Source organism: Stegostoma tigrinum, chromosome 7 (genome assembly GCF_030684315.1).
Source record: "Stegostoma tigrinum isolate sSteTig4 chromosome 7, sSteTig4.hap1, whole genome shotgun sequence".
NCBI classification, from domain to species: domain Eukaryota; kingdom Metazoa; phylum Chordata; class Chondrichthyes; order Orectolobiformes; family Stegostomatidae; genus Stegostoma; species Stegostoma tigrinum.
The window spans coordinates 20,685,272-20,973,629 of NC_081360.1; the positions used below are offsets into that span (position 1 = coordinate 20,685,272).

The following is a 288,358-nucleotide window of genomic DNA, read 5'->3' on the forward strand; positions in this document are numbered from 1 at the left end:
CATGTTATGAACTTTCAGTTAATAGTTTTAAAAATTGTACAAAAACATTCACGACAATTGATGCAAATCATTTGCTTTTGGCATTTGAACTACAATCCAAGTCTCCCGGAGATATCTAATTAAACATGGCCATTCATAGACATACACGGAATTCACATATCTCTTAGAGGGTCCAACACTAAAAGAGACTATCACCCCTCCATGGTTCATACTTGACAAATGGCGATATGGAAACTCAATATCATCAGTGACTTCCCAATGTATCACAAAGGCCTTTCTGTCCAAATCAGACTGAGTGGGCTGAAACTGTTGATCCACAACACAGTATATGGCTTCAACTTGAACACCATACCTTATTTGGAAAAGCCACGTTTTCTTTGGCTATTTTAAAAATCAGTTCAGTGTTGGTTGCAGTTAGTCATCAGTCGTTATTTGGTCACAAATCCAGACCATGAACTAGCTGCAAGACAACAAGGAGTCAAGGTAATAATCAGCAATACTTTGAATCTGGAGAATACCAACAGAGAAGGCCTCCATGACATGTTTCAACTTGAAGTTCATCTGAGGACCAATCTCCCAGCTATTTGACTACAAGGGGAGGCAATGACCTAGTGGCATAATTGCTGGGCTGTTAACCCAGAGACCCAGGCAATGTTCTGGGGAGAGGAGGGTTTTTTTTCTTGGGGCCTGGGATAGGGGTGAGGGAGGAGGTGTGGGGGCAAGTGTAGCATTTCCTGCGGTTGCAGGGGAAGGTGCCGGGTGTGGTGGGGTTGGAGGGCAGTGTGGAGTGAACAAGGGAGTCACGGAGAGAGTGGTCTCTCCGGAAAGCAGACAGGGGTGGGGATGGAAAAATGTCTTGGGTGGTGGGGTCAGATTGTAGATGGCGGAAGTGTCAGAGGATGATGTGTTGTATCCGGAGGTTTTCCATATTTTCCATATTAATATTTCCATATTAAGCAGAGGTTCACCTGCACATCTGCCAATGTGGTATACTGTATCCATTGTACCCGGTGTGGGTTCCTCTGCATTGGGGAAACCAAGCGGAGGCTTGGGGACCGCTTTGCAGAACACCTCCGCTCGGTTCGCAATAAACAACTGCACCTCCCAGTCGCGAACCATTTCCACTCCCCCTCCCATTCTTTAGATGACATGTCCATCATGGGCCTCTTGCAATGCCACAATGATGCCACCCGAAGGTTGCAGGAACAGCAACTCAAATTCCGCTTGGGAACCCTGCAGCCCAATGGTATCAATGTGGACTTCACCAGCTTCAAAATCTCCCGTTCCCCCACTGCATCCCAAAACCAGCCCAGTTCGTCCCCTCCCCCCACTGCACCACACAACCAGCCCAGCTCTTCCCCTCCCCCCACTGCATCCCAAAACCAGCCCAGCCTGTCTCTGCCTCCCTAACCTGTTCTTCCTCTCACCCATCCCTTCCTCCCACCCCAAGCCGCACCTCCATTTCCTACCTACTAACCTCATCCCACCTCCTTGACCTGTCCATCTTCCCTGGACTGACCTATCCCCTCCCTACCTCCCCACCTGTACTCTCCTCTCCACCTATCTTCTTTTCTCTCCATCTTCGGTCCGCCTCCCCCTCTCTCCCTACTTATTCCAGAATCCTCACCCCATCCCCCTCTCTGATGAAGGGTTTAGGCCCGAAACGTCAGCTTTTGTGCTCCTGAGATGCTGCTGGGCCTGCTGTGTTCATCTAGCCTCACATTTTATTATCAATGTTCTGGGGACCTGGGTTCAAATCCTGCTTTGGTCGATGGTGGAATTTGAATGCAATGAAAATCTGGAATTCAGAGTCCAATGATAACTACACATTCATTGCCAACTGTTGGAAAAGCCCATCTGATTCACTAGTCCCCCTTGGGGACAGAAATTGCCATCCTTACCTAGTCTGGCCTATATGTGATTCCAGACTCACAGCAATGATCAAATCCAATTAGGGATGGGCAATAAATCCTGGCAGGCTAGCTATTCCTCATCTTGTGAATATTTAAAAACAAAACTTACAACTTTCCGTGAATGCTTTACTTTACAAGATCTTGCCTCACTTCAATTTTAAACAAACAAATATATTCAAAAAACTTTGGATCTACTGACTGGAGATCTGAATTAATTGTAATCTATTCCACTTCCTTTATCTGTACCCAGCGTCTGTGTGTATGAGCCTGATGGGGTGACATGGCATTCATTCTGGCTAAATATGTGAGAATAAAGATCTTTTCTTTGTAAACTTACAACTGCTTGTTGCTAAATTATTTAAATGAAATGCATGCTCTAATACTAAGACTCACCTCTCTCTATATAAAACATACTGGCTTTAGGAGGTAAGGGAGCATGTACATTCTGTCTGTGACAGAACAAAATAATAGCAATTGGCGTAAAATTCAGTGCATGATCTTTCAGGTTCAATAGGATCTAATTGATACTGTTGAGTGTGCCCTCCCACTGATTAATGGGTTTTGAAATGCAGGTCCAAGCATGAGTGACATTAGGTCTGCCTTCACACTCCCACTTGAGTAGTTATTGAGAATCTCTCTCTTATTTTGAAGCAGAAATGCCAATGCCTGGATCATTCTAGAGCCATTTACAATTCAAAATGGGAGCCTACTGAGATCCAGCACATCCTACCACATTGTAACTTGCAAAGGTATGCACCCTGAACAGATATACGTGGAGATAGAGGAGGAAACCCAGACATTTGTAGATGATGAAAATGGCTTCAGAAAGGCTAAGAGGCTAAGCTCTTACTGGGCTATGCATCTGTATCAGAGACGATGATACAAAGATATGTAGGAAAGCAAGTTATGAGGAGAACAGAGTCTGCAAAGGGATATTACTGACTGGGCAAACATTTGGCAGTTGGAGTCTTTTGAGATTGTCCACTTTGGCAGGAAGAACAAAAAAAGAGCCGAATCTTATTTAAATGAATCGATTGTAAAATACAGTGGTGTAAAGAAGTCTGGGTGTCATTGTACATGATTCCCCCAAAAAAAGGGAAGTAACTGAGATGAAAATTGGGATTTGGGATCCAGGATCTAAAATTGGCATAGTGGCAGGAGGTAGAGAGTGTTGTTTCAAGGTTGTTTTTATAATTGGAATCCTTTGTCCAATGCAGATGGCAGGATTCATTGTGGAGTTCCTTGCTATTTGTAATGTAATGATCTAGAAATGAATATAGGTGTTTTTATCACTAAGTTTGCAGATGACAAACATTACTGGTGTGGTAAATAGAAAGGGGGAAATTTTAGACTACATAAAGATAGACAGCTAGACAGTGACATAGAGCATAGAACATTACAGCACAGTACAGGCCCTTCGGCCTTTGATGTTGTGCCGACCTGTCATACCAATCTGAAGCCCATCTAACCTACACTATTCCATGTACATCCATATGCTTGTCCAATGACGACTTAAATGTGCTTAAAGTTGGCGAATCTACTACCGTTGCAGGCAAAGCGTTCCACTCCCTTACTACTCTCTGAGTAAAGAAACTACCTCTGACATCTGTCCAATATCTTTCACCCCTCAATTTAAAGCTATGCCCCCTCATTCTCACCGTCACCATCCTAGGAAAAAGGCTCTCCCTATCCACTCTATCTAACACTCTGATTAATTTATATGTCTCAATTAAGTCACCTCTCAACCTTCTTCTCTCTCACAAAAACAGCCGCAAGTCCCTCAGCCTTTCCTTGTAAGACCTTCCCTCCATACCAGGCAACATCCTAGTAAATCTCCGCTGCATCCTTTCCAAAGCTTCCACATCCTTCTTATAATGCGGTGACCAGAACGGTACGCAATACTCCAAGTGCGGCCGCACCAGAGTTTTGTACAGCTGCAGCATAACCTCTTGGTTCTGGAACTCGATCCCTCTATTAATGCCTTCTTAACAAACCTGTCAACCTGCGTGGCAACTTTCAAGGATCTGTGTACATGGACACCGAGATCTCTCTGCTCATCTACACTACCAAGAATCTTACCATTAGCCCAGTACTTTGCCTTCCGGTTACTCCTACCAAAGTGCATCACCTCACACTTGTCCGCATTAACCTCCATTTGCTACCTCTCAGCCCAACTCTGCTGCTTATCTATGTCTCTCTGTAACCTACAGCATCCTTCTTCACTATCCACAATTCCACCGACCTTGGTGTCGTCTGCAAATTTACTAACCCATCCTTCTACACCCTCAGCCAGGTCATTTATAAAAATGACGAACAGCAGTGGACCCAACACTGACCCTTGCACCACTAGTAACTGATCTCCAGGATGAACATTTCCCATCAACCACCACCCTCTGTCTTCCTTCAGCAAGCCAATTTCTGATCCAAACTGCTATATCTCCCATAATCCCATTCCTCTGCATTTTGTACAATAGCCTACTGTGGGGAACCTTATCGAATGCCTTGCTGAAATCCATATACACCACATCAACCAGTTTACTCTCATCTACCTGTTTGGTCACCTTCTCAAAGAACTGACAGATGGAGTTGAATCCTGAAAAGTATGAAAAAATACATTTCTGGATAATGAACAATGCAAGGAAGTCGATGACAAATGGTAGGACCCTGGGTAGTACTGAGGATCAATGGTACCTTATGTGCATTTACATGGATCCTTGAAGGTAACAGAACAGGTAGATAAGAACCCTTATGGGATACTTGTATTTTGTAGTCAACACAGTATGGAGCTGGAGGAACAGCAGGTCAGGCAGCATCAGAGAAACAGGAAAGTCAACATTTTGGGTCAGGACCCTTCATCAGAACTACACCCAGACCCAAAATGTCGACTTTTCTGTTCCTCTGATGCTGTCTGACCTGCTGTGTTCCTCCAAATTCACATTGTGTTGACTCTGACACCGACTCCAGTATCTGAAGTTTCTGCTGTCTCTACTTGCTTTTATTAGGCAATAATTTAATACTAGAGTTTAAAGATTATGACGGGGCTATGTAGAAAGTTGGTTCGGCCACAACTGGAGTAGTATGTGTAAGTCTGGCCATCACACTACAGGAATGACATAATTACACTGGAGATGGTGCAGGGGAGATTCCTCAGGATGTTGCCTGGGCCAGTGATTCGCCTACAAAGAGAGACAGTACAGGTTACAGCATTTCCCTTGAGGCAGGGAAGGCAGAGGGACTCATGACTGGGGTCTACAAAATTAAGGGGCATAGACAGAGTGGATAGGAATAATTATTTTCCCTTATGGGAGGGATCAATTACCACGTGCTTAAATTTAAGACAAGGGACAGGAGGTTTAAGAGGGTATTTGAGGAGAATTCTGGATTTCTTGAACTAACTGCCTGAAAGGTTAATAGCAGCAGGGGGCATTGCAACATTTAACAGGTATTTAGACAAACATTTGAAACCGCATATTTGATGAGGCCAAAGGAAACTGCTAGGAAATGGGATTAGATAGGTGTTTGATGACTGATGTGGACACAATGGAACGAAGGCCTTCTTTCTGTGTTGTATGGGAATGTTCAGTTTTATTCCTCAGGGAATGATACATAAAAGTAGTGAACTCTTGTTATAACCATACAAGGTATTGGAATACAGCATATTTTTTGCTCTTCTTTCTTAAGGAAAGATACACTTGCTTTGAGAACAGCTCAGCTGAGGTTCACTAGGCTGATTCCAATGAACGAAGGGTTATCATATGAGGAAAGGTTGAGCAGTTTGGGTTTCATTGACAAGAGCACAGTTTTAAAATGTGCCGATGATTCACAAGTAGAACTTCTGAGAAACAGTGAGGGGATTGCAAATTACTGCATGATCATGAAAGCAGGTTAGCAGAACAGGCAGGCTGATGGCATCTGCAGTTTTATGTGCAAAGTATTTTGTGAGACAAAATGCAAAAGTAGAACATACTTAATGGAAAAAGATATCAAAGGTATGAATAAACATAGACATCCAGGATTTTGAATATGTATTTTAAACGAGTCATAAACATTCAACAGAATTTGGAGTTTTTATAAATAGGCACATGGAGTACATGAGCAAAAAAAGTAATGGTAATTTATGCAAAATGTTGGTCAGTGAATGCAGTTTGGGGCACGTATTATACAAAGGGCATGATAATCATAGGAAGTATGTAGTATATATTAACTAGGAAAGTGACTGGTTGGAAAACTTATTATGAGGACACTTGAGGTCCTTTATTTTTAAATTATTTTTAATTCATTCATAGGACATGGATGTCCACATCAAAGATAAATTACTTGCAATGCAATGTTGCTTTAAAGGGGGTTGTGGTAAACTGCTTCCCTGAGCTGCTGCAATCCATGTGATAAAAATAATCCCACAATACCATAAGACAGACATTCCAAGAATGTGACCCAGCAACAGTGAAGAAACATTATGCATCAAAGTTGCAATGGTGTGTAATTTGAAGGTAATAGCATTCCCATGGTCCTGCTGAAATCATCCTTCTGGGTGATATACATCACAGGTTTGGCAGGTGCTGCTGAATCGGTCTTGGCAAGTTCATCTAGTACATCCTGTAAATAGAACACAATAAAGGCAGTGCTGGAGGGAGTAGACATTTAATTTGGTAAATGGGAGTTGATTAATTTACTGTTTTGTCTTGATGGTGTTGAGCTTCTTGATTAAGGAGCCGCACATTTCCAGGCAGTTTTTCCATCTGTGGAGAAAGAAATGGAGTCTAGAGTATGCAGAGAATTAAATTTTGATGTTTTAAAAATAGTTCATTTTACAGAAGAGGATGTTCAGGAGGTCTTAGAGAATATAAAGGTGCATAAATCTCCAGAACGGGATCTAATGTATCCCAGAGTGTTGTAGTAAGTAAAGGAGGAAATTGAGAGACTCCTTGCAGAAATATTTGTATCAACTACGGGTGAGTTATGTGATGACTGGAAGGTAACTAATGTTGTTCCTCTGTTTAAGAAAGATTGTAAGAGGAAACCTGGAAACTATCCACCATGAGACAAAGGAACAAAAATTAAGCCATTGAGACAAAGGAGCAGAAATTAAACCATTCAGCCCAGTGAATCTGCTCCGCCATTCAATCATAGCTGATAAGTTTCTCAGCCCCATTCTCCCTGTAATCCTTGACCCCACTGACAATCAAGAACCTATCTATCTCTGTCTTAAATGTACTCAATGACTTGGCCTCCTCAGCCTTCTGTGGCAGTGAATTTCATAGATTCACGACTCTCTGGCTGAAGAAGTTTCTCCTTATCTCCAATCTAAAAGGCCTTCTTTCAACCTTTACACTGAGGTTGTGCCCTCGGGTCTTTGTCTTTCCTAACAATGGTAACAATCTTCCCAACATTCACTCTGTCCAGTTCATTCAGTATTCTGCAAGTTTCAAATTAGATCCGCCCCTCATCCTTCTCAACTCCATTAATATAGCTCCAGAGTCTCCAAACATTTCTCATATGTTAAGCTTTCCATTCCTGGGACCTTTCTTGTGAACCTCCTCTGAACCCACTCTGCCGTAAGTACATCTTTCCTAAGATATGGGCCCAATACTCCAAATGTGGCCTGACTAAGCTTTAAACAGCCTCAGAGGTCCATCCCTGAATTTATTTTCAAGTCCACTCAATATAAATGCCGAAGTTGCATTTGACTTCCTAACGTAAGATAACAAAGTGTGGAGCTGGATGAACACAGCGGGCCAAGCAGCATCCCAGGACCCTTCTAATGAAGGGTCTAGGCCCGAAACGTCAGCTTTTGCGCTCCTGGGATGCTGCTTGGCTTGCTGTGTTCATCCAGCTCCACACTTTGTTATCTTGGATTCTACAGCAACTGCAGTTCCCATTATCACTTTGCCTTCCTAACTACTGGCTCAACTTCCAAGTTTACCTTGAGAGAATCCTGGACTAAAACTTCCAAATCTCTTTGTATTTCAGACTTCTGTGTTTTCTCCCCATTTCGAAAATTGTCCATCCTTCTATTTGTCTTAGCAAAGTGCACGACCTCACACACACACTGAGTCTGACTTTGGTTGTGGGTAAGTTGTTGGAGGTGATTATAAAATGTAGGATTTATGGTCATTTAGAGGCAAAAATTGATTAGAGATAGTTACTGGGTTTTGTGCGAGGAAAATCATATCTCACAAACTTGATTGAGTTTTTTGAGGAAGGTACCAAAATGATTGATGAGGGCAGAGCAGTCAATGTTGTTTAGTTGGATTATGGCAAAGCCTTTGACAAGGTTCTGCATGGCAGAGTAATTAGCAAAGTTAAGTCAAATGGGTTTAAGGATGAGTTTGTCAATTGCATACATAATTGGCTTAATGGTAAGAGACAGACAAGTAGTGGTGGAGTGAGAGGGAGAGATAACAAAGTGTGAAGCTGGATGAACACAACAGGCCAAACAGCATCTCAGGAGCACAAAAGCTGACATTTCGGGCCTGGACTCTTCATCAGAGTTGCCTTTTGGACCAGAGGCCTATCACGAGCAGTGTACCACAGGGATTGGTTCTGGATCTTCTTTTGTCATTTATGTAAATGACTCAGATGAAAATACATTAGGGATGGTTAGTAAGTTTACAGGCGACACCAAAATTGGCGGCATAGTAGACAGTGAAGAAGGTGAAAAATTGGTGGCATAGTAGACAGTGAAGAAGGTTTTCGAAGATTACAAAGGAATCTTGATCAAATGGGTCAATGTGCTGAGAAATGGCAGATTTGAGTTCAATCTGGAGAAATGCAAAGTATCATATTTTGGTACAACAAACAAGGGTAGGGCTTATAAAATTAATGGTAGGGCCTTGGGTAGCGTTGGAGAACAGAAGGACCTAGGGGTGCAGGTGAATAATTCTTTGAAGTTTGCATCACATACAAACAGGGTGATTAAAAATGCATTTGGCACGCTTGCCTTCATTGTTCAGTCCTTTGAGTATAGGAATTGAGAAATCATATTGAGGTTATACAGGACATTGGTGAGGCCTCTTCTGGAATATTGTGTCCAGTTCTGGTCATCCAATTATAAGAAGATCATCATTCAGCTGGAGAAGGTCCAGAACAGATTCACCAGGATGTTGCCAAGTATGGAAGGTTTGAGTTTTAAAGAAAGGCTGGATAGGCTGGGACTGTTTTTACTGGAGCACAGGAGGTTGAGAGGTGACTTTTTAGAAGTTTATAAAATAATGAGGGGTATACATAGAGATACTGGTAGTTGTCCTTTTGCTAGGATGGTTGATTTCAAGATTAGGGGCCACATTTTTAAGGAGAGAGGAGAGAGATTTAGGAAAAAATAGACATGAAGGGCAAACTATTTACACAGGGGGTGGTTCACGTGTGGAATGAACTTCCTGAGGAAGTGATGAATATGGGTAAAATTACAATGTTTAAAAGACACTTTGATAAGTACACAAATTGGAAAGGTTTGGAGGGATATTGGCTAGGAGCAGGCAGGTGGGACTATCTTATTTTAGGATTATGTTTGGCATGAAGTGGTTGGACAGAATGGTCTGTTTCTGCACTATATGACTATGATTTGTGACATTCCTGACTTGTGCCGTGAGAATGAACAGGTTTTGGGCAGGCAATGGCATAAAACACACTGCCCCAAAATTCACAGCCTCTCATCTGCTCTAGTAGCGTCAGTATTTATGTGGGTGGTCTAGTTGAACTTTTGATCAAGGGGGACATGCAGAATATTAAGGAGAATTCAAGGTTTTATTACTGCTGGCTGTAGAGGAGACATGGACCGATTCAGTCTTGTTGCAGATAGTCATTATTTGGCCCTTTTGTGATACAAATGTAACTTTCCACTTAGCAGTCTAAGCCTGAATGTTATTCAGGTCTCACTGCATGGGGGCACAGGCTATTTTATAACACAAACCTTGACAAGTAGAAAACATTCCTATTAGAACAGAGGTGATACAATTTTTTAAAATATCAAATTTTTAAAACATTGAATAGGGAAATACTACTTCCTCTGGTTAGGGAATTCAGAGAAGAGGATCCACCAATTTACTACAGGGCAGGATTAAGAAACATTATTTTATGCAGCATATTGGTTATAATGTCAGCTTTGGCTCAGTGGGTAGCTCTGCTCTGAGTAAGGTGGTTGTGGATTCAAGTTCCAATCCACGAACATTAAATTAAAGTTAACCATCAAGTGGAGATCATCAGGAGTGCTATGATATTAGGATTTGCAAGTTCTCAGGCGTAATGATAAACCAGGCTTCACTGTCTCTCAGGCAGCTGAAAAAGTTCTGAAAGCACTATTTCAAATGAAGTAGAGCTGAGGGGGAGCAAAGTGAGCGCGGACCGAGTTGTGGCAGCGTCCCAGAGTGGCAGGTGCGGGTTGTGTCCCACAGCGACAGGAAGGGCAGGCATATGTTGCATCTCACAGCGACAAGAAGAGTGGGTGCAGGCCGAGCTGGGAGCTGAGTCTTAGGCTGAAGCAGGAGCAGAGTGACCCTAGGCCAGCTGGGATATCAAATCGTAGAGGCCAAGTCCTGTACAGAGGTGGAGTGGCCTTGTATTCTGAAGCCTGGTGGGCACGGACTGATGTTGGAAAAAGGACTGTAACTTAAGTACTTCAAAGACACCTTGTATTCTCATTCTGGACTTCTAAACTCTGTATCCCCATGCTAGTCTATTTTTTCACTATTTCAATTCTGTGACAACACTTAACGTATCTGTAGCTAAGATGGCATTGCAAATTTTTCACTGCACTCGTTTGAGCGAACATGACAATAATGGCGATTAACACAGAATCAGATTAGCTGGTCATTATCATGATACTGCTTTGTGAAATTTGCTGTTTGCAAATTGGCTACCATGCTTTTAATAGTACAATAATAACCACACTTCAGAAATATGGATAACAAAGTGTGAAGCTGGATGAACACAGCAGGCCAAGCAGCATCTCGGGAGCACAGAAGTTGACGTTTCGGGCCTAGATCCTTCATGTCTTTGTTATCGTGGATTCTCCAGCATCTGCAGTTCCCATTATCTCTGATCACACTTCAGAAATATTTTGGCTGTAAGTACTTTAGGCTATTTGGTGATTTTTAAAAAGAAACCACATAAATGTAAGATAATAAAGTGTGAAGCTGGATGAACACAGCAGGCCCAGCAGCATCTCAGGAGCACAAAAGCTGACATTTCGGGCCTAGACCCTTCATCCGAGAGGGGGATGGGGTGAGGGTTCTGGAATAAATAGGCAGAGAGGGGGAGGTGGACCGAAGATGGAGAGAAAAGAAGATAGGTGGAGAGGAGAGTACAGGTGGGGAGGTAGGGAGGGGATAGGTCAGTCCAGGGAAGACGGACAGGTCAAGGAGGTGGGATGAGGTTAGTAGGTAGGAAATGGAGGTGCGGCTTGGAGTGGGAGGAAGGGATGGGTGAGAGGAAGAACAGGTTAGGAAGGCAGAGACAGGCTGGGCTGGTTTTGGGATGCAGTGGGTGGAGGGGAAGTGCTGGGCTGGTTGTGTGGTGCAGTGCGGGGGGGAAGAGGACGAACTGGGCTGGTTTTGGGATGCGGTGGGGGAACGGGAGATTTTGAAGCTGGTGAAGTCCACATTGATACCATTGGGCTGCAGGGTTCCCAAGCGGAATATGAGTTGCTGTTCCTGCAACCTTCCGGTGGCATCATTGCGGCACTGCAGGAGGCCCATGATGGACATGTCATCTAAAGACTGGGAGGGGGAGTTGAAATGGTTCGCGACTGGGAGGTGCAGTTGTTTGTTGCGAACCGAGCGGAGGTGTTCTGCAAAGCGGTCCTCAAGCCTCCGCTTGGTTTCCCCAATGTAGAGGAGGCCACACCGGGTGCAATGGATACAGTATACCACATTGGCAGATGTGCAGGTGAACCTCTGCTTAATATGGAAAGTCATCTTGGGGCCTGGGATAGGGGTGAGGTGTGGGGGCAAGTGTAGCACTTCCTGTGGTTGCAGGGGAAGGTGCCGGGTGTGGTGGACGACCCTCCCATTCTTTAGATGACATGTCCATCATGGGCCTCCTGCAGTGCCACAATGATGCCACCCGAAGGTTGCAGGAACAGCAACTCATATTCCGCTTGGGAACCCTGCAGCCCAATGGTATCAATGTGGACTTCACCAGCTTCAAAATCTCCCCTTCCCCCAACACATCCCAAAACCAGCCCAGTTCGTCCCCTCCCCCCACTGCACCACACAACCAGCCCAGCTCTTCCCCTCCCCCCACTGCATCCCAAAACCAGCCCAGCCTGTCTCTGCCTCCCTAACCTGCTCTTCCTCTCAACCATCCCTTCCTCCCACCACAAGCCGCACCTCCATTTCCTACCTACTAACCTCATCCCACCTCCTTGACCTGTCCGTCTTCCCTGGACTGACCTATCCCGTCCCTACCTCCCCACCTATACTCTACTCTCCACCTATCTTCTTTTCTCTCCATCTTCGGTCTGCCTCCCCCTCTCTCCCTATTTATTCCAGAGCCTTCACCCCATACCCCCTCTCTGATGAAGGGTCTAGGCCCGAAACATCAGCTTTTGTGCTCCTGAGATGCTGCTTGGCCTGCTGCGTTCATCCAGCTTCACACTTTATTATCTTGGATTCTCCAGCATCTGCAGTTCCCACTATCACACATAATTGTAAGACTTGCTTTTTAAAGCATGGTAGACTGTGTCCCAGAAGTAGTGGGAGGTAGAGACTATTTTGCATATTTTTGAAGGGAAGTTGCATAATTACTTGAAGCAGGGAAAGAGCACTGGCACAAGTTTTGGTTCAATAATTGAACACACATGGCACACATTGGACTGGAGCTGGAAGTTATAGCTCATATGGTGGTTGAAACATTAGATAGAAGCTTGGAGTTTCCTTTTATATCTGGAAATTGATGATGTATTGACTTTTCATTTTAAAACAGATTAATATTTTTCTTCACCAAAGGGAGATGGGGCAAGAGTTATTTCAAACACCATCGCACTTGAAATGCTAAGTGGCCTCCTTTCGATGGCGGAAATGAAGCAAGAAGGGCTACAGTAGGGGTTTCCTGAACAGAAATGAGATTTTAGATCATAAGACATAGGTGCAGAAGTGGGTCACTCAGCCCACTGAGTCTGCTCCACCATTCAATGAGATCAATGCTGATCTGATAATCCTCAACTCCACTTTTCTGCCTATTAGACATAAGCCTTGATCACCCTACTGATTAAAAATCTGTATCTTCTTCTTTGGCAGCCCCTCAAAGTTCAGGATGAATTGCTTCCACCCCAAAGGGTGGTGGGTTCTGCAGTGGCTGAATAGTGCAATTTTGGACCAGCAGACCCTACCACAGGTAGGCAGGTGATGTTTGGTGAGGCGGGTGGGTTGGATGCTCTGGATTCTGAGCAGTCTTTTCAGTTAGCCTCTATGTGCTCCACTCACTGATACGTGAAATAGGCGGTGCCTTTGCAGATGTTTCTTCTTCAATTTATACATTCCATGGCATGCAATTTCCACATGTCAGTGGAGATTATGCATTTGTTCAGGGAGGTCTTCAAGGTGTCCTTGTAACATTTTCTCTGTCCTCTTAGCAATTGCTCACCACTGTGGAGTGAAGGAGTAGAACACTTAGATTGGGAGTCTGGTGAGTCTGGGGATAGCATCTTGGGAAAGGATGCTGACATTGGTACGCCTGTCCAGACAGATATTTGCAGAATTTTGCAAAGACTGCACTGGAGATAACCCTCCAGGTCTGGCAGCATCTGTGGAGAGAAATCAAAGTTAATGTTTTGGGTTTGGTGACCCCTCCTCAGAACTGTTGGTAGCTAGAAAAATGCTGGTTTTGTGTAGAAGATAGGTTGGGAGGGAGGAGCTAAAGAGAAAACAATAGGTAGAGACGTAGCCCAAAGAGACAGAAGAACAGTTGGACACGTAACAGAGTAGATAATGATCACCCTAGGAGTACGAATAGCTAGATTAGCTATGTTCATTAGTGGCCATTTCTGCCATCTCCAGACACATATTCCCCTCCCCTTGCTCAACCTTCCACAGGGACCATTTCCTCTGGGACACCCTGGCGCACTCCTCCTTCACTCCCAACACCCTCCCACAGCCCCATGGTGATCACAGAAGGTGTAACACTTGTCTGTTAACTTCCTCCCTCCTCAGTATCATAGAGTGCAAACATAGCTTCCAGGTGAAGCAGTACTTTACCCGCACGTAACTTGATTTAGTCCACTATATTCACGGCTGGTAACATGCTCTCCTCTACATTGGAGAAATGAAGCATAGACTAGGTGACTGCTTTGCAGAATACTTACATTCAGCCTGCCAAAAAGACCCCGAGTTTCCAACCACTAGCCACTTCAACCAGCCAACATGTGTTTCAGGCTTACTGCAGAGCTCCAGCGAACCTCAGAGCAAGCTGGAAGAACAGCACCTCACTTTCAGCTTGGGAACTCGACAGCCTTCTGGACTCAATATTGAGTTGAACAACTTTAAAGGCTTGAACTTCTACCATGTCCTTCCCCAACCCCTACACTCCAGGCCTCATTAATATAGTCTGCTATTACACACAACTTAATGTTAGCCACTAACAGTTCCATCATTAGCTATTCGTACTTTCAGCCTGATCATTATCCATTCTTAGTCAGTCCAACTGCCCATCTCTCTCTTTAAGGCTCAATCACCACCTATCTTTACTCCTTACCCCCTCTCCCCCACCCTATCTTCTGTATAAAAACCTATATTTTCCTAGCTATGATAAGTTGTGAGGAAGGGTCACTTAATATTAACTCTGACTTCTTCCCACTGATGCTGCCAGACCTGCTGAGCGTTTCCGGCAATTGTTGTTTTCGTATTTGATTTCCAGCATCTGCAGTTCTTTTGGTTTTTATAATTCTTCAGGTATTCGAGGTAACAACTATACATCATCCAAAAATCTCTCAAGCCTCATATATACTAATGATCCAGCCTCAACAGACCTCAGTGGTAAAAAATTTTACAACTTCGCATTATCCCAACAGTGTGGAAGCAGGCCATTCAGTCCATTGAGTCCACACCCATCCTCTGAAGAGCATCCCTCCAGGCCCACCCTCCTACCCTATCCCTGCATTTCCCATGGCTGTTCCACCAAGCCTGCAAATTGCTGGAGACTATGGTCAATTTTGCATGGCCAATCCACCTAACATGCACAGATAGTAGGAACTGCAGATACTGAAGAATCTGAGATAACAAGCTGTAGAGCTGGATGAACACAGCAGGCCAAGCAGTATCAGAGGAGCAGGAAAGCTGACGTTTCGGGCCTATGAAAATGAAAACCCTTTTCTGAAGAAGGGCCTAGGTCCGAAACGTCAGCTTTCCTGCATTGTTCATCCAGCTCCACACTTTGTTATCACTGGTCCTCCTATCCATTTTTGTCACGTGCAAATTTGGCTAGAGTACATTCACTTTCCTGATCCAAGTCATTACTATATTGTAAGTAACTGCAGCCTCAGCACTGATCCATGTTGAACACCACCAGTTACAGGTCGGCAGCCTGAAAATACCGCCCCCCGCCCCCTTTTTGCGAAGGGGCAGGGAGTCAGTTTGGGCTAAGACAAGGTGATTGAGGTGGGGTACTGTACACTCAACTCCTCATCCAGTCTTGTGGATGGATGCACCCCTACCTCTAAATCAAACGAAACATCTGGATTTGAGAAGCACTAGCCTATACCATTAACATGGTATGCAGCAGAAAGGTGAGAGTGGGTTCTGCTCGAATCATTCATTCTCAAAGAGTTGACTACCTTGTGGTGTTTACGAGGCAACACTAGCAATACACTCACACTCACCGTGCTGCAACGCATTGTTCAATCACACTCCACGCCCCTCTCACTGACGCATGAGACTTGCCGGGGTTTCACGTCAACAGTCAACTTACGCAGAGCAAGGTAACCAACCCGTGGACGGAGCTAAAGGTTTGAACCAAAGAGGGTTGGTAGATAAGGGTGATTCAGGATAAAGAAAAGAGAATTTTCACAATATCGAGTGGAGAGATCAATACGGATAATTAATTTTACATGTCAATAAAATATAATCGGCAGTGTCATTTGAAGTCCATTCAAGCCGCAGTTACGAACGATATATTTTCTTAGACTCCCCTCTATGTGTGAGCATGATCTGCGACCCGGGTGGATTGTACCATGAACGGCATCCCTCCCACCCTTGTACGGTAAACCAAGTGGAATAGTCCTGGCCGGTGGTGGGCGTCAGGGGAGAGGGTACAAACACTGTGCATGCGCAGTCAATTCAGCTTCTTCCTGCCGGACATCATTTGAACGTTAGATCACATCTCTTAGCGTGTCACTGACTTTCACAGCAGTATTTATCTCGGTAAGTCTTGAGGTAAAAAGAGAAAACGGATTTTGTACAGTTATTCTGTGTGGAAATTGAAAGAAGAGAACAGAAGAAAGCCCATACTGGTTACCGGTTTCGGTCTGATGCGCGCCCTCTTCTGTTGCCCGTGTTTTGAGTGAAGTGGGGAAATAGGACTAGAATGGATGCCCCACTCGGTCCTCGCGCCAGGCGACGGTTGGAGGATCCTCGCAGTTGGAACGAATGGTCCATTTGTCCCTGATGGAACTGAGGCGCGTGAGGGACTGCTGAGGAGGAGAGAAGCGCGCGACGTGGCTTGGGGGAGGGGGAAGAATCCTCCGGGCGGGCCTGTGGTAAGGCCGTGACCGCTGAGACTCACCACCCCGCTCCCACGTTTGTGTGTGACACTGCCGCCTTCAGCTGTCTTCACACCGCCTCCGACAAAATGGCTGACGGGCCCTTTTCTTTCCCTTGTGTTCCCTTTCCTTCAGTTTCATCCCCCCCCCCCCACTTCGCTTTAAGATGCATATCTATATATAGGCCGAAAACAAATTTATGGCCATGTGCTCCTCGACGGACCTAGTTCACGTCCTGAACACCATCAGAGAATTTTGGGTCCGGGTCTTGTTTATTTCACGCTCTCGCCCTTCCCTTTTCACCCATTTTTGTTGATTCAAGTCGCATGAGCCTCTTCGCTTAGCTGGCGATGGGGTATCGCACTAAATCAATGCAGGTTGCATTTTTTTTGATTTGGATGGGTAGTGGTGGTGGGGTGAGATCAATAATGCGCCTGTGCGGTGTTATTTAAATAATTCATTGGCTGTTCCTGTTTCACTTCCAGTCGACAAATAGAGGGTGGAGAGTAACTGCGTTACTACTAAGTGTTGAGTACGACTCGCACGTTTGCAACCATCTTTTCTGTCCAGATGTTTTAAAAAAAACATAAAACCTCCCAATTTCTGGAGGTGGCTCGTCACTGGGCATTGGAGGGGAAGGATTCCCAGAAACTTGCTACAGCAGAAGTTAGCGGGAATTGCAAAATGCACTCTCTTCCGGGAGCAGGAGCATCTGTGTTAGATCACACGGGTTTAGAATGGCAAGATGTTTGGTGACTAGCGCGAACACAATGGGCCGATTGACATGAATCATACCCGTGCTCCAGAAACTCTGACTTTAATCTGTTGGACTGTCGTAAAATAGAAATGTACAGTAGGTGCAGGAGTCGGCTACTCGACCCTTCGAGTCTGCTCTGCCGTTCAACACGATTATTCATGAACAGATCTTTTAGATCGTTACCTAGACCGAGAGCAATTGTTGATATTAACCTGCACATTATCATCATTGCAGTAAATCACCAGTCCCGCATTCATGGGAATATTAGCATTACGTAAAATGTCATTTAGTAGCTGTATCAGTATCTGAGATTTAATTTTAATCTTTCTGAGCCTCTTTATTGTAAGCACTACCTGCTTCAACCTCTAAACAAAGCACCTGATTTCTGCTATTATAGTGCATCTTATCGAAAGCAACAATCTTGTTATAAGATAACAAGGTGTGGCGCTGTATGAACACAGCAGGCCAGGCAGCATCAGAGGAACAGGAAAGCTGATGTTTTGGGACTGGACCATTTCTGAAGAAGGGTCCAGACCCGATGCTGCCTGGCCTGCTGTGTTCATCCTGCTCCACACCTTGTTATATTAGACTCCTGTATCGGCAGTTCCTGCTATCTCTGAACAATTCGGTTATGATCTGCCAACTTTGGAGAGAGTGAGAGAGACAACAGAAATTGCTGGCAAAATTCAGCAGGGCTGGCATGATCTATGTAGAGAAAACAATTGAAGATTCCAGCTCAGTAGCCTGTTAGGATTTCAACAGCGATTTTGTTTTATACGTTTCTGATCTCCAGTGTCCACAGTTCCTTGTTTTTATTATAGTTGAGTGAGTAAATGTTTTAGAGAATGGGGATTGATGTAAGATGATTTAACTTGAGTATTGAGCTGCTTGATTGTTTGTTGGAGATGCAGTCATTCAGGCAAGTGGAGAATGTTTCTATTGTATTACTGACTTCTGCCTTGTAGTTGGTCAGACTTTGGAAGTTGGAAGTAAAGTTATTCACTGCAGAATTCCCAGCTTATGACTATCTTTTGTATTCACTGTATTTATGTAGCTGCTTTGATAAAGACATTAGTTGCTCCAAGGATGTTGCTGGTGGGAGAATGGGGTTGAGAAACTTATCAGCCATGATTGAATGGCAGAGCAGGCTCAATGTGCTGAATGACCTAACTTCTGCTCCTGTGTCTTGTGGTCTTAAGATATGACAAACAGATGCCAGTAGAATTTTGGGGGTGAAGAGCATAATTTCAGTGCAATCTGTGGACAGGGACTATTTGAACTGCCTTCCTTGTCTTTCCTCTGCCCATAACCCTGTGGGTTAGTCTTTTTTTTTGTAGGGGAGTATTATCAGGGCAGTTAGTTATGTTGGTTCATAATTACTTGTTGCTAGAATCTATTTTTAATAAATACTTCTCTTCTTAAATATAAAACCTGCTCTTCCTTTCTGTCAACCAAGGTCTTAAATGGCGGTGGGGCATGGAGAGTTGCACGCTTTCATTCAACATTTAATTTTTGTGATGACCCTGGGTAGTGGGTCTTTATTTCCGATATGCTACCCAGTGACAGCCCGTGTATGTAGATCACTAAAGTATGGTAGTCAGATACGTTAAAAATGAAAGGAGAATGGAATGCTAGCCTTCTCTTAATTCAACCTATTTCCAAATGGACCTGTTCAGCTCACCTGGAGCAGGTAGAACTTTAAACCAGGCCTCCTGGTCCTAGTGTAGGGACACTACCACTGCACTACAAGAGACCCCCTCATGTTAACTTTTAGAAAGTTAAATCATCATTGTCCCAGAAGACCAGAGGGTAGTCTTCTCACTGGAGAAGCGACTGGTGGTAAGATTAATCTGAGTGTAATGGTTTTGGTTGAGAAGGTGAGACCATTGTGGTAACCTCAGTTGGTTATTGAATCCATGCTATTGGCAGTCACTCTCTGCATCCAAAAAACAACTGTCCAGCTAACAGATAATCATAGTCATGGTGATATAGCACGGAAACAAACCCTCCAATCCAACATGCCCATGCTGACCAGATATCTTGTATAAATCTAGTCCCATTTGCCAGTATTTGGCCCATCTCCCTTCCTATTCATAAACCCGTCCGAGTTGCCTTTTAAATGTTGTAATTGTACCAGCCTCCACCACTCCCTCTAGCAGCTCGTTCCATTCAGGCCTCACCCTCTGTGTGAAAAAGTTGTCCCTTTTTGATTCTTTTCCCCTGTTACCATAAACAGTCTGTGGGTGGGGGGAAAACACCTTGTGTATTTACCCTATTCGTCCCTCTCATGATTTTATAAACCTTCATAAGGTCACCCCTCAGCCTCTGATGCTCCGAGGAAAATAGCCCCAACCTATTCAGCCTCACCCTATACTTCAAACCCTCCAGCCCTGGCAACATCCTTGTAAATCTTTTCTGAGCCCTTTCAAGTTTTACAGCATATAGGAGAGAGTCCAGAATTGAACACAGTATTCCAAAAGTGGCCTAATCAATGTCCCGTACGGCTGCAAATTGACCTCCCAACTCCTATGCTCAATGCACTTACCAAATGTCGCCTTCACTATCGTATCTACCTGTGACTCCACTTGCAGGAGCTGTGAACCTGTATCCTGAGATTTCTTCTTTCTTTTTATTGGCAACACACCCCAAGACCTTACTATTATATGTATAAGTCCTGCCCTGATTTGCCTTTCCAAAATGTGACACCGTGTTTATTTAAATTGAAATTCATCTGCCACTCCTTGGCCTATTGGCCCATCTGATCAAAATGCTATTATACCCTGAGCTAACCTTCTTCCCTATCCACTACACCTCCAATTTTAATGTCATCTGCAAACTTACTAACCATGTGTCCTATGTTTGCATCCAAATTGTTTATATAAATGACAAAAAGCAGTGGACCCAGTACTGATCCTTGTGGCACACAGCTGGTCACAGGCCTCCGGTCTGGAAAGCAACTCTCCACCACCACTTTCTGTCCTCTACCTTTGATCCAGTTCTGTAGCTGGTAACCAAGCTTTATTCCAGCATCCCACTTATAATACAAGATTTTGCTGCATCTGTGTAGCTCAGGCTTAGAATACTGTGTACAGTTCTTGCCAAATCTTGGGAGATCTTCCTGCAAGAAGTACAATGTAGGTCTACCAGAATGTTATCAAGGCTCCAAGTGTTGGATTAGGAACATATTTTGCATAAACTAAACTTTGAAATATGAGGTTAAGGAATGATTTGGACTTTACAGGGCTTTGAATAAAATTTGGATGTTTTTTCCCACCTCACTAGAGGGTCTAGAACAGAGGCCTTTGCTTTGGAATTGGAGCCAAGGCATTCACGAGAGCAGTGAAGAGTAATTGCTTTCAAAAAGCAAAGTTATAGTCTCTGCACATCTGGAGTTTGAGGTTTGCACTTTTGTATTCAGTTGTTGAAGAGATCACGTGAAACTACACCTGAAAATATAATCTTAAGGCTTATCTTGTGTCCCTGCTTACAACTATCCATTCATTATAAATCTGATATTGGTATGCTTTTGGTTAGCCATAGATGAGGCTTATGGAGTCAACTGTTGTAGATTGAATTTAGCTTCAGATCAAGCATGATCTCGTTGAATGGCAGAACAGGATCGAGCTGAATGGCCGACTCGTTTCATTGTGACTCGCTCCGCAGGCATGGCACACAGTTGAAAGTTCATTTTTTTAAAATAAAATTTTGAGCTGCATCTGCCACTAATGTGCAAGCAACTTGAAACAAGTGTATAGTCTAAATTTTTGTTTTTACAAACCTACAACTTTGGAGATTTTTGTGTGTGCAATATGTCAATTAATTAAGAGCAGACTTTCTGGTACAGTGGCCTAGGGATTAGTTTAGACTCCATTTGTTATTGTAGTGATGTTACAAGTGTTTATTGCCTTTTGTGTCACTTTTGAAAAGGTGATAATGAGTTGTTGCATTGAATCTCTGCAGTCCTTTTAGTGAAGGTACTCAGTCAACTGTAAGTATAGATTTGCTGGATTTTGATTCAGTGATGAAGAAGTGTGACTTTGCAACATCAGTGGGAATAATCAGCCAGTTGTTTAACAAAGGATTAACAAACAATTTGGAGTTAAATTGCTGTATTGATGTTTGCACTCAAAATTGATTTTTTGCATAAATTGGAAGTGCCAGAATTTCAGTTTACTCTTGATAGAATCAGGAAAACGTTTTAAAATGCTTGCTGACCTCCACTGCTTCCAATTAAGTAATTCATTTAAGTCATATATCTTGTTTTCAAATCTCTCACTTAAACTGTGCTGCCTCTTCTGACCACTCTTCTGGGTATCTGAGCTTCACAAATTCTGGCTTATAGGAAATTCCTTATTTTGATTGCCAGTCATGCCTTCAAATTCCCCCTCTGAAGCCCCCCCCCCCCCCCCACCTTTTGCTTTCCTCTTGCCTCCTTCGACCAAATTTTAACTTATCGGGCTAAATAGCTCCTTATGTGGTTTTTCATTGTGTTCCAAAGTACTCCAGTGAAATGGCTTGAGATCATCATTATTCTTTTTTAATTTATGCAGCCTCATTGTTTTTGGTATATTGTCTTGAAGGATTTAAGAATTTGATTATGCAAGAAAAGACTGAAAGGTCAGCTTTGCATTAGAAACGTGGATCAGTTTTATATTGCAGAAGTGAATCTGAATACAGAGGTAGTGGAGAAAGATCTGAAGGACAAAATGACAGGCACTGATCATCTTGAATACTAGCAATGTAGTGAATTCAAGTTTTCTGTATGAATATTAACAGTGAAAGGGCTGCCCAGAGAGCAATGGGATTGATTTAGAGAACTGTTGGTGCAGGCTTGAGGCATGGCTGAGGTACAGATGAACACTTTGCATTGGTGTTGTCAAAGTCCGCTATCTTGGTCAAAATTTGTGGAAAATGAGAAGGCTATTGGATACAAATGGCTGACAGTCAAATTGAACAGCGTTAGAAAACAGTTAACAAACATGGCATCCTGGGAACTAATAAATGGTGGCATAAAGTACAAAAGGAAGTTTGTATTAAATTGATTTTTAAATCTTTTTTAAAAAAAAAATACCCGACTAGAGCTTTCTGTTTGGAGCTGGACACTTCAGAAAAAAAATTTGAAGAAGATATAGAGAAGATTTACTAGAATGCTTCAAGGGTAAGGGATTGCAGCCACATAAGCTGGATCAGATGGTGCTGTCCTTAAAGCCAGACAAGGAAGATTCTGAATTGCATGAAGGAAACTGTTTGTTTCCAATGGCTGAAGGGTTTGGTATTGAGGGCCAGGATTTAGTTTGGTTGGCAAAAGAGCCAGAGTTGATGTGAGATATATTTTAATGCATTTCATAGTTTACTTTCCTGTAACAAATTCTCTTTAAACCAAAGACTTTTGGGAAGTTGGGTTGTTTATAAATTTTAAAAAGGTAGTGGCCTAGTGGTGGTATTGCTGGGCTGACAATTCAGAGACCCAGGTCATTCTGGGGAGCTAGGTTCAAATCCTGGCATGGTAGATGGTGGAATTAAGACTCTAATGGTGGCCATCAATCCATTGCTTGTCAGGAAACTCCATCTGGTTCACTGTTCTTTATGGAAGGAAACTGCCACCCTTGTCTTGTCTGAGCAACGTGGTTGACTCTTGAGTGCCCTCTGTGCAATTAGGGATGAGCAATAAATCCTGGCTTAGCCAGCATTTTATTCATAATGTGAATTATTCTGAATTGTTGAATGAAACAGTGCCTTCCACAGCCACTGCATATATCAAAGTACTTTGTAGCCAATGAAGTATCTGTCAAGTGTAATCACTGCTTTTGAAATGGGGAAGCCAATTGCTCATAACAGGCACCCACAAACATTGACAATATCGACTAAATAATCAGCTGTAATGAAACAATTAATTCTATAGTGTTCAAAAGATTATTGGCATGAATACGGGAAGAATTAGAATGAGCTTTATTGTCAGAGTACAGTGAAAAGGATATGCTGGAAGATTGACAGCATCTTGATCAATCCAGTGACTGTTTTGGATTTAAGTACAGTAAAGGTATTGCAAATTAATCCCATCACAATGGTAATTACAGAACTGACCTTGCCAAATGCTCCCTTCTCCTACAGCCCCTGCGAGAGAGCAATACTTTTCTTTTCCCCCCAGGAAGGTACTTAAAGTAATAGAGTCAAGGAGCTGTACAGCATAGAAACAGACCCTTTGGTCTAACTCATGCATTCAACCAGAAATCCTAAATTCATCAAGTCCCACTTGCCAATATTTGGCCAATATCCTCTAAACCCATCCAGGCTCCACTATTTCCTCTAGCAGCCCATTCCACACATGTATCACCCTTCTCCCTCCCTCCTCCTTCTCCTCTCCTCCCCCCCCCCCCCCCCCCCGGGTCCCTTTAAATCTTTCTCTTCTCACCTTAAACCTATGCCGTCTAGTTTTGGACTCCCCTGCCTTGGAGAAAAATACATTGTCCATTCACCCTATCCATATCCGTTGCGATTTTTAAAAAAAATGAGGTCACCCCTAACCATCCGATGTTCCAGAGGAAATTGCCTATTCAGCCTCTCCCTGTAGCTCAAACCCTCCTGTCCTGGCAACATTCTTGTAAATCTTTTCTGAACCCTTTCAAGTTTCACAGCATCCTTTCCATAGCAGGGAGATTAGAATTGAATGTGATATGCCAGTAAGTGGCATAATTTGTACAGCCGCAACACGACCTCCCAACTCTTATACTTGATGGACTGACCAATAAAGGCAAACATACCACATACTGCCTTCAATATCTTGTCTACCTGGGACTCCACTTTCAAGGAACTATGATTCCAAGGTTGTCTTGTTTTGGATCTAATCTCTGAATTACTTTTGGTTTTTGATTAACAATTTTCCACTTTTTATTGATCAGAGTGTTGTCTTTAATCACTTTCCTCCTCTCTGATTAACATTTTTCCCCCTTCAGACTCTGCATGTATTGTTTAACATTTTAGTTTGTCATTTCACACTTTTTAAACATTTTTTGAAGATATTTCTGTCTTAGGCCTATTGCTTGACATTAGAAACAAGTTTCAAATTAAGAAAACCAAAGTTTAAATGTGTAACTTATTTTACGCCCTTTTAATCAAATGTTTATTGTCAGAAGTTGTGGATTCAGGCCTGGCCTCAGCAGAATGGTTGAGATCCCTGTTACTGACATTGTGGTCCACATCTGACACTTCGCTGTTTTAATGGTCTTAAGGCTATAGTGAAACTGTCTTCTCACTCCATTGGTTGTGACATTTTCCTGTAGGTTTTAAATGTTTATTTTTGTAATATTTATGAATATTTTTGTCAGTCTTATCAACTGCATTTGTCTTTGGAACACTGTTCAAAATCTAAAGCATTTGGGATTCTAGACATTAGAAAAATATAACACAAAATGACATTTTGGGATGCAGTGTGAGAGCAATTTAAGACATGATAAATGTAACATGAAAAGGTGACTGGTTTGTAAAACTGCACCACTTTGTATTTTGTTCACGCTTGGATTTCGTGCAGACAAAATGATAAAGATTGCATTAGTCAAATGATCTATTATCATACTGTGCGATTAAAGGATGGGAGAAGTCACAACTGTTACTTTTATCATAGTCTTTCTCCTTATTAATTCTATTTCTTTCTGTCTATATGTCATACTGATCTAAAGCTTTAAGTGAAGTGGTTTTGATATAATTTTAGTATTTTAGTTGCGTTTCTATTTTCTGGGCTATAACACATATAGATTTGCTGAACAGAATTACATTTGTGTACGAAGACTTAATCCTTCTATTCTCACTTTCTCTTGTTAGAGTGTCTTTTATGAATAATCCAAAGCAGCAGAAGCCAACGCTAACTGGCCAGCGTTTTAAAACTAGGAAAAGAGGTATGTTACTCAAGTAAAACATATCAAATCAAATACTAATTTGAAAATTGTGGATCCACTGCTTAACTGATGTTTTAGAAACAGTTCTCGATACAGAAAAGTAAATTTGGGAGGTCTTGGAGAATATAAAGTCGGATAAACCTCCGGAACCTGATCTGATATATCTCAGAACATTTTGGGAAGTTAGGGAGGAAATGGTGAGACTCCTTGCAGAAATATTTGTATCATCTACAACTTTTGGGTGAGGTAGTAGATGATTGCAGGATGACTAATGTTGACCCTTTTTGTTTAAGAAAAGTTGTAAGGATAATTTTGGAAACTATAGACCTGTGAGTCTGACTTCATTTGTGGATAAATTGTTGGAGGTGTTATAAATGATATAATTTATGGGCATTGAGAGAGGGAAAAATTGATTACGGATAGTCTGTACGGTTTGTGCAAGGAAAATCGTGTCTGTCAAACTTGACTGAGTTTTTTTTTGAGGAAGTTAACCAAAAAGATTGGCAGTGCAGTAGACATCATTTGTTTGGATTTTAGTAAAGCCTTTGATGAGAGTACAGTGGGGGTGGTTAGTAAGTTTGCGGACGACACAAATTGGTGGCATTGTAGATGGTGAAGAAGGTTTTCTAAGATTACCAAAGGATCTTGATCAAGTGGGTCAACGGACTGAGAAATGGCATATGGGATAAATGAGTTATTGCATTTTGGTACAACAAACGATGGTAGGGCTTATACCATTAATGAAAGTTCCTGGGTAATGTTGTAGAATGGAAGGACCTCCGGGTGCAGGTACATAATTCTTTCAAGTTTGCATTGCACATAGACTGGGTGCTTTAAAAGCCATTTGGCATACTTGCCTTCGTTCCTTAATGGACTGAATCTAGGAGTTGGGAAGTTGTGTAGAGGTGGAACAGGACATTGGTGAGGCCTCTTCTGGAATACTGTGTGCTCTTGTTGCCGTATTATTGGAAGGATATTATCAAGCTGGAGAGAGTTCAGAAGAAGATTCACTGCTTTGTCGGTGCATATGAAGGTTCGAGTTACAAAGCAAGACTGGATAGGCTGGGACTGTTTTCACTGGAGCTTAGGAGGTTGAGAGGTGACTTTATAGAAGTTTATAAAATATTGAGGGGTATACCTAGAGATAGTTGTAGATATATTTTCCCTTTGGTGGATTTCAAGACTAGGGGGCATACTTTTTAGGTGAGGAGAGAGATTTAAGAAAAACACATGTAAGGCAAACTTTTTACATGGTGATTTGTGTGTGGAATGGATCTCTTGAGCAAGTGGTGTATGTTGGTACAATCACAACTTTTTTAAAAGACATTTGGATAGATAGCTGAATAGGAAATGTTTAGAGGGAAATGGGCCAGGAGCAGGCAGGTGGGATTAGCTTAGTTTGGGATTATGTTTGGTGTAGACTAGTTAGACTGAAGGGCCTGTTTCTGTCCTGTATGAGTATTATAAATTTAGCATTAAAAGAATGTCTGTTTTCTATTAATTGCTTATTCTTGTATCATTAAGTGAAAGATGCTGACTGCCAACCTTCTTTAAGACAAGAGGGAAAAATGGTTTAGATGAGCCTGTTCTACTTGCCTTTGTGTTTGTATTTTTTTAGTTTCTTTCATGAAGGATAGTGGTGATGTGCAGTCAAGTGGTATTCAGAATAAAGTAACCGTTGGAATGTTAAATAACTTTTTTGTGAGTAATGTGTGATTATGCTTCTGCCATTGTATCTTGTGCTGTAGTACAAGTTACAATTAATATACTTGAATTTAGTATGTTCACCAGTTGATGCACTGTAAAAGCTTTGGTTCACAACTTGCCCTTCACTGCCACTTTTTCTTATGCCTGTAGATAGTGCCAAATTGCAGCAATTGACTTCTGGGAAATAACTACGAAAAGTACTTGTCTGGCTCCTTTACTTGCAATGCTGACAATTTAAATTCTGTTTTGGTAGATGAAAAAGAGAAGTTTGAGCCTACTCAGTTCCAAGATTCTATTATCCAAGGTTTGAATGAAAATGGCAGTGATCTGGAGGCTGTAGCAAAATTTCTTGATGCTTCTGGAGCAAAGCTCGACTACCGTCGCTATGCCGAAACCCTGTTTGATATCCTGGTGGCCGGTGGGATGCTGGGTAAGAGCTCCATTTAAGTATTGCCAACCATTTGAATCATCTTTGCCCATTTTGTCTGTTGAAGAATGGCTTTCTGCACTTCCAGGAAAGTGATGCTTCAGCTGCGAAAAGGAACTGTACTGTCTGTCGTAAACTGAGTTAGAACCTTGCCTTCAGGAGGAGCAATGGTCCAGGTTTTTAACTGAACTGCCATTTAGCTGGTATTCTGAACTTAATAGTTTCATTGACTGGAGTTTGAATGCAAGGTTGTGTAAGGCAGATATTTCAACTCTTTACAATCCATTATAATTATGTAGAGTGTAGTGATTCCTTTTGTTTGCAGTTATTTTTCCCATTTACTCAATTTTTGGCACCTCACTCTTTTCAATGTCCTTGAATTCAGAACTGATAATGGTTAATTCTGTGAAATCTCTAGCTGATGAGCTTGAGCAAAATAACTTGGGGAAGAACTACTTGAAAGAGTAAAGGGATCAGAAGAGACAGATTTGACGCACGAGCCACTTGCTTTTCTAGTATATTTTTCTCTTGGTTTTTCCTCAAACAAAAATTGAGGGAATTTTTGTTTTGTTCCTGTTTCTCTTTTTCGTTTGCTTCTTTCTTGCTTTATTCACATGGTCCTTCCTCTCCACTGTCTGCACTGTCCTTGCTCCCAATCTTTTTTTAATATTTAACTTCCTATTTATTATAAGGGCTCTGATATATCTTTCACTTCCCTTACTTGAAGTCTGCCGTATACTTGGCTTGCTGCAGATTGGTGTAAACCAAGGAAATATATTTTTACGGTCTGATTTGTACACCCTGATTTTGTTTGTGGCATCTTGCGTAATATTGAATTAATTTAATAGAATAATAGTATTAGAGTATAGAAGAGAGGCTATATAGCCTGGAATGTCCCATGCCAAGTCTTCCTGTGACCAACGTAGCTTGTCCTGTCTTATGCATGTAACACCTGCAAACTTATCATAATTATTCTATTCCCTTTCAAAACTTAGATTGAGCCTCCTCCATCAGTCAGGCATTCGGGTCTTAACCACTTGTGGCTTACGTTTCCTCATGCTTGTTAGTACTTTTGCCATTCACCTTTAAATCTTGATTTCCTTGTACTTTATAGCTCCAGGTGGTACCCTTGCTGATAACGTGACCCGTACCGATGTCTGTGTGTTTGCTGCTCAAGAAAACCTAGAGACCATACGTGCATATGCTCAGGCAAGTTTTATTGCCTTTACATTTCTCCTACTGTTGGAGAAATGCAAAGTTCACTTTATTTATGGATCTTACTAACTGGGAGTGCTTACTTCTGGAAGCCATTGTCTTTATTCTAGCCACTAGTTCCAGTCCCCTCTGACAACTATCAAACTGAATCAGATTTTTAACTACTGTGATGACTTGTTTGATGCTCGGATGAATGTCCAACTGGATATTCGTGACATCGTTAAGACTGCCTTTGTAATGTCACAGCACTCTGTGCTTCAGCTTAGTTGCTGCTGAAACTTTGATCCGTATGTTTGTTCAAGAGAGTAATGTCCTCCTGGTTGGCTGCATGGCTTCCCACATTATACCTTCTGTAAAATTTGAAGTCCAATAATCTAACCAGGCTGCAAAGCAAACCAGTAATCTGTGATAACAAGCTGTAGCGTTGGATGAACACAGGCCAAGCAGCACCAGAGGAGCAGGAAGGCTGACATTTTGGGCCTTGACCCTTCTTCAGAAATGAGGAAGAAGGGTCTAGGCCCAAAACACAGGCCTTCCTGCTCCTCTGGTGCTGCTTGGCCTGCTGTGTTCATCCAGCTCTACACCTCGTTATCTCAGACTCTCCAGTATCTGCAGTTCCTAATATCTCATTAATCTGTGTTCACAGACCCATGTTAGTACCCAGTTTAGCAGCACCTTGACTTATAAATTCTCATCCTTACTTTTAAAAACTGTTCCATTTATTTAAAATAAAAACTGCTTCATGGCCACATCCCTCCCTGTCTTTAACTATATCCAGCAGTGCAACTCTTATTCACACTATTCCAATTTTTGCCTTTTTGAGCATTCTAATTTAATCAATTCACCATTGCCAGATGCACCTTCAGTTGCCAACATTGTAAAGCGTGGAATTTTTGCCCAAGCCTCTATTCTTCACTTTCTTCCTTTTAAAGATATTCCTTAACACTGACCTCTATCTGCCTTCCTGTCTTGTGGCTCGGTGTCAAATTTGTGAAGTGCTGTTGTGAAGTGTCTTACAACATTTTACGTGTGAATGGAATTATCTCATTAAAGGTTGTATATGTTTATTCTTTTAGTGAAGGTATTAAGTTATAAATCTGCAAGTTTTTTTTCTTCCTAGTTTCCAATTTTTTAACTTGTCAGAGCATAGTTGTAAATTGTCAGTGAAGCTTCAGGCTATTTTGTTGGCTTGAGGCTCAAGTAATGACCTGGAAAAGGAGTTAAATGCTTTGCAGTGATATGTCCTTTTACTATCTGACAATGTAAAATACCTTCATTTTGACTTATACCATTTCTTTCTTCATTCAGTTACCTGGTCATTTGTGTGTTCCTCTTTGAACAGGAAAACAAACATATTTCCTTAACCCTTTGGTGCCACCAGATACTATGCTACATTTATTAAGATAATCATTTCCTTCTGGCTTGCATTCAGTCACACAAAAACTTGTATCAATTTGTTCATAGTTATTGCAGATTTGTTAGATAAACTTCAACTATCAGTTTCTAATGGTGCAAAATGTAGTGCTCCAGCCAAGTTCATTGCCATCTTAGAAAGGATAGAGATTTTCAGCCGATGTATGTTATAAATGACTCATGTTTTGTATATTTGAGCTCTGCAAAGTTAATCTTGTAACCGTCTGAATTGTGTAGCTGAATATAAAATTATTGGAATATAAGATTTATAATTTTGGTAATGCCAAATTGACAGCCATTGGGAGTTCAGCAGTAGGGATATTCATGTTGTACAGGCAAATTTGTTTTATAATCTTGAACCTCTTGTCTGGACGACAATTGTGTTTTTTAATCAAATAGAAAAGTCTTATGCTGCACTTCTGCAAATTATTTCAAACACATGAAACTTTACAAGCATTCCAAAGTAAAGCATCACTGAAAAGAGTGCTTTTATTCCTTTCTGTGGAATGTAAGACCAGTAATAAGATTGAAGGGTTAATGTACTCAACTCTTATCTCCACAAATGTCAGAGTCTTATTCATTGTCTGTAATGCTTACAACAAGAAAACACTTAGTTATCTATTTTGAACGGTGGGCAGCTGATTTTAGTGGTTAAGTGGTTGTAGCTGTGAAAAACTGGGTGATTTGGGTCTGTTGCATGATATCCATTCTGAAATTGCTAACCTGTGTTTTACATAGGTAATATGAACATGAATAGTTTGAGTTCTGAAACCTACAACAATTCTTTGAGTTGCAGAAATATGTTGCTTCGATTAGCTGCACTCCTCAATAGGTAAACTTGTTTATCCTGTGTGAAACTATTTGTTTATATTCCGAAATGGCTGAATCTTCATTGTGGTTCAAGAATCATGTATAATGATACCAACTGAAGGATGAATTGTTAATCATTTCTTCTCCTACTTTTATCCTGGTAATCAGTTTGCTGTAGCTTTCAGTCACTTGCTTAAATATCTTTAATGACTTGGAAATTTTGCATTGCAGGTGTTTAATAAGCTGATCAGGCGTTACAAATACCTGGAGAGAGGATTTGAAGAGGAAATAAAAAAGGTTTGAATCTATGAAAGGGTATAAGAGACTTTATAATTATCATTATTCTATTGGTGTTTTGCACTTAATTACTCAACCTTGCAAATAAAACCTAAAAAAAACTGACTCTGCATGATCAGATGTCCTTTTTAGGAAAGTTTAAACTACAGGCTGATATCTTTTCTCCAAACGTACTTGTACTTAGAAGAGATTAACGTTTAACCACTGACTTGTTTCAGCTGCTGCTGTTCTTGAAGGGTTTTACAGAGTCTGAACGAACCAAGCTAGCCATGTTGACTGGGATTTTGTTAGGAAATGGAACTTTATCATCCTCTATTTTGAGCAGCCTCTTCAATGAGAATTTGGTCAAAGAAGGTAAAGTCAAGATTGGTTGATTTCATGTGCTTTATGTAGTAAATCTTTGAAATAAGGCGGTCTTTGGATCTATGACCCAATAATTCCCATGACAATTGTGATTTATCTTTATTTTCCTCTTTTGGCATGCAACAGTTCATTTCTGATAATATCCTTTTGTGATGGAACCTGCCATCCTTACTTGGTTTGGTTTACATCTGACTCTTGATCAACAATAATGTGTTGACTCTAACGGTGGTGTGGATGGCTTGTATTGAGAATGGTTCCATTGCACATGTACTTGCATCATCACCTAAATAGACTTGATCATTCTGAGCTTTTCTGTGGTTTTTTTTTCAGGTGTTTCAGCAGCATTTGCTGTAAAACTTTTTAAATCTTGGATATCTGAAAAGGACATAAATGCAGTGGCTGGGAGTCTCCGAAAGGTCAACATGGACAATAGATTACTGGTGGGTACAAAAAAAATGCGTCATTTAAAACGGAGAAATACTTAACCCTTCAGAATAGTGGATATTTTCACATTTAACTTGGGTTGCATGACTTTGCCACTCCCGACTGATCAGATAATCCAACTGGGAATGATGAATAAACCAATGGTTTTCTTCTTGTGGCCAGACCTCTTGAGATTTTTGAAAAATGTTCCAACTTGCTATTTCATTGATCTTATTCTGACTCATTAGTTTTCATGTTCCCAGATGAGAAGATTTCTCTGAATTTTGTTTTCTAAGTTAATAGATGTCTACATTGCTTCAGTCAATGCCTATTGCCCTAAACTTCTGCTTTTTGTTAAAACAGATGAGTCTAGGGATTCCCAATTTAATAGTCATTGTTTGACTTTGGTACAAACTTGAGGGATAGAATTCTTGGTTTCTCCTTTTGTTATCTTCAGAGGTCTGATTAGTAATTTGCACCATCTTTAAGGTGTTTCTACACTCTGACTTCAAAATTTAGGTTATGGGTGGTGTTACCCACAATAGATACAACCAGTTGCTTTAAGATGCATCTTTCCTTTTTCAGGGTTCTCTTTGCAATTCCTGGCCTTTTTGAGATATTTTGCTTTCTCCCTCACCCTTATCCTTTTTAAGATTTGTTGTTCTCACGGTTTATATTTTAAATTAAGCACAATTTATCTGTATTCACAGGAATGGTTTCAGGGATGAGGGACTTCGGTTATGTGGATATATTGGAGAAGTTGAGACTTTTCTCCTGAGGGGAGATTTGATGGAAGTAGTCAAACTATGGGTCTAGACAGAGCAGATGGAACGGAAGGACTCTCATTGGCAGAAGGATTGACAACCAGAAGGGATATATTAAAAGGAATTGGCAAAAGAGCAATGGGGAAATTAGGAAAGCTTCTCTCCAAGGCGAGTCATTAAGATCTGAAATGGATGCAGTGGAGGGAGGTAGGTTCAGTCAAAGTATTAAAGTTGGATTATCTGAAATGGAAGAATAGAGGGGTACAAGAAGCCAGTAGAAGGATCACTTCCCTTTGTAAACAAGCACAATCATGATTGATTTAAATAGCTTCCTTCTCTGTTGTAACTGTCCTATGGCTTAAATCTAGCCAAATTCCCAAAATGCACAGCATGTAACTTTTATTATAAACGTTCTTACACAACATATTTAGAATAAATCATGTGGTAAGCCTTCTAAATCTTTTGCAGGAACTGTTCCCAGCTAATAAACAGAGTTATGATCACTTCGTTAAGTACTTTACTGATGCAGGGTTGAAGGAACTTGCGGACTTTGTCCGTAACCAGCAATCTCTTGGTGCACGGAAGGAGCTGCAAAAGGAACTCCAAGACCAAATGGCCCGTGGTGATCCTCTCAAAGAGGTAGTTGAATGATGTTAACCTTTGCTTGCTTCAGGGTTAGTTGAAGAATCGGCCATTGAAATTTGAAAGCATGTTAACTTAAATGATATTGCTGCTATTGGTTGACTGTGTGTTTGTGGCTTAAGCTTACAGATTTTGCCCAAACCTCCATGACACTTAAGTTCGTACAAATACTGGTGTAATATGCAATACAAAAAAATCCATTATTGAAAATTGCATCACTCTATATTTCCTCTTTTGAGGAAAGCTCCAGTGAATTTAGCCTGTGAGTAACAGACCTAGACATCTGAGGAAATTCTACTTTTCTCAGTGGGCAACAGTATTCTATGCAGTATACACCCTGCAAATAGGGCAGCTGCACAGAAAGAACTGCAAATGCTAGAGTTGGTGACAATTCAATATGGACCCCACAACTGAAGAGGTATTTCACTCCTTCACTCTCCACCCTTACCTGCCTTTTGTAGGAACCACTCTCCGTGACTCTCTTTTTTTTTTGTCTGGTCACCACTCTGCAGTAACCCTGCCACACCTGGCACCTTTCCCTGCAACTGCAGGAAATGCTCCACCTGCCCCTACACCACCCCACCCCCTCACAAATCCGTAAAGAAGGGTCCTGACCTGAAACGTCAACTTTCCTGCTTCTCTGATGCTGCCTGGTCTGCTGTGTTCTTCCAGCTCCATACTGGGCAGCTACGTAATTGTAATTCCCTTGTAGAGCTAAATTGCAATCTTTATAGAATTGCTTCTTAATATTCTAAGATCCTGAAAATTGCATGAACCTAACTGGGTGATAATAACGCTCACTCATTTGTGAGTGACATTGTTTTGTTGTCAACTTTGTACCTAAAATGTTCATTTTGTCATTATCTATTAGCGTTTAAACTTTGGAAATGTTCCCCTCAGTTGAGAGTGGGTCAATAACAAAAGGTCACAGTGAAGCCCAGATAGTTTACTATCAAATTAAGGAAAAGAATTTTCACCCAGAAAGTGGTAGGAATGTCAAGTGCACTGCCTGAAGTGGTAGTTGTGGCAGGATGCCTCAACAGCGGGCTAAGTGCTAGATAGTGGGACCAGTGTAGATTGAGTAATTTTGATGCAGACTCGATGGTCGAAGGGACTCTTCTGCAACGTATGAATCTACAAAATATGTACACCTGCCAGTATGTTTAGGATTGAAAATGTACAAATTGTAAGATATGGTTTATTTCCAACATATTTCACTGCATGTTTGTTTCTGTCTGCAAAATAGATACATAACACTTTCTTTAACAGCAAAAACCACAATTGATTTTTTTTTATTATTTTGACTAGTTTGTTGATCTGCAACATGTGTCTAGTTATCAATAGGCTCAAAAATGCTGAATTCTAAAGCTGTGCTCATTCTGCATGATATTTCGGCTGTATCAGCATAATTTTTTTAAATTGAGTTCCATATAAACTCATTTTCTATTTTTTAAACCTACTTGTAAATTCTTTATTTAGTTTTGGCTTCAGAACACCACTTAGTAACCACACATTCTGAATTTTGAAGCTGATCTCTAGCAGTGACTTCGGTTATTTTAGTTGCCTCCTTTTTTGTGTGGGTGGGGTGGGAGGGCAGAAAACACACTCAATGTTGAAAATGATTTCTGTGACACTGATTCCTGGGCTCCTATCTTTTGCTTAGACATGTTAGTTTCCTAAATGAAAGTACTCATACAGATTTTTTTTAGCTTTGCCTTGTCTCTCTCAGTACTGTTTCTGCATTGGTGTTTAAATTGTTGATATTAACCAGTTGGAGCCACTGTGGAATTTGTATGTGGCTTGTTCAGTTTATTGAATTACATTTTATTATCACAGACTCTGGGTGCTCGGCTGAGAGGGAGTTTTGCCGTTGCAGTCCAGCAGTCCAGCATTCGTAGCCTATGGGAAGGAAATCTGCAAGACTGAGTTTGTGTTTAATTTGTATATTGTGGGCCTTTTTTAAAATGATAACTTACAAACTTGTGGAAACAACTAAGTTTTTTTTTGAAGTACTGAACAAGTGGCATTGTTTCCTAACTTTTGTGTCTTGGTTTCAATCTATGCTGTCTTGAAGGAGCTACAACAGTGACTGTGGTTGAGTTGTATAAAATCTCAGCTAGGTAAATGAGTTCAGATTGAATTAAGCTTGTATTTGAGACAGAGATGGTGAGAATATAATTAAGTAAATTGCTGTAAATTTGACAGATCATCAGTTATGCCAAAGAAGAGATGAAGAAAAATAGCATCTCTGAACAGACTATGATAAGTATTGTCTGGAACTGTGTAATGGGCGCAGTGGAGTGGAACAAGAAAGAAGAATTGCTAACAGAACAAGCCATTAAGCACTTAAAGGTAATTCTCTTACTTTAGATTTAAGATAGTGTTTGTGTTGCTGTTAAGGTGTCTTCTGAAAAGTCTAATCTTATGACTTGTGCAATAACTTCACAGTTAAGGATTTTTTTTGTCTTAAATAAACTTTTAAAATCAAGTTAGACACCCCCTGGTGGGGTGCTGTAGCAGAAAAACCAAAAAAGGGCAACAGAAACATCAAAAATTAAGTTACGAGATGACTGGTCCCTGAAGGCCTGCACTGTGTCAGTGGATTGAGTTTTTTTTTCAATGGTTGACTCACTCCTGCTTGGAGGCAGGAGGCTGTCCTAAGTAATTATCCAAAGTATTGAAGTAGTTGCTGTTTCTATGTATGGGCAGTTTTCTAAAGCTTCATTTTATTATGCAAAATCCTGCTTGTATCAGTATGCAAATAACAATGTTGAAGGTTTCCCTAGTATGAACTTAATAAATTATTTTTGTCTTACCATGCGAGCAACGAAGATATGAGCAAAATATGACGTCAGTAAAATTTACGCTGCTCATTTTTCATACAATTCCATTTTAGTCACTATTATTCTGCAAACTGATATTGTGAAAAAGTCTGCAATTGACATGAAAAGGAATATGGAGCTCCTTGAGGAATCTTGTCCTCTCTTATTTGGGTGACCTTTTGTGGGACAGCCTTGGAGTCAGATGTTTGATATCTATTTATTCATGCAACACTTTGATTTGTATCTAAATGTTGTAAATCCCTCAGTTCAGAATGCCCAAAGGATGGGCATAACTACCTCAGTGCTCCCTGAAATAATGCTATCCCTAAATTGAATGTTTCACAGAAGCTGTTAGGACGTTTCCACTTTTTTGCAATGATTTTTATACAAGTTATGGTTAAATTGTATCTGATAATTACTTTGTCTGCATTGCGTCTCTTTTAAACTTTTTAGTGTTTTCGTAACTTTTGATCAATCAAAAAAAACATGTTTATTTAGCTTTTATAAAGCATGCTTCTGTTATTTTTCTTTTTTGACACTTAACATGAATTCATTTTGTTGATACTCAGTGAATGTTTTATTAACTGGCACCTACGGGACTGGGCGTGTGCTGGTTGATAAGTGCATTGATTACGAACTTCTTGATCAGGTGTAAAATTACACAGTAATAGAAATGTAATGCTGCGGGTTTACAAATCACTGTTATATACTTATTTACAGCATAAATCAGTTAATGCAACTTTGCCTTAAATAAAACTTACCAGCAGAGAGCCTTCACAGTTGACAATTCAGACATTGCTGAGTTGGCAATAATACGGTAAATTTGAGGTATACAATTTTTGGTTTGTCAAGAGACTTAAGGTGCCAATTAAAACATAATTTGCTATAATATAACTTCCTTCTCGAATCGGAGCAAATATTATGTGTGATTACAATGTGAAACTCAATGTCTTATCGAGCATGAATCTAATGTCTTTTCTTGTGGGGATGATTTTTCAGCAATACAGTCCTCTCCTTTCTGCCTTCACTGCCCAAGGTCAGTCTGAGCTGACTTTGCTGCTGAAGATTCAGGAATACTGTTATGACAACATTCAATTCATGAGGGCCTTTCAGAAAATTGTGGTGCTTTTCTATAAAGGTAAGTGTTCGGCTTGAATGACCTGTATTAAGGGCACTGGCAATATCTTACAGACATGGGCATGAAAGTCTGTTTTAACTGTTTATGAATATGTACCAAATGAAAATTAAATTTACTGTTTGCTATATGAAGGATTATGTTTACATCCAGTGTTCGGGTAGGGGAGGAGAAGTATCAAGAAACTAAGTTTTATGCCATTTCTAGTAATGACATTTACATAACCTGGTGTCTTATCAGTAGACTATTAATCCAGAAATTTAGCATATATTTTGTGGAATTCCACGCAGGATGGTGGAATTTGCATTCATTAGAAATGGCTGGATCAAGAATCGAGCTGAAAACTGTGAAACCATTGTCAATTGTCAGGAAAAACACATCTGGTTCAGTAATGTTCTTCATGGAAGGAAATCTGCCATTTTTACCTGATCTGGGTTACCTGTCTCTAGACCACATCAGCTGCCCTCTGAAGTGGCCTGGCAAGTCATTCAGTTCTAACAATTGCTACAAAATATCAACAAAGAAATAAAACTAGACAGGGCACTAGACATGAAAATAGCTGTGACCTGACAAAGTCGTCCTTGCTAATATCTAGGGCTAGTGCCAAAACATGGGGAGCAGTCTCGCAGACTAGTCAAGCAATGGCCTAACATTGTCATACTCATGGAATCATACCTTACAGACCATGTTCAGGCACCATCGTCATCATTCCTTATCCAGCAGAGCTTGTGGCACAGTGGTATACAGTCAAGAAGGAATTGCCCTAGAGTTTGCACCTTTTCGATCATGAAGTCTCATGGCATCAGGTTAAACATTAATAAGGAAAGTTCCTGCTGGTTACCACATGCTGTCCTCCCTCTGCTGATGAATCCGTACTCCTTCATGTTGAATAATATTTGAAGGAATCACTGAACATGGCAAGGGTGCAAAATGTACTTGTGGGAAATTTTCAATTTTAATCACCAGTGGCGTGGCAGTAGCACTATTGATAGAGCTGCTTGGGTTCTCGAGGATTTAGTTGCTGGACACAGTTTTCAGCAGGTGGTAAAGAAACCCAACAAGAGGGAAAGACATTCAACCTCCGCCTTACCAATTTTCTGGTGACACATGCACCTGTCTGTGACTGTATTAGTGAGATGACCACTGTATAATCCATAGAGACAAAATCCCACCTTCACATTGAAAATACCCTCTATGTTGTGTGGTGATGTTACAGTGCTAAAAGGACAGTAAAGGATTTAGCAACTCAGTATTGAACATTCATGAGGCACTGTCAGCCATCAGGAGAATTATCCTCCAACACGATACCCTCAGTTATTACCATCAAGCCAGAGGAGCAATGCTGGTTTGCTGGAGAGTGCACAAAGGTGTACCTACAAAGGAAGTGTCGATGCTGGTGAAGCTACCAAACAGGATTACTTGGGTGCCAAGCAACATAAGCCAGCAGATTAGATCTAAGTTCTGTGGTCCTCCCTCATCCAGTTCTGAATAGTGGTGGACAATTCAACAACTCACTTGAGAAGGAGGTCCCACAAATATCCCCATCCACAATGATGGAACAGTCCAGCATAATGTGCAAAAGATAAGGCTGAAGTATTCGCAGCAATCTTCTGCCAGAATTAGAGTGAGTGATCAATCTTAGTCTCCTCCAATAGTTTCCCTGCATCACAGATACCAAACTTCAGCTAATTCAATTCTTGATTGTGTCGAATGAAACGGTTGAAGGAAAATGAAGTTAGATGCCTTGGCTACATTTATAGTAATAGTACTGATAATTTGTGCTTCGGAACTTGTTATTCCCCTAACCAAGCTAGTCCAGTACAGTCACAACGCTGACATCTACCTGACAATGTGGAAATTTGTTCAAGTACGTCCTGTACACGAACAAGACAAATCCAACCTGACCAGTTGCCCGGTCCACCCCACTCCCCTCCCCCACAAGCTGTCTATTCTCAGCCATCACTAAAGTGATGGCACCTGCTCAGCAGTCACCTGCTCATTGATGCCTCGTATGGGTTTTACCAGGACCAGTCACTCCTGACCTCATTATAGCCTTGGTTCAACTATATTCAAAAAAGCTGAATTCCACAAGTGAGGTGAAAGTGATTGTTGATGTCAAGGACAGTGCATTCAACTGAGTGTGGCATCAAGGAGCCCTAGAAATATTGAAATTACTGGGGATCTGGAGAAAATGTTTTGCGGGTTCAGGTTGTTTGTGGAACAGAGGAAGATGATTGACTTCCAGCCACCACAATCATCTCAGCTGTAGGGCATCTGTGCAGAAGCTTCTTGGGGTACTGGACTAACCATCTTCAGTTGCTTTGTAGTAACTGTCTCTCCTTCATAAGGTCAGACATGGGATATTCGCTGATGATTAAACAATGTTTTGTCATTTGGCACTCCTCGGATACTGAAGCAGTGAATATTCAAATGCAGCAAAATCCAGGCTTGGGGTGACAAGTGTAAAGTAATATTTGTGCCACACAGATGCCAGGCATTGACAATCTCCAATAAGCAATACTGTCTGTCAGCATTCAATTATATTAACCATCACTGAATCTCCCACTTCCAATATTATTGAGGTTACCATTGACCAGAAACCCATCTGGACGTGCTGTATAAATAACGGCTATAAGAGCAGGTCAGAGGCTAGGAATACTGTGCTGAGTAACTCACTGCCTGACTCCAAAGCCTGTTCACCATCTACAAGGCACAAGTCGGGATGCAATGGAATTCTCTCCATTTGCCTGGATGAATGCAGCTTCAACAAAACTCAGTTTTAAAAACCATCCAGGACAGAGCAGTCCACTTGACTGGCCCCTCCCCACCAACACTCGGCAGCATTTGTTTTATCTAGAAGATGCACCACAGAATTTCACTGAAAACCATCGGGCAGCGCCTTCCAAACCCATGACTACTCCCATCTAGAAGGCAAAAGGCAGCAGATACATGGGAGCACCACCACCTGCAAGTTCCCTTCCAAGCTGTTCAGCATTCTAACTTGGAAATATATTGCTGTTCCTTCATTGTTGCTTGGTTGAAATCCTGAAACTCTCTTCCAAAAGGTAGGGACTGCAGTGGTTCAAAAAGACAGCTCACCACCACTGCAAGGACAACTAAGGATGGGCAATAAATGGTGGGCATTCGGTAACACCCAATTCCTATGAGTGAAATAACTTTACAAAAACTGTTGTTCCTACTTAAGAGTTCCTGATCTTGCTCTTTCTCACTAGAGTCAATATTGCTCTTTAATTATTCTTCTAGTCATTGCAAAATTACATTTCATATGGTTACCAGATGCCATAAGCAATAGGAGGCATCAGCAAAATCTCTAAAGGAATTGTAGCACACAGACATAGTGGTTTGGGTGCATAATCCTTTGAGGTTTATATCACATGTAGACAGGGCAGTTAAGGTGTTTTGCACGCTTGCCTTCATTGCTCACTCCTTTTGAGTATTGAAGTTGGGAAGTCATATTGATGCTATACAGGATGTTGGTGAGGTCTAAAATAAAAACAAATTATCTGGAAAAGCTCAGCAGGCCTGGCAGGATCTGTGAAGTCAAAAACAGAATTAACGTTTTGGGTCCAGTGCCCCTTCCTCCAGTTCTGAGGAAGGGTCACCAGACCCGAAACGTTAATTCTGTTTTATTCCTTCACACATCCTGCCTGACCTGCTGAGCTTTTCCAGCAACTTTTTGTTCCTGAATTGCAGCACCTGCAGTTCTTTTTGGTTTTTATTGGTGTGGCCTATTCTGGAATACAGTGTTCTGCTGTGGTTGCACTATTATATGAAAACTACTGTCATGCTGGAGATGGTTCAAGGAAAGAACTCCATTCCTGGCAAATATTGGATAGGCTGGGACTTTTTTAATGGAGCTTTGGAGATTGATCTTTGATCTTTCTTTATAGAGGTTTTTAAAATCATGAGGGGTGTACAGATAAAGGAAATGTTAGGTGTCCTTCTCTTCTCTCCCTCTCTCTCTCTTCCCCCCCCCCCCCCCCCCCCCCCCCCCCCCCGTGGTGGGGGATTTTAGTACTATGGGACATATTTTTAAGGTGAGAGAAGAAAGATTTACGTGACATGAGAAACTTTTTGTACACAGTGGTGTGTAATGAACTTCCAGAGGAAAATGGTGGCTGAGGATACAGCAGTTACAACATTTAATAGACATTTACATAAGTACCTGAAAAAGAAATGTTTGAAGGGAAATGGGGCAAGCGCAGGCAGGTGGGACTAGTATAGTTTCGGATTAAAATTGTATCTGAGATAATAGGAACTGCAGATGCTGGAGAATCTGAGACAACAAGGTGTAGAGCTGGATGAACACAGCAGGCCGAGCAAGGTCTAGGCCTGAAATGTCAGCTTTGCTGCTTGGCCTGTTGTGTTCATCCAGCTCTACACCTTTTTGTCTTTGTCTTAGTTTGGGATTATGTTGGGTCGAAGGGTCTGTTTCTGTGCTGTATGACTCTGACTGTAGAACTGTACATGGGCAGAATGCTGTACCCAATCTTGAAGCAGGTGTGCTGCTGAGCGACTGGGAAAGAAGTAGTTGCCTTCAGTGTTACATCATTCTTTGATCTCATAATTGGGACCTCATTGGTCGGCAAGGAGAATGGAATAAAACATTAACCAAATATTTATGTTGGGAATTGAGATTTATAGCAATAATTGGGAATCTTTTATAACAAGATGTAATTGCTTACTTCCAAGTGACTATAGGCAGTGAGATTTCTGCCTTGTATCGTGGGTGCAATTTAGCACTGATAGATGCAGTGCAGGTCTTAAGTATCAAGAGGTGGACTTCCAAAACTGGGAAATAAGTTGAATAGTTTTCGTAGGTGCTTGCACAAAGATTTGTTTGTTTGGCTTTTTTAAAATTACCAGAATGAATGTGCAAATTATTCTACAAGGAGCAAAATATCTGCTATTATAGATCATTTTCTGATTTCTATTTCTAATATAAATTTTGCTCAATAGAAGGGTTTTTGGTTACTGGGGAACCAGTTTTTGTGGAACATCTAGCAGCAAATGAAACATAACCTGTCAAGTTACAGTTATACTGTTATACTTGCAGAAGCAAATTTTGAGGTAACATTCTGAGAGGAGACTGCACTTAATCCTGAGTTTTCAGTTGCCACTTTACAATTCCAACAGCAGATAGAATAGATAACTGAAATGTGAAATTATTGCTGGATTATAAATTTAGTCTGTCTCATCTCCTATCCCATCCAAAACTTGTATTCAATATATGAGCATGCAGCTTGGCAAGATCACTTTTATGGTGATTATCATAATGTGGTAACCATTCTGGTAAGTCCCTCGGAATTTATGGGACTCTGGGGATTGCCCATGTTGTATCACTGGACATGGAACTGAAGCAGAATTTTCTTGTCATCTAGAAATTGATCCTTGAAGACAGGAAGATTCTTTTTATTTTTATTCTTTTAATGTGGTGATTTTTTTTTGGGTGGGGGGTCGTTCCCTCCATCCACTTTTTTTATATAGCTGACGTTCTGAGTGAAGAAGCCATCCTGAAATGGTACCGAGAGCCAAACATGGCAAAAGGAAGGAGCATCTTCCTGGAGCAGATGAAGAAATTTGTCGAGTGGCTCAAGAATGCTGAAGAAGGTAATATATAATTGGTTAATGGATTCACAGTGGTGCGGGAATGCATAGCTAAGAACAGGCAATATTTAATCGTGACCCTGCAACTTAATTATCTTTTGGTATAAATAGGGCAGTACTAGTTAAAACTGAACTTTCTCTAGATTTAAAAGCCCTGAATAGTATAAAATACCTTTTGTCACACTGTGGCATTGATACAGAAACATTGCTTAGTTATAAAGTGTGATCTATTGTACAGTATTTTTATGAAGGCTTGTATTGTAGTTATGCATCTGTGGAGCAAGTGGGATTTGAAACAGATCCCATTTGCTCCACAGCAAGTGCCTCCTGGCCCAAATGTAGCAACACTTATAACACTAACTTTGTGTAATAATGGAGGCTGAATGTGTATGGCACAATTTTAACTGCTAGCCATGACCTTTTCAATTAGCAGAACAAGTTCAGAGGTTTGACTGGTCCATGCTTGTTCCTTTTTTAAAATTGTAAATGGCAGGTCAAACCAAACTTTGAGTAATGCTGATAGAGTTGTCTTGCAATTTGAATCCTTACAACTGAGTGTTTAAAGAGCAGACTGGAATATTTGGTAATTTACTTTCCAGTAAGATTTTTGCTTTTTGTATCTTGCTCAAATGATATTAATCTGAGCAACAAACTTCTACTGTAGGGTTTGCTTCAGTACTTGATGTTTAAATGGAGTGCTTATTTGTTGGGGGTGCTGTTTCAAACAATCTGCTAATTTTGAGGGCCTTTTCTGCCACCTAAATTGGAATAACAAAATTCATGGTACAATTACAAAAAGAGGGGGGAGGAGGAAATTTTACTGCTACAGCCTTTCTTTAAACAAATACTGCCCAAGCCAGAGACTTATTTTGTCATCTTTTGCTAATGCAGTGACAACATAGCAACCCACCGTTCGGAATACATTTGCTGATTTCATCTGGATATGTTTTGAAGAACAGCTGGAAAAATTACTTGAACTTATCAAATTTGAAGGATTAGCAAAACATATTGGTGACAAGTATAGATATTGTGCCACAGCTATATTATGAAAGGAACACATCTATGCAATAGATTGAACAGGATTAACACAGGAAGATTTCAAAGTCACAGCCAATGTCTGCAAATAAGCTATGTAGTTTGAATACTAGTGTGTATGATTCAAGCCTATGCCAGTCTGTATTATTTGAACAATCAGATTTGGTTATGCTTCACAGCAAGCAGAACAAGCAAGTCCAAAACTAATAGATGAACTATGCTGATAATGACAGTATTTGTTTGGAAGTGGAATAAGACATGCAGTTGTAGGTTGTTCAGCGGTGGTCAGTCTGGCATCAGTATATTTACTTGGAATATTCCAAGAAGAAACCTGAAATCATTCACAAAAGTATACTTTTTAAAAAAATTTCTGCATTGATTTTATTGTGTCCACCTGGTAACACCATCTTCTCTCCACAGAATCTGAGTCTGAAAGTGAAGAGGACTGAATTTGGACGAATGTCAATTAAAATCATGTTCTGTATTTTTAATAAACCACAGGGGTTGTAGAAGTGAATTTTGGAGTTCAGAAATTGTCTTGATTTGGCATTCTACCTCCTGTATTTTCTACTGTAATATCTAAATGTAAATTAAGGGCTTTACAGTGATCACACTGGTTTGTTTTAATTCTGTTTTCTATAATAAAGTTATTGCAGACATCTTCTGACTTTTTAAATTATCGGTTATAAAAGTCAGTTGCAGTTACTTTGGGTTTTTTTTTTGAAGTTCATAGTGATGAAGCTTTATTTTTCTGGGGAGGTTCTCATTTTCAGATTTAACGGTAAATCAGTGCTTTCCTGATGAATCTTGGGTGTTATATCAAAGGGCACAAATTTTACACTATCTTAAGTTAAGCCTCAAAGGGTTCAGCACTTGCCGCTAAATGACAGTATCTTGTGGGCCTTGTAATGGGTAAGTTTCTTAAATTAAGGACGTATTATACCACCCTGGGTTATATTACACCTTAATACAACTTGTTCAGAAAGTTACCAAGAATTTACAGGAGGATGAAGTCCAGAAAATAAGACTATTTTATTACAGTCCCCTTTCCTTTGACTACACAGTTGTTCTGTCCAAATCAAAATTGAGTACTTGTTCAGTCCCAACTAAAACAGTGGTGTTGTCTTAATGGTTTCTTGCATTGTGAATGGAGAATTTCAAGTGCATCTTAGTTTGTGTGGTCCTACAATCCCTTTTGCCAGTATGCTGAGTGGTTTAAATCACATTGGTTCTTTTGTTGTTATGTATTCTTTGCAAACCTGTTACTCCAAGGAGCACAATCAGTCCTCAAATGTACACTGACTGCAGGTTGTTAGATCAATGAATTTTTGACCTGTGGTTTGAGAAACTTGTGAATACAATTAGTTTTTGAGGCTCATTTTTGTAATAGACAAAACAGGAAGGATGGTTCAGAACAATTCAGCTCTGTCACTTTAAGTGCATTTCTTTTGGTGGTCATTGCAACTTAAATGAACCCAGTGGGGGAGATGCAAGATGTTTTCTGAAATCATGGTTGGAAAACCCTTTCTTTACACGGTTATTGTGTTAAATGATGGAGAATCCTTCCCATTAAAAGAATTGTTAACTTTGGTTATATATGTACCAAAAATTAAACTACTTTTTAATCAATCAACCTGCCTAGAACACTGGCTTCTTGAATTTAATGCATATTGCTTTGTAATGTATGTATGGAAGGTTCCTGGGTGTAGAGCAGTCTTTTTTTCCTGTTCAATGAAACAGCCACAAATGCCTTATTTTAAGGCTATTTTTCTGATGAAGGGTCTAGGCCCGAAACGTCAGCTTTTGTGCTCCTGAGATGCTGCTTGGCCTGCTGTGTTCATCCAGCCTCACATTTTATTATCTTATAAACTTAAAGCTGTTTGTATCAATTGAAACTGTAGAGTTTCACAATGGTACAAATGAAATATTTTCCACTGAATGCAGCACTAGTTAAGAATTAACATTGGAACTAAATTGGCTTTAAATGTGTAAAGGCTTTAATACAGGATGTTTTCAATATCATGTTAGTACTGAAATCTCAAGATTTATGCATATCAAAGAACAGCATATGTACTGCTGGCGATCACTTTTCCAAATTTTGGTTCTTTTTGAAAGTTTAGCAAAAACTGTTTCCCTTCCCCAGACCCAAATTTTCAATCTGAGAACAATGTATTCTGAAGCTTTTAGGATTCTTGTTGATCTGTGTAATACTGTATTTTGCCCCTAACAACATTGTCCGAAACACCTTGACGTGACAACCTGCAAAACAAAAAGGACTGCAGTACATGAGAGGCTGGAATTTTTGTTCAAAACAACCTGAGGAGAAATGGAATCAGTGACTTGAATTTACTGCATGTATTTTTCACCAGTTGGCCATGTACTACTCTACCTTTTTAACTTTAGATATGCTTAGTACTTTCCCCAAGCTTTTGTGAAAGAACTCCCCTTGTTCAAGAAGGGCCGAAAGATAAGGGATTAATTGTGTATAGACTTGAAACAACAGTTATGAGAAGGCAGAGAAATTTAAGCAATTAAGAGAAACAGTTGCTAATGGTAGGAAGACTGTTTAGTTGATTTAACACTAGGACAAAATCAAGTTCCTTGGCCTGTTTTTATAGCAAGTGCTTTTTAACCAGAGCACGAGATCCCTAATAGAGATGTCACAGTAACTACGAAAGATTTAAAAGTGGAGGGAAGCACTAGAGCCATCTGGTTCAAAGGAGGAAACATTATTTTAGCAGTAGTGCATGTAAAGCTTCTTTTATGCTTGCTACCCCTAGAAACTTACTGGTACTGTGGAATTCAGCTGGAAGTGTTAAACTTTTGTCTTAATGGGATTGATATTCTACTGTTTAAAAAATGCACTAGATTTGTATTGCCCAAAATGTTGTCATGCCAGTCCATGTGAGGGTTATACACAAGAATTCCCCAGAAGTATAGCTGCCAGAAGGGGGATTCTTCTGGAATCGTACATCTGAAATGCTTGTTCTGCTCTTCAAATAAAGAGAAATGTTTCCTCCTGAAAAGTTAGCCATTTAACTCAACTCACCCCAACTATATCTGCCCTAGACCTTGGATCTGATACATGTAACACTTTACAGTGATTGTAGAGGGTTGTTTTCCCAGCCATAAATCAGTGCTGTGTCCACTTGTCATTTATATACATGACAAATCTTCACCAATTGGGGGTCAATAGTTGCATTTGTGTGACCTCATGCTGGAGAAATCACCAGTAGAAAATCAAAGTTGCAAAAAAGAAATCACTATGCAGCTGACAGTTCATGCTAGTCAAGCATGTTACAGTCAATTCACTTTAACAGAAATAGCTGTACTGCATCTTGGTAAAATAAAACAAGGGCAGGATTTACAATTTAATGGTAAGGTCATAGGCAATATGACCATTGTTATTTGAGTACATTAGTCACTTTTGCATTATTTGCCAGTTACAGTTTAAACATTTTATTAAACTAGCAAACTTAAAAATAGTCAGTAATCTAGCAAAGTACAACAGACTCATACATTAGATACATATCCAGTTGTGTGGAGCTTTGTAGTGAACTGAAGGAAAGTTTGAAGAAATAGCCACATCATGCCTCTTTAACAACACTACCTGAAGAAGTCAAAGGTCTGGCCTTCAGCTTTGCAATCATAGAAGTAAAACCACTAGGTTTTAACCAACCAAAAGAACTGGGAGAGACCTTAGAATGTGATTTGTTTTGTAATCCTGCCCACTTTCTCCCTTTTTCATTTTGAGGATGCAACTGATTTTCAGGACATAGTGAAGTAGAAGTTGAAAATGCAGCTTTTCCATCTGGTACAAAATTCAATGGCCTGAAATCAAATGTAAACTTATCTACATTTGTAGAGGTGCTGCTCTCGAACTGCACTGATTTGTAGTCAGAGCTGTAAAATCCACTTTCATGTGTAATAGAGTCATCAGAAAAATCACAGCTGCCTTTTTTGGTCCTGTCTCCTCTGCTCAGGACAGCTGAGATAAGTTTTCTTTTGACAGTACTAATCTCTACTTCTGAAAGTTCATTATCTGAGATTACAATGGAAGATGGCGATTCAGGAAGCTTGAAAATGAAGAGCTCTTTCTTCTTTGATCTTTTCTTAGTCCTTTGAGGTGGTTTTTTTCTATGCTCAGCCAGAAATGCATCTACTTTTCTCTTACAAGATCGTAGATTCCTGCAGTTATAATATAGTGTAATTTAATGTTATGCAGAAATGAAAAGCAAGTCGAGGAAAACCAAATTTATCTTACTGACAGGTAGATACTTGGTAATACTTAAACTGCATTAAACTCATGATTTACAGCATTGCTTCTTTAATGGTAGCTCTAGATTCAGTTTTCTCATTACATACCAGTCAAAATGACAGCTAATCACTGAGGAAGAGGAATTACAGTATGAAAACCAAGATGTGGTCAGCATCATAGTTGCAGATGGGGAAAATAATCCAGTGATAGGCAGTCAAACAGCTAGGTTCATTGGAGTAAATTGGAATTGATTCTTGTTTAGAGAAAGGAGCTACCTGCCCGAGTCTCTGCTAAGGTTGTTAGTACTGTTTTAAAATTTTGAGTACACACCTCATCAAGGTTAATAAGGAAGGTAGTACAATTGACTAATTTAAAACATAAGGTGTACAATTGATGACAATACTACAGCTTGTGGTGTTTCAATGCCATCTTGATCCAAGATGAACATAACAATTAGTAAAGTTTGAGCTGGTGGCTGAACTACATTATAAAACATTAGGAACGGGAAGTTACATGAATTCTTAGCACTAGGAGGTAGTCACACCACTTGGTGGTTTGATTTAGTCAGGGACAGGAGGGTGAGAGTGAGTGAGATAGGCAAAGAGACCTACAAAGCAGGAGTGGGTGGGGGGGGGGGGGGGGGTTGCTGTAAAATGAATAAAAAACAAACATTGGGTCTGGCAGCACCTGTGGAGAAAAATCAGTTAATGTTTTGGGTTCACTGAGCCTCAGAACAGCATCTTTCAAACTCCTTTCCTGAGAGCTGTGGGGGTAGATCCTAGATCATTCAGGGAATTGAGAGTGATGGCAGCAAGTGAAAATGAGAGCCTGAATGGCCTACTGCTCTTGGTGTTTACAGTCTTATGATCTAATTACATTGGAATGTTGTTATTGAATGACAAGTGAACTGCGGTACTAAAAACTATTGCAATTGTTTGCCACAAAAGTAATTCACAAATCCATTCTGCCCCCAACCAATTTTATCATTCCTAAAAATGACAGTTATCACAACTCTTTCAGCATTGCAGGATTTCAAGATGATTGAAATTGTGGGTTCATTGAATTAGAGACTTGAACCTGGTAAGGGAAAGAAAACTGACCAAGCTTGTTACTGATAGCTCAGCTCATCTTGCACAAGATGAAGAAATCTTCTTGGGAAGGAATTTTACTTTACCTCTGCAGAAACACATGAGGTCGGGAACACCGTGGAACCCATTTTCCACTAACTTCACTCTGCGTAGATGTGCCAATAGATTTCTTCAGGTACCAAATTTCTCTGCAATTACAGCCAGAAATCATGGAATGATTTACCATGTACAACAAACTCCATTTGAATAAGAAACAGCTCCAACACACTTTTTGAAGCTGATCTATTTGTCTGCATTGCAGCCAGATGCAGAATAGCACTATGTAGCTTAATATTTGTAAAATTGTCAGGGTAGTTTAAAGGTTTCCACTGCAGCTAGAGAAAATAGGAAGAACATTAAAGCAAGTCAAACTATTAAAAAATGATGAGGTATTTTTGCTTCCCCACCCATAATTATACAAACATTTATATCCAACTGAAATTTAAAATAGGCTAAAGTTTTTCAAATTCATACATGCACCCATGTGGTCCATAAGAGGACTTGCATACAAAGCCACATAGAGGTGTGTGTAGGCAGACAGACAATGCTCAGAAGTAGTAACATGCTCCCTTCAATAATTAGTAGTGATAATTAAACTACTTTTTAAAAATTTTAAAGGCAGAATTATTGGCATCTAAAAGTTCAGTCTCATTTTAAAGTCTGAAGTTATTTGAAAAGCTTGGGATTTTATTACGGTAAAACAGCAATGCTTAGTAGAACTTAAAAACCAGAAAGTAGAAATTTCCCTGCAATACAGGCTGACAGCTGGATGCAAAAGCCCGTGTTTACACAGGTAGATTATGTTGTGAATGTAGAGTTCTGCAGATAGTGGTAATTTGAAATAAAGTTTAAAATGCTGGAAACATGAGACAACAGTAGGTGCTCTGAGCTAATGTTTCACTTTGGGATAACTGCAGTACCATTTAAGTTTCCTGGCCTTCAAACGGCAAAGAAAAGGCATTTCTTCTTTTAAACAGAATTCTATGTTGCAGCAGAAGGTTCAGTGAGCAGTGGACACAAAGTTGAGGTCATTGGCAAAGGACTCAAAGCATAAGATTTTATTTTACCAAGTGTGCTTTTATAATGTGGCAATTGCTACCAAAGAAACTGGACACTGATTCAATAGGATCAGTCAAAAGATAGATTTGCAGGGCTTTAGGAATAACTTGTTAATCCTACCAAAAGATCCAGCGTTGAGTATGATAGGACAATCTCCTTCTGCACTGTAACATTCTACAGATTTAAGAGCATATAATCAACAATGAAAAGTGTTCAGCTTGAAGTTCTGCTTTTCTTCTGAAGGTTTTTTCATTTCATTTTTCAGTAAGTATTGTTCAAATTCCCCACTTACAAATCACTAAATGTTAAACTACTTCCATTAACAGGAGCCAGGTCAATTAAAACATTCAGCTGTGTTTGATTAGAATTATAGAAAGCAAAACTTTGTATTTTCTATTACATTTTTTGAATGTAGCACATTTGGTTTTGTCACTTGTTTTCCATTCTAACATTGAAGATATTTGGCCCATAGAATTTGCTCCATCCTTCTTCATGATCATGGCTGATTGTCCAACTCAATAGCCTAATCCTGCTTTCTCCCCCTAACCTTTGATCACTCGCCCCATGTGCTATATCTTGATGCCTTTTGAATATGTTCAATATTTTGGCATAGACTACGTCTTGTGGTAATGAATTCCACAGGCTCCCTACTCTTTGGGTGAAGAAATCTCATCTCTATCCTAAATAATCTAGCCCGAATCCCCATACTGTGACCCTTGCTTCTAGACAGACCTACCATTGGGAATATCCTCACTACAACTACCCTATCCAGTTCAATTGGAACTTTAAGTCGGAGATCTGTCTCCACCGCCCCCTCTTTCTTCCTTCTCTTCCCCTCCCCACCCCACTCATCTGAACTTAGTGAAAAACAATCCCAACCTAGTCAGTCAATGTCTCCTCATACATCAAACTTGCCATCACCAGAATCAGCCTAATAAACTTTTGCTTACTACTTTGAGAGAAAGAGCATTCTTCCTCAAAAGGAGGCTAAAACTGCACACAATATTCCAGCTATGGTCTCACCAAGGCCCTGTACAACTACAACACTTCACCTCTGTTCCTGTACTCGACCTCTCACAATGAAGGCCAATATACCACACAAATGTGAAACTTCAAAACTGCGACAGGAAAAGGCAGAAGAGCTAATCGTGCCACTTTGTAATCTATTAATTCATCTATTATGGTCCTAAAATCAGCACTTTAAGATACCAAACTTTAATTAATCACTGGCATTCAACTAAAATTATGTTAATCAAATCCAAAACATGCTGTCAGATCGGACATCAGAGAAAAAGTACGCTTCTTCCAACCTTTTCAGGTGAATGTGAATGATTTCATGGGACTATTTGAAGACGAGATTTCTCTATGCTGTCAAATACCTCAACGAAAATCACTAAAATAGACTATGTGGTCACATTTTGTGGTTCCTGGTTTCCTGTTGTGAACAGTTTGGTTTTTAGTGATCCCTCACTAGAATACAAAAGCTTTGCAACTTACTCAGATTAGTTCGTTGGTAATGTAGCACATTATTATAATCCAGTGTGTTCAAAATAAAGCTTTTGACCTAAGTGGTTGTGTATCTTAAAAACATTTAAGATTTTCCACAGAATCATTTGGAAGTAGGTCATTTGGCCCATTAAGTCCATGCCAGCATTCTATCCAAACCTTATCCCTGCAACCCTGCATTTCCCACTGCTAAATCACCCCCTAGCCCACACATCTCCAGATACTACGGACAATTTAGCATGGTCAATCCACCTAACACCTTTGGAGTGTGGGAGGAAACCCCACAGACACAGAATATGCAGACTCCACGCAGATAGACAGTCACCCAAGGAATCAAATCCAAGTCCCTTGCACTGTGAGGCTGCTCTACTAACCACTAAGCCACCGTACCATCATTTCATTAGATTCACCCTAAAAGTATACAATTTGAGAAGAGAAAATATTTCAACTCAGATTTTCTTTCTCACTGGTTGCAGACTGGGAATGCATCATATGGGGAACCCCAGAAATGCAGTTCACCATTTTCGTAATAGGTGGCTATCAAAAGTCTGTCTCAAACAAAAACTTGTTAACATAAATACAATTGAAAAATAAATTTAAAAGTTTAGTGATCCTAAACATTTTTGAAACTTAGTGTTCTTATAAATGCTCTTTTACAAAAATTGTTAGTTTGTAAACAACTTAGTCATTTTACTTTTTAAGACAAAGTTTCTTCTCATTGTCTAATGTGCTGTACTGGGCCTGCATTTTAATGTTAAGCACAAATATTAAGTACTACACATTACTTGTAGAATAATTTCATCATTAGAATAGAATAATAATTTGCCTATAGCTGTATTTTGCCATGGAGTTATTTTGTTGTTTAGGTATTAGATTAAAACTTTACATTGGTTAGAAGATGCACTATAAAAATACAGGAGATCCAAATGTCAAGGAATTTGTGCAAACATTATAAAAAGGGATAACTTAAAACCATAAAAGGGAGACACTGGGCTGCTGCCAGTTATCAACTAAAAAAAGTGAATTGATTGTTCTGATCACTAACTTGACCTACCCAAAATCACCTCTTCAGGAAAGTCTCGATTCAAAAGCAGATTTGTTACATAAGGATAAGAGCAGTTATATTATGAATGATTTGTACCGCAGTTCCATCACTCCATTAACCTGGTCAACAGAGTGTGGAACTGGAGGAACACAGCAGGTCAGACAACACCAGAAGGAGAACAGATGTCTCGGTCCAGACCCCTCACCAGGCCTGAAGGAAGGTCTAGGCCCAAAATGTAGACTCTGCTGCACCTCAGCATTGACTGACTCTAGCATCTGCAATTCTTGCTAACCATTTACCTACCTTTGTTTTATATTGCTTGGCACATTAACCGAACAGAAAAGAACTATTATCTGTCTGAAAATCCAAAACTGATGCAGCATTCAAGCCGTCAGGAGACGAGTTATGGATTTTGTGCCCTTTGTCTATAAATGGCCTACTCCTCTGATATAAAATTGTAGTCTCATTCTACATTCCCTTGTTAGCAGAAACAGTAGTTTCTGTATTTACCCAATGGAATAATTTAGTAATAACTAAATTCTTGATTAGATCACTCAACCACTTAAAAATTCAACCCAAGAATATGCAATCTTAAAGGAACCCTTTAAGCCCTGGAATGATTCCAACAAATTTATTTTGTGGCCCTTCTAAGACAAGTGTGCCCGAGAGAAGGTATAATCTGGAAGCAACACAACAGATGAGGTACAACAGGAACAAAAACAGAACAGTTGGAATGAAGTTTATGGACAGGAAGTGTGTGCAGACTTAAAAAAAAATTGATATAAACAAACAGATATTTTGACTCTAAAAGGAGCCTGTTGCATACTGCAAATGATACAAGATACAGCAAATTCTCACTTAAGTTGTGGCTGCATTCCTGAAAATGACTTTAAAGTGAAGCACTGTTTCCCATTGGAATGTATGTCAAAGCCAGTCTTAGTTTCCTGCAGACTTTTTTCTCTCAAAGAAAAAAATGTACAACTTTACTTCACAAGTACGGTATAGTAAACACTATGTTGTTCCAGCTGAGGTATTTGGAAAATAAGATAAAAATAAAAACACAAGCACTGCACAGTTAGTTATTTTAGGACTTTTCCCAACAGAAAATTTAGTTGTAGTATACATTTCTAAATGCCTCTCTTTGTAAACAAAAGTAGTTAAAAAAAATACCATAAATGCAATTGCACTAAGTTACCAGTTAAACACATTTTAGTTAACCTGGCTCCTGTTAAATGGAAGGAACTGGCAGAACTACCTGCACTATTCAACTTCTGCCACTAGGTGGTGCCCAGAACTTCAGTACAAGTTCTGAATGGCAGCAAGAGCAGAAGTGAATACTGGACTCTTGAAAGGCAAGGACAAAAAAGGTGGGAATAGGCGTCAGAGGAAGTGGGGAGACCAAGAGGGAGGACTGAGGATAGTGGCAGGAACTGAGGATAGTGGCAGGAACTGTGGATGAAGGCTAGCGGGAATTGAGTTACGAGAGTATAAGCACAGGGAAAGAACTAAAGTACAGGAAGACCATGATGTGGCAAACAACAATCTGAAACTCTCAACTTTAAACAAATATATATAGTGTCACTAGCTTGTTAATAACATTAAAAACTGGAAAACACCGACTGATTCAACTTTAAAATGAGAACTTACTGTGCACTTAATTGTAAATTAAGCAAAGACATTAGATATAATTTTTTCAATAATACAAAAACTACCTTGAATATGACTTACCATAGATATTGATCTCTGAAACCCCAAAATAATTTTGAAAAAAAGGGAGTGACCTTACATGCAAAGTATAAGATGAACTAGCACATGTAATCACAGCATTTGACAAAGAACAGAGATGCCTAAAATTCTTTGTAGCATACCCCATACTGCCCACTTTATGTCTTCTGTCCAATACCAGAAGTAAAACATGCATTTCTGAAATTAAAATTTGCAACTATGAATGCATATCTAACAATCTTGTGGTTGAAACTTTAACTTACATGTTGAGTACATCAAAAAGTGTTAGTGGCAAGAAAACAAGGTTATATTGCTGTGATTTACTTACCTTTTGCTTTTCTGTACATGACTTCTAGGCAGCAAAGGCTTTTTCAAAATCCATTGGTCACATGATAAAGAGGTGGGATCTGAAAAACGTCAAGTGTTTATGTTCAATTCAAACAGAAACACTTGCTACCCAGTAATGCTTTGTCTATTTGTTTAAAAACAATGAAAACATCAATGTTGGAACTATGGATATTAAGCATATATACACTACACCCTTAGTCCAGACACAGCATTTCACATGCAATGTGACAATTTCATGATGTTTGCTGAACAATGCAGGTCTGACAACACCTGCAGACACAGTAGAATTAATGTGATAATGCCATTAATGTGGTAGTGTTGCAAGACGTAAGGCCAAGACAAAATTACATGATTGGAAAGGAACCCTTGAGTCTCCTTGATTTTACTCAACCTGCTCAGATCTTATGACACACCTGTTGAGAAGATGAGACCTGACTCTGGGCCTGCTGGCTCAGAGGTAGGGACATTACCACTGCACCACAGGAGCCCCTTGGGTCTGCTTTTCTTAAAACAACTTGTTCAGAAGTGTTATTACACACCTCTGGAACACATGGGTCTTAAATCCAAGTCACTCAGTCCAGGCATAGACACATTACCACTGCACCACAGGAGCCCCATAGATCTACTTTTTAAAAGATTCAGGTGAAAAGTTCTAGTTGGGAAGGCCATTGTCTGTTACCATGGGAATTCTTACTCAAATGAACTCTACAAGGAGATCAGTGAGTGGTTCACCATGGACCTCGTAGGGGTTCTTATATCCGCCCCATCCAAGCCTGGGAATTCCCCCTTGTCCGAGGCCTCTCGTGTTGCTTTGCCAATGGCTCCATTCCTGTGCTTTCACAGTCTAGTCAGGGGGTGTATAATTAGTAGGGAAGATCCACCATTTCAGGAGTCTCGTTTTCAGTGGTGATCTCCAACTGAGCTTCTGCCCCCTGTTTCTATCACAGGTTCAGATTCCTTGTAGTCCTCAGGACTGGCTCTTGTGCTTTTAATGGGCGGCGTTTGCTCTCCATAGGATGCAGATGGTGGCAGGTCTGTCTAAACAACTGCCTCTCAAGAGTTCCTGCTTACAAGTGGTCAATGTGCTTTGCCATGCAAGATATTCATTTCATTTAAAAACAAATGTGCAAGGCCCTGAATGCATGGACAGCAGTCACCGACGTTTCTACATGGACAATATTTCCTGATAGCTGGCCAATGCCCATCATGGCCCCTTTTCTGGGCCTCTTGTTTTCCTTCAATCTTGCCACTTTAGTTTGGTTAAGTCTGAAAACCTAAGCTTAATCTGAAGGCATCAGTCCATCAATAGTTCTGCCAGGGCTATGTCCATTATCACATATGGTATTGTTCTAGAGCTGAAGAGGAAACATGCAAACTTAGCTTCCATAGGCCCCAGTTTACTTTTTCATGCTATTTGGGAAAGTCTGGACCACCTAATTTAGATTGTTTGGGAAAGGGTGGTAGGAGGTCACGCAGATCTGCCTTGCCCTGTTGACACAAGTGCCGCTGTTGATTGTTGGGAAGAAAACTTATGGAAATTCTGATCGGGTATCTTGCCTTTAAGCATGCAAGACAACAAAGGTTAGATTGGCCACTTGTAGTCCCAGTATATCCCAGTGTAACTCCAGTTAAGCATGCGCAATAAGTCCCCTTTCTGGTGGTACAACTTTTTTTGGTTGGAGGGGGGGAAAAAAAAAGTAGTTGCAGAAAATCTGCATGGATTGGCAACAGACCTTAAAAGTAGAAAGTCATGCTACATACAAAGTCATTAGGACGTATCCTGAAGTGTTCCAATAGGACCTTGGATGGACAAAAGGCATCTGGGCTAAGATTTATGTAGATCCAGAGGCTCGGTCTAAATGCTTAAAAGGCATAACTGGTCCTCTATGCTCTCTGTACATAAGTAGAGGCTGCATTGCAAGGTCCTAAAAAATTTGGAATCATATGGCCAGCACAATCACTGAATGGGACTACTGGTGTGACACAATTCTAAAATCGGTCTGCCCCTGTGGTCAGAGCTTCTTGCTTAGACAGATACCCTATGCCACTTCAAGACTTGTATTCAAAGCTGGCTGGGGGTCACGTTTTCTAAATAATTGGATATGAGACATGCCCATCTCCAACTGGAGCTTTAGCTATCATCCAGGAAGTACTGTATTAATACACTTAATCATACAGTATGGATCTAGATCTTTTGGTCCATACTTAGAAAGTTTCCCCAAACTAAACTAGCCCCGTTTGGCCCATATCCCTCTACATACCTATCCAAATATCTTTTGAATATGTTAACTGTACTTTCCATCCTCTGACAGTTCATTCCACATAGGAACCATTGTTTAAAAAAGAAATTTTGCCTTTAGGTCACTTTTAAAGCTTTCTCCTTACCTTAAAATGAGCCCCCTAGCTCTGAACTCCCCTAGCCTGGGAAGAGGCTTTTGTTATTCCCCTTATTTATCCCCCACATGGTTTTATAACCTCTAAGGTCACCCCTCAAACCTCCCTGCTGTTATGAAAGAAGTCCCAGCTTATTCAGCCTCTCCTGCCTGTCCTAACTCAAACCCACCATTCCCAATGTCCTTGTAAGTGTTTACTGCACCTTCTCCAATTTAACAACAGCAAGGCAACCAGAACTGTACTCAGTACTCTTGTGACCTCACTTACAACCTCAACTCTTGTACTCAGTGGTTTCAGCAATGAAAGCAAGCATGCCAAACACAACCTTTACCAGTCTGTCTACCTTTGACAGAACTTTCAAAGAACTACATATCCAAACTCCTAGATCTCTGTTCAACAACACTCCCCAGGGTGCTGTCATTAACTGCACAGGTCCTGTGCTTGATGTCTTATCAAAATGCAACAACTTGCATTTATCTAATTTAAACTCCATCTGCCGTTCCTTAGGCCATTGGTCGAATTAGAATTGGAACCCCTACACAGTGAGAAAGCAGTCTATTCGGCACTGTGTCTGCACCAACTGAGCATTCCCACCCTGGCGTTCCTCACCGTCAACCATACCACCAATTTAGGGGTTGCGCACAAACTTAATAACCACGCTTCCAAGATTCTCATCCAAATAATTTAAGTAAATAATGAACAGTGGACACAACACTGATCCCTGCAGAACACCATTTTTCAGACTGGATGCCTGTGACCAGCAATCATCCATTACTGCCCTTTGTCTAATTGGTAAGCTCTCCCCAAGTCCTATATGATCTAACTTCACTAACTAGTCTACTGTGCAAAACTTCAAAAGGCTTTACTAAAATCCATATAGACAGTGTCCACCACCATGCTGTCATCTACCTTCTCAGTCACGTTTTCAAAAAACAAAATTCAACCAAGTTTGAGAGACTGTTTCCCACACAAAGTCATGCTGACTGTCTCTAATCAGTCCTTGCCTCTGCAAATGCTTTCCAATCTCCTCTCAGTTATCTGCCACTAATAAACACCAAAGAAAACTGCAGATGCTGTAATTCAGGAACAAAAACAAAAGTTGCTGGAAAAGCTCAGAAGGGTCACCCGATCTGAAACTGTTTTCTTCCCTTCACAGATGTTGCCAGACCTGCTGAGTTTTTCCAGCAATTTGTTTTGTCCACCACTGATGTCAGATTCACAGGTCGAAAGTTTCCAGGTTTCTACTTACAGCTTCTCTTAAAGGCACAACATTAGCCACCCCTCCAGTCCTGCTGTAGGTGATACAATTATCTCTGCTCGGGGTCCTGCAGTTTCTTCCTTATTTCCACAACATCCTGGGATACACTTGATCAGGTCCCAGAGATTTATCCACCCATGTTTTCTCGGACCTCTAACACCACCTCTTCTGTAATGTGAATATCAAAGTAATATATTTATTTCCAAGTTTCCTAAGCCTCCATGTCTTTATCCACAGTAAGTAAAAATGCAAGATACACATCTCCTGTGGTTCCACACCTACAACCTCATTGATCTTTAAGGGGCCTATTCTTTTCCTAGTTGCTCTTCTGCTCTAAGAAAACGTACTGTAGAATTTCTTTGGATTATCCCTAACCTGCTGTCAAGGCACTCATAACCCCTTTTTGCCCTCCCGATTTCCCTCTTAAGAATGCCCCAACTCCTCATACTCATCACTTGATCCCAGTTATAATGAATTATATTAATAATGAATCAAATGAGTTATTGCTCAAAGCAAATAATAGGATAAATGTCTCACTAATGTCAACACGAGGAATGTGGTCACAATCACAGCTGTACAGCACTTCCCCTCAAGTTTCCTTACATGGGATCACAATAGGCAGCATGGTGGCTCAGCAAGTAGTATTTCTGCCTCAGCACCAGGGACCCAGCTCAATTCCACCCTCAGGCAACTGTTTGCATATTGTCCAGGTGTCTCCATGATTTCCTCAGAGTGCTCCCGATTGTCTTTTTGGACTGTGGAAGCATTCAGGCTAGGTGGATTCGCCATGGGAAATGTAGGTTTAATGGAGATGGTGGGAAGCAGCAGGATGCCCGAGTGGGATGTTGTTCAGATGGTTCATGGACTCTATCCAAACAATTAGCATGCTATGATTCTACATTACCAGATTGAGGAATTTAAATTCACAATGGACTATCATTCAGTTCTAGCTCAGGCTCCAGGGGATTAAAGAAAATCCTTACAAATTACACAAATTGAACCTTTTAAACTTTCACCATCCCACTTATCACTTGTTTTCATCTGGTAGTAATTAATCTCCCATTCCAACAGGCCAGATAATTGTCTGCTCATTCAGGAACACATTCCACTCCCCTCACCACATACTTCCCGAACATTCTATCGCCATCCTTGTCCCCACATCAATCCATGTTTCTGGCTTTCTTCTTCACCATATGTACCTACTCACTACCATAGAACACTCCTTTCCACACCATTCCCCTTTAAACTCAGCATCAAGGTATGGACCTCCAAGATTGATTGTTGTCTAGCCCCATAACCAACTCTGACAGACAGCCAAAGATAATGACTAACCAGAACCCTGACGATTCTCCTTAAAGCTACCTGTCAGCTTCTCATGGCTCTACAGGATGGATCATGGCCCATTTAGAGTGTCGCCTGATGTATCCCATGACCATGGGCACTACAGGCAAGACCCTGGACTGTGACTGGTCACAGTCATTGAAGGTCTGCAGCCATCTCCCTGAACCACCCCCACATACTATCAGTAATGGCTGTGTGGTTGAAAAAAAAATCACTATCCCCTGGAGTGATCATTACTGATAAGCATTATAAAATGAGCCTGGCTCAAAAGTCTGCACTAAAACAAGACAATATGGCAGAATTGGGAGCCATTATACAGAAGTGCCAACACAGTTAAATGTCAAGGCACAAATCCTGTGGTCATCTAGTTACCCATTAAACTGAGTGATTGCTAAGGGAGCAGGTCAGCTGTCTTGAGATGTACCTGGTCCCATCTGCAAGTTGATTGCCTGGCGCTAATAAGTGTCCTCACAATAGGGATTGCAATGCTGGTTAGTGTATCCAAACTGTAGCTTTAAATTACAGATGCATACTGAAAGTGGATCAAACTGATGCCTTGAAAGTCCTCAGAGGCTGGTGGCATCATTTGAAGAGGGGTGCATGCAGCGGGGGCCCATATAGTATACTCTGTAACTGTTGCCTGGTGGTCAAAATGGCAGTCCAGCAGAGCAAGGTGCAACCTGGAGTTTTCATGTACTTCCTTTGACTTTCATGGAGGGCTTTTGGCATCGGGGTTTTCATGGCATTTTCACCGAGAATCATCTCACTGCCCACAAATTAATTGGAAAGTGCAATTAGTTGCTCTCGATGTCAAGAATGGCCTTACTGGACTTCTCACATGAAGATCAAGATTTCTTGCCAAAGCCCATATTCTTCTGGGCCCTAGAAGATTCTATACAATGTGACATCTTGTACATAGGCATTTTAAAATAGATTTCTTGGCATCTGAAAGTCTATTTCCTATAATTTTCCTTTAGTATCAGCAAACTTAATTTTGGAAAGATTTGTGGTAGAATGATTTACTCCAATCACAAGTCTGCAGAACAACCACATTTAGAGGAGGCAGCTAGCAAATAATGAAAATTCCAGCATATGATTTAAACTAAATTTGAATTCGACACCTTCAATTTGTTAATTCACTCCCATTCCTTCCCTTTTAGGTTTACTTGTTGCCTTCCTTGTCACCACATCTTCTCTCCCCTCCCCAACTCCAATGGGGGTTTGTTCTTTCCAGTCTGGCAGTAGACACCTCATTGAAATGCAAGAATGGCAGAGGAATCATTTAATTTGAACTATCAACATCCTTTCTCCTCCAGCATTCCGACCCCACAACTCTCCCACCCAACTACTGCATAAAATAGTGCCACCACACTTCACGTCAGTGCTGAAGAGTCATCCAGACTCAAACTTTAGCCTGCTCTCTCTCCACATGCTCCCTGACTGTGATCTCCAGCATTTTGTTTTCATTTCAATCCAAAGCACCAGTTACATGACTGAGACTGCTGGTTCATTTGAAATCACCTTTAATTTTTGACTTATTTTGCAAGTCTTCTTGTGACAAAGGAAAACTCATCATAACCAGCTGCAGGTTCAGTTAAGTGCCTGCCTCTGACTTCAATTTGTCAGAAAAGTCTGATTTTAGGGAAAAAAAACCCTGTTTTGCTGAGAATGAACCAATTCCCAGTTTAAAATTGGCCACATTTTCTCCACCAATTTGCTCGCAACGGAGTTCCACGGCACTTCTGTGCACAGTCAAGTGATAAACCTCAAGTGAACAGACTTCTGGAATGGGATTTTCTGAACTCTAATTCAGGCAAGCTACTTCCAATATAAAATGAAAACCAGAAGTTGCTGGAGAGAGTCAGAAGGTCTGCAATTGTCACTGGACTTGAAATATCAAGTGCTTTCAGATGCTGTCAGACCTGGAGTTTCTCCCGCAATTTCTGGTTTTGTTTCAGATCGCCAGCATTTGCTAGAGATGTTTTGTTTTACTTAGCATCTTTGATTTTGATAATTTGCAAATTCTTTCCTTTTTTTGTTACAAGTGCAAATATGTTGCCAAAAATTTTCTAGGATCTGAATGTAGTAATAAATCCTACTTTGTTTTTAATCCTAACGATTTTCCCCGAGCCTCCGCTTGGTTTCCCTGATGTAGAGGAGGCCACAACGGGTACAGCAGATGCAGTATACCACATTGGCAGATGTGCAGGTGAACATCTGCTTGATGTGGAAAGTCTTCTTGGGGCCTGGGATAGGGGTGAGGGAGGTGGTGTGGGGGGCAGGTGTAGCACTTCCTACAGTTGCAGGGGGAGAAGTGCCAGGTGTGGTGGGGCAGGACGGGAGTGTGGAGCGGACAAGGAAGTCAGAGAGAGAGTGGTTCCTCTGAAAGCAGACAAGGGTGGGGAGGGAAAAATGTCTTTGGTGGTAGGTCGGATTGAAGATGGTGGAAGTGTCAGAGGATGATGCGTTGGATCCGGAGGTTGGTGGGGTGGTATGTGAGGATAAGGGGGAGTTTTTTTTGGTTGTTATTGCAGGGACAAGGTGTGAGGGATGAGTTGTGGTAAATGCGGGAGATACAGTCAACAGAGTTCTTGACCACAGGGCGGGGGGGGTGCGTTGGTGCATCGGGGGTGGCTGAAGTACTTGAAAAACAAGGACATCTTAGATGTGTGGGAGTGGAATGCCTCATCCTGGGAGCAGATGCAGTGGAGGCAAAAGGAATTGGGCATAGGGGATGGCATTTCTGCAGGAAGGTGGGTGGAGGTGGTGTACTCTAGGTAGCTGTGGGAATCTATGGGCTTGAAATGGATATCGGTTTCTTGGTGGTTGCCCGAGAGGTCCAGGAACGAGAGAGAGGTGTCTGAGATGGTCCAAGTGAACTTAAGGTTGGGGTGGAAGGTAATGGTGAAGTGGATGAACTATTCGAGCTCCTCATGGGAGCACGAGGCACTGCTGATACAGTCAATGTAACGGAGGAAGAGGTAGGGTTTAGGGCCAGTGTCGGTACGGAAGAGGGATTGTTCCACGTAACCTACAAAGAGGCAGGCATAGCTTGGGCCCATGCGGGCACCCATGGCCACCCTTTGTCTGAAGGAAGTGGGAGGAATTGAAAGAGAAGAAGTTGTTGATGGTGAGGACAAGTTCGGCTAAGCGGATGAGGGTGTCTGTGGACAGGGACTGGTCAGGCTTGTGAGACAGGAAGAAGCGGAGGATCTTTAGGCCATCTGCATGGAGAATGCAGGTGTATAGGGAGTGGACATCCATCGTAAAAATGAGGTGTTGGGGACCGGGGAATTAAAAGTTCTGGAGGTGGTGGAGGGTGTGGGTGGTGTCACGGATGTAGGTAGGGATTTCCTGGACCAAGGGGTAGAAAATGAAGTCAAGATAGGTGGAGATAAGTTCAGTGGGGCAGGAGCAGGAGGAGACAACAGGTCGACCAGGGTGGTCAGGTTTGTGGATTTTGGGAAGGAGATAGAAGTGGGCGGTGCAGGGTTGGGAAACGATGAGGTTGGAGGCTGTGGGTGGGAGGTCACCTGAGGTGATGGAGGTTGTGGATGATTTGAGAGATGATAGTTTGGTGCTCGAGGGTGGGGTCATGATCCGGGGGCGGTAGGATGTGGTGTTGGAGACTTGGCGCCTGGCCTCAGCGATGTAGAGGTCAGTGTGCCATACTAGAATTGCACCTCTCTTGTCCGTGGGTTTTATGGTGAGGTTGGGATTGGAGCGGAGGGCTGCACGTTCTGCATGGGAGAGGTTGGAGTGGGCGAGAGGGCTGGATAGGCTGGAGTGGGCGAGAGGGGTGGATAGGCTGGGTTTGCTTTTCCTGGCGCAGGGGTTTACAAAATTGAGAGGCATTGACAAGGTAGGTAATGGGAATCTTTTCACCACCAGGTGTTTAAGTGGTTTAGTGGGGATCTGAAGAAAAGTTTCACCTAGAAGATGGTACAAACATGGAACACAGTGCCTGAAAAGGGTGATGGAGGCAAGTACTCTCGCAACATTTAATCATCTAGACAAGCACTTAAAGCGAAGGAAAAACACCTATACAGCATCTTTAGAAAAGAACAGCTACCTGAAAAGCATAGTCCACCAATATCTACACAACAAACCACAACAGGAAGACAACACATCCAGAGACACTAGTCATGCCACCATGTAATCAAGGACATCTGAAATGACCATCAGATTACTCTGCCCCCTGGGAATCATGGTAGCCCAAAAACCTACTGCTGACTAGAATAAAAGGATCCAACATCAACAGAATAAATGTTATTTGCAAGATACCTTGCAAAGACTGCCAAAAAACATTACAAAGGACAAACCAGAAGGAAACTAGTCATCAGGATTCATAAGCACCAACTAGCTGCCAAGAGACACAACCAACTATCACTGATTTCAATACATATAGACAAAGAGGGACACCAATTCGACCAGCCCAATGCAGCCATCCTAGGCCAAGCCAAGCAAAGACACAAGATAATTCCTAGAGATGTGGCACTCAAACTGGAACGCCATTAACAAACATGTGGAGCTGGACCCAATATACCAACCACTGAGAAACAAATCCCGAAGTGATGCCACCCACTCCAGCAAATTAAGACACACAAATAGCAAGCATGACAGAACACTGAAGCTTCGCTGGAGGCACACTGGTGTTACCTGGTTTGGTAACAAAATGTTTGCAAACAAGTTACCAGCTCAGCGAGCAAGTCAATAACCACAAGCACTTAAATAGCAGGACAGAGTAGGTTACAAGCAAAGGAGGAGGGGAATGTAACTAGTTAGTTTGGTGTTTGTCGGTTGGCGCCGACATGGTGGGCTGAAGGGCCTGTTTCTATGCTGCATGGCTGTGCTAGAATTTGATTCACTGTTTTCCTGTTTTAGATTGCCTCTTCATGTCCAAGGAAAATATACCTTTTCCTCATTTTAGAAAAATAGTTACTCCAGTGAATGCCACCAGAACATTTCAACTTCAATTGAATAAAGTGGTCATGAATGCATAAATGCAATGTAACTCAAATTCCAAATTTTAAACTTTAGTGACTTAGAACTTATTATATTGCAAATCATAATAGCAGCACTGAAATTATTCTTCAATGCACTCATGTAAATATGATAGTAGAATAACGTAGATGACATAAATTTTACTTTATTCAATGTGGTAGTACTCAGCAGACACGTCAGCAATTTGTGGACAGAGACACAAGTTAAATGTTTCAGGCTTTTTGACAAAGGGCCATCAAACTGACATTAATTTTCTATGGATAAAGCCAGATCTTCTCAGTATTTCTAACATTTGTTCTTATGTCATAAAAGAATGCTGCCACTTTCAAAGACAGCTATCGCAAATCATGTTGAAAATGCATCAAATGGCATATTTTCAGAAGTAATAAATAGTCAACTATATCAATAGATCAAATTGTTTTTGATATTTTCATGCCAATATGCAAAGCCAGAAGTAAATGAGCATTTACAATTTACTATTCATGACTGAATTTTTCATATGTAATTAATTGCAATACAAGTTTGTCAATTAAAAAACATGAAAATCACAACTAGTTCTGGAGGGACTGGAAATTCTTGCACTTCACAGCATTGGAGAGGATGCTACAAGTCTCTGGATCAGTAGAGAAAGAATAGTTGGGATGCACAACAAGACAGGGGACTGAAGAAATTGATCGCATCAGAACGTCACTCATACCAATGTGTTACTTCGATATTTCACTTTAAACAGCAAGACTTGAAATCATACCAAATTATTACCAAAATGTCTGCTTGGCTTTGTCAGTACCACTTCTAATTCTGAAGCAGAAATTTATAGGTTTAAGATCTATTTTGGCATGTCTGCACACAAGAACTACACTGGCACTTCAGTGCTATGCTGGAGTGTGCTATGGATGCTATGTTAAATTGATGCTGGCACTTCAGGGAAAGCGTTGTACAGCACAGGAACAGACCCTTCTGTCCAACCAGTCCATGATGAATATAATCCCAAACTAAACTAGTTCCACCTGCCTGCTCCTGGCCCACATCCTTCTAAAAATTTCCTGTTCATATACTTATCCAAATGTTTTTTTAACCAGAGATTGTACCTGCACTCACCATTTCCTCAGGAAGCTCATTTCACGTGATAACAATTTACCTCTCAGCTTTAAGATTCCTCTCCCTGAAAAAAAATGTACCCCCTCGTCTTGAAATCCCCCATCTTATAGGGAAGACAAAGCTATACCTCATTATTTTACAAACTTCTATTAGGGCATCTCTCAACCTCCAACACTCCCCAGTGAAAAACATCCTAGCCTTTTGTAACTCAAACGTTCCATACCTGACATCATCCTGGCAAATCTCTTCAGCCCCCTCCAGCTTGATAGTATTCTTCCTATAAACTGGGCAACTAGAACTGGACAGTATTCTAAAAGAGGCCTCATCAATGTCCTGTATGGCCTCAACAGGACTTCCCAATTCCTACACTCAAAAAGCAGTGAGCAATGAAGGCAAGCATGCCAAACAGCTTTTTAACCACTGTGTCTGTATGTGATGCAAACAATGAGTTATGTACCTGCACCCCAGGTCTCTAATGACAATACTACCCAAAGTCCTACCATTAATTGTAAGCTTACCCTTGTTTGTTGTACCAAAATGCAAGACCTTACATTAATTCAGATTGAACTCCATCTGCCATTGCTCAGCCTATTGACCCATTTGATCAAGATCCCTCTAATCTTAGAAAACTTTCCTCACTCTATACAATACCACCAATTCTGGTGTTGTCCACAAAAAAAAACTTACTAACCTTCCATCCTATATTCTCATCCAAATCATTAACCTCTTATTTATAAGAAAGTTCCCTTGCCCTACTCAAATAACAATTTTCCTCAATTCTGTGGTCAACACCCTTACTTCAGACACCAGTAGGTTATTCATCTATGCTTCTTTTTACAATGGCAGACTCTGGTCTACATTATAGTCACTGCATGGAGAGGTATTCATAGTGAGGCATTTTAAGAAACTTGATAAAAGGTAAGTCTTTTCACAAACTCTTTGGCTACAATTCTTAATTTTCATTGAAATGCTGGTTAAATATCAGGTTGGCTACAGATGTTCAGGTAACAAGCAAAATCCCAAAAGCATTTCAGAAATCCTACCAGCTGTTAAACCTGTGCAAGAATAATTCTTGAATCTAATGAATATGCAAATAGTAGAATCACAGAATGATTACAGCACAGGAGGCCAATTGTTCAGTTATGTTTGTGTTGCCCCCTGAAGAAACAATTCACCTGGTGCCATTTTCTCTAACAGTTTTCCCCACTCTACGGATACGATTCTCAAAATGTTTCCAGAATGTGAAATGTTGAACTATAAATATAAAGCAAATTGGATGACATTTCCAGAATGTGAAACAAATTATGCCTCGGAATTCTTTCCTGAGAAAGCAGTGGTTCCAAGTGAAATTTATTTACAGCTGAGTTACAAGTTTTGATAAATGTCAATTGTTATAGGCCACAGATGAGCAGGCAGAGCAGAGATACAATCTGATCAGCCATGATCACATTGAATGGCACAACAGACTCAAATGTCTGAATATACTAAGTTATGTTCAGAAATGTTAATTCATTGCAACTATATTATGGCACAGACTGGGTTAATAATAGCTTAAGGACAAGGCAGGTCTGAAACATGTCATCAAAACTTCCTTAAAAAAAATCAGTCTCTTTCCATTCCAAGGAGACAACTGGTTTACAATGGTGACATGATGGTTGAAACATCTATCATAGGCAAAATTCAATGGCACATGTGTTGTCATCTACTAGGACATGATGCATACATTATACATTGCATATAATTAGCATTAAGGAACAATTGTGTAAATGCATCATCCTACCATACGGTGGTTTCTTGTGTGATACACGTCTCTTCTTAGTTTCCTTTCTATTTATTACTTTCCAAAACACATTTGAGCAAGCTTCGCAGGTGACAGTTTCTCTGTAATCCTCTCCAGAGTTTGTTGAGATACCATCATGTTCATCACAGGATAATTCAAAAATTTCTTCCTCATTCCCATCATGGTTTTGGGGACTTGGACCTCCTATCTGGGAAATTGGTTGCTTTACAGTAAAGAACAGAGTGTCAGCATTTGACATCAGGTTCTCTTTTGCCTTCCTCAGAAGAGGGTTCCATTTTAGATTGGATTCTTCAGCAAGAAGTCTCGCAGTTTCAGATTCACTGCTGCAAGTGCTAGCGGTGGCTCTGCCACTGTCACTATTTTTCAGCACCACTTGTTCAGGTAGGGTGGAACACTCTATTAAATTCTCCAATCCTAGGAAGTTGCCCAAATCTCTGCTTGTTGTGGTAGGAGCAAAATGGTCATCGTCGAGAGCTGTTTTCTCAACTTTCTCTTTGGTCCCAAACAAAGAACTATACCTGTAGCAAATGTAATAGAAAACAGTAAAAATGAAACTTTCAGGTTGGCAAACGAAAAACTGACCAAAGTTTGTAACTCAATTAGTGACCTGTTTCCATTTGTAATTAAATCTTTCTTGCTGGTTTGGTTTCAAATTACTAACTAGAACCACTTGCACAAGATTCTTAAATTCAAGCTGGAGAGCAAGACAAAGCCAAGATTTACTGTAGAGCTACACAGTACACATCCTCAAAAAGGAAAGCCCAAAAACCCCTCTTTCTTTAAGAGAATGTGACTTGTGTATACACAACATTAGTAATTGCATGGTCCAGGGATTGAACAGAATATTGTTGCTGTAATTTGTTCACTGGAATTGACACAAGTAGTTCTCTTCTACATTTTACACTGGGGAAGCAACGTTTTAAAACTTGGGCTATAAGTACAACTGGGTTAAAGATGAGAAAAGACAATTAATATATCTCTGTTCACTCCCAAATTAAACCTCTTTCCTACAGGAAAAGGACAACATTCTGATTACTTTCCGATTTCCAACAAATCTATGTGCTAATAGAAAAAAAAAGAGTAATTGGCACATGAATTTGGACATTTTGGCACTGAGAATTGTGGAATTCAGACTGGAAAGAATTTAAGGGCTTCTTTAAACAAAGTTGGGATATACTTGGGAAGCAATGAAGTAGTAGAGATCCATGGATAGGAGAGAAGGTAAGAAACTGGACTGTAGAGGAAACAGATGGAGGGAAGAAAGAGAATGGATTTGAGGGAATTGTTCAGAAGTCTTTCCTTACATCCATCTTTGGACGAGTATTCCAGGCATTTCTTGAAGATGATCCTTCAGTCCCTACCAAGATCCCACCTTCTGGGTTGAACTTTAAAACAGACAGAGAAATTCACCCAATAATATGAAACCACTGAGAACGCCACAAAAGAACAGAACTGAAGGAAGTTGACCTATGGATGAAATGTTAGTTGGCAGTGAGAGAAGCCAAAATATAATTGAAGACTAGAAGAGAATGATGGAAGGAGGTTTACAGAGGTGGAAAGAGATTTTTAAAAGCTGCAGAATGGATTCCATCATGGACATTTACTTAAATACGAACTACTCAATTTGCTGTTTGCAATAAGGTTGACAAGATAAAACAAAAAGTGTTAAGTTAGAGTGTGATTATGAGAAAACCAGCTAATGTTAATTTATTCTTCAAGAAAATTCTGAAGGTGTACATTATTTTTATTGCCAAGAGCAAACACCATTATGCTCAATCTGGTGAAATATGAACTGCCAAAAAAAAATTAGATTAATTGTTCAACAAGCATGTTTGGGTTTGCTCTCATTTTGTTTGATGAGCAGAACTTAGGCTGTGTTGGGGTGAAAAATACTATACTTTGCTGGGTAGAAGGGCAAAAATAACGAGTAAGGACCAGATAATCAAGTCAATAGTAACAGAGGTGAAAATTCATAACAAATGAATGCAATTAGGAGGAAGGGGTGGAAGATTGTTTCTAAATGGGAAAACATCAATAGTAGGACTGTTGTAATGTACAGTGATGGAGATGGAACAGTGGTCATGGATAACAATCTCATTGGCACAAACACCATTAATATCAATGGAATGGGAAATTTGTGAAAACTAACATCAAAAGTGACTCAAAAACTGAAAATTGGAAACAGCAAAGATTTTGAGTTACTTCACAGAAGCTGTTAAAGGAAAGAAAATATCCAACTAAGACAGCATGTGTGTGGAACATAAGGCTCCAAAATGACAAAAATGTCAGTTTCACTTGGAAGATGATTGTGAAGTAGTCAAACCATGTTATCGTAAAATATTTCACTGAAGAACCTTAGAGACAAAAGAACATCCCAGTCTGACTAATACTATTTTTACACATAGAAAATGTTTAGACACAAATTTCTGAAGAAGGGTCTAGGCCGGAAATGTCAGTCTTCCTGCTCCTCTGATGTTGCTTCGTCTGCTGTGTTCATCCAGCTCGACACCTTGCTATTTTAGATACAAAACCTACTTTGTATACATCTAGACAGTACACTATGGCACATAAAGTGTTAGAATTGCAATGGACTGCATGCAGTGACAAGAAAAACCACTTTATTTCTCCGAATAGAAGCAAGGATTCCTGCAAGCACTTCTATTTTAAGTTAGAAGAAAAAGGAACTTTTGAGCCAAACTTAAATTTACTTTGAAGTGCATGGCAAAACAATGCTTTCACATCTATGTTTGCAAGTTGTTACATGAAAGGCAGAAAAACAGTGGCTTTCTTTATAAAATCTTACTTCAGGTCCCAATATAGCAACCGTCAAACAGAAGTATAAATTTCACCCTGACCACCACCTCCAGTTTTTGTTTGAAAAAAAAATTTTAAAATCAGTAATGGCGTTTCCAGGCTCCAGGCCCATCATACTACTCAGGGAATCTTCTCTGAGGAATGATGCCTTCCAATGTGGAATATAACCTCAATGTGAGGTAATGTATTTTGTCAGGAAGAATAGAGGAGCTAGACGTTATTTCAATTGAGAAAACCTGCAGAAAACTATAACATCTTTTGCAGGGTTTGCAGGGCCACATGCATAAATCTCAAAAAAAAACTAGCATACAAGCTCAACAGGTATGGGGGAAATGGGGCATGAACAATGAAATGTTCACTTTTATTTCTAAGGTGACGGAGAATATAAATAGGGAAGTTTTGCTATGACCATACAAGGCCACAGATTATATACTGTGAACAGTTTTAACACCCTTACCTAAGCAAAGATATACTGGCATTGGAGGCCACCCAGGGAAAGTTCACTTGTCTGATACCAGGCAAGGAAGGATTGTCTTATTGAGCGTTTAGGCCTATACTTTTTGGAGTTTAGAAGAATGAGAGATGACTTTATTGAAGCATTCAAAATTCTTACAGTACTTGACAGGGTCAGTCTAGAAAGGTGGTTTCTCCTTGTGAGAAGAGTCTAGAATCAGAACGCATAGTCTCAAAACAAGGAGTCACATACATAAAACATAAATGGGGGGGGGGATTTCTTCTCCGAAGGTCGTGAATTTTTAACCGCAGGCTATTGGGGCTGGATCATTAATTATATTCAAGACTGAAATTGACAATAATAAATCAGTAAGGGAATCAAGGGTTGGGGGAAAGGCAGGAAAGTAGAGTTGCGGATTATCACATCAGTTGTGATCTCTCTGAATTACAGAGAAGGCTCAAGGACTGAGTGGCCAACTTCTGCTTCTCCATCTAGTGGTCTTAACATGGTGAGGCCGATCATCCTGACTGAGTTTCAACACTTCTCCAGTACCGAAGCCTACAATAAATCGATCTGAGATTGCTCTCTGTGCAGTTCACCTGCTGAACAAAGCGAAATACATGGAAAAACCAGAGAAAGCAGTGCGCGAAGAAATCCTTACAATTCTCCGAAGGCGCTCTCCACCTCTTCTTGACTAAGAGAGTTGTTCTGCCGTAAAGTATAAACAGCTCGCTCGGTACCACCAACACACCGCCGGCGTTGCCTCCGCATCATACCCACTCGGCGCGAGGCAGCGCCCAGCCTAACCGAAACGCGCGCGCCCTAATCGCGGGCCATCCCCTGACGCGTACGATTGGTTCAGCCCACTGTCGATCACTTGCACTCGTTCAACAGCAATAAGGCCAAGCGACACAGTTCCCACCCATAAGACAAGCCACGCCATCAATCGCATGGCAGTCCAATAAAAGCAGGGCCGGGTTTTGTTCCCACCCTCCTAATGACGGTCAAACTTGTTCCACGTTCATTACACGGACGCTCGCGTCAGCACGTCGTCTCTTTGGATTGGGTTACTTTCCTGTCAATCACACGCAAAAGCCAAATAGAAAGCGTCAGGGGAGGAAGGTCACTGGACCTGAAACGTTAACTTTGTTTTTTCCGTCACAGATGCTGCTGGGCCGTCTGAACTTTCCCAGCAACTTTGTTTTTATTCCTGATCTATCGCATCTGCGGTTCTTTCGGTTTTTAGTAAGCGTTAGTAGTTTATTTTGATACTCCGTCCACAATCTGTTTGGGCTATACCACCGTCAATCATACATATCCGTCCAATCGTGGCAAAGGAAAGCGAGGTTATTGGTTTGAATTGGCGGGCGGGTGTAATCTTCCTACCGCTATAATAACATGGAAAAGGGATAAACACTTTTTTTGTGTTTATCGTTCACACCAGTAACAGCTAGGATTATTTTTAAAATTCGGAAGTCAGTGACAATATAATCTCTCAACAAAGAGGGAACCAAAGCATGAAATAATCAGGTGTGGACTTGGATGAACACAGCAGGCCAAGCAGCATCTTAGGAGCACAAAAGCTGACGTTTCGGGCCTAGACCCTTCATTCCGCCCCCTTGACCGGTCCGCCCTCCCCGGACTGACCTATCCCCGTCCTTACCTCCCCATCTACACTCACCTCTACTGGCTCCACCCCCGCCCCTTTAACTTGTCTGTTTCCACTCCACCTATCTTCTCCTGTACCATCTTCGATCCGCCTCCCCCTCTCCCTACCCGTTTTGTGATTGAAGGGTCTAGGCCCGAAACGTCAGCTTTTGTGCTCCTGAGATGCTGCTTGGCCTGATGTGTTCATCCAGCTCCACACTTTGTTATCTCGGATTCTTCAGCATTTGCAGTTCCCATTATCAATGAAATAATCAGATTATTTTCAGCTATTGAACGTTTTGTGCTTGCTGCTCTTTGGAGTGCGGAGTCTTTTTGATTTTATTTTTGGAACCCAAAGGTTTTATTGCTGCAGTTATGTGTACTGGCACCTGTGCAAGTTTCCACGAAATCAAAGGATGTAAGAACAGAAGTAGGCCATTCAACCAATCTTATCTGCTCTGCTACTGAAAGAAGTCATGGTGATCAGCTATTTCTCAATAATTACCTGCTTTCTCCCCATAACCCTTGATTCTCATTCTTTCCTTCCTATTCAGTACTGCTTCTTAGTTAAAAAGAGATCAGCTGCAGATATGTTCTGTATTTTCTGTTTACACCTTTTCTACACCCATCTTTTGTTTCTTGTCTTGTTGCTATTTCCTTTTGCCTTGCACAAACGTCCTGTTTTGTTACTTAATTTCTTTTGCATTGTTTTTTATTAGTGCAGTTGGCATACACTTTTTCAACACAGCCTTTAAAGTGAAGAAAATCAGAACAACCTTTTTGTGATTATGTATTTACACACAATTAAAATTTTCATTGACACATGAAAGGATTGCACCACCTCAATCATTGAAAATGCTTTGTTGAGGGAAAAAATGCTAAATTCAAAGTTCTAAAATATTTATTTGTGACTCAGTTCCTGCTTAGAAAAAGTTAATGTTGATAATGCAGCATTTGAATTTTTCCAGTGCCCATTTACAGTACAAAAACCAAAAGAACTGCGAATGCTGTAAATCAGGAACAAGAACAAAGTTGCTAGAAAAGCTCAGCAGGACTGGCAACATCTGTGGATGAGAAACCAGTTAACGTTTTGAGTCCAGTGACCCTTCCTCAGTCTGAGGGTCACTGGACCCGAAACGTTAACACTCTCTTCTCCTCCACAGATGCTGCCAGACCTGCTGAGCTTTTCCAGCAACTTTGTTCTTGTTCCCATTTACAGTATGTTTTATTTAGTGTATTATTTAGTGTAACAAAGTTCAGCCAACATTTATTTTTGATGGATTTAATGAAGTTTCTTTATCTGAAATTTATCTGGTCAAACAATTGCCTACTACTGTTTTGATTGCTCATTCCATCACTCTTTCAATTGATCCGAAGCTAAATGGTCAAATAATATAATTTCTTATTCAAATCTATTGACCATATGTTTGTTTTCAGATTTTATTACCAGAATAACATTTATAATTTTCAACTCTTAATTTCAGATGCTTACCGTTCTCTCAACTTCTTCCCAGTCCAAGCTCTTCAGCTTCTGTTTCCTACTTTCCACTTTCTCGGAACAACTTTCGTTCAGGGTAGAATTTTCAGAACTTAAGGTCATCACACTGTTTTGGTGTGTGTATCCTGGGGTTAGGTACTGCATAGCCAGTTGGAGAAAGTTGCTTTGAACAACTGGTACAGGGCAAAGAGCAAGAGCCAAGTATTTGGTTTTCAATATGGCAGTACCATTAAGAATTGGGGAGGGATCTGGCTAAAGTTATACCAAAACCAAGGTAAAAGGAAAATGCTGTAAACTCTGGAAATCTGAAATAAACAAAGCACTGAAGAAACTCAGCATATCTAGTAGCATCTTTTGGAGTGGGAGAGAGAGAGAGAGTTAATTTTGAGTCATTTTGGACTTGAACAGCTATTGCATTCTTTGATTGTATACTCATCTTTACAGAAACCTCAATTCCTGAATTCAAAAGTTCCTGCAGATAATATTTGAAAAACACAGCCAGTTTATCAACATGCATTAGGAAGAATCACATATTAGTGTTTTAGGTTTGAGCTCATTATCAAAATTATTTTGGATTCAAAAATACAATTTGAGCTTTCTGTTGCCCTATAGCGGAGTATTGGAGCAGAACTTTGACAGTATACATTTGTACATCCTCTGGACATTATTTTTACTTGTACCATTACCACTCCCTCTAGCTGTTACCCACAAAATCTTTCGTCATTTAATATATCTTGTAACCCCTAACCCATCTCAGACATTTTTGTTCTTTTTCCATTCTTCCTCTTTTCACCTTTCAACAGATACTGCATTATATTTCTAACCTTTTCCAGTTCTGTTGAAAGGTCACAACCTAAACTGTTAACTGTTAAATGCCTCTCTCTCTGCAGATACTATGAGACCTGCTGAGTATTTACAGCATTTTTTGTTGTTAGACTGGGTTTACATGTGATGATCATCCTCAATCATACTTGAGACAACAAATTTCACTTGAAGCTTTTAACTGTAAACAAATTATAAATTTTGTGCTTTTCCTTGGGGAACAATTCCAATTAAAATACTGATTGGTACTAATTATGTTTTTCTTGACCACTAGAGATTGTAGAAACAAAGAAGAGTGGAGTAGGTCATTCAACCCCCTCGTGGGCTGATCATTGGACTCAGTAGGCTAATCTCACCCTCTTCCCCCAAATCCCTTGCTCTCTTTAGCCACATGACTATATTTACCTCCTCCTTGAAAAGAATAATGCTCTTCAATTAGCTAATGAGAGGTATTTTTCATGTCTCAATTTTAAAATGATATGTCTTCTTCAGATTCTTTATATAATCACATACATGGTACTTAATTATACACTTTATAGGTTAATACAATGTGACTATCTAGTTCATTATTCATATGTTTTAGAATATAACTTTTGTTTTGGAAATTTGAGTTTAGTTGCAGATGAATGGTCCATCTGATTGAGAAACTGATATTCATTTCAACTAATTCAATTCAAACAAATTTGGAGTTAATGAGATAACAAGGTGCAGAGCTGGATGAACACAACAGGACAAGCAACATCAGTGGAGCAGGAAGGCTAACGTTTTGGGTCCTGAAACATCAGCTTTCCTGCTCCTCTGATGCTGTTTGGCCTGCTGTGTTCATCCAGCTCTATACCTTGTTACCTCAGATTCTCCAGCATCGCAGGTCCTATTATCTCTGTAAGCTTGGAGTTAATCACAATTAAAAGCTAACTTATGTTTATGTTGGAAGTGTAAAATTTAAGCAATGAATGAAATCATCTCATACTTTGTAATGGAGTCAGAAAGTTTGCTTTCTCTTCCCCTATTCTCTCTGCTGAAGGCACACCCATCTTTATTATAGACAGGTTCTGAATCCATCCCAGCTGGATGTGAATTAATTTCCATGCTTGTGGCACCAATTTGATCCATATGGAAACAGAGAGTCGGTCCAACCCTTCCACACCAACTAGATATCCTAAATTAATCTAGTCCCATTTGCCATCCCATATCCCAAACCCTCCCTATTCATATAACCATGTAGATTGCCTTTTAAATGTTGTCATTGTATCAGCCTCCACCACTTCCTCTGGCAGTTCACTCCATCCATGCGTGAAAAATTTGCCCCTTCAGTCCCTTGCAAATCTTTTCCTTCTCACCTTAAACCTATGCCTAAATGAATATTGATAAAACGGTAAGGAAACGGTCTGAGTGGGGAATGAATGGTTGGGGGAAGGACGCAGTGTGTCAGCTGACAGCGCTGTTGCGGTTGTTGCTAGGCAGCCGCGTCACGCCGAAGTTGGCACGCGTTAGTGACGTAGTCGCGCACGGCGGCGGTTGGTGGAGCGGGCCTGAGAACGGCCTGGTTGGATCAGTTTATCCCGACCCAGAGGAGAGACCCAGCGCAATGAGCAACCCGTTCGTCAGACGGACCCAGGACACCCTGGGAAAAGTGATCAAGAAGCCGCCACTGACGGAGAAGCTGCTTAGCAAGCCGCCTTTCCGCTATCTGCACGACATCTTCACCGAGGTGAGCGCCGACGAGTTCCCCGAGCACTGAGACAAGGCCCGGTGGGGCGACCCTGGTTGCTAGGGACTCAATCGCCTGCTCCGATCCTTAGTTGTCGCGCACATCCGCCCGGGGACCCGCCTTTATCACAACGCAGCCAACAAGGAATATTAAGTATCCTTGAGAAGCTTGTGTGCGGGTCAGTTTCCAATGTACCGTTTCTATGTGGATGGCTCAAATCCCCTACCTTTGGTAGGACAAGGACCCTCTTGTGGAATCTTTCAGTAGTTCTGAACGATGGCAGTATGTTTCTGCTCAAACGGATGCTTGTTCATGACAACAGGCAAACTCAACACATCTGGTAATACTCGTAATCAATCCTCTTCACAGTTAAGGCATCCGAAACACCGCTTTTCCTGTCTTGAGCTCAATTAAAGCGCCCTTCCTCTATTTCCCATATGCTTGCTGATCTACATTGTCTCCTGCACAAACAACGCCACGATTTTAAAATTCTCATCCTTTCAAATCTATTCGTGGAATTGCCTCTCTCCGTGGCCTCCTTTTGCCACATGATGTACAGGCTCCGCGCTCCTCTAAGATAATAAGATGCAGATGCTGGAGTGAGAAATAACATCGTGTGGAGCTGGAGGAACACAGTGGGCCGGGCAGCATCAGAGGAGCAGGAGAGTTGACGTTTCGGGTAGGGACCTTTCTTCCGAAAGGCTTCAGCGTCCAGCTCTGCGCTCCTTTAATTCTGATCTCTACTCTTTCAACAGCTCCAGTGTTGATTGCGCAGCCATTAGTGGTTGCGTCACGGCTGCTAAGACTTGACGTTCTGGAAGACCATCCTTAATCTTCTGCACCTTTTATGAATATTTTAGCTGGCTGTTTGGCTCTGCAAGTCTATTCCAATATTCAATAACATCAAAACTAATTTGGTGTGCCAGCAACTCCACATTCACCTGTACCAACCTGGTAACTTTTGATCCTGTATTAATCTAAAATCTCATCATCTGTCTAAAATGAGAGAGCTCCATATTTTAAATTGTCCCCCATAGTTCTAGACTCTCCCATAAGGACAAGCATCCTTTCAACATTCCTATCACTTTCTTTCTCAAAACCTAACGCTTTGACCATTGCCCTAATATTTTATGTGGCTTAGCATAGAGTTTTGCTTTGTTCCTGTAATGCATCTTTATTGCTTTAAATGTGACATATGTGACTGGTGCTGGTTCTCGACTTCCATTAACTATAAAAATGATGACTGAAGATTGATTTTTGCCCATGTAGTGCCCTGCACACAATGTACTCATTGTTCCATGTATACTTAGAACATAGAACATAGAATATGGAACATTACAGCACATTACAGGCCCTTCGGCCCTTGATGTTGTGTCGACCCGTCATACCAATCTAACCTACACTATTCCATGTACATCCATATGCTTGTCCGATGACAACTTAAATGTATTTAAAGTTGGTGAATCTACTACTATTGCAGGCAAAGCGTTCCATACCCTTACTACTCTCTGAGTAAAGAAACTACCTCTGACATCTGTCCTATATCCTTCACCCCCCAATTTAAAGCCAGGCCCCCTTGTGCTCGCCGTCACCATCCTAGGAAAAAGGCTCTCCCTATCCACCCTATCTAACCCTCTGATTATCTTATATGTCTCAATTAAGTCACCTCTCAACCTTCTCTCTAATGAAAACAGCCTCAAGTCACTCAGCCTTTCCTCGTAAGACCTTCCCTCCATACCAGGCAACATCCTAGTAAATCTCCTCTGCACCCTTTCCAAAGCTCCCACATCCTTCTTATAATACGGTGACCAGAACTGTACGCAATACTCCAAGTGCGGCTGCACCAGAGTTTTGTACAGCTGCAGCATAACCTCGTGGTTCTGGAACTCGATCCCTCTATTAATAAAAGCTAAAACACTATGCCGCCTTAACAACCCTGTCAACCTGGGTGGCATCTTCACTAAAACTTAACTTCGAGTCATAGAGATGTACAGCATGGAAACAGACCCTTCAGTCCAACTTGTCCGTCCTGGCCAGGTATCCTAAATAAATCTAGTCCCATGTCCCTCTAAACCTTTCCTATTCAAATACCCATCCAGATACCTTTTAAATATTGTAATTGTGCCAACCTCCACAGTTTCCTCTGGCAGCTCATTCCATACGTGCACCACCCTCTGTGTGAAAATGCTGCTGCTTAGATCCCTTTTACTTCTTTCTCCCCTCACTTCAAACATATGCTGTCTAGTTTTGGACTCTGCCACCGCAGGGAAAAGACCTTTAGCTATTTACCCTATCCATGCCCCTCATGATTTTATACACCTCTGTAAGGTTACCCCTTAGTGTCTGATGCTCCAGGGAAAATAGCCCCAGTTTATTCAGCCTCTCCCTGTTGCTCAAACCCTCCGACTCTGACAACATCCCTGTAAATCTTTTCTGAACTCTTTCAAGTTTCACAACATCTTTCTCATAGCAGGGAGACCAGAATTGCACACAATATTCCAATAGTAGCCTAACCAATATCCTGTACAGCTGCAACATGACCTCCCAACTCAATGCACTGACTGATAAAGTCAAGCATACCGAATGCCTTCTTCACTATCCTATCTACCTGCATCTTCATTTTCAAGGAACTAGGAGCCTGTACTTCATGGTTTCTTCATCCAGCAACATTCCCCAGGACCTTACAATTAAGTGTATAAGTTCTGCCCTGATTTGCCTCTCCAAAATGCAGCACCTCGCATTTATCCAAATTAAACTCTGTGCTATTCCTCTGCCCATTGGCTCATCTGGTCAAGATCCTGTTGTACTCTGAGACAACCTTGTTCGCTGTCCACCGCACCTCCAATTTTGGTATGAAATGCAAATTTACTAACCGCACATCCCATGCTTACCTCTAAATCATTTATATACATGACAAAAAGCAGTGGACCCAGCTCCAATCCTTGTGGCACACTGCAGGTCACAGGCATCCAGTTTGAAAAGCAACCCTCCACCCTTTGCCTTCTACTTTTGAGCCAATTTTATATCCAAATGAATAGTTCTCCTGTATTCTATGTGGTTTAATCTTGCTAACCAGTCTACCATGAAGAACTGTCGTACGCCTTACTGAAGCCCATGTAGATCATGTCACCACTCTTTCCTCATCAATCCTTTTTTTTACTTCTTCAGAAACTTCAATTAAGTTCATGTAAAAATTATTTATTTTACTTTATCCCTAGCACTTTGCATTTCTGTAATCAGGGTATACATTTACTGTGATCAGAGATGATGGGAACTGCAGATGCTGGAGAATCCAAGATAACAAAGTGTGAAGTTGGATGAACGCAGCAGACCAAGCAGCATCTTAGGAACACAAAAGCTGTCGTTTTGGTCCCAGACCCTTCATCAGACCATTTCGTGGTACCCTGGTTTACTATATGGATTTTTTTGTCACTTCGAGCTTTATAACATGCTGTGTGACAATTTTAGCTTTTCTAGGTATGTTATATTAACAACATGAACTCTTGAGCAAGTCTGTGGCTCCTACAAACTGAAATAAGATCTTGTTTTATAGATAGACTGTCATAGTAAACTCAGTGAACAGTTGATGCCTGGAATGATGCATAGGAATTATTTATTTATTGAAATCAAAGAAGAAAAAATATACTGCATCCATCGTAATCTCAGGACATGGGAAAGTCCTTTCTAGACCATAAAATACTATTTGAAGTGCATGCATTATTGTCACTTCTCAAGGCAGCTTTGATAGAATGACCAGTTCTAGTTCTCTACTTTTGGCCATCCAATTGTCATTGGAACATCATTAACGGTAGCTTTTCTACCCACCCCTTTATTTCCATGAAACAATTCTTGGTTGCTGCTTCCTCGACTATATGCTGTCCTTTCGTGATATCAAGTGAAAATGTATTCTTGTGGGTACACTGAGCGCACCAATTTGATCTCTCCAGGTGCCTAGCGTTGTGCCATCCATTAATTGGGATTACCTGTCTGATGTAAACTGCAGTTTCCTTCACTTCAGCAATGAATAAAACAAAACCATTGACCTTGTATCCTACTATATGCTCTGTAAATGTATCACCGATTCGGCTTGCCTCTTTTGGTTTGAACCAGCTGTTCACTGGCCTTTTTGATCCTGCTGAATTTGCAATCCTTTATTCTGTAAAATATTCAACATGATCACCTATTATCTACTCTGTAACATTGCCCCTCCTCTGCTGTTACTACAACACATCTGTTTTGAAAGCCTTGTATATTTTTAGTTTCATTCTCAACTATGTTAATGGCCTCCTGGTTTTCCATCCCTCGTGTTTTGTTAATTTCAGCTGATTCAGTGCTTGCATTCTGCCCTGCATCAAGCTGTTTACACATCGTCCTTGCCCTTGTGACCTTTGTGCAATGTGATCTTCCTATTATTCAAATGTAGGTTTTTTGGTTCTTCATTTACGCTCAGGCCAGACTTCTAGATTACTTTTAAACAGCATTTAGTAACAGTCTATACACAATGGTGAAACGACCATGGTGCATTTATATAATTCAGTAAATCTTGTCTCTACATTCACTCCATGTATTTCCTCAGCTTCCAACATTATTAACTAAAAGTATATTCTTTAAACTGTTCGCTGAAACATTCAATGAAAAGCATTCCCCTTTAATTAACTGTATTTTCAATTCCATCATCACCCCCAGCCTCCAGCTACGAAGTCCATTATTCACCAACTCAAGCACTGTGGAGATCTCAGTTCTCCCAGATCTGGTTATTTGAAATGAATTAGGAGAGTGATGGCATGAAGCCTGTCTTGGACCAGAGTTTCAGCAGCTGAAACAAAATGAGTATAATTGGTGTTGGTAGCCTAAAGCTTATTGTACTGAAAGGACAAGTTGCCAGTGGCTGTAGCATCAGAATATACACTGGTCGGTGCTTATTGATATGGTACTAGTTCTGTTTCACTGGACTATCTCTTTCTCAATATCTGTTGAAGGGATGATCTGACCATGAAAGACCGCTGGTGAAATTGCACCATCTAAGAACGGCTGAAGACTACCAAACTGCAATAGCAAGATTATATCATCTTGAGGTTCTTGCACAGTATTTTCAGATTTAAGATGAAGGCGGAGTCAGTACTGCAGAGTATGGATTCACTTCAAAGGAACACAAACAATGAAATTGTTTGGGCGATTGCTGCTTACGTTGGAAGCTTTGCAATCGAGCATCTGAAGTTAGCAAGCAATACTCTGGATGAAAAAATGAAATGAAAGAAATACCAGCATTCACAATTGTCGTACAAATAGTGCCTATGGAGCACGGAATCAAAAAGAAGAGTTGTTTGGGCTCTTATACAAACGATGAACATCATTCACATGCTTCAATAGTGTTGAAGACTTTTCCTGCGTAGGTAGTGCTTTCAGTCCTGGAGTTGACATTACATCTTGATGAAGGAATGCTACATGTGTCATACAAACACCATTGGACACAAATTAACATTATGTAGAAGTGGTTGAAAACCTGGAGCCCACTCTCTGTAGATAATCAGAGGGATCTTGATGTGCTCCATAATGACTGAAGAATCTAGTAAAACAGAATGTTTTTCTTGAAATGACAAAATTGGGTTTGATAACAGCATTTGGGTTCAGTTGTTGGGTGTGTCTCCTAGTTAGGAATCTCTGAAGAAAGAGGCTCATCCTCTTCTAACACAACTGGACGTGGGTCATGAAGCTAATCAAATTCTAGGAACAGCTGAGAAAGTTTGTCACAAAAATTCAATTAATCTTAGCGTTAAATTTCATGCTGAGAAACCTGTGGGAAATCTTAATTGTCCAGTCTTCTGTAGATGCAGGGTCGTTTTCATGAACCTACTGAGATAACTGCTCACAAAACAGAATATAATCATCGTCTTCACATGGCGACTCCCCGCAGAAACAAATATAGGCATCATCTTGGTATGAAGTGTCTTTTACTGTGCTGGAGTATCTAGTAGATACATAAAAGACCTAGTTGTGTATATACTTGCCAATTCAACAAATTTTGTTCTGATTCTGAAATATATAAATAAATTTCCTTGATTATTTTAATATTGCAGGTGAATATAACTTCAAAATGATTTTTCAAAGAATTCTCAGACCTTGAATTTTGACTTCTGATGGTCAGAGACGCACAGTGTCAAACTGTCTCAAATTATCTGATTGGACAGTAATTGTTGATCCTGAAATGTTTGACTTTTGATGTTACTGACCAGTAGCCCTGATGTAAATTGTCATCTTTTGTATAGCCAACAATATCCACTTGACCAAGAAATTGCTTAACATCTAAGCCTTCTTTGTGTTCAGTTTACTGAATTCCCTTTATTTTGAAGATAATTTGTATTACTTACGCTTGAAATGTGATCTGGAACTACGGAACTTGGGAAAGTGGCCAAATCTGCCATACTGAAGGTTTTGGATGACTCCAACTAGGTAATTTTGTTGCTTGCAATGCCTTCTTACATCACATTTTAAAATGGTGGTTCCCATCTTTTCCTTATTTTTGATGGGCTTCTTGCTGAGCAGGCTAGACAGCATTGGGTCTAATCCACACACCTTGGACTTCCTTTAAATCTCCCACCCACTATTACACTTTGCATACAACCTGCCTTGTTCTCTGTTTAGATTGCAGTATGCAAGGGAGAATTTGCACAAGCTCATTCCTCAATGCTACATCGTCACATTATTGGCAGTGCTATATAAATCCTAATTAAAATGTCCCCAAACTGCTTGCTCCCGGATTCCCTGGTTAGAATGTTCACATATAATATCAAAATTCTCAGAACAATAAAAACTATAATGCTGCCAAGATTGACTGAAAATTTATCATCACCACACTCAGTAAGGATCTCTTTGGAAATGGGACCCATTGTATATAAGAAAGCACACACTTTAAGCTGTTCAGTACCTACGGACGTATATCTTTCAGAAATCTAATTATAGTGTCTCTAATGGTCCTTGAACAGCACTGAGGGGCTTTGGAAAGAGCAGGGACTAGCGTCTGGCATAATGTACTACCGCTGCTGAATACAGTGTTAGTTGATGTTGCATTCCTGAAAATTGCAATTGTAAGGTTAGATGTAAATGCCGCAGAAAAAGACCCTTTCGTCCATCAGACCTGCATGGGGCTAAATCAAACATTTAACTATTTAAATCTTACTTTCAGTGAAACAACTTTAACTGAACAAAAACAAAGTTGCTGGAGAAGCTCAGCAGGTCTGGCAGCATCTGTGAAGGAAGAAAAAACAGTTAACATTTGGCTTTCATTGGCAGGGGAATTGAGTTTAAGAGCCACGAGGTTATGCTGCAGCTCTACAAAACCATGGTTAAACCACACTTGGAATATTGTCTTTGGCTCTGGTCACCTCATTATGGGAAAGATGTGTAAGCTTTAAAGAGGGTGCAGAGGAGATTTACCAGGATGCTGCCTGGATTGGAGGGCAGATCTTATGAGGAAAGGTTGAGGTAGCTAGGGCTTTTTTTTTCATTGGAGCGAAGAAGACCATAAGACCATAAGATATAGGAGTGGAAGTAAGGCCATTCGGCCCATCAAGTCCACTCTGCCATTTAAATCATGGCTGTTGGGCATTTCAACTCCACTTCGCTGCACGCTCCCTGTAGCCCTTGATTCCTTCTGAGATCAAGAATTTGTTGATCTCTGCCTTGAAGGCATCCAACGTCCCGGCCTCCACTGCACTCCGTGGCAATGAATTCCACAAGCCCACCACTCTCTGGCTGAAGAAATGTCGTCTCATTTCAGTTTAAATTTACCCCCTCTAATTTTAAGGCTGTGCCCATGGATCCTAGTCTCCCCGGCTAACGGAAACAACTTCCTAGCGTCCACCCCTTCTAAACCATACATTATCTTGTAAGTTTCTGTTAGATCTCCCCTCAACCTTCTAAACTCTAATGAGTACAATCCCAGGATCTTTAGTCGTTCATCATACGTTAAGCCTAGGAAGGATGAGAGGTGGCTTGATAGAGGTGTACAAGATGATGAGAGGCATAGATTGAGTGGATAGTCAGAGACTTTTTCCCAGGGTAAAAATGACTATTCTGAGGGGGCATAATTTTAAGGTGATTTGAGGATGGTATCGGGGAGATATCAGGGGTAGGTTCTTCACACACCCACCATTCTCTGTGTAGAATGCGCTGCTGGTAGTGGTACTGGAGTCAGATACTTCAGAGACTTTTAAGTGACTCTTGGATAGGCACATGGAGGATAGTAAAATGTAGAGTATGCAGGGTAGTTTGTTCTTAGTAGGATAATAGGTCGGCACAACATTGTGGGCTGTTCTATGTTCAATGTTTCGGGTTGGATTACCCTTCCTCAGAACGCAGAACCCTCTGAGGAAGCGTCACTGGACTTGAAATGTTAACTCTCTGTTTTTCTTTCACAAATGCTGCCAATCCTGCTGAGCTTTTCCAGCAACTTTGTTTTTGTTCCTCATTTACAGCATCCGCAGTTCTTTTGGTTTTTAACCTTAAGTAAACAGTGGTTTTCCCAGCGATGACAATATTAAAGCCAACATTAGGTTCTTGAGGAAACCTTAGCCCAGAAAAGCAATTTAAAAGTTGAAATATTGTGCCATATATATATATACATGCCTAACTGAAATAACTTACAAGACAAAACAAAAATCTTCAGTGCAGAAAGCAGTCTTCAGGCTTGCAGAGAAATCTTTAAAGAAATTTATAGTATAGACACAGTTCAAATTCCTCAACTATTGTCCTAGTATACACTAAGTGAAATACAGTACAGCTGAGAATTATTTTTAAAAAATGTTCACAGTAGTTCCTCTCCTAGTACTGGTAGAAAAAAACAGGAATTTAAAAAACAAAGGCATATCAAAGTTTAATTTGCGTATCTGAGCAGAGAACTGTTTAAAACAAAATGATGATTGACTGGAAGATATAGACACATTGCCAATTCTACTAGCACAATTGGGGGGGCCTCACTGCTGATGTGACAAGTGTAATAATGTGAGATGTCACCAAGAAAAAAATGGGGATGGCACTTTCAGTGACGAGTGATGACATAAAATTACAACTTTTGAAGTGAAATAAAACCTTTAGAAGGGTAGACTTAAAGCAAGGACTCCCCTTATGGTGGTTGAGAATGCCCTCGACCGTGTCTCCCACATTTCCCGCAACTCATCCCTCACACCTCGTCCCCGCAATAACCACCAAAAGAGAATCCCCCTCATCTTCACGTACCACCCCAACAACCTGCGGATCCAACGCATCATCCTCCGATACTTGTCCGCTCCGCACTGTCCAACATTTATTTCCCAGCACTGGTTGTCTTTGAGAAATTTGTGATGAGCTGCCTTCTCGAACTGCTGTAGACCATGTTCTGTAGTCGATTCAGAATGCTCTTAGGGAGGGAGTTCCAGGAAATGGTGTTATTTTTCCAAGTGATGATGGTGAGTGGCTTGGAGGGAAAATTGCAGCAGGTGATATTCCCGTGTATGTGCTGTCCTTGTCCTTCTAGATAGAATGGTCTTGAGTTTGGAAAGTGCTGTCTCAGGATTTTTCATGAATTTCTGGAGTACATCTTCTAGTTAGAACACACTGCTGCTACTGAGCATTGGTGGTGATGGGAGTGGATGTGGTGACAATCAAGTGGGCATGGTGTCAATTCTCTTGAGTGTTGTTAGAGTTGCACCCATCCGGGCAAGTGGGAGGTATTCCATTACACTCCTGACTTGTGCCTTTATAGATGATGGATAGGCTTTGGGAAGTCAGGAGGTGAGTTACTAGCCGCAATATTCCTCTGACCTGCTTTTGTAGTTACCGTATTTATATGGTGAGTCCAGTTGAGATTCCGGTCAGTGGTCACCCTCTGGATGTTGATAGTGGAGGAATCAGTGATGGTAACTCCATTGAACGTTAAGGGGCAGTGGGTAGATTGTTTCTTATTGGAGATCTTCATCGCATGGCATTTACGTGGCATGAATGTTACTTGCCAGTTTTCAGCAAAAGTGTGGATAACGCATAGATCCTGTTATAGTTGAATGTGGACTACTTCAATATTTGAGGAGTTCTGAATGATGCTGAACATTATACAATGATCAGCAATCATTCTTACTCTGACTGTATGATGCTGATGAAGCAGCTGATGATCATAGGACTGAGGAAATTAATTTCCAACTGTTTGGCTCCAACTAGTGGAGAGTCCTATCATCTGCAGGTATTGTATTCCTATTTTGTTCCCCCTTTTAAATCATGGACATGTACTGCGAATAGCTGGAGTCCTAGTATTGATCTCTGTGGTACCTCACTAATCAAGTGTTGAGAAATTCAATTATTCCTAGTCTTTGTTTCTTGTCTGCCACCCAATTTACTATCCATCTGAATATACTACCCACAGTCCCATGCACTTTAATCTTACACATTAGTCTCTGAGGTGGGGCTCTTGTCAAAAGCCTTCTGAAAGTCCAGATAAATCACATTCACTAGCTCCCCCAATCAACTCTACTAGTCACATCCTCAAAGAATTTCAATGGATTAGCCAAATGGGATTTCCGTTTTTTAAATCCATGCTGACTGTGCCTGGTTCTGTGTTCTAAGTGCTCTGCTATAAAACCCTTGATAATGGATTCTAGTGTTTCCTGTTACTGATGTCAAACTCGCTGGTCTGTAATTCCCTGTTATTCTCTCTACCTCTTTTTTTAAATGTTGATGATTAAGAGTAGACTGATGGGTCAATAATTGCCTGAGTTGGATTTGTCCTGGCTTATTGTGTACAGGACATACCTGGGCAGTTTTCCACATTGTCGGTTAGATGCCAGTGTTCAGCTGTGCAGGAATACCTCAGCTAGGATTGCAGCAAGTCTTCAGTACTATTGCTGCTGTGTTGTCATGTCCCATAGCCTTTGCAGTGTCCAGTTCATCCAGCTATTTCTTGTTATCATGTGGAGTGAATTGAATTGGCTGAAGGCTGTCACCTGTGATGCTGGAGGCCACTGGAGAAGGCCGAGATGGGTCACCCACTCGGCACTTTTGACTGAAGGTTGTTGCGAAAGCTTCAATCTCCTCTTTTTCACCAAATTGCTGGAGTTACATCATTGGGAGTGGGGATGTCTGTAGCCTTCTTCCTCAATGAGTTGTTTAATTGTCCATTACCATTCACTTATGGATGTGATGGGACTACAGAGCTTAGATCTGAACCATTGGTTGTGGGATTGCTTAGCTCTGTCCTTCACTTGCTGCTTATGTTGTTTGGCATACAAGTAGTCCTGTTTATTAGCTTCATGTGGATTTGGAGATTGCTTTTCAATGTGGTAAAAATAAAGAGCAATGGGTCATAGTTTCAAGGATAACAAAGTAAATGCTGACGTTCCGCTGAACTTATTTGCAGTATAAAAACCTGGAGAACAGACTTGCATCAAAGAATGGTGAAAGAGAGGAATCCCTTCAGTACCATTACATTTAAGGCTATGCTAAAATGATCTTTTGGGATATTTATTTACAAGGGAGACCAATGTTATGTTTCTTCCTGAAAATCATAATATTCCAAACTTTTCATGGTGCGTTCAATTGATAGCAGTTGGGACAATACAAGTTAAGCCCACATTTGGGTTAGTAATGGAAATTTTGTAACAACTGTTTAATATCTAGCAAGTGAATATCTACTGAGCATTGAAATTGATTAAAATGCAACCAAGCTGAAATAATCTATTGATGCTCGCCTTCCACTATCGTGATTGAGTATTAAGAGCATAAGAAGTTGGAATAGACCATTCAGTTCTTCAAGCTTACGTTACATTCAGCATGATTGTGGTTAATCTTCTGTCTTAACTTACCTTCCTACATTTATACCTCCAATTTCCTTATTATTGAAAGGTTTGTCCGTCTTTGTCTTGTATGTACTTAACAACAGAGCATTCACAGCTTTTAGACTCCAGACACATTGTAATATGGTTGATATACCTGTCCTCTGGGTAATTAGGGATGGACAATAAATACTGGCCTAGCCAGTGATGCCCAAAACCCGTGAATGAATAATGAAAAGGCAAATATCTTAGAACGTGGATCCAAATCATTTGACTGAAAAATCTTTTCTGATCTCAATCCTAAATATTCAGTTCCCTCGTTTTTGACTATGCCTCCTGGTTCTGGATGCCAGTCCAAGGGAAAGCATCCTTTCAGCATTTACCCTGCCAAGCTCCTTGATGAATTTTACTTGTTTCATTGGGATTAGTACTCATTCTTCTTAAGTCAAGACTATATAGGCTTCTTGCACTCGGTCTGTCCTCCTGAAGTAGGGTTCTCATCTAAATAATCAGTATAATGAGCTTCTGTTGCAATTTTCTGTAAGACAAATACAACTTTGCTAGGTCTGGTCTCCATAAGGCCCTATACAACTGTAGTAAGACTTCTTCAAAATAGCCTTAACTCCTAAAAGATTAGCATATAATACCTAATGGCCCTCTTGGACAACATAACAATGTCAAGCAACAATAAAACCAAATAGTGATTGGCAAAGAAATAGTTCTTGCTTTTTTAAAGTCAGAATTTGTGCTGGACTAAAGTTATTACAGATGTTAAAGTGGAGACTTGCTAAAGAATTAAGTGTAGCTGCCTCAAGTTAATATAATTTTTGTGGTGAGATGTCCAAAAATGATTTAGGAAAAGGCTTAAAGCTGATGGAGTGTTTTGGAAAGATGAGATACCCTTTTGTATATTTTGCTGGGACATCTTTGGGAGAGGTATGTATGGTTTGGGATTATTAGAAATGAGCACAAGTGCTCATATACAGTGCATAAACACAGTGAAACTGTCTAAATAGAGCTATGTAAAAGATCAGTCAAGGTGTTTAAAACTTCTGCCCTTAAAATACTTGGAAAATCAGTCTGCTATTTCATGCTATTGACATACCCATTAAAGGATTAGTGCTGTGTGATTGATTTCATATCCTTTCATTATCATAGCAGGGCGCCTGTCATTTTACAGTTTGACAGTTTCATGGTATATACATTTGAAATGGGACAATGAATTTCAGTGCTGGTTTGTAACAGATTAAAGGAAGTTATATCTAGTGAAATAGGTTTTTATTAAGAAGAGTTTTTATTTTAAAGTAATGAATTCTTTAATAGACACTTTAGAACATCATTTTGTCTTATCTAAGTATGGGTCTTGAGGTTAGTCCATGATGGATAATGGGTGGGTTGACATTGTGGGATGGTGTTTCAAATAACAATCAAAATTGGTCAATGGAGAAAATAGCCTCTTTATTGAGCATTCACAGTAGCACAGTTCAAGGCAGTGATGGAATCCTGAAGTATTGTTCTTACAGCCTCTTTATATGCATTTCTTATATATATTAAAATTTGATCACTATTGTGTAACACAGTTTTATCCATTATATGTAGAAGATTGTATGACATCGGTTTTGGGGAAGCAGAAGTTTAAATATTTGCTAAGTGCTGGCTGCTCCTTGGATTAGAGTGTCCGTCCAGTCTGCTTGCATAATTAAGACATGTTGGTCCTTTTATCCTTTAAGTTAGTAAATGTTAGTAAAAATATTAGACCTATATGATCAAAATAAATTAGAAATTATTCATGCGCTAGAAAGAAGTATAAAGGATAATCAACCAGGCTGTGAGATTTTGTTTACTATTTACCAGTGTGAGTTTCATTCATCATGCAATTTCAGCGCAGAGCTGTTTTGATCGAAACTTTTTTAAAGGGTATAGAGGCCCTATTCAATATGTATTTAACAGGTACAAACTAGTGGAAGAGAGATAGTAGGAACTGCTGATGCTGGAGAATCTCAGATAACAAGGTGTAGACAATTTTTTTTCTGAAGAAGCGTCCAGACCCAAAATGCCATCTTTCCTTCTCCTCTGCTGCTGCTTAGCCTGCGGTGTTCATCCAACTCTACACCTTGTTATTCTCATACTAGTGGAGGAAACTTGTTTGATGTTCTGCAACCGAAAGATGGTTGCTAAGGGGCTGATTGATATATAATCTTTCCACAGTTTTGGGTGGGTTATGGAGACATTGTGGTGGTGAGGGTATTGTTTCTGAATAGGTTAGTAGTCTTTGATATTTGTTTAGAGGTAGCTTTTGATTTAATTAGGTTTGATAAGGGTTGAAGATGTGAAGAAACAGTAATGGGTTTGGAAGGAATGTTTTAATTTAGTCTATCTCAATAATAAAATGCACTAATGCAATAATAAATTGTGGTTTTATGAAAGAATGAATTAAAACACGTTATAGTAAACAGCAAGTTAGTAAAGGGTTATGGATGAATGACTGGGAATGCGGTATTAGTAATTATAGAATGCTTGTGACTGGGTTGGAAAAGAAACATATACAATCATAAAGAGACCTATAATACAATATGTCACAACATGTTGGATGTAAGGAAGAAAGGTCATGGTTGTGGTGTACTGGGGTTGGCTCAAGTTCTCATAGGGTTTATAAAGGACATGGAAGAATTGATACAGTGGCGTAAATTGGCACAGTGGGCCAGGGAGTATGGGTGAAGGATATAGGTTGGCAATGAAGGTCATGGGAAAGGGATAAGTAGAGGTTATATATTAACATGGAGGGTACAGGAAACCACGAGAGTGGGTGGAGGGCATGAGCAGACATGCATGGGGAATGGAGTGTGTGTGAGGGTGGGTGGCTGGGTTGAGCCTATATAAGGGCAGTTTTTTTGTTTTATTGTTTTCTTTTGATATATTTGACAAAGTGCTGGTACACTGAGGCAGATCTTATGCACCCAGAAGCCTCTTCAATCTCTTTGGAGACTAACCAAGTGCTCTATTTCACCTGGCCCCTGGGAACATTTAGTCCTGAATTGCATAATCCCTCACTTTTGAGAGTTTCTTCGATGGGAACAAGTGGGCTTGTTTCTCAAGTTCTAGTTAAGTGTATTTCAATGCCAAACCTATTTTTGAGATGCTGTTGTAACACATCCTTTAGAGGAATGGGATGTCTCTGATAGCATCCAGATTTCCATGTTAAAATGTGCGTGTGCAGATGCCAGAGGTTGCTGGCTGATAAACTCCAAAGTCATGTTGAGTGGTGTTAGTCTCAGCATTATTATCCACACAAAATCAGAACCACTGTTTTGGAATGATGTTGTTTTGGGGTTGTGTGGAATTAGTGAAAGTGTGATTTAATTAAGAAGACGATAGTTTTGGGGCCTTCATTTGTTTTAGTCCAAACTGAATCAGTGTAGTGTGTTTTTATTACCATTTTAAAATCCACTTATTTTAAAGATGCATTACAGAATTTTAAATAGGCCACCTGCCTGATCCAGCTCTGTCATGGATGCCATGAGTTATATTTGGACTCTGTTTCAAGCGATGTAACCAGGCAATTGATACCAGCTTCCTGTGATACTCAAAGGATTTGATATGGGTCAAATGTACTTATTGTTTCATCTGTAGGTTCTGTTTTACTATCTGGTAACCAATACTTTCAAGTTTGTGCATATTTTAGTATAAACAAATATTAGAAAGAAAAGACCAGGTTTTTTTCCCAGGTGACTGACGACTCAGATGAGCTTGAAGATTAAGATGAGGCAAAGTGCATAGGAGCAATGAAGCTCCAAATTATTGCCACAGCAGTTTAGGTAAGCGACAAAAAAATTGTCATGAAATGCTGAACAGTTTGAAATCCAAAGATGAAGTGTTGTTTATCAGGGTTTGTTTTCACATGATGATTGTCCAGAAAATGAGGGAAGAATTCGAACAATCTTACAGATATTTGGAAAAATATTCAAGACCTTGTTTTAGGATTAAAATCTGCTCAAACTCATGGCTAAGTATAAACCTGACTCACAACCTCTTGGACTGACCTCTTTCCCCACCCCAAACACCTGACTTGTCCACCAGCCTCCCTCAAACACCCAACCACCACAACCCACATCCCAAAGATCTGACCGCCTCCCAAGCACATAATCACCATCAGCCCCTTCTTGACCCCAACACCCCCTATCCTGTCAATCAATTGTCTGCCATCTCATTCCTTCACTAGCCTGATGCTCTGACTCTGCACCCACTTAGCATCATCCACTTACCTGACACTATTACCTTCTCTCCTTGTCAAAAAAGCTTTGTACCTTTAAGTTACTGCTATTTAAAGGCACAGTCTTTGGATTTTGAAAGGCTTCCTGAACAAATACAGTTGCATTTTTCAAGAGGTCTAAATTGAAAGTTTGGGACAGGATAAGTGAGAAGACTAATAGCCAATTCTCAAAAAATTCTTTTTAGTCATTAGAAAGCCTGTCAACTTCAGCTTACATTATTTTTTAATCTGTCTTAAATTTCTTTGGAGAGGATGACAAATTACCAAATTATTTTTGGCATTTTTAAAGCATTGTAAGTGGACATTATACTTTTATACTTGTGGTCTGAAGTAATTTCCCATTTGCAGAAGAATAGTAACTTGTATTTTATGTAGTTCTTTTAATAGAAATCAGTCTCAAGATATTACAGAGAAAGATGCATGCAAAATAAGAGTGGAACCAGAGGGACAACAAAAAGCATAGTCTGAGAGAATAGATTTTGAGGAGGGTTTTAAAAAGATAAAAGTGAAAGAGAAGGATAGAATGGAACTTATAATGGGTAAAAGGTGATGGTCTATGGTTTTGTTTTTGAGCTAGAGCAAGTTGAATCTTTTGCGAGACCTGATGGCAGATTAGCAGTCTCATTGAGATGAGAAACTGAGATAAACAGCTGGTTTACAATAATTGTTGGCATACAGGGAGAGGCTGTGATCCTATGTCTGTTGATAATGTTATGAAGAGAATTGAATAGATTTAAGAGAAGGAACAAGCATAAATCTTCAGGTAACATCTGAATTAAAAGCATTAGAATGGAGTAATTTGTTTATTTAAGGGATGTGGGCAATGCCAGCTAGAGCAGCGTTTGTTGCTGTTGAGAAAGTGGTGGTCAGCTACTTTACACTGCTGCCTTCCATGTGATACATGCAAGTGCTGGTAGGAAGAGAGTTCTACTAAACCCAACAACAGTAAATGAATAGTGCATTAGCTCCCATTCAGAATGCTGTGTTGTTTGGAGGGGAATTCACATGTGATGGTGTTTCCATGTATCCACTACCTTTGTGCTTCTAGGTGGTACAAGTCATTGTTTTGGAAGATGCTGTTGATAAAGTGTTGATGAGTTTCTGCAGTCCGTAATGCAGGTGCTACACACTGCTGCTGTGCATTGATGGTAGAGGGCCAAACGTTTCTGGTAGTGGATTATTTTGCTAGCTAAGCTAAAATTAAGCCTTGAATGAAATATTCTGGCTACCTTTTAAAATGTAGGAGTGGAATAATCTAAGTGAGGGCAGTCCCATCAAACTAGGCACTGGAGGAGTATTATAGGAAAGTAGTCCCATTGACTTTCTCTTGAGAGGTGAAGAAGGGATGCAGAGCATTATTGGATGTCATTCATGATTTTGATTTGATTTGATTGGATTTATTTATAGTGACTTGTACCCCTAAGTACAGCAAAAAGCTTTGTTTGTGAGCAGTACAGGCAGACCATAGTAAGCAAGGATATACAAACGATAGGGCGAAAAAAATCTCGGTCAGAGGCATACAGGTTACGTTGCACAGGCCGTGTGCTGGGCAAGATCAATATTAGCAAGATCAGCATTATTTGAAGTTGGACAGTCTATTCGTCAGTATAATGACCAGGGTGAAGCTATTCCTGAACCCGCTGGTGTGTGTGTGCAAGCTTTCTGTATCTCCTGCCTGCTGGAAGAGGTTGTAGGAGAGCATTACCAGGGTGCAATGGGTCTTTGACGATGTTGGCAGCCTTTCCGCAGCAATAAGCCATGTGAATGGAGTCCATGGATGAAAGATTGGCTTCTGTAATCGTCTGGGTTGTGTACAAAACCTTCTGTAGTTTCTTGTGGTCCTGGGCAGGGCAGTTGCCATACCAGGCTGTTCTGCACCCGAACAGTACGTTTCAGTGGTGCATCTGTAAAAGTTGGCGAGCATCGTTATGGACATGGCAAATTTCTTGAGCTGCCTGTAGAAGAAGAGGCATTGTTGTACCACCTTGATGGTGGCATCTATATGGGAGGCCCAGGACATGTTGTTGGTTATTGTCACTCCTAGGAACGTGATGCTCTCCACTCTCTCAATCTCAGCTGTGTTGACGTAGATAGGAATGTGCTCTCTTCCTTTCTTTCTGAAGTCAATGATCGGTTCTTTAGTTTTGCCGACATTGAGAGAGAGGTTGTTTTTATTGCACCGCATCACTGAGCCCTCTGCCTCCTTTCTGTAATCTGATTTGTCATTGTTAGATATCCTTGCTACCATGGTGGTGTCATCAACAAACTAGTAGATGACGGCTGTTCGGAATTTGGCAACACAGTTGTGGGTGTACAGGGAGTACAGTATGGGGCTGAGGACTCATCCTTAGGGGACTCCAGTGTTGAGTGTTTATTGTAGAGGAGGTGCAGTTGCCTATCTTCTCTAATTGCGGTCTTTGGGTCAGGATGCTGAGGATCCAATTGCAGAGGGCAGAGCCGAGACCTAGGTCTCTGACTTTTGAGATAGGTCTGGAGGCGATAATGATGTTGAAGGCGGAGTTGGAGTCGATGAGCAGGAGCCTGCCTTAGGTGTCTTTGTCCAAATGTTCCAGAGATGAATGCAGGCCTAGGGAAATGGCTTCTGCTGTGCACCTGTTACATCAGTAGGCAAATTATTGGGGATCGAGGCTGGTTGGGAGACTATGAGCCGTGACCAGCTTCTCAAAGCACTTCATGATTGTGGAGCTCTGAGCCACTGGGCACTAGTCAATAAGGCACGTTGCATGTGCCGTTTTAGGTACTGGGATAATGTTGGTCTTCTTGAATCTGGTGAGGACTTCGGCTTGTAGGAGGAAGAGGTTGAAGATCTTGGTGAATACCTCTGCCAGTTGGTCTGCACAGGACCTATGTGCTTTCCTTGGGTTGACTCCCAGGAAGACTGATCTGATGTCCACAGCAGTGACAGTTGACACAAATGCATCTGGGGCTGTTGGGGCAGGTAACATTGCACCGCTGGCATTCTGCTCGAAGTGAGCATAGAAATCATTGAGCGCATCAGTGAGGGATATGTCTTTGTCCGCTTTCTTTCTCTGCATCATTTTGTATCTCTTAGTGTTGTTTAGTCCTTGTCACAGGCAGCGAGAGTCCGTTTGGTTGCTTTGGGCCTCTAACATGGTCTGGTACTGCCTGTTGGCATCCCTGATGGCTTTGTGGAGATCATATCTGGATCTCTTATATAGGTCTGGATTGTCAGACTTGAATACTGCACGTCTAGGGAGTGGATTTCTTGGTTCATCCAAGATTTCTTGTTGGGGAATTCTGAGATTGACTTCTTTGGTACACAGTCTTCCGCACATTGGCTAATGAAGTCCATGATGGTGGTGGCATACACAGCTAGGTTTTCTGCTGAGTACTTAAATATGGTCCAGTCCACTGATTCCAAGGAGTCTCTGGTCTTGTTTCTGGAGGGATTCAAACCTGAATTTTAGGACAGTGTGTGCTACTAGGACATGACAACACATTGAAGGACCTTGGGAGATTTTTGATGAGGGATATTTGGTGAATTAAAGGATTGTGTCATGATCACATACCAAGTGCGCTCTCTGTGCAGCCTGTGAACTAAGAATTTCTGTAAGTTCATATGTAGTCCTTTTGCAGTTTTTGAGAACTTAAATTACAAAAAATACCCAGCAACACAGCTTTACATTTTAATCAATATGAAGTTTAATTTATTAATATAAGCCTGTGTACACACATCACAATTTGAAGTAAGTATAGATAAAAGTTACATTTGCTAATGAAAATGAAATCAAGATTTGCTAGCTTTGTAGGCTTAGCTCGCTTGAAGATTCTTTTTCCAAAATGGCTTCTGTAACTGAAGATAGTTGGAGGCTGCCTGTTACAGATGGACTGATGAAACAGGTCCTTGGAGTGAGTGAAAGCTCCTTTGTTTCCCTTTTACAAGACTCCAGGATGTGGCTTCTGATAGCTTGGCCCAGTATAGCTGAAATAATTCCACAGAGGCCGATATCCGGTCACCAAGTCACTCCTTATTTACTCGTGGAGAGCCCTTGACACTGATCCAGCTCTCAGAGTGAACAGGATGTCTGACACTCCTGTTCTCATCAGTTAGCCAGACTGACCTCTTACAATCACTACATTCCTCCCCTTCTGAGTCCGAGGACATAGGCTAGTTCTTTTTTTTGTAGCTCCTCCTGGATCATTTTAGCACCAGATCAGGTTCCTCTCACTCTGCCTCTGATGCAGGTGGTGAGTAACACATAGTAGCTCGTCCCTTGCACCTAGAACATCTTGGAAGACATTCAATCTCTGTCGGGGGCCAAGATGTCAAGGCGGTGACATCTGCTGTGCCCATCTCAGATTCAGGCTATCTTCAACACTTGACAGAGCGAGAGAACACACAGTTTCCGGAATTGTAGGGAAGGCTGATTAGAAGGGCATGTTTTGCTCCCACATTGTTTGTGAATTTGCAGCTTTCATATGTCCATGTGCTTGTTCAAGACTGTCGCACCTACCTGAACTTTATATGTCACTGGACCTGACCTCGTGACGATGATGCCTGTTATTCATGCAGGGTCAACCCTGTGGATCCTACATCAAACTTTTGTCCCCTGAAGTAAACTGTCTCTCTCACGTACTAGAGTCTTGAGTCCAGCTTTGGCTTTCCTGATGCTATTGTGTACACATGACATGGACACTGTGCACACCTTGTGTACCACACTTCACCCTGTGAGCAACTCTTCTAGTGCTACCCATGTAGTTACATGAGGAGTGGTCCTATAATCAAATAGGAACTGAGACAGTTTGGTATTTAATGCAACTGTAGACTCTTTCTTTAAGCCTGGCTTCCAAGTTTGGACTGCTCTTTCTGCCAGACCATTGGATGATGGATAGTATGGATAAGTCCTTACATGTCAAATATCATTCGACCTTAGGAAATACTCAAATTCCCTGCTGGTAAACAATGGCCCGTTATGTGGGACTCTATGCATTGTCAAAAGAAAACGCACTTTTTTCTGTTGTCCCTGTGTTTGACAAATGAACTCTCTGTGTGTCCAGAGATAGTAGGAACTGCAAATTCTGGAGAATCTGAGATAACAAAGTGTAGAGCTCGACGATCACAGCAGGCCAAGCAGCATCAGAGGAGCAGGAAAGCTGATGTTTATGCCCGAAACATCAGCTTTCCTGCTCCTCTGGGGCAGCTTGGCCTGCTGTGTTCATTCAGCTCTACACCTTGTTATCTATGCATGTCTAGCCACTTTGAGTGGGCATCCACAATGATTAGGAACATTGAACCTATGAAAGGACCAGCATAATTGATGTGTAGTTGAGTCCAGGGTTGACCTAGCAATTCCCATGAATGTGGGGTAGATGCTGGCACTCTGGGTACTGTCCCGCCAGTGCGACTATGTCTGCATCCAGTCCTGGCACCAGGCATAACTTCTTGCTAACATCTTTATTTTGGAAACTCCTGGATTGCCCGGCTGGAGTTCAGCCAGAATCTCATGGTGACCTTTGCTGAAGAGAATCACTCTTGCTCCCCATAATAGAATGCCATCCTCTACAGTGACCTGATCTCTTTAGGTCCAGTAAAGTTTCAATTCTGGTTGTGACGGCCTTTCGGTATCCCTCATCACCATCAACTGTTTCAGTTTTGCTAGGACCAGATCTTTCTGTGTCTGAAGTCTGATGTTGTCAGCTGTGACTGGAAATATGTCCAGGAAATTTAAACCATTACGGATTCTTCCAGTGGAAGCACCACTAGTGGTGTATCTGCCAGTGGGATGCAGCTCCATGTATTTGCATCTGCTACGTGGCCTCCCAGATGGTTTTTCAACTTATAATTATGCACACTTAGTGTTAGAACCTACTGCTGAATTTATCCTGAACCTATGGGTACCACTGCCTTATCCTCTTTAAGTAAACCTAGTAAGGGTTTGTGGTTTGTTATTATAAATTTACATCCGTAAATGTATCAGTGGAATATCCTGACTCCAGATATGATCGTGAAACCTTCCTTCTGTATCTGGGCATGTTTACGTTCTGCATTAGCCAAAGTGCTGGATGCATATGCTATTGGGCGTTCCTCTCCATTGGGTCACCTATGAGCTAATACTACCCCTGTGCCAAATGGGGAGGCATCACTTGTCTGTACCAAATCTCGCTTGGGATCATAGTGTGCCAGCAACCTAGAGGATGTTAGCTGTCCTTTATTTCTCTGAAGGCTATGGCTTGGCTATGCAACCATTTCCAAGATTGACTCTTTAAAAGTTGATGCAAAGGTTCCAGGATGGAAGCCAGGGTATGTATGAATTTTCCTTAGGATGGTGAACCATTTTGGAAAGACCTCAGTTCTGGTACAGACGTGGGAGCTGGGGCACCTTTGATCACCCTCACCCAAGTAGGTCACTTGGAGTGTCTAGAACACACATTTTTCCCTTCAAAGGTGCACACCCACCTGACTGAAATGCCTAAGGATTATGTCCATGTTCTCCGGGTGTGCTTTATTGGTCTTCCCTGTTATTAGCATGTCATCAAGATAAATAGCAACCTCGGATAGACCTTGTACAATGTTCCCCAGGACAGTAAAGATTTCACAGGACAATACCGCAAACGGCAGTCTTGTATGTTGGTGCAAACCCTTAAGCATCATAATTGTAGCACACTTCTGAGAATCCTCGTCTAACCATAATTTGAAGTAAGCAGAGCTCATGTTCAGCTTTGTGAAGGTCACTCTCCTTGCCAGCTTCGTGTATAAATCCTGTATGCGGGGAATTGGGTATTTATCCAGCTGCGAAAAATGGCATACTGTTTGTTTACAATGCCCACAAAAGCGAATTGTCCCATTGGCCTACACAACTGGTCTGACCAGTGCGGCCCATTCTGCAATCTTCACAGGTTTGATGATTCCTTTGCTTTCCAGCCGTCTGATTTCTACCTCTACTTTTGCCTATGAGGCAAATAGCACTGGGTGGGCTTTGTGGAACCATTGACCTGCTTTCTGGTCAAAATGCAAGCTGGCCTTGGCTCCTTTGATTGTCCCTATACCTCCTCACAAATATCCAGGTATTTAATTAGGACTTCACACAGACAAACATTTTTTAATTGAAAAATGTTGAGCCAATCCATGTGAATCTCTCTCAACCAATTTTGTACCATCAATCTTGGGCCCAGGCTTTTTACTACAATTGTGATAACTGAACCAGCTGCTTCTCAATAGAGATTAGAATCAAAGTCGTATTCTTAATCTGTAAAGGTTCCTCGGTATAGGTTCTCAGTTTAGATGAGGTCTTGCACAAACGTAAAGGTTGGAGTTCAGAGCAAAGTTTATTAAAAACTGGTTCTGCAATCACTGAAATGGCCATGCCAGTGTTGACCTCGATTATAACCGGGTGATTGTTTAACCAGATGTTTATTTTGGTTCTGATTTTGACGTTGCTAGCAATTTAACTATTCCGAACCAAATGTAGGTGGACTTCCCAGTGCTTGCACTCTACTGGATACTGGCATATGAGTTCTCTTACTCAATTTAGGTTGAGTAGGACTCTTTTGCTATCTTGAGTTTGCATCGTGGCAGCAACTACAATGGCTTTCTAGCCTGGATCCTAAAGAAAATTTTAACTAATTTGGCTGAGGTTTGGCTTTGTTTTGGATTTTGATGTAGGCTGACCTAGGGCCCCTCTGTTCAGAACATGTCCTAAGTGAGGCTGTGCAATTGCCTTCACTCAAGGTGTTCCCCAAGTTCAGTCTGACTGGTGAGGATGTCCACTTCCTTCGGAACATGCTGCAGTACAAATGCTCCACGTGCTGCATTTTCCAATGATAAAGCCAGTTGTAGTGCCTGTTTGAAGCTCAGTTGGGCTTTAGCAAATAGACACTTTTGCATGGTTATGTCATTAATCCCACATACTATATGATCTCTTAGCATCTCATTAATGGTTAAACCGAAGTTACATGCCTCTGCCAGTCATCTTAACCTAATCAGAAATCCTAATGTGGATTCCCTTGGTTCTTGAATTGCCAAGTAAAAGCAATAACACCTCAGAATTAGAGGCACCTTGGAGTCATAATATTTCTTAACTAAATTTGTCAACTGTTGAAAGGTTTTAGTATCTGGTATCTCAGGGAAAGTTAGGCTCCTAGTAACTGAAAAAGCTGCAGGCCCACAAGCTATCGGGAGAATTACTTGTTGCTTTTCATCTGCCCCAATGTAATTTGCCCGAAAAAAACCACATTCTTTCCATATACTGGGCCTAGTCTCTAATGGCAGATCATTCAAATCAAGCTTCCCAAATAATGGCAAGATGCCAGAAATGCTTATCCCAACTCCAAAGATGACTATTGCGAGCAAATTTCTTCAGGAATGTGCTTTTCTTTCATCACGACTGAAATAACTCCACAGAGGCTGATATCCCGTCAGCAAGTTACCCTTTATTTACACGTGAGAGTACCTGACACTGATCCAGCTCCATCTGAGCCAGCTCTGAGTAAAGATGATGTTTGATACTCCGGTTGGTACCTGTCAGCCAGGGCTCCTGATTGGATCAGATTAACAGTCCCAATCAGGGAACTCATATTCTATTAGGTCCACCTGACTTACCTTGTTACAGTCATTAAAAGAGCAGCCCTGGACGCCTCCTCTAGTCTCCATGTTGAAAAGCAGTTGCAGTTTTGCAGTGTCTCTCTCAAAGTGGTTAGCTGATTCTCCTCAAAATGACTGTCACTTGCCAGCTTTATCACAGCCAGACAAAATACCTGCAATGGTTAATTTTGATGAACAAGTTTTCCACAAAACAAAGTCTTCATGTTAGAATTGCTTATTATGATCTGCTTATCTCTAGTTCAGCACTACGGAAAAAATGTTTGCGCCTTCACACCTGTTGAGGGTTTCAATCCTGAAAACCCTGAATTATTTAATGACATTTTGAGATTTGGTCTTAAGGTCACACAATCTGTTTGTCTACCTGCTTTTGGCTGCAATTGAATACACAAGAGAAGTTGTGTTGCTTTGGGATTCGGTACTTTGAGTGACTTCTTCTTTCTTTACAAAATTATATAACAGCATGTTTGTAATAGCTGAGAATGGGACTATTGAAGATGGAGTAATGGCCGCAGTTTTTAAAAGGTAAAGGGGTTGGTGTCTTAAGAGAATAAATCATTGATAATTGAATAAATGCATTTAGGTTATTGTTTTTTTTCTATTTACAGGTGATAAGGACTACTGGTTTTTTGAAAGGACTGTATACAGAGTTTGAGCTGAAATCTGATAATGTCAAGGTATGTGAAAAGTAATTGCATGCACAGAGTTTATATGTTAGGCTGTCTAGATAAAATTATTTTTAAAAAATCACAGCATTTCAGAATCCCAACAGTGCAGAAGGAGGCCAGTTGGCCCATCATGTCTGCATTGACCCTTTGAAGAGCATCCCACCTGCACCCACTCTATCCCTGTAACTCCACAGTTACCATGGCTAATTCACTAAGCCTGCACATCTTTGAACACTACAGGGTAATTTAGTGTGGACTGCATATCTCTGTAGGAGGAAACCGAGCGCCCAGAGGAATCCCATGCTGATAGTGGGTGAACGTGCAAATTCTACATAAGACAGTCACCGAAGGCTTGAATCAAATTCAAGTCTCTGGGGCTGTGAGGCAGCAGTGCTAACCACTATGCCACCATGCCACTCTAGACTGTCCCTAGTGCAGTATAATTGATATGAGAGAGAATTGACAAATACTGCACTTCCAGTGGAAAGCTATGTGGACAGGAGGTAAGTCTATGACGTTGTAAAGCTGATCTTCTCATTTGTGGTCCTAAACACAAGATGATTTGAAAAATTAGAGCACATTGAATTGGAGATAACCTTTTATAATAATTTGGAAATTATTTGAGAGTTAGCAGACAGTGTGTCGATGAAGGACATGTACTCCAGTTGGCAGGATAGGGGAAAGAGGATTCCCTCAGAATCTGTACCAGGGACACAACTTTTCACCAGTATTATTAATGACTTTGAAGCAATAAAGAATTGAATACCCATGTTGACAGATAGCACCAAATTAGGAGAGGGATATGACCAGGTCGTTTCAAAGGCATTTAAGGCAGGTTGAGTTGGAGTTTATTGTGGATAAATTCCTTTGGAACAAAGAACAGTAAATCATATTTTCTAAACAACAAGAAGTTAAGAACTGAAGGAACAAAAGGATTTTGAAATAGATGCACAAAGTAGATAAGTATATAAAAGAATCAGAAAACCATGGCGAGGCAATGACCTAGTGGTATTGTTGCTGGCTGTTAATCCGTAGATCCAGAAAACGTCCCTGGGACCTATGTTTGAATCCCATCATGGCAGGTGGTGGAATTTGAATTCAATAGAATATCTGGAAATAAGAGTCTAATAATGACCATAAATCTGTGCTGATTGTTGGGAAAAAAACCCACCTGGTTCAGTAATGTCCTTTAGGAAATGAAGCTGCCATCCTTACCTGGTTCCGTCTGCATGTGACTGCAGACTCAGCAATGTGGTTGACTCTTAACTGGGCAATTAGGGATGGCAATAACTGCTGCCTAGCCAGCAATGTTGTCATCTTATGAATAAAGGAATCAGAAAATCTAATGGAATGTTGGCTTTGTCACAAGTCTAACTTCAGTTTTGTATATCTCATCCGGAGTTCAGTTTGGGGCTTCCACAGTGCAAAAGATATATATTTGGCTTGACAGGGGAACAATGCATAATAATGATGCTTGGGCGTAGACGTTAAATCTTTGAGGCTAGGCAAAATTAATTTGGTTTATATTTTCTTAAGTTGAAAAATAATTGATGGGTGGCATATATTAGCTTGTTAAAATAACACAATAGTACAATTCTGTATATTTTTATTGGCTTGAGCTATCAAGAGATATAGAACCAAATAGGTAAATGGAATTGAGTTGTAGGTTAGACATGATCCATTTGACTGATGAAAGAGGCTCAAAGAGCTATATGTCCTACAGGTGTCTGCACTACCTGCTGGCAAAAGATGCATGTCCACAAGTAGCCTGCAATTAGGAGAATATGAATCCAAATGTGTGTGTGCTTGTTCATACATAAAACAGTGAGGAGGAGGTTGGTTAGTCCTGATATTCTCAATATATTCATAACAGGTCTCTGATGAACAAAGGATACTCTTTTGTCCCACAGAATCCAGAACTTTGCATATAAAAACTAATCTCTTTTGGAATAAACAGCAGCTTAGAGAAATTTTGCCAGGCTAGTACCCCGAATGGACAGGTTGTCCTTTTGAGGAAAGGTTGGACAGGAAATGTTGTTTCTGGTGGAGTTTAGAAGAATAAGATGTGCCATAATTTAGATATACAAGATCCTCACGAGTCTTGACTGGGACAGATGTAGAGAGGATGTTTCCCATCTAGAACTAGATGTTACAGTTTAAAAGTAGTTGGACCGTTTAAAGTGGAGATGAGGTGAAGTTCTGTTCTGAGAGTTGTGAATCTTTGGAACTCTCAGAAAATGTGTGGAAGCAGAGTCTTTGAATATTTTCAAAGGCAGAGGTGGATAGATTCTTGCTAAAAAAGGAGATGAATGGTTTTGAGAATAGGTGGCAATGTGGATTTTTGGTATAATCAGATTAACCATGATCATCTTTTCCAGAGAGTATTCTTTCTGATTCGAGGGCCACTTAACTATGGCTTGCATTGTGATTTTAGTATGAAACAGTGAGAAAGTGGGCCTCAGCCAAAATGGGAATTAAACCCTCCACTCTTGGTATTATTCTGAAATGCACACCATCTATTAAGTCAACTGAGCTAATCATTCCAGACTGAGTGTCTCGTTATATAGGAACAGTGTAATGATTTCAAACAAAGTGTAGCTAGGATAGAACTAAACAAATAAATTGGTTGCATCCATGACAGGGTCAACTTCTTGCACGTAAGTGGTGAGTTTTTTTTATTTATAGTGAGAAAGCCATTATTTCTCAATTATAGTAGATGATGATATGGTTCTGACAGTATTGGAAAAGCTAATTGCTCAATTTATGATTTGGAAACAACATTTACTTTGCACATTTTAGTCAAAAAATGGAAAATTAATTTCTGTTGTTTTTAGCAGTTTTCCAAAGTGGCTCAATTTCTCCTCCGCTTGTGGGAACTGAAAGAGCTAGAACCTTCTCAAACAGTGGACATTGTCTCACATTTCTGCTTTGTTACAGTAATGGTTAATACCATGTCCAAGTGTAAAATACAGCTCATAATTTCAGTTCTTCTGTCTTGCATTTTGTAGTTGTTGTCCTGCAGATCTTTCCTCCTTTATTCCTTCAGAGCTCCAGTTATCCTAACCTATATACTTTTGTGCTGTTTCACACACGGTTTTGTGTTTCTTGAAATCACACTTATTTTAAAATGTTTCCTCTTCTGTTGTTCCCCATTTACATTGTGTAATTTTGGTTCTCCTTTTTTTTAAAAAAAAATCTCAGTTTAAATCTGGACTTAAGGTTTGGTTTTGGTCCTTCAGTTAAGTTTTGAGTTAAAAATTACATGTATTCAAGAGCATTATTGCAAACTTAACTTAGTGACACCATGACTCAGAATAGATAGATTGTGCGCAAGGAGTTGAGTACATAATTTAGGCTGATATTTCAGTGCTTTATTGAAAAAGTACGCTTAATCAGAGGAGTTTTTTTTGCACAAGACATTGCATTGAGCTTAAGATAATAAAATGTGAGGCTGGATGAACACAGCAGGCCCAGCAGCATCTCAGGAGCACAAAAGCTGACATTTCGGGCCTAGACCCTTCATCAGAGCCATTATCACTCACACATTGCATTGAGCTTAACCACCTTGTTTTAAAGATGGTCAAAAAAAATCACAATATGAAAAGAAATGGCTTTCATTATGTCCTGCCTTTCATTTATCTCTCACTAATGCCACCAAAAATGAAGGTTGACATATTTCAATTGCTGTGTGAACATTGTTGTCAGTGTGAAATTCTACATGTTGTAAAAGACACGATATAAATGCAAAATAGTTCTTTGCATTTTCTGGGTACAGATAATATAAATTGGAAGTTGTGATTTTAGCTTGCTAACTAATTTTATTTTCCTTTGTTTTCTTGTCAGGATAAAGATGCTAAAATTGCATTCTTGCAGAAGGCTATTGATGTCGTGATGATGGTTTCTGGTGATTCTTTGTCTGTGAAACCTGCACGTGTTGTGGCTGGTCATGAACCTGAGAAAACAAATGAACTCTTGCAAACTATTGCAAAATGTTGCCTTAATAAGGTAAATTATCTTTTGGAGGGTGAAGCCTGAGTATGTGAAAGAACTAAAAATTGGGTAGGCAGGTTCCCATACTTTAGATATTCTGCAACACATGAGGAGTATCTGTGTTTGTTAGGAGAACAGGGTAGAACTTCAGAAGGACAGAATCAAGTTGGTAGGGTGTGCAGATAAGTGTAAGATATGTATGCAGAGAAGTGTGAGATGATGCATTTTTGTGAGGAAGAATATTGAAAGACAACATAAAATGGTAGAATTCTTAGGGGACAGTAAGAGCAGAGGGACCTGGATGTAAATGTGCACAGATCATTGAAGGTGGCAGGACAGGTAGAGATAGTATTAAGTAAATCAGAATACAGTGTCCACAGATTTATTAATAAGGGCAGAGAGTACAGAAGCAAAGAGGCGATGTCTACTTGCATAAGACATATTTTAGATCTCAGCTGGAGTATTGTCTACATTATAGGGAGGATGTGAACACATTGGAGAGTGTACAAAAGCGATGTGCAAGAGTGGTGGCAGAGATGTGGATCTTCATTTATGAGGATACATTGAAGTTGGGATTGTTCATTTCGGTGAGAAGGTGGCTAAGACAAGATCTGATAGAAGTTTTCAAAATCATTGGCGGGCTGGATAGCATTGGTAATGAGAAACTTTTCCCTTTCTTAAATGGAGCAAGAATAAGAGGACAATAGATTTTAAGTGATCTGCAAAAGAAATGAGTGAAGTGAGCAAAATCTTTTTCACTCGGCAGATAGTTAGGGCATGGAATGCATTGTCTGGTAGTATGCTGGAGGTAGATTTGATTGAGCCATTCAAGAGGGCATTTGATGATTATTTGAAAAGAAATTAGTATGCAAGATTATGAGGAAAGAGGAGGAGATTGGTACTAGATAATGATGCTCATTTATTGAGCCAGAGCAGGCATGATAGGCCATATAATCTCCTTCTACATTGTAACATTTATGTAATTCAGTCTGGAAAGATCAGGTGCATGAGAACTGGTGAAACAGACATAACGCATGCAGTAATATGGCCTCCTTTTCCAGACTGCAGGGAAGCACTCTGCCCTCCTTTCTACTACCTCCAGGTCCCTTCTTGTGAAATAAGCTAACTTGCCTTTCTCAGCCACTTCTTTGGAGATAACTATGCAGGACCTAGTTGTAAATTGCAGCTCCTGACTTGCAGCTTCTGAAATGCTGTGAAGATGGACTTCACATTTGGTGCCTGCAGTGTGAAGATTGCAAAGTCCCGGCGGCAGTGAGCTTCTCCTGCCATATGATTGCATGAGATAGGTGCCAAAGAGATTGGTAGCATAACTGATGAGGTGAAGAGGGGAAAATTGTGTCAGGAAAGAAGTGGGCTATGGTGGACCAAGAGATTAAATTGGTTTCTCTATCTATGGATGCTGCTAGATCTGATGATTATTTCCTGCACTTTTTGTTTTTAGTTCTCAATTTGCCTACCACATCTTGGCAGTTTCTTAAAGAATTAATCGTGTCACTTTTGATGTAACTGCTCCAGTTTGTTTTTGGAATTTTTTGTGAAATAACACTTTTGCAAGATGCCATTTATTTTCAACATCTGTGACCTTGATTGTACCGCTGCTTTAGTCAGCAGAGACAACATGCTGGCAAAATAAGTTGGACATATATTTCCAGTGGAACATAAACACAGTAACATCAAAAATATTTCCTCTCCAAGCTTGTAAATTTTTAGAATATTGTCCACAGTACATCACTGATCTTGAGTTTTGCATAGACAAGCAGAGTGGAGAGAAATATTGATTCATTTAGTTTTTTGTTCTCCAGCTTTCCAGTGATGATTCTGTGAGGAGGGTCCTTGCTGGTGAAAAGGTAGATCTTAAATCAAAAGCACTGCCCAGTTCCAAATCACAGGGAAAAGAAAACAGAGAGAAAAAAGATGATGAGCGAAAGAGGCAGAAGGACAAAGAACAAGAGGTAACCTGTTCAATGTGCAGCATTTCACAACAGCCCACAGACAATATACAACATTAATTAAATTTTTGCTTCCAGATTGTTAACCATTTAACCTAACATCAGCTTTGTAAAGCAGCTATTATTTGTGTATCTTATCTATTTGAGCCAAAAGTGAAACTGATTTTGGATACTTTGATTTCACTAGGCCTAAAACAGAGCAAAAATCCATGCTTTTTAAATGCAAACTTGTTTTTGCATGTCTTCTGAATCATTCAAAGTGTTACTAGTTTTTGTTTTTTTTAACACCTTGATGTTTAAACTGACCTTTATATCCTAAATTTGTTTTTGCTTGCCTTTTGCATCACAGTTCTTTGCAAATAATGCATTTTATTTAATCTCCCACAGGATATTTCCAGTCAACCATGCTACTTGTTCTTTTGCTCAACTCAGTGTTCACTGTGTCTTCAATGTTGCTTGATAGATTAAGGATTTTATGATGATATCTTGAAAGATATGAACAATGATTTATGAAGAAGAATATAAGTAATGGATTGAAGTTCTTCCCATCTCCATTTCTCTGTCAGTAACCTTGTAAATAAATAAGGGATTTCTGCACAGAGAGTGCATATTAACTGAAAATCATAAAATAGAACATAGAACATTACAGCACAGTACAGGCCTTTGCCCCTCGATGTTGTGCCGACCTGTCATACCAATCTGAAGCCCATCTAACCTACACTATTCCATGTACGTCCATATGCTCGTCCAATGACAACTTAAATGTACTTAAAGTTGGCGAATCTACTACCGTTGCAAGCAAAGCATTCCATACCCTTACTACTCTCTGAGTAAAGAAACTACCTTTGACATCTGTCCTATATCTTTCACCCCTCAATTTAAAGCTATGCCCCCTCATTCTCACCGTCACCATCCTAGGAAAATGGCTCTCCCTATCCAGTCCTCTATTATCTTATATGTCTCCGTTAAGTCACCTCTCAACCTTCTTCTCTCAACGAAAACAGCCTCAAGTCCCTCAGCCTTTCCTCGTAAGACCTTCCCCCCCCCATACCAGGCAACATCCTAGTAAATCTCCTCTGCACCCTTTCCAAAGCTTCCACATCCTTCTTATATTGTGGTGACCAGAACTGTACGCAATACTCCAAGTGCGGCCGCACCAGAGTTTTGTACAGCTGCAGCATAACCTCGTGGTTCTGGAACTCGATCCCTCTATTAATAAAAGCTAAAACACCGTATGCCTTGTCATCCTGGGTGGCAACTTTCAAGGATCTGTGTACATGGACACCGAGATCTCTCTGCTCATCTACACTACCAAGAATCTTACTGTTAGCTCAGTACTTTGCATTCCGGTTACTCCTACCAAAGTGCATCACCTCACACTTGTCTGCATTAAACTCCATTTGCCATCTCTCAGCCCAGCTCTGCAGCTTATCTATGTCTCTCTGTAACCTACAACATCCTTCGTCACTATCCACAACTCCACTGACCTTAGTGTCGCCTGCAAATTTACTAACCCATCCTTCTACGCCCTCATCCAGGTCGTTTATAAAAATGACGAACCACAGTGGACCCAAAGCCGACCCTTGCGGTATACCACTCGTAACTGGTCTCCAGGATGAACATTTCCCATCAACCATCACCCTCTGTCTTCTTTCAGCAAGCCAATTTCTGATCCAAACTGCTATATCTCCCACAATGCCATTCCTCCGCATTTTGTACAATAGCCTACTGTGTTCTCTCAGTATTCTCCTCAACAACATTGTCGTTTTCTAGAGTGAATACTGTCGAAAAATATTCATTTAGTGCTTCCCCTATCTCCTCTGACTCCAAACACAACTTCCCACCACTATCCTTGATTGGTCCTAAATCTTACTCTCGTCATTCTTTTATTCCTTAAATACCTATAGAAAGCCTTAGGGTTTACCCTCATCCTATACACCAACAACTTCTCATGTCTCCTTCTAGCTCTTCTGAGCTCTTTCTTTAGGTCTTTCCTGGCTATCTTGTAACCCTCAAGCGCCCTAACTGAGCCTTCACATCTCATCTTAACATAAGCCTTCTTCTTCCTCTTGACCAGATATTCCACTTCCTTTGTAAACCACGGCCTCTGCGCTCTACAGCTTCCTCCCTGCCTGACAGGTACATACTTATCTAGGACACACAGGAGCTTTTCCTTGAATAAGCTCCACTTTTCTAATGTGCCCATCTCCTGCAGTTTCCTTCCCCATCCTATGCTCCCTAAATCTTGCCTAATCTCATCGTAATTGCCTTTCTCCCAGTCATAACTCTTCCCCAGTGGTATACACCTATCCCTTTCCATCGCTAAAGTAAACATAACAGAATTGTGATAGCTATCACCAAAGTGCTCACTTACTTCCAAATCTAACACCTGGCTGGGCTCATTACCCAGTACCAAATCTAATGTGGCTTCGCCCCTTGTTGGCCTGTCTACATACTGTGTCAGGAAGCCCTCCTGCACACACTGGACAAAAAACTGACCCGTCTATAGTACTCAAACTATAGTGTTCCCAGTCAATATTTGGAAAGTTGAAGTTCCCCATGACAACTACCCTGTCTCTCTCATTCCTATCGAGAATCATCTTTGCTATCCGTTCCTCTACGTATCTGGAACTATTCGGAGGCCAATAGAAAACTCCCAACGGGGTGACCTCTCCTTTCCTGTTTCTAACCTCAGCCCATACTACCTCAGTTGACGAGTCCCCAAACATCCTTTCTGCAACTGTAATACTGTCCTTGACCAACAATGCCACACCTCCCCCTTTTTTACCATCTTCTCTGTTCTTACTGAAACATTTAAATCCCGGAACCTGCAACAACCATTCCTGTCTCTGCTCTATCCGTATCTCTGAAATGGCCACAACATCGAAGTCCCAGGTACCAACCCATGCTGCAAGTTCACCCACCTTATTCCGGATGCTCCTGCTGTTGAAGTAGACACACTTCAAACCAACTTCTTGCTTGCCGGTGCCGTCTTGCGACCCTGAAACTTTATTTTGGACCTCCCTACTCTCAACCTTTTCTATACTCGAACTGCAATTTTGGTTCCCATTCCCCTGCTGAATTAGTTTAAACCTACCTGGATAGTCTTAGCGAATTTCCCCCCCCGGATATCGGTACCTCTCTGGTTCAGGTGACGACCATTTTGGTTGTAGAGGTCCCACCTACCCCAGAAAGAGCCCCAATTATCCAAGAATACAAAATCCTCCCTCCTGCACCATCCCTGTAGCCACGTGTTCAACTCGTCTCTCTCACTATTCCTCGCCTCACTAGCACGTGGCACAAGCAACAAACCAGAGACAACAACTCTGATGTGCTGCAGAGAAGGAGATTATTTGGGCCACCATGCCTATATTCACCTTGTCTTGACCACTAAAGCTATGTACTTTAACCCCCTTTTTGTGCCTATTCCCTATTTTCAATTTATCATTGTTCAAACACTTGTGTCATTTCCTTTCCAATTTAAAATTTCTGTCTCAAAGCTACAACCTCCAGAGATAAAAAGTCTTTTTTAAACTTTGTCTTACATTCTTAACTTCATTCTTCATCCCATATTGTCAATTGTGCAAACAGTGAAATGATCCATCGTTATTAGCAATTTATTCCTGGTATTAAGATCATAAGAAAAAGGAGCAGATTTAGGCTGATTGAGTCTACTCCGCCATTCAATCATGGCTGCTATGTTTCTCAATGACATTCTCCTGCCTTCCCCCCAGAACATGACTGAGCCTCCATAGCCCACTGTGGTAATGAGTTCCGCAGATTCACCATCCTCTTGCTGAAATAATTCTCCTCATCTCAGTTCTGAAGGGTTGTCCCTTTACCCTGAGGCTGTGCCCTCGAGTCCTAATCTTTGCTAGTGGAAACATCTTTTCCATATCAACCTTATAAACTCCATTGAGTACAGACCTAAAGTCCTTAACCACTCTTCATGTGACAATGCCCTTCATCTTTGGGATCATTCTTGTCAATCTACTCTGGATCCTCTCCAGAGTTAGTACATCCTTCCTTACAGGGCCCAAAACCGCTCAAGGTATTCCAAAATAAGAAAACAAAGTGTGGATCTGGAGGAACACAACAGGCCAGGCAGCATCAGAGGAACAAGAAAGCTGATGCTGCAGGCCAGCACCCTTCTTCAGAAATGGGGAGGGTGAGGGGAGCTCAGAAATAAATAGAGAGAGGAGGGGTGGGGCTGGGGAAGGTAGGTGGGATGGTGATAGGCACGTACATGTCGGCAGTGGTTAGGAGTGGCGGATAGGTGGGATAGAAGATGGACAGGCTGTGTCAGGCCAAGGAGGCAGGATGAGAGGGAGGGTTGGTCGGTCATAGGATGAGGCTGGGGGCAGGGAGATTTTGATTTTACCAGTTTCAATGTTTAGGTCATCAAGCTGTAAGCTCCCAAGGCGGAATATAAGGTGCTGCTCCTCCAGTTTGTGGGTGGTGTCATTATGACACTAGAAGAGGCATATCACCCAGGGAGTGGGAGGGGGAGTTAAAATGTTTCGCGACCGGGTGGTGGTGGTGTTTATCGCATATAGAGCGCAGATGCTCTACAAAATGGTCTCCGAGGCTCCGCTTGGTCCCACTGATGTAGAATGAATTGAGGTGAGGGGGGAAGTATAGGGGCAAGTGTAGCACTTCCTGCGGTTGCAGGGAAAGGTGCCGGGGGTGGTGGGATTAGTGGGGAGTGTGGAGTGGATGAGGGAGTCGCAGAGAAAGCTGCCCATCAGCTTGGTCTACTGCATCTGCTGCACCCGATGTGGCCTCCTCTGTATCAGTGAGACCAAGTGGAGACTCGGAGACCGTTTTGTAGAGCATCTGCGCTGTGTACACTTATCCCACCTCTCTATTTATTTCTGAGCTCCCCTCCCCCTCCCCATTTCTGATGCAGGGTCCCAACCCATAACGTCAGCTTTCCTGTTCTTCAAATGCTGCCTGGTCTGCTGTGTTCCTCCAGCTCCACACTTTGTTATCTCTGACTCCAGCATCTGCAGTTCTTGCTATCTCTCTCTAATACAGTATTCCAAATGCAGTTTTACCAGAGCCATATACAGCCTTAGCAGTACATTCCTGCTTGTGTATTTCAGCACTCTCAAAATTAATGCTAACACCACATTTTATCTTCTTAACTGCCAACTGAACCTGCACGTTAACCTTAAGAGAATCGTGAATCCTGAACAAGGCCTCCTGAGTCATTGTGTGCTTCAGATTTCCAAACCCTTTTCCCATTTAGAAAATAGTTTACCATTTTATTCTTCCTACCAATATGCATAACCGCACACGTACCCACATTTTATTCTATCTGCCATTTCTTTGCCCACTCTCATAGCCTGTCCATGTCCTTCTGTAGCCTCCCTGCTTCTCAACACTACTTGCTCCTCCACTTATCTTTTGAGTCATCTGCAAGTTTAGGAATAATACCCTCAGTTCCTTTTTTTAGATTATTAATGGATCATGTGAATGGTTACGGTCCCAACACTAACCCTTACAGAACTCCACTAATCACCAGCTGCATTCCTGAAAAAAAAACCTTTATTCCCACTCTCTTTCATCTGAACTTGCCCCAATACCTTGGGCTATTATTTAGAAGCCTCCTGTGTGGCACATTGTAAAGGGTTTCTGGAATTCCAAACAGATCACGTCCACTAGCTCTAATTTGAGGAGATAATACGTTACACAAGGAATTCTGACAGCATTTTCAGACATGACCACTCCTTGATGAATCTATGCTGGTTCAGCCCTGTTTGACAGTGAGCTTCCAAGTGTTCCCAGTGGGCTGTACCACAGGCTGCTCCAAAAATCCATCTCTTAAGAAGTTCCACGAATTTCTTTCATTCTACGAATTCCTTTTCTTGAGATCTGCTAACGACCTGGTTTTCACAGTCCACCTGCATATTGAAGTCCCCCATATTTGTTGTGATGGTACCTTTCTTACATGTCTTTTCTATCTCCTGATTTATTTTCTGCATCCTGCATCCTGAATACTGTTAAGAGACCTATAGATAACTCCCATCAGAGAGTTTTTTTTTCCTTCATGGTTTCTCAACTCTACCGACACAGATTTGGTGCCTTCCCACTCTATATCACTTCTTGCCATTGTTGAAATTTTATTTCGTACAATGCAGACCCTAACCCCGTTGTCCTCTGCCCATCTGCTGGTCTTTTCCGTAGGACATGTATCCTTGGATATTTAGTTCCCAGTCCTCATCCCCTTGCAATCATACCTCGCTGATACCCTCAATATTGTACCCACCAATTTCAGTCAGTGCCTCAAGCTGACTTATTTTGTTTCATATACTGCATGCATTTAAGTACAATGACCTCAGTCCTGTATTGACTGTCCCCATTCTCATAGTTGTCCCCTTGTCTGCTATGCTTGAAGTTAGATTCCTGAGCCTTTCCATACTGTGTCCTATTACTTCTTTTTGAAATTTTAATAACTTTTGCAGGCCCATTCCCCCCTTGACTTTTCTGCAAAGTATTCCACGCAGCTATTCCCCCAACTATTTTGTTTAAAGTCCATTTACAGCCTTGGTTATACGATTCTCCAGGACTGATTCAGATGGAGCCTGTCCCATCGGAGCAGCTCCTTCCTTCCGCAGTAATGGTCCCAAGGATCCATAATTTTGAACTTCTGCCAAACCAATCTCTGAGCCGCACGTTAATCTTGTTGACCCTGTGCCAATTAACAGTTCAGATAATATTTCAGCAATTACCCCTTTGTTTTTTTTAGTTAGCCCCTAACTGCTCATATTCCCTCAGCAAAATCTAGATCCTCTTTTTTCCTGTATCACTGGTACCTACGGGGACCACAACAACTGGATCTTTCTCCTCCCACTGCAAGTTCCTCTGCAGCCCAGATGAGAGATCTTGACCCCGGGTACCAGGCAGGCAACGCATTGCCTGGCTCTGTATTTCTATTTTGTTTACTTAGTTCTTAAATTGATTTTTCAAATTTCCTACTTTTAGATTGTAACCCTTATACCTGCAATATTCACCTTCACTCTGAAAGTAATCTATTGGTAGTCAAATTAGTAGCTATTACCAACCAATGAACTTAACAGTTTTCCTGTGATCTCACTTTCTTTTGTGCTGGGCCACTGATCCTGAACTTTGTAAGTTTTTTTTTCCCAGGAGAAACTAAACTATGAACCGAGAAAGCACCTTTTCCCCGAATTTCTATGCTACCTCAAAATTACTCAAATTATATACTTGGGTCAATTAGCAGTTTGGCCATGGCTCACTCTAAATGTGATCTCTCCTTCCTGACCATGTGCAGTTCAGTTGAATTTCTGCTGTAACATTTTCATGGTTTTAATATCCTTCCTATAGATATTTTAAATCAACTTGTCTGATGTGTTATAGCACACTTTTGGAGCAGATAGGGCTTGAATCCAGGCCTTCAAGACTAGAGGTGGGGACACTACCATTGCAACACAATACCCTTAATATCCTTCCTGAAGATAATTTGCAGAATTCTAATTTAAACCTAACAATTATTTCTTTAATTTCCAAATTGAAATGGGTGGTTGCAGCAGTCAGCTATTTGATTGTTTGACAAAGAAAGGAATGAGTTTAAAGAAACTGTTAGATATACTTAAAGTTTTCAAGAAGATTTGTAGCATGGGTTGAGAATGAACTTGTAGACATGTTCGCCCAGCTGGTGGGTTTGGTTGCAAACATTTCGTCACCCTGTTAGGTAACATCATCAGTGTGCCTCCCGTGAAGCGTCAATGCTCTGAAAGAATGCTTGAGATCTATTGGAATGAGGTAACAGGTGATGGATATATTAGTTCAGGTTTAATTCATTGTGAATTGGTTGCATAAATGTGGGGAATGACTAATTTGGGGATTCTGTATTTTATAGGGTGTGATTAATGGAAATAAAGCTGTCACGAAAAATGTGGACATTGTTCTGCACTAGAATATCACGTGTTTTAATGATGTCCACTTGGCAGAGAAGTCTGCTAGCCTACAAAAGACTTCAGACACAGAGAAATGTATTTTGACTCTTAATAGCCTTCTGAAATGGTTTAGCAAACCACTCAGTTCAAGGACAATTAGGGATGGGCAATAAATGTTGCCTTAGTCAGCAACATTCACATGCCATGAAATAATACATTTTTTGAAAGGTGTTTTCACCACCAAACCTTGAGTTTCCACCTTCCTTTCTTTCTTTCAATTTTTCCTATGTTTTTTACATGTGGGTCCACAATGTTGGTTGATCACTCCTTCATATCATTTGTAATTTTGGACTTGGCAGACATATTCACTGCTGTATACCCTGGCTGCCACTAACTATACGCAATTATCTGAACTGGGGACTGGTGGTTGGGTCAAATTTCTCTCAACCTCCATTCTTGTAAATATGTATTATATTTCAACCACCTTTGTGTTTATGAACTCATTTATTTTTTCTGAACTTATTTTGAAGGAAAGGAATGAGAATGGAATTAAGCACACCAGTGGAGATCGAAAAGAAAAGGAACATGGGAGACCAATGGACAAAGAAAGGGACCGACACAAAGATGGTGATAGACGAGAAAAAGTAAAGGATCAAGAAAAGGACCGAGCAAGAACGAAAGAGAGAGATGAGGAAAACCACAAGAATCGAGGGGATGGAGAAAAAGTGGAAAAAGACAAGAACCGAGAAGGAGAAAAAATGGAAAAAGACAAAATTAGAGGAGATGGAGAAAAGGACAAAGAGCGAAGCAAAGAAAGGGAAAGAAATAGAGAAAAAGTGAGAGAGAAAAGACAGCGAGACAAGGAGCGTGAGCATTTGAAAGACCCAAGTAGAGATCAAGAAGTAGAAAGGGAAAAAGCCAAAGAACAGGAAAAATCTGATAGAAGGGTAATTATTAAATTGCATGACTTTGTTTCAGTTAGTAGAATATGTTAATGTGTTTACAATACAAAATATGACAATTAAAGTTTTACCAGATGTTTTGCACATGTTAAAAGAATGTGTGCAGAAAAGTGCAAAACAATTCCATGTGATATTTGGCATTCTGCAAAGGAATTAAATTCCAATTATGCCAATTCATTAGGGATGGGCAATGAATGCTGTCTTTCCCAGCAACACCCACGTATCATGAATATTATAAAAAACATTTCCGCTGAAGCATTTCTGACAAGTGTTGGTTTTGTATGTGATCTTGCAAGTCATGCTGTTATTCCTAGTGCCATATTCAACTTAGATGTTGCCTAGAAGTGATAGGCAATAAAGCTGTGAAATTGTCTTAACCATTCTGTTGTTGTAAATCTAATACATTTTTTGCTTAAATGACTTTGTTGTGTTGGGGGACATTTAAGTTTGCAAACTGGTTTAAAGAATCAACTATCAAATGGGTTTATAGCGTATAAATTTTGTCTGCTTGATCTTTTGGGTATTTTGGAGAAACTGACATTCCAAATTAATCACTAAGTGATGTGATATAGTTCACCTTAATCTTCAGAGGTCTTTGCTATAATGATTTTCATGCTCCTTTCGCAGTTTTGATAAGTGGTGATGAAGGAAAATGCACGAATGTGAATAAGTATCTGGACAAAGGGAAGAAACTAAAATATTGTTGTTAGGCTTTAAAAAAAGGATTGATTAGATGGAAAATCACTGCAGGGTATTCTAAGTTCCCTTCAATCTAAATTATGCATAGTTAACCTGTCATAATACCAAACAGAAACAGACAATGCAATCAGAATTGTTGCTAAGATCTTTCAATGGGCATTAGAGATTATTTGGTTTGATTAGTAGTAATTGAAGTTCACTGTGAGTAAATTAAACTTTCATTGTGGACAGTGAAATAAACCAAAGGACTGTAAATGCTAGACATTCTGAAATAGAGGGGAGGACAGGAGAGAACAGAGTTAATGTTTTTTGGTCTGGCGATGACTCTTCAGAATAGAGTTCAGCAGCAGTTTCTACTTTACTTTCATTATGGATATGAGAGAATGCATTTGTGAAAGTTTAAAGAAGCCTAAAATATGTTTAACTGATTCATTGCTCTCCATAGTCTTCATTGTCTTGAGTTCTCCACCCAAAGGCAGGTCCAGTCTATAATGCCACGAATTCCAGCGAGGGTAGGCCAAAGAGGCAGGTCCTGAATCTGATAAGGCCAGAACAGGGATTAAAGCCTGTTTTATTGGTGCAAATTTAATCCACTCATCCAGTCAATTGTAACCTCTCTACTACATAAAACAACAAGACCTAACAGATGTAATGGAATATCACCCAGACTCATCTCCAGATTACCATCCTAACTTAGATTCGTTGCCATTCCTGCGCTGTCACTGAGTCAAAATCTTGAAAGTACTCCCCTAACAGCATCGTGGATGTTACACGTCCTCAAGCATTAAACATAGAAACGTAGAAGATAGGAGTAGAAGAAGGCCATTCGGCCCTCCGAGCCTGCTCTGCCATTGTTCAAGATCATGGTTGATCATCCAACTAAATAGCCTAATCCTGCTTTCTGCCCATAACCTTTGATTCCATTTGACCCAAGTGCTATATCTAGTCGCCTCTTGAATACGTTTAATGTTTTGGCGTCAACTACTTCCTGTGGTAATGAATTCCACAGGCTCACCACGCTTTGGGTGAAGAAATGCCTTCTCCTCTCTGTTCTAATCATCTGCCCCAAATCCTCAATCTGTGACCCCTGGTTCTGGACACACCTACCATTGGGAACATCCCCTTGCATCTACCCTGTCTAGTCTTGTTAGAATTTTATACGTCTCTATGAGATCCCCCCCTCATTCATCTGAACTCTAACGAAAACAATCCCAATCTAGTCAATCTTTCCTCATACATCAGATCTGCCGTGCCCGGAATCAGCCTGGTAAATCTTCACTGCACTCCCTCGAGAGCAAGAATGTCCTTCCTCAGAAAAGGAAACTTAAACTGCACACAATATTCCAGGTGTGGTCTCACCAAGGCCCTGTACAACTGCAACAACACATCCCTGTTCCTGCATGCAAAACCTCTCATAATGAAGGCCAACATACCATTTGTCTTCTTTACCACCTGCTGCACCTGCATGCTTGCCTTCAGCAATTGGTACACAAGGACACTCAGGTCCCAGTGCACACAGCCATTCAGGGAGTAATCTGCCACCTTGTTTTTGCTTCTGAAGTGAATAACCTCACATTTACCTAAATAGTACTGCATCTGCCATTGATTTGCTGACTGATCCAACCTGTCGCGATCATGCTTAAGGATCTCTGCATCCTTGTCACAGTTCAACCTCCCACTCAACTTGGTATCATTTGCAAACTTGGAGATGTTACATTTTGTTCCCTCATTCAAATTGTTAATAGATATTATGAATAGCTGGGTTCCCAGCACCAATCTCTGTGGCACCTCACTACTTACTGCCTGCCAATTTGAAAAGGACCCATTAATTCCTACTTTTTGCTTCCTCTCTGCTAACCAGTTTCCTATCCATCTTAATACACTCCCTGCAATCTTGCACATAAATCTCTTAGGTGGGACTTTGTCAAATGCTTTCTGAAAGTCCAAATATTCTACATCAACTGGCTTCCCCTTTGTCAATTCTACCAATTACGTCTTCGTAGAATTCCAACAGATTTGCCAAGCATGATTTTCTTTTCATAAATCCATACTGACTCTGTTTGGTCCTCTGTTTTCTAAATGCTCTGCTATAAAATCCTTGACAATGGAATTGATTTTTCCCCACTATCAATGTTCAGGTCATAGTGTATGATTCCCTGTTTTCTCTCTACCTCCCTTTTTGAGTATTGGAGTGACATTAGCCATCCTCCAATCTGCAGGGACTGTTCCAGAGTCCGTAGAACCCTGGAAGATGACCACCAATGCATCCAGTATTTCTAGAGCTACTTCCTTAGTCTACATCCCAGAGTACCTATCAAGCCCTGAGGATTTATCAGCCTTCAATCCCAACAATTTTCCCAGCACCATTTCATTACGAATGTCAATCTCCCTCATCTCTTCCCTGTCACTAAATTTTGCATCCTCCAACAATTCTATCTGATTTGTTTCCACTTTTATGTAGATAAAACCAAAGTATGTATTCAGAGATAGCAAGATCTGCAGAGGCTAGAGTCAGAGATAACATAGTGTGGAGCTGGAGGAACATAGCAGACCAGGCAGCATGAGAGGAGCAGAAAAGTTGACGTTTTGGGTCGGAACCCTTCTTCAGAAAGGCTTCAGTGTCCAGCTCCGCACTATCTCCGCGCTCCTTTAATTCTGATCTCTACTGTTTCAACAGCTCCACTGTTAATTACCCAGCCATTAGTGGTTGCGCCACGGCTGCTGAAACTCGATGTTCTGGAAGACCATCCCTAATTTTCTGCACTTCTTTGAATATTTTAGTTGGCTATTTGGCTCTGCAAGTCTATTCCAATGTTCAATAACATCAAAACTAATTTGGTGTGCCAGCAACTCCACGTTCACCTGTATCAACCTGATAACTTTTGACCTGTTATTAGTCTAAAATTTCATTATCTCTGTCTAAAACGGAGAGCTCCATACTTTTAAGTAGTGCTTCCTAGTTCTAGTTTCTACTACAAGGACAAGCATCCTTTCAACATCTTGTCTGTCAAGACCTTTCAAGATTTTGTATGTCCTCACTTCCTTTCTTTCTTGAAACCTAGTCCTTTGACCATGTTTCTGTCCATTGTCCTAATATTTTCTTACGTGGCTTAGCATAGAGTTTTGCTTTGAAGTGTTCCTGTGATGCACCTTGGGATATTTTATTCTTTTAAATGTGACATCTATGACGTGCTGGTTCTTAACTTCCATCAGCTGTAAAAATGATGACTGAAGGTTGACGTTTCAGGTCGGGATCTTTCTTCAGATACTGCTTTGATGCTGCCTGGCCTGCTGTGTTCCTCCAACTCCACGTTGTGTTATCTCAAAGCATGTATTCAGTTCCTCAGCTATTTCTTTGTCCTCTATTGTACATTCGCCCGTTTCTGTCTGTATGAGACCTGCATTTGTTTTTACCAATATTCCTCTTTACGTATGTATAGAAACTCTTAGCATCAGTCTTTATGTTCCCTGCAAGCTTACTTTCGTCTATATTTTCCTCTTCCCAATCAACCCTTTGGTCCTTCTTTGCTGAATTCTAAACTACTCCTAATCTTCAGATTTATTGTTTTTCTTGGCCAATCTGTATACTTTTTCCTTGGACTGATACTATCTCTTATTTCCTTTGTAAGCCATGGATTGGCCCACTTACACATTTTGCTGTTATGACAGATAGGAATAAACAGTGGTTGCAGTTCCCCCATGCATTCCTTGAATGTTTGCCGTTGCCTATCCACTATCATCCCTTTAAGAAACTCTCCCCAATCTATCGAGGCAAACTCTCACCTCATATCCTTGTGGTTTCCTTTACTAAGGTTCAACTCCCTAGTCTCTGAATCAACAACCTCACTCTCCACTTTGATTGAAAAAATTCTGTTATGTTATGGTCACTCTCTTCCCAAGGGGACATGCACAGCTAGATTAGCAAGGATTTCCTTCTAACTACACAGTACCTGGCCTGCTGTCCAGTTGGTTCTTCCACATATTGGTCAAGAAAACCATCCTGTATACACTGTCTAGGAATTTCTCACCTATGGCACTGTGGCTAATTTGATTTGCACAATCTATGTGCAGACTAAAATCACCCATGATCATCGATATTCTCTTATCACATGCAACTCTCTAATTTTCTGTTTAATGTCATTCTCGACATCACTGCCGTTTGGGGGTCTGTATATGACAGCTACTAACGTTTTTGCCTGTTGGTATTTTTCAACTCTACCCGTTATAGAGTCCACATTGTCAGCGTTAATGTCCTTTCTATTGTGCTAATTTCCTCTTTAACCAGCAGTGCCGCTCTGCCACATTTTCCTTTTTGCCTGTCTTTCCTAAATACTGAAAACCCTGGGACAGTCAGTTCCCATCCCTGGTCACCATGCAGACAGAAATCCCAGTTATATCATGCCCGTTTACATCTATCTGCATGATTAGTTCATCCACTTTATTGCAGATGCTGCACGCATTAAGGCACAAAGCCTTTAAACTTGTCCTTTTAACAGTGTTTGTCTCCTCCTGATTTTTCTCAATAGACCTGTTTGAATCTTGTCCTTGGTTTCTCAGCCTATCACTTTTCTTACTCCCTTTTCTAGCTTTTGTTTTTGTCCTTGCTGCCTTCTTATCTAATTCCTTACATAGGTTGTCATCCCCCTGGCATATTAGTTTAAACTTTCCCCAAATACTCTAGCAAACACTTGCCCTAGGTCATCAGTTCCAGCCCTGCCCAGGTATAACCAGTCCAATTTGTATAAGCCCCACCTCTCCCAGAACGGTCCCAATGCCCAGGAATCAGAAACCCTCTCCATGACACCATCTTTGCAGCCATGTGTTCACCTGATGTATCCTGTCATTTCTCTATGACTAGCACGTGGCACTACCTTTGAGGTCTGATTTCTTAACTTTCTTCTTAGCTCCTTATATTCTGCCTTTAGGACCTCATCCCTTTTTTTAATGTATGTTATTTGTACTGATGTGTACCACGACCACTAGCTGTTCACGCTCCCCTTCAGAATGACCTGTACCCACTCCAAGACATCCTTGACCCTAGCACCAGGAAAGCAACATACTGTCCTGGATAATAAAATGTGAGGCTGGATGAACACAGCAGGCCAAGCAGCATCTCAGGAGCACAAAAGCTGACGTTTCGGGCCTAGACCCTTCATCAGAGAGGGGGATGGGGGGAGGGAACTGGAATAAATAGGGAGAGAGGGGGAGGCGGACCGAAGATGGAGAGTAAAGAAGATAGGTGGAGAGAGTGTAGGTGGGGAGGTAGGGAGGGGATAGGTCAGTCCAGGGAAGACGGACAGGTCAAGGAGGTGGGATGAGGTTAGTAGGTAGCTGGGGGTGCGGCTTGGGGTGGGAGGAAGGGATGGGTGAGAGGAAGAACCGGTTAGGGAGGCAGAGACAGGTTGGACTGGTTTTGGGATGCAGTGGGTGGGGGGGGGAAGAGCTGGGCTGGTTGTGTGGTGCAGTGGGGGGAGGGGATGAACTGGGCTGGTTTAGGGATGCAGTTGGGGAAGGGGAGATTTTGAAACTGGTGAAGTCCACATTGATACCATATGGCTGCAGGGTTCCCAGGCGGAATATGAGTTGCTGTTCCTGCAACCTTCGGGTGGCATCATTGTGGCAGTGCAGGAGGCCCATGATGGACATGTCATCAAGAGAATGGGAGGGGGAGTGGAAATGGTTTGCGACTGGGAGGTGCAGTTGTTTGTTGCGAACTGAGCGGAGGTGTTCTGCAAAGCGGTCCCCAAGCCTCCGCTTGGTTTCCCCAATGTAGAGGAAGCCGCACCGGGTACAGTGGATGCAGTATACCACTTTGGCAGATGTGCAGGTGAACCTCTGCTTGATGTGGAATGTCATCTTGGGGCCTGGGATGGGGGTGAGGGAGGAGGTGTGGGGACAAGTGTAGCATTTCCTGCGGTTGCAGGGGAAGGTGCCGGGTGTGGTGGGGTTGGAGGGTAGTGTGGAGCGAACAAGGGAGTCACGGAGAGAGTGGTCTCTCCGGAAAGCAGACAGGGGAGGGGATGGAAAAATGTCTTGGGCGGTGGGGTCGGATTGTAAATGGCGGAAGTGTCGGAGGATAATGCGTTGTATCCGGAGGTTGGTAGGGTGGTGTGTGAGAACGAGGGGGATCCTCTTGGGGCGGTTGTGGCGGGGGCGGGGTGTGAGGGATGTGTTGCGGGAAATGCGGGAGACGCGGTCAAGGGCGTTCTCGATCACCGTGGGGGGAAAGTTGCGGTCCTTAAAGAACTTGGACATCTGGGATGTGCGGGAGTGGAATGTCTTATCGTGGGAGCAGATGCGGCGGAGGCGGAGGAATTGGGAATAGGGGATGGAATTTTTGCAGGAGGGTGGGTGGGAGGAGGTGTATTCTAGGTAGCTGTGGGAGTCGGTGGGCTTGAAATGGACATCAGTTACAAGCTGGTTGCCTGAGATGGAGACTGAGAGGTCCAGGAAGGTGAGGGATGTGCTGGAGATGGCCCAGGTGAACTGAAGGTTGGGGTGGAAGGTGTTGGTGAAGTGGATGAACTGTTCGAGCTCCTCTGGGGAGCAAGAGGCGGCGCCGATACAGTCATCAATGTACCGGAGGAAGAGGTGGGTTTTGGGGCCTGTGTAGGTGCGGAAGAGGGACTGTTCCACGTAACCTACAAAGAGGCAGGCATAGCTGGGGCCCATGTGGGTGCCCATGGCCACCCCCTTAGTCTGTAGGAAGTGGGAGGAGTCAAAAGAGAAGTTGTTGAGTGTGAGGACGAGTTCAGCTAGGCGGATGAGAGTGTCGGTGGAGGGGGCCTGCGGGACAGGAAGAAGCGGAGGGCCTTGAGGCCATCTCCATGCGGAATGCAGGTGTACAGGGACTGGACGTCCATGGTGAATATGAGGTGTTGGGGGCCAGGGAATTGGAAGTCCTGGAGGAGGTGGAGGGCGTGGGTGGTGTCACGGACGTAGGTGGGGAGTTCCTGGACCAAAGGGGAGAAAATGGAGTCCAGATAGGTGGAGATGAGTTCGGTGGGGCAGGAGCAGGCTGAGACGATGGGTCGACCAGGGCAGGCAGGTTTGTGGATTTTGGGAAGGATCGAGAACGCCCTTGACCGCGTCTCCCGCATTTCCCGCGACACATCCCTCACACCCCGCCCCCGCCACAACCGCCCCAAGAGGATCCCCCTCGTTCTCACACACCACCCTACCAACCTCCGGATACAACGCATTATCCTCCGACACTTCCGCCATTTACAATCCGACCCCACCACCCAAGACATTTTTCCATCCCCTCCTCTGTCTGCTTTCCGGAGAGACCACTCTCTCCGTGACTCCCTTGTTCGCTCCACACTGCCCTCCAACCCCACCACACCCGGCACCTTCCCCTGCAACCGCAGGAAATGCTACACTTGTCCCCACACCTCCTCCCTCACCCCCATCCCAGGCCCCAAGATGACATTCCACATCAAGCAGAGGTTCACCTGCACATCTGCCAAAGTGGTATACTGCATCCACTGTACCCGGTGCGGCTTCCTCTACATTGGGGAAACCAAGCGGAGGCTTGGGGACCGCTTTGCAGAACACCTCCGCTCAGTTCGCAACAAACAACTACACCTCCCAGTCGCAAACCATTTCCACTCCCCCTCCCATTCTCTTGATGACATGTCCATCATGGGCCTCCTGCACTGCCACAATGATGCCACCCGAAGGTTGCAGGAACAGCAACTCATATTCCGCCTGGGAACCCTGCAGCCCAATGGTATCAATGTGGACTTCACCAGTTTCAAAATCTCCCCTTCCCCAACTGCATCCCTAAACCAGCCCAGTTCATCCCCTGCCCCCACTGCACCACACAACCAGCCCAGCTCTTCCCCCCCCCACCCACTGCATCCCAAAACCAGTCCAACCTGTCTCTGCCTCCCTAACCGGTTCTTCCTCTCACCCATCCCTTCCTCCCACCCCCAGCTACCTACTAACCTCATCCCACCTCCTTGACCTGTCCGTCTTCCCTGGACTGACCTATCCCCTCCCTACCTCCCCACCTACACTCTCTCCACCTATCTTCTTTACTCTCCATCTTCGGTCCGCCTCCCCCTCTCTCCCTATTTATTCCAGTTCCCTCCCCCCATCCCCCTCTCTGATGAAGGGTCTAGGCCTGAAACGTCAGCTTTTGTGCTCCTGAGATGCTGCTTGGCCTGCTGTGTTCATCCAGCCTCACATTTTATTATCTTGGAATCTCCAGCATCTGCAGTTCCCATTATCTCTGATACTGTCCTGGAGTCATGTTTGCAGCCATAGAAACTCCTGTCTATTCCTATTACAGTTGAGCCCCATATAACTATTGGCCTGCCACTCTTTTTACCCCTCCCCTCTGCAGCAGAACCAACTGCAGCAGTTCAAGGAGGCAGGTCACCACGACCTTCTTAAATTTACTTGCTCACAGCAAACTTCAATTGTCTGTAATCAATTCAGCAAATTCTCTATAACACCCTTTGAAAAATCTAGCAGGAATCTTGACTTTATCCTGTTTGGTATTACATGAAAAATCAGCTATCCATCATTGAGCTTGAAGGGGTTTTAGAGTACCCTGCACAATGATTTTCTTCTTATTGCAACATTTTTAACCTGACAGCAATCTTTTACTTTAGTAAAATCCTGATCTAGCCAGCAACACCTACATCCAATGAGCAAATTTTTGAAAATGTATATAATGGAATATGGTAAATAATGAACCCAAATTATTATTTTAAATGTGACAATACAATGATATTATAAGTTGCAGGTTTGCGCATGTAGAAAGAGAGACAATCATTTCTGCAGTGTTCTCCACAACACCAAACCTTTCAAAGCACTTTTTAGCCATTTAAGTACTTTTTGAAGTGTAATCACAGTTGTAATATAGGGAATATAGCAGCTAATTTGCACTCAGCAAACCTCCACAAGCAGCAATATAATAATTATCAAAATGAACTGTTTTGTTGTGTTCTTGATTGAGGGATAATTGTCAATCAGGAAGTAGGGATATCAAGTCTGCTCTTATTTAGAATAATGCGATGGGATCTTTTAAATCCATCTAAATTGAAGCAGATATGGTGTCTTGATTTAAGCTCTCATCCAAAAGATAGCATATCCAGCAATACAATGCTGTCTCAGTGCTGAACTGAAGTGCTAATTTTGAATTTTGATGCTGAAGTCCTAGAATTGGGTGAAAACCCAGAAAACCCAGAAATGTACAGGTAACTGAGCCACAACTAACATTGGGATAAACCTAAGGCAGAAATCACTGTATTTTTTTCACATAAGATAACAGTAACTGGAACACATTGCCAGGAAAAGTGGCTGAGGCCAGAAAAAATGGATTAGTGCAAGAACATGCGGGATACTGAAATGGGAAGGTATTCAGGTAGGTGCTGGTACCTTACAAGAATGAGAAGAAGTAGACAAAAGGACTTAGAATTACAGTTAGCTTTATTGTCACATGTAATCACATGAGTACAGTGAAATGTTCACACATCACCACTGTGGATGCCATCTTGGGTACAAAGGTACCGAGGTACAGATTCTGAAGTACAAATTTTTAGGAAAAATATAGTAAAATAAAGAAATAGAATGTTCAGCATTATTGGTTTCATGCCATCTTATGTACAAAAGTACAAAATAAAAAGAATAAATTAGAAAAATAAAGAAATAAAAGCTGAATAGCTTTGCTCATCAGAAGTTAGTCTGACTATACACTACATATTTTGAGATCTAGTCATTTGTGTAATACCATGGATTATTGTTTTTGTTTGAAATATTTTATTCTTTTTAAAAAAAAACATTCTTGGGAGTGTTGCTTGTGAGGCTGATATTTATTGTCCATCCATTGGCTTTCCTTGAGAAGACGCTTGCATACAGCTACAGTAGTTGTGATAACTTTGGTACTGCTTTTTATTTCTGTAGCCTAAAGTTGCAGCAGAGGAAAAACCCCACAAGCAGCCTCCAGAGGTGATGAAGAAAGACAACAAAGTTGATGTAGACCAAGAGGTATGTAAATTGTGCTTAACATGGGAGAAAATTTGTTGTGTGCAAACTATTTACTGTAGATGACTCTCCACTTTAGCTACCTCTACCTCTAAGCAAATCTTATGGTGTTTCCAAAAAATTCAGTTAGGGTGTTGAACCAGGCAAAAAATAATTTACCAATATTCTCAAGATGAAATCATGCCTGTAATGTACATATATCATTTTACAGCAAAAGAAATACATTTTTATTGCTATATTTATATGGACTTGCTCTTCACAAACTCTATCTAGCTGGTTGTTTTGTACTGTAAGTGGCATCAGTGCATTCTAAATTCCAGTGGCAAAAGCAAAGCAAAATCATGTATTTGCTCCCACACCACAGCGAACGTAAATAGCATAGTGGTTTCTATTCAATTTATTCAGCATCTGACTGCACCGTATCTGCAAGAAACCTCAATTCAAAATTAAAAGCTGGAGAATGCAATTATTGAGGATGCCTTCAGTTATGGAAGGAAAGTCTCTTCCCAGAAATGGCTCTGATTTTATTTTGTTGGTTAAGTGGATCTTGCTTCTTTGCTTAGAGAGAGTTTGCAATTTCCCAGATATTTCTCCTGAACTGGCTGCAGGTTTTCTCCTCAATTATTTTGTAACTGTCAGGCAGCAATTAATTAGGGATAGGTGAATGGCATGTAAAATTGCATGCTACTTGGATGGTTTGGACCTTTTGATATTTCCTTATTATCCTTGCGTGTGCTAATACGTATGTTTTATGTCATGTATCATTGCTTCAGAGCATTTCAATTGAACACAAAAGCAGAATTTTTTTTTTACCTCTAGCCACCAAGATATAAAAGTATCTGTAAGTCCTTTGTAAAAGGAGCAGTATCTTGGATAGAGATCCAAGTAGAAGCAAGAAGGAGAAAAGCCACCGCTGGAAAGGCAGTTTAACAACAACAGTCTAACAATGTTCGTTTGAAAGATTAGATCGATTGTTCTGTTGGTTTTTGTGATCAGCTGATCAGGTTGATCCTTGAACAGTGCTGAATTATAGATCCTGCCCGAAAGGCAGTAGTAGCACTAGAGTAGGCCTCAGTTAATCTGAAGGGATTCAAGCTTACCATCCAGAAATATTTTTTGGAAATGTATTTGCTTGGTCATTTGAGGAGTACAGGATTAGTCTTGAACAAGATCAGCGATTCCCGAATTATGTTTCAACTCAAACAGCAGTGGAGTCATGCCTTTGTGAATATTTTTTCTCCAGAAGGTTTATCAAGGGGACAGCTTTTTGCAGTTTGGTTGTTCATAGAATCCCCAAAGCATGGAAACAGGCCATTCGGTCCATCGAGCCCACACCGACCCTCTGAAAAGCATCCCACCCAGACAAGCCCCCTACCCTGCCCCTGTAACCCTGCATTTCCCATGGCTGATTCACCTGGACAGCACATTATGCGCACTATGGACATTTTAACATGGCCAATCCGCCTAACCTTTACATCTTTGGACTGTGGGAGGAAACCAGAGCACCCAGAGGAAACCCACACAGACCAAGGGAGAATATGCAAACTCCATACAAACAAGGGTGGAATTGCACATGGGTCCCTGGTGCTGTAAGGCAGCAGTGCTAACCACTGAGGCACTGTCCCCCACTTGTTCATGATTTCAGTGCTCTAATTGGCTAAAAGGGGACTTCCATTGGTATACTTGGAATGGAAGAGATTCTTTGAACATTTGCTGTGCTGGATGGGATTCATTGCTGAGTTGTATTGCTTCAGGCTGTGAAGTTCCATCACTCTTCAAAAGATTTTGGGTAAAAACACTGTTCAACAACTCCCCTTGCTCTCACTTTAGGATTGAAGTGTGAAAAAAGTTTGGGAAGCATTGGCCTCACTTGTTGTCAAGTATTGCAAATTCAATGACAGGAAAAGTTTGGAGAAAAAAGATTGAAGGTAGTTTACATGTTGGGAATTATGCAATCGGGAATACTTTAGTGAAAAACTTGAGACCGTTTTAACCTTCCTTTGAAAATACAAGCAGGGTGGATCAATCTTTGTGGAGCAAACTTGACAGTCTTAATATATTTACTTATTATACATAGGTCCCCCTGCCAGGATCAAGGATGACTTGTTTCCACTCCAATTTAATGACTTCTCTTAAATCTAATGAGTGATCTACAGACTCTGACAGGTGGGGCAAACAGTGTCTGAAGGATTGGGTAGATGAATTGTTTGGAAATGTGTGGACTTTGTCTTATGCTTCGAGTATGCATCTAAGTTCCTGATGAAGTCTCTTAATGTATCTGTGAAGTTCCTACATTTGATTGGTTGGAACTGCAATTATGGAATTGGTTGCTGTTTAACCTCTTCAAAGAAGCTTTGAGAACTTCCCTAAAGCATTTCTGTTGTCTCCTGTCATCTTCTGCCACAACCGAGGTTTGCAAGGAGCACGTGTTTCTGGAGTCAGGTGTCAGACATATAAGCAACCTCACAAGCCCAGTGGACCTGATTTTGAGTCATTAATCCTTGCTGGCCGTATTGGTTTTAGAGAGAATGCTGTTGGTAAAATGCTTTTCTTCCCACTGGATTTGAAGGATCTTGCAAAGGCACCGCCCCTGGTACTTCTCCAGTGCTTCAAGGTGCCTGCTTTAGATTATTCAAATCTCTAAAGCCTAAAGGAGAGTGAGCTGTCCACTGCATGATAACCGTGACCGAAATCTAAGGTTGGAGATCATTGTCTGAAAATATTCTGCTCCATACCTGGCCAAACACTGAACTGACACGAAGGAGGTGATTTATTCTATTAAATACCAGGTACCTGTTTTATTGAAGTATAACTGAAGTGCCACTGTTGGGTTGATTAGGGGAAGATGAGGGTTTCTACACTGAAACTGACATGAATGCACCTATTGGCTATGCCCAGCATACTAAAGTGAACACTTTTTCTTTAAATGGTATTATGGAATATTTCAGATATTAACTTGAGAGGGCAAGCAAGGTTTTGCTTTGAAGTCTCTTATCTGGAAGACAACACCACTGGGATACCTAATCTGAAGAAGTTACCCTACTCCCTCCGGACAAACCTCAGGGGATCTCTGTCCCACTGCAACTCTCCTCTATCCACCTTCAATCCGCCTCCCCCTCTCTCCCTATTTATTTCAGAACCATCTCCCCCTCCCCCTTTTCTGATGAAGGGTCTAGGCCTGAAACGAGAACTTTTGTGCTCCTAAGATGCTGCTTGGCCTGCTGTGTTCATCCAGCTCCACACTTTGTTATCTCAGATTCTTCAGCATCTGCAGTTCCCATTACCACTAACATTCTTTCAGTTTTGCACTGGAGTGTAACGTTAATTATGTGCTTAACTCACAGCCTATTCAATCAGATTTGGGAGTGCTGCCCATTTAAATACTGCTGATGCCTTGAAGGAAGCAATTAAACTTTTAGAAGTTGAGTGGCTGGATATAGTGCAGCAATAGTCATAATGTAAAGGAATCCATTTGGCACATCATGCCCAAGTTTGTGTTGTTTGTTGATGAGCAGAAAAGAAATTTGTAAGATTGGGTCAGTAACAGTAAATAACATTAGTGCTGTATCGTGTAGTTTCATGCCTGTACAAAGAAACTGAAATAACTCCACAAAGGCCAATATCACTTCACTTTTATTCACATGTGAATCCTTTATTTACAAGCGAACAGTCCTTGACTTTAGCGCTGCCTCATTCAGAGTCAGGTGCCAGAGTGTCATTTTCCGTGATACTCACCCTTGTTATATGTCAACCAGGCTCACTGATTGGAGCTGTTTAATCTGATTCAATCAGGGAACTGGTCCAGCTAGCAGGCATTGAATCCATAAAGGTCAAAGGATATGTGTACCATTCAATATGCAGATGAATATGTTTCTGACAACAGAACACATCTTAAGTTATTAAAGGTAGCAAGATTGACAACGATAGTGGTGTCAACCACTGTGGTTTTCTACAGATTTCTTGCTTACAAGAGGGGGCTGGGGGCATGGAAAAAACTTTTGTTTTCCTGAAATAGGCATAAGATGTCTTTTGACTAACTCAGTGATTCCCAAACCTATTCCACTATGATCCCATTTTGACGTGTGAAAATTGTCACTGTTCCCCCACCCCGCCACAGTAGGAGATGTAAGAGCAAGAGCCTGTTAGGTGTTGTACTGTGGAGAAAGCAAGAACTGCAGATGCTGAAGTCAAAGTAAATACAGTGTGGAGGTGGAGGAACACAGCAGATCAGGCAGTATCAGAGGAGCAGGAAAGTCAACGTATTGGGTTTTAAACCTGACACATTGACTTGTCTGCTGCTCTGATGCTGCCTGACCTGCAGTATTCCTCCAGCCCCACACTTATTGTACCTTGGTTAGAGCTCCAACCGGGCCATTACTTTCTGTGGTCTCATGACTCCAAAATTTTAGCTAGTGACTTCATTTGAGGCCCTGATCCCCATCTTTGGGAAATCCTCGACTGACTCCTCCAGATGATTGTATGGCTGCAGAACGGATAACGGAGTGAATGGCTAGCTAAGGTTGCATTATGTGGGATGGGACAGGCTTGATAGATCAGCTGATCTTTTCATGCCCTTTTACATATTCTTGCTAAAAGCTATGGTATTGGAGTATTCATAAACTCATACCTCCAGTATACAATTAGAAACATTTTTAAGGTTTTTTTTCTTTCGATTAGGTGCTGAAGATTATTGTCATTAGGGATTCATGATTTGTAGAACTGCTTTGACTATTTGTTTCAGACTAAAAACATTACTGGATCATTATTTGTAAAATCAGGTTGATTTTGACTTCTGGGTTTTGATTATTTCCCAGCACTTAGTGATAGGTTAACGCTTAATTTACTTCCTTCAAATTTTTCTTCTTTGCTTAATTTAAAAGATTTGCAAGGTTTGCTTTTTGGAAATACATTAATATTAATATTTGCACTGTTGCAGTTTGTAAAATAAATAGTTTTGCTAACTTTCTGTATGCTCACTACTTAATTATTTTTATTTTAATTACTGCAAGCAGGATAAAGTAGTTGAGATTCCTGGAACAAAGGTATTTCACTGTTTACATAATTCCTGTAGATGTTCATTAGAATATTTATTTAATAAGTAAGACGGCCATTCTAAAATAAAGCTTCAATTAACTTTGGTAAACTTCAAATTATCCAAAATCTGTTATTTATATGTTAATGCACATATTACTCAGTCCACAATGTGGCCTTACATGTTGAGCCACATCTGATAGGAATCTTTAATCAGTCAGCAGGAGGTGTGACTAAAGTAGATAGAGGAGCTTGACTATTGGCTTTTTCTCTGGATTTGTACCGGCCAAATGCAGGGAATGTTTGGTCATCAGATGGTGATATATGTGGAAGAAGCTTGAATTGTGCAGCTCCAAGCTTTAAGCAGTGACTTCTGTTTGACATAAATCACTCCGCCTCCATCTGAAATACAACATTACTATTTGTAAACTAATTGGTGCAATACATTGTATTCCCAATTTTTTACCGGGGGGAAATATGGCCCAGTCATATGAACAAATGGAAGTTAAATTTAACTAATACTCCCACTCCTCTGTCAGAAAATGAATGCGGGGATTGCAGCATGTGATTAACTCACTCCATGCATTGCATTGGGGGAGGCATGATGAAACTATGCTATCTGCTGTTTTAAATGATTGTATCTGACACCTGTGGCATCCACATTGTTCATTGGCTGCATGTGTCATCAGAGGGCTCAATATCCAGAGTGGCCTGTACTACTGAAATACAACCTGAGATAACTAGGTGTCAAGCTGGATGAACATAGTGGGCCAAGCAGCATTAGAGGAGCAGGAAAGCTGACGTTTCAGGTCTGGGCCCAAAATGTCAACCTTCCCGCTCCTCTGATGCTGCTTGGCCTGCTATGTTCATCCAGCTCTACACCTTGTTATCTCAGATTCTCCAGCATCTGCAGTTCCTACTATCTCTGAACTACATCCTGTTCTTCTTAAAGTGGACAGCGTTTTCGCTGGGTGGGTGTCATTTGAAAACTCATTCTATGGTCTTATGCTTTGAACTCTAGCTGAATGTGAGAGTGAAAGATTATAAACACTGCAGTGGAGATCTAATTAGCGCGTGGAAAGGTGATGTATCTACATCCAAAGTGGGACTGATGATCCTTTGGACTATTCAGGAAACAAAGGGATGAAGTAACGGCTGAGGTCACTGCTAGGAATGTGGGTTCAACAACATGAATGCTGTAAAGGAAGAAGCTCAACAACCTTGTGCAAGGTTTCAAGGTGGCTGAGTTCATCTTCAACTGGTGTATCTTATCACCAGTTCCATCCACTGCTAAATTCACTACAACTCCATCACTCATTACTGGCATCAGTCTTTAGGAATCAGTATTCAATCGTTTAATCATATCCTTTGCCTCATCATGATGGAAAGCTCACAACCACAACTCTCAGCTCAGACATATTAGATACATTGAACCATTATAGTTTCACTACATGTATATTGCAGGATATTCACCCATGTACTTATTTTTGCTGGAGAAGTTGGCATGTAACAGAAGGCAACAAGAAAGAAGTAAAGGAAGAGAGGCAAGGCTGCATGCTTTGAGCTTAGAGACAAGACAGTACTGGCTGTCATGAGAAGTAACATTGTGAAGACAGTGACCAGAGATGCTGGAGGTTTCCTCAATTAGGGTATCTACATAACTAACCCTCTTCACTCACTACCCTTTTGCTTGCCTCCTTTCATGTTAACCTTGTCCCTTTTCATTTCACATATGGAAAAGTTTGAAAAACTCAGCCAGTGAAGCAAGAGGAAGAAGTAGGGTGAGGACACACCATCACTTATTCTTCAAATATTAATTATTTAGATTGCTCGGTTTGAAGACAGTTTATATACAGGGAGACATCAGGCAAGATCATGCAGGACGGATAGTGCGGGTGCCAGCTTGCTGGAGTTCAAATTTGCAACTACTATTGTTGCAAAGGGAAAGCTTCCGGGTAAAACCTGTGCTAAGTGTCAGGGAGCATGGAGGAGCCCAGCTCCAGTTTTCACGAGGCTTTCTACAAAGCTTGGAGTCTGTCCTTTCTAGCAAGGAACTTTGTTCACCTACATTAACACAGCTGTAGAACCATGATGATTCATGATCTGATGTACAATATTGCAGCTTCCATCATCTATCTGAGTGAAATAGTGGAAGCTCAGACTTCTGTCATGGATCTGGTTACCACTGTTCAAAGGGGTTTACAGGCTATCACAGCAGTCCATCTATCTGTTTGTTTATTAATGGATCAGAGGATTGTAGAGGTACCTCCCCAACAGAGTGATAGTGGTTCTATCTTTTATTCAGTCATTGGATAAGGGTATCTCTGGCTGGCCAACATTTATATCCTACCCCAGTTGCCTTGGTGAGCTGCCTTCTTGATCCCCTACAGTCCATGTGCTATAGGTAGAGCCACGATACCCTTAGTGAGGGATTTCCGGGATTTGACCCAGTGACATTGAAGGAACAGCAATTATATTACCAAGTTAGGATGGGGAGTGGCTTAGAGGGGAATTTGCAGGTGGTGGTGTTTCCCTGTGTCTGCTGCTCTTGAGCTTCTAGATGTGTTTGGAAGGTTCTTTTGAAGGATTTTTCTGCTGTACACCTTGGAGATGGTACACACTGCTGCTACCAAACTTCAGTGGTGGAGGGAGTGAATGTTTCTGGGTGTGGTGCCAATCAAGTGGACTGCTTTATCTTGGATGGTGTCAGGCTTCTTGAGTGTTGTTGGAGCTGCACCAATTCAGGCAGGTGAGAAGTATTCTGTCACACTTCTAATTTGAGTCTTGTAGATTGTGGACAGCTTTGGGTAGCCAGGCGCTGAGTTACTTGCTACAATGTTCCTGGCCTCTGACCCCATCTTGTAGCTACTGCAGTTATGTGATGAGTCCAGTTGAGCTACTGGTCAATGGCAACCTCCAGGGTGTTGTTGGTGGAGCAATGGTAACACCATTGAAAGTCAAGAGTTATATTGTCTTTTATTGGAGATGGCCATTGCCTGGCATTTGTATGGTATGAATGTTACTTGCCAGTTTTGATTCCAAGCCTGAATAATGTCCAAATCCTTTTGCTTTGAGCATGGACTGCTTCTGTATCTGAGGAGCCACAAATAGTGCTGAACATTGTGCAATTATTGGCAAACATCCCCAGTTCTGACCTTATGCTGGAGGGCTGGTAATTGCTGAAGCAGCTGCAGATGGTTGGGCCTAGAACACTACCCAGAGAAATTCTTGCAGAGATGTCCTGCAGCTGAGATGAATCATCTCCCACAACCACAGCCATCTTCCTATGTGCCAGTATGTCAGTGGAGAGTCAGGTGTGGCCTTGATGTCAAGGGCAGTCACACTCACCATATTCTGGAATTCAGTTCTTTTGTCTGTGATTGAACCAAAGATATAATGAGGTCAGAAGCTGTGTGGCCCTGGCTGAACCCAAACTGGGCATCAGTGAGCAAGTGCTTCTTGATAACCCTGACGATGACACTTTCCATCACTTTACTGATGATCAAGAGTATACTGAGGGGTTAGTAATTGGCTGGAGCAAAAACAGAAGTTGCTGGAAAAGTTCAGCAGGTCTGGCAGCATCTGTGAAGAGAAATCAGAGTTAATGTTTTGGGTTTAGTGATCCTTCCTCAGGTAATTGGCTGTGTGGAGTTCATCCTGCTTTTTGTGTACAGGAAGTATTTGGGCAATTTTACACATTGTCGAGAATGAACTTGTTGTTTAAGAAAGACACCACTGTTTATTTGACAGTCCTCCTATTGAATTATGAGGATGCAGCACAGGCATTGCTAATGGAATTTCTCCTGTGCTGTTATTTGTTCCTGATATAAGGTTTAGGCCATGCTGCAATACAGGATTCCTCAGGCCTGTGGAGACCTTTGTTGTCAAGCAATTTCTGCTGTAGTTTGTACAGGCCTGAGCTGATGGAGCTGATCTGGTGCTGGATTTCCTCATCAATTATGACCTTGTTGATAGTGGTGGCTGCTAAGGTTCGGGAAATGCTTAACAAGTTCCTGAGTCTGTCCTTTCGCATATATAAATGGTGCAATATTTGGATGGCCAGTTGTGGTTTGATGGGTGAGCCTCGTTTTAGCAACATTCGAGGTCTGACTGCAGTTCTTGTGTGGACAATCGAAGAAATTGAGAGTGGCTTGCAATGACAGTTCAGTCATCTGAAATTATAAATTACTTATGGCTGGAGTGCTGAGATTAGTTTGGCATGGAGTTGACTATGTTAGAGCTTAATAGTGACACCAGAGTGCAATTGATCTTTTATGAGGGGCACAGCCACTGTTAGATAAATTGTAAATAATATGGGGGCTAGCAAACAGCTTTACTTCACTGTGGAATTTGAGGGCCATCTATTTCTGGTTTCCCTTTGAAGAAGAATCCGACATTCATTTACTTGTGGGACACATTGCAGTGAAATTATCATGAAGCAATTGCAGGATTATAATGGACATTTACTAGAAATCTAAATCTTTGGAGCACAATCCACAAAGTCTCATCATTTGCTGAATTCAAATGCTTTGCTCATGTTGATAAATGCAGTGAAGAGTTCCTGGTGCTGTTCTTTGACATGGCATTGTTGCCAGACAAATCTAAGATTCATCTGCAAGCACTAATGTCAGACTGTGTCAATGGGTCACACACTGACTGAATAATAGACTGCCAAAGAATACAGGAATGATGACTACTAGCAGAATGACAGGAATTCACCTGCTGTAGTTGCATACTGAGGGAGTGAGATCATTTTTTTGGTTCAGGAACAGGAGTAAGCTACTTGGTTTCCAGATCCTTCACCATTCAGTAAGGTAGTGTCTAATCCTATTATTGTATGTTCTCCCTTACCTGTATAACCTTTTACCTTCTTGCTTATAAGAACCTCTCTCCTCTAACTTGGGAAAAAAAACTGTTTAAGGCATGTGTTTTCCTCAGACGCCCAACCGCTAAGAAACAAATGAGCTGTCTTCAAGATGTGTCTGTACTCAGTGATAGGCTACATGTTCAGGAAACCTGGAATCTGTGTAAACTCTTACACTTGTCTCTGGCACAAGGGAGAGACATGAAGCTGTCTTTTTTTATTTAGACTCTCCATAATGTCCCTTATACAGCAGTGTACTTTAAACTGCTCCTCATAAATCCAAAAGCAGACTGGAAAGAGCGAGATGCATTAAAATTAAACACTATGGTTACCTAGATACCCACAAAAAATTATCGAGCAACTAACCAGTAAGTAGTTTATAATCCATTTAAGTAGTTGAGGTGATGCCTTCAGTCTGTTCAGTTGTGCCATTTAGCAAAGTGCATTGTCTGAACTGTGGCATGTGAAAATTACAATGATTCAAATTGCTGCATTGTAATTTGTCTGTATGAAGCCAGCATCGGTACCAACTGAGTCCCATTTTGGTCAATTGTTCTAATATCTTAGAATCTGTCCCATTCGCCTTCAAATCTGCTGTTATGACCACTCTCCCCAAATAAAAAAAAACTTGACCTTGCTGAGCTTTCAAAATTTTCTGCCATTTCCCAACATTTTCCTTCAACAAAATGCTCGAATGTGTTATCTCCTCCTTTGATCATGGCGCTTTCTGTTTGAATCATTCCAATCAGATTTTCATCACTGCACGGATACGAAACAGTTCTCAAAGTTATAAATTACATCCTCTGTGTCTGTGACAAAAGTATACTAACCCTCTTTGTCTTTAATCTGACTTTGTCACATTTGATTACAACATTCCCTTTCAACTGTCTGTACTGTTGTCCAGCTGGGGATGTTCCATTCTTATCTATCTAATTATAGCCAGAGAATCATTTAGAATGACTTCTCTTCCTGCTCTTTCACTGTTTTACCTCTGGATAAATCCTCGCCTCCTTCTGTTTCCTAATTACATACTATTGCTTAGCAACATCATACAAAACGCAGTAAGAGTATCCATATGAATGCTGATGATTCCAGATCTGCTCACCATGCCCTCTCTAACAACCACTCCGGTGCCTGTAAAAGTGCTTCTCTGATCTCAGTACTGGATGGGCAGAAGTGTTCTCCCCACTAATTATTAGGAAATCCAAAACTTCAGTCCTCATGACAATGTCCACTCCATAATCTTTAACTTTACCCCTCTCCCTGATAACTCTGAAATTGAATCAGATTGCTCATGATGTTAAGGTCGTATTTGTATCTGAGACGAGCTCCCAAACATACATCTGCACCATCACTATGAGCATTTATTTCCACATACCATCATCTAACTCTGTACTTTATGTCAATTCATCTGCTGCTGAAATTCTGATTAAGGTCTTTGTTGCCTCCCAACTTGACTATTCTAATGCATACTGTGCTGTTGAAAAGTTGTCATTGAAAACTCTGCTGCCGAGCCTACTCTAATTCCCATATGGGCAGCCACACAGCCTGCCAGAAGGCCCATGCACACCGATCAGGGTAACAACATTGTTCTCAGCATTAATTTCCAATTTTGGAAGTCATTGCCCTGTACAAACATGGAAGGTCTGAGCAGAAGAAAACATCATTTAAAATTTAGACAGAACATAGCTCAGCATTCTGGTGTTCGCTGGCCTAGATTGCCTCAGTTTAGCAAATTCTGGATATTAAGGTTTCATTTTGTTTTAAAAGTACTCCATGACCTCTCCAACATCAGAAATATCCTTTAGCCTGACAGTCCTGTGAGATGTTTGCAGTTCTCTAATCATACCTTCTTCAGCATCCCTGATTATTATTGCCCCACCATTAGAGTTTTAAGTAGTTCAAGGCTTGAATACTAAATTTTCGGATTCCCTTCTCAAACCTTCTGCCTCTTTCTTCCATTAAGATGTTGGTAAAATCCACCTCCGGTCTAAAATTTGGTCACTTTCCCTACTGTCTCTTTATGTACCTCAACTATATTCTGTCTTATGATGAGGGTCTTCACAGAGTGATGATAATTTACTAGGAAGAGGTGCTGTACAAATGCAAATTGCTGTTGTTTGTCATAAACTCCTTTGTAGTTAACATCCTGCATATTTCCTGTCAAACGTGTGTACTACCATCTCAGACCTCACTTTTGAGTGTTAGAATGCATAGCACCAAAACCAAAGTGCAACGAAACTTAATTTAACCACCTACTGAACTTAATTATTGTGGAATGATTAATATTCCACTCACAAGGCTGATTTAGAAACTGAGTTTAGATGTTGTACCATTGATTCAAATGTGTCATTGAATAAATTTTCACTGCCAATGATGTGTTGTAAGTGTCCAGAATTAGACTATATGCTACATATAGTCGATGGCATCATTACTTGTATAATTGGCACTTTCTGCAGTATTTGTGAATTTACAGATACTTTTTATTTTGAAGGCTGAGAGCCCGGTCAGGATACCCAGACCTTCATCAGCAAAAGGCCAAAGGAGAAAACCAAAATCAGGAGTTGAAGGTATTATGTTTTATAGTAAACAACTGTCACCTTGACAAAGAAAATCCTTTAATAGATTTCACTGTCTACAATTCATGTGGAATACAGATGTTTCACGTGTTTTCATAAAATATGGAATTAGTCACCCATTCACTCTTTGAGTAAAGGAAGTAAAATATCAGGAATCCTTCATGAAAATGAATGTTGCTTGATGAGATGGGTTGAATGGCATCCCTCAGTTTTATTTTGCTGAAGATGAGAGTTGAAACAGTTCATTTCAAGCAGCCCAACATATCCTCTGTTATACAAAAAAGTGTTTATTGTGACAGGCATAGATATTAAAACTAATTTTAAGAGAGAATAGATTTGTGTTTATAAGTCTGAACTATTTAAATTGCAGTGGCCAACTGTTTTTAACTCTGCTTTATAAAATGTCTTCTCGAACATGACAGTTTCAGATTGTGGAAGCTTGGGTATATTGCTGACATATTTTCATAATCATGAGTTGACATATTATGTTCCACTTTTCCGTTCAGTGGTCTCTTTAAAACTTCAGCACCCGAACCAAGCTTTCATGCTCAAAGTGCATGCATAAATGGTGAATGGAAAAAAGCTATTGAGGATCATCTTGGTTGAGGCCCGTTCTGCTGTTCACTAATGTCCAGAGTGGCTTAATCATAATAGGATTCTCTGGTTAGCTTTCTCCTCAGTCCCAATTTGGTTGGGGATGGTGGGAGTGTGGTCACTGAAGCCAGTTATTTCATCATCTCTGCCGCGTCAACATTTATCTACCAACTCTGCTTTAAGGACTTTGTGTGTGTCTCAGTTCCTTACTAGGCTTATGCTGGATTTTGATTTACCTTGTAGTTAAACCATTGTTTGACTGAGGTTTTGATTTGTTCTGAGGTCCAGGACAGACTGTTACCTGCTGCTTCATGTACGACAAATGCAAGTTTGTGTTGTATTTTGACTTCCAGAAGGTACCTCATGAAAGCTTTTGTGATACGAGCCCACAGTATTGGAGGTAGTGTATTAGCATGAATAGAGAATTGGCTAATGTGCAGGAAACAGTGAATGGCAATAAAAGATTTTTTTGTTCAGGTTGGAGACCTGTGACTAGTGGGATTCAACAGGGATCAACACTGGGGCTGCAACTGTTTACATTACAAATTATTGCCATGCAGGAAGGAAGCAAATGTACTGCAGCCAGATTTGCAGATGATACAAAAATAGGTGGAAAGGCATGTTGAGAGAGGGATACAAACAGTTTGGAGAGATATTACTAGGTTAAAAAAGTGGGCAAAAAAGTTGGCAAATGGAGTAAAATGTAAATATGATGTTGTTCATTTTGGAAGGAAGAACAAAAGAACAGTATTATTTAAATGTAGAAAATTGCAACACAAAGGGACTTGAGGGTATTTGTGCACAAAACACAGAAAGCTAGCACACAGATACAGCAGCTAATCAGGAAAGTTATTTCAGGGGAGTTGGAATACAAGAGTAAGGATGTCTTACTGCATCTGTACAAGGTGCTGGTGAGACCATGTCTGGAGTACTGTGAACAGTTTTTGTCCCTTTTTTTTGAGAAAATATCCTTTTTCAATGGAGGCAGTTCAAAGAAGTTTCATTAGAATGATGAGATAACGCAGTGTGGAGCTGGAAGAATACAGTAGGCTAGGCACCATCAGAGGAGCAGGAAAGTTGATGTTTCGGGTCAAGACTCATTATCCCTGGTATGGAGGGATTGTCTTAATGGGCAAATGCCGAACAGTTTGGGACTAATTGGAATTTAGAAGAATGACAGGTGATCTCATTCAAATATGTAGAGTTCTTAAGTGGCTTGACAGGATAAATACTCCTGAGAGTCCAGGACCAGAGGGCATAGATTCAGAAATAAGGGATGCTAATTTAATTTTGAGATGAGAAGGAATTTCTTCTCTGAGCTGCGTATCTTTGAAATCCTTGTCACAGAGAGCTGTGTCAAAATCCTTGTCACAGACTCCTTGTGTATATTTAATGCTGTGATTGATGGATTCTTGATCAGTTTGGGAATCAGAAGTTATGGGGAGAGGGAAGGAAAGTGGTCATGAGGAGTATCAGATCAATCATGAGCCTATTGAATGGCTGAAGGGGCCAAACAGCCTTACCTGTTTCTATTTGTCATGGTCTTGTGGCCTATTTGTGACCTTTTGTCAAGTGCAGACAACATTCTAGAGAATTCAACACCTTTCTCAACTGTGAACTTTAGATTATGCCTTCAGTTTGCAAAAGTGATCATACTGCTATGCAAAACTTAGTGTGTTCATTTATATATTCTTGTGCTTATACTTTGGCCACACTGTATCCTAAGGCACATACTGCACCTTGATCAAGAGATTAAGAAAGCTACTTGCTACAGGGCTTAAGCCCAGGCTGTTGAATACATTTTTAGGAGTTTGCTTACTTGACTGAAATGTTTCCATTCCAGTGCAGGAGTGCTTTCCTTGGAAAGTTTGACTAAGTTGAAAACTTACTACTTGATATGCATGCCCACTTTGCATAACTGCAAGCTCCGTAAAATACAAAATTGTTGTTTTGCATCTATACTAGCATTAAACTATTTTACTTTAGTTGCATTCCTCACTGTATTCTGTGTTGCGACAACCTTTGCTAAATGTTAAGATCATTTAGTAAAGTATTTTTAAGAGCAACTTGTAACACTAATTTATTCTTTTTGCCATGGTCTGTCAGAGGAAGAAAGAGAATCTAAAACATCAGTTAGTCAGCAAGAGGTGTTAGATCAAAAACCTGAGAAAGAGACCATTATAAACCAGCTAGGTAAGATTAATTGGGTAGATTGATAGACTATACAAGTAGCGATAAACAGCTAACTGCGAGTGTATAATTTTGCAATGCTGCTACGTTAGGGCAACAATTAAACAATCTTGTGAATGGTAATTTATTGTTCATACTGTTCTTGATATATAGCTACTGACTTAATTTTATATTTTAAAGACATTTGTTGCATAGTCTCCGAATTGTTTTGGAAATTTGGCCCATAAATGTTTAATTTCTCATTCAAAATGTGTTTCTTTCCTATTTAAGCTTTGATTTTCATGATGTTAACTTCTTTGGATATTTCAGCAGAGGTAGCAATCTGATTAAAAATAAAGAGTTTGGTGTGTGTGTTGTCAACTTGTACGTTAGTATGAACAGCAAAGTTAAAAAGCCTGCACTTATAAAAACATTGACTTCACTCCATGTGAATTCTGGGTTCCTAAATTGTGTATCACCATCTCTGAGACCACAGTGGTGACCTTGGATCAGAGACTCTGACAGGGCAGCCTTGAATTTGAACTCATGACATGTGAGCACAATTCAAAGTTTGAGCAACACTTGCTGAACAATCTCGAATGTGCTAATAGCTACAATAACAGCCAATTCTGGATGATCAGCTTGGCTTGTAACACAACTTATATACACTTGTTAGACATTACATACATCCAGCAAAGAGAGGAAATATATTTAAATCTTACACATATTTTGAAATAACTGGGCACTGGGAGACACTATAGTTGCCTGTTGCTTTCTCCATATCAATGCCTCTGTCGATTAGAATCGACTTGCCAAACAATCAACTTTTTCTCCTGCCGTGTAATTTGTTGTACAAGACAAAAAACTTTGGCAACGTGTCTACTCCTCTACCTAATTTCTGGTAATAGCAGATTGCTTGTCTTGTATTAATCAGATGCTCAAATAATCGTTGTCACAATGCCCTGATTTATTATGTGAAACATGTTTTAATAATGGTTGTAACCATGATCATGGGACACAAAAATTGCAGCTCTATCACCCTATAAGGAATTTCGGTGAATTTCTGCAGTGTACCTCGTAGATAATCGTAGCATTATGCACTGAGTGTTGGTGGTGGAGGGAGTGGATATTATACATGTGGTGCCAGCCACGCAGGCTGCTTTATCTTGGATGGTTTAAAGTCTCTTGAGTGTTGTTGGAGCTGCATCCATTCAGGCAAGTAGACAGTATTCCATCAAACTCCTGACTTCTGCTTTGTAGTTCGTGGACAGGCTCTGGGGAGTCAGGAGGTGAATTACCCTCTGCAGTATTCCTGGCCTTTGACCTGTTCTTATAGCAAGTCCAGTTGAATTTCTGGTCAATGGTAACTCCTAGGATGTTGGCAATGGGTGATTCAGGGATGGTAATCCCATGGAATGTCAAGGGCACTGGTGAGATGGTCATTGTCTAGCTTTTGTGTGGCACAGCTGTTTGTTGCCATTTGTCGACCCAAGTCTGGATACTGTCCGGATCCTGTTGCATTTAAACATGAACAGCTTCGGTGCCTTAGGAACTGTAAATGGTGCTGAACATTGTGCAATTATTGGTGAACATCTCCACTTCTGACCTTTATAATGGGGGGAACATCGTTGATGAAGTAACTGAAGATGATTCAGCCTAGGTACCTACCTTGGAGAAAACCTGCAGAGATGTCCTGGAGTTTAGATGATTGACCTCGAACAACCAAGGCGATCTTCCTATGTACCAGATTTGACTCCAATCAATGGAGAGTTTGCCCCGATTCCCATTGAATCTAGTTTTCCTAGGGCTCCTTGATGCCACATATGTGGCCTTGATGAAAGGCTATCACTCTCACCTCACCTCTGGAATTCGGCTTTTTTTTTGTCCATGTTTGAACCAAGGCTGTAATAAAGTCAGATACTGTGTGGTGGGATCTAAACTGAGTGTCACTGAGTTGGTTATGTTAAGTCCAGTGCTGCTTGATAGCACTGTCGATGTTACCTTCCATCACTTTACTGATGATCGAGCATACTCTGATGGGGCAGTTTTGGTTGGTTAGATTTGTCCTGTGCACTCATATTTTCCACGTTGTTGGTTAGTTGCCAGTATTGTAACTGTACTGGAAAGCTTGAATAGGGAATGTCAAGAGGCAGTGGTTAGATTGTTTGTTTCTTTCTTTCTGGAGATGACTATTGCTGACTTATGGGCCTTATAAACCATCAGCTTGATCCTGTCTTCCCAGCACCTTGCTGTATGTGTGTTATGTGGATGATTAATTTAAGAAAAGAGGCTTAACATGTTTCACCTTTGCTGTCTGTGGTGTATTATGCCTATGTCCTGGCAGGGTAAAATTGTGAATGTTGCAGTCCTTTCAAAGGCAGAGCTCCAGGTAATCTGGCATTAATTAACACAGGCAGCTTCATTGGCTTGGGTACTTTGCAAGATGAAAGACAATTGCATACCAAAGACTTCTTGTTCAGTGAGTTGGTTGGAGCCAGAGGTTCAGTAGGATGCCCAAAGATTCATTTCAGATGTGTGCAAGTGTGCACTGAGGGTTCTAGATATCGATTTATTGTGTCTGGGAGTCGCCAGTTGACCACTGAGGGAAATGGTGACATCACATGTTGATTGGCACACATCACCACAATGACTGTGCTATTGCAGATTGGGAATAGACTCCAACACGAGAAACAAAATAGTGCAGCTTCCTAGCTTCGTGTGTGACACTTCTGGCAGGTGCTACCTCTTGAGAATTGGCTTCTTCAGCCATCAGCAAATATGTACCATATGAAGACACCCTTCTGAAATGGAACTGTTTTCTGTATGTCTATTCTCTTTTTTTAACAAAGAAATGCCTTAAATGAGGATAGAACAAACATGTATTTTTTAAAAAGTCTTGAACAGATGATTGCAGCTTTTTGTTTTCAGGCTCTTGAACAGGGCAATGCTAGAAGCACTCAATGTGCATAAAAATAAAGTGTGCCACACTCTGAAGAGCCATGGTGACCTCACTTCTGGACTTTTGGCAGGAAAATGGAGATAATTTTTGTGGTTCTCTTACACTTCAGAAAACAAGCATTGTTTTTAATCATATACAGAATGTTGTCAGATCTCCCCAAAATCTATAAACCATCCACTGTCTGATGTGATACCTTGTCCTTCTGAGTATTTTTAAAACTCATACATTATTTAAGTCATGACTTATCAATAATTTAGCTGTAATTTTGGTGTTGGATTTGAAGTTGAAAATGTAGCCAGTTATGCAAACATCTCACTGTAGTATATAATGTTTTTTATTTGCAGATGAGTCAGATGCCGAAGGGGGTAAGTACTTACGTTTCAGCATTGGCTGCTACTGAATGCTTTAGAATTGAAAGGAAATGGTGAATTGCTAAATAAGATCATTGATCCAAATATCTAAAGTTTTGCTATTTGAGCAGACAAAAGGAAATATAACTTCAGTTAGTGGAAACAAACTGGCCTTCTAAGTTTGTATCAGTGATAATGGGAACTGCAGATGCTGGAGAATCCAAGATAATAAAGTGTGAAGCTGGATGAACACAGCAGGCCAAGCAGCATCTCAGGAGCACAAAAGCTGACGTTTCGGGCTTAGACCCTTCGGCCCAAAACGTCAGCTTTTGTGCTCCTGAGATGCTGCTTGGCCTGCTATGTTCATCCAGCTTCACAATTTATTATCCTGGCCTTCTAAGTTTCACTGTTTTAAGTTTGAGGTAACTCAAGTCACAATGTTAATTTTTTCATTTGAGATTTTAACCAATAAGGGAACCGGAGAACATGCAGTAGCTGAAGATGCTTTCCTTAGATTATAAGTAATACCAATGAAAACAGGGCAGCAACTTTATAGGCATACTACTCATTTTGCATTCTGGTTCAGTTTAGGGTACAGGTTGACAGTAAGCCTCTGGTCTTTCTCCCACTTCTGGTTGGCTAACTTCAAACTTCTTTGCCTTTATCACCAAAAGTGGTTGCTTATTAACCCTTTCCACAGCATGATCAATTATATGATTACATTTTGATTGACCTAGGCTTGGGTGGGCTTATTGCTAATTGGTTTATCTGATGCATGATGAATATCTAATTGGCTCTTAAGGTTGATGGACATTGACTGATGTTACCTTCCACTATCTCCTGACTTGTTCCTTAAGTGGTTAGTTAACCATGGGTCTACCCTCTCCATTAAATTTTGTTGTTGTTACTTTATGACTGTTAGCAAGATAAGAGTGTAATTTGAAATATTCTTTACCTCTGTTAAAGAAAAATCAGGCATATACAGGCAGCACTCAAAGATCCTTGACCTTATTCCTCAGTTCTCATTTAATTTGGCTAAGTCCTCATTAAAGGAGACACACACTCCTCACTTGTCATTTGCTTCTCTCCTACAGCCATTTGTTATTTTTTCTTTTTGTTTCTGCTATGTTTGAATGCTTGGAAACGGTTTGGCATCCTTTATCAGAAAGTACTAACACAGAAAATACTAACCTCAGAAAATAGTTATAGACTAAAGGATTATACAATTGCAAACGTAGACACATTATTACAAAGTTAAGTCTAGTACACAAGTTACATTTACTTAAAATACAGCAGTATAAGGACAATGCTGTAGTTGTGATTTCTTATTAAGGACAAATGAATCAGGAGTATACTATTTTTTGTATCTGTAATTTAAACATGCGAATGTTGTCTTCACTGTATGCAGAATACCTTGATGCCTTTCTTTGTCAAATGAAGCTAATCAGGATCACGTGAGGCTACAGTATCAAACTCTGCATTGGTTCTACCTAAGTTGACTAGTATAACATGAGATTAATCAATGAATATTTTGTTATTAAAATGTAAAGTCACCATAGCCCTGTCGGACTGTAGGGTGGTTTAACCTGAGGGTGGAGGTTAAGGAGAGCCCTTCATCGTAACCTCAGCCTGTATAGGAATTGAAACTATGCTGTTGTCATCACTCTGTACCACAAACCAGCCATCTGAGCTAACTGATTTTTGGCTTGGTTCATGCATCTGTTGGTGAAGTGATTCTCTCATGAGTCCAGGCAAGTTTTCTCACTGCACTTTACCAAATGTGCCATATTTATTATTGTTACTGCCCCTATGATGTGAATCACATCTAATTTCCACCCACCATGTCATGTGCTGTTCCTGGAAGAATTCGTCACTCCGTAGATGGCTGTCTGAAGACCAGCATTGCCTGGGTCTGTGCCATCTTTGAAAGTCTACTGTGCACCTCAAAGAACATTGGCATGTAGAAGCTAGTTTGGAGAACTATTTTGACAGAGGGCTAAGAAAGGGAGGTTGGCACCATATTTCTGTGACAGGGATCTGAAGATCCTGGTCAATGGTGTGGTCTAGAGGAGAGGAGTCCCCTTCCTGGAGGACCCACAGAAGAGGCCATGCCACCAAACCACGGAAACCTATTGGAGATTGCCACCTGAGTCAGTGCCATCTTAAGGATGCAGAGGACTGGGCTGCAATGCAGAAGAGGTAAATACTAATCTCTGCTACCTCACACTCACTCTATTCCTTCCACCACTCTCACCTCCCACCAAGGCTCATGCTCTAACATACGCTCTTGTCAGCCCTCTTCTTCTGCACCATGCCCTCCTTGCTGTCTTCTCACTCCCTCAGACCACCCCTATATGCTTCTCTCATATGCATCAGCACTAATAGCTATGCCAACACACATTTTACTTATTTTCCCGTTTCTGGCACAACAAAAGAAGACCCCTGACATGGCAAAGTGATGCTAGGTGAGGGTATACTAATATCTGTGTCCTCACTCCATGACAACAGAACCCAGCTTTGGCTGGGCTTGTAATAGAAGACAGGGACCTTGCTCGGACCAGGGAGCTAGACACATCCATGTCCTGGCAACTGATAAGTACCATTTGTCATTGTGCTACAACTCTCAAATTAACCAGGCAATCAATGTCATTGAATACCACTGCTAACCATTGATCTCAATACTTTCTGTCTGGAATGCCTTAGAAGTGCACCTGTCTCCCAAGGACATTTGTAGAGACCAGTCCTTCTCGTCCAGAAGACAGGTCCTCAATCTCTCTTGGTGACAGGGTCAAGGCAACGGAGAAAGCATTGGCAAAGCTGCCTTTTGCACCCCCAGCAGCTCAGATGATGACACTTCGATGGGATCCATAAGCAGAATCCAAATTGTGGGATTGCAGGCTGGTGAGCACCACACAGCTGCACAAATGGATAAATGAACAATGCTCCAGGCCACAGACACTTGAGGACCCCCAGAGATCAGGCACATGCTCAGCCCCTGACAGAGAAGGACGCTGTGGGCTCAGTGATGAGGGACTTATTCCGCATGCACAGGGAGGAGTAGGAGCTGCAGACAGGTATTTGGGGTGTAGTGCCAAAAAGCTGCAGCAGTATAGCGAATCATGCAACCGTCTGTCTGCCTCCATGGACTGGTTGGTGGCTGTCATGTAGGGCCAGACTCAGCACCCTCAGGGCTGATGAAGAAGCACACCACACCTGCACTCTCAGGACTGACAGTATGGCGACAGGGATCCTCGACAGCAGTCCAGTGCTCCAAGGATGCAGGGTGGTGCCAGGAGGCACCCAACCAGCACTGGAACCACATTCAGGCTTCTCTTTGCTTTCTAATCAAGGCACTGCAAAGGTGGCTTGGATCTCCACCTTCACCCTGCCTGTTCTACTCTGACCCTTGGAAGTTATGACCAAGGATGTCACTACCAAGCAGTCTCCCTTGTCCATCTACTGAAGTTCACGAAGATGCAGCAGGAGGGAAAGGAAGAGAAAAATGTGCTGAGAGCATGTCAGTGGCACGAATCACATTTCTGTAAATAATTTACGAGTGCATTACAGATGTTTGTTTTGCACCATTCATGTGGTTGTTCACGTCTGTGCTGAGGATCCAGATGCTTCATTGCACCATCCAGCATCACTTTAAGAGGCCTAAAGGCAGAGGAATGACTCAATGCCATACACACACATTACCCTTCCCTGCTCTAATATGATGAGTTGGGCACTTCGTGCACATCACTGTCCTTAGTCAGTGTCCAAGTTCAACATTTCTTACTGCTTAGGTGGCTGTTGGCATATGAATGTAGACATTATTGAAACCTACAGTAGTTGCTGTGCCAGGGAGGTACAGCACTCAGAGTCAATGTCACAGGACAGCCACTAACTTAGAAATCCACTATGACTGTGTTGTAAATAATGCATGTGTCTCTGGTCAGTGTTCAACTCCTGTAAAAACCTAGTGACCGGCTGTTGTTAAAGCCCCCTCCCGCACACTTTGGTGCACAGTGAGTGCAGTCGTGTCCATTTACTTCCCCAGTACACAATCCCCATTTGCTTCACCAAGTGATAGCAAGTAGTCTGCTGAGAGTAGCCTACAACTTGAGCCTGAATATGCTGGTCAGCAGCAAAACATTACCATCCCCTTCCTGGGTGCCCCATCCATCAATCTCACAAGGCTTCACACATCCTCATCCCCTCTCAAGCCAGCCACATGCATGTACAAGTGTCATACCTTGTTCCCTTTCTCTCTTTCTCTTTTTGTTCACGCTTGCTCTCTGCCCCCAACTCTCCCTGCCCCTTCTGTTCACCCCCATTTTCTTCCCCCCTTCGCTTTCCTCTGTCTTAGTCCCCCCCGTCTCTTCCGCGCCCCCCCGTCTCTTCCGCGCCCCCCCGTCTCTTCCGCGCCCCCCCGTCTCTTCCGCGCCCCCCCCGTCTCTTCCGCGCCCCCCCCGTCTCTTCCGCGCCCCCCCCGTCTCTTCCGCGCCCCCCCCGTCTCTTCCGCGCCCCCCCCGTCTCTTCCGCGCCCCCCCCGTCTCTTCCGCGCCCCCCCCGTCTCTTCCGCGCCCCCCCCGTCTCTTCCGCGCCCCCCCCGTCTCTTCCGCGCCCCCCCCGTCTCTTCCGCGCCCCCCCGTCTCTTCCGCGCCCCCCCGTCTCTTCCGCGCCCCCCCGTCTCTTGCGCGTCCCTCCCGTCTCTTGCGCGTCCCTCCCGTCTCTTGCGCGTCCCCCCCGTCTCTTGCGCGTCCCCCCCGTCTCTTGCGCGTCCCCCCCGTCTCTTCCGCGCCCCCCCCGTCTCTTCCGCGCCCCCCCCGTCTCTTCCGCGCCCCCCCGTCTCTTCCGCGCCCCCCCCGTCTCTTCCGCGCCCCCCCCGTCTCTTCCGCGCCCCCCCCGTCTCTTCCGCGCCCCCCCCGTCTCTTCCGCCCCCCCGTCTCTTCCGCGCCCCCCCCGTCTCTTCCGCGCCCCCCCGTCTCTTCCGCGCCCCCCCGTCTCTTCCGCGCCCCCCCCGTCTCTTCCGCGCCCCCCCCGTCTCTTCCGCGCCCCCCCGTCTCTTCCGCGCCCCCCCCGTCTCTTCCGCGCCCCCCCCGTCTCTTCCGCGCCCCCCCGTCTCTCTTCCCACACATTCTTGCGTCCCTCCTTTACCCACCCTGTCACACCCTCTCATTCCCCCCCCTCACCTTCTGACCTCCCACCTCTCCCCTTCCCTCCCTCTGTCTACCCCCATCTCCCTTTCTCCTATCTCGCTCTCGCTCTCTGTCTATCTGCACCCCCCCTGCACTCATCTCCCCCTAGCCCCAGCAAATGGCCTAGTACTGTTTTGTTTTCTCTCCACTCCTTCCCTGTCCCTCCTCTGCCCCTTCCAACTGGACTTTTGTGCCCCATCTCGTCATGCAACCTCACCAATCTTGATGGAGCCCAAGGAATGACTATGACCCACTCAGTGGAATGTCGAGGCATGAAACCCCTGTGTGAATCCACTTTGACAGGATGACTGACTGTGGTCAAAGTCCAGGACTGGTGTTAGAGCCTGCTTGACTTATCATGTTGGGCTCCCCTGACTGACGGGTGGCACCATGGACTTGATAACGGCTACAGCCTTTGAATTTGGGACACAGCTCGCTGTTTGATACATATGCAGTGTGTCTAGCCTATGGGCTGCTGCCACATGGTTCAGTTATGGTGCTGATGTCACACCCCCTGCCCTTTGTCTGAGGACTGCTGAGCAGCTGAACAAGCTATCTGATTGTGTGACTGCACCAATTAGCACTGGATGGCAAAAAACATCTGGGCATGCCAATCAGTGCCCAATGAATGCTCATTAAGGCAGCAAGGGAGCAGCTTGGCCCAAGTCTGGGCTGGGTGCCTCCTCCTGTGTGGTAGCTGGAACTGATGTTGCCTGCTAGGCAAGTCTGTGCCATGAGGAGAAAGTTGGTTGTGGGCAACATGGAAGTTGTTTGGAGGAAGTGGATGAGCTGAATCTGCTTGGTACCTGCTCTGATTTCCATGTTGGATTTTCCTGATGGTTAGTTTAGCTGAGTTTGGTAGGACCTTTAGCAGCGTGATCCTGAGGTGAGCTGGACAACCAACAGGGAGCTTAATTACCCATCACTTGGCAAGTGACCAATGCCTTGCGAAAATCTTGCCACGCCACATGTGAAAAGCATAAAAGATAGAGTGAGATGATCTCGACATCAAGATCAGCCTCACCACATTTCTCATCCAAATCTGCCTTACATGTCACCTTGTTCATGTTGCTCATATCCATAAGATTCCACACCTCACCCATAAAACAGGACACATGCTGGGACCAAAGTTTCACCAATTGTGCCCATTTGTAATGTTCAAAATTAAACATGGATGCAAAGATGTATTGAAAAGACAACTTGGGCAGTATAATTTAATTAAGTATGTTTGCTGGTTTGGAATAGCTTTTTAAAGTATTTTTTAATTAAGTTGATCACTTGTTAAAAGACTTTTTTTGTGACAAATCTATTTTCAGTGGTATTGGTAAAACTGGACCTGCTTATCATTCTTAAATACATCTTGGAGTATTTTTAATGCATGGGAAACTATTATGCAAATTGGTGTGAATAGAAGTTTGAATCTATAACTTCACGTGCAAAAACTCATTCAATTTCAAGCACAAGTTACACCTTGATTGCCAATACAGAAATTCCAACTCCTGAACTAATTCATTGTATATAAAGCATTTCTTGTAGATGTGTTGAAAGACTATTGAAATACTATTGATTTCTTTCCATTTCCGAAAATGAGTTTCTGAAGAAGAGCCCTGACCTGAAACATCAGTTTTCCTATCCCTCTAATGCTGCCTGGCCTGCTGTGTTCCTCCAGCTCCACGTTGTGTTATCTGTTGGAAAACATTTGTGCTTTTGACATTTTGCCCAGTAAAGAAATTTCTGTCAGGGTTATCAATGAACTATTTCTTCCTTCTTCTCTCTCTCTCTCTCTCTCATGCTCTCTCATTTAATTCATGAGAAAGAGTAATCTGACACGAAGATCATGGTTTTCAGAGCTGGCTTGTTCCTTTCCTCCTGTATCGCTCTGAGATGTGTCTGCAGTAGACACCTCCAGGTGCTAGAGCAGTACCATCAACATTGCCTGTGCAAGATACTGTGAATCTGCTGGGAAGAAAGACACACAACACCAGCATCCTCAACTGGCCAACATCCCCTGTGTCGAAGCACTGACCACCCTTGATGGGCTGGGCATGGTGTTCACATGACTGACACGAGACTCTCCAAGCAGATGCTTTACTCCCTGCTTTGAAATGGCAGGTGAGCTCCAGGTGGACAGAGAGACTGCTTCAGTGTACCTCAGGACCTCTCTGGCAAAATACAGCATTCCCACTAACACATGGGAATCATTTGGTCCAAGACCATCCAAAGTGCAGGAGGAGCCTTTGCAATGGTGTTGCAAAGGACTTGCCATCAGGAAAATGTGGAAGCCAGACGAAAACAACGAAGTGCACTGCCATTCAACGCCCCATCCACCTCTTCCTGTGACCACCTTCTATCCTAAGTGGAACAGAGCTTGGGAAAGCTGCATCGGTCTGTACACCCACCTATGGACTCACTCTGAGAGTGGACAGTCATCCTTGTCTGTGAGGGACCACTGCTGCTGCTGATGATCCTCTAATGCATTCTGCTCCAGACACCTTCAAGTTCCCACCTGCTGTAGCTCTGAAGCTACACATATCTATAGCTTCTTTCTATTTTCCCCTTTTAGCTTCCTCAAGCTCAGTGTTTGTCAGACCAAAGCCTGCTACTTTCTTGAACTCTTTACACTTAGCTGCAAAATACTCAGCCTCCCAAATTGACCTCCATATTTGATAGCATTTGAAATGGTTCCCTCTCCTTAAGTACTTTGCTGCTTGCTTTCAAACGCCATCAGCTCTATTCCTCAAAAGAAAACCTTCAACGTTCTGGCCTTGCAAACCACCAGCCCTTTTGTAAGTTTGCTTTCTTCTTAAGTCTGTGACTGTGTGTTTGTTGTCTCCCAAATCCGTGCTCATCTTCACTTTTCAGTTCTGTATTCAAGTTTCTGTGCCTGACCAAAGTAACAACTTCTTTATCTGCTGTGAATATGATTACAGTCAAATGTCGTTCCTCAAAGAGCTCTCAGCGGATTTTTACATGCTCAACTACTGGCTCCTTCGTATACCTCTCTTCTAGCTGAGAGGACCTGTCCTTGCTTGGTTCCACTATTACCTCTCCAGTGTTAGGAATGCAGGTTTTATAATATTATCACAGATTTTAAGTTGAATGAAACATTTTGGTTGTTAATAATTAGACATCAGTTAGTCCAACACTAAGATCACCATTAAATTGCACTTCAGAAGAGATGATCCTTCTGAAAGTTGCTTAGGGATTTTATGCACCTTAAACTTTAAAGAGTGTAGATCCAAGTTGCAAGGCACAGGCCTCAAAAAGTCACCTTCTTGCCATTGCCTCCACTCATCCTGTGCCTGCTGAGATCCCTATCCCACAAAAAGCAAAAGAAAACCACCTACTGAAGACTGCCTACATCACCTTTCTGGCATGAGGGACTGTACAGTTGAGGCCTCTGGCAGATCCAGAAGCTCACCAGTCCGTTCTCTTGATTGGTTTGTGCCCAGGCGAGGTATCTCTCTCACCCACAGCTAGACCATTAATCGGAGAATTGTGACAAAAGAAACTCCCTTCATTGTACTATAGCTTATACCATTCTTCCAACTTCTTTGAAGTTTTGTTCCTGTACACTTGAATGCTTTTTTTTAAAATGAGGAATATTTTTGAAATAAAAATAATTAAATTTTAATTCTCTGCTAAGCAAGGAAGGGCATATTTTGCACTGATTTAAGATCCTTTCTAATTAATCTGTTCAGAGAAGTTATAATACATCTCTGGAGCAGGTGACACTTGAACTTGTCTAGGGATAGGGTCATAAGAGCCTTTTTTAATGCAGCTAAAGGTCTCAACCACTAGCTATGTATTTTACAAATGAATACAAATCTCTGTACCAATATTTAATACGTTGTAATTTAGTCATGCACTCTGAGGGCTAAATCTTTAACTTTATTCCAAATTTTAAAACATGCCATTTGCCAGTCCACACAGACTGGATAGACCCAGTCATATTTCAGTACTACAGTAATTCAGCATTTTATCAAATTAAGATAATGTTTTGACTCTCTTCCTTACCAATATTGCACATCTTCATGATTGTATCAACATTTTCAGAACTTGAAGCTGCCCACAATTCTGTTGAGAAGAAACATACGACAGAAGTGAATGGAGAGATTTTTGATGAGCTTTCCACTCAAGTCTTGCAAAGGTTTGATGTGTTTACATTTAATTATTGAAATTGCTGATAAATCCTCTTTCATGTGGCACATAGGGTTCTTTTTATTCATTCATGGAATGTGGGGATTGCTGGTAAAACCTGCATTTATTGCCCGTACTTAATTGCCATTGAGGTGATGGTCACCTGCTGTTGTCCTTGCAGTATAGTTGCATGCTGTTAGGGAGGGAGTTCCAGGATTTTTACTCAAAGTCTGTGAAGGAACAGTGGTTTATTTTAAAGTCAGGACAACATGTGGCTTGAATGGGCACTTGCAAGTAGTGATGTTATCGCGCATGTGTTGGCCTTTTCCTTCTAAGTGGGAGAGGTTGCGTGTTTGGGAGATGCTGTCAATAAAGCCATGGTGAGCTGCTGAAGTTCATCTTGTAGATGGCACACACTGCTGCCATTGTGTATTGGCGGTGAAGGAAATGAATATTGAAGGCGGTGAATAGGGTGTCGACAAGTGAGCTCCTTAGCCTTGGATGGTGTTTGGCTTCTTGAGTGTTGCTGGAACTGCACCTGTCTAGGCAGGTGAATATTTCATCACTCTGACATATGCCTTGTAGATGATGGGCAGACTTTGAAGAGATGCAAGTTGAGTTCCATTTTGCTCAATTCCTAACTTCTGAACTGTTCTGGTGTCCACAATGTTTATATAGCTGGATCAGTTCAGTTTCTAGTCAGTGGTTAACCCCCAGGATGCTGATGGTGAGGCATTCAGTGATGGTAATGCCATTGAATGTCAAAGCTCAGTTTCATTCCTGTCAGAGATGGTCATTTCCTGATACTTGTAGATACGTAGCCCAAGTGTAATTTCAGACCAAAATAACAAACAGCAGATGTTGGAAATCTGAAACAAAGGCAGCAATTGCTGGAGAAACTCAGTGGGTCTGACAACATCTGTTGGAGAATAAGCAGAGTTAATGTTTCCTATCTGGTGGTCATTCTTCAGAGCTATTAGTAGCTAGGAAAAGGCAGTATATTTTCAGAAGACAGCGAAGGGTGGATGCGAGTGTAGAGAGGAGTAAGTGAGTGAATACATGGAGATCTCCATCCATTCACTTACTCCTTCCCCTACCAACCGCCCTGTCTTCTGCAAATGTATCACCTTTTCCTAGCTACCAGTAGTTCTGAAAAACAGCCACCAGACCTGAAACATTAACTGTGCGTTGTCTCTGCAGTTGCTGCCAGATCAGCTGAGTTTCTTAAGTAATTTCTGTTTCTGTTTAGAATTTTAGCATTCATATGAATAAGATAAGTAATTGCTTTTAGAGTGCTATAATGCCTCATTCATATTTGTGAATCAGTATTATATTCCATGTTCTGTTCTAAGAGACTGCTTTACAAACTGGAAAACACTTAATTTTTTATTTGTTAATCAACTACTTTTATTTTCCATGAATCATTGGGGTGTAGTTTAGAGTTGTTCATGAAAACCAATAATTTTCCAGGAAGTCTCTTTTTCACTAGCTGCTTATGTTTAGTTATTTGCATTGTTAATATTGAGATCTTCATTTAAGAGAAACAGGTGGTGGTTATTAATTATCTGAGCACTTATAAATAGGGACCACTAACACTGGTTGTGGGATGTCAATAAATACTCTGGACAAAAGACAATATAGGTGGCTGAGTTGCAATCTTACCAAGTGGCCTGAATTCTATAACAGTTTCTTGTAAACTTCATTTGGCTTTCCAAGCTTGACCAGGTTTGAAAGTAGCATTGTTGAAATATTGAGTGAGTCTAAAGGCCTTAAGTTTTTATTTTATTCTTTATCCATTCATTGGATGTGGATGTTGCTGGCATGATCGGTTTTTGTTACCATACCCTAATTCTCTTGAATTGAGTAACTTGCATTACCAGTTTTGTGATTGGAATCACATCTAGACCAGAGGAAGTAAGAATGGCAGATGAGTCCTGATGAAGGGTCCTGACTTGAAATGTTGATTTTCCTGCTCCTCTGATGCTGCCTGACCTGCTGTGTTCCTCCAGTTCCCCAGTGTATTGACTCTGATTCCAGTATCTATAGTTCTTGCTATCTCTGAGTCAATCAGATGGGTTTTTATTCAATCAACAATTATTGTCATGGTCACCGTTACTGACACTGGCTTTTCTGTTAAATTCCAAGTTCATTACTGATTCTAAATCTCACCGGCTGTTGTGGTGGAATTTAAGTTGTGTCTCCAAAGCAATAGTTTGGGCCTCTAAATATTTTGTAATGAACCTGTTCAGAGATGTTATTTTCCAATGACAGTACGAGAATGCCAGCACTTTTCTCCCTTAAAAATGAATTGACAGGAGTTGAGGTCCTGTTGCATGCAATTCTATTGTTCTTCCTAAATTTTCTGGACTCTCTGGAGGTTTGCTACGTTGTGATGAATGGATGGTGGAGTGATGTGCAATATCATGGTTGGTCAGGCTATTAGCTTTGAAAGGTACCAGTGATGCAGTGCATCGCTGTGTTTTGTTATATATCAACAAGTGGACTGTGGCTGCTTTTTGATCCACACAAGAATGCATCATCACTGATGTCTGAAGCACTGTGCCTTCCAGTATCTGGACAAGATTAACCCTTGATTCACCTTGACAGTTGCCATGAATTAGGATCAGGCTTAGGCTGTCCAGCTGCTCTGCTCTGCCAATTATTAAGCTCATATTGATCTGATTATGGCCTTAAATCCATGTTCCCACCCTTTTCCCCCCCCCGCCCCAAAGAAATTGGCTCTTTGTCAGTAAAGAAACTAAATACCTTTAAATTAAAGGTATTTAATGAAGCCACTTATCCAAAAGGGGAAACACCCTTCCAGCATCCACCCTATCAAGTCCCATCTGGACCTTGTATGTTTCAATAAAATCACCTCATATTCTTCTAAGTGCCAATGCATACAGGCTTACCTATCTAACCTTTCTTCCTCAGATAACTACTGTAAGCCAGAATTAACCTCCTCTGAAATGCTTCTAATGCATCCTTTCTTAAATAAGAAATTCAAACCATTGTATATAGTGCTACCAAGAGTTGTCTTATCAGTGCTCTCTATAATTGTAGCAAGCAATCCCATATTTTGTAATTCCATTCCTCTTGCTATAAATGGCAACATTCTATTTGTCTTCCTAATTTTGAACTGCATGCAAACCTTTCCTGATACATGTACCAGAACATCAAGAACCTTCTACCTGGGTTCTGCAATCTCTAAGTGATATGCCACTTTTCTATTCTTCCTGCAAAGATGTACAAGTTCACGTTTTCTCTGATTATATTTTACTGCAAGAGGTCAGAGTGGATTAATGTTAGATACTATTTCCAGAGAAGGTCTCTTCAGGGTAAATGTTTTGTAATCAACCTGTTCAGAGATGTTATTACATACCTCTGGAGTAGATGGAACTTGCATGTTTGAAGATCGGACGTAGTTGCTGTTTTTTTTCTGGGCGTTTGGCTTGAGGTTCACTTTTGGATAGTTGAGATTTTGTTCATGATGGAAGTTCTTTGCCATTTGATTTCAAATGGAATGAAATATGATTTCTGCACAGGATACTATTTGGCCTGACATGGCCATGCTGACTGTGTGTGAGAACAGTTCACCTAGACTGTCTCATCCACATTTTCTCCATAGTTCTGCACTTCCTTTTTCTTTAGATAATTACACAATTCTTGTTTGATAACCTTAGTTGAATCCGTTCCCACAAAACTCTCAGGCAGTACATCACATAAAACAACTCATAGTGTAGAACAGTTTGCCCTCATGTCACAGTTGCTGGTTTTCAAACTTTTATTCATTATTATGTGATTGAAATAAAAGGTTGTTTTCTTGAACAGCAAACGAATACCTCGCCCAGGCAGTGCAAGACCAGCACCTCCCAGAGTAAAGAAGCAGGAAGGTCCAGACTCCCCTTCAGAAAGGTAGATTTTCTTTTCTTTTATCATTATTGTAATATAGTGGATGTCCTAGAAATTCACTGCATGTTAAACAGGAACAATATCCTGCAAATCCTAGGGCCCTTGTATCATGAAACGAAGGTTTTTTTTCTGCTGGTACAGTAAATGTTATCAGTGGATTGCAAGGTGATAATTGAACAAGAAAATCCTGGCGATTGTGTTCTCGCTTTCTCTTCACTGGAATATATTATCTGATCACTCGAATGAATAAACCGCTCCTTCCAGTGAGATTATTCGACTGACATCATGAAAGCGAACATGCTTTTGACGTAAGGCTGGGAATGCTTTCTTTGCTAATTGCTGAATTGTAATTGATTTCTCTGGGGCACACCCAAAAGTAAAGCATAAATAAACTACTGTTATGTGAGATACGCTAAAAAAATCATTTGAAATTTGGAATTAGATTCAATAGTGATGTTATTGAAATAATGGTAGGATATTTTATGCCATGATGGTGGTGAGATAGTTTATAAACCGTTTTTATTATCAAACGATGGAAAAAGCCCAGTCTGAAGGCAAAAACAAAGTTTTTAATCAAGAAAGATCATCAAGGTATATCAAGTTATTGGCAGTTGAAGGTAACTTGAGAATATTATCTTAATGGAAGCAAGAACATGATTGTTCAAATTTAACTTGGTTTAAAAAAAGTGTATAGCCATTTTAAGAGTAAGAAATTATTTCAAAAATGAGTAATAATTTGTCAGAAAAGGGAATAGACTTTAGGTGGCATTCATGATTTAATTGAATGATAGGCAGGGATAATATAATAAAGGGGTGAGGTCCAGAAGGTTCTTTTTAAGATACTTTGTATTGCTGCATATTTTCTAAAAAAATTTGTGACAATGGATTGTCTTGACAGCTGTCATGACATTTACAGAAGGCTATATTACAGAAATAGATAATTAGTGTCTGATGTGTCCCATATAACTTATCCTGTTTTAAAATTTTTTTTGATTGGTTTTATTGCACTTTTCCAGAATTGGTAGTGCAAAACCTGTCTCTAATTTAATAGTGGATAAAGGAAAGAATGTTGAAGAAGAAGAAGATGATGATGAACAGTTTGTGGTGGAAGAAGCAGTCTCTCAGCTGCCAGATATGCCTGAGGTGGAACCTGTAAGTGAAGTTTTTTTTTCCACTGGATTTACTTACTTCCTTAATCCAGTAATTGCTGTTTTTATAAGTTTTTGCATTGTTTTTGGAACTTATGAAAAAAGTCAAAGATTCTTTGAAAGGGAGGAAAGAGAGAGAGTTTCAGGGGAGCGACCATGTGGCAAGGTTGGTGATTGAAGAATTGCATTAAGCTCAGGATTTGCTTCATAAAAAGCCACTTACAAGTGTAGTTTCGCAGCTGTCAGACTGAGAAATTGCACAAGGGCTGTGGGGTTGGGGTTTCACTGAAATAACAAGCAAGCAGTACAGTTTTGTAGCTGACATGGGAGGGCTAACATCCAGCTTCATGGTGCACCTACGGAGGCATTAGTGATTTTTTAAAAAAAAACTTACTGTCTGAAACTGCAGGAGAAGAGGACAACCTTCTGTTTTTTTGAGACTGATCAGCTAAGTGTTTGATTTTAAGATTTCTATGGCTTAATGTCCTTTTCTGTAAATCTATAATAGTAAGTAAGTTGAGGGTTTTTTTAATGTTCGTACTGAGATCTGTCTCTTGATTTGACTTTTAATATTAAGGATTAGTATTAAGTTATCCCAAAGCATTGTTTTCAAGCAGTAAAACAGTGCCATTGTTGCATTTCTGAGCAAAGTGTGCTGTTTGCTTTAATTAATTTTTGGGTCTGTAGATTCCTAAAGGGACAGAAATGGCTTTTAGTAGGGTGATGCGCTCTTCCTCTCAGATGTGGGAGATCAGGGAAAGTTTGATTATTTGGTGACAGTAGACAATAGGTGCAGGAGTAGGCCATTTGGCCCTTTGAGCCAGCACCACCATTCGTTGTGATCATGGCTGATCATCCACAATCAGTATCCTGTTCCTGCCTTATCCCTATAAGCCTTGATTCCACTATCTTTAAGAGCTCTATCCATCTCTTTCTTGAAAGTATCCAGAGACTTGGCCTCCACTGCCCTCTGGGGCAGAGCATTCCATATATCCACCACTCTCTGGTTGAAGAAGTTTTTCCGTAACTCTGTTCTAAACAGCCCATCCCTTATTTTTAGACTGTGTCCTCTGGTTCTGGACTCACGCATCAGCGGAAACATGCTCCCTGCCTCCAGAGTATCCAATCCCTTAATAATATTATATATCTCAATCAGATCCTCGTTTATCCTTCTAAACTCAAGTGTATACAAGCTCCAGTCAGAAAGAAACAAAGCACTAATGAGAAAAGAGAAAAGTCTGAGGCTGGTACTGTAGATAAGGGGAGCAAGTCAAATAGCCACGCCAAAGAAGTTGGCAGAGAACGTTGTAAGACTGATCAATTAAACTGCATTTACTTATGCAAGAGGCCTGACAGGTAAGGCACATGAACTCAGGGCGTGGTTGGGAACGTGGAACTGGGGTATCACAGCTGATACAGAAATGTGACTCAGGGATGGATAGGACTGACAGCTTCACAGTGGCTCAGTGGTTAGCACTGCTGCCTCACAGCACCAGGAACCCAGGTTCGATTCCACCCTGGGGCAACTGTCTGTGTGGAGTTTGCACATTCTTCCTGTGTCTGCGGGGTTTCCTGTGCGTGCTCCAGTTTCCTTCCACAGTCAAAAGATGTGCAGGCTGAGTGGATTGGCCATGCTAAATTTCCCATAGTGTTCAGGGATGTGTAGATTAGGTGGGTTAAAGTGAGATGGGTCTGGGTAGGATGCTCTGAGGGTCAGTGTGGACTTGTTGGGCCAAAGGGCCTGTTTCCACACTGTAGGGGTTCTATGATTCATGTTCCAGGGTGTAGATGCTGTAGGAGGGTTAGAAAGGGAGGCAAGAGAGGAGGGGGAGTGACGTTTTTGGTTAGGGATAGCATTCCGGCTATACTGAGGGAGGATATTCCTGAGATTACGTCTAGGGAGGTTTATTTGGGTGGAACTGAGAAATGAGAAAGGGATGATCACCTTGTTGGGATTGTATTATAGGCCATCTGGTAGTCATTGAGAAGCAAACATATAAGGAGATCTCAGATGTCTGTAAGAATAATCGGGTTGTAATGTTAGGGGATTTTAACTTACCTGACATAGGCTGGAACTGTCGTAGTGTTAATGGCTTGGATAGAAAGGAATTTAAATGTGCACAAGGGAACTTTCTTATTCAGTAAGTGGATGTATCTACTAGAGAAGGAGCAGCTCTTGATTTTCTGTTGGGAAATAAGGCGGGGCAAGTGACTGAGGTGTCAGAGGGGGCCACTTTTGTGCAAATGATCATAATTCTATTGGTTTTAAAATAGTTATAGACAAGGATAGAAATGATCAAAAAGTTAAAGTTCTAAATTGGTGTAAGGTCAGGAACTTGCTTCCAAAAGTTGATTGGGGGAGGCTAAATGCAGGTAAATGGATGGTTGGAAACGGAAAGCCTTTAAAAATGAGCTAATGAGTGTTCGGAGATGGTATATTCCTGTTAGGGTGAAGGACAAGGGTGTAGGTGTGGGGAATGCTGGATGATTAGAGAAGTTGTGACTCTGGACACAAAAAAAGACATATCAGGCATAGACAGCTGGGATCAAGTGAATCCCTAGAGGAATATAAGGGCAGTAGGAGTATATTTCAGGGGTAAATCAGAAGTCAAAAAGGAGACTGTGATAGCTTTGGTAAATAGAGTTAAGGAGAATCCAAACAGATTCTGTAAGTACATTAAAGGCAAGAGAATAATTAGGGAGAGAATAAGGCCCCTTAAAGATCAACGTGGCCATCTATATATGGAACTGCATGAGATGGAAACACTAAATGAGTATCTCATTTCAGTATTTATTGTGGAGAAGGACATCGAAGCTCGGCAACTTGGGGAAATAAATGGTAGATAACAAAGTGTGGAGCTGGATGAACACAGCAGGCCAAGCAGCATCTCGGGAGCACAAAAGCTGACGTTTTGGGCCTAGACCCTTCTTCAGAGAGGTGATGAACAGCCCAAGAGCAATACTTTCAAGAGAATTTATCAAACTTGTCAGCCGAACATTCAACAAGTAACATGAATACTTACGTTGGGAGAAACGTCAACTAATCATTTGTACTCACAATAAAATTTGTGCTCCTGAGATGCTGCTTGGCCTGCTGTGTTCATCCAGCTCCACACTTTGTTATCTTGGATTCTGCAGCATCTGCAGTTCTCATTATCTCGGAAATAAATAGTGATGTCTTAAAAAGAGTTCATGTTACAGAAGAAGAGGTGCTGGGTATCTTAAAACTCATTAAGGAAATAACTCCCCATGCCCTGATTGGGTGTTTCACAGAACTTTGTGGGAAGAGATTACTGGGCCCCTTTCTGACATATTTGTACCACAGACAGCCACAGGTGAGGTGTGGAGTGACTGGAGTTTGAGTGATGTGGTGCCATTATTTAAGAAAGGCTGTAAGGAAAAGGCAGGAAACTATAAAGCAGTGAACCTTATGTCAGTGGCAGGTAAGTTGTTGGAGGGGATCCTGAGGGACAGGATTTACATGTATTAGGAAAGGCAAAGACTGATTTAGGGACAGTCAACATGGCTTTGTGCATGGGAAATTGTCTCATAATTTAAGTTGGGTACTTTGAAGAGGTAACAAAGAAGATTGATGAAGACTGAGCAATAGCAGTTGTCCAATGGACCCAAGCAAAGCATTTGACAAGATTCTGCATGATGGACTGGTTCATAAGGTTGGATCCCATGGTATCAGGGGGAACTAGCTAATTGGAAACACAATTGGCTTGAAAGTAGGAGGTAGACAGTGGTGGTAGAGAGTTGCTTTTTGGACCGGAGGTCTGTGACCAACTGTATGTAACAAAGAGTGGTGCTGTGTCTGCTGCTTTTCATCATTTATATAAATGAGTTGGATGTGAATGTAGGAGGCATGGTTAGTAACTTTGCAGATGTCAACTGAAATATATGATGTAGTGGACAGTGAAGAAGATTATTTTAGTACTGTGGGACCTTGATCAGATGGGCCACTGGACTGAGGAGTGGCAGATGAAGTTTAATTTAATACATGTGTGGTGTTGCATTTTGCTAAGACAAACCAGCCAGGACTTACATAGTTAATGGTAGGGTGCCTCGGGAGTGTTGCTGAAAAAAAAAGCCTTGGGGTGCAGGTGCATAGTTCCTTGAAAGTGGTAGACAGTGCAGTGAAGAATGCATTTGGCATGCTTGCCTTTATTGGTCAGAATATTGAGTATGGGAGTTGGAACATCAGGTTCTGGCTGTACAAGACAGTGCTGAGGCTACTTTTAGAATGCTGCCTATAATTCTGGTTGCTTTTCTATAGGAAAGGTGTTGTTAAACCTGAAAGGGTGGAGTAAAAGTTTATAAGGATGTTGGTGGGACTGGAGGGTTTGACTTACAGGGAGAAGCAGGGGCATTTTTCTCTGGAGGATCTGAGACTGAGAGGTGACCTTGTAAAATCATCAGAGGCATGGACAGGGTGAACAGCTAAGGTCTTTTCATTAGGGTAGATGAGTCCAAAACGGGAGGGCATAGGTTTAAAATGAGAGGGGAAAGTTGTAAAAGGGACCTAAGGGGCAACTTTTTCATGCAGAGGCTGGTGTGCATCTGGAATGAGCTGCGCCAGTGAAAGTGGTGGAGGCTGGTACAATTACATCATTTAAAAGGCATCTGGATGGGTCTATAACTAGTAAGACTTTAGAGGGACATGGGCCAAATGCTGGTGAATGAGGCTAGATTAACTTAGGATATCTGATTGGCATGGACGAGTTGGAACGAAGGGTCTGTTTCCATGCTGTACAACTTTGTGATTCTATAACTTTATCTGACATGTGTGCACCCAGACCACCAACTTGTCTGTGTCCTTTTGCAGTTCTAAACTATCCTCCTCATAGTTGACAATGCTTCTGAGTTTTGTATCATTCACCTGTTTTGGAATTGTGGCTGTCCCCAAGGTCTGGATCATTAATATGTATCGGTTGAACCTGCCGCTGCCACACTTCCAGGTAGTGCATTCCATACCCAAACTACTTGTTGAGTGAAAAAGCCTATAAAGAATAGTAAGTTAATAGCTAGGTCAGAGTAAGGGAGAAAGTAGCAAAGTCTAAGTCTGGATTACTCTGCAAGTATTTTTGTTACTTTCACCCTTACCCGGGCTCCACCTATTATTTTAACTATTCTCTATACTAGTGTTATCCATCTCTCTTGGTATTTTGTACTCCTTGGCACTTCTTTCCACTATTATGTCTTAGTACATCCCTGCCGAGTTAGTTTAAACTCTCCTCAGTCATACTAGTAAAATGCCCAACAAGGAACTCTGTTTCAGCTCTGTTCAAGTGCAAGCTACTGAATTGTACAGTTTCCATCTACTCAAGAGCTGCCCTAAGAATCTAAATCCCTTCCTTCTGCACTGATTTTTCCAGATACTCATTCATCTGTCTTGTCCTCCTATTTCTATGCTTGTTGATGACACTGAGACTAATCGAAAGATGACTACTTTTGAAGTCACTTTTAATTTTCTACCTAGCTCCTAAATTCTGACTTTAGGATCACATCCCTTTCTCAGCTGATGCATTTGGTTCCAATGTGGATCATTATGGCTGGCTGTTGACCCTCAACAACACCCCTCCCAACAAAGGTGGCCTAGACTATTCAGGGACACTAACTTTCACTATAGCTCTTCCAGTCTTCGTTGTATTGCCTTTTTACAGCTGGATTACTGTGGTGCCATGTATTTGTTTGTGACTACACTTCCCAGGTGAACTAATACTCTCCTCGGTATTCAGAACTGATAGTGGTTGGAGATTGGAATTCACTCACGGGGCTCTTTTTTTAAACTATTTGCAGGTCATCCATTCCCCCTCTCCTTGAATACTCTGTGAATAGCTGTGTGTAACCATACCTTTAAACATGCTGCCAACCGAGTGTTCATCCTTAACAGATGCACCTTAATTATACTAGTGACTGATCAAATTCCAAAGAGCTCTGGGCTGCTGCAACTGATGACACTTCCTGCACAAATCGTTGCCCAGGATGTGGGAGATGCCCTTTAGCCATTGCTTTAATAGTTGATGCTTTGCTACTGCTAAAAAATAAACCTTGTCAAAACTAAAATATTTTACAACTATTAATCCAGCCTTACTAATAGTGATAGATATCGGACTCCACATAATTCACAAGTTAATCTAAACCTAACTTTAAAAATAACTCCTTATCTGCTCATTGTTCTTTATTACTAATACTTGGTATTTTTTTCTAAATTTTAATCTGCCTGTTGTTGAAATGTAACACCTGAGCTGCAATACACACCAGTCATCGACCTGCTTCCCTGGGATGTAACATTCCTTTTATACTCTTTTCAATTGGGAACTGTTAGTAATTACAGGCAACAGCTAGTCACAGTGGTCTCAGGTTTGAGCTGCTCTGACTGAATTCTTGCCTCCCACTCGATAGTGAATCCTTGCTAGTTTGTGCTGTTGTGGCTGAAATCTCATCCTCCTTCTCTGTGCTGTTCGTTGTCCTGATCAGCTCAATGATTTGTGCTGGTCTGACTAAACTCTTGCTTTTCCTCTGTGCTGTCTGTATTCCTGCAAGTTTGACTGAACCTTCATTTTTTCCATGTTGTTTTATAGCCTTACTGGTGTGCTCTGCTCCAGCTGTATGTTGTTTAGATTTTGGTGTTGGGATAAAGTAAAGAGAAACTGTAACCCATATGTGCTAGGTAGGCATGCTGAAATGATTTTTATTACACCTTGCTAGGGTAGCATTGCTGGAAATCAAGCACCATTATTCCCAGAGTTATCACAAAGATAAAGAATTTTGAAAACTGCAGAATTCCCCAATTTACCCAATTTTTCAGATGCAAGTTGACAGAAAGCATAGACCAGGTTTTTGTACTTGACAAGAATAGGTTATTCTTCATTAAAAGTAAGTAAACTCTAGCTACAGATAAGTAATTATGAATCGTTAGCATAAAATTCCACTGGTTAAACTCTAATGCCCTTCTAAGTTCCCCCATCTTACCTGCAGATGCAGACAGAAGAAAAGCATGTTATGGGTGGAGGGAAAACTGGGAAAGCAGTTCAGTGGTCTCTGTTCACAGGATCTGCTGACATAATTCTTGTGCTGATCAGAATGCTGCTTCTCAGTCTTTCTCTGGATGCTTTCACTGGTTTGCAGGCTTTGCAAAAATTTGCAGCTCATGGAAACTGCTGGAGGAAAGATAAACTTGTTTTCTTCAGGCTTAAGTGGGTTTTACTGTCGAGAGTGAAATGCTTCTCAGGTGGTGGAGGTCTGATGGCTTTTCACTATTTTGCTCATAGCCTTGAACTGATTAGCTACCTGAGAACCAAGAATCAATCTCTGGTCCATAGACTAATCTGTTACTTATTGCTATCTGCATTTCCATTTGTGCACTTTCCTTTGTTCCAGCTTGTTTGCAAATTACATTTCAAGTACTGGTTGAACAAGCAGCTGTATAAATGGCACTTGCTTGGAGTGTCAAGTTACATGCTGTCCGAAGATACAGTAATCATTCGGCAGTCCTTGGTTCTAAATCTGTTTTTTCTTCTATTTCATATCACAACCAAAAGTACAGAAAACTGAAACAACATGATCTTTAAATTTTCTAGATGAGGAGGTTTAAACAATCAAAATAATGTAACAGAGATGATGGGAACTGCAGATGCTGGAAATTCCAAGATAATAAAATGTGAGGCTGGATGAACACAGCAGGCCAAGCAGCATCTCAGGAGCACAAAAGCTGACGTTTCGGGCCTAGACCCTTCATCAGAGAGCCTCTCTGATGAAGGGTCTAGGCCCGAAACGTCAGCTTTTGTGCTCCTGAGATGCTGCTTGGCCTGCTGTGTTCATCCAGCCTCACATTTTATTAAAATAATGTAACACCTTGCTATGGTGTCCCTGTCATAAGATTCTCTGAGGCACAAATCCAGGATCCAAATTTCATGATTCTCTGATAGATTCTAAGAACTAATGAAAGGGAAGGGTTAGCTAATTCTGTATTGATCCTATTGGCTCATTTTCTCCAACTGTCTCTGTGAACTTGCTATATCCATTTGACTAGGACACAACATCACATAAGATGCTTGTTTTCAAGAAGATAATGAAAGTCAGATCTTAATCACTATGTTTGAGTGCTCTACTGCCAGCCTCACCAAAGGCTATTAAAATCACATCTTGAATGCCTTAGTCACAGCCAGATGCCCTTTATTTATTGTCACTTAGGCTTCAGTGCAAATCAATCAATATTTACTATGAGGGATAATTTACTCCAAAGCTGTGTAAACTGTGTGGGATCTTTCTCACAATTCACTGTTGAATTGATTTTCTGAACAGTCCTTTGTAGCATTATGACTACAGTCCCATCACAGGAATTGCTAATGCATTCAAAAGCTTTTGCATTTAAAATAGATGCTGCTGCTTACCAGCTTTCAATTTGGATACCAATCCAAGTGCATAAAATGCCAACACTTCATGCATCACATCTTCATAGGGAACTACATTCCTAGTATGCTCGACTGTCAGTCTTCCCAATGTATGTAGGAATTCAAATACCGTATTCATTTATTTAGTTGCTGAACTTGGTTTTTGCAACACACATTAAGCTTTAGTAAGTCTGAGCCCTGTCCATCGATACTCTAGATGTCTAAATGTTTCCATGATTCGTGTAATCAAATAAATTTATTGTCTGTGAATTAGACTTGTCTTCAGCATCAAACCTGTTATTTCATTTTATACAAACGTTGCCGATGTCAAAACCTAACTGGAAATAGTGCACTGATAATCAAGTCCCACTTTCCCAAATTGGCAAAAAGTATGTAAAAGTGTAAAAATCCTAGTGAGACCCCCAAAACCGGTAAGACATTCAGCTTTAACAATGTCAGTGAAAGAATTTTTAAAAATCTATACTCGTTCCCAAACATACTGAACCACAATTAAGACAGATGAAACGTGTATGGCTTAATCCATATAATATGGCTGAAAGAAAATTATAGACAGGGTAAAATAAGAAGTCAGACGTCAAAAGACTAGACCGCAAAGTGGAATGTAATTTATTTTCCTCGGTCCCTTTGAATTAGCAATGACAATGCAATTACCTGTATAGTGTTGGGTGTCCTCTCAGTTGAACTTAAGTCTTTTCTTGTTGAATTTTTTTTTAACCTTTCTGGTTTTTTCTGTTTCCCCTATGTCCACATGCACCTGCACACACATACTGTTTGCAGGTTTTGAATGTTTTCACTCCCTGCTTCTTGGAACTCACTTTTAGCTCAACCAATCAGCTTGTCACCAGCTGAATTTCCTTAACCTGAAAAATTCTTGCTGCTGCTCAGTCTTGTCTTTTTCTTCTTTTTGCTCCCTAATGCCAACATTATATTGCACAACTCAACAATATGCGGTGTGATTTTCAAATTGCAAAAATTTACTTTTATCTCAGTTAAGCAGTCCAACTTCCGTTTCAGTTTACAGTGCCAGAAAATAAAATATGTGCCTTTTATAGACTTGAAAGCTTGCACTTGTTTCATTTGATTTTCAAATAAACTCTGAAGTGACTTGTTTTTCTTCCACTTTTTTTTCTAAAGTAGAATGGCTTGCAAATTCCAGATATCTGGCTACAGACTCAACAGATTCTTAAGTTTTTTTTTACTTAAGTGTCTGAGTCTTTTCTGATGGGTCTTTAAATTCGTGAAGCATTTACAAGTGAGAGTCATATGATATGTATTAATGTTCTAGCAAAATAATCTAATACAGCCTCCAAACCCAATTGCTATTGTTTCTTTGTCATTGTCTTTTTTGAAATATTGTAGTATATTAAAGGTTAATTAGACATTTTCTGTTCTAAAATTATATGCTTATAACATGTTGCAATCATACGCTGCTTCTAAGTCGTTTCAAGGAAGCGTTACTGAGAAAGGTGTCAGCCCTGTTGCTCTTTGTAGCACACTCTGAATTGCAAATATCTGGGTTCGAGTTCAACACTTGTGGCTAGGTTTTACAGTCTCCTCCTAGGTGTGCTTTGGTAGGAGTGGGAGACATGTAAAATGTGACAGATGAGTAGCCTTGCTGTCCACCCTAAATCCTGTTCTGATAATATGGTCTGTGGGTAAGGCGCTGACATTCGTCTACCATTAAATCTATTACGGTCCATAAGTAGCCTATGTATTAACAGTTAAAGATTTTGACCTTTCTCCTCTGCCCCCTCACAGCATAGTGTCACCGTGGAGCAGCCTTTATAACGTTAGTCGGTTCGAGACTGACATTAATAACAGGACTGGAGGTGGGATATGGGAGGAGGCAAGCAACACATGTCTCCAAACTCTGTTCCCTTAGTGTAGTACTGAGAGAGCACTACACTGCCAGAAGTACTATGTTTAAGTTGTTATTTTCAGGCAAGAACCCATCTGCCTTTAAGTAAGTGTGAAAGATCTTAGGTCGATTTCAAAAATGACTACAGATGTTACTTTAGTTTCCTGGCCAACATCAAAAAAATTGGTCATTTCTGTTTGGAAGTTTGCTGTTGCATTTCCTACATTACAGCAGTGGCCAAATTTTGAAAAGTACTTTGACACTTTGAATGGTTGGAAAAGCATTATATTAATGGTAGTTCCTCCTCCTTTATAAAATTTAACATTGAGCCAATAAGGTGATATTAGAGCAAGATGACCAAAAGCTTGATCAAAGGGGTAAGGAGGATCTTAAAGGTGGAAAGAAAGATAGTGAAATTGAGAAGTTTAGGAAATAAATCTGGAGCTTTTGGGCCTTTGGAGCTGAAAGCAATGATGGAGCAATTAAGATTGGGGATAGGAAAGAGACCAGAATTGGAGAATGGCAGAATCTTTCCCAGGCAGCATTCTAAATTGGAGTTGTAGAGCTGGAAAAGGATAGGGAGAGAGGAAGTGAATGGCAAAGTCAACGACAGATTTGAAAACAGGCATGAAAATTTTAAAATTATGTAATCGGTTCTAAAGCAAACATCGATAGGTTAGTGGGACTTGATGTGAATTAAAGTACAGCCAGTAGATATTTGGATAAGCACAGTTGACGCTTTACACACCTGCCACAGTTTTCCTTTTTTCATATTGGTTGCTTTTCAGTATCATAGCCACAATCACACAGGATGTGAATTTGATAACTATTTCAGTACTATGCTGGGGCTGGAAACTTGTTTGGAGAACTCAGTCATGGAGTTGCAGTAAATATAGGCATGGTTTTGGGAAGTAACAGCACGTTGAAGAGAAATGTTAGAAATGGGGGTCAGTACAGTATGAAGCTGGAGGCATACAGTAGGTCCTGATGAATGGTATACCATTATTCAAGACCTGCTTTGTTCCTCCAGCTCCACATCATATTGACTCTGACTATAGCATCTGCAGTTCTTGCTATCTCCCTGTTAGAAATAGAATATTGGTTTCCAAGACAAGGTTCGCTACTTTTACTTTTGAAGAAGGATTGATGACTTGAAGATTTAAAGGAGAAGGGACAGTACCTGAAGAGTGAGAACCGTCAACAAACCAGCTGACCGTGAAGCCAGGAATAGAAGTTGAGTGGTCAGCAGGTCAATGGAAATAGGATTGAGGAAGCAGGAGATGGATATCATGAACAGCAAGAGCTTGGAGAGACTATGAGGGGAAGTAGGAGAGAGACTGGATAATATGAAGTCAGGGTTAAGACAGGGAAGACTTTAAAAGAAGCTTTACGTGGTTTGCTCGGAGATGCAAATAAACTGTAAAAGTAGCTGAATCAATGATTTCAATTTTAGTGGTAACGAAATCCAGCATCACTTTGTACTTAATGGAGGTGAGAGTGGAGGAGGTGGGAGAGAATATAAAGAAGATTGAGTGCAAAAGATAAAAACAGCAAGGATTATTTTTGCATTCCAAGATGATCTAGCGTTGGAAACAGTTTTAACAAAATAGAACGGGATAGTGCCTTACCAAAGATGAAGATGTGGCTGAAATGTCATAATAAATGGAGGATTGAAGGCTAGGAAATATTATTTCGAAAGTGCTTCAGAAGAATGTTTCTTTCAGGGAGAGTCTTCAGAGAGCTACAAAGAGATGATCAGTGATGGCTTTATGTCTAACATGGTACCACAGATGACAAGGTCATTACTTGTAAAATCCTGGTTTAGAATGCATCTGAAAATATGCCACCTGGCTTAGAATAAGAAAACACTTTTTGACAATAAATTGCATATTTTTTATTTGTGATTTTAGAGCATATGCTGAATTCACACCTGAAGATTTGTAGATTTTATTTCTTCTGCATCAGTTCTGAAAACATGTAGATTTAAAAAAAAACAGCTGTTACACATTTCTGGACTATTTCTTTGTAGTCATTTTGGGAGAGTAGTGGATATAATCTATACCCTGCAGATTTTTGTTCCTTATTTGGAATATGCCCTTTTAAAAGTTGTACAGTAATGAAAATATTATCCATGCTTAGTTGGATCTAAAAGCATTTCCTGTACAGATTCCATCACCACTATGAAAAAGACCTGGTTGTGTAAGATGTCTCTTGATATTAACTCTTGCTCTAAAAGCAAACAGAAATTCCACATTACTAATACGAGAATACTTCCAGACGTTATTTTACTGATTAGGTAGCATGCCTAAATCACAAGTTCAAAGCTGAATTACTGTAGATCAGAGCGTGTAAGTCAACCTGGTGAATAAGGCAATCCTATTTTCCAAATTGATGTGAACAGTACTAGGCCATTCAAAATGATTAAAGTTCATCAAACACTTTGATGCCTTTTACTTGCCCCATCCCGTTAAACCTGTACTCCACTGGTAATCAGAAATCTGTCAATTTTTACCTTGAAAATAAACAATGTGCTTCCACTGTCCTCTTTGGTAGAGATTCCTAAAGTTCACAACCCTCTGAGAATTTAATTTTTCTTCATCTGTGATCTCAGTGGTATCTCCCTTATTTTTAATCTGTGCCCCTTCCAGACTCTCCAAGTAGGGGAAATGTCTTACTTGCATCTACCTTGCCTATTGCTTTAAGTGTTTTGTAGGTTTCAATGATATCTCCTCACATTCTTTGAAATTCTAGAGATTATAGGCCCAGTCTGTTTGTAGGACAATTCTGCCATCCTGGGAACTCCCTCTGTAACAATATGATTATTGCTGAGATAAGGAGACCAAAACTGCACATAGTACTACAGGCGTTGTCGAACGAAGCTCTTACATAGTTGAAGCAAGACTTCACTACTCATGTACTAAAGTCCTCTTGCAGTAAAGGTCATTTATGAATGCTACTTACTCAATAAAATAACATTTCAATAGTTTGCTGCACCTGTGTTTTAAGCTTCAGTGACTCATTGACAAGAACATTTTGTCCCTTTTATATATCTACATTTTTCAACTTCATACTATTTAAGAAATATTCTGCACACCTGTTTCTTCTACCAAAGTGGTTAATCTCATTTTTTCCACATTATGTTCCATCTGCCATGTTCTTGTCCATTCAGTACGTCTGCCAAAATTCTGCTGAATCCACTTTACATCTTGCTCACAACATACATTTGCATTTAGCATTGCAGCATCTGCAAGTTTGGAAATAATACATTTGACCTCCACCTTCAATTATTGATATAGATTGTGAACTGCAGGGACTCAAGTACTGATACTTGTGGGACTCAAGTACTGATACTTGTGGGACTCCAGTACTGATACTTGCGGGACTCCAGTACTGATACTTGCGGGACTCCAGTACTGATACTTGCGGGACTCCAGTACTGATACTTGCGGGACTCCAGTACTGATACTTGCGGGACTCCAGTACTGATACTTGCGGGACTCAAGTACTGATACTTGCAGTACTCCAGTACTGATACTTGCAGTACTCCAGTACTGATACTTGCAGTACTCCAGTACTGATACTTGCAGTACTCCAGTACTGATACTTGCAGTACTCCAGTACTGATACTTGCAGTACTCCAGTACTGATACTTGCAGTACTCCAGTACTGATACTTGCAGTACTCCAGTACTGATACTTGCAGTACTCCAGTACTGATACTTGCAGTACTCCAGTACTGATACTTGCAGTACTCCAGTACTGATACTTGCAGTACTCCAGTACTGATACTTGCAGTACTCCAGTACTGATACTTGCAGTACTCCAGTACTGATACTTGCAGTACTCCAGTACTGATACTTGCAGTACTCCAGTACTGATACTTGCAGTACTCCAGTACTGATACTTGCAGTACTCCAGTACTGATACTTGCAGTACTCCAGTACTGATACTTGCAGTACTCCAGTACTGATACTTGCAGTACTCCAGTACTGATACTTGCAGTACTCCAGTACTGATACTTGCAGTACTCCAGTACTGATACTTGCAGTACTCCAGTACTGATACTTGCAGTACTCCAGTACTGATACTTGCAGTACTCCAGTACTGATACTTGCAGTACTCCAGTACTGATACTTGCAGTACTCCAGTACTGATACTTGCAGTACTCCAGTACTGATACTTGCAGTACTCCACTAGTCTCCCTGCCAATGTGAGCATGACCCCTTTTTCTCCCTATTCCCCTATTTCTGTCTATCAGACATTTATTAATCCATGCCAGTACATTACATCCTTTCCCATGTTTTTTTAATCTTTCTAACTCATCTCCCATGGGGGACATTATCAAAAGCTGTTTGAAAATCTAAGTGTACTGCATCCATCAGCTTTCCCTTATCAATTCTGTTAGTAACATGGTCAGAAAATCCAACTATATCAAACAAGATTTTATATTTGAAAATCCATGTTGACTATATCCAATGAGATCATCATCAACCAGATGTCTATCTCATCCTCTATAATAAATTCAAGCATTTTCTTTACTATTGATGTGAGGCTACTTGTTTTGTAGTTCCCTGTTTTCTCTCTTGTTTCCTTCTTAAATAGTAAGGCGACATTTGCTACTTTCCAAACCACGGGAATCGTTCCAAAATCTATGAAATTTTAGAAGATAATTGCCAATGCAGCAACAATCTCAAAAGCCACCTCCTTCAACACTTCAGAATAAAGGCCATCATGTCCAGTGAATTTATCAACTTTCAATGCCACTTTTCAATACGATTTTCTTTCTACTATTAGAGTCATACAGCATGGAACAGATCCTTCGATCTAACCAATCTATGCTGACCATAATCCCAAACTAAATTAGTCCCACCTACCTGCATTTGGCCTGTATCCAAGCAAACATTTCTTATTCATGTTCTTACCCAATGTTTTTTAAATGTTGTAACTGTATCCGCATCCACCACTTCCTCTGGACATTTATTCCATGTACGAACTACTCTGTTTTTAAAAAAAAAAGTTGCCCCTCTTGTCTTTTTTTTGACTCTTTCTCCTCTCACCTTAAAAATACGCCCCCTAGTCTTCAAATCCCCAATCCTAGGGAAAAGACACATGCCATTCACTTTATCTGTACCCCTTTATGATTTTATAAATCTCTGTAATGTCACTCCTTAACCTCCTACATTCCAGTGAAAAATGTCCCGGCCTATCCAGCCTCTCCTTATAACTCAAACCCTCCAATCCTGGCAGATCTTTCCTGAACCCGGTCTAGGTTAATATCCTTCCAATAACAGGGCGACCAGAACTTCACACGGTACTTCAGAAGAGACCTCACCAATGCCCTTTGCAACCTTAGTTTTACATCCCAACTCCTACACTCGAAGGTCTGAGCAGTGAAGACAAGTGTGCTAACTGCTTTCTCAACCACCCTGTCTACTAACTTGCTTCAACTCCTCACTCTCCTTATTCTTAGTTCTGTACCACTAGGAGTTTTTTTTAACATCTTCAGTGAAAAAGGCAGTAATAATTTAGCTGCTTTGTGATTTCTCTGCCATTATAAATTGTTTGGACTTGGCCTTTAATGGACTCATGTTTTTATATACGTATAGAAGCTTTTAGAGTTAGTTTTTATATTTTTCTGCTAAATTGTTTTCATTCTATTCTGCTCTTTTCAATTTCTTGATCCTCCTTTAATGTATTCTATGAACCTCCCAGTCCTCAGATTTACTCCTATTTCTGGCCTTTTCTTTTAATGCTATGCAATCCTGAGCTTCCTATGTTAACTATGGTTCGCTGAGATTTTGAAAGTTGAAGGAATTATTGTTGTTGTTAGTCAGGCAATAGTTCTTTAAGGACCATCCATTGCTTATGTACAGTTATGCCTTTAACTATATTTGGGAATGTGGTGACTTAGTGATAATGTCACTGGACTAGCAAACCAGTATCCCCAGGCCAATGTTCTGCACGTATGAATCCAACCATGGCAGGCGATGGAATTTGAATTCAACAAAATCTGGAATTTAAAGTTAATATAATTATAACCACTGCCAATTGTCATTAAAAACTCATCTAGTTAATGTCCTTGAAGGAAGGAAATCTGCCATCCTTACCTGGCCTATCACTGCAGACATACAGTAATATGGTTGACTCTTCCAGCATACCCACAAATGGTTTTTTTTAAAGTCCACTTCAGCCAAATTGTGCCGCATGGATTATAAGGTAGCAAATGTTGCCTTTCGTAATTTACCTTGCTCAAAATACGGTTTTACATTTATTTGGTTTATAAGTGGGTCCACATTTCGGCTTTGCACGCTATTCATGCATTTGTGGTGAGCTTCAGTTTTCACCTGCAAATTCATGTTTGTGTTTACTTGTATCTCCTAACTTATTGCAAGGGGTCAAGCAGATGATAGGGCCAGTGTCGTGAAATCACATAGGAATTATAGGCACACCAACTGTTTATATCAGTTGCTGATATAATTTCAAAACGATGATCACCCACACTTCGTTGGCTCACTTTGTTATGATCGTAGTGAAAATTGACTACCAATATTCAACTTTCATCACTTGACCTTCACCAAGACTTTCATGATATTTTTCTAGGGACGTGAACTAAAATGGTTGTTAGGATAACTTGACAAGTACGTACAGACACTTAAAATTGAAACCACCTATGAAAACCTGTGTAAAGTGATTCTTCTGAAGGAATTAAAATACACTTTGGATTTCTGTTGAGAAACAGAGGGTAGCAAAGTACAAATGGGCATTAGTCAGAATTTCTGCCCATCAACTCAACAAAACTGAGTCCTGGAAAAAGTCATAATGAAGAAACATAACTGTGAGGTAAGTACCCCAGAAACAAGGGACTCTAGACAGAGAAGGAGGACTCACCTCCAACCATTAAAATGAGGGAATGAGATTGGAGACAGATGGAAAACTATATTCCAAGTGCTTCCACTGTGGGAAATCAGGGTGTGCAAAGGAAAATGAGTGGTTTTAGTGTTCCTCAGAAACTTGAGTGGCCACACCAGTAACTATAGCATTGCAGGTAGTCAATGTCTGTTTAGGCATTACTCTAAAACATCACAGCTTTCAGAAGTTTGTATCAAAAGAAATGGCAACTGTTTTAAGCAGCCGGAGAGAAAAAATTACATTTTCCAAGATACTGGGTGTTTGTTGGGAAAAGAAAAGATTTCTCATTTGGAAACAAAATTAATTCCACTGTATTGATGAAAGAGCTTATGGGAAAGAGTATAGAGATGCCATTGGTCAATATTTACTTGGAGTGAATTTGTAACAAGTCCAGTAGCAATGAGGTTGTCCCAAGCTTTCTAACACTGGGGGTAGATGTTTTATTGAGGGAATCATTTGTCTTGTAGCAGCTCAACCTTTCAAACAGAAAAGGACAGTCCAAAGAGGTTTGAGAAAGCCAAAAGAAAGTGACAGGAAAATGGGAAACCTTACAGAGAATAACAAGTCCTTCTAGGATTGGAAAGGCTAAAGGAAGGTCACCTGAAGTAAACCATTGGGAACCAGCAAAGTGGCTGTGATCTGGGAGAGGTTTGGAAGCCTTAGTGGGACAACAAAACCTATCAGATTCGAGGCCACCCATGTTGCCTGTGTCTGAGACAACAGTTAATACATAGACAAAGATACAGCGAAGACACTTAAAGCTCTATATAACCATAATTCATTTATTAAGTATTAAATAAATAACACACTTTTGACTGCTAGAAATATCTCCATCAATGTCTTTCACTAACTTGATTTCTGTAACTAAACCCAAATGATATTACCTGGGAGAGTTCACAGCTGGCCAGGCTGAAACTGCAGCACGCCTTCTGATGTCAGGTATCTTCTTACAATGAGAATCTTCAAAGTGTTGTTGAACAAAGGGATTTCTTCAGGTTTTTTATCTTTAAGTCCCCGTGCCAAGTACGTTCCTTACTTGAAATTATGCATGCACATTGCCAACCCTGAATGTTTTGTCCAAATGTATGTCTTCTTTAGTCTTATCTGTGCACATGAGCAATCCCAAATGTATGCCTTATCTGATAGAAACAGCAGTTCCTGGTTTCCTCCAGTTTTAACTCTTAGCAGATCTGGCTGATTCAGCATATTTCCATTCACAAAGCAGCCCATTGTTAGCCCTCTCGTCGGCCCCGTTATCTTTCTGTTAATCCAACACCCAGGAAGGGTCTCCAGTTTTAAGTAGGCCTGCAGCCAAGCCATACATATCAGAAAGGGTTAGGACAGAGAGTTGTAAAAGGGCTGAATTTGACCAGTAGCCTAAAGGGGGGCCAGAAGGGGCCAGGGAAGGGGACGATAAATGACAGGCCAGACACATAGCTCTCTTTCACAGACCCTCCATAGTAAAATTACAAGAGGGCTATTGAAGAGAAAGTGAACGTGAACTTGATGGAGTTTACAAGGATGAGGAGAGATCTAAATGAAACTTACAGAACACTGAATGGAGATAACAAGGTGTAGAGCTGGATGAACACAGCAGGCCAAGCAGCATCAGAGGAGCAGGAAACCTGATGTTTCGGGCCTAGAACCTTCTTCAGAAAATCCTACTATCTCAGAATACTGAATGGCCTGGACAGAGTGGATGTTGGGAAGATGTTTCCATTGGTAGGAGAAACTAGGACCCAAGGGCACAGCCATAGAGTAAAGGAAAGACCTTTTAGAACCTTCATCAGCCAAAGCATGGTGAATCTGTGGAACTCACTGCCACAGAAGGCTGTGGAGGTCAGGTCATTGGGTACATTTAAATGGAGATATATAGGTTCTTCATTGTCAAGGGCATCAAGGGTTATGGAGAGAAAGTTGGAGAATAGAGTTGAGAAACTTATCAGCCATGATTGAAGGCAGAGCAGACTTAATGGGCTGAATGGCCTAATTTCTGCTCCTATGTCTTATGGTCTAAGTTTAGCTTTGTGGAAGAACTGCAGGGCAGTTTAGCAGAAGCTGAACATCTACTTGATGGGTGCAATGTTTCAGTGTAAGTGGAACAGTTTAGAGGGAAACCCATTCGAGAAAACAAAGGGAAGGGAACATACCTCCCAGCAGTCACCACTGTTGAGGACCCTGTGGACATGCTATTAAGCACAGAATTGCCCGTTAGGAGATCAAAGGAACAGAACCAAGTCTGAGACCGTAACTAGTCAAATCATTGATGCAAAGTAAAATGAGGATAAGGTGCAGGATGCGGGTTCAGACACCTACAGGGGCAAACCTTTTGATTACTATTCATCAACTTCCTGGAAATCAAATTCATAAAAATGCCTGGCTCCTGTACATGGATTATAGAACTGGGCATTGAAAGATTCAGACTGGACACGTGGCACAGCCCAGATAACTAGTCGAATTGCATCAAGACAGGCTTTGAAACCAGATTAGGATAAAGAGTGAATATGGAATAGCTGCATGTCTCATACCAGCTTTTGTATTGTTCGTTCATATTGGCCCTGTAACAAAGCTCACTCTCAAGAAATCGCAAAATGTTGTTGTAAACGAATGTAGACTGTTGAAAATAGTCTACCAATGACGAACTTTCAGCATTTGACTTTTAATACTGGATACTTTCATGAACTGAAAGTGTCATTTTCATTGAAAGGACACTGCTCCCCTGAAATGGCTGCGGTGATTACTTAAATACAATCAACTCAGACAGAATGTACAAAAACCAGCTAATTCAAAATTCCATTTTAATGAAGAAACACAAACTCTGAGCTAGCAAGAAATTTTCAGCTCTTGTTTTAGTCACTTGTATAATAATGTCAGATATTGCTCATACTTCTTATGGTGTTATAAAAAATGAAAGGTTACCTGCCGAGTGTTTGGTTGGAAAAGAAAATGCAGCTAGACTAAGAAAGTAGGAATGTGGCATATTTCAGTAGGTTGCTTTGCGTACCAAAGTGAAGCTGCTCTCTTCCTTGTGCTCACTTTCTCTTTCTCTTTCTCTTAAACTTAACCTCTGCAAGCCAGAGCAAATGAAAGAAACATGGTGGGCAAACCTCATTTGACTGAGCAGCCAAGGGTATCTGTGAAGTTCCATTCCAGTGGAAGTGAGAGACCAGCATTGCAGTTGGGAGGTTTCACTCTCTCAACTCAAAAGCTCTTGAACATAAACTGTTACAGCTTTTGTCTTCCAGTTGGCATTAGATACTACATTGCTTCACCCCACCCCCAATCTTCTTTGTAAGCTCATTACCTGTGATTTTGTGTTTGTGTTGTCACATTTCATTATTTTTCTGGTAATAAAACTCCACTCTTTCACTCAAGAAAGCCTTTTGAATTGGCACGCCTTCATTTTTGATCAGGTTAATTATGATTAATTGAAGTCTGATAGGTCTGAGCTAAAAAGGTTTTTTAAAAAATGTTGTGATTGGCTAAGAGGGGCTAAAAAAAGGTGGGAGCTGTGACCCCCTTCCTCACCTAATTGTAACAATCTTTATATTTGTTATATAAGTCAACGTCCCATTTCCAAAGGGATTTTTCTAGGCTTTATAAGTCATCTTATTGCTGATATTTGTGAGACAGCAGAACTGCAGGTTGACTCCACTTCGCTTGTAATATATTTAAAGAGAACATTTTCTAGCTTTATGGACTGTACTAAAATTGACAATGATGTAAATAGTGAGTTGAACAGAAGCAGAGTCCAGGACATCAATTAGTGAATTAGACACTAATTCGTTGGATACATTTTAGTGTGATGCTTTTGGAGAGAAACACCAGGGAGAGACAATGTAATGGAATTGGAAGTATTTTGAGGGGATGATGGTGAAAGAACCGGGGATCCAGGGTCACTGTAGTCACTGATCTTTGAATATGGCAGGCCAAGTTGAGAACCTGTTAGGAAAGCCTGTGGGATACTGTGTCTAAGTAGAAGCACTGAATTCAAAAATAAAGATGATATACCAGACCTTTACAAATCACTGGCCTTGCCTCGGCTTGAGTAATGTGTACAGTCTTGACTTTGAACTTTAGAAATGGTAATATTGATAGGAGGATTGCCAAGCTGATATGAGGAATGAAGGTTTTTTGATTTGTTGAGAAATTAGATGGGAAGGTTAAAGGGTGCCCTAATTGAATTATTTAAAATTATGAGGGTGAAATAACTCAAGAGGCCGGTATCCTGTCACTAGGTCACTCTTTATTTACACGTGCAGAGTCCTTGACACTGACCCAGCTTTCTCCGAGCTAGCTCTGATGACAGGATGCCTAACCCTCCTGTTCTTGCCTATCAGCCTGGGCTCCCTGATTAGGGCTGTTAATCTGATACAGTCAGGAAACTCGTATTCAATGATGTCCACCAGGTTATCTTCTTTACAATTACCACATCCCTCCCCTTTTAGTCTGAGGACATAGCCTGGTTTGTTTTTGTAGATCCTCCTGGAGTATTTTAGCACCACGTCAGGTTTCTCCAACTCCGCCTGTCGTGTGGGTGCTGTTGCGCCTGGAGCATCTCGGAAGAAATTCATTTTCCTCTTCAGGTGGTGACAACATCTCGATTCCAAGGTATCTTCAATACTGGATGGAGAAGGAGAACCCATTGGTTCTGGAACCATTGGAAAACTCTCAATGAACCAGACACATTTTGCTCCTGCACTGTTTGTGAGTTTGCACCTTTCATATAGTCCATGTGTTTGTTCAGGACGGTTGCACTTGCCTTAACTTCATACAGCACTGGACCTGACCTTGTGTCAACCACGCCTCTTACTCATGCGGGGCCATTTCCTTGATTCCTACACAAAACTTTGTCACCTGAAGTAAACTGTCTGTCTCACTTGTGTCTGGCATTGGCATTCCTGATGCTGTTTCACTGTCCTCTCCCAGGCCCAGGAAGGTCAGATTTAACCCGGTATGGAGTATTCACCCCAGTTGCAACTCTGCTGGAGCTATCCCTGTAGTTGTAGGTGGCCTGTATTAAAATAGAAACTGGCACAGTTTGGTATTTAATGAAGCTTTGGGCTGTTTCTTTAAGCCGGCCTTCAAAGCTTAGACTGCTTTGTCTGCCAGACCATTGGATGATGGATGAAATGGAGCTGTCCTAACATGTTGAATACCATTCAACTTTATGAAAAAATCAAACTCCCTGCTGGTAAATGATGGCCTGTTATCTGTGGCCGACATTTCCGGGAGTTTGCAAAAGATGCACATGGTTTTTCTATTGTCATCCCAATGGTTGATAAATGAACTCTGTGCACATCCAGCTGCTTTAAGTAGGTGTACATAGTGACTGAGAACATTGACCCCATGAAAGGACCTGCATAGTCAACATGTAACTGAGTTCACGGTTTACCCAGCCATTCCCACAAATGTGGGGGAGCTGCTCGTGGTATTTTTTTTGTCAGTATTGGCTCTCTGGGCAGCCACCAATGCAGCTAAGACTGCATCGAGTCCTGGCCACCAGACATATCTTCTCATGAACATCTTTGTTTTGGAAACCCTGGTGGAGTTCAGCCAATATATGGCAACAACCTTTGCTCAGACAATTATTTGCTCCCCATAGTAATATGTCATCCTCTACTGTGATCTGGTTTCAATTCTGGTTGCGATGGCCCTTTGGTTTCCCCATCACCAGCTGTTTCAGTTTTTTCTAGAATGGATCTTTCTGTTTCCAAAGTCTGATGTTGTCAGCTGTGACTGGAAATATGCCCAGAAAATTTAAAACCATTATGAGCTGTTCTAGTGGCAGTACCATCATTGACGCATCTACTAGCTGAGGTGACTCAAAATGTATCCACATTTGCCACGTGGCCCCCCGGATTGTGTTCCAACTTGTAATTATAGGCACTTAGAATTAGAATCCATGGCTGTGTTTGGCCTGATGCTATGGGTGGCACTGCCTTGTCCTCTTTGAGTAGATCTAACAGGGGTTTTTGGCCTGTTTTTAATATAAATTTACGTCCGTAAAGGTAATGGTGGAACTTCCTGACTCCAAATATGATAGCCAAACCTTCCTTCTGTATCTGGGCGCAATTATGCTCTGCATTAGCCTGTGCTGGATGCATACCCTATTGGATGTTCGTCTCCGTTGGGCCACCTATGAGCTAATACCACCCTGATGCTGTATAGGGAGGCATTGCATGTCGATATCAGATTTTGCTTGGGATCATAATGTACAAACATCTTCAGAGGACGATAGCTGTTTCTTCACTTCCCTGAAAGCTATAGGTTGACAACGTGACCATTTCCAGGCTGGCCCCTTTTTTTTAAAGAATTGATGCAAATGTGCCAGGCTGGAGGCCAGGGTTATGTGTGAATTTTCCACAACAATTCAACAGCCTAAGGAGAGACCTAAGCTCTGGTACAGACATAGGAGCTGGGGCACCTTTCATCGCCATCAGTTTATATTCCAACAGGTGTAACCCGACCTTATCGACTCTATAGGCCAATTAGGTCAATGGGGTACCGGGGACACGTTTTTGTTCTACCTCAGGTGTACGCCTGCCTGGGAGAAATATCTAAGAACTGTGTCCAAGTTCTCTAGGTGCTCATTGTTGGACTTCTCTGTTATTAGCACATCATCTAGACAAATGGTAACCTGGAGTAGCCCTTGTAAAATGTTCTCCATCGCCCCCTGAAAAATTTCACAGGCTGACTATACTCCAAATGGCAGTCTCATACATTGGTACAAACCCATATGGGTATTATTTGTGGCATACTTCTGAGAATCCTCATCTAGCCATTTGGGTAAAAAATTGGCTCAATGGTAGGAGACACAGGGTGGTGATAGACGTTTGTTTTTCAGACTGGAGGCCTGTGATCAGTGGAGTGCCGCAAGGATCGGTGCTGTGTCCACTGCTTTTTTGCCATTCAAGTAAATGATTTGGAAGGGAATATAGGATGTATGGTTTGTAAATTAGCAGATGACACCAAAATTGATGGTGTAGTGGACCTCAAAGAAAGTTATCTCAAAGGACATTGGGGTGCCATGGTGGCATAATGATTAGCAATGCAGCCTCAGAGCACCAGGGACCCGGGTTTGACTCCAGCCTTGGGTGACTGCCTGTGTCAAGTTTGCATATTCTGTCCACATCTGTGTGGGTTTCCTTCCGTGTGCTCCAGTTTCCTTCCACAGGTCAAAGATGTGCAGGTTATGTGGATTGCCCATGCTAAATTGCCCATTGTGTCAGGGATTGTGCAGGCTAAGTGGATTAGCCTTCAGAAATTCAGGGTTACAGGGAAATGGTAGGGAGTTAGGTTTGGGTGCAATGCTCTTCGGAGGGTTGGTGTGGACTCAGGCCAAATGACCTGCTTCCATCCTGTAGGAATTCTGTAAAAGAAATCTATAAAGACTAGGACCTCAATCAGGTGGGCCAAGGAGTGGCAGATGGAGTTTAATCTAGGTAGATGAGGGCTGCTACATTTTGGTAGGGCAAATCAGGGCAGTACTTATGTAGTTAATGATCAGGTCCTAGGGAGCATTGCCAAACAGAGATCTTGGAGTCTACTGCATCCCAAAACCAGCCCAGCTCGTCCCCGCCTCCCTAACCTGTCCTTCCTCCCACCCCCATCTCCTACCTACTAACCTCATCCCACCCCCTTGGCTTGTCCATCCTCCCTGACTGACCTATCTCCTCCCTAACTCCCCACCTACACTCACCTTTACTGGCTCCATCCCTGCCTGTTTGACCTCTCTGTCTCCTCTCCATCTATCTTCTCCTCTATCTATCTTCTATCCGCCTCCCCTCTCTCCCTATGTATTTCAGAACCCCCTTCCCCTGCCTCATTTCTGAAGAAGGGTCTAGGCCTGAAACTTCAGCCTTCCTGCTCCTCTGATGCTGCTTGGCCTGCTGTGTTCATCTTATTATATCAGAGATCTTGGAGTGCAGGTTCATAGTTCCTTGAAAGTGGAGTCGCAGGTAGCTAGGATAGTGAAGAAGGTGTTTGGTACGCTTGCCTTTATTGGTCAGTGATTGTGGGAGTTAGAAGGTCGTGTTGCAGCTGGACAGGACATTGATTAGACAACTCTTAGAATATTGCTGTCAATTCTGGTCTCCCTGCTATAGGAAAGATGTTGTTAAATTTGAAGGGGTTTATGAAAAGATTTGCAAGGATGTTCCCAGGGTTGGAGAGTTTGAGTTATCAGGAGAGGCTGAATAGGCTGGGTCTATTTTCCCTGGAGCATGAGAGGCTGAAGGGTGACGTTTATGGAGGTTTAGAAAATTGTGAGGGTCATGGATAAGTCATATAGTCAAAGTCTTTCCTCTGGGGTAGGGAAGTCCAAAACTAGAGGGCATAGGTTTAAGGTGAGGGGGGAAGATTTAAAAGGGACCTAAGGGACAACTTTTTCATGCAGAGGATGATATGTGTATGAAATGTACTGCCAGAGGAAATGGACAACATTGTTACAGTTACAACATTTAAAAGGCATCTGAAAGGGTTTTAGAGGGATTATGGGCCAATTGCTGGCAAATGGGACTAGATTAATTTAGGATATCTGGTCAGCACGAACGAGTTAGATGAAGGGTCTGTTTCCATGCTGTACACTCATTGGCTCTAATCCTTGATAATCACAATTACAAGTACGCATGGCTTATGTCCAGCTTCGTGAAAAGGACAGCTCCCCTGCTAGCTTTGTGTATAAATCCTCTTTGCGAGTGATTGATGTATTTACCTAGCTGTTAAAAGCGCTTTACCATTTGTTTAAAGTCCCCACAAAGGCAAACCATCCTTTTGGGCTTCACAATTAGTGCCCTCTGTTTGTAACCCTGGGCTGGTTTGATTCCTTTGCTTTCCAGCCTTCTGATTTTTGTCTGTACTTTTGCCCATAAGGCAAATGGCACTTGGCAGGCTCTACAGAATCATGGAATTGCTTTCAGATCAACATGCAACGTGGTTTGGGCTCATTTGATAGTCTCTTGACCTTCTTGAAAAGCCTCTGGGTATTCAAACAGAACTTCACTCAGGCAGCCATTTTCTAATTGAAAGAGTTGACCCAATCTAGGTGAATTTTACTCAACCAATTTTGCCCGATCAAGCTTGGGCCCGAGCCTTTTATTACAACTGCTTCTCATAAGAGACTGAACCCAAAGTTATACCCGTAATCTATGTGGGTTCTCCAGTATAGGTTCTCAGTCTAGCAGACGTCTTGCACAAACTTAAGTTGGAGTCCAGAGCGAATTTTGTTAAAGACTGGTCCTGCGATCACTGAAATGGCTGTGTTGGTATCGACCTCCATTATATCCTGGTGTTTACTTTGATTCAGATTTGGATGTTGCTAAGCAGTTTAAAGGTTCTAAACCAGATGTAGGTTGACTTTTCAGAGTGTGCACCCTCCTGGATACCCGACCTATGAGTTCTCTTTCCTAATTTAGGTCAAGTGTCCTCTATTGCTGTCTTGAGTCTACACACGGCAGTAACTGCAATGGCTTGCCAGCCCATATCCTGAAGAAAATTTTAACCGCTTGATCAAGGCTTGGCTTTGTTTTGGGGTTTGCTTTGGGTTGACCTAGAGTCCCTCCATTCGGATTATGTCCTATGTGAGGCTATGCAATTGCCTTCATTCAACTGTTCTTCCCCAAGGTCGGTCGGACTGGTGAGGGTTTCCACTTCCATTGGAATGCTCTGCAACTCATGTTCCACTTGCCGAATTTTCCAATGATTATCCAGTTGTAGTGCCTGCTGGAAGTTCAGTTGGGTTTCAGCAGTAGGTGATTTTGCATGGTTATGTCATTAATGCCACATACAGTCTCTCAGCATCTCATTAAGGGTTAAACGTAAGTCACGTGCAACTGCCAGCCGATTTAACCTAGTCAAAAATCCAAATAAGGATTCTCCTTTTTCTCAAATTCCTGAATGAGACCGATAGTATCTTATAATTAGATGAGGCTTGGGATCATAATATTACTTAATTAAATGCATCAACTCTTGAAAGAGTTAGGCTCCTAATAAACAAAAGGCTGGCGCTCACAAGCTGTTGAGACAATCACTTGTTGCATTTCATCTGCCACACTGTCATTTGCCCAGAAAGAATAATGCATTTTTCCCAAATAGTAGTAGCATGATGCCAGAAATGCTTACCCTAACTCAAAGACAACTGTTGCAAGCAAATTTTACCAGGATCTTGCTTTACTATCATCATCACTGACATAAGTCTGTAGAGACCAGTATCCTGTCACCAAGTCACCCTTGATTTACACGTGGAGAGTCCTCGACATTGATTCGGCTCCTTCACAGTCAGCTTTCAGAATGAACAGAATATCTGGCACACCAGGGCTCCCTGATTGGACTAGATTAACAACCCCAATCAGGGAATTCATATCCTATGGGCTCATAGCTGACGTCATTACAGTCACTACAGCGGGTTTTGATAAAGCATTAGGATGTGATTGTTTCATTTTTCAAGTAGGTTTATAACTAGTAGTCATAGATTTAAAATAAATGACAAAAGGAGAAGGGATATAAAAATAAAATTTTTTACGCAGAGAGCTATTCAGATCTGGAATGCACTAACTTACTGGGTGTTGAGATCAGATTCCATGGACAGTTTTAAAATGTAATTGAACACTTCCTTGAAGGGACTAATTTTGTCCTTGAAGCATGATTGAAACCTTAATTCTAACCGTAGATGCTGCCTGGACTGATGAGTATTTCTAGCATTTTCTATTTTATATGGCTGGACACCAAATAAGAGACCTCTTTAAGATTACATAACTTCACCAGTGTTACCATCCAAATGCCGTCTTTCTATGCTATAAGAAGTTATAAAATGTGTAAAGTCAGTTGCAGAAGGTGCAGGCTAACTGAAATAACTGTGAAGCAGAATAAACACTTAATAACACTCTGAGAAATTACCATTTAAAGTGAGCATGAATAGGAAAAGTGTTAAAGATGAAAGGCTGATGAAGGCTCACTCATAAAACAGAGTAGGCATTCTGAGAATCTATTTAACAGTTTGGAAGAGAATATTACCAGAAAATATTAAGGAACAAAGGGGAAATGCTACTGCTGCAGCCAAAGACAATAGAAAAGTAAATCTGGACAATTTGTATAATTCAACCTTATTATTTTTCATAGAATCGTAGAATCTCTACAGTGTGGAAACAGACCCTTCGGCCCAACAAGTCCACTGTGACCCTCAGGGCATCCCACCCAGACCCATCCCCCTATAACCCACCTGATCTACACATCCCTGAACACTATGGGCAATTTAGTGTGGCCAGTCCACCCAGCCTGCACATCTTTGGACTGTGGAAGGAAACTGGAGCACCCAGAGGAAATGTATGCAAACACAGGCAGAACGTGCAAACTCCACACAGTTGCCCAAGGGTGGAATTGAACCTGGGCCCCTGGTGAGGCAGCAGTGCTTAACCACTGAGCCTTTTTATTTGCAATTTTCTTCTAGCTGTTATTTTTAAAACTGCTCAAGACAAACCAATATGTGTTCCTGGTTAGACAGTCTGATTGAAACATATTTTGGGGATCATTCATTAAAATTTGTTATGTTGTATTACAAAAACATCAATAATTTAGTCACGAGTACACAGATACCTGCATCTTTGTTGCAACTTGCTAACTAACAGATTAGATCAATTTGAAATGCTTCCTTGCACTAGTGGCATGACATGTGGCAGAAGAGTGTAGGGTCTTTGTTTAAATGCAGACAGTGGGTTCTGATTGCAATTTTAGAGCTCATCAAGTTAACCAGATGCAAAAGAAGCTGAAATTAGAAGTTTTTTTTTACACTTTGTGGGTCAGGAACACAAGTATGCCTAAGGACCACAGGAAACCTTGGGTTTCTCTTGTCCTTGACTGTAGTGCCCTCATAAACCTCATTTAACTAAAAGAATGTTTGCCAGTCATCTGTTCTTTTCAGAAGGAAAATTTTAGGTATTATCTTGCATTGCAGCCGCAGCAAAACAATTTGTTCTTAAGATTGTAAAATAAAAGGTTTATAAGCTTTTCGGCTGGAAAAGCATGTGTTTCACAATAATGACTGTTATTGACACACAGATTGGATGTTTTAATTTTTTTTCAAAACCATAAATAATCTCCAACATTGTTAGCAATGTATTTGGCCTACAGTGATCAAATGATTAATTGGACATTTTTACTTTTTCTTTCAGGCTACAGTGGTGGAATTGCAAGGCAGTGAAGACCATGGTATGTGTAGCTAATATACATTCCTTAATCTGATAATTTGATTTCTTTTTCTTTTGTGGTATTAATGGTGTGCCCCACACACTGCATCCTCCTCTTTTCATTATATTTATTAAAAACTTGGATAAAGGAATATATAGCTTTATATCTAAGTTGCTGACAACATTAAATTAATGGCACAGTGAATAGAATGAGTAATTGTCAGAAGAAAATTATAAAGGGACATTGGTAGATTAAGTAAATGGGTAACACATGCTGGGGCTCAGTGAGAAGTCAGTCACTTTGAATAAAGACAGATCAGAGTATTTTCTTTAATATCAAATGCCTTAATATCAAAAACGAACTATGGATCAGCAGAGACATTTTGTATCCTAAGAAAAGAAACTATAAAAAGCTTTTGGACATGTACAAAATAATTAATAAGGCTAGTGAAATGCTAGCCTGTATTTCAAGAGAGCTGGAATGCAGAAAAGTGTAGGCTATGCACCTCGCCTCAGAAAAGACCAGTTGGCCTTGGAGGACTGTATCTCAGATGCAGCAGAATGGTCTCTGAGGTAAAAGATTAATTTATGAACATAGTTATGTGGACCAGGCATCTACTTCCTTAAATATAGACATTGGAAAGATGACCTTTGAGATGATCATGGAATTGGTAAGGTACGGAGAGACAATTTACTGTTATGGGCTAGACCAGAGTAAGGGACATAATCTTAAATTTTTCGTGCGGCTATGTGGGTTAATATCAAGAATCTGGAACGCACTCCGAAAAGGCTGTCGATGGTGGTTCATTTAAAAGTTTCAAGACTTGAGAGACTTTTGTTTGAGAGTTATGGAAACAAAGCAGGTGGGTGAAATAATGGAACAGATCACATGTGATCTAATCAAATAACCTACTTTTGCTACTGTTAAAGAAGTTTGAATTTTGAACCGACTTCTCAAGTGTTAATTCTGACCACTCTCTCTGCGACCACAACACTATTCTGTGCTCTGTTCTGCTACCCTGATGCACTTTGTTTGGTGTGGTCTGCTTGTATAGCATGCAAACCAACACTTATCACTGTATCTCGGTATATGTGACAACAGTAAATCAATCGTGTCACTCTGTCCTTGTGTAATGTTCGTGCTAATGTAAGTAATCCTAAACATGAAAGGGCCCGAAACATCAGCCTTCCTGCTCCTCTGATGCTGCTTGGCCTGCTGTGTTCATCCAGCTCTACACTTTGTTATCTCCGATTCTCCAGCATCTGCAGTTCCTACTACCCCTTAACATTTCTCTGATTTTTTTTTGCTTCACAAATGTTGTTAGATCTGCTGAGCTTTTCCAGCAATTTCTGTTTTTGACCCCAATAGCAAATGTTGCATTAATTGAGAGTTGTTACTTAAGCATCCATTTTTGCCAGCCCTGTGATTTAAATAGTCGTGGTGAACTTCCATGTACTGATGGCCATTGTTTATTCAATGGTTGTGACAAGTTTCCATTCCATTGCAACTTATTAACTCTCATGGATGAAGTCCAGAAAACAAAGGTGCAGTTGAATAATCAAACATCTGTTAGTCAGTTGTATTTGGCAGTGTTTTATTTGAATGGTCATAAATGAGTTGGATTAGAGATGTGTGAAAATATATTTCACATCTAAGCCTCTGGGTTTAGCTAATAGGCCACAGGCAATCTCCTACAACATGGAGAAAGACATTTCATACCTTTCTAAATCTGTTTTGATGTAAAAATGGTACTTGTTGTTTAAAAAAATGCACATCATTCCATGTGTAGAGTTAGGAGCAAGATGCCACCAGATGCATCTACATATTTTTGTAGCCACTGTTTACCATAGCTTCCATGTGTAAGAAAGTGTCCGGATTCCACTAGACAATGTTAATCCATAGACTGTGTTGTGGGCAAGTCATAAATTCATGATTGGGTTTCCCCCTACCTTTCAGAAGGGAAACACTCTTTATATGCTGTCCAAGATATGTTTATTTCTCTGTATCCTCCTTTTGTAATTCTAAACTGGGTAAAACCTATATAACTGTACCAGATAGGTATAGCTACTCGAAAGGGGAATTTTATTTTTCTGAATTGTACTTGTTTTCACAAGGTTATCAGAAGTAGGAGTTAGCCATTTGGCCCATCAAGTCTGCCCATCCATTCAGTAAGATTATTCTGATATGATTTGAGCTCCCTTATCAATCAAAAATCTGAGTCACTCAGCCTTGAATATGTTCAGTGACTCTGTTAATCACTAGGCAAGTGATTTTGAAAGACTAACAACCCTTTAAACAACCCTCATTTCTGTCTCAAAAAAAGTAATTGTTGCATTTATTGCTTTCTATGACTCATCTTGTTGTGATTGTTTTTAAGTTACCTGGTATATTGTGTTTTCTTTGGGATCTTCATGGAATTCTTTTTGGGAGAAGAGGAGAACAGAAGTTTTTTGCAGTAGATCTGGATCCAAACTTCTTGTGATCATAAGAGAATTTGTTTTTGATCTTACTGAAACTCTAAGTGAGAAAACTTCTGGGTCCAAAGCCAAAGTATAATTATTCTGATCTCCAGCCTTACAAGTGCCATGTAGCTGCTAAAACCAAGTGCAGTTCCAGCCATATTGTGACTTATAGCTTTTTAAACACTTTTGTTTTGACCAAATAATAATCTTACCAAAATAAGTTTTAAACACGGTTTTACTTTGGACTATCTAAACATGTATTTTTTTTTTGTGAGTGGAGCGGAGAAGAACCTTTTAATGGTTGTCTGATAGTTTACCGGCATGGTCTCGTCTAATCTGGTTTTGGGTCATGTCAATCTGATAGCAGCCTTAGCCTGTGTTCAGCAAAATGACTGTTTAATAGTATCTTAGTTCACAGTTGGTATGAATCTACAAAGAAAATAAGCCACAAGATGATAGACCAGTAAGATTTCTGCCAAGTAACCTGAAAATAGTATAGTAGAGTGTGATTTTCAAAGACTGAAGGGGCTTTAAATTACACACAGTGCTACACCTGGGTATTTTTGTTTTAACATCTGATTAACCTTCTGTGAAGCCTCCCTCGGGATGTTTTACTATGTAAAAGGTGTAATATAAACCTATGTTGCTTTTGAATTGAAAATGTATGACATTGCTACTGACTGCAAAAAAATCTATTTTCCTTCTACTCTGTCTCTTGTATTTTCATCAACTTAATCTTGGGGAAAAATGTGTGAAAACATCTGGAAGAATTTTACACAATGCAAATTTCATTCTACAGGAAACATGGAGAACAATCTATTTTTGTTACAGGTGTGCTTGTCAGGAAGATTTTAGAAACAAAGAAGGACTATGAATCTTCTAAGTCTGCAATAAAATCCAAAGACCAGGTAAGGAAAAATTATACAACCACTGTAATTTTAATGAGGTGCTTGTGCAAACCATTTCATAAGTTGGATACATTTATGTTCCACCTTTTATTGAGTACTACAAGTTTTTCATAATGGTTTAGAAAGAAAATCATCTATTTTCTTTTCACTTCCTCATTTTGTGATTCAGGTTTACATTTAACTACATGGCTCACTTCACATGTATAGTTTTATTTGATCTATTTTCTTAAATAACACATTAATTATTGAGTTCTATCCTGTAAACTTATCCTCCAGTTTATATTTAACAGCCAAAGTTCTGTTATGACACCAGGATAACATGCCAAACCAAAACACACTCGCTAAAATTGCCCAGTTGTTCCTAACCAGACTTTAAGAATAACAGTCATGAGATACCAAGGTTATAACTCAAATAGAAATGAACAATTTAGTATTAATACTGTAACTTGAACAGAGCAAAGTTAAACAACCAGGTAATCTAATTACAGTCTATGATTTAAATTCATTGATTTTCACTGATCGTAACCCCCCCACAAATCACGCATGAAAACAGATGGATGGAGTTGAGGGGTAAATAAAAAAGAAGATAAGAGTTATAATTTGTCAATTCAGTAGCTGTTTCAATGAACAGAATGAGGTCTTTTTGGAATCCTTGAACGAAGCATTATATTACAATCACATAGGATTGTATTTTGTTTGAATTCCAAAGTCATCGGTCAATGCAAACAGCTTCCAGTAGGCTCTGTGGAATATTCACATTTTCCCTTATAAACTGGGGCTCTTTTCTGAGAACATGCAATATAACAGGAGAGAACACCATAGTGTCTTACAGGATGTTAAGTAACAATAATTGACATTACTATAGAGGAAGATGATGCTATCGTGAATTATTGATCTTACCATCATCCTGCCACTTGTTTTCAAAAATCATCATTAAAAGACAACATGGTGGTGGAGCAGTAATGTCACTGGACAGGTAACCCAGAGGCCCAGGCTCATGCTTTTGAGACATTAGTTCAGATTTCACCATGGCAGTTGGTGGAATTTAAATTCAATTCATAAATCTATAATTCAGAGCTAATCTCAATAATAGTATCCATCATCATTCATTGTAAAAACCCATGTCATTCATTAGTATCCCTCCACAGTTTGGCCTTTGACTCCAGACCTCAGCAATGTGACTTACTCTGAGGCAACTCACCTTGTCAGTGATGCCCACATCCCATGAAAGAATAAAGCCTGCTCCATCAGTCATAAGAAACACTTACAACAAGAACTTCAGCTTAAATCTACACTTAACTCACTCACTTCTGCTTCATGTATGATTAATATATGCTCACCTCTTATCAGCTCCATAACAACTATTTCCATTAAGGTAAGAGTCAGCCTCCAGTACGTTGGTTCCACCTAACCCAAAAGATAAAATATACACAAGTTATTGGACATAATCCAGCACAATAAGCTTCACTCTGTCCTTCGTACCCACGAAGACAAGAAGCCATCTCATAGTAAACAAAGAATTTATGACACACAGTGCAATGCAGACCTGTCTACCTTGGGGAAACAGTCACCACAGTAGTCTTTAGGGAACATCAGACCTGCTTAAAAGATAGAGAATGGGAAAAGTCAACTACCCATTATCACTGTTATCAAAAGCTGTCAACTTAACCAGCACATCTAATGGCCCAGTACTGAACATATCCTTCATAAACATGTCAGGGAGGCCATGTAAAACTCCCAACACTACACGATCTCCTAATACTGTGACACAGCAACAGAAATTGCTGGCAAAGCTCAGCAGGTCTGGCAGTATCTGTGGAAAGAAATCCGTGTTAACATTTCGAGTCCAGTGATCCTTCCGCAGAACTTCCTCTGAACAGGCACTGACGAACAGTCATTAGACCCGAAATGTTAACTCTGATTTCTGTTCATAGATGCTGCCAAATCTGCTGATCTTTTCCAGAAATTTCTGTTGTTTCTGATTTACAACATCCACAGTTCTTTCAGTTTAAATCGTTATACTGTGACCTTCTCTTATGACATCTGTCTATTCTCCTTCAAGAAACACACTAGCCTTCAATTTTCACAGCCAACGAATCAACAAGAATGCTGACCTACCAGTTTATTACAAACAATAGCCTGACCAAGCAGCACTAAGATTCTGCCCACATCTCACTGTATATCACTGCCTTTTTCACCTGTTCCAGTCATTTCTCCAGACAACAGGCGGAGTAAGTTGCCCAAAACATTAAGATGTACCAGTGTCTCAAAGGAACACTTGGAACACTTCTCCTGCAAAGTTGGTATAGGGTAATGTAAAATTGTCTTACTTAATGTTACTACTTGACACAAAAACCTTCAAATATCTTTTAACTAACAAACTAATAGCAAAACTTTTTGTGTGCTTTTTTTGTTATTAATGTTCTGTAATGCATGCTTTGCTGTATACTAGCTTATCTTAAAGGGGAAATTCATCTATGGGCAGCAGGTCTGAATTCTTTCAAGCCAACAGAAAGGCGATACAGATCTATTTAGAACAAACAACTTTTGTGCTCAGGTCTCTGGTAATGTGTTTTGTACCAGAAGTCTGATCCAAATCTTTTTGCATTCCGAGATAGCCAGGATTGTGGTTGTGTGGGGAAAGTAAGCCATGCAGGAAGCGATTGTCCTCTGAGATTGCATTGTCAAGTTTTCTCTTGTGTTGTGCCTAACCTCTCAAGGCAGAACACTGATGCCTAGAGGTTTCCTTTTTAAAAGTATTCCTTCATTCTTTTCATGACCAGAATAATGAGGGAATAATTACCACATTTATTTGCTTTACTAATTATTAATATTATAATACAGCTGTTCATACTAAAACTATTTGTTTTGATTAAATATATTCATACTGTAAGGAGGCTTTCGTGCTGTAACTGGTGCTGTATAAGTGATGGTTTGCAGATAAAATGATAGTTTTGATCATGTCCATGTAGACAAGGGTGCTGTACTTGGAAAAGGTTGAAGTTAATGCTGTACATCACAAGTATTCACAGCTTTTCACATTTAGAAGAGAAATGTTGCAATACAGAGATGATCCTCTAGATGATGCTCTTGTTAAAGAAGGAAATGAAATTCGATGCTATACCTAAAAGAAACTAAAAGCAGGGATGTTTTAGCTGTTGTCAACCATTTGAACCAAAGAAAGTAGTTTTTTAAAAAAAATCATAGATTTATTAAAACAAAATTGCCTGTCTGAGTGTTACGTTTGAAAAGTTGACGGCAGAGTTCTGCAATTCTTTTTCAAACGTAAATATATATTGTCATGTGAATAATGATCAGTAACAAATCTGAGATAATTGCCTCTAAGAACTTGCCACACCTGAAATGGAACTAAGGAACATTTCTGTTAAAAAAGAGCTGAAAACTGTTTGTGTTAAAGTCTCATTTTTGAATCTATATTATTATCTTGCAGCTGAAATATTTAGTCTGAAATTCTTAATTCAAAGCTAAGTTTAGTGAATTAAAAAAAGACTAAAACCTCTTATACAGCACTATTAGTGGTGGCAACTTTCTGTTTTGTTTTGTTTTGTTGTGATCATTAACTCTGAGCATCGATTTGGTGTGACTTAGAAGCCGCACCCTGGCATAGCAGTCTCTACTACGTTTACTACTGAGGTAGATGAGTACACAATTCACTGGCTCTTGTTCTTTGCACCCTCTTTTGAAACAAGCTGAACTTTTCACTTTTGCTCTCCTTTTTAAAATGCCGCTCCAAATATTTGGCATCCAGAGATCATGACCATTGTCACCTGTCTCCCAGATGTCACTGCCTGCCATCTTCATACCTCGCTTGTAATTGTCTGTACATATTCCATTTTGCTTTATTGCGTTGGCTTTATTACTCAGAACTGCTGAGCATCAGTTCTCACACCCAACTGAGAGGACATGGCTAGGAGAAATCGATGGGGGCCTCTACACTAATAGCTGCCTAACCATCATTTTTTATCTTAGTTTCTGTTTCACAAACCAGGATGGTCAACAAGGAAGAAATGTCAGAAGCAGCAAATCTCTTTCAATCTTGGCAGAAGTCTCAGAACCCAATAAAGTTTCCAAATATCAGGCTTTCTGACTACCTTGTAAAACAGTATTGTGGCCATTTCCAAAGACACTGATCCTTCTTGACTTCAGTCAGAACTCAGAATGTTACATCAGTCTTCAGCTGTCAGCAATTCGACTTGGTTAACTACAAGCCTAAGGACAGTGAGAAGTCATCAAATCTCGTCTTTAGTTTTATATCCTCAGACAACGAGTGTTTTTTCTTTTGCCCTTTTTCTTGAGCATCATTTCTACAGAGACTTTTGGTTTGTTTGTTTTATTTTGTGTTGTACCTGTCTGTTGAGATTAAGGGAATACAGTTCTACTTCTAGATTTTGTTTTAAAGCTGAGATATTTACCTCTATGTTCCAAATGTTTTAAGTTCTAATAAACAGTTTGAGCTCGTAAGTCTTTTATTCTGGCTAGTAGTACAAAAGAGGAGCAATTTTCCATTTTGCTGATTGAATTGACGCATTGATACGAATGACATAACTGGTTTAGAAGTGGGGTTTGATTACCAATGCGTTCCTTCATGGGTGTAATACCTGGAATTTGCTTGATTGCATTTAAGAGGGTCTGAGAGGAATTCCTTGAGTTTTTCTCACATTGACATTTTATTTCTTTTGTCAACCCCAAAGATTGGTAAATGGAGTACAACGGGCCTGTTGATTTTAATACTTCTATATGTTTGGGGTTTTTTTTTGTAGATTAATAAAGGTGAATCATTTTGCTCTATTTTTGAAAACTGACCATACTGATTGAATTTGGTAATTGCCTGAAGGCAGAGCAGGGTAAGGATGCTGAATTAATGAAGAGTGTAAAAAGTTATGAGAATCACAAAGCTAATGTGTTTAATTATTGTTGCTTTAATTTCCTTCTTCTCATTGTCATTTTCAATCACTTATTTTCTATTCTACCTTGTGCTCCAAATGTGTTACCAGTTTTCATAATTTGGATAACTCCAATTTTTATTTGTAATGCAACAAACAATCACGCTGTGAATAATCAATTTTTTTAATCTTATGAATTTAGTACAACTGAAACATTCAGCAATTGGTTGTTTGCCTAAATTGAGTTTACTGTGTTCATTTGTGCTCTGGGTTAATTGTCTAATATTGACAGCTGTGATCCAAACAAACAGAAGATAAACAGGGAAACATTTACAAGTGCATTGGTCAGAGGTGAGACTGCTCTGCTTTAAATAAGTTGTAAAAAGAAGTTTAGCAGATCAGTGACTGGAAACAACTGGTCCTCATTAAGATCATTACACTCTCAGAGAATTTGGGGGAGTTTTTTTCATGTCGTCAGCTGAAGGCGGTTGTAATTGTTTCCTTCCTGATTTGAGAGGATCCAATGTAAAACGTAATTGAATAAAATTAGTTTGCTACAATATAATGGTACCATGGCCCTTTTCTCTTAAAACAAAAACCCTAAATCTGTGTTTCTCAATTCTGCTTGAAATATCCCGTGTCTCAGTTCAGTTTCTCATTTGGTTGCTAATGGGAGAGAAATGTGTATAGACGTTTTAGACAATATTTTTTAAAAACAAATCTGGTTTCACATCTACAACCCTAGATTTTCTTTAATAATATACTGTATGTTGATGTTGGTAAACTTAAAATGGATAACCTAGGCTAGGTTTTCTCCTCTTCAAATAAAAAAGAGAAATACTTAATTTTAATTTATTACCTGTTAATGAAAACTAGTGAGTGGGAGTTTTAAAATGCAATTTTAATAAGAGTAGCAGTAAAAAAGCAATTCACAGTGTGCCTATAACACTTACCAACGAACTAATGAGCATTTTAATTAGTCTAAACATCAAAACCCATGAATCCAGTTGTAAAGTACTCAATTTTAGAGGAAAATGGTTTCATGATAGACGCTCATGCACTTAGTGACCAAGTATTGTAAGTCCTGATGAACTCCATTGTAGAAGATTATTAGTAAGCTGTTGATTAAATAAATTAGTCTCTAAATGTCTCAAGCTATTGAATGTGTTATTATAATGTGAACTACCTGGAGGACCAAGTTAAAAATGACAAGAAATAATAGCTTTAAGAGAGAGGTTGGTCAAGCTTGGAATGGAGTGTAAAGGTAATGGAATTATTGAAGAGACAATTGGGAAAGAAGTAAAATTACAAGTATGTCAGTGTCGTAAAATATAAACTTGTTGCTGTTATGCTATACGTTGAAATAGCATTTTGCACCAATACAAGGGTATCATTGGAATTTTTTTCCTTAATCAACCTGGAAAGGTTGCAATATTGTCACTCAAAATACTCAAAATCATAATCATTAGTGGGCAATTTATTTTATCATTATATGCAATAAATTAGAAAGCTATATCATACATAATAAACAAATTCACTGTATTCTTTGGATTAAACTTTATTTGGGGACAAGGTATAACATTGGTGCATATAGTAATCATTAAGACCATAGTATGTTGATGTACATAAAGGTTGAACTCATTGGGACAGGTAATTTTGTGGGTGCCTGGGTAATTAGGTACTAAGGATTGCAAGGTATGTGACACATTGCAGTACAGGTTATATGGTGAGGGGAGGGCTGCCTCTTTATTTGCAGATGTTGCTGGCATAGTATTTGGGCCATATTATTAGCTGAAATTGTCACTATTTGGAGACCTGTGTTCTAATGAATTAGGATATCACAAGGTACATGCTCCGTGGTGGTTCTGGCTTTCAAATGCTATTTACGTACAAAATGTACAATTCAACTGTATACTCATTAAGTTTGGAAAATGTTGTGTTGTATTGTCTGTCAGGATACAGAGAGAATTCTAGCATTGTTAGCCTGGTGTAAATACTACATGATGTTAAATGTTAAAACAACTTATTTGGTAAGGGTCAGTGGGAGAAGACAAAAGGGCATTTATTTAGCATTTATATAGCAACAATGTTGCCTGTGACACCAGAACACTCCTGCACTTCTTCCATAGAACAATAGGATATTTCATTTCTATCTGAACAGCCAGATTGGACTTCAGTTTAAAATCTCTGACAAATTGCACTCTGTACACTTTCTTGCTACTGCAGTGAAGTGATTATGAAACATCTTGTGCAATGGTAATGCAGATGTAATGTATAATAACAGTTATAGGATAAGGAAATCATCTATATATGGTAGTTCTGTTTTCATAAATTATCTCAATTTAATTGCGATCAAATTGAACGAAGAGATTTATTAGATTATGGTCAAATACAAAACCCATTAATGTTTTGCTTTGTTTCCCAATGCATTCATTCACATAATGTTCAGAAATTGTAGATTAACTTTCAAGGAGAAGTCCATAAATTAAGAGACACCCAAAAATGTTAGTGCATTTGTAGATATCCTCTCACTAAAGAGACATTGCTAATCATCATAGCTTGGAGATTGAGGATTTAACTTGCTTTTATAAATTTCACTTCTTGAATTCTGTGCAAATTATTTGTTTAGATGCACATGAGGGTAGAACCTGCTATTTGACTGAAACAAGAGTGAATGGAAACAAATTTTGTAATTAATTTGTAATCAGTTCTTTTGTAAATTGTAAGTGCTTTCAGCAACTTCTTTTTATTTTTGAAAAAAGGTCTTGTTAGATGCAATGAGCTGAAACCCATAAGGCTAACAAGTTGCTGACCCTAAATGTGATCTTTCTTCTTGATCTCTTAGTCGTCACCATCTGTGACTGAAAGGAGCATGTCACCTGGCAGTCTGGTACATTTGCTGAATCCCTCTTAACACTTTATCTCCACTAATCATCCTAACATTACATTATTACTGTTCACAACTTTCACCAATAAGTGCTTGCATTTCCCCCTCCAGTCTCTCACAACAACGGATGAAGAAATGTAATTCCAGTAAAAGATTTAAAATGGACATTGTGGAGGTCATTGTAGCACTTGGCAAATCTAATAAATTGAGAAGCCTTGTTTGAATTCTTCTGGACTAGTAGTTGAGAAAATATTTCCTGAGAATAAGCTAGTATTCAATACAAATATTTGCACCCAGTTCGCTGATCATGTTTTTCTAATATGGAGGCAGACAGTACTATATATGAGATCTTCATGCAGTTTCTGATATTATAATACTCGTAAAACATGCCGTAGATTGCAGAATGTTTGTTAATCTTTGAAATTTCCAAAAACCAGCCTCAACTTTAATGCAATCACTGGTCGCCATTTTTGGAAGTTTAAAAAAAATGTTCTGTTCTTCAGGCACCATTTGCAGTCTACTGTTTGTGAGCATGCCTTAAACTCTTGCACATCTTTTTGGCGGCACTATCTCTATCACCTGCTTGATGCCATGTGCCAACTTATAAGACAAATATAATCTTAAACACGCAAACTGAAAAATTGAGATTGGTGCTCTAGTGTGAATGTAGACATAAATATTAAAAAAAATGGGATTGACGTTAAATTTAGAGAAAGCAAATCGATTGAAAGCACATCTATTCTGCTAATATGCAAAAATCAACAGCAAGTTTAGTTTAAGTGTAAATGGCATGCAATTTGGCAATGGTGCGCATGGTGGAAAGTTACTTATTTCCTTACAATTATAGTACTTAAATCACTTTCAGACAGTAGTAACCCCACAGTTGAAACAGAGGCACAACATTTAGTAAAGTGCCATGTAAAAAGTTATTGCACAAGATGAGTTCATGGTTATTAATAATTATTATTTAATTAATTGTTAGTATGAATTGAGGATTGGTTAGCACACAGACAGTTGGAATTAATATGTTTTTGTGGCTGGTGTTACAGTGATAGCAAGCCAAACCAAATCAGCCTCACTGTCACATGGTTCAAAATGCTATGAAATAAAATATGCAATGACTGTCAAAATTGCTTAATTGTTCATATCCAGACACTATGAATAGCAGATTTTGGACACCAAGTTTGTAACTGAAACAAAAATTAATAGTTTATTAATAATGTCACTTTAGCAGAATGCAGACAAACAAGTCAATGTAATTAATATCTACGGATTAAAGCCCAATCTTTGATCATAATCCCTCCCACTATTCTCTTCCAGACAGGCGCACACAGTTGAGAGAACTTCAAAACAACAAAACATTTGTGATTTACCAGTTCATTATACAGTGTTACCACAGCAAGTGTTGGAATAGCCAAACCCCTCTGATAATTAAACTAAAACTGAAGCCCTAGTCTGTTATGATCAGCACAGGGGTTCCCCTCTAATAATTACCTTGGAACAGCCAGAGGAGCTTTCCCCTCATATGTGTTAAATGAGTGTTGCAAGAAAGAAAATCCCTGATATCCACTTTATAAATAACAAGAAGTAATTATTTGTTTAAACTTTAACAATGAACAAATTAACAACAGAATTACTAACAAACCAACAATTTCCCCTTAATTACTAACTATTCCCTAACAGAACTAAATTCTGTTGGAATGCTATTCGAATAAACAAGTCCCATTTATATAAACCCAATTTAATAAGAAACAAATTAAAACTTAATCACTCCAGACTCGCTCAGACTGTCTCTTAGAATATTCTGTCTCCTCCGCTGTCTTCACAGACGCCTGTCTTCACTTAATTCTGCTGGCAGGGATGTTTTATCTATATAATCTCTTCAATGAGGACTTCGAGCTAAAATACAATGGTACTGGTAATTAGTTAGATGGGCTTTCTCTGAGAGCTGCATGATGCTAACTCTAACAAGTGGCGGATGGCTCTCTCCAATCCTTTTTTCCAAGTGCCCTCACCTTATGTACCTGTAATGACAGAATTAAATTCTTATAATATGATTGGTTTCAACTTGTCAGCACCATCAGATTCAAAATCAGTTGGCTTCCTGTATCTAAGTGATTTGTTTAAATTAATTAGCCAAATTTAAACTTGTCTTGGAAAAAGTGCTGCTTGGCTGTTATATACAAAATGTTTCCACTTGGGCACTCTGTGCATCTGCATTCATAAATTTCCAAGCACAGACAAAGCACAAGCTCTTAAAAGGACCACAGCACTCTCATTCCCGCAATCCCTTTTACCAACAAATTCTAACTTCCTGAGTTCCAATTCATGAATACTCTACCCAACTTCTTAAGACAGTTTCACAAGATAGATACCAGGCCTTCAGAAATTCTTGATCCAAAGTTCACAATTGAATATCTTGCACGAATCTCAAAGTCACCGGTTAATGCAAACAATTTCAGCAGATTATATATCATTTTTTTTACAGACACTAGAACACATGGTTTGATATAAAAATGGGTGGGGTGGGAAGTCATGTTATGAAGAGAACACAATGAATTTGCAAAGGGATTATAGATAACTGAGGCAAAAACCTGGCACACTGAGTTTAATGTGGCATGTGTGATGTCGTACACTTGTGAAGAATCAAAAGGCAGACTACTTAAATAGAAAGAGAATCAAAAAGTGTGCAGTGCAGAGGGATCTTGTGCATGAAACACAAACTATTAATCTGTAGGTGCAATGAGTAGTCAAGAAGGTAAATGAAATTTATATGTTTATTGCTATATGTTGGAGCTCAAAAATATGGAGGTCTTGTTAGCACTGTATGGGGTGTTGGTGAAGCCTGGAGTACTGTGTACAGTTTTGGTCCCCATATTTAAGAAAGGATATCCTGTCTTGGAGGCATTTCAAGAGGCATTTATTAGGCTGAATACTGGGATGAATGGGTTAACTTACCAAGAGCAGCTAAGCAGGTTAGTCTTTCATTCATTAAAGCTTAGAAGAATGAGGGAGATAAAAACACAAAATAGGAGCAGTAGTAGGCATTCGGCAGTTTGAACCTGCTCCACTATTCATTATGATCATGGTTGATAATCCAACTCCATAGCCTCTTCCTGCTTTTTCCTCCTTATTCTTTGATCCCTTCAGTCCCAAGTGCTTCAATTCCTTCATGAAATTATATAACGTTTTTTTCCTCTACTGTATTCTGGCTGTGAATTCTACAGGCTACTCACTGTGTGGATCTTATTGACACATACAAGGTTCTGAGGGGGTTGACGGGGTCAATATTGAAGATTTTTCCACCAATGGGAATATCTTGACTAAAGGAATACTCATTTAAAACTGAAATGTGAAGGTATTTCTCCTCAGAGGTTACTGAATGCCTGAACCTCTAACCCAGAGAGTTGTAGAGGCTAGGTCACTGAAAGTACTTAAAGCAGACATAGCTCTCAACTCTCCATTGTATCAAAAAATTATGAGGAGCTGCCATGAAAGAGAAATTGAGGATTGAGGCAGATCAACCATGAGTTTGAGTGGCAGAGCAGGATTGAGGGACCAAATGGCCTGCTCCCCCTAGTTCTTATATTAACTGTGTTCTTATGACTTCTGTGTAAGATTTTAATGCAAAACAATGAGAAGGGGTCCCAATAAATTTCCCACAAAAATCATATGTATACCCAGCATGTAGGTCAGCAGGTGATTTTTGATGGCTTATAACTGGTTCTTTCTAACTATATATTTATGGATGGCAAATATTGTAATAAAAGATATTCAAAACATTCTGACCACTTCTAACTTGATTTGCATGCTTATGCAGGCTTTCTCATCTGTGATCAAATAATTAACACATACTAAAATTAACTTACATTTTTTTTTGGATATCTATAACTCTTTATGTAGTAAATGACTTTATGGAAGTTTTACCCAAATGTGTACTTTGTATTTTATGGTACAAATTTAGGCATTATAAATTTGAAGTAAGTTATTTCCTGGTGTAACTAATCAATGTTTGCACACAATTAAAAAGTGACCTTTTTAATCTGACCCAAGTACTTGTATATTATCATAAGCTACGTTCTCAGTGTAACTTTCACATTGTAGACTAAGGCATTTTCAGCGGCGATGTCTTAATATGGCACTTCTATGTTTAAAATTACACTTGATGAAGGTTCCTTGAAGATCAAATAAACAAAATTATAATTTGTAGCTGGTGAGTGATTATGCCAGTGTGGAGACCCTCCTTAACCCTTTATATTCAGTTCTTAACCGTAACAAGTGCTACTTTGTGTGTATTTGTGCATTAGCTGCATCATGTAAAATGGTAACTGGACTAAAAGTAACAAGTACTGTCGTGTAGCACTAATTACTGTTTGCCTTGCTAGAATATTAAGCAACAAGGCTCAAGTTGTTTTCAGCATTCAGAGCTCAACTATCATGAATTTTCAATAGAAACATAAATAGGAGTAGCCTGGACCTTTGTACCCTTGACCTTGCTCTGCCATTCATTATGATGGCTGGTCTGATTGTGGCTTCAACTCCACCTCCCTGATTCATAATCCTTAACTCACTCATAGATCAATTATCTGTCTAATTCAGCCTTGAATATATTCAATGACTCCACCTCTAATGTTCAGTGGAGAATTCCAAGGAAATTCCTCCTTGTCTTAATTTTAAATGGGAGACCCTTTTATTTTTAAACTGTGAGCCTAGTTCTAGATTTTCCCCTGAGGGGACACATCCTCTCAGCATCTACACTGTCAATACTGCGCAAATCTTCCATGTTTCCGTACGATCACCTTTCATTTTTCCAAACTTAAAGAAATGCTCGGCCAGCTTGCTCAATCTTTCCTCATAAGGCAATCTATTCCTATCAGGAATCGGCCTAGTTAACCTTCCCTGAATTGCTTCCAGTGCATCTGTCTTGAAATAAAGAACCAAAACTGCACGCAATATTCTGGGTGCAGTCTTAACACGCTGCAAGTTTGTAACGGGATTTCCCTACTTTAATAATCCATTCTCTTTGCAAACTTGCAGTGCGCCATTAATTACTTGCTATACCTGTATGCTAGTTTTTATGACTTTGTATACAAGAACTGTCTGATTTATTTGTACTGCAGCATTTGAATAATATACTGCTTTTCTGTTCTTCCCACCAAAATGGACAAGCTGTCACTTTTCTTGTCATACTCCATCTATCAAATTCTTGTCCATTCAGTTTAGCTTTCCTCATCACTTTCCAGACTGTTATTTTCTTCATAATCTTTCTGCATATACCCCTGTCAAGTGTCCCTACGAATCTTGTATGTGGCAATAATGGCAATAATGTTGCCTCTCATTCTTTTAAATTCTAACAATTACAGGCCCAGCATAGTCAAAATCCTCACAAAACAATCCCTCCGTACCTGATACCAGCACAGTGAACCTTCTGTGGACTGCCTCTAATGCCTTAGATAAGGGGACCAAAACTGTTCACCGTATTCCAGCTGTGGTCTAATTGGTGCTCTGTATAGTTTTAGCAAAACCTCCCTACTCTTATAATAAAATGTGAGGCTGGATGAACACAGCTCTCTCCCTACTCTTATGTTGTATTCCCTTTGAAATAAAGGCCAACATACCATTTGCTTTCCCTATTACCTGCTGAATTTGATTGCAAAATTTTTATGATTCACGGATGAGGACTCCCACATCCTTAACTGCTGTAGCATCCTGCAGTCTTTCTCCATATAGATAATATTCAGATCCTCTGTTTTCCCTCCAAAGTGTATAACCTCACGTTTTTCCCACATTATATTCAATCTGCCAAGTTTTTGCCCACTGCTTAACAAGTCTATATCCCTCTGAAAACTCATATCATCTTCACCACTTCCACCTATTTGTGTGCCATCTTCAGACTTGACCGTAGTACATTCACTTTCCATATTCATTTCATTGGTATTTTTCTGGCCTTAGCACTGATCCGTTTGGGGCACTTGTTGCAGTTTCCTGAAAACTTTCTATCTCCAACATCATGGGTTCTGTGTTATTATATCGACTGATATGCATTATGTTACCAAATGCCTTCTGAAAATTCAAATACATTGTAACCTCTTTATTTTTCTGTTACCACTTCAGAGTTCTGAAGGAGGGTGCTAACCCGAAACATCAACTTTCTTCATCCTCTGATGCTGCCTGGCCTGCTGTGTTCTTCCAGCTCCACACTTTGTTGTCTCTGACTTCAGCATCAGCAATTCTTATTATCTCCTAGTAAATTTGATTGGCATGATTTCCCCTTCATGAAGCCATCCCGACTTATTGATTGTTTGGTCATATTATGTACTTCTAAATATTCTGCTATTATTGTAGCTGTAACATTTTCCCAATAACAGATGTGAAGCAGTCTAGCCTATAGCTACCTGATGTTAGTCTACTTCCCATTATAAATAGCAATGTTACAGTTGCAGTTTTCCAATCTTATGGGATTATTTCCAGAATCTAAGGATGCCTGGAAGATTCCTACAAGTGCATCCACTATCTCTCTAGCTGCTTACTTTTACTATCCTAGTATGCATCCCTTCCCATCAGCCTTTAGTCCCATTAGTTTCCTCAAGACTTATTCTGTATCGATCATTATTGTATTTATTTCCTCCTCGTGCCCCTTAATTATTTTGCAAATTTGAAATACTACTTGTGTGCTCTACTGTGAAAACTAACGCAAAGCATTTATCCAACTCTTGCCATTTCTAGGTTCCCCATTATTATTTCTGACTCCTGGTTCTCTAAGGGGCTTTGTTTATTTTGGCTTCTGTCTGGGCATCAATAGTTTGATGGAGAAAATGTCTCAGAAGGCGAAAGATTTCAGTACCAAGAAACTGAGAAGTATTCCACCATATGAAACCATCAGCACCAGATGTAACCATCAAGTTATTCTAGCTCAGATATTTTACGGACTGGGTACAGATGAAAGCCGTTTTTCTCTGGCTTATGTCCAGGCTTACATGATTCTCCCCTTCACAACAGTGTGATATTGCAAGCTCTGAAACAAATCATGCTTTTTAGCTTGTCTGAATAGAATCTGATCTCTGAAAATTGAGATGAGATTATCTAAATTGATGTTGTGCTGGACCCATGTGGCTAATAGAAAGAACTCATTCAACCTATTTATCTTATGAAGAAAAGCAAATCTAGTGCTACATGATGACCAACTAATTCATATCAATGTGCAAAAATATGTTTACTCTATAAGTTGCATATTTTTATTATCAGTTTAGAATTGGCACCTTCACATTCATCTATAATGCGTGTCTTACTATCCAGAATTATGAACATAAGATGTGAGGTTCCTTAGACATTGGCCCATCTCATGTCTTTCCTACTGTAAACATTTTTGTTTGTGCTTGAAGGCTGTACAAATATTAAGGCTGCAATTTTTCTCCCATCAATCAGTGTGTGTCAATAGTTTGCATCACCAGGTGATATATTTGGACTGGTGCTTTTAATGGTAGCTGATCTGAATAGCTGATTGAAGGGTGCAGTATTCTGAGCAGGTTTGGACGTAAGATTTTTAATGAATGAATTATCTAGAAATTGCAATAATACCACAAATCTTTTATCTGAATGAATTTTAATAGAGAAGCATTTTGTAAAATTGTCAAAAACAATTCGAATGAAAAGCAATGCATCTGATCTTCACCCCTGTACAGGTCTTTTAACACATGACTGTGTTGTTTCATTTTTAAAAGTCAAGTGTTCTGGATATGTTATTAATAAGCAAATTGGGACACTTCGAAGCATTTTCTGAAAGAAAAGTTGTCTGTTAGCCACCTGTCACCTATGGGAACAGTGTTTTTCTCATTGAATGAGGTAATGGGGAAATTGGACTGTTTCTGTTGCATTGAACATAAATATTTTTCTTGGTGCCTCTTGAAAGAGAATAAAAATATTGGAACCCAGAATTTGTAGGCTATGATAAGAACCTATAAATGGTTGAGTTATTGCTGTCCAGACAGGACAGTGGTGGTTTAAGGAGGCAGTATAGACTGAGAATAAATGGTCTGAATTATTTCTATTCCCTTGTTATAAGAAGGAGATGTACTGTGATTTATTTTAATGGGTGTCTGTCATTGGAATTCAGTACAGAAAGCCACCCACACACTTTCCCAAACACATTAACAGCTTCATGGCTATCCCACATATTTGTGTGAAAATGAGGAAAGAAATAGTGTGTTGCTGAATTGCTTATAAAATTGATGGCAAGTGAATAAACTTCAGTCTGGATACTGTCTGCACTGCTGTTTGTTTCATTTCTTAATGGAAATGTGTGTGCCTTAGTGTGGTAATGGTCAGGAGGCAACTTTAACACTGGGTGCACTTGGCAGGTCTCCCTGGGGCCAACAAACACAGCTGTATAAATAGTGCAGAGCTTGAGTAGGAAACGGCTAAGGCGAGGGAATGGTGTTGGGGAGAGGGGGAGGGAGGAATGACAGAATGACATGACTTGGCGCAGGCTAAACCTCAAAGTATCAGTCGTCTGCTTATAAATATCTTATTGATTATACTGATTGATGTAACAAAAAAATGATAGTCTCCCTGGATTTGAGTCTAACATTAGAATAATTAAATGAAATGTACTCTTGACTATGAAAAGAGTTTTAAAAATGGAAGAACCATTACCAAAAAGTCAGTTTTCTATGGAGTTAAAATGTGTAACTGAGGTTTGTCTGTTGTACAGTTTAAGTTACTAAAAAGGGCATATTAGATACCTTGGAATGTGTGCTTTTTACTGGGGAAAATTGTAACCTAATTTTTGCTGAACATATCATTTGGTTTCGTTTGTTTAAAAATGGAAATTGCATTTTAATGTTGTAATTTCTGGGAATATGAACTGTAGTGCACCTTGATATAGAAATGCACCAGTCCAACTTGTCCACACCAAAGGGTCTATTTCCATGCTGTATGACTACATGCCTAATTACAAACATGTTCTTCATGGACCAGTGAGATCGCAGCTAAACAGTTGCATGTTTGTCTTTAACACTGTATGTGAGATGCTTTAAGATGTGATAACACATAAATGTAAATCTTTTTGAAATAAAACTATTAGTATTAAATTACCCATTAACAGTGGTTGTCTGTTGTTGGGAAAATGCTAGAATCCATTATTAAGGAAACATAACAGAACATTTAGAAAAGCTTAACACAATTACACAAGGTCAGCATGTTCTCGTGAAAAGGAAATCATATTTGATAAATTTGCTAGAGTTGATGTCATGTACAGAGTTAATAAAGGGAATCCGGTAGATGTATGTATTTAGATTTCGAGAAAGCATTTGATAAGGTGCTACATAAAAGGTTATTGCACAAGGTAAGAGTTCATAGTATTGTTGGTAATATATAAGCATGGATTGATGACTAATAAACACAGAAGACAGAGAATCAGGGTTAAGTGGTATTTTTCAGGTTGGAAAGATGTAACTAGTGTAGTACCACATTGATCAGACCTAGCATTTCAATTATTTGTTTTTTTATATGAATGACTTGGAAAAGAGGGAGCAGAATATAATGAAATCAAATTTGCTGCTAATATAATTGGGAAGGCATGTTGCGATGAAGACATAAGAAATCTGCAAGGGTACATAGATAAGTTGAGTAGGCAAAGAATTGGCAGGTGGAGTTCATAGTAGGAAAGTGTGAGCTCATGGATTTTGATGGGAAGAATCAAAAGGCAGATCATTATTTAAATAGAGTGAAACTCCAAACAAGAAAAAAGTTCAGCACAAAGTAACATGGGTATTCTTGTGCATGAAACACAAAGTTAGCATACAGGTAAAGCAACTAATTAGGAAGGAAAATGGAGTTGTGGAATTTAGTGTTGAATGGTTGAAGTTTTTGAGTTTTACAACTGTACAGGGCATTGATAAGGCCTTCCCTGGAGTACTGTGTACATTTGTGGTCGTCTTATGTAAGAAAGGTTATACTGGCATCGGGGAAGTTCAAGAGGGATTCACGAGGATGATTCCTGGGATGAAGGGATTGACTTATTAAGAACAGCTAAACAGGCCAGGCCTTTATTCATTAGAGCTTCAAACAAAAACAAGGCTGATTTCATTGAAACATACAAAATTCTAAGGAACCTTGAGAGTGTAGATGTTGACAGTTGTTTCCATTAGTGAGGTAACCTTGAAGTAGGAGACACAGTCATAAAGGAACACTCATTTGAAAGGGTATTGTGAAAGAATTTCTTCTCCCCAGTGGGTAGAGTGTGTCTGGAATTCGCTACCCTCGAGAGTTGTGGGAGTTGAACGATTGAAAGTATTTAACAAGGAAGTAGATAAATTTTTGCAATACTGGAGAGTTGAATGCTTTGATTAGCTGACACACAAGAGGATTTGTGATCTGGAGTAGGTCAGCCATATCTTACTGAATGGTGGAGAAGGGCTTGAGGGGCCAAATGGCTGACGTCTTTATGATTTTTTTACAGTAGCCATGCTCATAAAATACACTGTTCCTTTCACAGTGCACCTCCACATCCCACCTCTTTGCAGTCCCTCTTCTCGCCACTCTTTACAGTCTTTCTTCGTCCCCTTCTTTTGTAGTCCTCCTCTTCCCCCAACTCCTTTTGCGGTCCTTCTTCCTCATCCATCAATTACTAGTTCATCCTCCTCCGCTACCTCTGGAACATCTTGTCTCCTTTCTCTTACAGTCCGCTTTTCCCCATTCCTTTTACAGTCCCCTCCCCCACTTGCAGCCCCCTTCCTCTTCCACCTTCCCCTTTGCCCTTGCCTTCAGTTCCTTTGTAGTGCCCTTTGTCCCTTCCTCCGCTAATCCTGAGTGATATTAAGATTAATAATTATAAAACTTCCACAGCAATTAAGTATTGTAAAATCAACGTCTAAGTTATCTTATCCCGTTTTGTATCATGTTGTACATGCACTGATAGAATAGATGTATTAAACCAGCAACACCTGATTATACTATTGAAACATATGGGCTAATATTAAGCAAACTGTTAGTTGTAATTTTTTTTTAAAATAGCGTTTAAAATTTACCTGTTCCTGTATTTTTCATTCTTTGCAAATCATAGTTTTAAAATTATTACTATTTCACGTGGTTGGGAATTATGTTGAAGGCAAGTATCATAATGTTGCTGAAAAATTGTTTTCCAGGAGAAAACCATCATCTCTGAGACAGCAAAAAAGAAGGAAAGGGAGCTTGTGGCCAAGGAAATAGAGAAACTACGCACATCCATTCAGACCCTGTGCCGTAGTGCCTTGCCTCTGGGAAAAATAATGGACTACATCCAGGAAGACATGGACTCCATGCAGAATGAATTGTCAATGTGGCGCAAAGAAAACAAGAAGCATGCAGAATCTCTTCTAAGAGAACAAAGGTTAGGAGTTGCAGTGAATCTGTTTGCAGAAAAATCTGGTAATTACTGATGTGGGATAACAAAGTTTGAAGCTGGATGAACACCGCAGGCCAAGCAGCATCTTAGGAACACAAAGATGCTGCTTGGTCTGCTGTGTTCACACAGCTCCACACTTTGTTATCTCAGATTCTCCAGCATCTGCAGTTCCCATTATATCTGATACAGTTACTGGTGTGGAGTTGTTTATTCTTCTAAACTTTCCTGAATGGAATTTTTTAACCATGGTGAACCCATTTATTAAATGCAGCAAATGTTAGTTGTAAGGCAGGGACTGAAGCACATAGCAGAGCAAAGCTTTACTCTTTCGTGACATAACATGTCGGAACTGGTGCTAGGCTGTTATTATTTTAACTTTGACCTCTCTAGGAGCTAAATAAATAAAACTTCCTGCCCAAACAGAGATTCTAATGGTTAAAATCAGAAAATATTGGCAAATTCTTGAATCTGCATTTGATTTTGAGAACTCATTAATGTTCTATGAAATATTTCCGATATGGCTCTATTTAGGATCCCATTTATTAGCATTCTCATCAAGTCTGAAAAGTTCTACACTCTAGCCAACCAAGAATAAGTTTCCAGTTTCTTGTAAAGCTTGGAAGGACACTGATCTAATCGTTCTTTCTACTCTATTTTTACTTCTGTTTCTGTGCTTGCCTGCTGCAGTCTCAAACTTGGAATTATTTGTCACCATTTCTGATTCCCTGGTCAACATGTATTCCTTAAACACCACCTCAAGAAGTTTAACTGCTTATTTTCCCCCATTACTGTTCCTTTGCAGTCGTCTGGATGAATCTGCATGGTTTCCTCAGCATAATGATGATCTTGACTTTACAATCCTGGATAATACATGCTATGACACCGCTATCGTTCAAGCCGAGTTTAAGATACCAGTCATCTGACATCAACATCAGTTCTGTGTAGTTTTGATGCACTTTCATCAATCTAATAATGAATAAGTGGGAAAGAACATTGGCTACTTTGTTTGATGGACCTCTTTTTCTTGGGACAACATGAGTTCTTTACCACATGATGCCCTATCTTTGTCCAGTGGTTACAGATCTTTGGCATTCTCTGCCCCAGAAGGCTGAGGATGTTTGTTTGTTGAGATTATGCCAAGACACAGATTGACACTAAGGGAAGTAAGAGATATTGCAAGAAGAAAAAAGTTATGATCGTACTGAAAGGAGAAGCAGCTCAAAGGGCCTCAAAGTACAGAGCTGTGGATGCTGGTGATCTGAAATAAAAGCAGAAATTGCTGACAAACTCAGCAGGTCTGGCAGTATCTGAGAAGAAAGCAATGTTAACACTTTGAGTTTTTGTTTAAATCCTTTTGTTTCTTGTGGTCCCATCCTGCTTTTTTTGTGACTATACATGCTTTAAAGCTGTTGTATTGACATTGTTTAGTAAAAAAAAAGCTGTTGTACTCTGTTGTTTTGATCCTCATTTTGATTTCAAAACTGTTAAAATGGGGAAGAGAATCACATGACTGTGCAGGCTGTAAGTTTCCATTAAAGGGAAGATTAATGGTAACTACTTCCTGGGAAGACAAATTCATACGTTGTGTGGAGTTTGTGCTTCTTTTGAGTTGGATATTCTGGATATAGTTGCATAATGGTTTTGCATTTTAGAATAAAAAGGCTCTCTACAATTTCAAAATTAGAGGTTGATATGGAATTAGAAAGCAAACAAAAGGACTCCAGATGGCGCTATGCATCTATTATTCTCAAAAGAGGCTATTTTAAAACCAATAAACATTGTCCTCAATTAGCCTCCATACAGTTTTGTCAATATACAGTTTTGCACTCATGTTGCGCATGCTCAGCTGGAATAAAATTTTTAAAAATGCCCTAATCCCATGGTTGGTAATGCAACAGTAGCTGTGCTGCTCATGTACCTGTTGCTTAGATGAGTGAGCTTTCTTTTCATCACTGCCTTCAATCTACTTTCCCCACCCAATCTACCCAGGTCTGATGAGGTTCTTTTTAATTAGGAGATGAAGAATTTATTCTCAGAGGGTTGTTGCTTGCTAACAAGGTCATCGAATATGCTCAAGGCTGACTTTGACAGATTTTTGATTGTCAAGGGACTAAAAGTTTATGGAGAACAGGCAGGAAAGCGGATTTAAAGCCACATCAAATCAGCCATGATCCTGTTGACTGGTGGAACAGGCTTGAGCGGACAAAAGGTTTCCTCTTGTTTCTATTTTTATTAATATTCCATATTAACAAACATTTTCTTTTCAGTTAAATTGGCAACGGAGTCTGACCTGATGTTCATTCTTCTAATCTTCATGCAGAATAGATTTTGATTTTAAAGATTTTTAATCTTCTCTCCTGGATCACATGCTTTATATAGATGAGAAAGTCCAATTAGTCTACATTGAGTTATCATAAAACTCTGCGGTCCTCCCATCATTGTATTAATCTATTCCTTCAATAGTTTCAAGCTGTGCACCCCATTGGTCTTCATGGAAGCACATTAATTCTCCAGGTTGATTTTCCATGTACCAAAAACTACTCGATAATAGTCCTAAATATGCATTTTATTATTTAAAGCTTGTCTTTCTATCATGGCTCTGTTTGAAGTCCTGTTCCAGATATAACTTGAGATCAGTTTTTTTTGCGTCTTCTTTACTTCTATAAGGCCACCTTTCAGTTATTTTCTGTGAAAACCATGTCATAACTCAGTCCTGTGTTACTAGAGATCAGTCAAATGATACATTTCTAGCCTACCTCAAGCTTAATTGTATCTCTGCAATTAAATCTTTGTGTTATAAACTGGATGTAGTGGTTAGTGGTACTTTCATTGTAGTGTAACTAGAGTTTAAACATTCCTGCTGCTGAATTGTACACCTGTGGCCTTTGGCTGACTTACTGCTCAGACATATCTGTGGTCCATAGGGAACAGCTGTTAAACATTTATTTTTATATGAAAGGTGGCTTTTCATCTTTTTGAACCCAATTCCTTTCCATTTCTGCACATCCATTCATGTCATTGCTTTCCAAATAAAGATCTTAAATGATTTTGCATTTGTAACACTGGAGGTGTGCATTCCACGTTTTCACAATCATTGGGCATTTTCAGATCTGAAATACAATAATATCCCCTCTGATTTACTGAGTTTCTGGACAGTGTATATAGGCAGTGTCTTAGTATCCTTATCTTTCATATTCTTAACATAAGTGAGAAAATCACTCACCAGCTCAGTAGTGTGGTTTAATGAGACAGCATTCCCACATAACCCTTGAAGCAATTGCTTCTGAGCTACAGTAATAAAACTGCTATTATACTTTCACCAGCTTCTTTGTGGAAATCTGTTTAGCTTTTTAATTTTCTTGGAGATTATGACCACATTACACATTTGAGTCTGTTAATTTATTTATTGTTCTTTCAGCATCACAGACACAGCTGTGGAGCCATTAAAGACTGAACTTGCTGAACTGGAGCAATTGATTAAGGATCAGCAGGATAAGAATTGTGCTGTCAAGGCAAATATACTGAAAAATGAGGATAAGATCCAGAAGATGATCTCAAGTATTAACTTCTCTGCTAGATCCTGAGGGAGGAAAGGCTGTTTCACAGTCGGTGCTGCAACCAGTAATGCAGTTCAGCAAATAAGGTGAAGAAATGAAAGGGAGGAGGGATCTTGTATGACAACAGCCTGACAAATAATGTGTACAAGGATTTTTAAAAAAGCGTTTCTCAGCATTCCTATGTGTCAAATTAGTTGCATTCTACCAGAGAGTGTATTATCTTGCATAGTTTGGAGATAACAAATATGTACATCAAATAAAAAGCAATGTTTAAAAATAGCCTGCAGTTCTGATAGCAGGATTTGTACCATTTTCTTTTGTGCTTGCCTTCTTTGGGCTTAAATTCTTGAAAGTGATTTTAGCAGAATAGTCAATGTGAATAAAAAGCAGGATGGTAAAATTATTGATTGGCGGAATTTTGCTCCCTTTTATGTTTAACTGATGGTTACTCTTCCCATTAATATCTGAATGTGTTCAGCTAAGCTACAGTGTTCTCTGCAGGAATAGATATCTTCGTGGCACCAAGGCAATAGAACAGCCCAACATCCTGGCCATTGCTAGACAACGTTGGTGCTTGACGCTAAGATGAGACAACATGTGTTCATCTTTACCAATTAAAGCTGATGGACTAGGCCTCTGAATGTAGGATGTTTTCCATCTACAGATATGAAAACCTTTATAAAGAAAGTAATTAGATACCCAGGATCCCTAGCTGTATCGTACTGAAAAGTGACACGAGGGAGTGAATTTTCCTGTAATTTATAGTTTAGGTTTTGCTAATAATGGCAATATCTGTCACAGTTTTCATGTACTTTTGGGTTCTAATGTACAAATAATGTAAATGGGGCACTTTAACCGTTTGCATTACAATAATAGATACTTGAAGTGGAACTAGTAGCATGATTTGGCGTGATCAGAACTTTGTCACTATGATTTAAAGTGTTACATCATCACTTCAATTAGATCATCAAGAAATACCTGTTATCTTCTAGTAAGAGGTTAACTGTAATTGGCTATGGAGTCACAATGAGTTACATGTATAACCATCTTCTGTTGCTTGCAAGATATCAGAAATACAGGCAAACTGTACTCCTAGCCACATGCTGATAAAAATACAAGAATTCTTCATATTTCTCTGAAGTGGATGAAGTAAGGCAACTTGTAAATGAGAATAGTTCCATTGCGTTTCCATTGGTATAAGTATTAAATAGTGAAATAGATTGTTGCTCGCTTGTATTATAGCATAACCCTACTCAATGCACGCTGGGTGAAAACATTGCCCTTCATTAACCATACTCAAATACACTGAAGTACTGAGCACTGTTTGGGAGCTTTAATTACTGAAATTTTTCCCCTTGATTTGCAGAACTTGAATATACCTTGTTGAAAACAGGCATGCTATATTCTCAGTCACATTTTTTGCTGTAACAGCAATAACTGATGACTCGTGTCTTTATTGCAGATAATTTGCGTATTAGACACGGGATGGTTGAGAAATAAGGATTACAATGAGACTGAAAGCTAAATTTGGAATTGTTGTGATATTCTTCTAAATGAAAATCTGGGTTTATTTTTACTTTCAAAGTGAACATGTAAAAAAAAAAATTCTGTTCTGATAGTTAGCACAAATTTCCTTCACATTCCCAACCAAAACCTGGTGAATGTCAAGAATATGTACATTGAAGTTACGCTTGATCCTTTTTCATGCTAACCGTGGTATTTTGAGTGGGATGAGAGTATTAGGACGTCACATAGCAGCGGTGCCAAAGACTTTACTACTTAAAAGCAAAAATCTTGTTGACCTATTTGAAAAATAAATTGTTATCCCAAGTATTTGCACACCTAACCAGGCCCATACTATTTATTATCAAATATTTTCCAATAGCTTATTCTATTGGATCACCTTGACTCATATCCAGTTCTACCAATGAAGATTAGACTTCGTCTCAAACAGAAATGCATTGTTGTGAGCTGTTTGTGTCCAGAGCAATTCAATTGATTTTAAAGCTGAACTGAGTAGAAATGTTGCAAAGGACCATTTTAACACTGAAACATTCCAAGCCAACAATAGGACTCTAAAAATCAACATTTTTTAAAAGCCATGTTGAGATTTAATTATTCCATTTAAACATAGATAAAGCTTGAAAGGTACTTTCTGTCCCTGCTTGGAAAACAAGTGCCTTCAACAAGGCTGTCTTACGTTGGGTTTTGTGTGTACATTGTATGTATTCTTTGTGACAGTGACGCACTTTGTGCAATTCACCTTTAGGTTAATTGACCAAATTTCTATGTACATCACTGCCTTGGAACAACATCAGAGTAAGAATTGAAAAGAAAATCTGGCCAGTAATTATGACCCATTTGCACAAGTAAACCTCTCTAGCCAAAGACAGACGGTGCATTTCAGTCATCAGATGACTTGAAATCTGGTAATTTGCAACTTTTTATTCCCTATTCTTTAAAATCTCCGTTACTTCATAAAGGCCTGATAAAACTATTTGACCTTTTGAGCCTGCCGTATAGCTCAGCAATATTATGGCTGGAACCCTACCTCAACTCCATTTTCTTGCACCATTTCAATTCCTATTGATTCCCTGAGTACTCAAAAATCTAGAGACTTGTCTTAAATATTCTTAAAAACTAAGCAATTTAGATTGAGAATTCATAATCTTCACAACCCTTTGAGTAAAGAAATACCTCCTTATGTTGCTCCGAATTGGCTAATCTTTGATTCTGATCCTGTGATCTCCGTATTCAAGACTCCCTCGCTGTGGAAAATACTTTCTCAACATCCACTCTGCCAAGCCTTTGAAATATTCTGTTTTATTTAGTTCACCTCTTTCCCCATTCTAAACTGTAAAATGAAATAGAGGCCTGGACAACTTGCTATTTTCTTGTGAGGAAAATCATCTCTTCATAGGAACCAATGTTGTGACCAATCATTGCACACCCAGGATGGAGGGCAATGAAAGAAACAAGTGTGGCTAATAAAGAGACCAAAGCTGTGCGTTATTTTTGGTACGACCCTACCAATGCCTTGTTTGGTAGTGAGGCTTATTTACTTCACACGTTTTATAAATATATTCTCAACATGAAGGAACTTGAACAACTTTACTGCTCCTTTTCCAAAAAGATTTCTTATGGTTAAGAGAACACTCGTTCTGGACACCCATGCCATTCATATGTGGTGTGGTCATTTTCCTGTAAACTTACTTGAAGATATTTGTTTCTCCACTTGCTCATTGGTATCAAATTGCAGTTTAAAACAAGCTGTGCAATGTTAACTATGATGATTCCCGAAGATTTTTTAAACATGATCTATTGATATTATTCCACTGCCTCTGTCTGCTCTAATGAATTGTCTTTTTGTTTCCACTGTACTTTTAAAACTGTACAAAATTGGAGCAACTGTTTAAATTTAAGCTTTAATAGCTTGTTTGAAATACTCATTTAGACTTTTACATGAAAAATGACAAGTTGGGCAGAGTATTTGCGCCTTTGGAAGGGGCAATAAACAAACTTAAAAATAATCTGTCCTCTATTAAACTCTTAATAGTTATTTGTTTTTAAAACTAGAGCAAGATGTACGTTTTGAAGAATTGCTTGGGGTCAATGATGGGAAAAGAGAGTTAAAAGAGTCATCAAAGCCACTAGTATTTCTATGGCTTCAAATTAGGGTTTTACAGCATTTGGTGCAAATAGCACATTTTAAAGATTTTTGTTTAATCTCCTGAAGTAGCAGTTTCCAGGTTAAAATTGCAATTTTATGTCTGAATATTAAGGTCTACATCCCTTCTTAACCGCTAAAAATGTATGTAACCATAAGTAATTTCTACAACATGTGTGAAATAGTTGCGTGTTCTTGCTCATAACTGAACAGATGTGCTATATTTATTTCCAAATTGGTTCAGTTCAAACATTGACTGATTTGTGTTAAAACAATGATTGGCACGTCTTTAAAGATGAATTAATGAAGGCGGTGATTTTTTTTAAACCTCAAGACATGTATTCGGATGATGGTTGGTTTCCAGTACTTTCAAGGTGATTGGAAGATAAACGGAACTTTAAACAATACTTGGTAATTAAACAGAGTAACACAATTCCCGCTCCAACTGAACAAAGTCAGTGACTTTGCAGCCAACATTCTCAGCTGAGCTACTGATCATTGCTAGTTCGCAGTAACGCAAGTTTGGATTACGCATTAGCCTGATCTGTTACATGAAACGTTTTACAGAACTTCATGTGTTCAATGTATTGTTAACTCTATTGTACATTTATGTAAATTTTGTCCACTGTAACATAGTTAAAAATTAATTTTGTAGTGGAGTGAAATAAAATGTGTGCCTTTACTGAAAACCCCTGAGTTAATGAAAAGTTATTTGTTCCTTAAGAAGGTTTTATCAAATAAAAGCATATGGAGTAATAATGGAAAACGCACTGATAAAATTCTTATTATTATTGCTCTGACCCATGAAATTTGAAAATGTAGTGCCATAACTTATGTACTCTAATTTGACCAGGTTTAAGATGGAACTAAAACACAAACCTAAGAATGATTATAGCACAGAGGACTTTGACCTGTCGAGTTCACATTGGCTTTCTAGAAGAGAAATTCCCACACCTCAATTCTTTACATGTAACCCAGCAGGTTTCTTTATCTTCAGGAGAACATCCAATTCCCTTTGAAAGCCACGTTTGAATTTGTTTCCACCACCCTAGCCAGTCAGTACATCCCAGACCTCGTGAACTTATTGCATTTAAAAAATTGTCAGACCATCTTTGGTGCTGTTGCCAGTCACCTTTAAAAAATGTCCCTTGGTTCTCGTCCATCTGGACCTAATAATTTTAAGCACCTCTAAGGAAATGCCAATATTTATCTCATATGCAATATGTGATGTATAAATGTGCTGATCGAATCAACCATTTCACCTTTCAATGCAAAGCCATGTGCATTTTTTAAAAGTGTCTCTTTGCACTACATATAAATAATCTTGTTATTTTTCTGCAGCTGTTGATGCTCGCTGTAGTAGAGAAGTAGTTCTTGCAGAAGGCCCAGCTTCTATATTGGACTGTATTATTAACCCATACCTTTTGAAGCACAATTTGAGATGACGTAACGTGTCCCTGGGAGTCAAATTCAGACCAACTTTGGCAATTCCATGTTGAGATCTGAGGAAGATTGAAGACAAGATATGTTTCAATTGGAAATCAAAGCTTGCCTCTTTTTAAGTATGACCCTGAATTCCCTACAAATGACACTAATTTTCTTGCTCCTGCATCCAGGTGAAACACACATTGATGCAAAATCTATGTGTAGTTCACGAAATTACAAATGTTGGCAATAATATAACAAGCCCATTACTGAAAAGGAGGAATTCGTAGACCTCTCTCAATTTCTCTGCTTTGAGAAGATGAAGGTAGCAAATTGATAGCACACCTGATGAGATATATTCAGACCTATTAGAAAAGGTGAACTGTTCAGGATTTTACAGCTTATGCTAGAGACTGAAGTCTCTTGCCTATCAGAGGGATTCCTCTGCTATTGTATCAATTAGAATTATTTGTGGATTACTATATTTTAGTCAACATAACGTACCACAAAGAGTTGGGCTCCTGTGAGTCAAATGTCTTGAAGTTTATTTACAACATTACTACAAAGCTACAATATCACAAAGTCTCTTAGGTGCACAGTCTGGGTTCTATGCTTATCAGTGTTTCTATATGTTACACATAAATACAGCTGACTGATTACACTAATTCCATTACTCAGAGAATGATTGAAGGCAAGGTGGGTACCTTTATATGGGAATGTCATGTCATGATATCATCTAAGTGACTTAAAGGTAAGTGTTTGGTTTGGAATTTATGCGACAAAATAGCATCAAGGCTATTAGTACGAGGGATCAAAGTTTAAAAACAAAGGGTTGCACATTGAAGGCAGATGAGAGAAATAAATCATCTTGGGGGGCTAAGAGTCTTTGGAAATCTCTCAAAAGGGGATGCAGAATCTAAGTGTTTTTAAGGTAGAGATGGATTCTTAATTACCAAGAAGCTGAAAGAGTATTGAACTGAATAGAATGATTTACTGTTACTCACATTTTTCAGTAAATGATACGGTGAAAAGCTTCAAATGTCACCACAATCTGGTACCATTTTCAATAGTTTAAAAATAAAAAGAACAAAAAAAATACTGGAAGACAGTCTATCTTCATTCTGCTGCCACTACTGTGGCTCACTAATAAAACCTGCACCCACTAAACTCCCCCCACTGCGTGCACGGGACTCACCAAGATAGGAGTCACCACTGTTCAGGCATCATCTCTTTGCTGCTGGGTCCATCTTGCTGATGCCAGTGCTGGGTCCCATGTTGAACCACACTAGCCCCACAACCACAAGCCCCTAGCTCTGCTGCTGCCACCACTTCAACGATAACCAGGGAATCCCCACTCCAGAACTCCTGCAACTACAACCAGGACTCCCTGGCTCCGCTGCCTCAAAGAACAAAGAACAAAAACAAAGAAACCTACAGCACAGGAACAGGCCCTTTGGCCCTCCAAGCCTGCGTCGATCAAGATCCTCTGCCTCCTCTGATACCAGAAGTCCATGCACCAGGCATACCACGCTGCTGTCACTGCCTCACAAATCCCAAGTGTCCCACTCTGGCTGCCCTCCTCTGAGATGTTGTTGTCTCTGCTAATGCCGAAGAAAGAAGATGAAGAGAAAAAAGAAGGAAGCGGCCGGTCAAGAGTGGGCAGGCTTATCAGCCTGAACGCTGCCTACCCTGCTGGTGCCGTCATCTTGAAATATTGGGGATATTCAGGAATGTAGAGTTAATGTTAAAGTTCATTATGGTGTTGAGCAACAGCGTAGGCTAGAAGTGAACGTGAGACATTGGAGCAAAATTAGGCTATTTGGCAAATTGAGTCATTCTCCCTGTAACCTTTAATCCCCTTACTCATCAAGAACCTATCTATTTCTTAAATACACTCAATGACTTAGTCTGTGTGGCATTCTGTGACAATGAATTCCATAGATCCACCACCCTCTGCCTGAAGAAATTCCTCCTCATCTCAGTTCTAAAAGATTGTCCCTTCCTTCTGATGCTGTGACCTTGAGTCCGAATTTCTCCTACTTGTGGAAATATCTTCTCCATATCCATTCTATCCAGACCTGTCAGTATTCTGTAAGTTTCATTGAGATCCTCCCTCATCTTTCTAAACTCCAACTCCAGTCCTCAACTGATCCTCACATGACAAGCCCTTCATCCCCAGGATCATTCTTGTGAATCTCTTCTGGACCCCCTCCAAAGGCAGGACAACCTTCCTTAGATATGGCCTCCAAAACTGCTCACAATATACTAAATGCGGTCTGGCCAGAACCTTACACACCCTCAGCAGTGTATCTCTGCTCTTGTATGTTGGGCATTTTGAAATGTATACCAACAAAGTGCCTTCCTAAACTGCCAACTGAACCTGCATGTTAACCTTAAGGAAATCTTGAAGCAGGGCTCCCAAATCACTTTGTGCTTCAGATTTCAGAAGCCTTTCTCCATTTAGAAAATAGTTTACACTTCTATCCTTCCCAACAAAGTGCATAACCTCAGACATTCCCACAGCGTTTTCCACCTGCTGCTTCTCTGCTCATTCTCCTAACTTGTCCTAACTTGTGGAGGGTGGCAAATGTCATTCCCTTGTTCAAGAAAGGGAATAAGCACAATCCTGGGAATTATAGGCTGGTCAGTCTTACTTCTATGGTGGCAAATTATTGGAGAGGATTCTGAGAGACAGTATTTATGATTATTTGGAAAAGCACAGTTTGATTAGAAATAGTCAGCATGGCTTTGAGACAAGCAGGTCATGTATGACAAGCCTTATTGAAAATTTTGAGGATGTGACAAAACATATTGATGAAGGTAGAGCAGTGGATGTGGTATATATGGATTCTAGCAAGGCATTTGATAAGGTTCCACATGGTAGGCTCATTCAGAAAGTAAGGAGGCATGGGATCTAGGGAAATTTGGCTGTCCAATAGAAGACAAAGGGTGGCAGTAGGTGGAAAATATTCAGCCTGGAGCTCTGCGACCAGTGGTGTTCCACAGGGATCGGTTCTGGGACCTCTGCTCTTTGGGATCTTTATAAATGACTTGGATGAGGAAGTGAAAGGGTGGGCTAGTAAGTTTGCCAATGACATAAAAGTTGGTGGAGTTGTGGACAGCGTGGAAGGTTGTCGTACGTTGCAACAGGACATTGACAGGATGCAGAGTTGAGTAAAGAAGTGGCAGATGGAATTCAACCCAGAAAAGTGTGAAGTGATTCATTTTGGAAGATCGAATTTGAATACAGGGTTAATGACAGGATTTTTGGCAGTGTGGAGGAACAGAGGGATCTTGGGGTCCACGTCCATAGATCCCTAAAAGTTGCTACCCAAGTTGATAGGATTGTAAAGAAGGTGTAGGGTATGTTGGCTTTCATTGGCAGGGGAATTAAGTTTAAGAGCCATGATGTTATGCTGCAGCTCTATAAAACTCTGGTTAGACCACACTTGAAATATTGTATCAGAGATAAAAGGAACTGCAGATGCTGGAGAATCCGAGATAACAAAGTGTAGAGCTGGATGAACACAGCAGGCCAAGCAGCATCTTAGCTCTACACTTTGTTAACTTGGAATATTGTGTTCAGTTCTGGTCACCACATTATAGGAAAGATGTGGAAGCTTTAGAGAGGGTGCAGAGGAGATTTACCAGGATGCTGTCTGAACTGGAGGGCAGGTCTTATGAAGAAAGGTTGAGGGAGCTAGGGCTTTTTTCATTGGAGTGAAGAAGGATGAGGGAGGATAGAGGTGTACAAGATGGTGAGAGGCATAGACAGGGTGGATAGTCAGAGACTTATTGCCAGGGCAGAAATGACATTACAACAAGAGCATAATTTTAAGATGACTGGAGGAAGGTATAGGGGAGAAATAGGGTTTTTTGCCCAGAGAGTGGTGGGTGTGTGGAATGTGCTACCAGTAGTGGTAGTGGAGTCAGATACTTCAGAGACTTTTAAGTGACTCTTGGATAGGCACGTGGAGGATAGTAAAATGTAAGGTATGCAGGGTAGTTTGTTCTTAGTAGGATAATAGGTCGGCACAGCATTGTGGGCTGAAGGGCCTGTACTGTGTTGAAAACAAAAATGCATTAAGAAGCCTCTCTGCAGTCTCCCCATGAACTCAATGCTATCTGTTCCCCAACCTATTTTTGTATCAGCTCCAAACATAGCAACAACACTCTTAGTTTCTTCATCTGGCCCGAGTGCTGTACCCTTTTTGCTTGTTCATATGAGCATACTGACAAGTCTTTCTCCAACAGATCCACAAGATCAAGAGAATACCTAATCTGACCGAAAGAGCCATGGGAGGGCCCTTGTGCATGATGTTTGGAAATCTTGGAGGAGTGTACTGCGCAGACCATAAGCCTTCATGAACTATTTCAGTGTGAGGAAATGTCCCTGCAATCCATATACAGAGTGTTGGTCATTCACAATATTTGTGTCGAATCATTAAAAGCTGCTAAAGTGTTGATACATGGAAAGTAAAAGGTTTCAATAGCACCAATTTCTCTAATATCTGTTGAATTTTAACTTTGATCAGGATTCATGTATCCACGATGGTCACCCTTCACAATTTCTGTTAGCAATAATACAACATACCTTTTTACGTAATGGAATTATTTCCAAACAGTTATTGTCCTTGGGCTGAATGTGGTCCATTTAAATTGAGTGAGATGTTCCTCAACAAAAGCTTGTATTCATATTGTGCCTGTAGAGTAGAAAAATTAATTAAGTACTGTATAATGGATCAACTACATACTCAAGTCACTTAGAAGTTGTGAACATGACTGCTATTCAACTGCAGCCCTTCTCTATTGGGGAAGAAGCTTTGTGTCGACCAACAATTTACCAGAATCAATTAAGTGTTGTTGTTAGTTGCAATTTTCCTTTGTAACTGGAAACTGGTAGGTGTAGAATACGCTCAATGCACCCCTCCTAAGGTTATGCTCACAAACAAAAAGTATTGGCTTGTTTTACAGAATTTTGCCAGATGCTAATCTTGTGTCAGACAGCCACATTAAAGAAAAAGAGCTATTAGAAACTGGCAAATGGATACATGGGCACATTTGTTCTTCAATAGCCTTTTCAGCCAGCTTCAGTTACTGGAACAAAACTGTGAAAACTTTAGTTTGCTAGTCATCATTTAGCCCACCCACAAGGAGAGATTATGTTGCAATTGAAATTTATACTGGGGTTTTCTGCCTTTGATTAATTTTGGGAATACACTAATGCAACTATTTTCTTTAATGTTCTACAAAAACAACTATGTTTATAAGTAGCATGTGGAAATACACAATCGATGGGATTGGTAGAAGTTATATAAACTGTCAGGTTTTGTGGAATTATAATACGTTCTGGTACAACATTGTAACAGGAAATATTTACAGAGCTCCAAAAGCATCTGTCAGTTTACCTAGTTTGTGATACGCTACTAGGGACAAAATGTGTCAGTCAAAATATATTCCGAGTGCAATAACACTGTTATTCAGTGCTTATATTAATCTGGAATTTGCAAAGTACTGGGAAATTAAGCTTTTTAAAAATAGAACCAAAAAGGGGTTAACTAAAGCATTCAACATTGGGTCTATCTGAACAATTGCCCAACAATGCAGATTCTTTTTACAGGTATCTTCATTTTGGTTCTTGCTGCACCATCTTCAAGCAACCTGCAGAAGGTGCTCTGACCTTTCTACTTAACAGCTTTCAATCTGCGCGCGCTCAAGAGGCAGCAACTCGTGGTATACAGTGCTATGACCCAGAGTGCATTTGTAATTACATTTCTGATTGCTTTTATTTTCACTTGTCTTATGCATGCATTCAAACTTTTTAATGAATTGCTCATCCAGACTAATTTCAGCAGATGTCAACTTCCAGAACTTTGCACTGCCTTTTTTCCTGATAAACATTGCAAAAGTAGGGAGCAGAGCTTTATCTACTACAGTAAGAAGGAGTTGTTCTAATGTCTGCAGGCATTTGGTACCTCAGCCCTGAGTTTCAACAAACAATGAGACCTTTCACCCATTCTATTGAAACCCAACAAACAATAAAGATACATTTTTGGAACAATTCTTGATGTTTCCCAAAATTTAAAAATGCCTGAAATAAATGGAAATTTCAACCACCTGCCATTTTTGTACTCCCTATGAGCTAACTATTGGACTCTGAAGTTGTTAGAAAACAAAGCTACAAAAGGATCAGTGAACTAGCTTTGAGTTCATCAGGTGGCAGATGGACTATACCATCTACATTTTAGAAGAATGTAAAAATGGGTTCAGTGTCTCTGCAACCTTACAAAGTGAGAAACTGAATGATACTGACCGAAAAGAGGTTTGAGATCCAATCTCATTGGTCTGCAAATACTTAGCAGTCCCTTCCTGGGCTCCTGGGCACCACCTTCTTTAGTATAAGTGTATCTTATATCCTAATGGCCTTATGATAATACCCAGATGATCTTATGTCCGTCATCCATTTTCACCTCTGCTTTTCCCTTCTGTTTTCTATCACTCTTGCCTTCCAATAATTGTCACTGTCTACTGTCTGTTTCACTAATGTGTCTGCAGCCCTGTATCTTTCTCTTTTTGACTTAATGTATGTATTTCCTCTTGTCTCCAGCCACTTCCTCATTTGCCATTCTACATAGAATAAATGGAATACCATCCGATACGTTCACATCTAGAATCCATTCGGATGATTAATAGTCCGTTTGTTGTCCATGTCTCTAAAACACACACAAAAAAATGTCAAACGTAGCTCATTAGCAATTTTTTTCTCAAGATGCAGGTTCAATTTCTTTGATGTTTAACATGTCCTTCACTCTGACTAAAGACATTTACTGCTGACAGAATGGGTGGGAAATCGATGTCTTCCAATAAACTAGGTTATTGCATTTCCAGTAGAAGTCACCAATGACAGTGAGATCTAACTGCATAAGCTTGCAATTCAGTAAGTGCAGTGAAGAATGAGCATTGTCTTCTATTTTCCACCTATTGACTTTGGAAATTGACTCGAGAGCAATGCAACACAATTTCCTGAATATATCATCATAAGAGAGCTTTCCCATCTCTGGCCTGTAATTGGAGAATTGACAATAAATATTCCACGTTTTTATGACAAAACATTTTTATCCAGTGAGGCTGTCAATTCCCTTTGTAACTTACATGACACCGGAAGGCTACTGCAGACATGGGCCACAACTCTAGAGGTATTAACTGACCAAAAAAGTCACAAGCTGACAATGGCACTAGTGTGGAACTTGGTTTGAGAAGGGCTGGTTTGGTGTCTAAATTGTGAGATTGGACTGTGGCCACAGTAGCCTTTTCAGAGCCCATGTGCTCCCTCTTTGGAGTTATTCAACATCCCTGCAATGCAGGTTCTGAAATGGTTGGCTTTAATCCAGTGTAGCTTTAATATAGTCAGATTAAATCTAGACTAGATTATTCAACATCCCTGCAATGCAGGTTCTGAAATGGTTGGCTTTAATCCAGTGTAGCTTTAATCTAGTCAGATTAAATCTAGACTAGATTATTCAACATCCCTGCAATGCAGGTTCTGAAATGGTTGGCTTCAATCTAATGTAGCTTTAATCTAGTCAGATTAAATCTAGACTAGATTAACATTAACCATTTCAGATTAAAGCTACATTAGATTGAAGCCAACCATTTCAGAACCTGCATTGCAGGGATGTTGAATAACTCCAAAGAGGGAGCACATGGGCTTTGAAAAGGCTACTGTGACCATGATCCAAATGTCTAGCCAATTAGATTCAATAACACATTCTCGATTGAATGCAATCTACTTAGTCTAAAACTTGATCAAACCTGGGCCTTTTGGCTGGCTGTTGCAAGATTTGAAGCGTTTATGGGGGTGTTCTGATTTTGAGATTAAAGGGGTTAGCATATCTCTAAATTGCAAATAATTCCTATGTTTGACGTGGGAGCTCCAAAATGAATTATTTGTCAGTATCATCCATCCTGCTCATGAACAAAGCAAAAAGCACCAATGGAAAGAGTAAACAAACCCTGCTGTGCTTCTAACACTCCCATGTGAAACACATGTGGTGATAGCTGCAGCTCAGAATTCCTTCGACATGATTATGTTCCTTTTGCTGAAATTTTGGACGTTATATAGCATACGTATATTTTAATTTTTACATAAATATACTTGAAGGGACTAACTGATTTATATTCATGTGTTTGGCAGTTTAAGTGCCATGCTTCTGTCTGTTGTTTATTCGAGTGACCCTTAAACACAACGGACAGTAACCACACAGGCAGGATTTCAGTTTGCTGATATCACCATTATACCTGCTGAAAAGGAGTTAAAAATAAGACACATTTTCTTTAATCAATTTGCATATCTTCCAAAGCAAGTTGGTAAAACGTGAAAATATTTCAGTGTCCTTCAGATTCAGACTTCAGAATTATGTTCGCAAATAATTTTGGAAACTTTGAGTTAAGTTTTAAAGGCATCATAAGGCCCTTTCATTAAGAGTAAGGATTAAAAGTGTGCAATAAGACACTGGCACTTTAAGATGTTGAACATATTTTTGGAACAGATCAAAGTCACATGGTGAGCATCAGCACAAGCTTGAAAAACAGCATTTCATTTTCCACTTGGGGAACCTGCAGCCTCTAGGACTGAAAAGCAAGTTCAATAATTTTTGAGCCTGATTCCATCCTTCAGTGTTTTTGAACCACCCCCACATCCTGGTCCTGTCATGGCACAGTTTGCTTTCAACACAGCCTACCCATTCTCTCCTGGTCTCAGCTCTCAATATCATTTAGTCAGCTTCTCTTCTACCCTGACCTGCCAGCAACAATCCCCTCATCTGCCTACACCTTTCAAATCTCTCTGTCTCTGCACTTCACCTCCATTGTTCACCGTTCCCCTCCACATCACCCCGATCCCACCACTCCCACCCCGAACACACTTCCCCATCCTTCTCCTCAACATAAAAAGCACCTTTTCCTCACTGCCATCAGCTCTGATGAACGCTCACCGGACTCAAAACGTTAACTCTGCTTTCTTCCCATAGCTTCTGCCAGACCTGTTGAGTTTTTCCATCAATTTCTGGGGTTTTATTTTAAAGGTAGCTTAGAGGCAAAGTAGGATAGCTTGGGTAATTTGGCTTCCAGTTTGAAGTTCACCTGATACACAGTAAAAATGGAAGCAGCTGAACATGAATGTAAATGTGGTGAGCACATCAGTCTGTCAACATCATCCTGCTGCTGAGCGACTTTCCATGATTTGGCATCAGGTAGTAGGATTCTAGTGGCAAGTGGGGCTCCACTCCCAGAGATTTCTTGATCCTGTAGAAGGACCCACGGCTGACGTGTCAAGTGCCTAAATTGAACAAGATGCAGCAGGTCATCCCAAAAAGAAGTGACAAGTGGTCTCTCTCTCTGGCTTTCCAGCCAGCCGCCAAGACCCGGTCATTTCCACATTCAGAGAGTCATAACAGCTCATCAAATCCATACCATCTCTCTGTATGGCAATCCAGTCAGTCTCATTCTCCTGTTCTATCTCTGTAACCCTGCAACTAGATTTCTGTCAGGTGCCCGTGCAAGTTCCATCAGAAATCACAGATCACGTCCTTCACTGTTAACCTTCGAGGTGACTAATTCAAGGTTATTACCACTTGCACATTTGCTACTTGTGCTTTCAATATCACCTTAAAAGAAACATTTGCATGAACACCCAGTTCCATCTTTCCCTGAAAATTCTTTAGAACAGTTCCCCACATCCACACTGTCTCTCCCTATCCGATCTGCCAAAATGCGTTATCAGGCATTTCTCCTTATTAGGTTCCATTGCCACATCTGCCCATTCCATTGTCCACCTGCAGTCAGCCAATACCATACTCATCCTCCAAGTTTGGAATCATTGACAAATTTTGAAATTTTCCTTTGCATTCCAATATCAAAATCACTAAGCTGGAATGTAAGCTGCTGTCCTTTTAGCTACACCATCATCTTTTAAGTCAATACTGAACATGACCACTACATTCTCTGTCTTAAATTCCAGACAATTCTTTGGGGTTAATCTCTAGTGGACAATATCAGGATATTGTACCACTGAGCTGGGAAATTTCTGTTATATAGGGGTGTTACTGGGCTTCATCTGATGCTCTGCAGGTGAAGTGTTCCTTTCCTGGGCTTGATGAGCACAAGTATCTCCTTTCTCCTCTTCGCTCTCAAAAAGAAACTTTGATAATTTAGAATTTTAACACTAATGAATTATTCATCAAATAAATGAAAGGTAATTGAATTTTAAGTTGTACTATGTTTGAAAAAGTGTCATAATTAGTTTCAAATTCATGTGCCTCCTGTGTGAATCCCAAGAAGTCATCACAAAAGGTTGACTGATTGAAATGTAAATCAGCTATTGCAGTAGCATTGCTTCTGTTAATTCTGCATTGTTCAAATGAACTTCCTTCACCAATAGGTTTACAAACAAGTTAATTTGTTTTAAACAGCTCATGTTCAGACTTTTATGAAAGGAGTTGGATTTCTCTGAAGTGTCTGCAGCTGCTGGACCTAAATGCAGCAATCCGTTTAAATCTCACTGTAACACTACAAAACGTGCTCTCTTAATATGCATTGCCTGTTACTGTTGAAGAGTCAATGGGTTAAAAAAAGAGTGACTCTCCCCACAGTTTGTACTCTGGCCTGCATAAACATTTTGTATGTGCAGCAACCATGATCAGCTGGGAGTCAAAGAAATGATTGTGCAACCGAACACTCAAAAGCACTGATTGTAAGTCTTTTGTGTTATAGTTTGATCAAGTTGTTCTGTAAGTATGGGTACATAGGATATGGAAGAAATGGCTGCTGTGTAAAGTGGAAAATTTCACATGTCGCTCTGGTTGGGCAGAGGAGTAACATATACATCACCAAATAGGTTCATGGAATTTTATATCTTTCTGCATTATACACCAAGACAATACTGTTATACTAATCAGCTTGGGTTCCTCACTGGTTTTACAGACCACTTGATTTTAAAGTGTAAAGCCACAGAATCCCTGAAAGATTCCAGCCCAGCAACTTTTTATTAAAATTGTCTTCCCCTCTGACCTGGTGCCTAAACTGGAAAATATAACTCCCACAATGATATACCTCATATTCATTTAGATTGATACTTTAGATTGACTTGTCCTCCAGCAACGAGGAGTGAAAGAATGCTCATGTCACTGTTGAGATATTTTATCTTGCTTCAAATTTGCACCCCAGTTGATTTTGACAAACTGCTTTTTCTGCCAAAGGCACTTTGCAAACTTAGTTCACATGCTTTAGTCACTGGTCCACAGCAAAACCCAACAAATGAACTATGTTAGTTGCAATGCAAATATTGGGAAATATTCCTGCTTTTCCTCAAGTAGTACCAGTCTCCATTTTAAAGGAGACCCCTTGTTTGCAATAGCTCCCATGATCAGTATGTCAGTAAGCCTTTTAAGAGACATGCTCATGATATTATCACTCGATATGAACATTGCAAATGACCTGAGGACATAAATATCTCATGCTGCGTCTTATACCACTTGAAGCATAACACCGAATCAGAAACATGCTTCGCTGTTGTAAACCTAGTAGCTTAATATTAGCCCAGACACTTAAGTTGCTGAGGAATGTAATGTTTGTACATAATTAGTTAATCGTATTAAGTGTCTGTTGGATTTTTCAATACCATGATATCCATGCTCAGTTTCCTATGTTACTGGTGCTAACACAAACAATGCCACGTAAGGTAAGGCACCTTGTTGGAGGCAAACTCACTCTTGGTAACAGTGGCAGTCATCTACCTAGATATTTGAAAGATATTTGGAAAACAACTTGAAGACCACCTGGACAGGAACTTTGGATAATAGAGAATATGGACAGAGGGTAAATTTCTTGCCCTTAAGCAGCATTGGTTTCTTTGAGTACAGATCTGCGGATAAGAAATTAACCACAAGGAAATAGAAAAGTTTTCTGGCAATTTTATGTATTGCCTCTTTGGATTTAGTACTCTCCCTATTTTTCTTTGTAAGCCATGATTGATCTATTTTGCCCTTTTGTTTCAGCACCAGACCTGAACGAAGAAGTGTTGTAATTCATGCACATGTTCTTTAAATATGAACCATTGTCCGTCCACCATTATCTCCTTAAGTAAGTTCCCTGGTCCATCCTTGCTACTTTCTGCTTCATGGCCTCAAGGATCTCAAAATTCAGGGCCCTAGTTTTGGATGTGACTGTTTTACTCTGCACCTTAATGAAGAACAATATCATTTTAATGATTTATTTTCCCCAAAGGACACTTACACAATAAGATTGTTAATGAATCCCTTCTCTTTTCTCAGTATGCAGTTTGGAATAGCTTGATCTCTAATTCCTTAACACATTGGTCTAAAAATCTTTCAAGTGCACACTCCAGAAAATCATCCTTCTCAACACCGTTTGCGAGTTTTGTTTGTCCAATCTATAACAAATTAAAGTCACCCACGTTTGCAGTTGTACCCTACAGTTGTTTAAAAGTCAGGTGTTGCCCATTTAAAATGGGGATTAAGTAATTATTTTTCTCTTAGCCAATTGAGAGTCTTTGGAACTCTCCTCTTGAAAGGTGATGAATGCAGAATCTTTGAATATTTTTAATGTGAAATTGGATAGATTCCTGTTAAGCAAGGGTCAATATGTTATCAAGAGTAGGTGGAAACTCAGGTTATACTCAGATCAGCCATAATCTTATCAGATGGTGGAGCAGGCTTGAGAGGCTGAATGGCCTACTTTTGCTCCTGATTGTACATGGCACCAAGGATATTGGGTACATATGTGCTGGAAATCTAGTTTCAAATGTCAGACCAGATCCCAGAACAAAATACAGGTGACCAACAAAATGGCACCATAGCTTGGGTGGCAAGAAAAATGTTGAGAAGGTTCTCAATCACAGACAATTCTGTGAGGTTCAGGGTCAACCATGTAAAAGGCAAATTTCAGACGATCATCAAACTTTCCATGAGGTTAATCCACATGCTATGTCAATGGCATAGTACAATAAGAACCTCTTACAACCATTAATGTATGTCCTGAAAAAGAGGATGACACACACTATTATCTCAAATAGATATGGAATCGGAAGTCAACACGTTACCAGTACACATCCTGAAAGTCGAACCTCAGCAAGATGGAGTCTGCGAATGGATTGCAGTTCAGTGGTGAACTGTTTCAAGATGTGTACTAAGTGAACAGTGATCCATCTATTACATCATCACCCCATTATCTGTGCTCAGATGGTTGTGCAGAAGGTATGGGATGTGTTCTCAAGTCATTATGAGATCATTAAGTGTCAAGCACCATAACAAAATGTTGTCATTGCATTGCTACATTTTTGTCCCACACCATTGGAGATAGAATTACCATCTCAAGCACTATGTATGCTCAGATGGTAAATGTGAATTAGCTTGCCCAGCAACCAATTGTCTAACCATTCTGAGATAAAAGGATATTCATCTACAAAGGCAGTGAAGAATGCAAGTGAGCAACTAGAGAACTATGCAAGTTCACTTTGTGTCTACTTTGTAAAAGTTGCAAGTATTCCCATTTACTGAACAGGAACACTATTAAGCTGGGAGTTAGTTGTCTTGAGCCTTTATTCTTTACGCGATTTGGCAATGGATAGGAAGCAGCTATGTCAGCAACAACAAACTGAAGGATATTAAACTGAACAAATGGAGAAGAAAATAAAGGAGGGTACTGAGAACACAAACAGAGAGGAAGGCAAAAGTTCCACTTGAGGAAACACTGTAACTAGCAATGCTCCTAAGTAGCAGATAAAGACTTGCTGAATTCCCATCTGTAAAACAGAACTCATTGAGTGAATGTTGCCAATTCCTCAACCATTACAATTCACATGTAACAGCTTCCAGATTTCAGTCAGAAGTCCTAGCTGAAAATAATCCTATCTATTCCCAATTCCTGTCCTCTTTAGGTTTGATAACAAGGAGTAAGGCAACCAGAGGTGGCACTATTGGTGAGACCTTCACTCTCATTGAACAGGGGACTGCACAAATGGACTCAACAGAGCCATATTTAAATGGAAGAACAAACTACATCCACAAACTATGTATCAGTGGTTACAGAGTTATGCCATTTGTTGCAAGATGACTTACAGCTAATCTCTACAATCTGTCAGTGACAAATCACACCCAACATTGATATTCATAACTGTGGCTATTGAGGGGTCATCTGCAGTGGAGACCAAAATGCAATGAGCAGGCGTCTGTTCAGTTGTGTAGCAGGAGAAAACAGTTTTAAACACTTTCCATTGTCAACAGTGAGAACAACATGACAGTCAGTTAGACCACACAATGGATTCCTTATAGTATAGGACACACTGGGTAAGTGGGCTTGGCGTAGCATTGCCTTGAGATACATAAACCACATCCAGGTCAAATTCAAATCTGTTTGTGCTATCAATTATTGTTTATGTGGACAGATCTGTATGGGAGTACCACTGGTCTGCAGCGAGGTCATCACATTTCCGCACACTGTCCCCTCACCCAGAATTCTCTCAGCCTGTCGCCAGCATTGAAAGATACCATGGTGTAGGTTTGAGTGCAAAGCCTTATTAGCAGCAGTAATCCTAACCCTAACCCAATTACAACAGTTCTCAGAGATCATCAGATTGGATTTACAAAATGCAGCATTGAAAGGAGCAATCTCCACAGGAGTGCCCTTGGCGTTGGCACACAATCTGTTAAACTGTATGAAATGATTAGAGGTGTCAATAGGTAAATAGAGAGAAACTATTTGGGGAACAGATCCAAGTGGATGCTGATAGGATAGGATGGTCATTTTTGACTATGTGCCAATTCACTGTTGTTACAGTGATAATATTTCATCATATATTTTTGGATGGGAAGGTCCTGCATCTTCCACACCTGTACAGTATACTGTGGTCTTGGTCCACCTATGTTGTTGTAACGGTTAAGGAAGGTCAACAATGCCTCTTCTCCCTCAGGAGATCAAGGGAATTCAGCACGTCCATAGGGAATCTTACTAATTTTTATAGGTGCAGCATACAGGCCATCTATCCAGATGCATTACAGCACGATTTGGCAACCGTTCTGCCCAGGGCTGTAAGAAACTACAGAGATTTGTGAACACAGCCCAGTCTATCATGCAATCTAAACTTCCAACCATTGGCTCCATCTATTCTTCTTGCTACCTCTGGAAGGCAGCCAATGTAATCAAAGGCCTGTCCTACCCCAGTTATAATCTCTTCCAACCTCTTTGGTCAGCCGGAACATACTAAAGCTTAAACACACCTACCAACAGTTTCAAGAACAGCTTCTTCCCTGCTGTTATTAGCCTTCTGAATGGACCTCTCAAATTTTAAATTTACTGTTGATCTCACTCTTTATGCACCTTCTCTGCATTGCATTCATCACTTTGTTCTATTACTCTCATGTACTTAGTGTGGTATGATGTGCCTGTACTGCATGTAGAACAAAACTTTTCACGTCTTCCGAGGTACATGTGACAACAATAAATCAAATCAAGTCAAAAAAATCACAAAGCTGTGGTCTCCAATACCTGGTCAATGACAGCATCTCTGGTAAGTCGCTATCATCACTTGCTCACATTTCCTCACCGTGTGCACATCAGTTGTCGTGCCTCCTCATAACCTACTTCCAGAAGCTGTGGCTGCAGAAAGATAGTGTTTGCTTTCAACATGCTTTGTCAGGTTGCTGCACCATATTTTAGTTTGGTCTGGATGGGCATTCACACGTAAATAAGACTATACTTGGAAAGGATGTGCAAAGACAATATTCAACTCCATCACGTCCATACAGACTCTCTGCAAAACCAGTTCAATTAATTCCACTCCTCTGTCCCTTCTCCGAGGAGCTGCAAGTTCCTGTCTTCAGCTGCTTATCTGACAGGTCATGCTGGACGAAGAAAATGTATGGGGAACGCTGCTGCATCTCGCATCAAGTGTCTGAACAGACCAGGGGCTCAAAAAACAAATCACAACCACGCAAGTGACCTTCCTGTGGCTGCACACTTAAAAGCAGCAGTAACATTCCGGATATTCCAAAAGAGTGGATATAAATGCCAATCTGGAGTGTGACCAGCAGCAGAGTCACATCCTGAACTACAGTATGAACCTATTGTGATGAGTGATGAACCCAGGACACCTAAAAAAGTAGCCAAACATGCACAACTTTCACCCAGAATGGGAAAATGAATTTCTGTTCGCAAGCATAAAAGACAAGAACATTCGCCTTCTTCGTCACCAAAGTGTATTGATACATAAAAGCGGGAATTTGGAACAACACAGCATGGCTTGCACGAAGAAAGTTGACAAGCTGTATGCTGTTTTGAAAGCTCAACAGTCCTATTCCTTCTAAACCAGCAATGAAGGGTAAGGCTTGCATCGAAGGATCATTACATGTTGGCGGTTTTTGCAAAATGCAAGAAATCGTTCGCAAATAGCAAAATATTTAAGGATGCAATGGCTGCAGCCACTGATTCTCCTTTTAACGACTTTGAGAACAAAGAAAAATTAATCATTGAAATTCAGAACATGGCATTTGCTGCTTCCACAACTGGAATCCTGGCCTGAAGATATCTCTAAGCAACCAGAGCAGGAGCTGACAGGCTGTGAACTCTTCTCACTGCAGTGTGATGAATCCATCAACGTGATCGACACAGTTCAATTGATTGTTTTTTGTGGTTTTTAAGGACTTAACGACTGAGGAGGCTCCTCTTGAAACTTAAAGAGAGAACAATGGATGAGGATATCTACAACAAGTTCAAAAGGACCATGCTTGAGAAAAACATTCCAAACAAGAAACTGGTTCCAGTCGCTACTAAATGTGCACCAGCCATGCTTGGAAATGTGGGCTTGGTTTTCCCCTTTTCTGATAATTACGACTGTATAATCCAAGCAAGTATTAGTGAGGAAAAATAGACTTTTCTCATATAATGAAAGTTATTAAGATTGCAAACTCTATTTGAGTGACAGCCCTTCAACACTGCAGGTTTAAATGCATACTGAACAAATTCGATTCTGCCTACGGTGAACAAACCCTCCAAGCTGCTGTGCGATGGTTAGGTTGAGGGAAAGTCTCACAAAGATTTTTTGATCTGACGCCTTATATCATTGCATTCCTTAAATCAAGGAATGACATGCGTAGTGAGCTGTCAGACAATGCGTGCTTGTTCGATTTCAGGCTCCTTACAGACTTACCAACGAAATTGAATGACCTGAACTGTGAATTGCAGGGAGAAGACAGGCACTTAACCCAAAGTGCTCAGAGTGCATTCAGATTTAAACTGGATCTGGGGTCCTCCCTAGTAAAAGTAAAATGCAGCAACACTTCCTGATTGCAGAGAAAATATGATAAAAAAAGGTCAAAGACAAATAAACATTGTTCCACCCAGAAAACCTCTGTGCACACCTGAGGATATTATCAGATGAATTCAACAGGCAATTTCAAGAATTCAACTTGATGGAATAAATCATTTATTTCGTGTCCCCGTCAAATCCAGTTCTTTGATCAGCCTTTGATGGGTTGGCTATCAAATTCCAGCACGCGTTTGATTTACAAAGCAGAGGAGGTGATAGGAATACAATTACTCTGCAAGAAGGAGGCCAGAACCTTGAACCACCATCTAAAGTTATGGGGGAGGCCACTTAGGACCGAAAGGAGGAGAATTTCCTCACCGAGAGAGAGAGAGAGGTACAAGTGTGAAATTTTCTGCCTCTGAAAGCAATTGAGACTGAAACATTGAACGTTTTCAAGAAGGGGATGAATACAGATTTTAGGGCTAAAGGGATCAGAAGATATGGGGTGAACGTTGGAACAGGGTACTGAGTTGGAATGATCCATGATCATATTCAATAGTAGGGCACACTCAATTGGCTGAATGGTCTCCTCCTGCTCCTTTCTTTTGATTTCTATTGGGGTAACACAAGTGAATGAGTTCTAGTCTTCTCAGATTTGGTGACATGATCAACGAAAGCAATCTATTTATACATATTTATTGCTTGGAAGCCATTTGGTCATTTCCAGGATTGTCCTTTACATTCTAGATGCTTTTTGTCTGGGGGAGCAGGTGAATTGCATTCACAATGGCAGAATGAGTGTGTCTCTGGTAATTAGTGACACTTCACCTCCTACATTAAGGGATAAGCCACGGGAGATGATGGTATCATTGTAATCACCCTGGACTAGTAATTCCAGAGGCAACAAATACAGAAGTTGCTGGAAAAGCTCAGCAGGTCTGGCAGTATCTGTGTAGAAAAATATCAGAGTTAAAATTTCAGGTCCGGTGACCCTTCCTCAGAACTGGTAATCCAGAGGGTCAGGCTAAAGCTCAATGGACATGAATTCAAATCCAATTGTGGTACCTGAAAGAATTTAAAATCAATTAATAAACATGGGATTTCAAAAAAAAAGCTTGACTCAGTAGCAGCGAGCATGAAACTACCATTGATTGTTGTAAAAACCCATCCAGTTCATTCACGCCTTTTAGGGAAGGAAATTCACCATCCTTACCCGGTCTGGCCTACATAAGAGTCTATGGTAATGCGGGTGACTCAACTGCATGCACCTAGCAAGCCACTCAGTTCAAGGGCATTTAGAGATGGACGACAAATGCTGATCTTACCAGTGAAATGACTAGCCATAAAGTAAGAAAGAAAAGAAAAGTCTCTGAGTTTCCTCTTGGAGACTCTGAATTTGGCAAGGTGGAGGACAGGCAAAGGAGGGTGAGCCAGCATTGAAGAAAGGTTAGGTTATCGCTCCATCAACTCCCATCATGAATAGACTTTGGTTACCTTGTGAGTAACCTAATGAGATTTCTGCTCCTGATTGCTATCCAGCAACTAGAAACACAATAACCTACAATTTGATTCACCATTCAATGAGACCATAGCAGAACTGTGGCATAAAATTTAGTTAACAAAAATGACTATTCTCAGATTTAAATTGAATGTCAATGTCTGTTGATGCAAGTGAAGTACATATTCCAACCATCCTTTGTTTGCAGGAGTGTTTCTTAATTTCAGTTGAATATTTAGGCTATGGTCCATTTCTAGAATCTCTAATAAATTAAATTGTACTCCTAATTTTTCTACTGCTCATCTCAATATAGAATCCCTACAGTGTGGAAGCAGGCAGTTCAGCCCACACTGACCCTCTGAAGGTCATCCCAGCCAGACCCACCTCCCTATTCCTGCAACCCAGCATTCCCCATCTTTGGGCTGTGGGAGGAAACCCATGCAGACACAGTATGAATGTACAAACTCCACGTAGACAGTTGCCTGAGGGTGGAATTGAACCTGGGCCCTAGGTGCTGTGAGGTAGCAGTGCTAACCACTGAGCCACTACGCTGCGCATATCTTGAAAGTGTTGATCAAGTCAACTCTTGATTTTCTAAATTCTGGGATTGCATGCTTTAGTTTGTGTAATCTATCATAGTACTGTAAGCTTTGGAATCTGGGTACCATTTTGGTAAATTTGTGCTACGGTCCCTCTAAGGCCAATATATTCTTCCTGATTTGTGATGCCCAGAAATGCTCATACTACTCCAAGAGTGGATGAGATAGATGCCTAGCTGTATTGTCCCTCGATCCTACATTGCACATTGCCAGGGTAATGTAGCTCTCCAGATTGCTGTACTCCATTAGGATTCTCTATGCACAAAGGAGCAGAGAAATTAACCATGAACAAATAAGCAGCGCAATGAGATTGCGGCTGCCAAGGTGATACTGAACGAGACACATACCAGGAAGTTCATACACACAGTAGGAACTGCAGATGCTGAAGAATCTGAGATAACATGGTGTGAAATAAGAAGGTGTAGAGCTGGATGAACACAGCAGACCAAGCAGCATCTCAGGAGCAGGAAAGCTGACGTTTCGGGTCGAAACCCTTCATCAGAACTGGGGGAGGGGAAGGGGGTTCTGAAATAAATAGGGAGCGAGGGGGAGGCAGATCGAAGAGAGAATAGAAGATAGGTGGAGAGGAGACAGACAAGTTAAAGAGGCGGGGATGGAGCCAGTAAAGATGAGTGCAGGTGGGGAGGTAGGGAGGGGATAGGTCAGTCCGGGGAGGACGGACAGTTCAAGGGGGCGGGATGAGGTTAGCAGGTAGGAAATGGGGTGTGGCTTGAGTACCCGCCTCCCTAGTCTGTTCTTCCTCTTTTCTATCCCCTCCTCCAACCTCAAGCTGCACCCCCATTTCCTACCTACTAACCTCATCCCGCCCTCTTGACATGTCCGTCCTCCCTGGGCTGACCTATCTCCTCCTTACCTCCCACCTATACTCACCTTTACTACCTCCATCCCTGCCTCTTTAACTTGTCTGTCTCCTCTCCACCTATCTTCTACTCTATCCATCTTCTATCTGCATCCTCCTCCCTCCCTATTTATTTCAGAACTCTCTTCCCCTCCTCCATTTCTGATGAAGCGTCTAGGCCCAAAACGACAGCTTTCCTACTCCTCTAAGGCTGCTTGGCCTGCTGTGTTCATCCAGCTCCACACCTTGTTATCTCGGATTCTCCAGCATCTGCAGTTCCCATTATCAGAAGAAGTGTCTCGACCCGAAACGTCAAACTTTCCTGCTCCTCTGATGCTGCTTGGCCTGCTGTGTTCTTCCAGCTTCACACCGTGTTATCCCAGGAAATTCATAGGTTTGTTTCCTGGTCAATGGTAGCTACCTGGCAGATAGCACACAACATCAAAGTATTGTGCATTTGAGGAGGATAGGACAAACTGCAAGAGGGCATAGACAAGCTGGCGAATGGATAGAAACATAGCTGATGAAATTTAATGCAAAGTAGTGTGAATTGATCAAAGTGGTAGGAAGAATGACCTAAAGGGTAGGATTCTAATGAGACAAGGGAATGGAATGGCCTGGGAGTGCCTGTGCCAAAATCATATTGAAAGTGCTGAGAAAGAGATCGGAAATCTTGAGCTTGACAAATAGAGGCAAAGTGTACATAAAAATGAAGTTGTGATAAACTTTATAAAAGTCTGGTTCATCCTCAAGTGGAACCTTGCCTCCAATTGAGCACGGTGTTTCAGCGGTTAGTACTGCTGCCTCACAGTGCCAGCGACCTGGGTTCAATTCTACCCTCAGGTGACTACCTGTCCAGAGTCAGCACATTCTCCCTATGTCTGCATGGTTTTCCTTTGCATCCTCCGCTTTCCTCCCACAGTCTAAAGCTGAGTGGGTTAGATGGGTTGGCCATGCTAAATTATCCATAGTGTCCATGGATGCACAGACCACATGGGTTAGCCATGGGAAATGCAAGGATAAGGTCGGTGGTGGATCTGGGTGGGATGCTGTTTGGAGAGTTGGTGTGGATTGGATGGGCTGAATGACCCACTCCCACCTTGTAGGGATTCTACAAATTCTGAGTACTGCACAACACTTTTCAAAAGATTTAAGCTTTTTAAAGAAGCCGAAGACAAGATTTATCGGAATGGGAGACTTCACTACTTTGGATAGATTGGAGAACCCTGAATTATTCTGTTTTAAAGTGAAGGTAAAGAAGAAATTTGATCAAAGTGAGGAATCAGGACAGAGTAGGTAATTAGAAGCTTCTCACCGGCAGACATGTTGGTGTGGTAGTATGCCACTGGACCAGTAATCCAGATGGTAGATAGTAAAATTTGAATTTGTAGAAGTCTGGCATAAAAAGCTCACTTAATGATGACTGTTGATTGTTTAAAAAGCACCGTCTGGTTCACTGAAGTCCTTTAGGGAAATAAATCTACCATCCTTACCTGGTCTGGTCTACTTGAGACTCCAGACCCAACGTGATTGACTCTTAACTGCCCTCTGAGCAAGTAGGGATAGTCAATAAATCCTGGCCTAAGCAGTGATGCATGTATCTCATGAACAAATAGAAACAGAAAAGTCGAAAACTGGAGGATGTAGATTTAAGGTCATTGGTAATCGGCGAAACAAGCAATGGCAAGTTTGAGGGAAAACTGTGAAGGATATGAACGCACTGCCTAAGAGCGAGTGGAGGCAGGTTCAATCATTGTCTCTCGAAAGGAAATTAGATAAGCAATAAAAGAGAAAACAAAGTGCTGGCATGTACGGGAAGGGCAGGGAAATGGGACTTGCCAAATTGCTTTTGGGCTGACAAACTCGTGGGAGTTGCTATGGAATCAGAAGCCCAGCTGAGTGTAGGGAAGGCGCCTGGCTGGAAGACTGGAGTCAGTTCTGTAAACACTTCTGAGCAGGAGTGCACAACACATTAATAAGCTCTTTGGGGAGTTCTGTGTCGAAGAAATAACAAATAGTGGGGATGTGTGTAAAAATGAAATTGTGTTACAATGGTGCAGTTTCGTGTCTGAAACCTGCTCCACAGTCTTACAGAAAGGCAATGAACGTAGCATTTTAAGATGTACCCTTTAAAACGGCTGCATCTGCAGTCTGGTAAATGAGTACAATTTGAATTTGAATTACATTAATAACCTATTTGCTACAGTAACATCTTGTCAATTATGAGGAAGTTTTGTGCCACATTTTTCAACCATCTGATATTGTTGGATGCCTCCCCCACAGCTCCCCCTTTTTTCTTTCAAACCACAAAAGGAGTCTCTTGTGGAGAAACAATTTTTTTTAAAGAAAAAAAACAGTTGCATTACGGTCTTCAAGTCATTACTTGCAAATCAATAGCAATGGGTACCATTAATTAGCTGACCACAGCAGCTGCAGGTTAACTTCTAGACGAAAAGAAAGTTAATTACAGGGATCTGCAAAATTTGCAGCAAGTGAGGAAGAAAAGGCAGAAAATGTTGATGTTGACGTTAATGGCAGAAGTCACTTGCTCAGTCCTGCAAGTGGCCAGCTGGTTGTGTCTTTTTGGTTCTTTCAGGCCCTGTGGCACATACTTTGGAGTTGAATTTGGTATATATGCCAGACATTTAATTCTATTCTCTCTGATGTCTTTTTTTATTTTGGTTTGATTTGAGAAACCGAACACAATTTCACAGAAATGAAGAGCTGAACTGAGCTGTTCCCACCTGAAGAGTTAATTCTTCTTTGTCAAATTCAGCTGAATGAAAGCAGCTGCAAAATTTCTCACGTGGACATTTCATGCTTCTCGTTCTCTCCCAAAGGACTCAAAAATTAACGAATTACACCCAGTTATATTCAGCATCTACCAGTTCAAAGAAAGAATGATATGGACAGGTCTCTGCGCAAATATAATTTTTGTCCCTTTAAACTTGTCTAAAGCATGAAATACCAAGTCTACTTCACCCTATTGTGTCCTCCCTTGTGTGATTCATTCATATCAGACCTGGTGGATCCTAGGTTTACTTTTCAGGTGGCTCAGTGGTTAGCACTGCTGCCTCACAGTGCCAGGGACCCATATTTGATTCTAGCATCCAGCAACTGTCTGTGTGGAGTTTGTACATTCCTCTCCATGTCAGTGTGAGCTTCTTTCGTGCGCTCCGGTTTCCTCCCTCAATCCAAGAATGTGCAGGTTAGATGAATTAGCCATGGTAAAAGACAAATTGCCCTGTAGAGTCCAGGGATATGTGGGTTGGTCATGGCAAAAGCAACATGTGGGGTTACGGGGATAAGAGAAGAATGGTTTTGGGTGGGATGCTCTTCAGAAGGTTGATGCAGACTTGATGGGCTGAATGGCCTCTTTCTGCACTGTAGGGATTCTATGATTCCATCTATATAATTTACCTCAACTGACCTGGGATAATGGATACATATTAGACTCCTTAAAGGAAGTGGTGACAGGTTTCAAATTCTACGAATCTCACAACTTTTGAAACAGAGGTTAGCAAATAAAGTCTATCCATCCTCTTATATATCTATAATTCCTCACTCAAATATAGAGTCTTCTATGTCTTCAACTTCTTCTAATTCAAAGCATGAGAACAGAGACATTGGCATTTGAGCAATGAACCAGGCTCCCTCAACAGCATGCTCCAAACCTGTGACCTCTACCAGTCAGAAGGACCAGGGCAGCAGATGCATTAGAACTGCAATGTTGTCACTTTTTCATTGAGTCACACAATACCCTGACTAGGAACTATATCCTCCTCTCTTCAATATCACTGGGTGAAAGTCCTGGAAACCTCTCCCTGACAGCACAGTAGGTGTGCCCCATACCTCAAGGACTGCAGTCATTCAAACAGACAGCTCTCTGCTGCCTTTGCCTAGGTGATTAGAGATAGACATTAAATGGGAGCCCATGAATGAGTAAGAAAAATTAAATAAATAAATCTATATCCCCAGATGCAAAGCAGTTGTGTGAGCAGAGCCCTGTAAAACAAACAGCAAAACACCTCATTAATTATTCAAAGTACTAAATATAAAAGCAATTAAAAACTTATCAGCCATGCACAAAATGACATATTTTTCTGACTCAAGATACTTCATTTGGCTCTTTTGTTCATATTCGTACCAAGGCTGGAATGAGGTCTGCTCTGGAGGTACCCAAACTGAGCATGACTTGAGGAGGTTATTACTAAGCTATTCCTGCTTGATTACTCCTTTTGGGTTGGATTTGTCCTTCATTTTTTGTGCAGGAGATACTGGGCAATTTTTCACCTTGCTGGGTGGATGCCAGTGCTATAATTTTGCTGGAGCTGCTTGGCACTAGGGGCATGGCAATGATGGGGAACATCTCCCGCGTTATTGGCAGAATATTTGTAGGCCCTATAGCTTTTGCACTATACGGCGTCTTCAGCCATTTCTTAATATTATATGAAGTGAATTTACTCAGCTGAAGACTAGAATATGTGATGCTGCAGATCTCTAGAGGAGACCAAAATAGATCATCCATTTGACACCTCATACAGAACTGAACAAAAATAGACAAGAAGAGAAAAAAAGAGCTGGATATCATTCAGAGTCTTGGCCTTTCAGTTAGGCTACTCTTAAATTCCAACTTACTAAATTATTTGCAACTAAATTTGTACAGGAGATTTTTACAGTTGTCCCAATCCTTGGTGATTCTAAATCTTATGCTGTACTTATATTGGTATTCAGTGAATCAGGTCATTTCTTTTGCATATATAATTAATATTATTTCATTGCCCCACCTTTCATTATTATTGTATGTACACTTTACATTTAAGAGAGTTCACTTTTAAGGACTGCATGTGTTGTGTGTACACAATTTTGTGACTCTGCCTGGCAGTTATTGTACTGTGGGTCTGCATGCTGCACACACAGAAATCAGCCATTTACAGTAATGTCTGCTTCATAACCTTTTAATGTAATTTACTGTTTTAAATAAACTAACCCTTGGAGTTAATCAATCCCAATGAGAGAGTAGTTATTAGACCATTCTTGTTAACATATCATAGGGAATAGAAGTGGGAAACATTGTGTTTATGAAGCAAATCATGCTTCAACAATTATTAAGAAAGCTAATGTACAGTTCAAGTACATGGTTGCTAGTATTAAGCTGTATTAAAGTACATTTCATCATAGAAGTGGCATATCATGGAATCTCTACAATGTGGAAGCAGGCCAATCAGCTCATTGAGCCCACACCAACCCAGCCACCTAAACCCATCCCTTCGCTGTAACCCTGCATTTCCAATGGCTAACCCACCTACCCTACACACTATGGACAATTTAGCATGGTCAATTCATCTAACCTGCTCATCCTTGGATTGTTGGAGCAAACTGGATCGGACACAGGGAGAATGTGCAAACATCACACGGACAGTTGCTTGAGGGTCGAATCGAACCTGGGTTTCTGGTGCCATGAGGCCATCATAACACAACCATCAACTTCTTTGATCATCACAGCAGCAGAGAGTGTTGAAAACACCACTATTTGGTAGATAGACACTTTCATATTGGGGCCCAGACTGAATCCCTTGAGAAAGGCAAGAGATCAGAGTGTATGTTGGATTAATAGAAAGCAAGGGAAGGACATTTCAAATTTAATTTAAATTTTCAGTAGACCTCTGAACTGAACTTAAAATATTTGAACAGTATCCAAAATTTAGCTGTGTCCAATACAGAAAAGCAAGCCATTAAGATTTGCTTAGCAACTTGAAACAAAATGTCTACATAGACCTAATTTATGAACCAAAGAGCTAAAAGATCCACAAAAGATATGGACTACACTAGAAGACCAATTCAGAGTTACATTAAACTTCCATATTCATTGATCAGAATTCATGTCATTTGGGCAGAAGCTTATAGAATCCAAGGACCACTTCATGAGAAGATGCAGGGAAAAGTGCTTATTGTGTGACTTTTCAGATGTGGAGGTAGGAAAATTTATTGTTGACGTGGAGATCACACACACACCCAAGGAAGCTTTCCAGAAAGTTTTGCCAGACTAGCCGAAGATTTATAGTGTTGAAAAGCAGCTGTAAGGTGTAGCTTAAGCATGAAATAATCCTTGTAGGTCAATAAAGCTTTCAGGTCCTAAATGAAAATTTAACGATTCACACAATCACTAGAGTAAACATAGTAAAACATGTAGATATCTTCTACATGCATCAAGAAAATACAAAGCTTTCAATGAATTTTGCAAGAGATGTGGTAGAAAAGGCTGGTGGCAAAGGCAGTGCACCAGAGCAAAGACTGATGCAGCTGCAAAGAGCTGTGCACTGAACCAAATAAACCGTCCATGAGGAGTAGCTTCTCAAATGATAATAAAGACCACGTAGCATCCCACCAGAGCCAAACATATGAAACGATCGACAGTCCAGAAACTGAAGATGTACACCATGAACACATATCTCACACTGTCAATTTCAGGGAAAGATACTAATCTCATCACATTATTTGAAGAGAATGTAAAAATTCAAATGGTCTATCCTCAAAGTTCAAGATTGCTCAGTATTGGCTAAGGTTAACAGAGAAGCAAGTGCTAATGTATTATTCTTGTGAATTCTAAAAGCCTAGTGAAACCTACGAGCATAAAACTTTCAACATATAATAGTTTGCCAATTTCATTTGCAGGATCACCCATGCTGGAGTGCAAGAACAATCAGTCTGCCTGAATGCAGCAAATATTCTACATGTAGACGCTGCTGGAGCAGTAAATGCAGACATGCCAACAACTCATGGCCTAACACTAGTCACAATGTATGGGATCAATCAAACGCCAGAGATGCAACAGAATTTGCGGCAGTTTGTAGCTCCACTGATTATTATTCAGAATTATTCAAAAAATACATGTGGAACTGAATATGAAATAAGAATGGAGCACCTCACTTTCTTTAGAATCAATGGAGCTACAATCTCAGCTCACTGCTGTAGAGAGAAAAACAGAAGCTCAAAAGGAAAGGCTGTACAGATGGGTCAGGATGAAACAAACTTGTGTGATGCTGAAGTGTCTGTCCTTTCAGAAATAAATGCCAGCAAAAATGATCTAGCGAGAGAATGCAAACCAGGTTAAAAGGAAGCCAAATAGGGACTGAAGCCGCAAATGGGAAGAGGTGCAAGCTTAGAATAAAACAAAATCAAACGTTGAAGAGGCTCGACAGCTATTAGAGCAGATTATGAAGGAGAAAATATACCGGACCAGCAGAAGGCTAAACTTTAATAGATTTGGAAGAATCTAGGGTGTAAAACCAGAAGCTTCTAAATGATTTGGAAGCTCTTAAGGAACAAGATGGTAAATGCCAAGATTTGAACAACTTGGAACAGCTTGAGGAATAAGACCAGCCAACAGCTGATCTGGAACAAAACTTGACTGTAGTACTTTGGAATAAGCAAATTCCGGAACAACAAATGAAATCCATGCCACAAAAACTTGACAACAGAAAATATCAATGATGGCTGTGCACAATCAACAACATCTTCAAAGTTACCATCATGCGATTTGGACATAAAGTTTCGATATTTTGCAGAGATTCAAGAGGCTCACTTGTTACTGTGAATAGTTGAGCTTTTTTTAGAAAAGATGGTGATGTGGTAAGAGCACCTTGATGGAAGAAAATTCACCATTAAGGATTCCATATGCTTGCATATACAATGTTGCAACTCTGCCTGTCTGTTTGTCAGCCAGCTGCATCTGTGTACACACAGAAATCCACTGGCTTGTCATAACGTCTGTTTCGTTTGATTTGATTTGATTAGATTATTGTCACATGTACCGAGATACAGTGAAAAGTGCTGTATTGCATACTAACTGGAGATATAATAACTACGACATGAAGGTGCAAATGTTGGATGAGAGAGGACGAGGTCAAACATCACAGAAAACCAGGTTATAGTCCAGCAGGTTTATTCGAAATCACAGGGATCAACTTCAACATATGAGAGATCCATTTATAAGTCTGATAACAACTGGGAAGAAACTGCTCTTAAATCTGTTGGTACATGTTTTCAAACTTTTATGACTTTAAATTCTGTTTCTCTCTCCTCACGTACTGTCAAGTCTACTGAGTAGTTCCAGCACTTTATATTTTTGTTTCAAATTTCTAGGTGTCTGCAATAGTTTGATTTTGAAAGGAAACATGAATATTTTTGAGTACAATCTCACTTCAGAAGGATTTAACTTTTTAATGGAGCCTCCTTGCTGTAATGCAAACCTGAAGTCAAATGTGATGTAAATAATATCAGATTGTCTCTTCAGTGGATACAGGTTGTATTCAATAGCATAGAGTTCACTGCCTGTACATAATTGTAATTTCTAACGTAGTTGAGAACTAAATGATTAAAGGCAAAAAACTGCAATTTTCAGAAACCTGAAAAAGAAAAATGCAGAGAGTGCTGGAGAAACGCGGCAAGTTTGGCAGCATCTGTAGAAGACCAAACAGAATTAATGTTTTGTGTCCAGTATGACACTGCTTGAAAATGTTACCACCCCAGTGTGCTAACATACTAATAATGAAGGATTTTCATTGAGAGTCTAGGACTGTAAACAGTGATGCTCAATATAGCTAGCAAACAATAGAAATAGTAACAAATACAATAATTAAGTGACTCCGTGGAATGAGTACATGTTCACAAAACTGAATAGAAATGTAACCGTAATTCTCATGTGTTATTTGTCTGCCATACTCATCAATTCAAACTAATAGCAGTTAGTCAGACTATATTCCCTTCTGTAATCTCCCACAGTCCTTTCATAGTAAAAGGAGCTATGCAAATCAAAATCTACCAAAATCTGGTTATTGAGTTGGATGATCAGCCATGATCGTGAATAATGGCAGAGCAGGCTTGAAGGGCTGAACGGCCTCCTTCTGCTCCTATCTTCAATGTTTCTAATGTTTCTATGTTTAAATTAGGACCTGGCTGAATAAGCATTTCTGATGGCTGTAATGAACTAAATTTAGTTTGAATTGCAGTAAAATGCATCATCAGAATCAGGCCCCGAAAACCTGCTTGCTGAATTCATGAAATGATTATAATTTGGATACAGGTCCTGGAAATGTATCACCAAGGTGTGTCTTTGAGAAGCAATGTTAGTCTTCCATGGTTTAAGTGGAGATAGTAATTTCTCACTGAGCCGGAACCTTGTTTCATAGGTTTTCATTGGTGAAACACTAGAATATTGTCATTGTAAGTGGATAGTAAATCATTTGTGTGAGGTTCAAAAGTCCTACTAAAGCTGAATGAGCAGGATCACATCTAGTGATCTGAACATATCCTATATATTAAATTTAGAATGTGGGATGTGAGTTCTATCAGGAGAGATTAAATATAATCAGTCTCAACCCTCTGAAGTTTATAATAAGAGGTGATCGCGTTGAAATGTATAAAATCCATGCTATGGCTTGACAGGGTAGGGGCTAGGTGACTGTTCCTTCTGGCTGCCGTGTTGAGAATCAGTGCGTCGCAGCCTCAGGACAATGGGTCCGTCAGTTTGAGAAAATCATTGGAATCCTCTGCCCCCAAGATATGTGGACGCTGAGCTTTTAAGTATATTTGAGATGGAGATTGATAGACGTTGGGATGCAAAACAAATCAAAAGTAGCAGGGATAGGGCAAGAAAGTTCAATGTAGAATATCAGTCATGACTTTATTAAATGACAGAAGAGACTCAAGGGGTCATGTTACCTGCAGCTGTTCCTAGTTTTTATCTTTTTAAAAGAAACCAGCTCATAAAATGCTCGCCTTTCTCTGCTCTTGGCCTTGAAACTGAGACTTAAAAATTTGACCGAACCGCCAATTATTCTTGCGCTAAGTGGCCTCCTCTAAGTTTCCAGTATTACAAGAGGAAGCACTTGCACATTACATACGCTTAGAAATGCACTGTCTGTCATATTGGCACAGGCTTCAAGAAGTCATTACATACCTTGCATAGTCTAATAATGGTTCTTGCATCAATTTGAAGTCCCATCTTCAATAATAGGTTCTCTGCCCAACTCTACGTTCAAGCCATGAGGTTAATTGCTCCTCCTAGCAATGACTTCTCACCAATCCTGGTCTCTGCGTCTAAAGAAGTTCTAGCCTCCATTGAGCTCTTGTCCTCATCGCCTTCCTTTCTTTCCAATTGTCTCCCTTTCCAACAGCGACTTTAACTTGGAACTGCTGTTTGTAATGTATCCATTCCTTTTCTTACGTTACAACCCTGCCCACTCCTCAGAAGCACTTCATCAGCTGTAAAGTGTGTTGTGAAACCCTAGGAGGGTGCGAAAAGCATCATATAAATACAAGTCTCATTCTTTGTCGGCGAGCTAGCATTACCTTTCTGTAGCTGCCTGGGTTGGGTGATAATTGAGGCCGGGGGACCAAAATCACATGCACTTTGGGCCTTTCCATTCAGGCGTGCATTCTCTGATTTGCATTTTAATTTCCTGACTTAACATTTTATGGAGCAGAAGTGTTACATCTTGCTTGCCCTGAGTGTAAAATGCGAGAGAGGAGGAGGAGAGAGACAGAGTTCTGCAGGTTATTCCTACATATCTGACTACTGGATGGTGGTGAGAAATAAATGTCTTATCTTGTTTTCTGAGTATTTTGGCCATTTTAACTGCAATATTTCTCCTCTGTTGAGTTTTTTATTTTAATTATAAATTTTAAGCATTTGACATGCGTTTTTTCTCCTCCAGATCCTTTGTTACCGATAATTATGTTGTATTTCCCTCTGGATTATCGTGAGACTGTGCTGTTCCCCCCACCCACATCCCCTTATACATGAGTATTGCAAAGTTTGCTCACTGCCTGTTCCAGTTCCCTCCCTCATTACCCTGCCGACTGGCATCATTTCCATTTGATGCACCCCTAGCCCAAACTCCTTAATGTTAACTGCTGTTATTCCCTGTGTCCAAGACCTATTCTAGGGCTATCCTTCTCCAGTTCAGATTTTCCTTGGCCTGTTCCTAGCTGCTATTGTTCCCTACTATTGTAAGCCTCCTCGTTTCCTGACCTGTACCCCCTTCTTCCTGCCGCTGCTCCTTCCCTGTAGGTTGGGCTGGTCTGAAGCATACTCTCTGGCCATTCTGTTTGTTAGTGCTCTCCGTCCCCATGTGACGTACTGGTTTAATTTCCCAGGGCCTCCAACTTTCTTCTGGCCTTTTACATGTCTTTGCCATCCTCTCTCCCTCAATGCAGCCTCCTCAAGTCTCACTTTCTTGCGTCATCTCCTAAGCTGTTATCAAACTCTTCTTTACCTGACCTCTAGCCTTGTGTCACTTGTCATCATCCTTAGGATTTTACCTGTAGTAGCAGGTGGGGGAGGAGAGATGAAGGCGGTAGAGGCGGTCCTCTCCTCATGGCCAGATTTTGTTCAGTTGCGGCATGTGGGACTCCCTCCTGTTCGTGGCCGCCGAGATTCAACAGCGGCGCCACTCCACCACTTCCCCAATAATGACTGCAACCCTTACATGTTCAACTCCATACCCTTTCTGGTCCTGTGTGCCCCTACATCCACCCCACCAGGGCCAGACAGCCTTAACCAAGCACAGTCCTCCACTCTGTCTACCCAGGAGTTGCCACTCTTTCTTTGACGGCAGCTTGTGGAGCAGGGCTTCCTCCCAGAAGCTGGCGGAAATCTTGCCTTGAACCAGTTAATGGCCATTAAGATGAGATAAGGCTTCCAAAGCAAGTGGCGTTTTGCCTGGCCCGGTCACCCACCTCTTCAAAAAATTCCAGCCATTGATGTGTGGACATTTTCTACGTTCAGAGGAAACACTTCCCTTGTCATTTACATGGGACAGAAAAGCACAGTTTCAGTTTATAGCAGACTTCATTTGCTTATGTTAAGTATTTTCTTCCCTGTGAATTCAAGATGAATGTATTGGGCAGAGGCCCAGATACCAAAAAGCCAGCTGGCGCCTGGTACTACGAAAAATGGCACAATACGAGCAACTTTACACAAGTGTTCCGTCTCCAGCACGTTAAATATTTACAACGCTCATGGGATTGCTTCAGGCGATGAAGGTGTATCAGTCTACTGGATATCATCATTTCACAAACCAGCCCTGCCAACTTTGCATGGGAACAGCTGACTGTTTTGTAAATCAGTGCAGTGCCCAGCCTCAACCACTCTTCCTGGCAACTAATCCAGCAAGTGTTCACTCTAGTAGAGAATCACCAACATCTGCCTTAAATTTGCCCTCCAGGACTCTGAATTTGTGTCCCCTTGTCCTGCTGCTCTACTTTGTCTGAAAGTTGTATTTTGAGTGTACTGTCAACTATCCAACAAAACAGGAGATAGTGTTGCTGTGGAAATGTCACTGGACTAGTGATCTCTGATGCTCTGGTGAGCTGGTTCAAATCTTTCAATATCTACTGGTAGGATTTTAGTTGATTAATAAAATCTGGAATTGAGGGTCAATGCCAGTAATAGTGACCCTGAAACTGCCATTGATTGTTGTAAAAAATTGTTGGTGATAATATGATGTGTGAACAAATACACTTAAATGTGGGTTATAAAAGAAATTCCATATTTGCTCAAGTTTTTAAACCAAACATTGTTCACATGGAAATTAGTATATTTATGGATTATGGAGAACACCAGTACAAACTTAACGGTCAGCTGGCCTCTTTCTTTGCTGCGCATCAGTGGGGCTTATTTGGTAGGTCTTTATATATCAAGGCTGATGTTCCAGTGTGCCACTAAAGGAGAGCTGCATTACCAGACACATTGGCTTTTTAAACAAGATTCTGTCTCAGGTAGACATAGGTAATTCCAAAGAGCTATTTTAAAGAAGAAAAGGAGAATTATCTCTGGTGTCTTGCCAATAGGTAGCTCTCAGTCACTAGCACATAATAACATATTGTCCAGTCCATAAAATGTGGGAGCAGATGTGGGTCATTCAGCCCATGCTCTGCCATTCAATTAGATCATGGCTGATCTGATAATCCTCAACTCCACTTATTTGCCTCATCCCCGTATTGCTTGAGTCCTTTACTGATTAAAAATCTATCTCAGCCTTGAATATGGTTATATGTTTCAAACAGGCTGCATCTCATTCTTCTGAACTCCAATGAGTACGTGCCCAATCTACTCAACCTCTCCTCATCAGAAACCCCCCCCCATATCTGGGATCAACCTAGTGAACCTTCTCTGGACTGCCTCTAATGCCAGTCGATCTTTCCTTAGAAAAGGGAGCAAGCATTTTTTAAATATTATTCTGGGTGTGATTCAACTAGAGACTTGTATGGATTTAACAAGACATCCCTGTATGTATACTCTATTCTCTTAGAAATAAAGGCCAACATTCAATTTGTCTTCCCTATCACCTCCTGAACTTGATGCCGTCATTTTATGATACATATGCTAGGACACTCAAATCCTTCTGTGCTGCAGCTTTCTGAAGTCTTTCTCCTTTTAAATAATATTCAGCTCCTCTATGGTGCTGACAAGACAATTGTCATGCTGCCCCACATTATACACCAATTGCCAAGTTGTTGCTAACTCACTTAATCTGCATACATTCCTCTGCAGACTATTTGTGCCATCACTACAACTTGGCTTCCTGGCTATTATTATGTCATCTGCAAATGTGGTGATAGTATATGCAGAAACTCAACTGGACTGACCGTATATACTTGATGGCTACAACAGCAGGTCAGAGGCTAGGAATACTGCAGTGAGTAACTCACCTCCAAAGCCTGTCCACCATCGACAAGGGACAAGTCAGGAGTGTGATGGAATAGTCCCCACTTGCCACATTGAGGGCAGCTCCAATAATACTCAAGCAACTCAAAACCATCCAGGACAAAGCAGTCCACTTCATTGGCACCACATCCACAAGCATCTAATGTCCCCACCAGGAGCATCGACAAGATGCACTGCAGAAATTCACCAAAGATCCTTAGCCTTCTAAACCCATCTAGAAGGACTAGGGCAGCAGATACATTGGAAAAGCACCACCTTCAATCTCTCCTCCAAGTCACTCACCATCCTGACTTGGAAACATAGCGCCTTTGCTTCATTGTTGCTGGGTTAAAATCCTGAAATTCCCTCCTTAATGGCATTGTGTGTCAACCCACAGCAAGTGGACTGCACCAGTTCAAGAAGGCTGCTCACCATCACCTTCCCAAGAGCCACTTGGGATGGGCAATAAATGCTGGCCCAACGAGCGATGCCCACATCCCACAAATGAATTTTAAATAGAATCACTGTCCTCATCCCAGTCATCAATATAGTTGAAAATAACTGGAACCCAGGTATCGAACCCAGTGGCAATCCACTTGTTACAAGTTGCCATCCTGAAAATGGCATCTCTTATCCCAACTCACTGTCTGCTATTAGTAAGTTAGTCCTCTCTCCACGCTACTATACGATTTCCAATACCATGGGCTATTATCTTATTAAGTCACCTAAGGTGTAATATCCTCTCAAACACCTCCACAACTCACATCAAAGATATATCCCAGTGAAGAAGGAGGATTCTAGGAAGGGGATAAACTAATTATGGGGAACTAATGAAGTTAAGGATAGTGTCAAATTGGAAGAAAAAAATGGAATATGTAAAGATTAGCAGTAACTTAAAGGACTGGGAATGTATTCAGACTACAAAATATGATTTAAAAAGGGAGAAATTAAACTTAAGATAAATTTTCAAGTAATATTAAAATGGATGGTAAAATCTTTAAACTTGTAAAAAGAAAGATGCATGCATCAGAGAATGGAAGTATGGAAATAATAATGAGGAACTAAGAAAAAGGAGAAGAGGTGAATGAAGACTTTGGATCAGTCTTCACAGCAGACTACACAAATAGCATTCCAAAAATACTAAAGAGTCAAAGGGCAAAAGTTAGAGAGGAAATATATATAATAACAATCACTCGAGAAAAGTATTAAAGAAACTAATGGGGATAACGGTTCCCTGAACTTGATGAATTGCATCCTAGGACATTAAAGCAAGTGGCTACATTTGATTTTCCCAATCTAAATAATGTTTAATATCATCCATAATTAATATACTGACTTTTTAAAAGCACCTTCATCACCTCCCATTTATTCTCAATTTACAGTATAGCTGATGTTAGAGAGGATCTGTCGTCTATCTCACCAGAGTAAACTTTCCTATGTTATTTCTTATATCCACACGTATGTATTTTATATCTTTCAATCCAGGCTTATTCCTTGCTGTCATACTTATTTTATCTTTTACTAACAAAACAACTTCGCTACCCTTGCCTTCTTGTGTGTCCTATCCAACCGTCACTACTGCTAAATATTTATTGATCTCCTTGGAATGATGTCTCTGTAATGGCTATTATATCATATCCATTAACCTCTATTTGTGTCTTTAAATCATTTCCTTTGTTCTGAATACTGGATTCATTTAAGTATAAAGCTATTAATTTTGCCTTTATATCATTTCCCCATTGATGCTATTTGATTTGACGTAATGTTTGTACACTCTGCCTTTTCCTGCCCTGCAGTGCTGCCACATCATTTTGCTTTGTAAGTCTACATGTCCCTTTTCCAGACCTCTCCCCTCCTACTTAGTTTAAACCCCTCTCTACAGCCTCAGAGGTTCAGCCATGATCATATTGAATGGTGGAGCAGTCTTAAAGGGCTGAATGGCCTACTCCTGCTCCTAGATTCATAGATCTATGGCAATCTACAGTACAGAAAAAGGCTCTTCAGCCCATTGTACCTTTGCTAGTGAGAACAGCCACCTAACTATTTTAATCCCATTTTCCAGTACTTGGCCCACACCTGTGCAAATGTTGACATCGCAAATGTATATCTAAAGATGCGCAAGTTTCTGTGCTGGTTTTGAAAAGCTTCCCAATCCTCTGGGTTCCCAACAACCTTCAGCCATTTGCTCTTGATCACTGGTGTCAAGAACTCCCACATACTACAGCAGCAAAACATAACCAGTCCTGCCATAACTAATTTAACTTATCTAATTTATGAATGAATTCCTTTAATATTCCTGCATTTTGCCCTTGAAGAATCTCCATTGTTTATGTTTTATTGTAATTTTTATAACAGCATTAAGCATAATATTAATTGAACACTTTAAAAGCTATTTAAAATTCTATAGACCTAAATACAAACTAAAGATTTACTTTTCATACAGTGGTTTTGGAAGCTTGCTGCGCAATAATGGACCTCTGCAGTTCCTACATTGCAAATGGATTCAATGGCTGTAATGTAATTTGTGACATTGGATGGTTGTGAAAGGTGCTACATAAATGTGAGATTTTCTTTACAACAACACTCTACTGATCTTGAGAGGATTATACTATAAAGATAACCAAGGCTAGAGAGTTGGGTAAAATGTAACACTGTGATAATTCTGACCTTTAAAATATATTTTTTCAATCTGGTTAAAGGCTATTAACATTTGAGAAGAAATCCAAATACTTTATTTTAGCCATTAAAACAATGCCACAAGATTTCACATTTTTAAAATAAATACTGCATTCTGTATAAAAGAATTTAATAAATCCAGCAATATTAATTTAATGGTATGGCTTTAAACTGTATATGCCAGGTACACAGGTTAATAACTTCCCCAAGAATTTTCCTATAAGACACATCATTCTGAAGTTTGTTAACTTCTGTAGGAACCAGTCACAAGTACTTTCATTTATAGTCTCTTGACAATGGAGGTCTCAAGTCCCTTGTTCTTGTTACTCTTTAATACTTCCAAGCTAACCTATTGGTTACTTCCTTTTGCAGAACTCTGTGAGGTCTACTGTGGATTTTCTCACTAGCTTCAAACCAGACAATCTTCCAGCTTTTATTCCCTCAGCAAACACCCAGATAAATTGAAACCAGACAGCACTGTGACATTCTCTGAGCTGTCCTCAAACTGACCTGTAGATTCATTATCTTTAATTTATAATTTCTTTTTTTGATATGATGAAGCAAATGGCCATTATAACCTCTCAGGATGTGGAGATGCCAGTGTCAGACTGGGGTGGACAAAGCCAGAAGTCACATGACACCAGGTTATTGTCCAAGAGGTACATTTAAAATCACAAGCTTTTGGAGCACTTCTCCTTCATCAGGTGAAGTCTCAGGATTAATTGTTTGCCTTTAAGTTAATTTATGTTTGCCTCCTAAAACAAAAAGTAAAAAACTAAACTCTAAGACACATGAATCATCAACTAGATACTTACAACAACACTGAGCACAAAGGTCTTTCTTTTTATTTAGGACCTGATTCACATAGAGAACAGTGATTCTCAAGCTGTTAACTGTGGTTCTAGTGATCTGAAGAATGATGTAAACCAGTTGACTGGCTGGTCTTGGGGTGGACAATGCAGTTTGGCTTGAGGGCAGATGCAAGCAAAGAGGACAGTCTGTCCCACCTTGGAGACATGAAGATTGCTACAAATGCAAGTAATCCCTAAATCAGTGGTATTCAACCTTTTTTGATAAGAATCTCTAAAATATGTTGTGAATTTCTATGCAACTCTAACCCTGGGGCACATGGTGACTCAGTGGTTAGCACTGCTGCCTCACAGCACCAGGGACCCAGGTTCAATTTGCAGCCTCAGGCAACTGTCTGTGTGGAGTTTGCACATTCTCCCATGTCTGCATGGGTTTCCTTTGGGTGCTCCAATTTCCTTCCACAGTCCAAAGATATGCAGGTTAGGTGGACTGGCCATGCTAAATTGCCTGTAGCATTCAGGGAGGTGTAGATTAGGTGGCCTATAGGGTGATGGGTCTGGTTGGGATGCTCTGAGGCTCAGTGTGGACTTGCTAGGCTGAAGGGCCTGTTTCCACACTGTAGGAATTCTCCTATTAAAATGAAAAACCAAACAGCAGTGTTAACTATTGGATAATTGTAACATATTATTATGAATTGTTTCTTGCACGCACATCGTAATTATTTCAATGTAGTTCTTTTGATCTGAGATAAATTCTTCTTGTATTCTAAAACCAAAGGGCACTCGGGAACCTAGTTGAAAATCAATGCTTCGGGTAAACATCTGTAATCACCTAATAAAAACTTAAAGAACTGCGGATGTTGTAAATCAGAAAAAAACCCAGAAATTGCTCGAAAAGATCAGCAGGTATGGCACCAGTATTATTTTTTTCAGGGTAGAGTGACCCTTCCTCAGAACTGCTGAGCTTTTCCAGCAATTTTTGTTTTTGTATCTGTAATCACCTATTGGATGTAGCACTTGGGGCAAAAGAGATCAGAGGATATGTGTGGGGTGGAGTGACGCCAGAGAGTGCAGAGACAGTTGGGTGATTAGAATAAATGGTTGAGCAGGCTGGAAAGAGCCGAGATAGTAGGAACTGCATATTCTGGAGAATATGAGATAACAAGATGTAGAGCTGGATGAACACAGCAGGCTGAGCAGCATTGAAGGAGCAGAAAAGCTGACAGGAAAGCCTAGACCCTCTAGGCCCGAAACATCAGCTTTCCTGCTCCTCTGATGCTGCTCGGCCTGCTGTGTTCATCCAGTTCTACACCTTGATGTCTCGAAGGAGCCGAGTAGCCTTTTCTTGCTTCCTTAAAAGTTTAATTCAAAACACAGTTTGTGCTGCAGAATTCTCTATGAGAATTATGAGCATTGGTTTAATTGTTGGAGGTGCCTGCTGATAGATTACTAATCTATTTGCAAAGTGATTCTAAAGTCAGTTCCAGGTTGTGTTATCCTGCACCAGCAACAGCTTCATCGATGACACCGTTTGGACTGGGCAGTAACTCCATTGCTGGGGAGGCGATGGCTGGAGGAGGAGCCGGGCCGGTTTGAGTGGCACCGTATCCGACCACAGAGGAGCTGAGACACTCGACAGGATGCACAAGCAACATGGGAAGTCCCTGGGACCGGGGTTAGTGCAAAGTGAGAAAGCTCTGTGTGAGAGATTAGCTGTGCTGTAGCAGGGGTGGTGTATTTATTAGTTTCCTTAGTTTGCAATGGCTGCGGTTCTCCCTGTGCGGTAAGGCGGGGGAGAGCGGGGTAGCATGTCGGATCGGGATGCGATGAACGGTTCTAGCCTCCCCGGCAGCGCCGAATGTCAGCAGCAGGAGGAGGAGGTTGAAGCTGCTGCCGCTGCTGGAGCCAGGGCTGGCCGGGATCTCAAGGAGTGGCTCCGGGAACAATTCTGTGACAGTCCCATAGAAGGGAGCGAGGACACCCGGCTACACGATGCCACTTATGTGGGCGACCTGGACACCATCGCCAGTCTGCTCAGAGAGGACAACTTCAGGAGGTGAGGGCACTGTTATTGCTGCAAATGTTCCACACATCATTCCTGGCCTGGCCTATATTAGTGGTGAGGAGAAAGGTATTAGATATTTAAGGTGTTTTATTTTAATGCATTTTTAAAAGAGACAAGCTTTTCTTATATTTTTGAAGTTATATTTACTGATCCCTTCCTAATTAATCCCTTGGCCTATACAATAGGTAAGAAGATGGGTAGCTGATCCATTCCCCAGTCTCTACTACTGTTTCCAGCTGCGCATCAAACCAGCCTTTCCTCATTACTCAAATTCTCTCAGGTATCAGTTTTAGTTAATCCTATCCTCTGCCCTTCCCATGGCCTTGATGCCTTTTCTGGATTAGGTGGCAGAATATTCGACGCAATTGTAACCATCATCTAACCAGTGATTTATACAGTTTATAAAATGTGATTTTTTTAATGTAGTATATGGTACTGTTTACAAAAGCCATGTAGACCGAATGTGGTCTCACTGTCTGACATCAAAAAAACCAAAGAAATCAGAAACAAAATGAGAAATTGTTGGAAAATCTCAGCAGGTGTGGTAGCATCTGTGGAGAGAAAGCAGAGTTAATGTTCCTGGCCCAGTAACCGTTCTTCAGAACTGCTTGACATCAAGTTGTGGATCCAGGCAAGCACCAGGTAGAAAATCTGTTTTCATGGTTTTAATGTTTCATCTGATATTTCCATCACGCTCATTTTAAAAAAAGGTCCAAACTGACATGTAAACATATGAATTTGAAGCAGAAGTGGCCCTTCAAGTTTGTCCCACTGCTCATTAAGATAATGGCTGACCTGTTTGTTTTGAATTCCATATTTATGTTTATTGTCTACTTTCATCCCCCTGCCTAACGAGAATCCATCCACTTCCACCTTAAAATTATTCATGAATCTTTACAACCACCATCTCTGGGAGGCAGAGAGTTCCAGAGTTTCATAGCTCTGTGAGAGATAAAGATTCCCCTCATTTCTGTTCTAGAAAGGTGTTGCTAATTTTCGAACAGTATCAACTAGTTCTTGACTAACCTCCAAGAAAACAAAAATTTCCCTTTCACATCCACCTTGTCAAGCCGTTTCAGGGTCTTACAGACTTCAATTAAATTGCTCTTTGCTGTTCCGGTTGTGGAAACAAGCCCAACCTGTCCAGTCATTCTTGTAGGACAATCTGTTAATTCTAGCAATCAGTTTAGCAAGCCTCTTGTGAGCACTGTCTAATGTATATACCTCTTTTTTTGTTAAATAAGGAGACTAAAACTGTACGCACCATTTGAGATGTGGTCTCTCCAATGTCCCGTATAACTGAAACATAATATCTTTAATATTCAATTTGAGAGTAATTAAGGATTGCATCCCATTAACCTTCTTAATTACATGCTGTATTTGCATTCTATTTTTATGTGACATACATGTGAGAACATTGCAATCGCTCTGTGGAATTCTACAGTTGTTCTCCATTGAATAAATGTTCAGCTTTTTTATTCTTCCTGCCAGAGTGAACAGCTCCAGATTGTCTCGCATTATGCTCTATCTGCCAGCTATTTTCCCATTCACTTAATGCTTCTATATTGGTCTCCATCCATGTTATGACATCATCGTAACATACGTTTCTACCCATCTTAGTATCATCTGTGAATTTAAACACCTTGATTTCTGTCTCTTCATCCAAGTCATAAGGTATGAATTGTCAATACTTGGTGGATTCAACTTGCCACATCCTACCCATTATAGCAATCTCTGTTTTCTGCCATCCAGCCATCATATTAGCCCCCTACCATGAGCTCCGACATCATTTAATCAGATACCTTCTGAGACCCAAGTTCAGTACATCAATTGGCCCCTTTTGTCCACACCACTGTTACTTAAAGTCATAGAGCTGTGCGGCATGGAAACTGATGCTTTGGTCCAACTCATCCATGCCAACCAGCTATCCTAAATTCATCTAGTCCTATTTGCTAGCATTTGGCTCATCTCCCTCTTCCTGTTCAAATACCCATCCAGACGCCTTTTAACTGATATAATTGTACCAGCCTCCAACACCTCCTCTAGCAGCCCATTCCATCTTTCCTGAACCCTTTCAAATTTCACAACATCCTTCCTCTTGCGGGGAAACTAGAATCGCATGCAGTATTCAAAAATTGGCCAAACCAATGTCCTGTATAGTCAAAACATGACCTCCCAACTCCTACCCTCAATGCGCTGACCAATAAAGGCAAGCGTACCAAATGCGTTTTTCGCTGTCCTGTTTTCTTCAAAGAATTCCAAAAATTAGGTTAAACACAATTTCTCATTCACAAAACCATTGCTGACTCTTCCAAGTTATTCTGAGTTTTTTTTCCATGTGCCAAGTTATAAGTACCTTAATAATCGATTATAACAGCTTCCCCATGATAGATGTCAGGCTAACTGCACATATTCCTGTTGCTGTCTCCCTCTTCTTCAATACAGGGCTTATATTGCTATTTTCTGGTCCAATGAAACTTTGCACAATAGTAACAAATTTTGGAAAATTAACATTGACACATCTGTGACCATATTAGCCACCACTTCTGACATACTAAGATGAAGACCCAGAGACTTAGCAATCTGTAGCTTTATCGGTTTAGTCAGTACTGCTTCCCTTGTGATTACTTTTTTTAAACCAAGTTCCTCTCTTTCCTTAACCTTATAATTTCTAGGTTTTAGCTTGTAATCACTATTGTGAAAACAAACAAAATATTTATTCATGACATTTGCCATTTCTTTATTATGCAATGTTTACTCCTCATCCTGCCTCCCAGAGGACCAATACTGAATTTGCTTACTATTTTGAAACCTATAGAAACTCTTGCTATCAGTTACGACACTTCTAGGCAGCTTAATCACGTACTAATTGACTAAGACGGTGTAGAGCTGGATGAACACAGCAGGCCAAGCAGCATCAGAGGAGCAGGAAAGCTGACTTTTCGGGTCGAGACCCTCCTTCAGAAACGTCAGCCTTCCTGCTCCTCTGATGCTGCTTGGCCTGCTGTGTTCATCCAGCTCCACACCTTGTTATCTCAGATTCTCCAGCATCAGCAGTTTCTACAATCTCTGTACTAATTGATTAATCCTGATTGAACTTTTGGTCACTGGATGCTGTCCTTTGCATTCTGATTAGTCATTTAATTTGCCACTCTTTGTACAATTGTATGGTTTTCCCTTCAATTTGATGTTGTCCTTCCCTCCTTTACTTAACCATGGAAGGTGAATCCTCCCTGTGGAATTTTTATTTTTAGTGAGAATGTACTTATGCATATTCAGAGTATTCTGAAGTATCCTTTAGAAGTCTGCCATTGCTACTTCACTTATGCATCGGCTATCCTGTTACTCCTGTTCTTTTCAGCTTTCATGCAGACACAGTTGTCCTTTTGAACTTTAAAACACTAGTCTCAGACTCACTCCTCTCTCTTTCAAACTGGATGCGGAGTCCAATCATATTATAAACACTACTTTCTAGAGATGCCTTTTACTCTGAGATCATTCATTAATGCTGCCAAATTACATGATAATCATTCATACAGCATGGTGGAATGTTAATTCAATACAAATGCCTGATGATACACCATTACCAAGGGATGTCATCCTTGTTGCTATCATGAGTTCACTAGATTGCATAATGTGGAGTTGTTTGTTGTTCTCCTGGTCTGTGGCCTGTGAGAGGGCAAATGCTGTCAGGTATGTGTCAGTTATGAACTACAAAACATGTTTGTTACAAATACATAACATGTTCAACAACTAGAAAGCCAATGCAGATGGAGTTTTCTTGATTATAGAATAATTTGCTCACAGCACATTTCGCTAATTCTGGTAGTAAAAAACTTGGACTTGTACGTAATATAAAATTTGCAATAAAGTCCGTGGCTTCCCTCTGTATCTCTCTCAGCTTTCTCTGAAGGGCCCATCAAGACCTTATTGTTAGCAGCAACCCAACTGCCCTATTCTCCTCTCTTGTTACCTGCCCTAGCTTTTCCTCCTCCTGCACTTCACTTATTGCTTGAGAATATCGGTTTGCTTGTGAGCCACCCAGGATCTTACGGTGAACAAATGCATTGACATCATGACTGATGGAAACCTGACCTGCTGACTATGACAGTGATAATGGGAGCTGCAGATGCTGGAGAATCCAAGATAATAAAATGTGAGGCTGGATGAACACAGCAGGCCCAGCAGCATCTCAGGAGCACAAAAGCTGACGTTTCGGGCCTAGACCCTTCACCATATACTCTGCTGACTATGACACATTGCTTCTTCATGAGGCTTCTCTGTGCAGCTGCATGTTCCACCATCTGCCCACCGAAACAACCACGATGGCAGTGTAACCCTCATTCCCAAGTCTTTCTTCGGTCTCTGTATTAGACCACTGTGGCACCTTCTCCAGTTTTGAGTTCCCCATCTCACCACCCATTAGGCATCACTCTTCACTAGCAAAAATTCCCATTGCATTCCAGGGTTGGCCCAGCTGTGTGGCTGTAGTATCAAACATCTCTGTAAACCCTTCTCTTCTACTGCCCCCACACTTCGCTCCAGAAAGGAACTTGAATACTTCATTGGACAGGGTATTGAGTACAAGAGTTGGCAGGTCATGTTGCAGTTGTATAGGACTTTGGTTCGGCCACATTTGGAGTACTGTGTACAGTTCTGGTCGCCACATTACCAAAAGGATGTGGATGCTTTGGAGAGGGCGCAGAGGAGATTCACCAGGATGTTGCCTGGTATGGAGGGTGCTAACTATGAAGAGGTTGAGTAGATTAGGATTATTTTCATTAGAAAGACAGAGATTGAGGGGGGACCTGATTGAGGTCTACAAAATCATGAGGGGTGTAGATAGGGTGGATAGCAAAAAGCTTTTTCCCAGAGTGGAGGACTCAATTACTAGGGGTCATGAGTTCAAAGGGAGAGGAGGAAAGTTTAAGGGAGATATGCGTGGAAAGTTCTTTACACAGAGGATGGTAGGTGCCTGGAACGCGTTGCCAGCGGAGGTGGTAGACGCAGACACGTTAGCGTCTTTTAAGATATATTTGGACAGGTACATGGATGGGCAGGGAGCAAATGGACACAGACCGTTAGAAAATAGATGACAGTTTAGACAGAGGATCTTGATCGGCGCAGGTTTGGAGGGCCGAAGGGCCTGTTCCTGTGCTGTAATTTTCTTTGTTCTTTGTCATAAAATCTAAGAACTGCTGTTGAGTTGTCTCTGCCACATCCCTCTCATTTCCTTTCTCTACTGAGCCAGGCTGATTGAAATTAAGCTCCAGATTGGCCATAATTCATTTGAATGTCTGAACGGATGTGAGGAGCTGAATGGCCTGTTGATTCTATGTTCTTTCCTGGTCTAGCCCTGAACCTGCATCTGTCTCTAGTTCCTCTTTTGTTTTCCCTTCTGTCCTCTCTGAGCTCATCAAAGCTATTTATTTCACACTCATCCCTTCCCTTGCCACTATATCACACTGAGCCAGACATCTTTCAGATTTGCTGTCCTATTTGTGCCTGAGCTTAGCTTCTGCCTCTGAATTGAGACAGCTCCTTCCGCCACTGTCTCATCCATGTTCTTTGTCGTCTTTGGACCAGACGGTTTCAAGTTCTCCCACTTCTCACATTGTGTAAACTCAGCCTCATCCTAATCTGTACCAAATCCATCAACTTTGTGCCTGCTACCCCCTCCCTATTATCTGCATTCACCCCCCCTTCCCCTCTCTGTATTCACTCCTACCCCATTCTCTGTATTTCCCCCTCCCCTTCTCTCTGTGTATTCCCACTTGCCCCTCTCTGTTCCCACCCTCCACCGTTTTCTGTATTTGCCCCCGCCCTGCCTCTGAGTTCTCACGGGAGAGGTTTGGGAAATACTGCTTTGTGACCAAGCCCTTCCCTGGGTATTTCAATCACCTCCCACTCAGCCCTACCTCCTCCCAAGAATTTTGCATTCCTCAAATTCACTTGCCGTCCATCCTTCATTCATTTTGACTCCCAGGATGTGGCCATGGCAGCAGCTATCCATGCCTTGGATGTTAGAATTCCATTCATAAACCTCTCCTTGACCTCTCTCCCTTTCTTAAAAAAAGAACTCTACACCTTTAAAGAAATGTTTGCAGTCCATCCCTAATCATTTGGCTTTAATTGCAGCCTATGGCCAATAACAATTCCTAGAAGCACCTAGGGATACGATCTGATGTTGTAAGCACCACGTAAATGTAAGTGATTTCTGAGGTTACAATTCATCAGGGTGAAGCCTCCAGCTTCTGCTTTGACTGAACAGTGTTATCAGGCCAAGAAAGCATGTGCCCCTGCCTTACCCAGAACTGTCCGTCAAACCATTACTCCTTCCAAGTTCTGTTCAGAGATAATGGGAACTGCAGATGCTGGAGAATCCAAGATAATAAAGTGTGAAGCTGGATGAACACAGCAGGCCAAGCAGCATCTTAGGAGCACAAAAGCTGATGTTTCGGGCCCAGACTCTGATGAAGGGTCTAGGCCCGAAACGTCAGCTTTTGTGCACCCAAGATGCTGCTTGGCCTGCTGTGTTCATCTAGCTCCACACTTTTTGTTATCTCCTTCCAAGTTGTACTGTGTTGTGACAATTTGCCAGTTGTAAACCCCACACTGTTCTCATAGGCACCTGATCTACTCAGTCTACATCCTTCAAGCTAAATGACCTCCTGCTTAGCACAAGCGCTGTTGTAGCATCACGAAGCATTTGGTTTCAGCATAAAGCACATTATGTACAATGAGTAATTTCTGCTTGATTTTCCGTTGAGATAAAGGCCTTAACTGTCTGGTGCAGACCGTGGATCAGCAGAAAATTATTGGGGAACAGAGACATAATGTTGAAGTATGTATTCATACGTAGGGGCATGATATGTGCAGGCAAAAGGAACATGTCCAGGCATTGCGCCCATTGTTGAATTAAACAAAAGCCTGGGAATCGCTGGTTTGCTCGTGCATTTTCTATAGCAATGCCTCAAAATAATCAGAATCAATTTGCCAACCAATCAGCACCTTGTTGTCGTATAGTATAAGTTGTTGCTCCTTTGGAAATTTGGCATTCTTGTGTGTGTCCTGATGTGTCAATGTCTTGTCTTTATTTTCAGCAATAATTAAGTTCTACAACAAAAATCTAATGCTAATTTGTATTATTTAGCATCTTCAACCCAGTAAAACCTCCCAAGGTGCTCACAGGGGAATTATCGAACCGTATTTAACACAGAGCTATTTCAGGAGACATTGGGACAGATGAGCTAAAACTTGATCACATATGAGTTTCAAGTTCCAGTTTGATTAAGGAAATAGAGATTTGGGAGGGATTCCAGAGTTTAGAGACTGAAGTTGAAAGAATGGCCACTGGTGGTAGATCTGTTAGAAAATGGATATTCAAAAGGCCTGAATTGGAGGAGTCAAATCTTCTAAAAGGATTAAAGAGCAGAAAATGGATGCAAAAATATTAAAAGTGACGAGACTTTTAGTTGAATTTATCCAGGGAACCTTGAGTTTTATTTCTTTGCTTTGCTTTTGCAAGAGGTTATGAGTCAGGATTTTGGTTTGTTGATGCACGTCAGCCACATCCTGGCCAGATTGGCCACACTGGTAGATCTTTTGTCCTCTTTCTGCCCTTTCTCGCACATTTATTGATGAGTAACCAGTCCACAAGAACGGAGACCCGCTGAGCAAATTTTTCCGGGTTTGCCCAGTGCTTATGACTAACAGAAGTGCAAGGAGAAGCAAAAGCAGAAACGCCAACTCGCCTTTAGCGAGCCTGAGCCTGAGTGAGCGGGAGGTTGGCAATGAGCGTGTTCAAAAATGGGACTGTTCTGTTTTCCAGGCGAATCAATGAGAAGTCGGTCTGGTGCTGCGGCTGGTTGCCGTGCACGCCGTTGCGGATTGCCGCTACAGCCGGCCACGCTGACTGCGTGGACTACCTGCTCAAGCAAGGGGCCGAGGTGGACTTGGTGGACGTGAAGGGGCAGACCGCGCTCTATGTGGCTGTTCTGAACGGTCACTTGGACTGCACCAGGATTCTCGTGCAGGCGGGCGCTGACCCAAATGGAAGTTCCCACCACCGCAGCACGCCCGTGTATCATGCCTCGCGAGTGGGCCGAGCAGACATCCTCAAAGAGCTCATCAGGTAAGTTGAGGGTTGTGGGCTTGATCAGTTATTTTTAGGTGGAGCAGCGCTTCCCGGTTGATTTCCTGGGTTTTTTTTAATGGCTTAAACTGTGAGAGCCTGGTTTTGGGATGGTGAGTGGTGGCTGGGGGCAGGGCGATGGTGGGGGTGGAGGAAGGAGGAGGAGGAACGGATGGGGCAGGGGTATAGTGGGAGGAGGGGGATGCTGAGGGGGGGCAGGGGAATGATGGTGTGGGGTTGTTTTGGGGAGGGGTACGGTGGTAGGGAGGAAGGGGGGGAGGAGGGTGGTGGGGAGGGAGTGGGGGTTGGCGGAGAGGAAGGGGACCGGCAGGAAGGAGTGGTGGGGGCGGGGCAGAGTGGGGTCAGGGAGGAAAAGGGGTGGCAGGCGGGGGCAGGGGGGGATGGTGGGGAGGAGTTGGGGGGTGGGGGCAGGGGGCAAGTGGTAGAGGAGAGGGGATGGTGCAGGGCGAGGGGATGTTGGGGAGGAGGGGGTATGGTGGGGTGCAGACAGATGGTGTGGGGCAGGGGATATGGTGGGGGCAGGTGGATGGGTGCAGGAGGGTGGTGGATCAGGCCAGTGAACCAGAGGCCTGGATTGAAAATTCTGAGGCATGTGTTCAAATACCATCACAGCACTTGAGAAATTTAAATGTAGTTAAATTGGGATGTAAAGGCGGTGACTGTGGAAATTACTGGATGGTAACCAAAACTCATGTGGTCGTCGGTGTCTTTGGGGAAATTGATCATCCTCTCCTGGTCTGGTTTAAATATGATTCCAGCCCAACAGAAATGTGATTGACTCTTAACCTGAGCGAGTTGCTCTGCCGTCAAGAAGCTGGTTTGCCACCATCCTGAGGGAAATTCAGAACTGGCAATAAAATAGACACAATGCTTCCCATCCTGTGAATGAATTATTAAAAATTGAATCCCTTACCGCCTGTGCCCTTGTCGGTCCTCGGCTTCAGCAACTGCCCTAAAGACTAGAGCGTTCACGAGTGGCTGCATTTTCCATTTTCTATGCGTCTCATTTGGGATATCTAACAATAGTTTATATCTACATCGCACCTTCAGCATTAAATGCTTTGTGGGTTTTCCTCAAGAGCTAATTTGAATGTTTAGTGCTGAAAGTTGCGATTATTTTCACGGAGTGTTGTGCTTTTTATCCCCTCGTCTCCTCATCCCAATTTCTGCTGCATGTTACAGAGTCCACACTGATGTAGACCTCAGACACCTCAGTTCCTGATGCGCTGAATCCGTCAGCCTGATGGTGAGCTTTGGGAGAACACAACCCATGAGATGTGCGTGTATCACACACGCTTCCAGCCAAATTAATTCAGATGTGACTGTAGATGGCAAATCTCGAACAATGAATTTTTCTCACCTTCAGTCATTTCTGGCTAAAACACTGATGGTTCAAACCACTGTTTCAGGAGGGTATGAATTTTATTTGTCTGTGTGGCTTAACACTATACCATAGAAAACCATAGAATGGAACAGGCCTTCCTGCCCATTATGCCTCTGCTGGCTCTTAAAAAGAACTATACATTTAGTTACACACTCGGTGCCCTTATCACATGATCTTTTTCTTTGAGTATTTACCCAATTTTCTTGCTATTTAATCTACTTCTGTCACCTTAATGGGAAGAAAAATTTCAGATCTAAATAAAATTGAGAAAAAAGAAATCTATTTTTTTGCCAATTGCCTTCATGATTTTAAATTTGTCTTCTTTGTTTACAGACCTTCCTGTCAGTGAAAATAATTTTTTCTTTTTGCTGCATCATGATGTTACACATCTCTGTTAAATCATCCGTTTAGCATTCTGTGCTGTACAGACTGCAGTTCCATCTTATCTAGTCTCTCACGTACAAGTACCAAATTTGGAACATGTTAATATGTTAAGTATGTTAAATTTAGGGAAAATGAGGTTGGCACGGTGGCTCAGTGGTTGGCACTGCTGCCTGACGATGCCAAGTACCTGGGTTCGATTCCAGCCTCAGGCAACTGTCTATCTGTGTGGAGTTTGCACATTCTCTGAGTGTGCAGGTTAGGTGGATTGGCTGTTCTAAATTGCTTATAGTGTCCAGGGCGGGAAATACAGGGAAAGGATAGAGGGTGGGACTGGGTGGAATGCTCTTTGGAGGGTCAATATGGAATCAGTGGGCCAGATGGCCTGCTTCCATGTTGTAGGGCCACTCTACCTCTCTGGTCTGCTCTCCCATTTAATGAGACCATGGCTCACTTTGGCCTGAAATCCATCTTCACACCCACTGACACCACTCCCTACCCCTGCCAGTGGCCCTCTGAGAGAACAAAATCTTCCTCATTTCCATCTTAAAACTGTTAATCTCAATCCCCTAGTTATAGTCTCCTCATAAGGCAAAACATCCCTTTAGCTTGCATTCTGCCCAGCCTCCTTGGATCTTTATACATCTCAATAAGATTACCTCATTCTTCTAAACTTCAATGGTTGCCGCCCCAGATTCCAGCCTTCCCTCATAAAATAAGGTGCCTATTCCCAGGTATCAGCCAAGTGAATCTTCTCTGAGCTGCTTATTTGCATCCTTCCTGAGGTAAGGAGGCCAAAACTGTACACAACAATATGCATTTATCCTTAGCAGTGTGTTCTGCAGCTGTAATCAAACACTCTTACATTCATATTCCATTTCCCTTGTCTTCCTGATCTCTTGCTGTGCCTCCACCGTAACATTTTGTGATTCATGTTCTGGGGCATCTGTCCCTCTGTACCTCAGAGTTCAGCAATCACTCTCCATTGAAATAGTATGCTGCTGTTCTATTCTTCCAGCAAAAATGGCCAGGTTCACCATTTTCCTGCATTATACTCACGCATTTACCCAGAGGACGTTCATGACATTGAGATTTAACTCCAGAACGAGTGAATAGTTCTTTTAACGGAATTGCTTGACATTGTTGTTGACCCAGTTTACATCCCTGTTTCAGACACGGTGCGGATGTCGATGTTAATCATCATGTATCCAGTCGTGTCTCAGTGCCTGCTGCCAGGAGATTCACATCACTGGGTGTGTGTCCCCTCTACATCAGTTCTGCCTATCAGCACCTCCAGTGTTTCAAGTTGTTGCTGAAAGCTGGGGCAAACCCCGATTATAACTACTGGGGCCAGGTAGATGTGACAGCTTTTCCCCGGGGATCGCCAGTCTGTGTTCTAGATGCGGTTCTACGTCATGGCTGCGATGCACAGTTTGTAAAACTTTTGATTGACTTTGGTGCTAATTTGAACCTGGTTAATTGGGAGGGTCTGGATGCAGAAACGATGGGACGGATGAAGGTGAATGAAGAGGCCTTGCAGATCTTCAGAGCTGCCAAAGGTAACATTACAACAAATCACCTTTCAGTTTTATTTTCTGACTTGATAGCATTTCTGAATGTAACTGTTTTTAACCAAAAGCATAGACATGGATTGTGGTGACTGAAATTTACATGTTTATTAACTTTATCACTAACTTGACCTTGTTGATTGTTATCTCACTATCTGGTATGTTTAGGAACTGCCTTATGACGGATTATCAGGTTTTTGCTTATGTTTGATCTTGCTTCCAAGAATTGTCAGTAAGTTGTGCATAATAGACAGGAAATTCTCAACCTTTGCGTTTCATCGGTGCTTCCCCTTACAGAACCTCCACAAATGCACCTGCAACACAATTACTTTCTGTGTAAAAATAATTCATGTCTGTGAATGGTCAGCCTGATCCTTGGCTCATTGTCCATTGATGCTGTGCCCTCGGCTGTTTCCTTGATGGTCTTTGGTGAAAGTTTACTAGTGCCCACTCTCAGGCGGAGGATGAGGAGATCGGATTCTCGCGCCAACCTCAGTCAGAACAACAACAGAACCTGTGCCATTGGTGTTATTCAGAACTATTTGCTAGCTGTCTAGCCAAATTAACTAACTGTTTCTTGGACACACAACTAAGTACGTGCAGCAAATTTAGCTTTAATTGGCACCTCATGAAGCATTCTCAATAAACCAGCAAAAATTATATACCTCAAATACTGGAGGTTTTCTAATTATAGTGATGTCCGAGCGATCAGTTGAGGTTGCGAGTCAGGAGGCCCTCTGCCGGTAAGTTTTACTGAGGGTAAAGTTGTGTTATTACTCAAGTGATTTATGCTGTAAATGAAGTATAACAGTTGTGTATACCCCCTACAGTACACTTCTATTATTTAGTTTGTGTTTTTGCATTGATTACGTGGACCTCTTAACCAACTGGAATATTTCGTCAATTGACACACTCCTTGTCCTTTAGGTGCCAGTTAATGAAAGTTTTGCAGTATTTACTTTTACACTGACTTAGTGGGTAGCACTCAGACTGAATTAAGGCTGTGGATTCAGTGCAAAGATCTAGGCCTACACAAGGATATGGGCAGGAGTGAGCGAATACCACACTGCCAGAGATATGATTTTGTAAAAGGACGCCACTCTGACTGCGTACCACCTCCAGTATTATGGTTTTGTTTAACGCAAGAAGAGATATCAGTATTATAGGAGGAAAGGCAATGCTGATTGCTGGTCTGAGTTGATTCTCAAACTTGTGTTGATCAATGCATAAACATGACCTTGAGGAGTGAAGAGAATTTAGTCACGACCCACAGTAGTGCCACAGGACAAGTAATCATGGTTGTGAGCTTCCCCTCCTTCGAGGTGGCAGTGGTCAGTGATATTAGAATGTTTGCTGATTTATTTATAATAGCACAACTTAAATAACCCTGATTGTTTAACAATCAACAGATCTTTGTTAGGAAGTCAGGAAGGAGAAGTAAGCAGTGATTTTGCACAGACAAAAGCGGAGGACTAAGCTAAGGGATACAGGTTGTATCATTATTGTGCTGATCAGTGAGAGAACGAGAATTAGATACAATCAGTGTATAATATGTATTATCTATTATCCCATTATTAATGAGGCTTAATAAAGCCATTGCTATAATTAATTATATCCATATGTGTTCTATATTAACAGCGGGCTTTATAAAGCATGGGCTATCTTAGCAATCTAGAGCCCCAGGCTAATGTTTGATATGGGCATGAGTCCCACCCTGGCAAATGGTGAAAAGTGCATTTTAAAAATCTGTAACTAAATTAGCTGAATTGTGATTACATATACATTGTCATAAAAAAAGAGTTTCGAAGAAAGAGAGGTGATTTCATATAAACTTACAAAATACGTAAAGGGATTTTTTTTATTCATTAATGGGATGAGGCTGTCACTAGTTAGGCAGCACATATTGCCCATCCCTAATTGTCCAGAAGGCAGTTAAGAGTCAACCACATTGCTGTGGGTCCAGAGTCACATGTAGGCCAGACCAGGTAAGGATGGCACTTTCCTTCCCTAAAGGGCATTAGTGAACCAGATGGGTTTTCCCCCCCAATAATTGATAATGGATTCATGGTTATCATTAGATTCTTAATTCCAGATAATTTTATTAGAGTCAAATTCCACCATCTGCTGTGGCGGGATTCGAACCCAGGTCCCCAGTGTGTTATCTGGGTCTCTGGATTAACAGTCCAGTGATAATACCCACTAGGGCATCGCGTCCCCCTGATTGATAGGGGAAATGCAGCTAAGATGTCTCCCCTGGTTGTGGTATCTAGGACTAGGAGGTGCAATTTCAGAACGTTGTGAACCTTTGGAATTCTCTACCACAGAGCGCTGTGGAACCTCTCACTTTGAGAATTTTGAAATTGAGGTTGATCGATTACTGATTAGCAGTGGTGTGCGGGGTAATGAAGATGGGGTGGGGAGAATGAACACTTCAGTGCCTATCAGCCATGTTTATATTGAATGTAGAGCAGCCTCGATACTGCCCTTCCTATGTCCTCTGATCAAGTCATCCACCCCTGAATGGTGACACATCCTCCTATGATGTGAGGCTGGATGAACACAGCAGGCCAAGCAGCATCTCAGGAGCACAAAAGCTGACGTTTCGGGCCTAGACCCTTCATCAGAGAGGGGGATGGGGAGAGGGAACTGGAATAAATAGGGAGAGAGGGGGAGGCGGACCGAAGATGGAGAGAAAAGAAGATAGGTGGAGAGTGTATAGGTGGGGAGGTAGGGAGGGGATAGGTCAGTCCAGGGAAGACGGACAGGTCAAGGAGGTGGGATGAGGTTAGTAGGTAGCTGGAGGTGCGGCTTGGGGTGGGAGGAAGGGATGGGTGAGAGGAAGAACCGGTTAGGGAGGCAGAGACAGGTTGGACTGGTTTTGGGATGCAGCGGGTGGGGGGGAAGAGCTGGGCTGGTTGTGTGGTGCAGTGGGGGGAGGGGACGAACTGGGCTGGTTTAGGGATGCAGTAGGGGAAGGGGAGATTTTGAAACTGGTGAAGTCCACATTGATACCATATGGCTGCAGGGTTCCCAGGCGGAATATGAGTTGCTGTTCCCGCAACCTTCGGGTGGCATCATTGTGGCAGTGCCGGAGGCCCATGATGGACATGTCATCTAGAGAATGGGAGGGGGAGTGGAAATGGTTTGCGACTGGGAGGTGCAGTTGTTTGTTGCGAACTGAGCGGAGGTGTTCTGCAAAGCGGTCCCCAAGCCTCCGCTTGGTTTCCCCAATGTAGAGGAAGCCGCACCGGGTACAGTGGATGCAGTATACCACATTGGCAGATGTGCAGGTGAACCTCTGCTTAATGTGGAATGTCATCTTGGGGCCTGGGATAGGGGTGAGGGAGGAGGTGTGGGGACAAGTGTAGCATTTCCTGCGGTTGCAGGGGAAGGTGCCGGGTGTGGTGGGGTTGGAGGGCAGTGTGGAGCGAACAAGGGAGTCACGGAGAGAGTGGTCTCTCCGGAAAGCAGACAGGGGAGGGGATGGAAAAATGTCTTGGGTGGTGGGGTCGGATTGTAAATGGCGGAAGTGTCGGAGGATGATGCGTTGTATCCGGAGGTTGGTAGGGTGGTGTGTGAGAACGAGGGGGATCCTCTTAGGGCGGTTGTGCGGGGGCGGGGTGTGAGGGATGTGTTGCGGGAAATACGGGAGACGCGGTCAAGGGCGTTCTCGATCACTGTGGGGGGAAAGTTGCGGTCCTTAAAGAACTTGGACATCTGGGATGTGCGGGAGTGGAATGTCTTATCGTGGGAGCAGATGCGGCGGAGGCGGAGGAATTGGGAATAGGGGATGGAATTTTTGCAGGAGGGTAGGTGGGAGGAGGTGTATTCTAGGTAGCTGTGGGAGTCGGTGGGCTTGAAATGGACATCAGTTACAAGCTGGTTGCCTGAGATGGAGACTGAGAGGTCCAGGAAGGTGAGGGATGTGCTGGAGATGGCCCAGGTGAACTGACGGTTGGGGTGGAAGGTGTTGGTGAAGTGGATGAACTGTTCGAGCTCCTCTGGGGAGCAAGAGGCGGCGGCGCATCCTCCTATAGCTGGTTTAATACCAGTGCCAGGATAAGACCCTTTTTTCTTATGATATTCATTGAGGACGCAAGGCCCTCAATTGGTGGCAGGCAGTCGGCAGAAAATTTTTTCATGCCATCTCTACTGACGACAAGATGTACGTTTGTAAGAATTGCCAAAGCATGTGTGGTCTTTGGCTGATTTTGGCCAGCCACCCGGGGCTGCAGAGGTGGAAGCCTACTGGCCAAACCGTAAGGCTTTACACAAGAAACCTGTGCTCTCTGTCGTACCAGTGTCTTGGCAGGGCCACTTCCATGTGAGCCGTCTTTGAAAGCTTCTGAAGACCAGCAGGCAGCTCAGAATACCAGATACTGAAGAGCACACTGGAGCTGGCAAGCCAAGAATTCACACTGTTTGGAGACACTCACAGCAGTGATTCAGTCAGGCTGGTCAAGGAACCAGTATGCCTCATTTCTCAATTAAAACATAGCAAAGCAATTCGTTAGAATGCCACGAAATTTTGGTGAGCCCATTTCAGTCTCAGGGTTCATAGCCTAAATCCCATTTTTAAAGTTGATACAACAAAGTTGCATCTTACATAACATGTGACTTGAACTGTTTATGGCTATAGAACCTCCTTAGACAGTTAGAGGGCACGTATTCCTCAGAAAACCCTTTGGCTGATCCATTTAAATGATAAACAGATAGAGCCAACTAATCAAAACTGAAGCAGTAGAGATAACATAGTATGGAGCTGGAAGTACACAGCAGGCCAGGCAGCATCAGAGGAGCAGGAAAGTTGATGTTTCGGGTCGGGACCCTTCTTCGGAAATGAACATCAATTTTTCTGCTTCTTTGATGCTACCTGGCCTGCTGTGTTCTTCCAGGTCTGTACTGTGTTATCCCTGACTCCTGCATCTGCAGTTCTTGCTGTCTCTGAAGCAGTAAAGATGTTCCACTTCAGCCCCATTCTAATTCCACATATGTTTGTGTCCTGCTTAACTATTTACGACACACCCAGCTCTTTGTCCTCCCTTCTGCTGCAGCTTCCCTTTGCGACTACCTTATAGCTTCCGTGTATTAACAGCTTTCCTATGGGTACTGCTTTGAGGTGAGGTCACAACATTATATTGACCAGTAGTTCTTCTTATTCAAGAAAATTGCAATTGATCCCTTTACAATAGATAGAAACTCTGAAAAGTTCCATTCAGATGTTTTTAAAATGATTACAGATTCCACGAACATTTTAAAGACATTATATCTTTCTTATTGCATTGCTTCCATGTCAGAGATGGTCGCAACTGTGTTAGGTAACACTGCAATTTGAGGATAGATATAACCTAATGAAACCTATCCAGTCTTAGCCTAGGAAAGTTTTCTTCCTTTTCCAAATGTAGGTCTTGTTTGAAACTGCTGGAATTGAACCTTTCAGCAAAGACACTGTCTAGCTTGTAGTTTGAAGCATAGCAATTACAGTGATAGGAGGTTTTGGATAGCACAACTAAACATTTCCTTCAGATAATGCTGTCCATTTTATTCCTGCATGAGCAGTAAAGCCCCTTGAAATGTGTGTGTAATGAACAGATGATCTTTGAATCCAGAGCTTTTTGACTGCTATCTGCTCAAAAATATTTCTGAACTATCCTCTGAAAACCCTAGTTCATTTGACCATAATTTCTAGTCACAGATAGTAATGGGATCAACACATTGTTGACTTTGACTACTGTACATTAGTCGGGCGAGTTGGACATAATTTTCAATGGGACTCAGTGAAGCAGATTTATAAATAAGCAGAAATATGTTCTGCTGAAAGTTAAAATTTAAAAAGGAACCCAGCTGAATGAGAAGTTTAATAATATTCTTCCAGTTGCTCCTGCTACTGGGCTGTGTGATGGCCTAGTGGTATTATTGCTAGGCTGTTAGTGCAGTGACCCAGGTAGCATTTTGGGGAACTGTGTTTGAATCCCGCCATGGCAGATGGTGGAATTTGAATTTAGTAGTAATATGGATTGAAAAGCCAAATGATGACCATGAAACCATTGCCAATTGTCAGGAAGGAAATCTGCCATCCTGATCTGGTCTGGTCTGCATGTGACTCTGGACCCACAGCAATGTGGTTGACTTTTAACTGCCCTCTGGGCAGCTAGGGATGGGCAATAAATATTGGCCCAGTCAGCAATGCCCACATCTCATGAATGAATATAGAAAGAAGCATGGAATATTTTTCCTTCCAGTGGATTATTGGATTTCATCAGCCATTTCTATCTCATTTCCAGTTAATCCCTGAGCTGTAACTATTTACTTGGTTGATGTGTATCCCCATTTATCAGTATGCCCTGTATCTCCATTTTCCTTGTGTTGATATCGGCCGACCAATCTGAGCCATGAACGTTTCAATTGACTCAGCATCCAAAGTCATTTGGAATGGAAAGCTCCAGGTTTTCACCAACCTGTCTGTTATATTTTATTTATTTTAGTTTATGACTAAGTGACCGAGCTGTAGTTTGGAGACTTCCCAAGAAGAAAGGGCTTGCATTTATATAGCACCTTTCATAACCTCAGGATGTTCCCAAGCACTTTTACACCTAGTGCTTACTACAACGTTGCAGTCACCTTTGCAGTGTTGGAAATAAAACAGCTAATATGCGTACAGCAAGTCGTCTGCAAACAGCAATATGGTAATGACCTGCCACTGTGATTGGTGATTTTATCCGAGGGATGAACTTGGATGTTGAAGGAGAACTCTCCTGCTGTTTTCGTTGTCCCATGGAGTTATGTCATGCCCAGCAGAGAGGGCAGATAAAACCTAAAGTTTCAATTCCTACCCAAAAGACAGCATCATCTGACAATGCAGAGCTCCCTCAGTTTTCTACAAACATACCAGCCTTGATTGTGTGGTAGTATTTCTGAAGTGGAGCTTGTAATTTTTGACTTGCTGACCTCGAGTGCTGTACATTTGGTAACATTTGCCCTATCTTCAGCTAAGGTGTGTAGTGCTACAACAAAAGGGAGGCATTGGGTAGCGACTTTCTTGCATGTGTGGGAACCTTGCAAAAGAAATCACAGTTCTGACAACATCTAGAACCCTTTACTTTTAAGATATTTTGCCCAGTTGTAATGAAAAAAAGTCCTTCCAAAGAATTTTTGGAAGGAAAGAGGAATGACTGCAATCCTCTGCAATAGAAGAAAGATCAAATAATTTTCATCACTTTCAAGAAGTAAAATTAAATTTTGACTCCTTTTCAGCTTCAGGAGTGGGGGAAATGATTGTAAGCAGTACGTAAACGTGTACAGAATGTGCCGTAAAAAATAAGTTCTTAGCCTTGAACTGTTTTGGTTTGGTCCTTAAATGATATCTTGATGGGCAGTCTTGATTGGAACGTGTGCAAAATTGTGCTGTGAGCGACGATTTCCCAAACAATCAAATAAAGCAAATCCTGACACTTGCGTGGGTCTGGAACATTTTGAGAGTCGTGGCAACGTTTCAGCTCCCAGGAAAGAAAACGCATTCAGGTTTTGATTTAGTGCAGAAATGAGGGAGTATTTCCTGCTTTCACACATTCTCTAAATTCTAGTCTACAATATTCAAATCTGAATTTTGGCCAACAAAAGTTGATTTATTGGGTCCTCTGAGGACTTCGGGCTTTGGTTTTTATTTTAAAACAGAGACTGTACCTAGTAGAGAAGTCTGGCATTAATGCTCATTTAAAAGGATTTTGCTTTCCAAACAGGTACTCCCAGGACGCTGACATCTTCCTGCCGAATAGTTATTCGGAGAGTGCTGGGGAAGTTCCGTCTTCATCTGATCCAGACTCTGCCTATTCCAGACACGGTTAAAATCTTCTTGTTACACGACGACACTTGAGGGACGATCGCTTCTCCCTGATTGTATCTGCATGAACCCTGTTCTCAGTACACCACCCTGCTGTCAGGAGGATCGCGGGTATTTCTTGTTTCTGTCTCACGCAGCTGTCGCAACCTATCTTTTTTTTTTGCTTTGCGTTGCTTTCCATCCTCTTCAAGCACCACATAATTCAGAAAGACTAACCCTGTGAATGAAATCCATTATTTCTTGGGGCCCTATTCGCAAAACAAACAGAAATTGCGTTCAAATATAAAACTATGTCCTCGGCTTTTGAAAAGCGTGTGCATGTTTTTAAAAAAATGCACCTTGGTGGCAGAGTTGGATAACACCCACCACCTTCCAGGTGGATCTAAAGCATTAATCCAATCTCAGGGGTAAGATTATGTATATCGTTCAAACTTTTCATTCATTGCATTTGATGCCATTCAGACTCTTGGATTACTTGCTGACAGTATTCAGGAACATCTGTGTTTTTCAGTGGATTCAGTCACTTGGCTGAGGACTTGGCAGAGATTGTGAAAGCAGTTTTTATCTGGGAGGCTAAATGGCATTAGCTGTCATTTTACAGAGTTGCAGGGTTGGATTATTCCCGGTTCACTTCACAACAGTTTCCTTAAGATGGTGTGGCTTTGATTGGTGAGCAGAAAAAAAATGGCTGTGTTTCCTTTAACCAATAATTGATGTTCTGCAGTCACGCTGTTTAAGGATACTTCAGTTACCCCCTTTCACATTACATTCTGGGGACTGGGCGACTAGGAGTGAGATGACAAAACATTTTCTTCACTCGAGTACCATGGAACCTGGAGGCTAATTGACTGAATATTTTCATGAAAGAGATATATATGCTGTTGAGATTTTAAAGGCATCAATGGGTATGGGGAGAAGGGGAAAATATGGCATTGAGGTAGAGGATCAGCAGTAATCATATTGAATGCATTTGTATTGAATAGGGGGTAGAATTATGGTTAGCACTGCTGCCTCACAGCGCCAGGTACCTGGGTTCGATTTCACCCTCGGGCAATGGTCAGTTTGGAGTTTGCACATTCTCCCTGTGTCTGTGTGAGTTTCCTCCCCCTGTCCAAAGATGTGCAAGTTAGGTGGATTGGCTGTGCTAAACTGCCCATTGTGTTCAAGGACATACAGGCTAGATGGACTAGCCGTGGAAAATGAAGGATTACTCGGATAGAGTTGGGGGCTGGGGTGGGGGGTCTGGGTGGGATGCTGTTTGGAGGGTTGGTTTGGACTCAGTGGGCCAAATGGCCTGCTTCCACACTGTAGGGATTCTATCAGTTGCAGAAGCCAATTATGGTATGGCTTAATCCTGCTCCTTATTTTTGTGGTTTTAAAAACCAACTGAAGGTGGCACCACAAATATATCTGTCCTCCTTGATGGAGAGCCCAGCACGTTATTTACAAAAGGTAAGGGTGAAGTAGCTTCATCTGGCTTCAGCCAGAATGCAGTTGATTCATCTTGGCAGCTACCTGAGGTATCGCAGCTGCTAGGCTTCAGCCAACTCAGTTCACTCCAAAAAGCAGCTGAAGGTGCCGGATACCGCAGAGAGCATTCCTGATGGTTTGTGTTCCAGAATCAGCTGTGCACCTAGCCAAGCTATTTCAGTGCAGCCACAACACTGACGTCTGCCCAACGATGTTGAAATTAGCCCAAGTATGTCCTCTGCCCAAAGGCAGGGCACTCAATGGCATAGTGGCAATGGCACAGAATGAGTAATCCAGAGTGCTCACTGTTCTGGGTCATGGGTTTGCATCCCTCCATGGATTCAATTAAAAAAATCTGAATTAAAAGTTAGTCTAATGGTGATTGTAAAAAAACAAGCTGCAGCCTTAACCGAAGGGAATGTGTTATTGTCTGGTTTAAATGTGACTCTAGACCCACAGCAATATGGTTGACTCTTAACTGCCCTCTGAGACGGCCAAACAAGCTACTAAGTGTGGAATTGCAGAATTTTACAGCGCAGAAGGAAGCCATTCGACCCACTGTGTCTGAGCTGGCACCCAAAGAGCTATCCAGCTAGTCCCACTCTCCAGCCCTATCTCCGTTGCTCTCTCAGTTCGTCAGTTTTAAATGTATGTCCAATTTTCCTTTTGAAACCTCCAGTGGTTTGCCTCTCCATCAATGTCCCAGGCAGCACATTCTAAATCCTAACAACTCTCTGAGGTAAAAATAGTTTCTCCTCATCTCATTCCGAGCTCTCTTGCTGACAGTCTTGAAGTTGCAGTTCCCAGCTATTGACATACAAATTAGCAGAAAGAGAATAACCTTTTTTACCCTGTCAAAATTGCTCATAATTTTGAATACTGCAATAAGATCAGCTCTCAATCTTCTCTGCCCTGAGGAGCATAAGCTTTTACAGGGCTTTAACATCCTTCCTTAAACAAGGTGCCCAGAACTGAACACAATATCCACATGTGGTCTGACCAAGTGATTTTGTCGAGGTGTAGCACCACTTACTTGTTTTTCACTCTGTGCTTCTATTTGTAAACCCAAGGTTTACAAGCTAAGCCATTTTGACAACTGTTTCATTTTTCCTGGCCAATGTTCAGAGAATTAGGCAGGTGAACCCCACGGTTGCTTTGCTCCTGTACTCCCCTCAAAATTGTACCATTGAGCCTGTATTGTCTCTCCGCGCTTCTTCTACCAAAATGAATTATCTCACATTTCTCTGCATTAAAATTCATCTGCCAGGTGTTGGCCAAACTTGCCAATGTCCCTCTAAAGTCACTCAACATCATCCTCACAATTCAGTATTTTTCCTGGCTTAGAGAGCTACATGTTGAGAGATTTTTCCCTCAACACCCATCTTCATCATTTGTATAAATCAGAAGAAGCAAGAGTCCCAACACTGATTCCCAGGGAACATCGCTTTCAACAAGTTTTCAATCTGAGAAATGCCCATCTATAGCTACCATCTTTTTCCTATCTTTCAACCAACTTCTGATGTATGCTGCCAAGAACGTATCAATCCCAAACACTTCTAATTTGCTGACCAACCTGCCACGTGGCACCGCATCAAATCCTTTCTGAAATGAAATTTTATTTTTCATTCACATGATGTGCGCCTTACTGGTCCCTAACTGTAGTTGAGAGCCTGCTGCTTTGCTGTGTGGATATGGAGTCACATGTAGGCCAGACTAGATGAGAATTTCCTTCCTTGAAGGGCATTAGTCAGCCGGATGGGTTTTTCCAACAATCAGCAATGATTTCATGGTTATCAGTAGATTCTTAATTCCAGACTATTTTTTTTGTCCCCTATTGAATTCAAATTCCACTGTCTGCCTGGGTTTCACAAACCCAGGTCCCGAGACTATAACTGGGTTTCTGGCTTAATAGCCGAGTGATAATATCACGTGCCATAGCCTCCCTGAATTGTCAACATCCATAGCACTACCTTCTTCCACTTGCCTGTGTCAAATCAGATTTGACAGACTTGATCTTCCTTTGTCAAAGCTGTGCTGATTGTCTAGTATTCGCTTATTTTTCTCTAAGTGTATATTTACTTTATCCTGTATTATGTCCTCCATCAGTTTACCCACTGACATCAAGTTGATAAGGTCTGTAGTTTCCTGTGTTGTCCTTTGCCACTTTCTTAAACAACATCATCACAATCCTCCAGCCCCATGGAACTAATCCTATATTCAGAGGGGCCTGGAAAATTTCGGTCAATGACTCCGCACTTTGCTTCTTTACCTCTCTCAGCAATCCAGACCTGGCCACTTCTGCACAACTTTATCTCACTATATTGCTCAGATGCTCAACAACCACATATTGAATTGGGTCATTGTCACCAATTTCTAATGTGGTAAAAACAGAAGCAAAGCACTCATTGAGTTCAAGAAAAGGATGTGTAATAGATTGTAAAGAAACAAATTCAACCTGACCAATTCCCATTATAGAGCTATAGCTCTATTGCTATAGGATCTGGATGCTATACTTCCATTAATCCTCAGATAATGAAATAGTCTGTGCCTGCATATCGCAAGACCACTGCTGTTGCTTAAACCCCATTATCAACATTCTGGGTGTTATCATTAAGCAGAAACTGAACTGGACCGGCTGTATAAATACACTGGTCACAAGAGCAGGTCAGAGGATAGGAATTCTGTGGTGAGTAACTCACCTTCTGACTCCACAAAGCTCCACCATCTACATGGCACAAGTCAGGAGTGTGGTGGAAAGCTCTCCACTTGCCTGGATGAGTGCTCAAGAAGCTCAGCACCATCCAGGACAAAGTTGTCTGCTTGATTGACACTCCATTCACCACCTTCAACATTGACTGATGCACAGCGGCAGTAGTACGTACCATCAACATGATGAAATGCAGTCACTTACCATGCATCCACCTTCCAAACCCGGGACTGCTACCACCCATAAATCAGGGGCAACAGACACATGGGAACCCCACCACTGGCAAGTTTCCTGCCAAGTCATACATCATCCTGACTTGGAATGGCATTGTTCCTTCGTTGACTTCGGGCGACTAAATGGATTTTGACCCAAACAACACTGTGATACCATAAGGACTTCAGCAGCTTAAGAAGGCATTTCATTGCCACCGTCTGAACAACCACTAGGGGTGGGGGAAAAAAAATGCCTGCTGTGGCAGGGTTACTCCAAAGGAGAGGATGGTGGGGTAATGGGAATGTCACTGGATGAGTAATCCACACTAATGTTCTGGGCACGTGGTTTTGAATCTCACCAGAGCGGATGGTAAAACTTCAAATCAATAAAAATATGGAGTTAAAATGCTGATCTCATAGCAACGGAGAAACGATTGTTGTCAAAGTCCATGTGATCACTGACTCTCCAGGAAAGGAAGTCTGCCATCCTTACCCATTCACGTGACCCCGGATGCACAGCGATGTGGTTGACTCTTAGCTATCCTTCGGAATGATCGTACAAGGACAGTTAGAGATTGTGCAAGAAATTCAGGCCGAGTCAGCATATCGTACAAGAATTATAAGAAGAATGTCACAAATTTAAAAAAAGTCATTCCGTTTTGCTTGTGGGTCACAGTCAAAGCTTAGTGAAAATGGAAAAGGGTATGCAGCTAATGTGGAGATGACCCTCCTTGGGGAGATGGAAGTGTGCTATCTTATTGTTCCTGTGAAATATTGCAGATGGAACCGCAGTAGATCAATCACCGTCAGGCCCTCAGATTAAAGTCTGCCATGAATGCAGAGATGAAAGTAGTTTTCCTCGCAGTATGCACGAGCAAAGTCGGTTGGACTCCGATCTGCTTGCTTGGTTCTGAAAAGTTTGTTTCTCCTTTCTGCGGAGATCCAAGATTTGTGCAGAATCTTAGGCAAGTTTTTGTTCTAGTGTTGTCTGGGTCCTCAGCCTTTAGAGAAGTTAACAGTATTTACTGAGATGACAGTCGCGTCCACTTCTCAAACTTTAGTTAGAGATCACAAGTGCCTTGAACATATACCACCATTTAATAAGATTGTGACTGAACTTCTAGATCAACCCTCAATTGATTCCTGTTGGACCCAAAATATTTATTGATCTCGGTCACTCTATGTCTCAGGTCTCCAAGGTAGAGAACTCCAAAAATCTCTGATTTTTGAGTGAAGAAATTTCTCCTCTCTGTTCCAACTGGTTGGCCTTTCAACCTGAAACTATGACCCCAACTTGTACACTCACTAGCCTGAGGAAACAGCCTTTCAGCAGCTTTCTTTTTGAGCACTGTCAGAATTTGTGATGTTTCAATGAGATCATCTTTCATCCTTCTGAATATTTTCCTATCCACGTGTTCAGAGATGTTATTTACCTGTCTCTAGAGCAGGTGGGATTTGAACCCATATCTCCTGGCTCAGAGGCAGAGACTCTGCCATTGTGCCACAAGAGCCCATGTTCTTATATGCTTCTATTTTCCCACCTCGTTCTTCTGAAATCTCAAGAATATTAGCCGAGTCTGCTTAATCTTCCCTCATAGGACAGTCCTCGAGTGAATCTGTTTGATGTGAGGATCAAGAGAAGTGGATTAAAGTGTGTAAATCAAGTTGATACATAGACCTACGTCGATCTAGTTGAATGGCCTGCTCCTGCTAAGTGTAAAATAAAAGGTTGCTAATCTATTGCACTTCTTGGTATCCCTCCACGCATCTTGCTTTTGAAGGAAACGAAGTGTGTTTGTGCAGAGGTGGGGGGGAGGGGGGGAGAGGTGTGGCAAAGAAAGTATAGTGAAACTTGCTTATCATTTTTGAATTTTGGTGTTTAATTCAACTACTGTTACTGCTGTATTTATGTTTTCTCTGGTTGTGTTCTTATGAATGATATATCAACTGAGGCTAAAAACCTATCTACTCTGATATTTTATTCCAGTGAGTGCAACAAAGCTGGATAAAACAACCAGTTTATCGGAAACCACCTATACTCTGTAACCCCTTGTCAAATTCTCTCCCTTGGTTTCACTAGCAGGCAGCTTGAAGCGTTTGGAACCAAGTCAACTTGCTGCTGGCTTTGCAATTATTAGCGATGAATAATAGCCAGTGAGAGGTTTAAAGAAGAAACACAGCTGTCTGTTAGCCAAAGATCATGCAGTGCTCTGGAGGTTCAGCTGCTTGGCATAGTAATCCTTTGAAATCACTCATTCCAAACCTTCATACTGGCACCACTTTGTTAATACAACAAATTTGCAGGTGAGGATTCCAAGTGGCGAGTCCACCACCTCCACTTGGCTAGCCGGTCAGGCCTTTTAGTTTACCCTGAGATGTGACCTCTGCCCCCACCAGGCAAGAACTCACGATGTCAAGAACTGAAGGCCAATCAAATGCCAAGCAGCTGTTTTTTCCCCCGGGTGCCACCCAGGTGTAATGGCCGCCCATGGATCTACAGGGTGCCCATGAGAAAGAAACAGTGCTGAGGCCAGACTTCCAGGTTTGTCTTGCTGGAGGTTGGCAGGTACCGGTGAAGGTTGCGGGGACCTGGATTTGAGGGGGAGGGTTGGCTCAGTGGATCCTGTGTTGGGCAAAACTGCCTCAAGAATGTCATCATTAGTAGCATTGGCCTGACTACAGGATTACCAGGTATATCCCGGACAAAGCCTATCCCTTCCCACTGTGGGTAAAAACAGAAGAGGACTGGTGATGGACACCGGACCATAACACCAACCACCCCTCCTCCCCCATGCCCCGCCCCGCCCCACACACATGCACACACGCACACGGGGCCCCTTTGCGTCTGCACAGTCGACGATCCTGAGTGAAGCAGTAGGGAACAGAGCATCGGGGGCAGTAGTTCCATAGCAACATCTCAACCAATCTGAATTGACCTGCCAACCATTTGTCACCTTTTCCCATGAGTTGATGATCCTTTTGAAATATGGCATTTCCGCATCTGTCATGATGACAGTATGAGGAAATGCTTCAGAAACAAGCCATTATTTTCAATAAAGCTTGAGGCATAGGTTAAACAACTAAATGCAGTCGCGAAATTCCTGAAAGAAGAATGTTTCTCATTGGATTGCTCCCATTGTTCTGTTGATGGTGTAATGCAACTCAGTGTAGGTTATGGGTTCCCATTCTCCTGTATCTTCGTTCTTTGGCTAATTGATCACTTCCTTGTAAACCATATGGTGGCAAAACATTTCCTCCTGCTCTGTAGTATGGTCCCTCCACTTCCATCTTCAGTTCTGTGTGTTTAAAAGCACTTTATTGTGTACACTGGAGAGTGAGAGTTTATTGGTGATGTTTTGACACGGTCAAACAATCCAAGTTGATGTATCATGCCATTTGGTATCTTTGTGCTGATTTAATTGTTCATTAATTTATTAAAAGCTGTTATAACTTAAAGATCAATTTACTGTGCTTACTTTCTGTTTAGAAACAACATCCAGGCACAAGTCCAGCTTCCAGTGTTTAGTCTGGTTAAGTGAGAGTTTAAGCCACATAAACTAGTCTTACTCATTGACAGCTGTATTAGGAACATCAGTGTTTGGTCATGGAGCCATTCAAGGCTTTGTGGCATGTCTCTCTGTCTTCTAGTGACACTGTGCAATGAGGTGATCAGCAGTTATGTCTTTTGCTGAGGCCTATTTTCTGTCACTTCAAAACTATTAACACAATGCAGTGACCACAGGATCTAGGTTGACAGGTAGTACACCCACTCCTTGATTTATCATGAGTTTAACTTGATCTCCACTGATCTGAAACATCTCAGCCAGTTCATAATGGGTTTGAGCTTAAAGAACTACACTGATTTGTCCGAAAGCATTTGTTGAGGGCAAGCTGCACTGTTGGAGTGGCTGTCTTTTG

General features: G+C 40.9%; 4 protein-coding genes across 9 annotated transcripts; 3 read left to right on the forward strand and 1 right to left on the reverse strand.

The window, feature by feature from the left end:
• Positions 1–16,124: 16,124 nt before the first annotated feature.
• LOC125454163 (eIF5-mimic protein 2) lies at positions 16,125–45,565 on the forward strand. 3 transcript variants are annotated; one of them, XM_048534646.2, is made up of 12 exons: positions 16,125–16,264; positions 25,178–25,251; positions 27,212–27,388; positions 28,500–28,594; positions 31,055–31,120; positions 31,339–31,474; positions 31,814–31,923; positions 33,139–33,309; positions 35,518–35,664; positions 37,134–37,272; positions 42,778–42,900; positions 43,789–44,331. In XM_048534646.2, the coding sequence occupies exons 2-12, from the start codon at positions 25,188–25,190 to the stop codon at positions 43,797–43,799; spliced, it is 1,239 nt and encodes a 412-aa protein (XP_048390603.1). In that variant the 5' UTR covers positions 16,125–16,264; positions 25,178–25,187; the 3' UTR covers positions 43,800–44,331. The 3 variants fall into 3 exon arrangements, with proteins under 3 accessions (XP_048390603.1, XP_048390602.1, XP_048390604.1); XM_048534645.2 differs by lacking the exon at positions 43,789–44,331 and adding an exon at positions 44,353–45,565 and having other exon boundaries at positions 16,126–16,264; XM_048534647.2 differs by lacking the exons at positions 16,125–16,264; positions 28,500–28,594; positions 43,789–44,331 and adding an exon at positions 44,353–45,565.
• Positions 45,566–47,279: 1,714 nt separating this feature from the next.
• si:ch211-227n13.3 (uncharacterized) lies at positions 47,280–71,950 on the reverse strand. Its single transcript, XM_048534644.2, has 5 exons — positions 71,826–71,950; positions 67,876–68,414; positions 54,981–55,059; positions 49,365–49,466; positions 47,280–48,120 (listed from the first exon to the last, which is right to left on the reverse strand). Exons 1-5 carry the CDS (start codon positions 71,936–71,938, stop codon positions 47,520–47,522), a joined length of 1,434 nt encoding a protein of 477 aa, XP_048390601.1. The 5' UTR covers positions 71,939–71,950; the 3' UTR covers positions 47,280–47,519.
• Positions 71,951–76,634: 4,684 nt separating this feature from the next.
• traf3ip1 (TNF receptor-associated factor 3 interacting protein 1) lies at positions 76,635–220,450 on the forward strand. Of its 4 annotated transcripts, none has more exons than XM_048534641.1 (16): positions 76,635–76,842; positions 102,097–102,165; positions 106,000–106,161; positions 107,970–108,119; positions 116,569–116,985; positions 127,615–127,698; positions 132,708–132,737; positions 140,085–140,160; positions 146,236–146,256; positions 155,481–155,574; positions 159,396–159,479; positions 160,493–160,628; positions 189,978–190,014; positions 193,287–193,363; positions 212,299–212,522; positions 215,956–220,450. In XM_048534641.1, exons 1-16 carry the CDS (start codon positions 76,720–76,722, stop codon positions 216,119–216,121), a joined length of 1,950 nt encoding a protein of 649 aa, XP_048390598.1. In that variant the 5' UTR covers positions 76,635–76,719; the 3' UTR covers positions 216,122–220,450. The 4 variants fall into 4 exon arrangements, with proteins under 4 accessions (XP_048390598.1, XP_048390599.1, XP_048390600.1 ...); XM_048534643.2 differs by lacking the exon at positions 76,635–76,842 and adding an exon at positions 76,856–77,182; XM_059647099.1 differs by lacking the exon at positions 76,635–76,842 and adding an exon at positions 77,189–77,521.
• A 39,840-nt stretch (positions 220,451–260,290) lies between these two features.
• On the forward strand, positions 260,291–280,361 carry asb1 (ankyrin repeat and SOCS box containing 1). The gene is made up of 4 exons (XM_048534744.2): positions 260,291–260,714; positions 268,555–268,857; positions 271,817–272,202; positions 279,951–280,361. Exons 1-4 carry the CDS (start codon positions 260,467–260,469, stop codon positions 280,082–280,084), a joined length of 1,071 nt encoding a protein of 356 aa, XP_048390701.1. The 5' UTR covers positions 260,291–260,466; the 3' UTR covers positions 280,085–280,361.
• Positions 280,362–288,358: the final 7,997 nt, after the last annotated feature.

Excerpts from the sequence above, each read along its gene's own strand:
- LOC125454163 (XM_048534645.2), top strand. The coding sequence starts at position 25,188 with ATGAATAATCCAAAGCAGCAGAAGCCAACGCTAACTGGCCAGCGTTTT. Across the intron at positions 31,924-33,138 it reads ACATGGACAATAGATTACTG|GAACTGTTCCCAGCTAATAA; the intron begins GTGGGTACAAAA and ends AATCTTTTGCAG. Across the intron at positions 37,273-42,777 it reads TGTGGTGCTTTTCTATAAAG|CTGACGTTCTGAGTGAAGAA; the intron begins GTAAGTGTTCGG and ends TTTTTTATATAG.
- si:ch211-227n13.3 (XM_048534644.2), bottom strand. The coding sequence starts at position 71,938 with ATGATGCGGAGGCAACGCCGGCGGTGTGTTGGTGGTACCGAGCGAGCT. Across the intron at positions 68,415-71,825 it reads GAGAGCGCCTTCGGAGAATT|GTATAGTTCTTTGTTTGGGA; the intron begins GTAAGGATTTCT and ends CATTTGCTACAG. Across the intron at positions 49,467-54,980 it reads CATGTACAGAAAAGCAAAAG|AGAAATTTGGTACCTGAAGA; the intron begins GTAAGTAAATCA and ends CTGTAATTGCAG.
- traf3ip1 (XM_048534641.1), top strand. The coding sequence starts at position 76,720 with ATGAGCAACCCGTTCGTCAGACGGACCCAGGACACCCTGGGAAAAGTG. Across the intron at positions 76,843-102,096 it reads TGCACGACATCTTCACCGAG|GTGATAAGGACTACTGGTTT; the intron begins GTGAGCGCCGAC and ends TTCTATTTACAG. Across the intron at positions 106,162-107,969 it reads CAAAATGTTGCCTTAATAAG|CTTTCCAGTGATGATTCTGT; the intron begins GTAAATTATCTT and ends TTTGTTCTCCAG.
- asb1 (XM_048534744.2), top strand. The coding sequence starts at position 260,467 with ATGTCGGATCGGGATGCGATGAACGGTTCTAGCCTCCCCGGCAGCGCC. Across the intron at positions 260,715-268,554 it reads AGAGAGGACAACTTCAGGAG|GCGAATCAATGAGAAGTCGG; the intron begins GTGAGGGCACTG and ends TCTGTTTTCCAG. Across the intron at positions 272,203-279,950 it reads GATCTTCAGAGCTGCCAAAG|GTACTCCCAGGACGCTGACA; the intron begins GTAACATTACAA and ends CTTTCCAAACAG.